The following is a 243,793-nucleotide window of genomic DNA, read 5'->3' on the forward strand; positions in this document are numbered from 1 at the left end:
GGCGCAGTCAGAATGGGAGATTATTTTCTGAGCACAGATGAGCTCAGGATTACTGTCAGTCTTCTTACAATCCACCCACATAGTTCTGGTAAAGCTGTTCCCATGGCTGAGATCCTAGGTCCCTGGCCCAGTTCAGATCTTCTCAGCTGGGCCAAGCTCAGAGCTAAGACCTTGACCCAGGTTAGCAAGCTGCTCACTTACCCAGAAGAGAAGCTTTGAGTGCTGCATCCAAGCAGGCTCTTCCTGAAAGAACCACAACTCATTCAAACCTGAATTAGAGATCTTCCTCCTTCCAGAAAGATAGTTTTATTATGCATGCACCTACCTCCACATATTGTTAGGTTTTAGGAATTTTCCAACTCCTTTTGTTGGCTCTTATCACCTCATCACAATTAATGAACACTAACAAAGCTGGTTTGCATACTAGCTTCAGGAGTGCTGCGCAGGCTAGCCCAGCCCTCAGCTGCATGGTTCCTCTGTGCTTCCACCTGTGCCTCCTCCCTACCCCATACCACCAGAGCTGGACTAAGCTCTCTGCAGTCCTTTCACTAGAGTTTGCTCCTTTACCCCATTCCCAGCTTCAAGTGACAGCAATCTTCCTTCTTCACAGCAAGCCCTCAGAGAAAAGCTGGTGAACAATCAGGGTCATAGTGGAGACGTATTGGTGGGTGAAGGGGACAGCTATGCTGATGCAGCAACTCCCAGCAACTTCAGGACACTGATGGAAAAGGACAGATTCCTGCTGTCATCCTCCTCTACCATGGGATGAAGTTGCTGTCAGGAAGTTCCTACATCCCCTCTCGCCATCCAAATAAGATAAAGGGGTAGCTGGGATGGGTGAGTGGGGAGATATTCCTGTCCCCAGTCATGCATCTGAAACTGTACAGATTCAGTGGCTAAAAGGTCTAATAAATTCTGAAATACTAACCAGTGTTGTGATAATACCACATTCAGCACAGTCAATGATGCTGAAAATATCCTTCTTCACTAACACAGGACTTCTTTAAAGGCTTATCAATCCTGAGCCAGAAAGAACCATTAATCTGTTAGTCTAAACCGTGGAACTAGAACTCCACCTGATGTATTCCATATTCGCTCTGAACTTCAGCTGAATCTGAAACAAGTATTTCAGAAACAGATTTCTTAAACTTCTAGCAATGGGAATACAACACATTTACCTTTAATTGCTTCAGAAAATAGGCCAGATTCACCATTTAAAATATTTGTATCTTGTTAAAAATCTTGATTTGCCTAGTAACAATCTCAATTTGAGTTTGCTATTGTTGCATTGAAGAGCTGTCGATTTTCAGAAGCTTTTCCTACATGTAGGTATCCCTAGGCAGTGAGGAAATCACATCTGCAACTTTAATAATTTCAGTTCATTGTGTTTCAGTTGTCTTCAAAGGGCCGCGACTCAGGTCAACCCACTGAACAAAATAAACCTGCTCACTCTATGTGACTAGCCTGCCCTTGTCTTTATTTACTTATCCAGTAGCTTGAGGTCATCTGCAAATTTTGCAAGCAGTAATTTTCTACTTTCTGCCAGTTGGTTGAAAGAGTTATTGATTAAGAATGCATTTAATTTATTCACAATGTATGTGTAGTCTCCTGTGAGATAAAGGTGTTGGATCTTAGTCAAAGGAGAAACATAGAAATAACTCTACTAATGTTTTCTCTTTCCTCATTAAGAATGTCTTTTCCAGTTATTCTTGCCAGACTTTGAGCCCAAATTGCAATAGAACCCATCTGCAAAATCTGGTAGTTTGGGAACAGTCTCTGAAATAAGATGGATCAACAATGACGTTGTTCACCTTGCAGGATAGTCAGGATCTATCACTGCTGAGTTCTCCTTTGATGAGACAAAGCACATGTGCAGAGATGTTTTGCAGAAAGAGAGACTGACATCTACTTATAATCTAAACCAGCATCATGATGTTCAGTACACAAGAGGACCAATACAGGAGAAAGCACACCCTTTTGTTTTTACTCTGCACAGACCGTTCCATTCAGACACTTCTGACAACAGAACCCTTTAAATTCCCAGTCCCTCCACATGCACACCCTCACATAACTAGTCTACATCAGCCTCTCATTCAGAAATAGCTTTTTATCTTCACAACCTATAATCTTCTTCCTCTTTGTTTAAAGAAGAAAATGCCAGTTTCAAAGAAGGAGCTCAATTCCACCTTCTTTAAAACAATGAAAAGTTTCCAGATAGAGCAATGGACAAAGAATGAGATTCCTGAGATCCCTTTTCCTTTATTGTATTTTTCCAAATGTGTGTTTACCAAGTATTTACTTAATTTCAAAGTTTATTGTTCAAGCAGGACAATTTTAACATCTCGGGCTGAGGTCCTGATGAGAATTTCACAAGTCTAAAGCAGGAAATGTGTACAGGCAAATTCAAAGTCAGGTAATCTGTTTTTTTCAATTTTACTGTTGTATGCTGGTAGTACACAGTCAGCTTGAAAGCCAGCTCTAGAAGCAACAAATGATGCCATCTTTCATTCCTACACTCACACAGCTAACCATGCTGCCCATTGAAAAACAGCGCAAAAGTGAGCAGCCAAAAAATTATCAGCTCTTCAAAAACCGTTCTTTCAGTCTACCACCCTGCACATTTGTCCCTGGGGCAAGCCAGCCTCTGTTGGGTTATCCTGGAAGCAAAACCGGAGCATCTACTACAAACATGGCAGTGGTTCAGGCATGCTGGTGCAGAAACACGTGGTTCTTTCCTGAAGGGAGAACACAGACTCCAAGCTTGTAATGCAAGCAAGCTGCTTCTCTCCTGGGCTGGCAAAAAGAGAAATGGGGGGAACAAAAGAAACCTCAGCAAATGTTCAGTGCCACTAAGGAATAAAACATGAGTCCTTTTTGTTCTACTGGTAGAATATACTCTGTACTGCACAGTAGAATCATAATACACTACTATTAACCATTGAATGAAATCAGCTAGTCCATAAAAAACCAGCATGGTTCCATGTTTTATTCATCTTCCCTGAACTTAAAGTATTCAAAAAATTTTTTTCCCCTAACATGTTTTGCATATGCCCAAGTTTTGCATAAATATTCACAAATGGCCTGAGGAAAAATATGAAAAGTTATAAAAATCTCTTAAGTAAATAAAATAGTGAAATGAATCCTTGCACTGAGCGGCAGGGGGAGTAGAAGAAAGATGGAACATAGGATTTTTAGAATACTGGCAAATACAGAGAAACAATTAGAATTAAACAGTGAAAAGTAGCAAACATAGTAATAAAACCATAGTTTGCTAAGAAAGCGTTCCTTGACCTTAATTTAAGGCCTCTATCATTTTGTGGGTGCAAAATTTGGAATCTCTGCAGCAAAACCTTAAGGGGGCAGAGTTCAATATCTTTCTAGTTGTCTAAGGTGTCAAACTACCACATGTTTTTGCAATAACCTACTGGGAAAGCAGAAAACATATCACAGACTGTCTCTTTTCCAAGAGAAAGAATGATTCATTTATGGTTGGTAGCTCTCTATTTTGAAATCCTATATTTAAAGTAAATCATTAATTTGTCTTGTATTTCTGCCCTCTTGGCAGTTATTACAGATTTGTATTCAGAGTGAAAAGGAGGGTTGAATATTTTTATTAATATTTTGTCATTTTACATAGTCTTCTCTCTTTGATACGTGATAGCTTGAGTCTTCAGCAGTCTTACGTTGCTATCACACCTCCATCCAGACTAGAAAATTGCCATGTTGTGTGGGAGAAAGAGGGTTAAAACTACTCATCACCCTCCAGAGCAGAAGATAAAATTTGTCACCTGGAGTACAGTCCAGCTGCTATGTCTGGTATCCATTCTAAAGGTAAAGCATATAGCTTCACACTTTACACACATGCCTCTGTTTCTTCTAGAGGTCTTTTTTTTTAGCAAATCAGAGTGAGAATTGGGGCAACCCTATTTGTATATCAAGCACAGAATTCAGCCAGCCAACCTCATCTTACTTGCTTAACTTTGAGAAATTACCAGTGGTTAAGAGTACACAGCCTCATTTTTGCACAAGAGATATGGAGCAGCTGTTTACGATCTTCTCTCTGAAACAACTCAGCTCCCAACATGAGTTTCTTTCTCAAAGGTGTTGTAGTAATTGCCAAAAGCACCAAAGGTTTAAGCTGACACAGGGAAAAAATAAATAATTAATTAATTTTTCCATTTATTAATCTGTCATAGATGAGAACAGCAATAACCTATTCACTGCATGCTATAAAGCTGATATATTCATCTCTCAATGACTTTACTACAGAAAAGTTGAACGCAAGGTAAAGAAAGAAATGCATACTAACAGAGAATTGTTTTAATCAGAGATTGTAAAAGAAAACAAAAGGCTAGATAAACCAGGTCTTGCTCATCTATAAGGGCCATAGTTATGCCATTAGCTTTTCCTCAGTACAATTTGTCCAGGGCAATGGGGAGTTCCACGTAAAAATCAATGGTTCAATCTGGCCCTATAAACACCAAGTAGTGCAGCTGTCTACAGCATTCTGGCAGATTCAGGACAAGATGGATGAGATTCTCTCCTTGAAATTTGCTCACTGAAAGTAGAAAAATAACCAAAGGGTGGCATACTGAACAGAGCAGAGTCTTAAAAAAAAATTAAAAAAAAAAAAATCTCTAGGATGATTAGAAAAGTCAAGTAAAATTTTTACTTTCCCCTAATGCAAACTGATAGCTCCACCCCAATGTAATTTGTATCATTCAAGCCGAGTCATCAAGCAAAGTAGCAACTAGGAAAAACATAACCTCTACAGCACGGATGTGCTGCCTCATAACGACACACCACTAAGGCAGCTCCTTGCACGCCAATGTCAGCCTCCTGGCTTCCATGGTAGGGAAGTAACAGCGACTCTTCCTAGGGAAATGAAACATATTATTGCATGTGCAGGTAGAGACTGCAGAGTAAAAAAGAGAGATTATGGCATGGAGTGTTACTCCACTTTTACCAAAATATGGAAACCCCTGAAGAAGTCAGTGGTTGCTCTAGGGGCACTTTGACAGCTCTGTACATCACATTGTTTCATGAGTTCCCTGTGCAACACCCTTTGATACTAATAACAAGGTGCAGGAAGTGTTCAGTTTCAGTCAAACTCACATTCAGGTGGAAAAGAGGGTGATGATCCCAGCTCTTTCCTTAGTCAAGCAGACACAAAGTGATCACTACTGTGACTTACCAAACCTTCCAAGACAGAAGTGCTTTTTAAATTGTGATCCTTTCCTCATAGCACATGGACAATAGATGGTCCTCTGTCTGTTACATCCTCATTATCTGAGATGTTCTATATGATTGACTTACACGCAAGCAATGTATTACAACTCTGTAGCCACTCTCCCCCTTTTATTTCTATTTAATGGTTAAGCATTTAACACAGTACTTTTCTAATTTCATTAAAAAAAAGGAGAGAAGGAAAAAAGTCACTGTTGGTCACACTGTATAGGGTATTACTGCATAATTTATGTATTCACAGCAAACTACAGATTCATTTATAAATGGCACACACAATGGCATCTTTCTGATAATATAAAACCTGAAGATATGATTCAAAATACAGTCATGTCTCATAGACATAAGTGAAATAATTAAATGTCTCCTGTTGTGCTCAGAAACTTGCTACAGACATGGTGCTAGGTGCACCAACAAAGTCATATAGTTTGCAGCCAAACAGGAGTGCTGCAGAGTGCCTTAAACAGCAGCTGTACTCTCAGTCTGGGTCATGGAAGGTGAGTCTTCCAAAACAGCATTGGCCTCCAGGCTGTTGTATGAAGACATTAATCCAAAATGTCCAAACTTAGGTCCACTACATTCTTTAGTTTGGCCATGTTGGTCACTCACTTGAACACTCTGTGGACATATTACCCAAAATCTGTTGTGAGTCAAAATTATGTGTGGTTTAGATGTCCAAGGGAATTTTGTGTACGGGAGGAATAAATAAGAAGGGCAAGATTTGACTGTTTATGAAGTAATGGAGATTAGCAGAGATGAGTCAGCCTGTAAGGAACAAATACAACTTTGCATTCAAGGTCACCATAATGAAATTACAGTGTACAGTTGAAAAGTATTCAGAAAGCCACTCCAATGTTCATTTGGCACAAGACACTCTCTTATCAAAAGAATCAAACTTTGAGAGCCCTCAATGGAATTCTCACATTTCTGTGCAGCTCCAGTTTAATCCTCTAAATTGCTCATGCTTGCCCCGCAATGGCAACTGCAATCAAATAAATTGAGCTTATTCTCTAACATAATTTACCAGAAGCCAAGTTCCATAACATCTTCTGTGCTACAAGAGTATGCAAGAACACAGAGTATCTTCTGAACCTGCACATGTCTTTGAACTACATCTTGATGCTAAAAAGGGAAAAAGGAAATGCATACTGACTTGTAAATTAAATAAGAAATGGCACAAAATGCCTAATGCCTGCCTATCTATGGAGACCTTTTACAAGACAATATTAATACAGCTGTAGGTGTATAGAGGCAGAAAATGCACAGGTGGCTGGGAATTTTTTTACAAGTAGGCAACTCACTACTAAGTGACTTCAACCTCCTAAAATTGCTTATTTCTCATGGTGCAAACGTAAGAATTGCCATACCTTGGGTAACTATTGGACCATTTAGCACACAGCTTTTAGATTCAGGCTAAGTTGTTCAGATGCGTTTTTCTACCACCTGTGGGAGAACAATAGACAGTAGTCACAAATAGAAACAGGAGAGGATCCAACCAACAAAGACAAAGTTCTAAACAACCCCATCTGAACTTAATGTTGATCCTATTTTCAACAGGACGTTGTCCTGGAGACTTCCTGAGGTGTCCTCCAACCAGAACAAGCCTATGACTCTGCAGTCACACACCTTACGTCACATTTCAAACTATATCCTCATTCATATGAGACCGCAAACAACTACAACAACATTTCTAGCATTCAGTCTCCATGAAATACAATGTATGAATGACAAACAGGTCTTGAAATTCCTACACAGGGAGAGTTGTTTTCTGGCTGACCAATACCTTAAAACCATGTATTCCCTTTCTCTGTTAGTAGAATTGCTCTTATGAAGGATCCACAATAAGCCAAAATAATGTATTGTTATACTTATAAATGTGTTATGTCTTTTTTTTCTGCTAAGAGGAAGAAGAAAGCTATTGCTTCCAGAATGAAATTGCTCTTCCTTGAAAGGGAAAATCCCATATAAAACAAAGCCTTCTCTGGAACCCAGTTAACTTGATGATAAAAATGCCTTCACTCCATGAGTAAATGCCTAAAGGAGAGCAGCAGACTTTCTGCAGCTTTTATTGATTTTGAGCTTTGCTGTGCACTGTCTAGTTTGCACACAGAGGCAGCTTTTCACTTTATCTTTTCTCTGTGCTAATCTAGTGGAAGCCATTGTACAAATTAGAATTGAGCTCCTTAAGATTAAGTTTCGGAGTTATGGGCTTTGTCAGTGTCTTTAAGTAATTTAATAAAGCAATGTATCTGTCAGGTTGAATGGGCATTGTTCAGATAAGGAAAGTTCAGCTTCCGAAGGGGCACCAGACTAATTTCTCCAGCAAAGACAACATGTTGCACAGAAAAAAAGAAGTAAAAATTATATATGTTTTGGTAAGTCAAAATTAGAGAAGAGATGTTAGAGGGTGTTATTGTGAGGGAAGCATAATTTCTGTTCCATTTCTTTAAAAAGGAATCAGTCCTGATAATTGAAAGTTATATTTCCTTTTTTCCTTTTTTTTCTTTTCTGGTTTTTTTTTTTTGTTGTTTGTTTTTTTTTTGTAGTTTGGTTTTTTGAGGGTTTTTTAATTTTTTATTTTTTTTATATGTCTCATCCACTTCCCTGAAAGCACACAATATTTTCTTTGTATTGCTTTACTGGCAACAGAGCAGAAAGGAGGGTAGGTGAAACAGCTGCACTGGCCCTCGGCATAGCTCATTGGAAGCTTCGCTACACCAAGACTGGCCGAAGGACAGAGCTGTGCCTTGAAGGCCCAGCATTCCAACAGTAAGATTTTAACCTTTCCCACCTTCCAGTCCTTTGGTAAGGAACAATACAGAAAAATTTGTCAAAGGTCTATGGAAAGATGCCTACTCACATGCATAGCTGCCTCCTGGTTAATCAATATTCTGGTTTTATTATGTCAACCCCAATGATTCAGAAAACTGAACACTTACTCTAAAAAATGTCCATAGTAACACAGTTGTTACGGGCCCCGCAAAGAAAGCATCTAAGTCAAAATAGGGGTTGAAAACAAAACTAACCATAGCTTGTGGGCAAAGCATTGTAAATGCATCAGCAGGCATTTAAACCACTCATTCAGCACAATCGTTTCACTGTATTCAGATGGCTGCTGTATTTAAAGCAATCAAAAGTTTTGACTGATTAGGCTGCTTATCCACAATAATCTAAAGTATTTTGTAGATTTAAGAAGGGGAAAAACAAATGACACTGTGTTAGACAACTGACTCTTCTTATTTTCAGTGCTAGGTGGTAAAGTTTCCAAATGTTTCGTACTTGTGCTTTGCTTTGCACAGTCTTCTGAAAAACCACACCTGTGCCTCCCCACTCAGGGAGCTGGGAAAGCTCTCAGCTCAGAGACTGGGAATTACCCATCTTTTACCTTGGCGCCTCTAGTTTTCTGCTTTATAAATCAGAAACAAGAATGCCACCATTTTTTCTGAAACCTTTTGGATATTATGGACTTCATCTATAGGCAAGTAATTGTACAGGCCACATATTCTACCCTGGCCCCACTTAAGTCAATGGCACAATGCCTGTTTATTTCAGAGAGGAGGGATTTTTCACCCATTAACTTGACCAACAGATCAGACCCTGTTGTTAAGCCAGAATTTTACAATTATTGTGATTTTAAATTTTCTGAGTATTCACTTCAAGCACAAAACCACTTGTCATGTTGCTCCTGTTTCAGCAGTGGATAAGCACAGGCCTAAGACCCAAGTTTATTGGCAGAGCCTATTAATTCAGGTGGGGTTGTTCACATGTTCTAGGTGAGTGTGTTGGTACAGCATGTCCATCACACATTCTAGAGTAGCTGTAATGGGCAGCAGCCAGTCTTTTCTTAAACTGACGAACTCAAGTTACAGACATTCAGTTATTGCTTATATTAAACCCTAAGAAAACAGATTTTCAAAAAAGTTTTGCTAAATATTTAATATCTTTCTAGACTATTATGTAGTTTCAACACCAGTCCATGGCAAGACTCTTTCAGCAATTAAAAAGATCTTGAATAATTACCAAATAGGCATTATTATATTCTTCTATAACCACTGAGGTTCCATAAAGTCTGTGTCATGTCACACAACATTGTTTCAGACAAATAAAAGTTCACTGTTTTGATTTTAACAATGTCTGGCGTTTTGTTGCTTTCCATAAATGAAGATGAGTTTGCCTCTGTCAGGTTAGAACAAATATAAAGAATGACATTGCTCAGCATTTATCACCATGAGAAATTTTATACTATTAATTAGAAACTATTTTGATAATGATTTATTGTGCTAATTTCATTATTAATTATTCAGTCTTCCTTTTTAAAGGGGGAAATATCAGCTTTCTGGCAATCATCAGAGAAACAATGAATTGTGGCAATAATTTTAACAGGAAGAAGAATCTTAAAACCTTGGCCAACATTTTTAAGCCCACATATCTACAACTGGACAAAGTCATATCAGACACCTCTGCAAAGGTACAAGAAGAACCTGCACTTGCCCTTTACTCTGTTGGCTTTTGGTAACAAATCAGCATGCTTGAAAATTAGGCCTGTTGTATGCAAGTATCATCTCAGGACAGATATAAATGACCAATTTTAGGAATACAGTCATAGCAAGCATTATCAGGTTTTCCTTCTCTCACTGGAAGGCAAGCCCCTGTCTGGACAATCCCAAGGTTTCTGTAGCAGCTACAGGATGCAAATCTTTGGAGTCTTGGATGACATGTTGGTTGCTCACCCTTGGGAGAAGGGCTAGATATACTGCAATTCTTCAGACTGAAATATGGATCTTCGAGAGGAGGGGGTCAGGTGGGACAAGAAGTCATGAAAAGCATGGAAAAATTAATAGCAAACAGTTATTTTCTATTTCTTGCAACAAAAGAACTATGAAATATTCTAATGAGTGTTCAAATACATACTCTAATGAATATTCAAACACAAGGTTTTAAACCAAGAGATGGATTACCTTTTGGCACAGTACATAAATACATCTTGAATGCCACAGAAGTTCAAAGTGGGATCAAAAATGATTGGCTCAATTCAGTGAAGATAAATCCACTGGGAGATTTTAAATATAAACAACCTTCAGGCCAACAAGCATCACTACTACCTATGCTCAGAATCTGGAAGAGCATTTTACAAGAAAGCTTGCTGTTTCCCATCAGTTTCCTAAGCATTAGCAACTGAATATGATGGTGGAGACTGAATAATGGATATTTAGTCTGACCCAATTCTTTTACTCAATATTGAGATGAAGAGAGGAAAAAAAGGAAAAATGTCTAAACCAATGAAACTGCCAGTACTCTCAGCCTTCCCTACTCAATGACCTCCTCATGGCCCTGAACTTTGTCCTGATTTGTACGCGCTATTCCTTTATCTGAAATTTTGCAAAATGCTTCAGAATTAAATGCAATTACTTTAAAAGGATCAATAACGTTGTAAGACATCTCTGAGTGCACAGTGTGCCTAAAATAAATTCTTAACTTCTTTTTTTGGAGGGAAAGAGGTTTGGACTAGGCTTGTGTGCATGTTCAGAAAATATTAAAGATGTCCCTGAATCAGATTAAGTGCTAGCTCTTTGGGTCCTAATATCCTGGCCTGCTGCCAGATAGCAATCTCAGTGATTGAGTCATTTTGTACAGGGAGACTTTCTTCAGATAATGCCCAAGTGAGTCATGAGATCTAATTCTGTTAAAAAGAGTCATGAGGCCCACAATGTTAATTACATTTATGCTACTAAGCAGAGGAATGCTTAATGGAAGAGGACAAGAATAACTCATTTTGAGCCCCTTCCAGTGGAACCAGAATAGAAGTAGCATTGCCCATGCCTGAATGTATGAATTTTTCTCTGTGCAGCCTTCCGGTTACACGATCCATAAGCCCTGGAATGGTCACGATACCATTAGTGAGATTAGAAATGTGGGGTGAGGGGTGTGGAAGATGCTAGAAGTGACTGTCTGGCACTTTCCAGAGATTGTAACCTCTGCCTGTCTCGCTCTAAGTTCTCTTAGATAAGTTCACATGACGAGATAAAACAATTTAATGACTGCTAAGTCTAGATAAACATAGACTCAGGCACCACTTCCATTAGTCATCCAGGCATTCATCCAGGCATTCATCCAGGCATTCACATTTTCCTGTACTAATCAAAGAGCGGACTTGTTTTCTGTGTCAGGTGGATTTTACCCACTCAACATAAACAAGGAAAGAACTCTATGCCCTGTTAAAGTGCAACTATTTAGAAGAGCTGACTCATATTTTCATAGTTTCTTGAAGATTTTGCCTAAACAGGTGTTCAGAGATTGGTATTTTTTGAAGTCAAATTAAAAATGTATTTTCAAAGACTTTTACTAGCTTTTCTACTATGGCCCAAACTGGAGATTAATTAATCTGCATATTTTTTAATGATCAAATCTTTATTCTGTGGTTCTTGAGTTTTGTATCTGGCAGTCGAATTCCATTTTGCACCCCTTCCTTTTTGTTTTCATTCTCAAGAATCCCTCAAAAAACCCCAAACATTAAAAATACCCCTAATACAGCATACACTACATGGATAAAACCACAGTACCACTCCACACACACACACTTTGCGGAGATGATACATATAGAGCAGCATGTCAGACTGGCACATACGGAGCCAGGCAGTCTGCATTAGCAAGCTGCACAGCACAAGGGTTATAGAGAGGGTGCTGAGGAGCCACTGCCCACACCCTATGTGTGTTAGGGGGTTGCTTTGGGCTGCTACAGCTCCAGGACCCAAAAGCCCATGAGCAGCCAGAGCTCATTAGGTGTGCTCCTGGAACACAGTTTTTGGTGACATGCCAGCAAAATGACTGCAGCATTAGCAATTCCCTTGGAAAGTAATGACACGAGGGAGAACAGTTCATTTAGTACTTCTGTGAGTCATGAAGTGAGTATTTTAATCTCCAAGCTCCCCAACTACAATGTTTAATATAATTTCCTTACTGCTTGTTTCTGCAATTAATTGAAAAATAGTGATCATTAAAATCAGATGATAAAACATTTAATTTGCTACTTCACACCTTGTCTTGACTGAAAAGTTTTAATGCCTTGACATAACTAAATTGGTTGTAAGTTTCAGACTGCTGAAGCAAGCCTCCTATAACAAGATGATCTGTCTTCAAGTCATTTTTGTCTTGACAGTTGCAGACAATGATTTCATCAAGTCTAGCATAAAAATGCCCTATTTTCTTCGCAAACGAATCCTACTCTTGTAATCCACGAAAGGGGGGAAAAAAAAAAAATGAAGCCTGAAAAGATAATACTTCAGTCAGTGAATTTAAAAAGGCGTCAAAATGTAGTGTTTAATTTGTTTTGAAGCAATTAAATTGTAAGAAAACACAACAAATAACGAAATTGAGATTGTTACATAAGTTGTTGATGTTATCTTAAAAATAATCTTTATCAACTGATTATTTACTAAAAATTTGTTCAAACCAGATTTGTTTTACATACCACTCCGGAAAGTATGCACAGATCTGTGTTCTATATTCATTGTGCCCTCTGATACTGAGAAGACAATTGCACTGAGCCACAGGCATCCCACATTGAGACTATGAACAGAGAGGGGCAGGAGGAATGACAGTCTTCAGCCAGTTTGATGTCCCATATGCCTAAAAGATATGTCTTGTGAGAGTCATGCAGGATGATTTGCCCACCTTGCCAAAGACAGCCTGCAACAGAGCCAGGTACAGCGCTTGTTTCTCCCAGTGTCACTCCAGTATTTTAATAGCATCCTTCTGATCCAGTGTTTGCACAGTCACAATTTAGTACTTCTGAAAAAACAGTGGCATGTAGATGAAAAACATCAAATCAAATCACAGGTTATACTGACATCAACAGAAATATTTGCTTTTGTTCCAGCAATGCGTTGTAACTTCTTTTTCACGTTATGTAAAAGCACATTTCCCACACACTGATAGAAACGAGGGCAACACAATAGCAAATAGTAATTCAAAATACTATGTAAAGAGCCTTTTCCATTTATTGATAATTGATCATTTCTTACTAGATCATCAGTACTGTCTTTTCAGACAGATATTTAGTGGCACAGAGAGGTTAGGAAGCCAGATGACAAATCCTCTTTTACACAAGTTAACAGTAGTAAATACAACCTGAAAACCTTAAAACCAGTACACCAATTCTACCTTCACTTGGGTTATCTGCTGTGCTACTGCCAAAATGGTGAGCCCTGTTGCATTCTTCTACTATGGTTTTTGCAGGACATCAGAGCAGTGACAGAATACCTGTCACAAACACAGCCACAATGTGCTTAAGAAGTAAGGTAGAGACAGCAGTTGAAAATTTGGCTAAGCATCCTACAGAAATACAATACTAAAGCTCCGGTGCTATTTAGTTCTTTCCTCCAACACAGTATTCACTGAGCAGTAAATCATCCTAATGAATTCATCAGATAAATGGTCATTAGTTAATCGAAGTACAATCCAATCCTTATGGCAGTTCACAGGGAAAAAAAAGTAACAAGAATGCAAAGGGCTTAAAGATTAATAACAATAAAAAATTGAATTAAAGGGCTTGTAAGAGAAATCTCTCCAAGCAATCTTCATTTTGGTCTGCTCCAGCAAATTCATTTTTTTAAAACTAGTTATTAAAATATAAAACACACTGTGAAATATTTTCATTGCTCCTCACAGCCTCTTTCTGAATTTGTGCCAGCAGAGCTATTAGCAGTGATTGAAGGTGAGACAGCCAAGCTGAAATTCTCCAGAGAACAAGACAAGAGACACCTCTCTGCCCTCAACCCATCAACTATAATGAATGATAGGCACAGTGCATGACAGGGACTGAAATAGGAGACTGTGACAAAGACAGGCTCAGGAGTGCTTCAGAATAATTCATTCAGTTGCATTTGGCGGCAGCAGATCATAACATTTTTTGTGTAGCTACGATGTCAATGCAAAAAAAAAAAAGAAAAATACAGAACAGCATTTGCGTGTTGATTCCATTTCAGTCAGAAAGAATGGAATAGTGAGTTAATCAAATGTTTAAGTTAAATTTTCCCTCCTGCTTCCCGCTGCCTGTAAGCACACAGAGCAGTATGAGACTGCTGTGTGAAGCTGAACAGGGAGCAAGGCCTAATTAGCAATGTACTGATTACAGCTACTTCTCTCCCTCATGTGATGGTCGATACTGGAAAAACCCAAGGCTTTATTCATCAGCTGTGTTTGGAGTCTTTCATTGTGTCCCTACTGAAAGAAAAGTTGGAAACATGGCATCACCCTTCAAGAGAGCAAAGTGAACAGGGAGAAACTCAGAGAGAGATCAAGTCCTGAGCTGGAAATCAGACTCCTAGAAGCAAAATTGCATCCCCAGCTGCCAACCCACAGCTGTCACTTCACCCTACAGTGACTCTCTGCCTGTGCTTTACCTGCCAAAATCAATGCCCAGGAGCCAAATGCTTCCATGTCCACACAGCTCACAGGCAGAGCAACTTGTCACAGCAGGGCAGGGCTCTATCAAAGCAGCACATAGCCCCAGCCTGAATTCAAGAAACCCACGTAACACTGTTGGTAGAGGACTTCTGCAAGGGAGGGGTGGGAGCAGACAGTGTTGGAATGTTCGAAGGAAATTAGATCCAGAAATGGCCCCTGAAAGTAGGGGTACACTTTAACATCCCTAACACAGCAGCTCTTCACAGCCAGGAGCCTGAGGAGAGGGGACTGTGGGATACCAGGCTCCCAGCCCAAGGCCTGGGCCCCATGACCCCCACCAAACCCAGCAGAATATTTCCTATGTTCTTTGGGTTTTTCCCCCTCTGTCACAGATGGATTTGAGCTAACAGAAATGCACCAAAAATGCCTATTTCACGATGTCTAGTGCAGATGCTACACAAATTCCCCACAGTTTTAAATACAGTAATCAAAGCATTCATCTTGGATATGTAAAAAATAATAATTTATTTAATGATGCAAATGGGTTCAAACTTTCATTCCTCACTCCTTGCTCAACACAAATGTAGAAGCCATTCCAGAAGACAAACAACCTGCTCCTCCTTTGGAAACACCAGCACAGAGGAATGAAGCAAGCATCATGCTAGAGTTAAACAGAGCCCTCGTTCTACTCTAAGGTTTGTTTAGGCACATTTTGATAGTATAATAAACAGTCTTTATACAAGAGGTATAAAATGTTTTTATAGCAGGGACTATACAGCCAGTGGGCTATACAGAGACTTTCCTTAAAGATGGAAGATGCAGCTTTGAATTCCCACCAAACAGGAGAGGGGATTGAACTTCTGTCCATCACGTCACAGATGACTGCACTGAACACTGAGCTTACCACTGGAGAGGAGGAAAGATGCTTCCTCTGGTGGCATTATACAATGAGCCCTTGCTCTACTTAGAATAAAAATGAACATGAGCGCTTCCTTTCAGGGGTTTGTTCAAGGAGTCCCCAGAGAAGAAAGGCACTTTTCTGAGGCAGAAGGCAGGCTGCCTCAGTATGCTGTTTGCCCATCTCCTCTGTATGGGGTTGTTCAGGTTCCCTGTCCTCTGCACAGAGGTTGTCACCATTCAAACCGAGTGCTTGCTGACCATTCTAGGAGCTCAGCACCTAATGCTCTCACAGGACATGGTCCCAGGCCAAGCTGTGACCTCCTGATAGCAACAGCTAACAGCAAAACTTCCTTTCAGCACAGTAACACACTGACTGGGTCAATCTGCCACCTCCTTGCTTTTTTTCTAGGTAAAAAGATGAATGATGATGAATTACAACAGGTAATTTATTGGATTTTTTTAGCATGTTCAATTCTATCAAGGAATTTGAATTGTATTTCCTATGCAGTTTGCTACCAAAAAGCATTGATGTATTTGAGACAGTAGAACAAAATTTTGTGAATGTGAAAATATGGCAAATTTGGCTTCACAATGTATGCACACAAAAAGATTTGGATATTTTCTAGGAAATAAAATTTAAAAAAAGCAAGTAATAAATATGCTTCAAGAAAACTAATTTCAATATTTTAGATGATGTTATTCAAGCCTGAAAAAAAAACCCAGCATGCCAGTGAGATAATTACCTTTGGCTTTCAAAGTGCCTGCATAGGATGAAACAGAGACCTTCTAACATATGCGTATTTATCAGTAAACGCCAGTGTTTACATGTCAGTTACAGCTGCCAGATCTCACCACTGGCTTTACTGGGAGACACAGCGTGAATGTTGGTAGGAATTGGAGCTGAAGTAGAGAAAACAGAAAAACAGAATAGAAATAGAATTGTTTCACATAATCAGCTGAGGAAAAATTTAACATGGCACAACAAAAAAGCTACTGCTGATGGCCAGTTAGCTTGGAAATGCTGTACAGAGACAGCATCTCTACTCTGATGTGGGCATACCATGAGGGGTTTGACTCATGGTTTTGATGTGGATGAGGAAAGTTCAGTATGTGTTTTACCCAAACTGAAAGCAATGACGAAAGATGAGTGGTCACCAGACATTGCGATGAGTATTTGAACTTTCCAAGGTACCTGCAAACCGCAAATTCCTTAGGTTCACTCATTAGTTAAAAAAAATATTCCTCAGACTTGAGAGTTAACCAGAAATTTGACACTTTAGATAGATAGGCTTGAAAAGGGGATTTGAAACCTTCTTATAATTATGCTTCAAACTGAGCACCGTGCAAGATACAGGCTAGTCTGCCTTCCCTAGATGGATTTCAAGTAAATGTAATCCAAAAACTGGATATTGAAGAAACTAAATAGCAAAACCATATGTTTATTTTGGGATCAATGCATTATTCTTTCCAGGTTGCTCAGCTACTTGTTGAGCCTCTATCTGTGCTCTGCCCAGGAAATTGTGAAGAGCTGCAACAGGTAAACAGTGAAAAATCACAGAATCATAGAATCACATAATGGTTTGGGTTGGAAGGGACCTTAAAGATCATCTAGCCCACCCCACCTGCCACAGGCAGGGACACCTCCCACTAGAGCAGGTTGCTTCAAGCCCTGTCCAACCTGGCCTTGAACACTGCCAGGGATGGGGCAGACACAGCTTCTCTGAGCAACCTGTGCCAGTGTCTCACCACCCTCATAGTAAGAATTTCTTCCTAATGTCTAATCTAAATCTACCCTCTTTCAGTTTAAACTTGTTGAGGGCGCACTCAATCTCACTGTCCATGTTGCCAACAAAGATGTTAAACAGCACCAATCCCAGTACTGACCCCTGAGGAACACCACTCACCACTATGAAAATATTAATAGCTGACATAGCTGACAATTTTGCATTCTTACAATGGCTGAATAGGATTCACTTCAGAAATGCATAGGTGTCTGAGGTAAAATAAGATTGTTCTACACAGCAGAAAGCATGTTCTCCTACCACTGTACTATCAGTTCCCACAACTGATTTATAGTCATCCATGTTAAGCATTGTTTTTCACAGTAGCCATGAAAGCTAGAGTCTTGTATCAGCCTGTAAATAAAGAGTAAAGACCTGGCTCCACGGAAGTCTGTAGCAAAATCTGTGTTTCTTTTATAAGGTTTCCCAGGAAAGAAATAATACAATCATAAGGCATCAAAATAAGACTATTAGTTAACAGGAGTACTACTGTTCCTATCAGAAAACTGACTACGTTATTCCAGTGAGGATAGATTACAAAGACAGATTGAAAAATAGATGTGGTCATCATTCAGTGACAGCAGGAAGCAGTTTCTGTTTTGTTCAGCTAACATTTCGCACCCATAACAGAAACCCAGTTAGGTCTGAATCATGCTAGTGTTTCAGAATTAGGAAGTTGCCTGCCCTACATACTGTGAGAAAGTGACTGGCTCAGTTTCATTCCCCCAGCTGAGCCACATGCAGCTGTGTGCAAGAGAGTGCATGAACTACTCCAGATTGAAAGAAACCTCCAGGGGTGATTGTATTCATAAGCCATGAGAGCACGATAACCACCTTATTTTCCTCTCTGAGACAGGTATTTACTTTCCAAAAGACAGATAGCTATTTCCATTTTACAGGAATTACTAATGCAGCTTTTCTACATTAGTGATTCTAACTGATGAGCATAGGCAATTCGCTGTCTGCCTCCTTTCAGAAGTGGATCAACTCCTTACTGTTACATGTCTGGAAGTAAATATAAAGCTTTGCCACAACAAGCTAACTTCCATACAGCCTAAACCACAGCCTGGTTCAGTAGAAAGTAAAACCAGAAAGCACAAGTACTATCCAGTAGGTTAGGCTTTCCCTTGTTTTTAATGAAATTAACATAGAAAATAACAGAAATAAAATGGCTGCAATCTCATGAAGAAAAAAGAATGTTTAATAATCTCAGATTACTTCACACCAGATTATTATCGCCCAGTACTTAAATAGGGTATACGAAATATCACAACCCTGTTTTGTGAAGTTGGGATCTAATGCTTTTCAAACCAAGGTTACCTTGACTCAAATCATAGGTTTTCAGCAAACCAATACACCTACTAATTTCATGTCGTTCAGTTCAGCATAGTTTCCCTGTTCTGGGTTCAGCTATAGCAGTCATTTTTCTCCTTCTTAGTAGCTGGTGCAGTGCTGTGTTTTTTAACTTTCAGCCTGGGAACAATGCTGATAACACTGATGTTTTTAGTTGTTGCTAAATAATGTTTACGCTGATGAAGGATTTTCTCAGTCTCATGCTTTGCCACAGAGGAGGGGAAGCCGGGAGGAAGCAGAGACAGGACACCTGACCCAAACTAGCCAAAGGGGTATTCCATACCATGGCACGTCATGCCCAGTATATAAACCAGGGGGAGTTACCCAGAAGGCCCAGTTCACTGCTCGGGTCGGGCTGGGTATCGGTCAGCGGGTGGTGAGCAACTGTACCCTCTCCCCTTGTTATTTTCCTTATCATTATTATTATTGATGGTAGCAGTAGTGGTTTTGTATTATACTTTAGTTATGGGACTGCTCTTATCTCAACCCATGGGAGTTACATTCTTCTGATTCTCCTCCCCATCCCTCCGGGAGCAGGAGGAGGAAGAAGCGGGGGAGTGAGCAAGCGGCTGCGTGGTTCCGAGTTACCAGCTGGGCTCAAACCACAACATTCCCTCAGAACAGGGATGAGGATTTTACTTGATAAGGTCACCTGAACCTGCTTATCAAACTTGTTTCAACTCATGCGCAAACCCAAAACCAGAAGAGTCCCTGGCTTGGCTGGGAACAAGGGGCACAGGCTGCCTGGGCTCACAGTGGCTCCTAATTCATCACTGAAGGTGGGTAGAACATGAATACGTGGAAATGCTTGGTAAATATTTACCTTTCTTCAACAACTACTGCTCTTCCAAAATAGCCTAATACCTTCACACAGATGGTATTTCCCATGAAGCAGAGAAGAAACTTTTCTGAACCTGGAGGGGAACTTCATCCTACAAGAAGCCTTACTGATTTCAGGGGCATATTTCTGTAGAGGAGGGAACTGCCTAACATGAGAAAGAAAGCCAAATGTGGTCCTGAACAAAATGAAGATAGATGTTTCCAAGCATGTGTACCCTTGGTTCACGTGTAAAAGAACACATGCCTGTACCTAAATGTAGGTAATTTAGTCTGGAGCTGATTAAGACTGATTAGGACCTACTTGTGGTACCTCTGCACTGGAGGTACAATCCTGCTGTTCCTTCTTCTGTGTGCATGTGAGCCACAAGAAATGAAAAGCAAAGCTGCTTCTGTGTCCACAGGTACTGACATCTGTGCATGTGGTATGGCACATCTCCGATATTATTTTGGCATTCACAGGAATACTAACTTTGGGCAGAAGAAAAAAGAGTCTTAATTCAGGAAACCTAACAATAATGATAGGCTCTTCTATGTATACATCACTTTTTTTCCAGAAGATACATCAACAGGTATCCACAATGTGTATGCAAGCTACTCATCTCCTCATAAACACATCTTTTTATTTTTTCAACCACTACCATTTTAAAGGTTTGACCAGTCTAACAGCATTTCTATAGGCAGAGAAAATACAAAGCTTTTTAATACACCAAACAAAAGTAATTATCTCATTTTGTGTACTTATTCCTCTCAGAATACTTTGAGGTCTGCGGGAAGCTTGCATAAGAAATTCTGATGAATGTATTTTGTCATGCTCCTCTCAGAAACAAAATGGCATAAGTAAAATAGATAGCAAAGTAGTCTCTGTCTACTGCATGACACACAGGCAAAACTGGCATAAATCATCTTTAAATCATCTTTAAGATGTCCATGAGGAAGGTGCTTTCAGAGCTCTGTTTGCCTATCAGTTTACAAATAAGAGTTTAATCTTTGCATGTCAAAGGTAACCAGTAGGACTCAGGAAAGGCTTATTAAAAGTCATGATTATTTTGCTTCAAATCTGAACAGTAAACTGCTTCTTGGAAACCTGTGAAGGCCCAGCTGTTTCACTTCAAGCCTAAACAGAGTGTGCCTGAACACCGTGTTATTAACTCCTCCATTTACACTCAATGCATTTCCAGCTTGTTGTGCCACAGCAGAGCCAACATTCCCAGTCTTAGCATACCCAGATTGAATTATTGATTGATTGATTGGATTATAAATTGAAATCTGAATTTTATCAGCATCTAATACTTGGTTTAAAGACAATTACACCATATACTGTCTTTTTTCTTTTTTTTTTCTCTAAATTACTCCTATGCAGTCTCATTCTTAACTGCATGCTGATATGATTTGTATCTTGTAAATTGTCAGAGGACTGAGTATATTTATTGTGGATGTGATGACTGCAATGAATGTGTGACTCATTACCACATCTTTTATTGATGGGGCTGGGGGTTACACTGCAGGATATCAGCAGAGGAAGAAAGATGATTTGCAAATTAAACTCTGTGCAAAGAATAGCATCTTGCAGGAGGCTACAGCCATGAATTAGTTGTCTCTTGGGGGGGCTGGTCTTTTACAATCATATCCTCACTGGTTTAGCATTTTTCAATCTTCAGTCTGATTTTCTTTCTTATTCGCAGTCAGTTCTCTTTCTCTTTGCCCAGCCATGTTCTCATTGCTGAATGCCAAAATGAAACCCCTTAAATACAAACTACACAGTGGTAGGCTGTTCACTGTTTGGCTCTCCTTGAAAGCGCTCTTATACATAGTCAGTAGGTGCAGAAGTAAATCGCTGCTGCTGAATCTCCATTTCTCCAAACACTTCTATATCCTGATTTTCTCACCTACTTAGGTTTTCTTCCCCATCTTTCTAAACAAAACCAAGATCCAGGCACTATCTCTGGCCAAACTCTCCTATAACATGTATTTCTTTCTTTCTGTGAAATAAAAGTAAACAAACCCACAGCCTGATGAAAATTAATGGTTAGACAAAGTCCATGCATTTCTCATGAAGCAACAAAATCTTACTCAGCCTCCCATAAAGCTGCTGTCCCCTAAATTTCCACACATCAAACCAGCAATGAATGAAAAGAGCCATAGGGACCTACATTTGAAGTTGACAACCTACAATTATCTCAGGTGAGGCTTCATGCAGACTCTCTAAAATGAGAAAAAACTGCAGGTATTTTTAAACTATTCATGTTCTCTCCCAGCGCTGAGCTGGTGCAGGAACTGTGGGATACTTGGAAGTCCATTAAAGAAGTTGGAATTCTGGGCTTTGGCTACGAAGAGCTGTTCTTGAGAGATTTTGTCAGGAGCTGTTTCAGCAGTGCATGAGAGACCACAAGTGAATTGGAGGGGATCGAGGATGAGACAGAGTAAGATCTGGGGACTTCACTTATAGACAGTGTGGTAACTGAGCCAAGGGAAAAAGGAAATGGGAGTAATTGGAGAATGTTATAAGCTTCTTTCCAGAAAAGAAAGAATGAGGAATGAGAATTATCCAGGAGAGCCAAGAAGGCAGCTTTATTAAATTGTAACATCATATGCAACAAACTTATCATGAGTTACAGCTATGATAGAACAAATGATTTTACCAATCTGCTGGGAAGACATGACGAGATACGTCACTGCAGACCTGCGCAGTTTCTCTTTATTTTGCTTTCTCCTCTTATCTCCCATTTTGGTCACATTTTATTGATGTATTGCAAATCACAATCAGTGTAAAATTAACATGTCTTTCACCTACTGGTCATAGGTAACTTCTTGGGTAGAGTAAAAGATATGTGACTTCAATAAAGACATCAAACTGAAAATATTTTTTCCTCCATTAATTTTTTCTATCATCTTAGCAAGTTCTTCAGTCATGACTCCACTTGCTCTTTGCCATGATAATCATATTCCTGTTTATACACCTACCTCTTTCTACCTGGGATTAAGAAAGATTAGCTAAAATCTAGTTTGAAAGATACTGGCAGGAAAAGTCTAATGTGTAAATGTGTCAGTATCTGTGTGTGTGTGTGTGCATGCTTTGCAAATACATATATATGTATATTTGTGGGCTGCAGGGAAGGAAGGGCCTTAAAAGTCTCAAACCTTGAGGTCCCATGAGCATTCATCTATCAGGGAATGAAGTAAGTTGCTTGCAAGATCCCACAGATAAACACTGCTGTGTTTCAGGACAGTGTGTGGCAGTGGTTGTGAAGTAGCTTGCGTTTCAAGTCCCTTTCAGGTGACATGTCGGACTGGCACCCCTTTTCTCAGTCTGTGACAGACATCATTAGTTGTTGGCAACAAAAGAGACTTGCACGTCTCCGTGTTTTGAATCCAAAAAGAAACTAAAAAATATTTAATATCTGTCTCTCTTGTACAAGTAATCTGTCACTTCAAATGCTATTTTTCTGCTAAATAAATAACAAGTACTTTTGCTCACAGTCAGTAGAGCTATAATTTTTTCTTTAAAAAACACTTACGAAAACAGGGCTTGTGCTAGATTCAACTACATTTGTTCTGCACCACCTCTGGCACTATTTCGGGAGAAAGTAATACTGAACCTGTGGCAAACTACTCTGGATTGAAACTTAGAGACAATATAAATCTACTTAATGCTTCTGACCATTTAAATCAGATAGTAAATATTAACTTTCAATGTGAAGAGTATTCTGAGACCAGACAAGGATTCAGAAGTCAAATAGGCAAAAAAAAAGCTCTTGTGGAGCCAAAGGCAATTGTCAGGACTTTTTGGATTCACTATATATGCTACTGCTTTGGAAAGACCGGACACAGCTTGACCTTATCTAGGAAGGATCTTCTTTCACTTACAGAAAAGGATCCCTCAGGTCCCATCTTGCAAACACTTTAACCAGAATAAATTACACTAGTTAAAAGCAGTCACATTGTCCTCAGCTTCACTCAGTGCACTCAAAGCAATAAACACTGTCTGGCTGCATCTTTTTCCTCCTCACAACTAAAGACACACAGCTCTTTAAAAATGACAATATTGAATTTTGCTGTTTCTTTATTGTTTATTGATTATTTGATCTTGGGGTTACCGATACACTTGGCATTTTATTAGCATACTTCTGAAAAGTTGTGAGGAAATTTGCATACGTGACCTTTTGTTGCATAGTTGGAGTCTGGATAAATTCATTAATATTTTGCCATATTATATACTAGTGTCCAGAAAAGTTCACAAACTAAACTGCCTCAACTAAATAACAAGCATACTGAATGTCTCCACTGAGCTGCTAGTCACTCAAAGGCTATATTTAAAAGGCACAATGAGCAAGTTTTAAGCAGAGGTACTCATAGAAAAAAAAAAAAAAAAGAAAAAGAGAGAGAGAAGAAAAGAAGAAGAAGACAACATTATTTAACATCAATGATTTTGGCTATGCCTGAATGAGCACGCAGATCTAACCACCCAAGGCCATCACCGCTCAGTCTGCTCAGTGCGGTGGTACAATTCACCTGGTTTTGGAGAAGAGCTTTGCAGGGTACCTTTAGCAGCTGTGGCTGAGTGAACAGCTTATTGAAATGGTGGCACAACAAAGACTTCCATGACAAAGAAATAGTATCCACAACTTCTGTAAAATTTAAAACAAAAGTGAAAAATGTGGCTCTGGGGAATATCTAAGGCATTTCCTACTGAAACAGCTATTCTAACAAACACTATCTTCCTATCAGTTCAGGGCATGTGGCAGATTAAACACATGTTTCAAAGACACACTAGCAGCCCACTGAAACCCAACCCGTCTATAAATGACATGCAACCTTCTATTTTTTTCTGATGTTGCCAATGTACGTCTTTTTGAAAGCTTTCCAAAGAACTAGTATTTTAACCTACAATGGGTTTTTACTGCTGTCAGCTTTCACAAACACTGAAAAACGAAGAATAAACCCATTACACTCATTTTTTTCTGCTTTTGTCCTTTGATGAGCTTGAGGAGGTGAAAAAGAGAAAGAAATATTTCCCACAGGCAGCAAGTATACCTAATAAGTGTGCTTGAGTTCCTCTAACAGGAACAATTCATTCTCAATTTTAATGATAGTCACTTCTATGTGCCCTGCTATTCTCACAATTTCGTAATACATTTCAACACTTACAGCGGTGCAGCCACAAGTCCTTACCAGTGTACAAAACCCATGCATGAGAAAATTTAAATTATTCCACAGCTTCCCTTGCTGAATGGCATCACATTGAGCCATGTTTTATTCATCGACCACAAGCCTGACTTCAAAAAAAAAATCTTCCCTGCCATTTAAAACAGCAAAAAGAGCCTTTAGGTCAGTCATTTGCTCTATAAACTGTAGCTCTGGGGCAGATTTTGGCCTGGAGTAAGACAAGAGCATCTTCATGAAAGTCAGTGCAGACATCATATCAGAAAGCTTCTGCAAACTGGTATTCAGAAACAGGATGATAATGTCAAGTGCTTTCTGCCACAGAGGATGTAGCTTGTCTTACCAGAATAGAAATCTTTTCTGGAAAACATGCTGTGATTTTTATGGTTAGTGATCTCCATGCCCACTTTCATCTCATCTTGTACCCTATACTCCCATATGGCTGCATACACTCAGGTTTCCTCTTCATATGAACACGCCCAATGGTTTCTGTGGCAAAGGCTTCATTGCAAAAAACTCTTTTGGCTGCAAAACCCCCTCCTTTTTGGCACCCTTAGTACAAGTTCTTTTGCTAAAGGTACTGTAGGAGGTCAAACAACAAATATGGACCTTATACAATTTTGCAAAAAAGCACTAAAAAAATGCAACAGTGAGAGAAAACAGCTTGTCTCTGCCAGACTGAAAGGCGAAGGATGGATCTCTGATCTAAGGATGCAGCCAAACGCCTAAGAAAAATGTCTTAAGCAGTCTCTCCTGCTTGTGTCTCGAGGCTCACTAATGGCATAATTGTATTTAGATTACTGCTGTCCTGTGTGTGCAATAAATCCATACCTTTGCAATTACACCTGACATACTTACTCAGTTGTATAGGCAAAGACTAAGGAAGACAGATACAAGACGTGCTTATGATGCACCTGCACAACAAATAACAGCATCAAAGGGTAAGAAGACAGGGAAGGCAGGAAGACTTACTTTGACCCTTTGTTGTTTCTGTGTGCTTGTACTGTGTGTAAGTCACAATCTACCGATTAGAAACTATGAGAATAATTGAAATTTAAGGATGAAAAATTATTCCATGCAAATTTTCATATTCACCACTCAGGATGTATCTAGGACAAAAATAAATTGTGCCTAATTACTACCTGCAGAGCCATGGCTGTGCCTCTTATCTAAGTTAATAGCAGCCACAGATGGACAATCAAAAATAAAATTTGGCCAGCAGTCAGGATGAGAACCTGTGGAGAAGTTACGTTTACCACATCACAGGCAATACTGTAGGGTTAAAACCAGCAACCTTCATCAATAATTTAACCACCAGACAGATTTGATTCTGCATCAGAAAGCTCCAGCAGGAAAAATCAAATTTGTACTCTTTATTCTGGCATTCAACCATTTTTACTGCCTTATTAGAAATGGCAATAATAAAGTGTATCCCGTCTTTCATCTCACACTCATGAATATGTCTTTCATAAGGAATAAACTGGAACAGCCACCAGCCGATAACAAATTTCTAGTCATTAGTGCTGACTAGGGCTGAATCTCAAATCACAAATTTCTTTAGGACCTTCAGTTCCAACATCATTTTGCAACAATCCCTGCACTGTATCCAAGAAGCTGGGAGTATATGTCTCTCTGGGGTTTAATGTTTAGGTTTTTTGTTTATTTTCTAAAGATGCTTTTCTATTGCCACCATGAATAGTCTGCCTTAGCAGGCTCTGCTAACGAAGTTGTGAAGTGCTTTGGTCTCTTGAGAAAAACCAAACTCCCTTACTAGCACTTTTCAGAGCATCTTAGCCAAGTACCTGGTGAGTTGCTGAAAGAAACAATAGTCATACAGCCAGCAGCTGTTGGTGGACGATCCAGCACTGGGATACACAGTGCTGGATATGATAGTATTTATGGAGGCCCTGTGAGCCTTGTTTTGGAGCACTATAGTCAGGCAGGCACCACACTGTAGTGCTGCCCCAAGTTGCCATGAGTCTGGATATGTTAGAGAGTACAGAATAGAGATGCAAAGTTAGCATACTCCAGCAACATTTCATTCATGTTCCAGCTCTTGCATTTGACCTTCTTTCCTTTCATTTTATGCTGTTACATCTTCTGGCCTTTTGAGTGATAAACCAAGAGCTGGGGTTTTGTAGGTGATTCCAGTAAGTAGAAGCCAGTGAAGTAGTTAGCCATTATTGGTGTAACTTTTTATTTAGAAGAATGCCCAAACAGAGAGAAAAAATTCTAGGTTTCTGGTTTCATCTTTCCTCCCTTACATGAGTATGATGGAGCTAACTATACTACACTCTAAATACTTTTTCTTACAAATAATACTGCTACTTGCATCCTGTCCAGCTCACTTATTTTAACTTTCTCATTTCCAGGTTCAAAGCAGATGGCACACAATGTCTCTGCTCTGGTGGCTGCAAGAACAAGGAAAATAGTAACTAATTCAGCTTCTTCCTTCTTCTGAGAATTGTGTGCCAGCAACATATGATTCAAAGGCCTTATCCTTGAAGAAAGGCAAAGTAAGTGGAAAGACTTCCCTCGTACCTGTTAGAGTCCCTCTTGGGCTACTGAAAATTATTCACCAAACAGGTCCGCAGTGAATAATGTGTGACAGTCTGGCTGCTCATCAGCAGCTTCAGAGGAGCAGGCCATCACCAAGAAGCTTCCCCGATGCTGATCAGCCCTGATTCGGCACCTCTCTAAGCTTCGGCAGCTCAAGGGTTCAGCCCCAGGATGGGGTCTCCCTCTCTCTCTCTACCCCTGCATTTCAGGTTGCTGTTGCCAGGACAATTTCTACTGAGGTTTTAGGTTCAAATTCCAACATTTTCCTTTTAATGTGTTCATAAATCCTTGTTATTTTCCCTCCATTCTGCCTTCAGTAGGCTTCACTTAGCAAAACCCATGTGGTAGATATCTACCAAGCACGCAGGTGAAAGGGACGTGATAACGACGGGTAAGGAGACTGGTTTTCTAAAGCAGGGGAGAGCTGCAGAAAATAAGTTCAGCCAGCTACAAAGCTTCAGTCTGTTCATCTCATGTCTGGTGCTCCATACTCTTGAACTCCACCACTCCCAACGCTTACAGCTGGTCCCAACTACACCGGCTTATTTTGTGCTTTTTGTGGCACCAGGACAGTTTGGACACATGCTGGACATCAACACAAACGCAGGCATTAGATGCATGAAAACCTGAACTACAAAAAGTATACAGGCTATGAAAAGGCATTTAAGCTCTGGTAAAAAAGGACCAAGGCCAGCAGCATCTGTTGAACAGATTTGATGTTCTACTTCACGCAAAACTCAGTGACTGAGCCAGGGAACTTTGGGGCAATTTTGTCATTTTTAATGTTCAAAGCGATGTACAACATCCTACTCTCCTGAAAGTCAGGTGGATGGAGCACTGAAGGGGGTACTTCCACTCTTTCAATATGGTACTTCAGCACTGTACACTTTTGTCATGACCACACACTGATGATATGTAATGTGTATTGAGATTTTTTTCCTTTATCATTTAGTGTTATTTTCTGATCCACATAACCTGTCTTGTCAAATTAGATTCATCTCATCCACACATATCACTTACATTTCCAAGCTGCCTTGCACTGCCTCTGCTTGGGGCAGAAATGTATGCCCCAGTACTTCATAAAGCTATCTATCTTAAATGAAACATCTACTCATTTCAACAAAATTTAATCCAGCCCATAATGAGCTAACCTACTCTCTCAAGCAATTAACACATTTAAATGGTCAAACTACATCTGAAACCTGCTTATTCTAAAGGAGACTGGTTCCTGACCTTAACTAAATAGTTCACACCTGTTAACACAACTAGAATTGCAGCCTAGTAGCTCTGAAAGTGCTTGTTCCAGAATGGATACTTGAGGCTTATTCTCAAACCCAGAGGCAATCACATTTATTGTGTGTTGCAACTGGCAATCACAGAAGCAAGAATTAAAATGTGCTTTGAAGAAAAACCTTTCTCAGCTTCACCTGTTTGTCTGGGAGATCAAATTTTTTGAGGAGAAGGAAGAGGAATGACGAAAGACATTTGCATTGGATACGTTTCAGACTCAGGAACCACAGTGAAGGAGCAGTTCAAAATGTATCACGCTGTTCAATTAAGGAGTGGAAGAAAAGAAAGTGCCCATAGGTTTTAAAATGTCATGACATTCTTGTACAGAAAAAAAAGTAAAAACAGGATGTCTAGAAAGGTCTCTCTTCTCACTTTTGGGCAAAATTACAGCAGACCTTACAAATTTGGGCAACTAAATATTTAATCACATTGTTGAGCAAAGTTTTTACCAAAAGCTGAAAAGGACTGGAAGGTGGTTTTTGTCTTATCCCCTTATGATGCATAAATTTCCGCCCTGAATTAAATGCATTTTTAAAAAAGCATTACATTGTGAACCTGGTCAATGGAGGCTGTGTCGTGATTGGTAGAGTACTCTATTCCCCAGTGGCACTGGCTGCCTTTTTACATTGAATTTCTAAGCCATCTTTTGTTGCAGCATATATCTGTGAAAGCACTCAGTGGTGCAGACAATAACAAAGCACAATCAAAGGGTGTTTGTATTTTAAGCCATACATTGTAAATAAAGAAAAGATGACCTTAAACTACTTATAACAGCAGGAAATGGCAATGAACAGTATTCAGGTTTACTTGTTTGAAATTTTGTGTTTAGGGAATTCTTTGCCTGGGGAAAAAGGTGGGGGAGAATCCAGTGTTTCCTCGTCTCTGACTGGCCTTAGTTTGGGGCTTTTAAAGCACTACAGACAGCACAGTGAGGCAGCCGCTGTACGCGTTCGGAAACAACAACTCAAATTCCCACTGGAAGTTGTAAAAATAGAAACATTGCAGGAGCTAAGACTGCGCAGTGAAGGCCATTTTCCTTAAGCCTTTTGAAACCTCTAAGAAAAAAAGTGCCTATGTTATCATTTTCCTCTGCTAAAGCCCATGATTTACCCAATTTCGACCATGTAGCTGCCCTCAGCACAGCTGGTGGAGGCAACACTCCCTCACCTCCATGTCTGGCCAGCACCATCAAGGTGGAGCACAATACACAAATCTCTAAGTAGGATTGTATCAGAGAAATAACAGACATGGTTACCGGGTTTCTCCTGTTATGGGTATCATCCCCAGGACCTCACAGTCAGGGGATGAGTACTTCTAAGTGTATTTTCCCTTTGGGTTTCTGTAAGAGAGGAATGATTTCACCCCATTTTGGCTTCCTTAAGCACCTGAACTGATCAGGTGAAGAAATGCTATTTCCTTTCAGAGCCTGCCCACTTCCACAGCAGATTGCTTGCAAGTTGCCCCTGAGGTTTGTTGACAGAAGTGGACAAAAAGGGAAAAAATGGGGAAACTGAGATATCTGAAGACCGATGATCTCTCCTGACCTTCCACCTAAGAAGAGAAACAAAACTGGATAGAGGAGAGGAAAGGAAAGGAGAGAAGAGAAGAATAAAAATTGTGATTAGAGGGGAAAGGAAAAAGGGCTGGATCTTACACAGTGCTAAAAGTAGGACCCCACCTACAGTACTGCATTCAGCTCTGGGACCCCCAACACAGTAAGGGCATGGACCTGCTTGAGCGAATCCAGAGGAGGCTATGAAGATGCTCTGAGGGCTGGAGCATCTCTCTTATGAAAACAGGCTGAGAGAGTTGAGCTTGTTCAGCCTGGAGAAGAGAAGGCCCCAGGAAGACCTTGTAACAGCCTTTCAATACCTAAAGGGGGCCTACAAGAAATCTGAAGAGAAACTTCCTTCAAGGGGGTGTAGTGACAAGACAAGGGGGAATGGCTTTAAACTGACAGAGGGGAGATTTAGGTTAGACATTGGGAAGAAATTCTTTACTGTGAGGGTGGTGAGACACTGGAACAGGTTGCCCAGAGAAGTTGTGGCTGCCCCACCTCTAGCAGTGTTCAAAGCCAGGTTGGACGGGTCTTTGAGCAACCTGGTCTAGTGGAAGGTGTCCCTACCTATGGCAGGGGGTTGGAACTAGATGATCTTTAATGTCCCTTCCAACTCGACCCATTCTGTGATTTTATAACTCTATAAACTATGAAAACCTGCATGCTAAGCAGGAAGCTGCCTGAACTGCACAACAGGGGCTCAAAGAAAGGTAGGGCTGAAGTCTACTCTGCTACTTGTTTCTCAGCTGAGGAGGACTGGGTCCAAAAAGGAAAAGACTCATCCCAGATGATTGTGGCAACTTGCAGAAAAGTTGCAGGTTTGTCCAAACATAAGGATCCAGGAACTCTGTGTTTACTACACACAGTGGAACAAGAAGGAAAGGATCAATTTTCAGAGTTCCCTATCTATGTCCAGATAACAAGCATAAAGTAAAAGACAGGTTCCCCAAATCTCAGAATCCTAGGAATGAAGCCATGTACTCTCTTCAGTACTTCACATCAAAGCTGTTCCCCATGCTCATGTCTACTTTTCCTTCAGCTCAGAGGTAAGGAAGGCACCCACACATCCCATCCCAGGAATCAGAGTAAGGCCAGGTCAATAGTCAAAGCCAAAAAGTGCTCCCATCTTTTCACCAGAAAAGAGTGGCATGATTTAAGTGCCAAACTTCAGAAGAGAATTAGCAAATAAAAATTGCAAATAAAAACCGAAGAGGAGCTTTGACTGCCCCAAATGTGAACACGAAGTCCAGTTTGACACCAAACTCCTCCCACTCAAGGAAGCCTGAGCTTCTAAATTGGGACAGAGAGTTTTACAAGGGAATAGGGTACCTGAAAGTTAATTTTTCCAGTCCCCACCTTCCTTTGTAAATCGAGCATTTAGTTCTGTGCTTCCCTCTGTGGAAGCAAATCAGCAGACACACACATGTACGAAGTGAATTCACCCCTCAGCAGAGACACAGCCTCTCCAAAGCACCTCACTAGGTATCAGGAAGGGATACTTCTTATTGCTAACACCTGCAGTAGATCTTTATCACTTTATAACTTGTAACTTTATAAAATGAACTCTGAATTTGCCGAAAACCAGAATGGGGAGGGAAGAGTTGTTATGAAGTGAAGAGGGGGGGATAGACTTATTATGAAGTGGAGCAACAGGTATAAGCAGCAGAGATAAAATCACAGTTCAAGCACTGGAGTACCGATTGTTTTTCCTTGCTAGCAGCAAACTCTTGATGACTTTAACAAAACACAGTGAAAATGTTGAGACTAGCTTATTTCTAGCTTAGGAAGAACCTAAATTCCTTCTCCCGCCGGCGTGAGGGCGGCTGAAGATGGGTACGGTGCCGTTACCGACCTTACCGCGGGGCCCGGGCGAGGCCGGGGCACCCCTCGGGCACGGCTGGCTCAGGCTCAAATGATTCAGAACAGTGCCATCTGCCGGGGCCAGCTGCGAGAGGGAGCCTCTCCCACAGGTCTGCTCCCTGTTTTTTTGCTCCTGTGTGTAATTTAACGTCAGACGAGGCAACCGCTGATGAACGCCAAAGAGAGATTTTAGAAGTACCTTTTGCATTTCATTAAAATGCCTGAGAAAATGTTTTCTCATGGTCAAACTGCTCCTTAACGCTGCTCACTTTATTTTTCTTTTCTAATCATGAGGGAGACAAGGGATTTTTTTGCTTGTTTTAATTGATACTCTCCAGTGCCATAAAAGCTCAATCAGTAAAGCACTTAAGCAAATGCTCACCTTTGAGCATCTAAAAGTGGCTTCTCAGATGATGGCGGAAATAATTGCATTTCCTCAAAGTCCTGTAGAGTAAGACGTGAGATCAGGGTAAAAAAGAAAAATATCCTACTTATAAAAGTATCCGTCTCTTATCCACCAAGGAATCACGTGGACATATTCTAAATTCAGAATCATGCATGAAAAACATAAAGCAATGAGGAGACTATGTGAAGTAAAAATTTAGCTTTTATGTGAAGAAAATATATATTGTAAAATCACTGCTTGAATTTGAACTAATAGAAAATGGACCATTTAAAGTCATTAGCAAGTTCATATTCAGCAGCTCAAAAATTCTTACATTATCTTTTTAAATCATTTATGACTTTGCAGAAATGATGATTATAACCTCAAACACTTCCTAGACTTTTTAATATACTAAAAATCTTTCTCTGCCTGTGTGTCTAAGAGCATCAAGAGCAATAATAATGCTAATTTTACAACCACTATGCCAGCTCTAGTTTTACAGTTGAGAAACTTGGACACAGAGAAAGTTGAAAGCTAGAATTTAAGCTGTGCTTATCGATTTTGGGTGACCAACCTGAGTTACCTATGGAGTCTGTCTCAGATATAAAAGCTGTTTGCCTTATCACTTTATGGACTGCACAAAGAAGCTGAAGAGGTAATAATTTTCCTAAGGAAAATAAAGGACTTCTAGTGAAATTATCTTGCTGAGGGGTTTTTTGAAGAATTATATTTTTAGAACAACCTGTAATTAAATTGTGGACTTCAGTGCCATATTTTATTAGGGATATCAGAAGTGTAAAAATATGTTCCAAAAGGATTATCTAAATTCATAGATACTCCATCAAAGAGGTACAGTTTTATATTCTTGTTTTCAGAACTGCCTTTTATAGTCTTATGTATACCCAAAGTACATTTTCAGTCAGCTCCTGCATCAGTTGTGTGCGCTCAGCACCTCCACAAATCTATCCCTAGGTCTTCCATCCTGTTCTCCAGGCAATGTGATACACATCATTAGTGGCCAACTGTGATCATTTTGTCTCAGAGCTCACTATCACATCTACAGAAAGGTTTTGGGCACCCATGTGAAGTATGATTGCCTCTGTAGGCAGCCAGGGAGTCTCAGAAGACCCAGTCAGCTCCTTCGGAGCAGTGGAAGTTGCTGAAATCCCTGGTATCCAATTTTTGACAGCACATTTGACTAAACCCCAATAGGATAGGATTTCCTTAAATGCTGGTGATCCCTCAAACATCTAGTCTAAAGGCGAGCATCAGAGCATGCTCCCAGGAGAAGCTTCTTGCTTCGAAAGGAAACTATTGCTTTGGAAGGAAAAAGAATTTCTAAAACTGGGTTGGTTGAGTCAGGATCTGATGAGTGGCTAGAGCTGTTATGGGAAGCTGTACAAAGTGAGAAAGATAAGGAGCATTTAATATCTGCCTTGGCTGCAAGCAGGCCCACAAACACCTATTTCCAACCACATAACAAGAGCCACCCAACAGCACTTGCTATCTGTATCAGATCCAGCAGGTTCCTATATCAGTTATCTCAGCGTACCATGTCGGTGGTTTAAGATCTTGTTAAGGAGGAAAGCAGTGGGGGTATAAACACAAACGGCTGAGTTTAATAGGGAAATTATAGGGCATGAAAAGCAGTTCCATGGTTATGAAGGTATCTGTACTGATCTAAGAGCAGAGCAGGGTGCAAACACAAGAAAATTCTGTCAGAAAAGCAGATAGAGACTGACAAACTTTGGAGACCAGCCAGTCTTTCTTATTGGGAAAAAAAAAAATATGTAATTTTATCCTTGGAAGGTTCAAATCCTTCAGTTGCTGAAGCATGGTGTCTTTTTCCCTAGGAAGGGAAAACTGAGTCCATCTGAGAAAATAGCAAAAAATTAGTTGAATTTTGAGGAAAGAGGGAGATTATGATTAATTTAATTTTATTTTGTATTTTATAGGTAAAGTACATGATATTGTTCTTTACCTCATTCTGAACTAAATCACTGGACTGATAGGAATACCTTTTTCTGGGAAGCAAGCATGATGGGGAGTCCTAAGGCATCCTTCAGTCTTACACAACATACACATATACATGTTCACAGCCATGTATATGCCTATACACATACATGTATATTTTGAGCCCAATAAGTACATCTGACAGTACCTCTTAGCATCAATGGATGCATCAAGGGGCAAGATTTTACTTTGTTTGTGGGATTAGTTCTTACAATGTGCAACGCAGCTGCAACTGACCTTTTAACATGAGGAAAATCACACTACTGTACAGTTACACTCACCCTGCTAAATTTAATCCCATGTATTTTTATGCCTGTCACAAACAGATAGGATTACTACTGAGAGTCTCCCACATGTGGGAATCAAATGTATTATTATATCTTTAAAGATGAGTGGGTCTGTCATTGATGTCCTAAAGCTTTTTGCAGAATGCAATGCCTGGTTAGCTCCCTACTAGCTATCAGCTGCTCCATTCCCAAGGCAGAGGACTGTGTTGCTAATCATTTTTAGACCCCTGACTATCCCCCAGTCGATGCTGCAGGATAGTCAGGCTGAACGAATCTTAGGGAGCACAGCCAAGGAACAAGCATAAGCCTGAGGTACTCCCCAGCCCAGCTTTGCTCTTCCGCCTCTGGCCTGGAGGCAGGATGCTTGATGGCGGCCAGGGCATAGAGAGGTTCCCAGGACACTGCTGACTCAGCTTCCCCCATGAGCATAACCCATGCCCTGAGTGTAGGCTTGTATTTGCAGAGCCAGGAATCTCTCTCTGGTTCTCTTTTTCTTACAAATATATCACTCCTGTACAACCTCTGCACTGTATTTTGAGTGCGCCTACAATCAAAACACAACATAAACATAGCAACAAAATCCGCTTACACATTTAGCATCACATATCCACTGTGATATATTACAGAGTCCTGGTCCTTTCAGCAGCCTGCAGCTGGGTTTGCTTCTTGCAGACACCAAGGTCAGGAGAAGGCAGCTGGTGGGTGCCCAGGTCACTGAGATGGCATCAGGTGAGAGCTGAAGCCCTTCAGTTTGGTGTAGCCAGAATGCTTCCTCCTGGAACAGCCCTCCTGAGCATGCTCCAACCCACTGCTACTTGTGGTAGATGCTAGAGACACAGTGGCAATCTTCATAAGGCAGTGCTGGCTGCTTTTCCCTTCTGGAGAAGGAAACAAGTAGTATACAGCACACAGCCCTGCCGTACAGCAACCAATTCCAAGTATTTGTCCCTGTAAAAAAGCTGGTGGAAGCCATGCCAACACTAGTCACTTAAATAGAGGAGATCATTTGCTTTGAATTTTGAGTGAGTTTTAACATAGAAAAAAAATCTTCATTTCTGACCCACTTCTGCACTTATATCACGAAGTGCTCACACTTCTGACAAGCGTGAGAAGGCTCGCTTTAGGAGTGTTTCTTACCTTACTTTCTGAATTAGATTTGCTAAGTGTTGGCTGCCAGGTGGTAAATGTGAAGTGAAACCATCCATCAGTTCCTGCATACACTGTTCTGGGACAGCAGCTTTGGGTGCTAAGTCTTGAGATCAGTTCCCTGTAGCTCTGGAAGATGACAGAGGGTTTTTAATATATTTTATACCTATAACTATCACACATAATTGCATGAAGATGTCAGAGCTATTTCCTACATGTATTGGGATGTATTCACTGTCTTTACACTCTAAGGGATGGCTGAGTTACACAGAGTCCTTCATGAAAGTCACATGCTAATTTAGCATATTTCCAACATGTCTGCCTATGGCTGACAGATATGACCCACAGGACATTTTTGCCCTTCTGAAGAGAAGCCAGATTGGGGTATCCAAGGTGATTAGACTCCTGTACTTAGGCAACTAAAGTCACACAACCCTTATGCTGTGCTGGCCCCAGATTAGCTCATCCCTACACCCCAGGAATAGCTAGGTGTTGTACAGTCCCTCCACAGCTTCACCACCATCCACAAATTCCCTGGGGCCAACAGAAGCTGTCACCTTCAAACAGCCATGCCACCCTTAGTGAGTCACTGGAAATCTGTGTAAATTAGTCCCAGGATTTTCCAGTTTGTTATGAGGTTTACAGCAGGGCCAAGTCTAGGAGAGCACAATGAGCATGGTGAAAAAATCAGTCAAGTGAGAACAAACAAGCTAAAGGAGTACCTTGCAGTTATGTAGAGATATGTCTTTGTGGTTTAAAATTATGAATGCTTTTTGTTAGGAAGGTGTGCTTATTGGTCATGTTCACAGGCTACTCACAATGAAAGTTTAATTAAAACTCACAATTAGGCTATGCAAGAAAGGGAAAAAATGAATAGCTTATTTTGAGAAAAAAATTACATGTTTTATCCTCAAGCTTTTGGCCCCACAACGACAAAACACTACACAAATGCATGACTTCAATCATATACTGAAGTTTCCAAAATCAGGTAAATAAGATTGCTAAATTTAATCTCATATATTTTTATGCCTATCACAAATAGATAGGCATAAAAATACTTATTACTTAATTACAGTAATAATACTTACTACTGTGAGTCTCCCACAAGTGGAAATCAAACATATTATTTTCCTTCAATTAACTTAGAAAATCTATGTAGTTAACTGTATGGAAACGATCATAGATACATGTAAATAGCAAGCAGATTATATCGCTATTTTAATTTGCCAAATTTTAAAGTTGGAATATACGCCAGTACTCACCTTGTAAGTACTAGCTGGTGTTACAGCAGAAAGAATAAAATTAAAGTTGAGCTTGAAGAAAATCACCTTCAGAGTGTGGCCATTTAGCCATCAAAACCTGAGAACGGTCATGGCTCATTGGCTGAATGGCATGTCATTAAAGTACAACTCAAAAAAGTTTAGAGGCATTCTTACATGTGAAAACACCATGCCTGAAGAAACAGTGCTGTCAGGTAGGTCACCCAGCACTTAAATGTTTAGAACCTGGAGACGTGGGCAGGAACTCCTATCATCTCAGAGCTCTACTATCGCATTATAAAAATGACTGATATTCCACAGGTTGCGCTCCGAACATCGTGTGCAAGATAGACTCAAGAATTCAAAGCTTAGACAAGAGTCATCACATGCTGATTGATGGCCCTGTGTCACTCTGGTTTATAGGTTATGACCACTGGAGACTTCAAAATGAACTAAGCCAAACATAACAGCATCCTTTGCTCAGTGAAGCAAGGATGCAGGACTCAGAAACCAAATTGTTCTGTCAAAAAATAGAATACTTAGCTCAAAAAATCTGTCAGACTTTCAACACTTTGACAGCTTCCATATTCCATGCATGCAAAAGCAAGTCTATTGAATGCAGACAAAGCAACCAGAATGTTTCTTTGACATTAAAAATCACTAATCTGGCATATTACCCTTAAATAATTCACACATCTCTTTAATGTAGGTCTCCCTCTCTCGATGTTCTACAGAAGAAACATCTTCTTTAAAACAACCAAAAACAAACTACTAAACTATCCTTACATACAGTATAAAAGTATGCCCATAGTTTAATAACACTGATGAATGGCATATATTAACAGAAAAATAGCTATCTTTTAAGCATACAAATATCTAGTGTGTTCATCCTGTATAAGGACTGTCATTTACTGTGAAAGGAGAAATTTTTCTCAGCATATAAAATGAAACATGTTATATTAATGGTCATAATTACCCAATCCTTCAAATTCAGCTATATTTGCAATAAGGACATCACTTCGTAAGATACTTGCTTTTAATTTGCAATCTCATGTTCTTTAATTTCATTAGGAATCCTTATGTCTCACATCATTCTTGCTGAAAAAGAAAAATCACATAAATTTGGATTATTAATATTTTGCTGAACTTTTTGACATTCAGAAACTGCGAACAGCATAAAGTTTATCAACTCCAACCAAATTCAACAGAAGAGTTTTAGATCAGACATAAGCAATCTAAGGAAAAACACCTATCCAAACTGATAAAAGAATAAGTGACCATAATTTTCTTAATTTTTCTTAATTCTTCTATGTGCTGAAGACACATATAAAAGATTTCAACTGAGATTTAATGGCTAGTAGTGGCTTTCCAAGAGACTTTTTCCATGACAATTAGAAGAGTAAAGAATGAATGTTACATTAAGAGGTAAGAAATTACTAACAACTCAGAAAACATGCTGTCGCACTTTCATCACTCATACAGTTTAGGTCAAGGCACAAATTCCTGACTGGTCATTTTTTATTCCTATAGCTTTCTCGCTTTGTGTCTGTTTTGACTTTAAACTCTACTTTTCTTGTTGGGAAAAACTGACAGCAAGATACTGTCCTTCTGTCTTGCAGATGACATGTACAATTGCATACCTCAGCATCCCAAGGAACAAGGCTGGAGCTACAGGAACAGAAAGTATGACATAAAGTATGCAGAGAACCAGAACCTCATGTGCCTCCTTTACAATCTGTGGACAAGAGGATTGTCCTTTATGAAATATGCTGTAAAGTAGAGTGAAAAAAATTACCCGCTTAGTGCAGAATTCTCAGATGCTTGCAAGATTTTTTAAACTTTACACATTACAACAGTTTTGAAAACTCCACTATTACAGCCTAGTTCTTCTCCCATTAAATTAACAGATACATTACCCTACATTTTAAAGGAAGCAGGGTAAGCCATGCACTTTAGAAATGAGGCTATTTATGCAGGGTTTTATTCAGACCTTCTATCCAACATTCGGTTTGACAACAAAGATTTAGACTAAGGAATTTTCTTTATTTTTACATTTACATACATTTATATATAGGCTACTATTCCTCATGTACGGACTTGTGGGTGAGATTACTTAAAATGTACAGTTCTGAACCTATTTTATTGGTAGGCACACTAGCATACTAGTCTGGATCTAGCTTGCCTAACTTCAGGAACTTGAAAGGCGTCTATGTTAGGAGTCTAGTTGCTTTAGCTGCCGCAGTTGTCAATAGAGGTAGACATACACCAAGACAATTCAGCTGCATCTCAGCCTGCTGATACCATCCACGTGCAATTTTACACATGCAAAGCGAGACCAATTGCTACGAAAATAGGGAGAAAGTCCTGCCCAATTTGTCTCAATCATTTAAGACAAACTTAAACTGTGTGATAATCATACTAGCTCCTGATAGATATCTCACATCAGTAGTACTCTGATGTGAGAAGACAGCTTGTCAGACTTGACCAATACAAACTGGATGTTCAGAAAATTTTTTCTAATCATTTTCCACTATGGAAGAGTCACGCAAGAACAACGAGAAGAAATGCACCCACAGGCTTTAGAAATACAGCCTTTGACACCTCAATATTTGGTTTTGCCTCTCTATCTTAAGGGAAAGGTAACAGACATTTTAAGCCCAAAAGTTATGTCTTAAAGCATGAGAGCTTCTTCCCCTTTAAACCTCCCAGTAGCATAATCACTGGCCTGTCATGTAACACTGAAACACTGGCATTTATTTCAGAACAGTGTTAATTCTTCAGCAAATGTTAACACTCCTATTTGGTTTTACGCCAGTGGCCTGAAGGAAACAGGTTAACTGATTCTTTGACATATGTGAAAAATACGTGGCAACATCATCAAGCTTTATGAATCTTAGATCAACTCCTCTCCTTCTAGTTATATACCAGTGCAATTCTGTTGATGTGAATGGCATAATCCCCAGAAGAGTTCCCAAATGAGAGGCGAAACAAATCCACTGAAGTGTGAGCAGACTTTTATCAATAAGATGAAAAAAATCTAAAAGAATATTTAAAAAGGGAGAGGACAGACAAATTTCCCACTTAAATATTCCCACCTGCATCAGCTTTAGTAACAACACAACAAGGAAGCTCAGTAGGATAGTGAGGTGTCTGGACACCAGCTGTCGCTAACACCAGGTAACCTCATTCTGGTACTCGTCCAGCTGTTAAAGCGTTCTTTTGTACAGGGCTAGGAACGGATGCAGATTTCAACCCGTTTCAACTGAAGCTCAGGGAATTTTCAACCATTTAAAACGTCTTCTTGATTGTAAATGTGAACAACTTCTCAAAATGAACACATTAAATATCTTAAAAATGTATACCATTAAGGCTCCACCATTGTAAATTAAAGCTGGCTTCCTGTATCAGAACACAGGCAAGTGAAACACATATATTTCTTTACTTCTGAAATGTATCAGATTTTATGCTGTTAATGAATGTTCCTGATAAAATGTTGGTGGTAATAATTCAATTTTTATGCTCACAATAAGACCAACTAATAATTTTTACAGCTTTGCTTTCCCTCGCTGCACTGTGTTTATCTGAATAAGGTCTTTTTACAACCATGCATAAAGACAGCCACTGCCAAGAGAGAATTTTTTATAAGCCTTATTAGGAGGGGTTTCTTATTGCTCAGGTATGTCACTAAAATGTTCTTTCTGCTACCTAATAAGAATTGTGACACATGGACCTATTGTACTGAAGAAAAATGATAGCATATATGTTCAAATTTTGCTTGTTTGTAGCATCTGGATTCCTTTTTTTAAGTAAGTTATGAAATAGTCACATAAGGATTTCCCAGAACCAAGCAGCCCTTGACTCAGGAAGTAATATTGTTGGGCTTGCAGAATTTCAGAGACGAATTTGGCTAATGATCACAAGTTCAACACGGCATGAAAATTTCTGAAGCTGCTTTCTGAAGCTTCACATCCTGAGAGATTTTCCTGCCTCCAAACAGATGTTTGTAAAAAAGGAAATTGGAGTTATAATTTGGTTGGATAAGCAAATGTCTTCTGAAATGAGAGTGGCAGTCTTCTCGCAACCAAGTCCCAGCTTGAACAGCAGATGTGTCACTTAGGTAAAACTCCATTTAATTGTTCCAGACGAAAGGTCAAGATGTTTTAGTGCCTGAAGTAGCACAGAGTAGCACTTGAGTATCCACCAGTACAGCCAAGAATTCAATTTTCAATCTCCAGTCTTCAGCTGTAAAGAAGTGCATGTTTCTTCTCAGAAAATAATTGTAAAAATTATTGTGCAAGTCTAATTGTATTTTGCTCTGACCTAGCAAATGGCCTGTTGAATAACTTCACTTAATGCAAGTAGAGGTGCTCACAAGAAGCTGTGCTACGAAGCAGATGTTGTCTTGAATAGGAATCTTTTCACATCAGTTCAAGACAGTCGCTAAAAGAACCCCCGCTATTACTGTGGCATGAAGCTTGTATTTGGACAAATATAAATGCAATACATGACAACTTCTTCTGTTTAGGAGAACTAGAATCCTGGATCCAGCTTTAAGAACAAGATTCATCTGTTGATACAAAGGAATCAATCAACAGAAACCCATGGTCAACTTACACTATTTTTTTGAGTGCTTATTTTTAAAAGCATTTTTTTCCGACTTTAATTTCACAGTTGCAGGGCAGGTTGACAGGAAAGGATGGTGAAAATAAATTACTTTTCCACTTAGCACTTATGCTCCAAGGAAAAGGAGCATAAGTGTTCATTTAGCACTTGCTCACCAAGCCATGCATGCCTGCTGCCTGGAAGCTTGGACACATACTGCCGCCTGTGATCCATACGCTCTTTGGTTATATTTGCTCTTGGGCTGCATCTGTTTTCACTGCTGGTTGCTCATCACAGCACAAACTGGGGTCTTAGCACACCAGTTCCTTACAGCATCTGGCACAAATTCTGGGGCTTCCTTTGGGAAGAAATAAGGACACAGCTGTGTCAGGCACCTAAAACTAAGCAGTGCTCCCAAGTTCTCTAATGTAGACTTCTGCTACACCCGTGTGTAGTTTTAAGCCTGAGAACATGAAGAGCTTCTATCCCATCTGTATCAAGCAATGCTGCATTAACATTGTCCACACTGAGCTTGCTAGCGAAGTGGAGTCTGCAGCCAACTGTGAATCATGTATTAACATGCTAAGTAATGTTTGTAAGTAAATTCCATTATTTTATGTATATATATAAAGCATACCAAGCTCTGTAACTGTTTATTACAAGTTTCTGTTTTCCCCCTGTGGCTCTAAACCAAATCTCATTTACAAGTGGGAATGTGTTATTCTGCATAGTGAATACATACCTGACCTTTTATTTCTACAAAGTAATTTCCAGAAACAATGCCAAAAGCATTAGTGCCACTGACAGAGTGACACTGCAGCATTTCATATGCATATTTTCTGGGGAAAAGTGTTTGGAAAAAGCTGCAGGATTCAAATTAAACTTTATCACCTGACTATGCATGCCCACAATAACAAGATTGTATCTTAATATGACTGTGACCCCAACACACGCAGAGCTGGTCAGAGTTATACACACTGTGGGCTCCAACACTTCCTCTAGCAGGAAACTCTGCTGGAGAGAGGCTACTTAAAGCAAAGAAATTTCTGGAGTGTGATGGTAATGGAATCTAAGTGCTTTACTGATAGAGACTGCACTTAGGTATTGTGCTTAAATGTGTTGTTGAATTAAAGCTTTAGGACTTTTCATTCCATGTTCACACTTAACATTTCCCTTCGTATTTATTCTGCTATTACATAAATGTATCTGTGATGATTATCTCAACTGCACATGGCTGCAACCCAAATATTCATTAAAAATTCATTAAATAGCCATCACAGGATTGATAGTACTGTTCCTGTTTTACAGATGCCTGCAGGATTGTTCTGAACAACATATGGGCTGTGACAGTCAGGAGCCTATGACAGGACATACTTGTGATTAACCCTAGATGCATCCCACAATACCAAAAGCTTACATTGCCTAAGGTTGCTCACCAACTTATACTCAGGTAGCTTTAATTCAGCCACCAAGAGATGAATCCAGACAACCAGCTTTAAAATTCAACAAGCCTGAAAGTGAAACCTTTGCCTGTCCAGGCTGTTCTTTCGTTTCTTCAGAGTATATGCATTTTTCTGAATAAGGAATACAGGTTAGTATCTTAGGATTTCAACAGCTTTCAAGTGTATTTAACAGCTTTTGGAATAAACACTCTGTTTTGTCCAGCAGAGGGAGACGGGAGTTTTAGAGAAATGTCATACAAACACTAAGCGTAATAAGGAGGAAAATTCTTTCACTCAAATGTATAGTTACAGATTTCAATATGGATTTTAATTTATAAGACATAATACCCTAGATAATATAGACAGCTAAATACAGGCAAAATTAGATTTAAAATCATAATATAGTGCTTGACACTGATACAGGATTTGCAGCCTTCATCCACTTTAAGTCTGATCCTGTGCAAATAACAAAAGAAAACACACTTTTTCTAACATGATCTGAAAGTCCTACTGTGATTCTTGATTAAATTTTAAATGCAAAAATATTCAAATATGACATAAAAATTAGAACAAAAGCAGCCTTCACTGCCTTTAAATTATTTGTTATTCATGTCTACTAGCCTGAGAGATTTCTTGTCCAAGACAAATTTCTGTCAAGTATTTTAAAAATCTGATATAATACACCCAGTGAGTTTTTGAGTTACCTACTTCTTTCAAATGTTCTTTCTCTATATACAAATGACCCCAAAACACTCATTGCAGGGAGAATAAAAAGAGCTAATACAGAAATGTTAAAGTGTTCCATTAGTTAATCAAATAGAAAATAGAACTTTTTGCCAGAAAACTCAAAAAAGAATTATCTTCAATAAGTAATATTCTACTAATGATTTTTTTTTAAGTGAAAGTGTCAAACAGTAAGTGGAAACATTTTATTTCTTAGATAATCCCTGTGCATTTTTTTTCAAGCTAGAAAACTTAAACCTGATTTGATAGAAGTGAAAGAAGATATTTTAAAGGAGATCTCACTTGAAGAACAGCAAAAAACCAGCACAGCAAAAAACCAACACAGACCCAACTCTGTGTTAGCTGGTGAATGAAGTTGTCAGCTGGCGAATGAAGTTGCTAAAACACTGTCCATCATATTTGAAAAATCATGGCAGTCAGGTGAAGTTCCCCATGACTGGAAGAAGGGTAATATAACCCCCATTTTCAAGAAGGGGAAGGTGGAAGACCCGGGGAACTACAGACCAGTCAGCCTCACCTCTGTGCCTGGCAAAATCTTGGAACAGTTTCTCCTGGAAAACATGCTAAGGCACATGAAAAACAACGAGGTGGTTGGTGACAGCCAACATGGCTTCACTAAGGGGAAATCCTGCCTGACCAATTTGGTGGCCTTCTATGACGGAGTCATGGAACTGATGGACAGGGGCAGAGCAGTTGGCGTCATCTACCTGGACTTGTGCAAAGCGTTCGACACTGTCCCGCACGACATCCTTGTCTCTAAATTGGAGAGACATCAATTTGATAGATGGACCACTCGGGGGATAAAAAACTGGCTCGATGGCCGCACGCAAAGAGTTGTGGTAAATGGCTCAATGTCCAGTTGGAAAACAGTAGTGAGTGGTGTCCCTCAGGGATCGGTGTTGGGACCAGTCCTGTTCAATGTCTTTGTCAGTGACATGGACAGTGGGATTGAGTGCGCCCTCAGCAAGTTTGCTGATGACACCAAGCTGTGTGGTTCGGTTGATACGCTGGAGGGAAGGGATGACATCCAGAGGGACCTTGACACGCTTGTGAGGTGGGCCAATGCCAACCTCATGAAGTTCAACCAAGCCAAGTGCAAGGTCCTACACCTGAGTCAGGGCAATCCCAGGCACTGCCTCAGGCTGGGTGGAGAAGAGATTCAGAGCCGCCCTGCAGAGAAGGACTTGGGGGTGCTGGTTGACAAGAAGCTTAACATGAGCCAGCAGTGTGCGCTTGCAGCCCAGAAAGCCAACCGTATCCTGGGCTGCATCAAAAGAAGTGTGACCAGCAGGTTGAAGGAGGTGATCCTGCCCCTCTACTCTGCTCTCGTGAGACCTCACTTGGAGTACTGTGTACAGTTCTGGTGTCCTCAACACAAAAAGGACATGGAGCTGTTGGACCAAGTCCAGAGAAGGGCCACGAGGATGATAAGAGGGCTGGAGCACCTCCCATATGAGGACAGGCTGAGAGAGTTGGGGCTGTTCAGCGTGGAGAAGAGAAGGCTGAGTGGAGACCTCAGAGCAGCCTTCCAGTATCTGAAGGGGGCCTACAAGGATGCTGGGGAGGGACTCTTCATTAGGGACTATAGTGGTAGGACAAGGGGTAATGGCTTGAAACTTAAACAGAGGAAGTTTAGATTAGATATAAGGAAGAAGTTCTTTACAGTGAGGGTGGTGAAGCACTGGAATGGGTTGCCTAGGGAGGTTGTGAATGCTCCATCCCTGGCGGTGTTCAAGGCCAGGTTGGACAGAGCCTTGGGCGACATGGTTTAGTGCAAGGTGTCTCTGCCCATGGCAGGGGGGTTGGAACTAGATGATCTTACGGTCCTTTCCAACCCTAACTATTCTAGGATTCTATGATTCTAACTCCAGAGTCTAGAAGGCTAAGAGGAAAAAACCATGCCGTCATTCATCTGCTTTCTTCTAGTTTTGACTCCACTGTAGTGCTGTTTACCTTTGCTTAACTCCCTTCAGATATTCTAGTCAGTAACATCTGAGTATCTATGCTCATTCATATAAGTAGCCATATTAATGTCAAGAATAGCATGGTGTGGCCATGGATAACTATGAAACATAGCAGCATGCATTAATAAATAAAATAAAATAAAATAAAATAAAATAAAATAAAATAAAATAAAATAAACACAGTGTGTTTTACATGAGGAAACTCCTGCCAGCAATTTGCACTCAGGAAAAGGTCAATGGAAACCTGGAGGAAGCTCTTTGCAGAGAGCGCCTGTTCTTTTTTTAGAGTGGCCCAGTAAACCATGATCCCAGTGCAGAAACCCAGTCCCTGGGCCAGCTGGTTCAACTCTCACCTCCCTGTTTCACAACAGGACAAATGTATCACCCATTGCATATTTCAAAAGCAGTTGTAAAGCTACAGGCAGTGGGTTTCAACCTCACTCCAGCTTATCTGGCACAGTGCACTGTTCATAGGCTACTCAGATTCACAACTACAACAAAAGAGAGTCACTTGATAAGCAGCTCTTTGTTTTTCCTTTGTTAAGACACACCAGCTGATGTGCTCTGGGGATTACTGCATTATCAGGATGGTTGCATAACTGAAAGGGGAATGAATACCATTTCAAACCAGCAAATGAACTGCCAGGTGTAGGTATGAGAAGGACAAACAGAATCGGCACAGGCTTAACACAGAGAGGAAAACAGCAAATCCTCCTATGACAGAACTTGGAAGTAATGGTCACATTAAAAAAAAAAAAAAAAGAAAGAAAGAAAGAAACAAACAAACAACAAAACAATAATACCAACAGAAAAAGAACTATTATACCATAACTGTATATATTCTGCTTATTCTGTGTTATTTGCTAGTTCTGTTGTTGCCAGCCTTCAGAATTAAAACCTGATGTCAATGCCAGAAAATGATTGGCTTAAAGCCAGTCAGTCTTTTTGGTTTTTTGGTTTGTTTCCTGATTCTTTGGAAACTTTTCCTGAAATCATACAGGAATGCTGAACCAGTTCACTGACTTGCTGAAACCCGGACACTCACCCAGCCCCTCACCTGGGACCCTCTATGTCTATGATGTGAGTTGTGTCAGGAAAGTCATTGCCTGTATGTGGACCAAAGGATGGAATTCTGTGGCAATTTATTCAGTGAAATGGAGGTAAAGGAGTCTTTTTACCTAAATTAATCTGTCTGAAAACCAGGCATCTGAACAAAGACAGTTATAGAACTAAAGGCTGGCAATCGCAAAAGCTGATTCTTCCCTTTCTAAAAGAGGTGCACATACCCAAGAAAGAAAACCTGCTCAGGTGGATGGCAGTTTGCAATTTGGGTCAGGAAAGCTTCCATAGGTCCTTAATATCTTTTTCTACCATGTAGGCCAAGAAACACCACTGTCTGGACCGGCACAAGATGAGAGTCTCATGTCTAAAGAATTTGTGTCTTCTGTTTGATCATCTCGTCTTGGGAGCCATCTGCCTGAGTGCAGACATCTAGAACACAGCTACCTCTGCCCAAGCTAGTCATCTGTATACTTGCTGGAGAGAAAGGGGCACTTGTGATTGTATAGCAAATATTTAAACTAGTTAAAATCACAGAATAATGCAAGTTGGAAGACATCTTTGGTTTCCATTCTGGTCCAAACCCCACCTCAAAGCAGGGCAAATTAAGACTGGTCTTGCCCAGCTGATCAGATGAATCACTCTGGAAATGTCTGTTTCTCCCCATCAACCACAAAGGCAACCTGGATTTTTCATTCAGGGGTAAGCATCTGCATTTGTTGCCTTCTAAATTTACACATGAATCCTGCTCTAAGCATCCGTACACCTGAGGGATTAATAACATGAGTGCTGTGATAAACACAGAGCACAGCAGTCATGGCCACAGTGATTCAGAACCAGCTGGGAGATGCCCAGACACTGGTTACGAGGGAAATGTGAGTGCCACAGACACCTAAAGGCATTTCGGGCATTTATAGCTCCTGCTGTTACTCTTCTTCAGTGCTCTGAGGTTCTTGGTATGACCATGTAAAAGAATGGTGGGAGGCAAGAGATAAGCACCATATTCTCTACCTCTTCCATGAAGACATGAAGGAGGTAAAAGGCTGAATGTATGTTTATAGAGCTCTGAAATCTGGAATTCCAGTAGATACCACCTACAATCAACAGTTTTCTGTTATAAAGCCAGCTGTAGCAGTAAATCTTCTGATAACCTGATGTTCTCACCCTCACAATTTCAACTTTAACACTATGTTTGATTTCTTTGTTTTTCCTGTCTCTGTATCTTAATCCCATTTTATTCTCTCTGCAGAATCCAAAGAAAGAAATTCAGAAGTTCCTGGAGAAGAATGTGAATCAGGAAGTTCTAAACAAGAGACTCCGTAACACTTCATTTCCAATAATGAAGGACAATCCTATGCCATACTATACTACAGAGTTTCAAGGAATAATGGACCTCTTTGTTTCCCCGTTCATGAGACAAGGTACTGAAGTTTGTTATTGTCATAGACTCTGTCTTCCTGGTCATCATTCTGTTTTGAAATAAGCCTTGAAGTACAAGTATCTAGTGAGTCATGGCTAATGGGCTTCAGGAAATACTGGTAAATTAATATTTTCTGTTTTTTTGCTTTGCTGTTTCTTAGCAGTTGTCAGGGACTGGAAGAATTATTTCACTGTGCCACAGAATAAGAAATTTGATGAAGCTTATAAGAAAAAAATGGCTGATTGATAACCTGCTTAGCTTTCACATGGAATTGTGATTATTAGAAATGGGATTTACCCTCTGTGATCTTCAGCCTTTTCCATTTTATGTATTTTGATTTTCCTTCACAAAATTCCTGTGTCCCTAAGAATTTCATATCTCTCTTTCACACACCACTGATTTTTCATTATCATGGAGTGCCCAAATTATGAGGAAGTTTAGTTTTCCCTGAAGAAAATAATCCTACTGGATACTTGTCATTCATCCCTCCTACAGTACCTTTCAGCATCGATAAAAATATTTCAGACATGCTTTGAGATTTTGTCTATGTAAAACTGTAGATGATATTGCTGGCATTTTCAAATCAACTTCTAACAGAAATAGGAACTAGTAGGAAAGAAGATGTCAAGAGTGCAACAGGTGCGGTATTATTTGTTATTCACATGTGGACGAACATTAATCAATAAGTAACAATAAACAAATTTAAAAGTGGTCAAGTATAAACAGAAGTATATAAAGTAGACTCATTTTCTTTTTCTCTTATTTTAAGCCAGACATCATAAACTCCATTGAGATGAAAGCAACATCTCCAAAACCACCGAACACCCATTACTTCCTTTGAGCTTGTGGGAAATTAACTGAAGTGATTTGTAGCCCATTTAATTACTCTGAATGTCAGAGGGAAAACAACATAGACTACAGCAGCTGCAGGAAAATACTGTCCTAGTCTCATTTAGTCTAGTTCATTGTAGTTCAACACAGAAAATGTTTGCTGGGAGTATTTTCTCTTTGGCCTGTGGAGCATTCCAAGGATTTAGTAAGAGGAGCAGCTCTCAACATGCACAGTCCATTTCAGGCTACCTGTTTAATCCAAATGTCTAAAATTTATGCAGTTCTCTAAAGGGCAGCAGTATCTTGCATCAAGTTTGAAAATAAATGGAAGGCTTCCTATTAAACAGAGAAGCTACATTGTCAGTTCCTGGCCCACCCAGTTTCCCCCAAAATGCAGGCAACACTGAAACCAGAAACACGCATTTGCTACATTAGTGCAAAGGTAGGCATTTGAAGGGCTTTAGGTCAACAGAGATTCCTGCCCACGAAAGAAAAGAATGCCTCAGTAAATTGACTGCCTGAGAAAAAAAATTATCTGGCAGAGGCACTGCTGTTCATCACAGGAAGGCTAACTATCAGCCTGGGGAGCTTTCTGCTGCTTGTTTGCTCTTTGTTTATGATTAACTTGATATGCTATCTTACTATTGCCAGTATGAGGAAAAGGCGTTGCCTGCTCTTGAATTGCTCCATGAAACCATGAGTCAGCTCAGTTTGCCAATCTAACCCTCCTCACTCAGTGTCATAAGAGCCGTTTCAGTAAACGGAAAATATGCTTAACTCACTAGCTTGGTGACATTTTATGAGTGGTGCTGTACAAAAGGTCGTACAGATAACCTATTTGCTCCTCCTTTGAAATCTCTGAATCTATCAGAAGTGCAAAATGCTGATGGTTTCTGAAGCCTAGTCTGAAAGGGAGCTGCACAGCCACTGCAAGGCTAGAGGCATCATATAGTAAGGGGCTCGTATCACACTGGGGAAGTCGCCTTTGCTCTCACTTCCTTAAGTAATGCTTCACACAGCTGCAGTTCAGCTGCTCTGAAAAACAGATAAAAAGCAACACAGGTCAGAGTGCAGTCCTAGAAAAAAAAAAAGGGGGGAAAAGAATCACTGAATGTGTGGCTACATAAAAAATGGCTTTTCTAATCCTGTTGATATTATCCTCATATATATACAAAGATGGAAATGTTAACCCTTATGACAAAATATAGCTGGCAGGGGGATAGAAATGTAGGATGTTTCCACTTTTTATGCCTTCTCAAGCCACCACAGCAGAGAGATATCAACCTATGGATTCAGTCATTATTTGCAAGATGTTATTGATTGTACCAGAGTAAACCAGGGAACAGTGAGTTGTTACCAGTGAAAATGATTGGATCTGTAGTTACCAAGAAAGTTTGGGAAAGGGGTTAACAGGCTGCATACATCCTCTGAAAAGCCTGGAGACTACAGTGGTTTTGGTTTATTATGACAGCATGCATATGCTTCTGGGTATGACTGGAGCCTACATCTAGAGCACCCCTAACTTACATATCTTTGCAAATGCTAGTTATGTACAGAAGAGCTTTAGATGATGTGTTTGTATACAGAGATTGTTTACTAATACCAACATACATTGGTAAGAGATTTAATTTATTTTACACAAGATACTGTAAATCGATGAGCACTCGCAGAAGGAGAGCATATGTGTTCAGCCAAATTATTTCAAATCATTTTAAACTACTGGCAAGCTTCTGGTGCAAACAAGTGACTCTCTTTACTATGGTGATAGAGCTCTGTATGGAACTGTAGTTGACATATGTCCTGAATATACACTTATGCTTTATTTTCATCCAGTTATCTAGATGTATGATTTTACTAACTTTCTTACACAGATGCAAGTTCTTCTATGTCAATTTAAAAAAAGACTTGTGTCAGTTCAATTAATGCAATCCCACAGCAACTTCAATGCTGCTTGTTTCTTCCAAGAAAGTGTACCTGCGGAGTTCTGATACAGAGAAATTTTGTTACTCATCTCTAACAAATGTTTGAAAAACAGTGTTGCTTAACACATGTTAACCGTCCACTAACAACTACCAAAACAAATCCTTCCAAGGAATGGCTGAAAATTCCTGCCTCAATACAGATTTTTCAACAGGAACTGCTCTATCAGTTCTAGGGTAGTGACAATCACTCTTCAGCTTGATTGTCGATAACAACTAGGGGAGCCATTTTACCTCAACGTGGAATGCAAACATTTACGAAACAGAATGGAAGAAGCACCAAGCTTCAAAAAAATAAAGAAAGAGACAGAAGGGAGCTGTTCTATCTTCTTAGCTAGCATTCAAAGACAAAGAGACACTGCTTTCCTTTGCGCTACTTTTATTGTACATGATCTGCTTCATGCTTAGATTGAAAGTCGCTGTTTCTCCACTTAGGCAACAGACTGTGGACAGGAAGTAGTTTTTATTTAATTTGTCCTAACCATATATACCTGTAATTCTTACATTATATAGTTTTTATAATGATTTACGTCAACATGTTCATAAAAAGCCTTATCTTTACAAGGTTAATAATTAATTCTGGCATTTTCCTGAGGTACATTAACATTATATCTTGAGCCTGGACTGAAGCTTCCATTTCCCTCACATCCTCAATGAGTGATGTAAGCCCTGTCTCAGTGTAGGCTGTGGGTGAGCCTAGAGGCACATTGAGAAACTTAAGCCCTTCATACTCATAGGCTGCAACCAAACTGTGCTACCAGACCTAAAGCCATGGGCTTAGGCTGGATAACAAGGCTCTGCTGCCCTCCAGACCAAGCACAGGCTTAGGCACTGTGTAGGTGGATCAGGAATGTTGTCATGCAGCAGTGTCCCATGGTTAATGTTGAAGAGGCAAATTACTCCCAGATTATTTTGCAGAAGGGCTTTGGCACAGCCTTCTGCAAGGGCAGTTGGCATTCATCAGCACTGTGAGCTCAGACTGCCTTTAGGACTGTGTGAAGGCTCACAGTTGAATTATAGCTGTATACCATGACCACAGAGACAGAGGGTTTATGTCAACAGCAAGCTACACTGGGTCTGCTTTGTCCAGGCAATACAGGCATAGGTAGAATCTTAGGTTACCCACCCAAAAATGAAGGTAGCTAATTTTGTGTGCTTGTTAAAATTAGGCCTCTTGATTCACAATAAGTCATTATTGTACCATAACCTTCACTCATCTGTATTTGCTATTATCTCTGTGTGCGGTTAAAAGGGCTTTTATGTTCTGTTAACAATGGAACAGTCTTTTATAGCCAGACCCAACCTGAAGTGCTCAAACAAAATGTTAGTTTCCTTGTTTTAGTTTTACACAATCTTTCAACAGGCTTGGTGGGCTTTGTAGATGAGTAATAGAACACCAAACCTCTTACCTGTGTTTCCTATGGAATTTGCAGAACAGAATTAAGGACTACATCTAAAATTTCTTTTTTTAATACCTAACCAAATCCTTAACACACAAAGTAGCATCAAGATAAATACAGAGGACGGTACTGTCCTTGCATCTTATTTACTCATATAAACATTCGGATTAGCCTCTCCTTTTACACTTTCTTAACCTTTTCACTGTACCTGTAGGATTTACCATTCCACTCCAGTGGGAACCTACTGAATCTGAACCCAACCCAACATAATGGGCATAGTCAGCCAAATAATTTATGGTTCATTTGCACAAGGCAAGGGGAATCCTTTAAGTTTCCAAACTTAGAAGAATAGTTAACATACTATAAATTCATATCCTGCTTTTCTTTATACTAATTTGGCATGTAGAAAAGCCATAGAAGTAGCTCAAATCAAGAATGCTGACTAGCCCAGCATGGTTCACAAGCAAAAGAGTTTGTGATCTTTACAACCTGTTGTAAAGGCAGATTCTACAGTAGCAAGTATTTAAAACATCAGCACTTGTGTGCTGGAAACACATTCCTCAGTTGCAAAATTACAGTAATTTTCCCATTCTGTGCTCTTCAGAATATTCTTGCAAGTCTAATAATTCCAATGACAGTGAACAAGCATTTGCACCCTGCCTTGATGTAAGGGCTAATCACAGCTCTGTAGGACTTGGCTTCTCAATGAAGGCAGGATTTAAAGCTTGCTATGCTCTGCCCCAACAGATCTCATAAATACCTTGGCAATCTTATTTTACATAAAAAATGCTATTTAAAAAGATGAACTAATTATCTTTTACAAAGATAATAAAATAATAGAGTATATGGAGCATATAAATTATTCTTGTTTTTCTCCCTTATCTTGTCTCAAATTAGCTGCATGCAGTATATATGTTAATTTACTGGCTCCTTCTGGATAGGTGAGACATACAATTCTTGAACTGTTTAAGAGAATCATGTAAGAGTATTGCTGGTATGAACTGGTATTTTTCCCCACAAAATATGGAGAAACTTGCTCTTTATTGTAACAAAATGAAACAATCACCAATCAAAATCCTCAATCTTTTTTCTAGAACCCTTTTCAATTCTTCTACCGTTCCCTAAACAGCATAATTTCAATTGCTGTTGCAATACAGGACCAGAATGAAAGACTATCAAAACAACCTCAATTGCAAGTTCTATTGCACAAAATGGAGCGGATGTGAAGGGAGAACTGGCCTGTCTCTGTCAAATACCTGTCTCACAGGAGCAGGGAGCTCTGGGGGCAGGGGCTGAGTGCTCCCTAGCCAGGATCAGTTTTAGAAAGCCTGCAATGAATGAGACAGTAGTTGATTGTCTTCAGTACAAACACATCTGAAACCCCTTTATCTGTCTCTCTTGGACAATCTCCAAAATCAATTTCCTCATAGGCTAAGTCAGGAGATGACTCAAGAGTTGGATATCATAATACACTTTCTGAGGACTGACAGAAGGGATAAGTTTATATGAAACCTTGTTTTCTCTGGAGTTTTCCAAAAGAGAAGGTAAGCTTTCCTACAGTGTTCTCCCCAACACCCAGCTTCACCTGGGGGCTGACCTGGAAGGACAGAGCTGTGCAGTGTGGCAGAGCTCAGGGTCAAAAAGCTTTTGCTACAGGGTGGTTTTAGAAGGTCTGTGTCTAGAACGCCTCTTCTTGAATCTGTGCAAAACCCCCATGGTTAGACCACAGCAGCATAGGCATAGGTACCCAGTTCAGTCTCCCAAAGCAGATGGGGAAAGAAAGAATTCAACTGTTTAGTGCCCTGTTTAGTGGGGCTTCTAAAAAGTACAACAACAGATAGAAGTAACAGAAAAACAGCTTTCTGTGGTTTGGTTAGGGAGATCTGTTCCTTGCCAGCAACCTCTGTGAGAGCATGGAACCATATGTTCCTGCTGCAGTTGTGTACATGCATAGATCACAATATAAAAATATTTATGTATAATGAACACTGAATGCATTGGAGGAAAAAAAAAAAAGACAAGGAAATAATTTCTGAGGTGTGTGCGAAGAACTTTACTGCCTTTTGTCACTATTTGCCATTTGAATTTTAAAAAAAGAATGACAACAAGCGGACTTGGAAAAATGCAAATTATTTTTCCCCAAGAGCAGCATTTTGACTAACATTATTCTCTTTTTTTATTAAAATAATATTGTCTCATGACACCACAATTCATTTGGTGTTATTCAGTACTTCTCCAGTGAACTGTAAATAGAATAATAGGCCTATATTGTTTTTCCCAGGCAACTTCTCATTAAAAGTCAATTACTTATCACGACATGTCAAAAATAACTCAGGCTCTACCTAAGTGCATGCATGATTACAATAAAAGATGTATGTACTTTAAAATAGGTAACAAACAGCAACCCAAATGGTCATAGAAGTGTCTGTTACAAAAACTGAACTACAAGCCATTATACTTGGCTTATGCTGTTTACTCTAGTAGTCCTTCACACCCAATGTTTGATAAATAGAATCACAGAATGGTTTGGTTTGGAAGGGACCTTAAATATCATGTAGTTCCAATCCCCATGCCATGGGCAGGGACACCCATTAGACCAGGTTGCTCCAAGCCCCGTCCAACTTGGCCTTGAACACTGCCAGGGATGAGGCATTTACCACTTCCCTGGGCAGCCTGTTCCAGTGCCTCACCACCCTCATGATATAGAATTTCTTCCTTATAGCTAACCTAAATCTCCCCTGTTTAAGTTTGAACCCATTGCCCCTTGTCCCTGATAAAGAGTCCCTCTCCGGCACCCTTGTAGACTCCCTTCAGATACTAAATCACAATAATATAATAACTTCAATAACTTAATCACTCTGTGCTTCCATCAAGATATTAAGAACAGGGTCTCAAACCCCTCCGTGCCTGCCTGAGCACACAGCTGTTCACCTCCTCATCTCCTCACGGTGACAGTGAGCCACGCTTGCCTGCTAACATGCCCCACGCACCCTCAGGTGCCCTCGCAGCAGCGCGTACCCCCCTGGAGCAGCTCAGCACGGGAAATGGCGGTGCGCGGCCGCGCTGCAGCCGTACCCCTTCCCTTGTGCCGCTGTCACTAGACGGACAGCGTGCGGCTGGCAGCGCCGCCTGGCTCGGGCCGGTGTGGTTAGCCGCAGGGGCGGCGCGCCCGCAGCACACCCCGCACCCGGCAGCGAGGGCTCAGTAGCGAGGGCTCAGTAGCGCTGCCCCACACCGCGGCCCCCCGCCCCATCACACCGCCGCGCGGCAGCGGGCGGGCCCGGACCGCGGAGGGGGCGGCGCTCAGGTGACGGACGTTCCCTAACCGCCCGCCGGCTCGGCGCTGCGTTACCGGCGTGCGGGGATGACGGAGGCGGAAGTGGTTCGAGGAGGATGTAGCGGTGCTGAGAGCGGGTGCGGTGCCGCCGCCGCGCTCTCCCCGCCCCTGCAGGCAGCCGGCCCCGCGATGGAGGTAACGGGGCTGGCGGCGGGGCTGGCGGCGCGGCTGGGGAGGGAGGGGGGGCGCGCAGCCGCCGGGGAGGGGGGGAGTCGGTAGCTGAGGGAGAGAGGGGGGGCGTGACCTTGGGCTGCAGTGCGCGGGGCGGGGGTAGGTGCGCGCCAGGCTCTCCGCCCCCCCGCCCCTTCGTGCGCAGCCCCCCGGCGGCGGCCGTTGGCCCGGGGCCAGCGCCTCCCCCGCGCCTGCCCGCGGCGTGGTGCAGCCCCGTTGGGCGGCTGCGCTGAGGGAGGGCGCGAGGGGGGGAATGGGCGCTCCGGTCCCGGGCTGCGGCAGAATGGGCGCCCGTGCGGGCTCCAGGGCTCGCTTGGTGCTTCCTGGGGGGAGGTGGGGGTGTCATCCTGTTGGCGCGGGTTGGGGAAGATCAGCCGGTGCCTAGTCACAGGAAGAAACACTCGGATGACAGACAGTGTGTTGCGTGGTTGCTCTTTAGAAGTACCCACGGGTGAACAAGCATTCCTTTTCTGCTGAGATGATCTCATGTGTTCACAGTACGTCAACTATGAAATGCCTCCCAACACAAGCAAATAAAATTACTGAAGTATGTGTATCTAGTGTAGCTTTCATAAACGCCAAGGCAAATCCGAAGGCAACCTTGAAGAGTTTAAAACTCCTACATGAAATTAACTCACTTGGGTGGTGAGGCCCTGGCACAGGTTGCCCAGAGAAGCTGTGGCTGCCCCATCCCTGGCAGTGTTCAAGGCCAGGTTGGATGGGGCTTTGAGAAACCTGGTCTAGTGGAAGGTGTCACTGCCCATGGCAGAGGGGTTGCGAGTGAATGAGCTTTAAGGTCCCTTCCAACCCAAACGATTCTTGGATTCTGTGGTAGTTTCTGAGCTGCACACATTCTAATAGAGGTTTAATACCTCCACCTGTGAAGTAATAACAACTCAAAAGGTGTTTTGATGTTACTTGGTATGATTAGAGTTGGTGGTGTCTAAAAGTTGCATGCTGCTCAGAAAGTCACTGTTCATAATGGTCATTACTGCCTCAGTTTGCATCAGTCTAATATATTGCATTTATATGTCAGGCTTTCTAGGAGTATGTTAAGCTATTGCAAAAGTAAAGGGCGGATAGCAGTTAAAGTACACAGAACATGATAAACTGGCTTAGAAACACCTTAGCGTAGATAAAGTAAGTTTTAAATTAAATATGTGTGTATATATATATGTATGTATTGGTAATGCATGGGAGCATATCCTGGTTTCAGAATGATTGAATAAAAACTTGAGAATCCTTGCAGGATTCAGCGTGCTTCGAAGTGTGCTTACTATCTGCTGACTCACATCTCAGATGCACCTAATCAATGAATATTTTAGGGGTTTTTAGTAGCTCATCTTCCTCGTTGTTGTTCCAGTTCAAATGGGTGAAACCCTCTACATTCTATGAGCTTCTTATGGTTTATGTTACCAGAACAGCAAAACTGGGTGCGTTGGCTTACACGATATGTAATTCTGCCCCTCTATGTGTTAGCTTAAAAGAGAGTAAAAGTAATGTCTAGATTCATCTGACCTCACTGTAGCATGAAGAGACATGTGCTATCATTTTCTAGACAGTACATACAATTTGTTGTACTCAATTATACTGTGGAAGCATACTGCTTGTAGGGACTGTTTTACTAACTGCAGTGCTGAAATATTAAGAATGTAAATGTTGACAAAGTTTTGCATACCAAGGAAATCTGAAACTTAAATTATATAGCTTTTTTTTTTTTTTTAATGCAGTATTTGTGTTTAACAGGCACCTTATTTTCTAATAAGTTTCCTTTTGCCATCTCAAAAAAGAGAAAAAGTCCACCTCAAGCCAATGTGATAACAGGGAGAGATAACTGTAACTTAGTCCTTGGGCTGTACTTGAACTTGTATGTCTGATGACCTTTCTTATTATCTGTATCAGCTGTTCTCTCCAAGTTGTTAGCGATTCTCCATTCTAGCAGTGTTTAGATCCAGTTTTGGTTTTCCTTAGTTTCTATTATAAGGTGGGTTTTTGTCACAATAAAGAGAGTAGCCAAATAAATTGAAGGTATGCGTGTATACAGAGAGTAGCCAAATAAATTGAAGGTATGTGTGTATACATACCTAGCTGTATAAATGCAAACGCCTAGCTATATAAACCCACAAATAATTATATATACACCCCTTCACTTTTATTCGGACATACACACATACGATAGTAGGAAGGAAAAAGCTGTGTAAAGGTCAGAGCTTGGAAATGCTACCCTTAATATATTGGAAGTGTCCGTTCCATTTTCCTTTGCCCCATCTCTATTACATGTCTTTCTTCATGGTCCTGAGTATAGGTAAGCATATCTCCTATAAACTACTGTAAAGTAACATAGTCTCCCAGATTAGATCTGTGGAAGTTTACAGTACAATGCATTATGCATGTATGTATGTTAGGAATAGAGAGCCCAGAATTTACAGAGCCTTTTCAAATACGTGTCAGGCCAGAACTTCTAGTGCTAATCAGTGTGGTTCTCTAAGGAAAAATAGTGTGTGGAGGAGAGTTGTGTTATATTTTGTTCAAAAGAGCCTGGGCTTTGCAGAGTCTTTTCAATTATATTCTTTAGGCTAACAATTTTAGTGATAACTAGTGTAATGTGTGTTTAAGAAAGAAAGAAAAAAAAAATAAAGTTGAGGAGTATATGTGGCTCAGAGGTTCCCAAAGTTTGATTTAACTGCTACTCCTCGACAATGGTTTTCCCATTCATGCCTTTTTTAATGAGTCTTTTAAGAACAAGATAGTCACGCCTTTGTAACCTCTTGTAAATAAAATGATTTTTCAGTAATGTATCAACTCTAGATGTCAGTTTGGTAATGGAATCTTAAGATCAGATCATACTGGTTTGGAAATCGGGAGTTTTCTGCTGTTGTGTTGTACTAATCACGATATATGTCTATCAATCAGATTTATTTTTTTATATTATCTTTCTGACTAGTCCTACAAATATATTTTTTTTCGGGCTCTCACTATATTCGGTTATTCTCAGTGTTTGCAGCTTTCAGTTCTTTCAGTAGTCTTACCTTAAAAAGTTCAGTTATTGAATATCGTGCTTTAATTTGTTGTAGGTTCAGGACGCTGGGCAAGAGATGGTGGCATCTTCTGTCACACCAGGATCAGGCAAATCAAAGGTAATCGGTCCTCACAAATCTAATTTATTTGGATAGCCGTAGTTGAAAGGGTTACAACTTAGCATGTAAGCTGTGACTAATACGAAGACATAAAGGTATTTTTAAACAGTTTCCTGTCTTCTAGACTTCTTGAAAAACTGACTTATAAACACTAGGCTAAGGTGTTTTGGAAAATATGGGGAAAAAATTCTCTTATTGGTATGTTCACTTCCTGTTATATTTGATAAGATATCAGTAGCATCCAGTTTTGGCAGCAGCCTGCTTCATAATGTACACAATGTCAATATTAGGTCAGCATGCTATTTTCAAAACACTGTTTATATTATATTACTGAATTGTAACCCTGCCCAAGTGAGTTTTCCTGTCAAACTGATGCTGCCCAGTTCTGTGCTCTAGAATGATTTTTGAAAAGTACAGAATTAGGGGTAGTTTCTGTTACTGCTCTTGAAATAACAAAATTTGATAACAGAACAGCAGTAACTTGGACTGTTACTGTTCTTTCAAATGTGTGGTAAGAGAGTTTCTTGTCCTAAAATTTAGCTTCTTGGAGTTGAATGCTAAAATGCCCTGCTTTCTGTTTATCTCTAGGTTAGAGGAAGCTCATTTCTCTAATATGTACTTTTTTTACAGCTGGACACGTTACCCAAAGAAGATCTCATCAAGTTTGCAAAAAAGCAAGTGATGCTTATACAGAAAGTGAAGTCAAGATGTACAGGTACCTTAATGGAAAGAGAACAATTTCTGCCGTATTGTCTGATAATATCGGACCTTTTCTGATATCACTGCATACTTTTTCTAGGTAGATTTAAATGCTAGTTTCATTATTTTTTTTGTGGGAGGGTAAGGACTGAAGACCTTTAGGCAAGGAAGGGAAGAAAAAGAAGCACTGCTTTTGCCAAGTATTAAATTAAATCTGATCTGGCAGTGTGGCATGATGGTACAATCTAGTTTGCGCAAGAGTTGAGATGGGACTTGTCATTGTCTGTTCCCCATATCAGTTGCAGGGATACCTGTTGCTTTTCAGGAACCAGATGGGAGGGGGAATCTCTATGACAGATTTTTGCATAATTGGTACTGTTGTAGAGTACAGTGGCTTCTTTAAAAAGGTTAGCCACTTTATATTTGATCATTTGCTTCTTTAACAAGAAATTGTAAAAGTATCAAACAAAATTTTGTGTTAACCAACTAAAACTATGCTGTGTAAATCTGTGCTCTCATGTGCTGTTCTCCTTCTCTCTGCTGTCCCTTTTCATGTAGTGGCCCGCTATTTGGACTGGTGTCACTTCCCCTTGTTTGGAGTTACAGTTATGCTGACTGCTGGTAGCTGCCCAGTGAAACAGTAAGGATAGGTTGGGCTACACTAGGCTTTTCCTCAATGGGGTTATTAATAAGGTCTTGTTCTTCTGCCTGCTGCCTATTTTTAGAGAACCAGTAGAAACTGAATATCTTTTCTCTGGCTTAAATTGATCATAAAATAGAAGGTAAGATCATCATCATAAGGATTTCTATCTGTTGTTCCTCTACCCAAACAAGGAAGTTTTGCTTCCTTGGGAAATCATGCTAAATGTCAGGACCTGAGAAGCAGTAGTCTATTTCCATTAGCCCCTTCTATCACTCAGTAAAAAAAACAAAAATTGATGAAGTTAAAGACGTTTCTGGTATGAATAGAAGCATCGTTAGGGACTGGATTTACATTTAATTTGCTACTGTGAAGGAGCATTGATTCATGCTGTGAAATTTCTATACTTTTTTTAAGAACTAGAGAAAGAGATTGAAGAGCTCAGATCTAAAGCAGCTACTGGAGGAGCTGATGATATTATTCAGGTAGGAATACATAATGGATTTTTAATGTATTACATAATGTTAGCTGAAGTAAATATACAGAAATAATTTGGTAAATAGTAAATAGCTTTAAAACTGTTATTCCAGTTAATATAATAAATTTTTGGGAATTCAGGACTCTTCCTAAACTCTCTTTTTTCCTCCTCCCTCCATATCCTCCCTCTGCTTTTCAGGAAACACTTAATTTTGTGAGGAATAGTACAGAATCATACAACTTCCTCAGCAAGACTTTTTCCTTGTGTAGCTGGTTAGACAGGCTTTTGTTTATTTTAGAATGTCCACTGTGGAAAGGCTTCAGCCATTTAGAAAACTTCTGAGGCAGTCATTTGATGAGATCAGAAACCTGTAATTAAAGTTGCATGTCACAAGAAATACTTTGAGAAAAGTAACAGGAATTTTTAAGTGGCAAGAACACCTGTCTTTCTCAAAGTAAGGGTCATAGGCAGCATATGAAAGTAAAAATTGGTAGTGAGGAGGAATTTATCAACTGGAAAATTGTTTTTAATAATTTGGATGGAGATTTCTTTTCTACAGAAGGGGAGCTCCCACCACCACCTGGTGCTAAAATATTAGGTGATCAGAAATACGATTTTGAACAGAAACTATTATTCAGCATCGTTGTTTTAGTCTAACTGTTCCACATCTGTTATATTTGGGCTGAAAGTAATTTTTAAAATCTGAGTCATTCTTTTTAATTGACAAAGTCATTTAAACATATGCGAGTTCCTGCAGTTGGCAAAACTTTATCAAGCTTCCAATGTTAAGAATTCTTTTTTAAGTGATCTTTCCCCCTTAAAATTAGGCTCTCACAGAAAGACTGGATGTTGTACTTCTGGAAAAAGCTGAAACTGAGCAGCAGTGCATAGCTCTGAAAAAAGAAAATGTTCAAAGAAAGCAAGAAGCAGAGGTACTGAAATGAGCAATAGAACATTACTAAAATATTTCAGAATTATGTTTATTTTTACTGTCTAGTTTTGCTTGTTGTGTATTTCATTTTAGTCTTTTCCTTCACTTACCTGTTTTACCTCAAAAAAAAAAATTTAAAAAAATCTAAAGGCTTCACATGTTAAAGCCCATCTTCTAAATTTCTTAATTTATAGTTTTTAAAGGAATGACAACAAAGATTAAAAATCTTATATGCACCAGCTAGATCCACAGCTGTTCAAAAAGAATTCAGTCTGTGAATTAGTTGCCTACATATATGACAGCTTCAATCGGTCAGATCTGTCTTTCCATGGGAAATATGAGGTTTACATTCAGGTATTCACGGGAAGGAGCCTGTCAGCCAAGGCGTCTACATTATGTCAGTAATCTCAATTGATAAAGAAGCGAAGAGTGAATTGCTTGCAATTGGTGAACATTGTTATATTCCAGATACTTGAATCTGGTGGGCTAAAAGCAATTTGGTCTTTAATACATTATCAGAATAGTTACTAAAGCTGAAGTCTGTCATGACCATTTTGTGAAGTTATGCTGGTAAACACGATTTAAGACTTAGTTTTCTTTTCTCATTCTACATTCTCATTCATTTTTGTACTCTCTGCAGTGTCTTCTGAATTGAGTTGTCCTAATGTAGTTAGGTATTTGAAAACTATAGCCATTTGTAAAACTAAGGACATTTATTGTGTGTGCAAAGTTACCAGTATTTAATAACTTGCCTGTTTGTTTAGGCTGCAGTGGCTAAGACGGAAGAATTGCAGAAGCAACTGGAGCAATCAAGTACTGACTATCTGGAAGAAATAAAAGCTCTGAAGAGGGAATTAGCAAATGCACAATGTAAACACAATGAAGATGTAGCAAAGCTGAAAATGGAGTTAGAAGAACAAGTGAAGAAACAAATGGGGCTGATGGAACATATTGAATGTCTTAGTGATAGTCAAAAAGAAGTTAAAAGATTACAAGATGATGTCCAAAGAATTAAATCTACTTATGAGGAGCAAATTTTGTGTCTGAGCAAGCAGTTGGAAACTGTGAATGAAGACAAAAACAAAGAAGTGACAAATCTGCAAGAAACTGTGAAAAGCAACTCTGAGTGTTACCATAAGGAAATAAAAAATCTGAATGAAGAACTTAAAAAATTGAAAATCGTCCATCAGGAAGAGGTGTCAACATTGATGCATCAGATTGAAATAGCATCTAAAGAAAATGAAGAAAAGCAAAATCAGATAAATCAGTTACAGCACAGTTTGGCAGAGGAGGGCTTAATGAAAGAGAAAAATGCAAAGGATGAAATATGTGCTTGTACTGACCAGCATGAATATGATTTGGAGCAGCTGAGAGAAGTCTTAAATAAAAATGTAGAAAACAAGGTAGGCGTTGTAGATACACAGGAAGAACCTTGTGTAGAAGTGACAATGGAAGAAAAGGTTAGGCAGCTGGAGCATAGTTTGGAAGAGCTCCGGTCCCAGCATAGTATATTAAAAGATGAGTTAACTTACATGAGTAATGTTAAACTAAAACTGGAAGAGGAAATCCATCACATAAAGGATGAGTACTTTCGTGAGAGGGAAGACTTGGACTTTAAGATAAATGAATTGCAGCTTACTAAAGAAGACTACTGTTGTGCAATTGAAAAACTAAAATTGGAGCTTCAGGCAGCAAGACAGCACTGTGAAACTGCTGTAAAAGAGCATAAGTTAGAGACTCAGACTCTGAAAGAGCAACATAAGAGAGAAATTTCTGAACTAAGTGAAACTTTATTATCTGGTTCTGAAAAAGAAAAGATGGCATTAGTTTTTGAAATGCAGGAACTTAGAGACCAACTTGAAAAGCTAACTCAGGAGAAGGAAGAAGCAGTGTCCAGTTACAACAGCCTGAGAGAAACAATGGAAACTCTACAGACTGAGCTGGAGGAATCTGCTGGAAAAATCAGCCAGGAGTTTGAATCAATGAGACAACAGCAAGCTTCTGATGTCAGTGAACTGCAACAGAAACTCCGGGCTGCTTTCAGTGAGAAGGATGTTCTTCTCGAAACTGTGAATCGCCTCCGAGAAGAAATAGAAAAATTGTCATCTAATCAGCCAGAGGTAGAACAACTTAAATGTAAAATTCTTAGTCTGCAGGAGGAGAATAACACAATAACAAGCTCCGTCGACCAAAAAGAGACTGCTATAAAAGAACTGGAAGGGAAGATTGTTTCTCTTACTGATCAAAACAAGGATATTTTAAATGAAGTAAAATGCTTGGGTGAAGAGAGAGAAACCCTTCAGGAAAGGTGCAAGCAAGAACAAGGAAAAATTCAGGAACTTCAGCAAGAAATAGATGTTGCTAACCAGTACAATAGTGACCTGAAGAAAAAGGTGGAAGAATTAACAGAGAGACTGAATGAAGCTTTAACTTGGAAGCATGAAAATGCTCAAACACTAGAGCAACTGGAAAACCAGATTGAATCTCTGGTGCATGAAAGAGAGAGCCTTTCTACTGAAGCATATACTCTTCGTGAGGAAAATACGAAAATAATTGAGGAAAAAGGCAAATTAAGTGAAGAGCTGGAAAAGATTACCTCTGAAAAAGATGGATGGTTGGTGTTGAAAGAGCAGTCTGAAAACTTGGAAAAGAAGCTACAAATGATGACTGAAGAAAAAGACCATATATCAACATTACTTGAAAGTGAACAAGAGCACAGATCCCTTGTAAGAACTCGGCTGTACCACTTACTTGAGCAGGTGGGGTCCAGTATTTCAGGTTACAGTGAAGAGTGTGATTCTCTTAACTTGTTAGAAATTGCAAATGAATATGTGTCCAAAATAACAGAGCAGCACTGCCTTGCTCTACAGAAGGAGGAGGAAGTTCTTCATTTGCAGCAGGAAGTCGAGAGGCTAGAGGAAGAAAATGCAGCTCAATATGCAGAACATAGATCCCTGATTCAGGATGTTGAAAAAGAAAAGGAACTCTTGAAAGAAGAATTGGAAGAAGTGTTGTCTGAAAAAGAAGCACTTCAATGTGATCTCCAGGAGCTGAAGAATGCCAGTGAAAAAACAAGGATTGAAAATCAAGATCTTTTAGCTAATACTGAAGAGCTTACTCAAAAACTTGCTTTTTATGAAAGTCAAATACAAGAACAGCAAAAGGGATCAGAAAAACAAGACAACTTAAATTTCATTCTGGAACAAAAGGAAACTGAACTTAGAAATGTGAAAGACGAACTGAATTCTCTAAAGGTTATATTTTGTTATTGAAGTATACAGACTAAACCTCTAAAGCCTTCAGAATTAAGGTTCAAAAAATACTTTCAATTCTTTTTTTCTTCTTTTTCTTTTTTCTTCCCTTGGCCTGAAAGTGAGTTTCTCTTCTATAAATATAGCACGTTTCTGAGTTTCCTAGCACCTCAAAATCTCCTCCTTTCCCTCAGGAAAAAACAACAAAACCAAACCAATCATAACGATCTTTTGACAAAAGTTGCTTGTACTTGAACCTCTCTTCCTACCAATACCCCTCAGTGATCATTTAACTAGATGGACTAACTGACCTCATAATCTTTAACCTCTAATTTTCTATGGTTCCATCTCAAACAAAACTCCTGCTTGGTCTGCATTACCTACTCCTAACTTCAGGTCCTGGGAATTGATGATTATGTAAAACTGATAGCTGCAGAATTAATGGTCTCCCATTTTTTTTGTCCTTGGACAGGATGGAAAGCAGCTGTTAAAAGGTTGGAATGTTTTCCTTTCATCAAAAGTATGCTTTTCAGTTACAAAGCTGATACGAAATTGCACGTATGCACTTTCTTGGTAGTAAGAATGTAGGCATAGTCCAGCTGTAGCTGAGACTTCTGGTGGCTTATTAGCGGAAAAACATCACAAAGACATTTTTGTAATACTTCTCATATCTTTGTTTATAATACAGAATTCAATGGAGACAATGACTGAGAAAACTGATCAACAGTCTTCAGTAGCAGAGCTTCAGGAAAAAATTGGTATCTTTCTCACTGTTCTCTTTCATGTAAACAGTTTGGGGTTTTGGATTGTTAGTTTTTGTTTCTCTGCATAATTGTCCTGTATTTCCTACAGCCAAGGAAGTGAGAAGTAGATATCAATGCAACTTCCTATAATATTCTTTCCATTAAGCATTTAAAATATTGTTAGCTATCTTAAATTTTGTATTTCTTAAGGTTTTTTCTTCCTGTGTGCATATGGCTGTAAACAGTGTAGTGGAATTAAACTAATTTTTAAATATGGGAAATAATTGTGTCAATAAAAATCCCTAAGGCTGATGAGAAGAAAGCAATGCTTTGCCAAAACTACTATTGCCTCATTGCAGTTATCCCAACACATTAGAAAGAAAATGGTTCCGAGTTGTTACAAGTGTATGTAGACAGTAATATGGCTCTTAAGATTAACTGTGATGGAAGCCTCTGAAACGGAAAGATTGTCCCCAAGCTGTCTGTGCGGCTGGATGTTTCGGTTTAAAATTAAATTTAAATGCTTAACTAAATGAAATATCTAAGCATCTCCTCCTGCTTTATATTTTATTTTATTTTCAAGTTCTGCTGGTATTTATGTTCTAATTGAATTTCATTTCAATTCTTGGGGGAGAGGAGAGGTGAGGCATATTTTTCACTTTCTCGTTTATTTATTTTAGGAAGGCTGGAAAAAGAATCTGCAGAAAAAGGAGAGAAGCTAAATAAAATTAAGGTTGTTGCTGTGAAAGCAAAGAAAGAATTAGATGCCAGCCGAAAAGAGGTACCCTGACTGCTTCTTCATATGAAGAACATTCTGCATGTGGGGTTCGGTTTTAATGACACGCTTTTCTTTTTAATAAGATGCAAACTCTGAGGGAAGAATTGGAGTTGGCTCGATCAGAAAAAGATCAGTTGTCTGCTTCAATGAAAGATGTCATTCAAGGAGCTGAAAGCTATAAGGTAAGAATTTGCAAAAGACAGTTAACAGTCAGAAAAAACTTTGCTTTTGAAGCCTAGCCTGGATATATATATATTGCTATTTATTTGCGCAAGCATGTTTGGCGAAAGAAATTATGTCAGTGCAGTTGAGTACCCAAGTCTAGAAATGTAAGGTTCTAGCGGCAGAACTGTGTGGCTACTGTCAGAAGGGAATAAGGCACTTCCTTTCTATTGGTTGGTATTTTAAACCTTTCAAATCCAGCATCATGCGTATCAAATAATATTGCTGAGGCAAAACATAAATCCTTATGAGTTCTTCAGAGTATGTTAAATTTGTGAGCAGTTAGAAAGTCCTTAAGCGAAAAAGACAAACTAACAGTTCCCTAGGAGCAAGTCTTCTTGGAGCATGTCTCTGGGCACATGAAGCAGAAGCAGGTGACTAGGGACAGTCAGCATTGATTCACCAAGAGTAAATCCTGTCTGATTGATCCAATTGCCTGCCACGATAAAACAGTTGGAGTTGTGGATGGGAGAAGAACAGGGCCTGTCCCTGTGAGGATGGTCGAGCTTTGGAAGGTGTTGCCCAGTTAGGTAGTGCCATCTCCATCCTTGAAGGCAGGTCCTTCAGGCAGGAAAGACTTGACTGGAGAGAGCTCTGAGCAAGCTCTTTTGATCTCACTGCTGACCCTGCTTTAAGCAGGAGGTTGAATGTAGACCTCCCAAGGTTTTTTCTGACCTGAATCATTCTAGAATTTCATGAACTGAAAAGGGTTTCTCCAGAGCCTATAGTGGACCAATAGCTTTAATTTCATTCTGATATTCTGATGTTGCAGTAAGACAACTCATATGCTGAAATATTAGGAAGATAGGTAAGCATCTGAGGTATAGAATACGCTTATGCAATGTATATTTTAAAAAATGATGGCTTTGTGTTTGTATATGTTAAGAATCTTTTGGTGGAATACGATAAGCAAGGAGAACAGCTGGATTCTGAAAAAGGCAGAGCAAATAATCTTGAACGTCAGATAGAAGACCTCACAAGACAGCTACAGGTGTCATCCCAGCAGGTCAGTTCTGTATGTGATTGCTACTATATATAGTTTCGTAATCTTAAGTATGTTTTGGATAGTGACTTGAAATTCAGGGTTTGGGTTGTTTGGTTTGTTTTTATTTTTTCAACATCTGGTATTCTGTTTGGGCTGTGACAAAGGTAAATATATCTAGAATGTCTGGCTTTTTCAATAGAAAGGCTTAATTTACCCCAGGTCAACTCACAGAAAAGAGCAAGTGATCACCTCTGGCTTGGTTTGGACATACAACTCTGCTGCTACCAGATATATAAAAAAAAAAAGCAAACCTATCAAACTTACATTCTGTCACTGGTTTCACATCTACATACACTTCTCATGAAGTACAGCACCTTTAACTGTTACATTGGTTTTGGGTTTTTTTTCTTCTGTTTCTTAGACAAAATGTGGTTTTGTTATTTAATCAACAGTGTGTTTAAACATACGAAATAGATTATGGGGTTCTGCATTTTTCACAAGGATGAGACTTCAGGATGCATTATAGAGTACTATAGTGGCATTTGCAAGAGTCTAAGATAGTAATTAAGCAGCTGTGAGACACATTTTTGCAAAGCTAACTGCAATGAGTGTGGGATTTAGGATTTAAACTCCCAGGCCCCATACATAATTACACTGAAGGTCCACCTAGACCACAGTTTCCTTATAAATGGAATCTAGTAGTGATTAGCATAAGAAGAAATGACAAATAGTAGTATATATTTTGCTGATTATGCAGGCCTTGAATTTTTCAAGTTTGTTATGAAGTATGTTGTAAATAAAAACACTGGTTAGGTAATTAGCAGCTTTTTTCACTTATACTTCATTCTTAATGTGCATTATAGAGACTGAGATAAAACACTGAGGATGTCAAAATTAAATGTTTTAAAGTCATTTGCAAAAATAGCCCAGATACAGGGGGATTTCTTACTATATGCTGGTATGATCTCATTGAAAATTTGGTCATACTGCAGCTAAATATTTTTTAGGAATTAATTATATCATTTATTTATAAATACAGCAGCTGTATTTGAAGTGGGGCAATAAATATCTGAATGTTGCATATTATTGTGGAAGGAAGGTGATTCTTGCAGAAAGCATAAATGTTGGGGTATTTTATCTTTTTTTTTCAGATTCCTTGTAATTCTAGCCATCTTACAGAAAGCTGGTTTCTGAACAAAGTAATCCAGTTGTGCTAGTGACTTTAATTTAGCCTATTTCTTAGTATGGTTTAAAACAGTTAAGATGGACAAGACTCATCTGCAGGAGTGCTCTTTGTAAGGGAGTTGCATAAAAATCAGGGTTTGTGTTTTAAATACAGACAATATCTTAGCTGAATTTGCATGCAACTTTGACAGATAACGTTTTTATCTTTCCACTATGATTATTTCAGCATGATCAGTTACGCTCCGCTAACGAAGACCTCCTGGCTCGTGTTGAAACACTGCAACATAATGCTAAGCTGCTGGAAGGTCAGATACTGGAGATACAAAAAGCCAAGGCAAAGGCTGACAAAGAACTGGAAACTGAAAAGCTTCTTAAAGAACAGAAAACAAAGGTAGTACTCTGTAGAGATGGTGCATGGGCTAAAGCATCGCTTTCAGTGGATGTGACTTCTGTTAGACCATTGTAAACTGTAGCTTTTATAGAACAAGTTCTATACTTTCTCTTTTTCTTACGTGACTTGGTCTTTTTTGAAGGCTTGGTCTGTTCACTGAAAGAATTTTGCAAGGCCGTCACTTAGAGTGAGTAACTGGAGATTGTTACAGAACGTGAAAAAACACTTCATAATTTGGGGTTTTCTTTGGTTCCCAGTGATTTCCTAAAACAAACAAATGAAAAAGTAATTCATTATCTCTGTCCAATCTAAGCGCGTGTATGTAAGTATAAATAGATGCTGACATCTATTTTGAAATCGACTGGCATAATTGAGAAGGATTTAAATTTCAGGAACACAGTGGTGCTCTCCGAGAAATGGAGGAGCTTCAGATGCAACTTCAGAAGGAAAAGAAACATCTGCAGAAAACTATGCAAGAACTAGAGCTGGCCAGAAAGGTAGAGTTGGTGTTCATGTTAATGCTTAATGGACTAACAAAGATTTTGGCCCATCTTGCTGAGTTGAATGTCTCCCTTTCTGTTCCGAGGATTTGAAAGGCAAGGTTTGCAAAAGGGAAAACATGAGGCTTTTACCCCTGGTTTTATGTTTGGAAACCTGCTGTGTACTTTTGGGTTTGTTGGGAGGTTTTTTGGTGTGTTGGGTTTGGGGATTTTTGGTTGATTGGTTGGGTTTTAATTTTTTGTTTGGTTTAGCTTGGGTTATGTGGCCTGTCATTAGTAGAGATAGGAATAGAATTCAGATATCTGGAGTACTTGTCTGTTGCGCTATTCGGAAACTGCCGTTGTAAGGCCTGAAGATGATAGAAACTAATATCTGCAAAATACCTACTAGTAAAACTCTTAAAACTAGCAACAAGTTTTTCAAGCTTCTGGTTCTTGTTTGAAAACAGATTATTTGCTGAGGATATGGAAACCTGGTGGATGGGTGTTGCTTGTGGATATGGATAGCTATAAAGGTGTTTTTTAGATGGGTAATACAGTTTTTTAATATAATTTAAAAAAAAAAAATCTTAGCAGCCAAGGCAGATAGTAAGCTGTAACTTCATTGTGTGTAACTTGCAGGATGCTCAAAAAAGTACACTGATGGATATGGAAATAGCTGATTATGAAAGGCTAGTAAAAGAACTTAATCAGAAGATTACTGATAAAGACAGCAAAATAGAAGATCTCGAGCAAGAGACAGGGATTCAAAAACAGAAGCAAGAGACCCTACAGGAAGAAATAAGTGAGTAATGTATAAACAGCAAGAATCACTATGTATAGTTGGTAATGATAAAAAGTAGCATCCAGAAACAGCTTCTCAAGCCAGTGAGTGAGAGGAAGTTTTGCAGGAAATGCTAAACAGTTACATAGTCAAAATTACTTTTCCATAAAGGAAACTTTGCTAAGTTATCAGTCACTTGATCTAGTATTCAGCAAATAAAAGCCAGATTGCCTGTCTGATTAACTTAATAATAGAATCAAGTAGTAAACACAGTTCTGAAAGTTAATGACTGATAAGGGTTTTAATTCTGACATACCATGCACATAAAACTTTACTAGTTAGAATGTGGTTGAAAAATTCATTTCTTTCTATCCTTAAGTGTAAGTCTCAAAACAATTTCATTTATTTGAAGATCATTGTGATACTTGGGAATAGGATACTAAATTTACCGTAAGCTATTTGTTTGCAGCTCTTCAGAAATATGTCAGAATTTGGTTAAATATGTTCTAATATTTTTAAAGAAATACAGGAGGGAAAGTTTCTTTTGCATATAACTGGTGTTTTCTGTATTAGAGTCACTTCAGTCAACTATGCAACAGGATGAGGAAAGAAACGCCAAGATAAAACAACTCCTGGTGAAAACCAAAAAAGAGCTGGCTGATTCAAAACAAGCTGTAAGTCCAGATGTTAATGATTGTGCAGTCCATTTTTAAACTATCTTTAAAAAAACGGGCTGAATTTATAAAGTTGATGAGGTTTGAGGGTTTTTAGTAACCAGATAATTTTATCATGCAGGAAAACGACCATCTAGTGTTGCAGGCATCACTAAAAGGGGAACTGGAAGCCAGTCAACAGCAAGTGGAAGCCTATAAGGCAAGAAACTTCACCTCTTTGTTATTAGAAGGTTTCTTATTGAAGTAATAAGGGTGTGGTTTGTACTTGGTGGATGGAATATAGGCTGAAGAATAAAAAGGCTACTGGCTCTACCAGGTTATTGGCTCTTTCTTAAATGAGTTTTGACTGCTGCTTTCCCTAAATATTTCCCCTGGGATATTCTTTAAACAGGTTTACCCTTTCTTGTTCTTCTTTCCCTTTCCACCAAAATAGAGGACTGTGTAGTTTGAAGCTTGTAGTTGGGATGTAGTTTAAAATAGTTTCTTTAAAAATAGAAGTTGCTCAGTTCAAAACAGAAGAATGCAATGTTATCAGCAAAAATCTTAAGTGTTGTCCACCTGTATAAATTTTGTTGGTTGGGCAGAATAGTAATTGAATGTAATGAAAGGTGGCAGAGAAGTGAAGGGAGAGGGCTTGGCTTTCCTAAGTGCTGCCACCCCACCACTGTAATTTTATCTTCAATTATGTCTTTAAACAATGTGACTTTTTTAGTAAGTACATGGTAACCCATGTCTATTTTTTTTTATTCTATTTTTATTGGATTTTAATTTTGTACTTGCCAGTTCTGCACAGGAATTCTGTAGCAGAATCCTGTGTTCTCTGTGGCACATCCCTTGGAGAAGGAAGAGAAAATTTTGTCATAGTGAAATTTTCAACTGACTTTTTTTCAGATTCAAGTGGCTGAGCTAACATCAGAAAAGCATAAAGTTCAGGAACTCCTGCGAACTTCTTCGGAGCAACACCAGCGTACATTGAGTGCCTACCAGCAAAAAATTGCAACCTTGCAAGAAGAGTGCAGTGCAGCCCAGGTACTCTAGTGGGAGCAATTATCCATTTAAAAGAAGAAAATGCAACAGGTGGTTCTTAATTTGGGGGGGGTGAGGGGGGTTCAGTGTAAGGTATATTTCATTTTAGATAAATAAGGGAGCAACAGTTAATAGCATAACTTATGAAGGGTTTGTTTTCTATGCGATAGGCTGAACAAGCATCTGTTACATCTGAATTCGAGAGCTACAAAGTCCGTGTTCATAATGTTCTAAAACAGCAAAAGAATAAATCTGCTTCTCAGACAGAATCCGAGGGAGCCAAAAAAGAAAGGTAAACCCAAAACCCCAAATTTTTATATGCATACAGAAAAAATACTGATGCTTAATTTATTAGCTTGCCTTCACTAATTGCTGACCAACAAGGGAGTTCCACACTTCAACACGGAGAATATCAGAAGGAATTCAGTTTGCTCCCCAGTTACTTTGTGGTTTTGGGGTTGGTTTGTTGGGCTTTTTTTTTTTTTTTTTTTTTGCTTGTTTTTTTTGTTTTATTTGTTTTGTTTGTTTGGAGTGTGTTGGGTTTTTTGGTGGCTTGTTTTGTTTTGTTTTTTTTTAAAAAGCTCTTTATTTCTGTACATTTGTCTGATCTGTAATCTAACTGTTGCTCTGCCTATCTGAACACAAGAAAGATCATCAATTTGTACCATGGTGGTACTGCTAGTTTCTAATTCCTTGATTTGTCTGGTTTTAGCAGTTATTTTTATGTAGATTACCTTTTGTTACAGTCAGAGGGAGAAGTAAGGTGTTAGGAGGCTTCTTATGAATTTTCTGATGGAAATTGGCCAGCATATTCTGTGTAGGCTTGATGCGTCATTTTCTCTGACATAAAGTATTGTTGCAAAGTGCCACTTCCAACTAGGAAGAAAAGAGCAGAACTGTTCAGCTGTTCAGTGTAGGTAAAGCTCTGGCTGCCGATTCAGTCATCAGCTCAAGCAGATTTATGAAATACTGTTGTCTTATCAGCTGTTATATGAGGAAAGACTCGGGCTGAGCTGGGGGGGCGGGTTGCACTGCCTGATGTCCCCTGAAAATCATTTAAGTATGGTCAAAAGTCAGGTAAATTCAGATTCATTCATTCATTTCACTTCAGAAAATGCCTGAACCCTCTGTGGAAGTAGACTGTTTCCTGTAAGGCTTTCTTTTATAGTTATTGACAGCTATCTTTGGTGACAGACTGGGCGTTTATGTGTGAGATGTCATAATTAATTTCTGACCCAGGTCTTAATGCAGTACATGCAATTGCGGCTGAAAGTCCACCAGAGGGAGACTTGTGCTTTCTTAGAGGGCTGGGCTTATGATTTGGGTTTTTTTAGCTACATTTGCCTCTTCCTTTCTTTTGATGCAAGCAAGCTGCAAGAGTTGCATTTCTTTTTATCTCCTGTTTGCAGAATTTTAAAAAGTTCTGGTAGTGTCAGGTTTTTGTGAAAAAGGGCCACCTTGGGGAAAAAGTGGGCAAGTAATCAAGCAGTAAACAGATGACAGTTTTCAAATAAATTATTTACACGTACATAAATCTAAGGATTAATGAGATACACAGTTAATAAGATAATGGAGATGTCTGCATATATGAATACAGAAAGCATAAAAGGAGAATGTGTGTGATTTAAGACTTTCCTCCTGGTATATCTGATTTTGATTTATTTTTGACCAACAGAGTTTATCTGGTTTTACTTATTGATGTTGCTTTCCAGTCCTTTGCACAAAATTTACTCAAGGCATTTGTCTCCTGTATTCAGTGTCACTGAACTGATGTGCACTTACTAAACAAAAAAAACTTCCACCACTTTTAAGAAGAAATTGTTTCTCTCATCTGCATCCCACATGTTATTCTCCTTTTGTCTTGTTCCTTCAAACCAGCTTGAAGTAGAAAGTGCTATCACTTTCTGACCCTTTAGTTACATTCCCAGCAGTTCAGATGGGATGTGATAAACCTATTTGCAACTATATTGAAACAGGATCAGAACTTTTCTAATTGCTTCTGCAGCGGTCACATTCTAAGATTATTTTGGTTACAGTGCTGTATTGATTTAATGAATACATAAGCAGTTTGGATCAACTATCCAAAATGTTGCAGATATATTATAGGTTCTGAATTAATATAATTCTTTTAAATGTATGTTGCTTATTTCTTTTTTTCCCCTTGTAGAGAGCAATTGGAAATGGTGATAGAGCAACTTAAAGTTAAGCTGCAAGATGCTCAGCATAATTCACAGCTGAATGCGTCTGAACTCGAGGTGTTGCAGTCTGAACACGACACCCTGCTGGAAAGACATAATAAGATGCTGCAAGAGACTGTTGCAAAAGAGGCAGAACTCCGTGAAAAGTATGGTCTGATGATGAATGCAGATATTTTATTTTGTGTGAACTTTAAGGACTGGGCATGTAGTGGCCTATAACTGTACTTCCAAAAGAAAGGGCATGATTATTAAGAATGTTAAAGGAGTTTTTAAAAGCCTTCAAAAGTTTCAGCAATGAAAATGAAGTTGTAGCTGATTGGAGAATTTGAGATTTCTGCAAGTTTTCTACATGTTAACTACTAGATTTAAAAAATAGCATTATTAAGCACGTTGATTGTTCCTAAGTTCAGTGCTCAGCACTGCATGCGTGTTGGACTACTCAAATTAATTTGGATGTTTCCTATTACAAAAATAAGGTAGTTAAATGCAGAGCAAATGATTTCACAGACAAAATACCGCGTCCTGTGTCCATGCAGTGCCTTTCTTACAGAAAGTACTGGGGTTTGAGTCTATGCTTGCTACAATGTTAATTTGCAAATCTTTCAAAATTAAATGAATCTTTTTAATCTATATCACTTCTTGAAAAATCACATGAGTACCTAATACTCAAGCTCTTCAAAAGGGGTCTTTCATTGTCTTGTCTTCTCAATTTAGGGTACAAAGAAGTTGACATGAAATATTCATTAGAAATTGCAGCTTAGTGTTAGGAACTGTTGACTTTTCGTCACTATCCTTGTACTGGTTTATCTGTTCCTGATAGCCACATGATGATTCATCAACTAAATTATGTCCTTCTGCATTCAGTTGATTTAGTAAACAACTAAATTATGTCCTTCTGCATTTTTCTGGAAACAACCCATATCATAGTAGGTTCCCTTAGTACCTAGAGAGACAAGCTCTTTGCTACTCTGGCTATATTTAAGTTTGTGTGCTTATAAGGGCAAGGCCTATGCTTAGTCTTTCCATACATGCACTTGTTTAATTGCTTGTGACGATTTTGTCTTGCTTCTGGAGGATCTCCAAACCATGTATAATTTATGTGTTACTGACGTTTTTCTTGCTGACAACTACGCTCTTCTACCCTCTTTTGTGCTGAAAGTTGAACCTTAAAGAAGATTAAACTTAGCTTCTTAGAAACTTATGTTTTCAGAAGTCCTGCATGTTTGGTAAATAATGTTAAAGGAAGTGGAGTATAAGATAAGGGACATGCCCTTTATGACACTTTAAACAGTCATGTTGTGGTTTAAGAATGTTTAGACCACAGTGTCTGATGCTTTCATTTTTTTACCAAAGATGTCTGAATTTTGTTTTGAAATGGAAATCAAGAGTTTATATAGCACAGTGCATTTATGTGATAACTAGTAAGTGTAACATTTTCAGTCTTAAATTTTCCCTGTAAAAAGAGGAATTTAAATGGGAAAAATGTTCACAGTCATTCTAAAATAATCATATATATGAAAATTGAAAGCTACTGTAACATTTTTGCAGTGTAAAAATGACAGTGTTTTGCTGTCAGTTTCTTATGGGTTTTGTACATGCTGCTTTCAGGCTCTGCACAATACAATCTGAGAACATGGTCATGAAAACAGAGCATGCCCAGACTTTGAGTCAGCTGACAGCCCAGAATGAAGCTCTCCGGAACAATTTCAGAGATCAAGTCAGGAACCTGCAAGAAGAACACAGGAAGACAGTAGAGACACTTCAGCAGCAACTGTCCAGAGTAGAAGCTCAGCTCTTCCAACTCAAGAGTGAACCAAGCACTACAGGTAACTTTCAGTCATCGTCTTGGGTTAGACACAAATTTGTGTACCTGAGTCTGAATCTAAAACATGCTTATAATGTGTGGTTCTATAACATACCAGAAACTTTTTTTGGAGAATCTGCAGCATGCTGTATCAATTCACTGATACCAGTAAGGAATTGAGTCTTTGTTATTAGTGTCCCTTCAGAATCTTAAGATACTTGAATGCATCCAGAGAAAGGCATTATGGTGAAAGGGCTGGAAGGAATGTGCTATGAGGAGCAGCTGAGGATTCTGGGTTTGTCTAGTTTGGAGAAAAGGAGGCTGAGAGGTGACCTCCCTGTTCTCCACAGCTTTCTGAGGAGGGGAAGCGCAGAGGGAGGTGCTGAGCTCTCCTTAGCAGTATACAGTGGCAGGATGCGTGGGAATGGTTCCAGGCCGCACCAGGCGAGGTTCAGATTAGACATGAAGAAGCATTTCTTTGCCAAGAGGGTGGTCAAACCGTGGAACCAGCTTCCTCCAGAGGCGGTTGATGTCCCAGGTCTGTCAGTGTTTAAGAGGCATTTAGACAATGCCCTTAACAACGTGCTTTAACTTTTGGTCAGCCCTGAGTTGGTCAGGCAGTTAGACTAGATGATCCTAGTAGGTCTCTTGTAACTGGAACTGTTCTGTTCTGTTGTAGAATCTGCATCACTGTTACCTCTTCTGCAGTATTTGCATTGTCAGACAGATGGAGGGAAATTACTTTGTAAATATTCCCTGCCCTTCCTATCAGTTTGCCTCAACTATGAGGGATAAAGCTAAAGAAGAGTGTATTGAAAGCTGTTTTAACAATGTTTGTTACTGGTATACTTGTTATTTGATCCACCTTCTAATGTAAGATTTTACTGTGTTCAAACTCAAGTGCTATTTTTGTATCTGTAAAGTTACTAGTTAGGATGTAGTTGGACATATGCTAAGCAGCAGGAACAGTTTAAGAAGTTACTCTTCCCAAGTTACTGAAGCAGCAGGGCAGTGCACACAATATTAGAACAATTTACACCTCCCACAAGACTGGTTAAAAAAAAAGCTAATTCTGTTTTGCGTTAAAAACATTTGACACTCATAGCTACAGCACATCTTCAGGGAGAGTTCCATGAAGGTTTCATAATCGCTGAAATAAAAATTGTCAATCGAGTTTGGATTTAGAGACAGGCTTTATTTGGAATGGTCGTTTGGATGTGAAAGGCTATATTTTCTATTACAAATGTTATGTGTGTGTCTGGCTTTCTCCCTTTTCTTCATTTTTCCTCCCCCTGCATTTTGAAGACTACTACATATACTGCTCTCCAGTGTGAGACAGTCACACTTATGAAATAGCCTTGCCAGTTTCATTCTGATGACAAACATCAGTAAGTATTTTTCAGGTCCAGCTGTTTCAAATCCAGCAACGAAGAACTTGAGAGAAGGGCGAAACACTGACCTTCCTGTTCTTGATGTATACACTGTAGCTAGGGAAGAGGGAGAAGGTATGGAAACAACGGACACAGAGTCCGTCTCTTCAGCCAGCACTTATATACCATCCTTGGAACAACTCCTGAACTCCCCAGAACCAAAACCTGGTAGGTAGAATATGCGGCTTTTTGAAGCACTTGCCTACATAAGTTGCAGAAGTTTCTGTCCTCAAAATATCTGAGAAAGTTGTGTTTTCATGCTTTTGGGTGCAAGACAGAAGTCTACTTAAGTGCCACTGAGTTTACAGTATCCTGAATTTCTGTAGTTTTGTCCTTGAGTAAGGACTAACAGTAAAACATTGCTACAGGTTTTAGTGGCTTAAAGATGTCATATTTGTGATATTCTAAAGGGAAAAGACTGGATGAGCAAGTCAGTGAATAGTTACAGAACCTTTTGTATTCTGGACTAGTCTACTAGCGACAATTAAATGCTGATTTAATGAAGTGCTTTTTAATGAAAAGATAAGATGTCTGTTTGTCTTAATGTGGCTTATTAGAACAGGATTTTTTTTCATAGTTTTTTTCTAGCCAGCATGAAGACAATGTTCTAAGAGTCCACAAAAAATAGAAAAATATATGGTAGCATCTAATTGTGTCTGCTGAACATGTGCAGAACTGTTGAGAATCTCCATCTATGGATAAGAAACAAGGAGTAAATTAAAACCATGTATCTTGACATACTTAGAACTGATTTGCCAATCCCCTTCTAATATATATACCAAAATAGATCACAAAACGAGCATGCAGCAGTAATGATGCCTGCTAATTTTGCAGTTTGACTTTGCATGGATTTTGTGCCTAAGAAACTACGTTAATCAAGTCCTAATGATAAGTGGATGCAAATGCTTTCTCCTTCTCTCAATTTTCTTTTCCAATTAATTGCAGAGCCACCTCAGTGGCAAACAGAACTCACCAAGGATGAACTGATTCAAAAACTAAACACAACAGCGAAGAGTGCTGATCACTTGAATGAATTACTTCGCGAATCAGAAGCAACCAATGCAATCCTGATGGAACAAATAAAGGTTAGCAGGCATGCAGGAAATGTGGGGGCAGCTCTAATTTCTGTGGTCTGTTTCTTAGCCCAAACATTTAAGAGCGGGTATGTTTAGAAAATCCCAGTCTACAAAAATATGGTGGTGCAAAACTTAATTTTGGAAGGGTTTTATTCCACAGAACTAATCCGGGCATCAAGAGTCGACTTCAGCTTCTTGGGTTTTGTTACACTACCCCCTTCTCTCCCCCCTCCCCAGTTTCTAGGCAGCGGGGGATGCAGGTAGATTGTGGGGAGGGAGGGTGAGGAGTACAAGCTGCTATGAAAAAATAACCGCAAGAGTTTGGAAGTTTAATGTTTAGTAAAGCACCCTTACTGTTTTCACTTTGATACGGGCAGTAAATCCCAGGGGAAGTATTGTCTCATTTCTCTTCCTGTAACCCCTTTTAGCTGTTGTAAGTTAAAAGAAGATACATGTTTCGAGATACATGTACTAACAGAGTTTGGTTTGATTTGATTTTACCTCCCTGAGTTTTCCGGAAACATTTTTGACACAAAAATATTCTCTAAACATGCTAAGCTTTCTTCTGTGAAATGTTTTTTGATGAATGATAATATTGTTAAATCTTTGATCCACACAGCTAACTTGAATGTTCAACTATTATTCTTTACTACTGAAATTGAACAATTAGTACTATTATATTAATAATATAATATTATGTTATCAAATATAAAATATTGTATAATAGTGTTACAACTACTGCATAGATTTTATTAAAATTGATTATTTTTGATCAATAAAAATGCATTTCTGGACAACATTATCATGTGTTCAGTTTTGACTGGATTTTTGTCCAGAATGTGTTGCTATGCGCACATTGTTCTTTTAGAAGCAAGCTGCATAATTCACTTTTTAGCTCTTCAAAAGACCTTTGTTCAATTGCTCATTATATGAAGCAAACAATATTGCACATTTTTTCCCTCATCTGCAGCTTCTTAAGAATGAAATAAGAAGATTGGAAAGAAATCAAGAGAGAGAAAAGTCTGTGGCTAATCTAGAATACTTGAAGAATGTTCTACTGCAGTTCATATTTCTAAAATCAGGAAGCGAGAAGGAAAGGCTTCTCCCAGTAATAGACACCATGTTGCAGCTCAGCCCTGAAGAGAAGGGGAAGCTAGTTGCAATTGCCCAAGGTAGGTGGTGTTCGAAACACGGTTGCAAAGCAAGAAGTGGAAATAAAGGCAACTGAAGTTCTAGGCTTTCTTTTGCATAGACCTTGGAGGGAAAACAAAACTTAGCAACGTAATGCCAGTAAGCTAGCAATAAAACCACTTTGCTCTGTTGGGAAGTTACTATTCAATTTTCAGAAAATAGAACAAATACCCAAAAGTATAAATAAAATTAAGGTAAAATATCATTTCTTCTGAAACATAAGCATTTTAGGAAGACAACAGTAAGTTGTAAAAATGTAATGTGTTCATGTTTTGAGTAGAGTTCAACATTTCTGTTAAAGTGAACTTAAAATAGAGGTTAATATAGATTACTTTCTTGGCAGATGTTCTAAACAGATAATTAAAGGGGTTCTCTCGGGGCAGTACTGCAGATACAACATTAGTTTCTATACAGTAACTTCAAAAGCTCTTCAAGAAAATATGCTTTTTGTTTAAGAAATAAAGGAGCTAGGGAAGGAACAAAAGAGTTCAGCCTTTGCAAGAAATTAACCGAAGAGCTGACCGTATAAAAAAGTTTGGCTCTGCTTCAAATAGTTTGAGCATTTGTCCCCTTTAAAACACTTTTTAAGGTATTGTTTGTCACTTCTCAGTAACAACGTGTAGCTTCATGTACTTCCCTAGCAATTCCACTGAGCTATGCTTTATTAATATAAAAATTACCACATGTCTATATAAGCACTTAAGACTTGTGAACAAAATCACATTAATAAGGGAACTGGCAAAGTACTGCATTCCATGATAAACTTTGCATTTGGAAAGATGAGATGTAAATTAAGTCCATAGCATTTTGATCTTGTTCTGGCACTCTAATTGGATTTTCTGGCACACTTATTGGATTTTTCTGGAGAAAGGTGATAAATGGCCTCTAAAACATCATTAAGTACCCAAAGTAAAGTGGACTTGGTGGTAAAATCCATGAATATATTTATGGTGTCTAAGAGTGAGTATTGAATGTTACCTCTTCAACAAGTTTAAGAGGACAGCATTTTAAAAAGGACAGAAGCAGCAGGGGAAACAAGGTCATGTAACTAAATGATGTAATGTCTAACATAATAAACTTAGTTTAAAGTATGTTTCTCCTCTTCCTTCAGGTGAGGAAGAGAGCAGCTCACGGCCCTCTGGGTGGGCTTCGTACCTCCACAGCTGGTCAGGACTTCGATGAGACAGTGAAAATGCTGAATCTTTAAACACATTCCACAGTTGGAAAAAAAAAAAAAAAGAAATCTTTATATAGAAGAACAACCTGTTGGTGTTGTAGCATTAAATTACAGGTTTTTATTTTTCTGTATTACTTTTGGCTTTTTAGGGTCTTCTAAGAAAGAAGCCCTTAGTAGCTGTGAAAGATTGTCCTATATTGCGCTCTGATATAGCAGTGAACTAGTCCTGTTGTAAATGGTAAAGCTGATGATCAGAAGTACGAGACATGACAAATTAATTGCAAATTGCTTGGAAACAGAATTTGACAAACCTATGATGGCTCTTTTGATACTGATTTAGAAACTTGATCTAATATAGTAACTGGAATAACCAGAACTAGACTTAAGGCATTTTAAAGTGTTTACAGTTTCGCATATGTTTTTTCAGCTTTTTCCAGCTAATCTATATGGTTAGTGTTATTTTCTGCACGTTGAAGAAATTAAAATTGTTATTTCCTCTCTGGTGATGCTTACAAAATGTAAGTCCATTAAGAAACAGAAGTGGCATTTTCTGCTTTAACATGACTGAATTTTTAGTCCTGTGAGGGGATTTTTTTGTGCTCGTTTGTGGTGGGGATTTTGCTTTGGGTTTGGGGTTTTTTGTTTGCTGGGGTTTTTTTGTTTGTGTGTTGTTTTGTTGGGTTTTTTTTGCAGAAGCTGGATTGAAAATATGAAGGCAACGGTCCACAAAATGTAAAGGGTGCCTAAAACTATATGAAATACAATGCTTGGCACATCTAGGGCATGGCACTGTAGTAGAGGTTAATGGCTTCAGTGGAAGTCTTGGGATAGTAATCCAAGAATCAGAGGTCATAAGTGAGCTGAAGTTTTGGGAGAAAGGGCTTAAGCTATGGCTTTTTAACCAGGGGTTGGAAGTTTGTGTTCAAGAGCAGGAAGTTCCATTACTGTAGCGACCTCTGTACTTAAGTGAAAAAGGCTAAACTCATACTGACTTAGTCATCCTGAAGACACTAAAGGAGGAATCTGAGTCTGTAGATCAGACTGCTAACAGTAACTTCTGAGAGAAATGGACAGAGCTTTTGTCAGTAGATGCATGTTTTAAATGTTCTAATGATGGAAGATGTTATACCCTTCTCTCACTTCTCTGTGTTTGCACACATCATTTGCACAAATCTGCACAGATGAGATAATCTCTGTTCCAGGTTATTCAACAGAATGTTTTGGTTCTCTTCAAGAAAAAGAAATCTCTGCCATAGAATTGCTACTTTTATTACCAACGCAGCAGCTTTTTTTTCTTTTTTAGCTTCAGTCTTCTTTTCCCCTTTATATAGTCCATGCTGCCTTTCATCATCTTAATTTATTTGTAAGTTATTAAAATGCAGACAAATGTTTTTAAACCCTGTTTACCTTTCAACCCAGAGTCTTTCTATCTTTTTCACTCAAATTTTCATGCTCTCTGTGCTGTTTTACACAAAATCACTCCCTGGTATACCTACCGATACTAAACAGTATTCTTCCTTTTCTATTTATCTTAGTTGAGGCCCTGAGGAAATGATGCTCATTCCTTTAATATTGCCTTATTCGGGACTGAGATTAATCTGGACATAAGAACAGCAGAAAGGCAGCACATGTTGCAAATAAATTGCAGTAACTGTGCTTTTGGTTTAAGTTTTTGCTTGTATATATTTCAGTACACAGTCATCAAAGCCAACAGGCCTTATTTAGATATTTTAATTCCTTTCCACAGTCTTAAGCAATATTTTTTGTTTGTTTTTTTTTTTTTGGGGGGGGGTGCGGGGTGTTGTATGTTTCTTTGGTTTTCCTTCTCTTCCCCCCTCCAGTGTGTGTTTTAACCAGAGTCGTTATGGTTTGTGCTACTGGTGAAAACATTTTCTGTGGACTTTCAGATCACAAAACAGATAAATAGTAGAGAGGGGATAAGATTCTTGGGTGTCTGTAGCATGGAAACGTAGATAGCAAACATGAGGCTAAGTTTATACTTTTGAAATAATTACCATATCTTCAACATTCACAATTTGCTCTTGGTCTGGGATGCTGAATTCTAAGTACTTATTCACAGCTGAATTTGGTTAACATCACTCAATGCGAAAACAGGGCAACAGGAGAGACTTGAAACATGCATAAAAATAAGCGCAAGTCATTCTCCTGCTGTGATTTTAACAATGGAAGCACAAGAGTGGAAGGGTACAACTTTGTCTTAATTCAAATGCAGTTTGCAGCTGACCTGATTTAGTCTCTTCTGCATGATGTCTGCTTGGCTATCACTGAAGAGCTGTGACAAATTCCTTTTAAAATGCACATATTTCAGAACTATAGATTATTTAATGTTGTTAAGCTGTGAATAAATGTATGCAAGTGACATATATACCTGGCTGTATTAAATACCAGTTCCTTATTGACTTCTTTCAAGTCTGAGTTGCATGCTCACTGGTTTTTAGTAAAACTCAAGTATCGTACTTCTGAATGTAGTGGACAACTTGCATCACTATTTTTTTTTTCCTTATAATGGAAGATTAAGATCTTAATTACTGTAAAAGTATTTTAATAACTGCTACTAAACTGTGTTCTGTTGCTAAGATTGCCAGAACTTACCTTTGTGGCAATAAGCTGTCTGTAAGCAAATGTATCAAAGTTTAATATACACTTGCAGTAAATGGCATAGAAAAATGTGGACTGGAAGCAGGATTATTTTGCATAGAAAACTTTTTATATGTCATATATTTGCATTTGTAATGTACAGCACTGTAGCTGTGATCTGCTTTCAAAAAGCAATTTGAAGATTTAACCAGTAATGCTGCTTCTTGATATACTGTGGTGCTCTCCTTTGGAAGAGCACTGTGCTGAATATGCTTTCTGGTTCTTTTGATTGATTGTTTTCTTTACAGTGCCATATTTGTTAGGATGTTTCCCAGGAAATGTAACCCTTGCCCAAAGAGTTTAGAAGCTTAGGACCAATTTACCCCTCTGTCAGCCTGCCTTCAGCCCAAGCCTATGGAGAGTATAATTAGAAAAAAACCAAAACAGACTCTACTGTCACTATGCAGACTATCTATTAATTGAGACCCCAAAATGGGAGTGATTCAGAGTTCCCAGGCCTGCATGTGCAGCGTGGCTGATTTTTTTAAGTGCCTATGCTGACTTAAAGATGGGTTATACGCCTTTCCTGTTCCCTTTACCCAGAAGGAGACTCATCTGTGCAAGCAAAAGTTGAAAGACTGGAAGACCAGAGCTTGTCGGGCTGTAGAGTAGATGCAGCCAGTTGGATTTAGGGGTCAGGATGGCCAAAGGGAACCCATGTTAGAAGTGATACCTGGAAGAGTAGAATCCCTTTTTTCTTTTGTGACCTTCCTTTGCCAAACTATAATTGAGAGAATATGTGGTTAGTTTATTTTCTAAATTTAAATCTTCCTTTGGCTATCACCCTCCATCCTTTTGCTTTGATAACAGATTATATACCCTGAAATTGTGGAGGAATAGTTAAAAACTCTCCTTAGTTTGTCCTAAGTGGCTTTGAAGGCAGCTTAACCACCGGTGCTTCATTTGGCTTATACCTTGGCTTCACCCAGTACACCAATACTTCAGCTACCTGCTAGTTCTATTGGTACTGTGCAAATATCTTCCTTAGGAGCCTCGCACATAGCAGTTACCATCCACAAGCTGAGAAACCAAATGTATGAAGGGGTAAAAATGTATTTATTGTTTTAATTTCAGAACTGCTAGTCTGAATAGATAAGTGTTTGGTTGGAAATGTGTCTTTTGATGGCCTTTTCATGTGGCTGTCGCTGCAATAAAATTCACCTTTACTCAACAGAATGCCTTTCTCTTTTCCCTGAATGCCTGTTCTTACCTGAGAAAATGCTTCTTGGGTACAAGGCAGAAAACAAGGGGATGTTTACTGAAGTATTAAAGAGAAGATTTTTATGGATCTGGTGTAGTAGCTGCAGTCTTTACTTTGGAACGCAATAACAGTGATGGATAATTCTAGATGGATGGAAGAGGAAAAGAAATCAGTTTGTTACAGGGTTTTGGTTTTCTGGGTGGTTTTTTTTGGGGGGGGGAGGGGGTTTCCACCCCTTGGTTTTTGGGGTTTTTGGTTTGGTGGGGTTTTTTTCTTTTTGTTTTTTGTTTGTGGGGGGTTTTGGGGGTTTTTTTTTGGTTTTTTGGTTTTTTAGGAAAAATTTAGGTTTGTGGTTTTTTTTTTTTAAAAAAGGCTCATTCAAATGTGTTACTAGATTATCATCAACAATCTGACAATATCTGACACAAAGGAGAGGAGGGATGCAGAAGGTATTAATGTGCTTGTTAGAAGGACTACACTTAGTATTTTTTATTTTAAGCCACTTTACATATCAGCATTCCTTCCTAATAGCACTCAACTTCGAAGGGCACAAAGCAACCTCCTCCCTAATTCCCTGTGATAATTTTTCAGTATCTGCACAAAGATTAGATGCTCTGTGGATGAAGAGGCGGTGGGCTGGTTTGTTGATTTAAGTGAGAGCTTGGTGTGTTTATCTTCTTGCTATCCATGTTTTTGTTAAGCCATGCTTATTATACAAATACATGGTCAGAGAGGGGAGCATAAGGTACAAAAAGAAGTTGACGTAACAACTGGATACAAAATAGTCAAAAAAAGAAAGCCTGATATTTAAAGTCAACTTTATCAGCTTTCATGTAAATGTGTATATGCTATGGGAAAGGGAAATAATAATCTGACTACTTTTCAAATTGAATTTGGTCTAAAATTTATCATTGTCTTGCAAAGATGAGAAGATGCATCTTGAGTTCAAGAGCTTCCCTCCTGTCCTGTGTTCACCTCATCCTCAGGATCAAGGCTGGGCTGAGTAATGGAGATGGAGGATAGTAAATCAAACAGCAAGTCAATTGATAGCAAGTCAATTACTGCTCCAACAATTCCATCCACTTCAGTATTAGTGAAACATTTATTCTATTTGTCGTCAGTGAATCCCTGCAGGCTTAAGAATCCAAGGTAAAGGTAATCAGTGTAGAAACCAGTGTGCTGTTTTGGGCACGGCCACAGTCCCGGTCTTCTGATAATGGCCTTTGAAAGTGTTTTAAATTGATAGGCAGCTGCAGATGAGTGTAGGATTTAAGGGGGTTTGATTGTTTCATTGCTTGAAAATCAAAGCTTGTTCTGAGAATACTCGGACCGTTTCCAGAGTGGAGGTACAAATTAGTTCTTGGATCTCTTGCCCCTTGCAGCATGCAGAACATCCCCAAAGTAAAAACCATAGAAACTATTACAGTACTCCAGAAGAAGGCTTTTATCTAAGTAGTGGTTTACTGTCGTCATTCCCCTTTGTGGAGTTAAGTTGCTGATGCTCAGCATTACTTCTGCCAAGGGAAGAGGCCGATTGTACCATTTTTGCTTTTAGCATCCAAATATTTATACAGATTAATTCATGTTCCTCTTGTGAGTGGTCTGCAGCAACCCAGGCGAAGCTGCCAGCCTTTGCAGGGGACAGATGGGTGTCACTGCTGCAGCCTCTGCAGGAGCAGAGAGAGAAGCAGACGGAGGCAATAAAAACTGCAATGGCAACTCCTGTTGCTGACATGGTGGCTCTCTGTCCTGCCCTGAGGTTCCCCACTGGCCTTTCTCTGGGAAACTGGTTAAACCAGTTATTTGCAGAGCAGTGGGGGATAGGGGGTTTATCAGGCTGCTCTTGCAGGAGGAGGATTTTCAGAAAACGCAGAAAAGTGAGCCGTGGGTTTTGTAACATTCTGTGAAGGATGGAAGCTGCAGTGACAAAAAGCTTAACACTGAAAAGTATCAGACTTAAATTACTTCCCATTGGAACCTGTCCCCCCTCCTCTAGTTCTCCCAAAGTATTGGCTGACTTTTGTGCTGCCTGACTCTTGAGCCACATTTCCTCTCTTTGGAGGACCTCTCAATACTGGCATTAGCAAAACCATCCAAATAATTAAACAAAATATGGTTAATTATAACTAATTGCATTAAATTGTCTTCAAGCAATGACTTTTGTTTTTAACCTACGGTGATACCACTGATCTCGCAATAGCTAGGGACGCTTGTGCTAACACATGGTCCGCATGCAGTAGAGAAGGATGGGTTTGTCAGCAGGATTTGCCATCAGATTTGTCCCTACCTTCTGTAGCTCAACAGCAAAGACTTTGAAAAACTATTTCTGATGTGTGGGTTGGGAATTTGGGGTGGCTCAGGGAGTGGTTTATTTTTTATGATAGGTGGAGCACAATGAGAATAGCCTGGTAAACAGAAAGGGTGACTGTGGATTGAATTAACTATTTTTATAGCTTTATCTACCAATGTAGACTAAGCTTTCAGTTAGGAATGGACACCCTGAACTTTTTTTAAAACATCACTAGCAGTGAATGCTGCTGTGGACATTTCTGGTATATGCAAGTGGCATACAAGCTTAAATAAAACTCTCAGAATACCACCACGATCGCCAAAAATCATTAAGTTACTTCTCAAAGTATCTGTTTTGTAGTGCTGCCATCAGCTTTATCTTTAGCTGTTAGTGTGTCCATCCAATTCCTGACCTTGTCATGAAGCAGAAATTTATGCTGCTAAATATGGAATTTTTTTATTTACTGATCAATGTTGCATGGTTTCAGGATTGATCTATAAAAGTTATATCCCAGTTCTTAAACAACCTCCTTCCATCTTCCAAAACAAGGTGAAGCCAAATATGCTAGGTGTGTCTGAAATGCATGAAGCAGAAATTTGGCTTTGCTTTTATAAGGATGTCAGAATGAGCACTAAAATAAATCTCTTAGTATTCTGAGTAAACTATATACATTTTTTTTTTATATATATAGCAAAGATTTTTATGGAGATCAAACAGTGGTCAAGACTTATCTCTACACTTGAGCTGGGAAGTTATTAATGCTGAGCAAGAATGTGAAACCTAAATGATTTGTTACTTGTGAATTCATTGACAGTTTTGCTATGAATGTTTAGCTGTACACTCTGTATTAAAAAATGATTCATATTTAAATGGTCAAAGTTTCCTTTGCTGTTGCTTTAACTTCAAACGTTGGAGGCACAACATGAAGAACACTGACACAGTTTATAATTGAAATCCAGCTTTTATATTAAGGTAAACAAGCACAGGACTGCTGTGTTAACAGGCACCTGGAGTCAGGGTAGGTTTAGATTAGCTATTAGGAAGAAATTCTTCACTGTGAGGGTGGTGAGACACTGGCACAGGTTGCCCAGAGAAGCTGTGGCTGCCCCATCCCTGGCAGTGTTCAAGGCCAAGTTGGTCAGGGCTTGGAGCAACCTGGTCTAGTGGAAGGTGTCCCTGCCTGTGGCAGGGGGGTTGGAACTGGATGAGCTTTAAGGTCCCTTCCAACCCAAACCATTCTATGATCCCATAAATATGCCGTCTGCAGCTAAATGAAGTTCTGGGAGAAAACAAAAGCTAGAGCAAATACCACAGTTGGAAGCTTCTTATTCAAGTCTCCTCATATCACTGTGGCAAAATTGTGAAACACTTTTTCTGGAAATGAAAAAGCAATTGGTGTAAAAATGCTGGTATTTGTGGTCGGAGACAGGCAGTCAAATTCTTTCACCAAGCCTTCTCATCAAGCCCAGTATCCCTTCTTTCTCACTTCTTCCCCTCGCCTACAGTAATGGTCTTGTTTGGTGTCAGCAAAGCTGATAGTGTGTATAACTAAACAGATAAAGGTTCTGTGCAGTCATTTCTACCACTGCCAGCCACAATACTGTATGTTGGCATTTCAACAGTGAGAGAAGACTTACAGTGCTCTGGAAACAGACCATCAAAAGCACATGTCTCCTTAAAACTGCTTTTTACTCTCGTCTAGCAGGGAGAGATGGGAGAGAAAACCAAAACCAAAACAGCATTAATTTTGTGATTAATATGCTGGTCTGGAGACAGGGAGTCCAAAGTCCCTGCTTTGCCACATGCTTCGTTTATGAATTTAACCTCGATTTCTCTGTCTCTGTTTCCTCACTTGTCTGCTGGGGATAATGGCACTTCTCCTCCTGATGCCAAGTATACATTAGCAGTAGAATGTTTAACTTTGTGCTGGCTCTGTAAGCAGAAATAAGCAGGCAGAAGTACTGTATTTTTTTAAAACTGCATAAGAAGAAAATAACTCAGTACACTGGGCTGGAAGGAGTGACCTTTTTCTTTTGAGCTCAACGGTGTGTGTTTGTGAATCCTATTACATGATTTGCCTAAGTATTCTGGTCTGAATTTTACAAGTTAATTAGAATGCCAGCATGCTCTAAGATTATGTAATGGAGAATTAATTACAATTAAGAATTGCTATTTCTGTTGTACAGCAAGTCACAACAAAACTTAACATCAGACCCTGAAGCCAAGGCCCAAACTTGCTGCAAAGCACACAACAGAGCCTAGGGAGGCAGCCCATGAAACTGCATTCCTGGCTCTTCTTACTACAGCATTTTCCGAAAGCTGCTAGTTCTTAGTGTCTGGCACACATACATGTTTGGAGGAGGCTCTCCTGCTCCCTGTGAATGCCTTTGCTACTTTGAGATTATATTGCCAGCGGACGAGGCTCTGGGGATGTCATCTTTAAAAGCGCTGGAAAACTGCACACGGTGCAATTCACTTGCCATTGAATCTGTTCACGTGCTCTCTAAAGGAAGGACCTAAACGGCTGCGCTTGTATGCTGGCGCTGCCTGTTAATTATTTCCAGAATTCACTGTTTTGGAGCTCGCTGCCCTGGTAGCTGCATGTCTGCCCAGCCACCTCCCCCCCAATTCAGGCTCTTCTGGTCAGAGGTGCTGCTCCTCAACTGCGCTCAACAGCCAGGGGCACCCACCTCCTACAGCTCCCCAAGGAGGACCTGCAAGGGAGAGGCCCCGAAATCCTTGCAGACAAACTGAGGTTAATTAAAGACATTCATGAAGCTGCCTACAAGCAATGGCAGACTGCCCAAAGTTGATTAGAGAAAAACAGAAGGGTAGTATTACCTGCAACTGGCACAGAATAAGTGCTTGCTTATTTAGATGATGCAAGGAAGCTCTGCTGACAGGCTCATTAAAATAAGTGCGTGTTTTGGTCTGTTGGTTTTTTTTGGGGGGGGGGGAGGGCAAGGGAAGTGCATCTGTTTCATTTTTTAACAGAATCAAAGAGTGGTTGAGGCTGGCAGGCACCTCTGGAGGTCACTGCGTCCAATCCCCCTGCTCAAGCAGGGCCGTGTCCACACAGCTGTGGAATATCTCCAAGGATGGAGACTCCACAACCTCCCTGGGCACCCCGTGCTAGTGCTTGGTCACCATCACAGTGAAAAAGCATTTCCTGATGTTCAGAGGGAACCCCCTGTGTTTCAGTTTGTGCCCATTGCCCCAGAGGTCCTGTCACTCAGCACCACTGAGAAGAGCCTGTCTCCATCCTCTTTGCACCCTCCCATCAGGTATGTATACACATGGATGAGATCCCCCGGAGCCTTCTCCAGGCTGAACAGTCCCAGCTCTCTCAGCCTCTCCTCGTAGCAGAGATGCTCCAGTTCTTTAGTTGTCTGAGTGGCTGTGCATTGGACTCTCACCTGTACGGCCACGTGTCTTGTACTGTGGAGCCCAGACCTGGACCCAGCCCTCCAGGTGCGGCCTCATCAGTGCTGAGCAGAAGGGAAGAATCACCCCCCTCCTCCTTCTGGCATACCATCCCTTCCCTTTTCCAACCATATACTTAATTCCCTCTTTGTGCAGAAATGTATTCCCTGTGATGCTCAAATTTTGCTATGTTTGGATTCCTAAACTTGGCAAGCAAAACTGAACCCTGTGGAGGAGCAAACAAACAAATAAACAAACAAAAATCCGACAGACAGGCTGAAGTTTCTGTGTTTTATGGTGGCAGTTCTGTCCAGAACCACGCTTGCAGCACAGCCACCAAGTATCTTTTGTGAATTATAGACCTGAAAATTTACATTCTTTTCCTGGTCCTAACGGATACTCAAGCAGATGCACTGCATGTGCATGCAGTTCGGATTACTCTTCCTGATGTGTATTCACTTGTACCTGCCTATGCTGATTTTCTCTGGCTTAACATACTCCCTGCACGTCTTGTCTGCTTGGAGCCACAAGGACTTCCTCAATTCTGGCAGGCAAATATTTGCATTTTTCCTTTCACCATTCTGCTTCCTTGTTCTGATATGAAAGCTGGCAACACGTTGGCAATACAGACAGCTTAATAAGTCTACATTTTCCATAATGCTCTTTTCATTTGCCCATACACCTCTGAAACTTGTACGGTTTGGAATGGGATTGCTTTTTTCCAAGGGGAGCAGGGCCTCACCCTGAGGTTTGGCAGCTCTGGTGGTGAAGGCTCCTACTTACTTGTATTTGCTTTCTAACAAAGGTAGCAGAACCTAGGCAAGGTGATGGCCTTTTCCTACATGATTGCTTGTTAGTACTGTTGTTAAATAACGATTAAAAATGGAACCTTGCTCCAGCATTCACCTTATGGATCCTTAAGTTACATTATTTCTAGCAAGAGAGCTATCACCTCACCTTAACCCAGACTCCAAGTGAGAATAGAAAGACCTCCTTAAGGTGAGGTGACAGCTCTCTTGCTAGAAATAATAACATACTACACAACCACATGTAAGAAATAGTAAAAACTCTTGGAATTTTTTCAATGGCTATTTTCTATTCTGGAAAAAACCAGCAACAGGCACTCTCCAGCACCTACTCCAGGTTCCTCTGCAGGGCTTTCTGCCTGTGACCACCCCTCCAGCTCTGTGCGGTTCCTAAAGGGCTGATAAAAAACATAAATACACCGATTATACTCCAAGACTTATAGAATCACAGAATGGTTCGGGTTGGAAGAGTCCTTAAGCTCATCTAGTTCCAACCCCCCTACCACGGGCAGGAACACCTTCCACTAGACCAGGTTACTCCAAGCCCCGTCCAGCCTGGCCTTGAACACTGCCAGGGATGGAACTTGCGCCGGTCCACCCGGATTCCCGCCTTTGCCGGGGCCCGCCCTCCTTTACCGGGCGGGGCTGGCGCGGCCTTGGCGGGAGCGGGGCCGAGGCGCGGCGGGGCGGGCGCTGCCCGGGGCGGGGCCTGCCGGCGGCTCACGGCGCCGGGCCCGGCGGCAGCGGCGCGGGCGGAGCGCGCCCCCCAGCGGCGGCGGCGGGCTTGGTGCCGGCGGTGCGGCCGCCCAGCGCCATTACCGCCGCCCGGCGTGGCTCCTCCCGGCGGCGGCGGGCGCTCCGCGGCGGCAGCGGGATGCTGGGGGTGACCGCGGCGGCAGCGGCTGGGATGAACTGTAACAGGTAGGGGAGGCGCGGGGGCCGCCCGACCGTCCCGCCTCCCGCGGCGGGCGACTGCGAGGGCGGCGCTTTGTCTCGGCGCGGCCCGGCCGCTGTCACCGGTTGCTGCCCGCTTGCTTGAACTTCCCCCCCCCCCGCTCCGTCCCGGTGCCCCGGGGAAGGCGCTCTCGCTGCTCCGCTGGGCGCCGTGCGGGGCGGTGGCGGCCCCGGGCTCCGGCGAGTGGGAAGGGCGCTGGGACGGTCTGTTGCGGGGCTTGGTGAAGGGAGCGGGGCCCCGCCGCGGGGTGGTGGTTTGCAGCCGAGCAGGTGAGCCGCCTCCTCTTCCTCGCCCCGGGAAGTTCCCGTTTCACGGGGAACTTTCCCCTTCCCTCCGGGATGGGGCCGGCAGGAGCGGGCACAGCGAACCCGCTCCGCTCGTCCCCTCGGAGCTGCGTTCAGCCGAGGAGCAGCGGGATGGCCCGTGTGTCCTTGTCACAGCAAGCTGGAAATGATACACAAACCTCGCGTATCGCCTGTTTTGAACGGAGTATGAGATGGTTTAGTGCCCTTCGTGTTAAGAGGCGGCCTTTCCTAAGGGAGGTGGTTTTGAAAGCGCGGTACTGAGTAACCTCTGGTGTTTACGTGTTGAGATTCGTGCAGTTTTACGCCTATCCCACAATTACGGAGTAGTCATATCTTAGGGAACGGTTAATGGGGATGGGTTATGGAAAGCAAAGTCTGTTCTACTCCTCGCCCAGCATTTCAAAGCCTCACCCGTAGTAGCCATTTCTCAAGAAGGAACGTTCCTAGCACAAGCTCTTGGCAAGTGCTGGACTAATATATCAAAACCTGGGATTGCAGGAAGGGAGAAGAGCGACTCGTAGCTGGCTTGGACTGCGGGTTCAGGACGGCGGTTGGTGCCCAGACTTTAGCCTGGCTAAAGACCGCCTTATCTTTCCCGTGCCCGGTTTCTACCGTGAGCTCCTCCAGCTCTGCACCATGCCTTTGGTGGAGAGCTGTGGCAGTGGCGAAGTCAAACCGAGCCAGGGCCACCGTGGTGGGCACTGCTGAGCTGGCCCTGCTCCCACCGTCAGCGCCCCGGTAACCCCGGGGCACAGGACAGGGGGTGGAGGGTTTCACCAGCCTTGGCCAGCTGCAGCTCTAGATGCTGTGAGGCTGCATGCCGAGAAAAGGATGATAATGTGATTGAGGTGTCTGTGTGTATTAAGGTAACTTTTTTTTTCAGTCATTCTAAGTCCCACTTGCTGTCTTACTGGGTGATGGGTGTTTCTAGGCCAGGCTTCTTTCTGCATTCATAGAATCACAGAATGGTTTGGGTTGGAAGGGACCTTAAAGATCATTTAGTTCCAACCCCCCCGCCACGGGCAGGGACACCTTCCACTAGACCAGATTGCTCAAAGGCCCATCCAGCCTGGTCTTAAACACTGCCACAGCTTCTCTGGGCAACCTGTACCAGTGCCTCACCGCCTTCACATTAAAGAATTTCTTCCTAATATCTAATGTTGAGCTCCCTCTCTTTCAGGTAAAAGCCATTCCCCCTTGTCCTGTCACTACATGCCCTTGTAAAAAGTCCCTCTCCAGATTTCTTGTAGACCCCTTTAGGTACTGGAAGGCTGCTCTAAGGTCTTCCTGGAGCCTTCTCTTCTCCAGGCTGAACAAGCCCAACTCTCTCAGCCTGTATTCATAGGAGAGGTTCTGTTCCCAAAGGTGCCTGAGTGGTCAGTATTTGTGCTGTGAGCATCAGTCTCTCATGACTGCAAGGATCTGCATGTCCTTCAGCCCCGCACAGGTGCTTCAGCTCCACTACAGAGCCTGCCTCATCAGGTAAATAGAGCAATTGCGTATTTGGCATCTGTTGTGCTGAAGTTGTCAGGGAGCAAGCCAGCTGTCCTGCTGGTACATGCTTCCCAGAATACGAGCTAGGCTACACCCCTGGCACAGCAAGGAATTTTGGGACAAAGTCAGGCTAGAGCCCACGCTTGCAGAAGCTTGCTGAGGTGAAGCAGCAGAGTGCTCTGGTGGGAGCCCACTTTGCTTAAAGCTGTCTAGAGGGGAGCTTTTTCAGTGCAAAACACACGATGCATCCCACAGGAGAAAAGCGGGTGGCCAGCCCATCCAGGGAAGCAGCATTGGCAGAGCATCCATCCTGGGGTTTGGCTGATAGCTTGAGCATCCTTCCTCCCTGGTAGCAGGGATAAGCCTGGCTGCCTCCCAGCCGAGCAGATCCTCCTGCGGCTGAGAGTCAACCTGGAGTCCCACCACTGCTGATGCACTCTGAATATGAACTGCTTGGCCAGCAAGGGCTGGACGTGGTGCCCCTTGCCTAAATTGGCCAGCCCCCTCTGTGGTGCTCTTCTCACCAGGTGTTTGGGGTGAATCCTTATGTTGAGGACAAGGGGCTGTGCTGTGGCTCAGGAGGTGATGGTGCCGTGCAGCTGATTTTGGAAGCAGCATAGCGGGAGGGAGCTGCTGGCCAGGCAGGGTGACACAGCGGGGACAGGCTGTGGGGTCAGCTCCGGAGAGGAAGCCAGTTGCAGGACTTCTGGCTGAAGGAGTTTTTCTTTAGATGATTCCAGTCTGTTGAGGTCAAAACAAAACAAAAGGGTAAGGTTTGTGTAAGATACATTTCCATCGGTAAAATGCAGGGAGAGGAAATTAAAAATTGATGTGCTTTCTCATTCTGATTCTTTGGGGAAAAAAAACCCCAGTAAAAATGCAAATGTTTCATTCAAAACCGCTTTTTAACAAAAAATGGTGCTCTCAAAGGCTTACACAGGCTGAAACTCCTGAGGGATTTTGGATCTTTTTGCTCTGATTTAGAGAGTTTAAATAATCTTGGGAAAGAAAAAAGGAAAGAATGACTTGAGGTCTGTCTCTTGATTTGGCGCATGGAAGAGCAGCAGGTCAGTAGGTGCGTGCATGGGGTTTGCTTTTGTCCTGGGAAATACTCTTAACTTTTTTGTTTATCTCTTTCACTTTATGGAGGCTTTTTGAACTGGAGTGCCTGCTGCAGCTTTTGTTTTGCAATTGAAGGAACTTGGAGGCTGGTGCTGTAACCTGGACACCCACTGCCTGAGGCACAGCTGTCTCACTCAGCATCACGCTGGGAGATGAGACTCTGCCCCAGAGGAGAGGGGTTTGGGCAGGGAAGGATGTGCAGTGTGTCCCATAGCTGGGTGCTGGGTGGTGGGCTGTCATTCAGGATTGCTGGGTGCTTGATTTATAAATGTCCTCTGAGTTTTGTGGGTAGCTTTTCCAGCTGGTTGTGCTGAACTCATCTTGATGTGTTATCATTGGAATAAGTTTCTTAGGCATTTCAGAGAAAAAACATAAGCTTGCAGTATTACTGCATTATTATCTTAAGCTTTTGTAGTTTCCTAGCACAAACTTTTTTCTTTTGTAGTAATAAATACAGGCCAGCACGCAGTAAAATACTGAACAGAGCAAGCTGCTCTTTATTCAAAGCATAACTGCATTTGAAAAACTAGCATAGACTCATTGGATTTATAGCTCTTGCTCTGCTGTAGTCTGTGAAGCTCAAAAATGTGGGCACCTCATAGTGTTGCTGGCTTTGATAGGGGACTCCATAAGTGAGAATCTGAATGTGATGCTGCTTTCTCTCAGTTGCAATGCACAGGTCCTTTTCTTAGAAGTGGCTGCATAGAGTTACTGCAAGGGAACCATTAATGGCCTGCAATAGACAGAGAATGATTTTTATAGTTAACAAATTCTTTTTCAAGTTGCAATAAAATATTTATTATTGAAGCACTTAAGGCAGGCTTTTCAAGCTCCTGCAATTGTGGCTTCGTGCTAAGTGTGTTAGGTTAGACATCCTGATTCATCTGGGTTTTGTTCTTCTCCAATGCCCAATTTAAAGGTTTTTCACTGTGTAGCATAATGCAGTCTCTTATTACTTCACAATATAGGGAGGCTTTAACTATTAGCTGTGCTAAAAGCAGGTTGATGGTTGATGAGGAACTTACTCCTGTCAGGTCTTTCCATGATGGCAGGTGCTGATGACAAGGAAAATCAAATTGACACTCATGTTTTGATAGCCAAAGCCTTCCCTTGTATGAGCTATCCATAGAATGAATCAAGTGTATGTGGTCTGCTGTCCCTGTTGCATTAGAGACGTGTTACAGTGCACGAACAGCTTGTGCAGAAGCGCTGGTGTTGAGGCAGAAAGGATGGGAAGGTCCTAATTCAATCTGACAATTAGAGAAAATGTAGCAGGGGAATGGGAATGTGCCCTGGGGTTAATGCTTTTCTTCAAATTAGGACACTCCTTTGCTATTACTTCAGCATTTCCCTTCCTGCAGTGTCTTAAGTCTTTATGAAAATGCTTACTTATGTTTTTAAAGCAGATAGAAGGAAAAAAAAAGATACTGTAATTTCCTTGGCTGGTTTTGTGTGCCCTTATAACCCTTTATGCAGAACAGTTTGATGAATTTGTCCTGGAGACCATCGGCAAGGTCCGGGGGGCAGAAGCTGATGGTGTTCCCAGTGACAAACTATTTATGGGTAAGGCGGACCTCTTGTCTGCAGTCCGAAACCAAGTTCCTGTGCAAAAATGACATAGTCTAGAGTATCCTAGGATGCATGAAAAATAGCGTTACAACAAGGCCAGCACTCACGATGAGGTTTTATGATAAGTGTTTTTCATATTTTTCCATATATTTTAAACAAGAAGTCCCTGAGTCTGTTTTTTCACTCATTAAAAGAACCTACCAGGCACTTCTACAGAATTTGGTAGGAAGGTGAGTCCTAAGTCACTCGATGCTTTTAGGGTTGTTTCAATTACTGCTTGCATTAGATAGTGTGAAGAACTGAGAGCACACTGGTGGATGGGCTTTGATTGAGTAAACCCTAAACTGGTAGGAACAGCAGAGTTAAAACCTCAGTGTTTGTTGCTCACATCATGGGTGGGAAGTTGGTGTGGATAATCTGAGAAACTAAGGCAATGTAAGGATGTTATGAACGTTTCCTGGGTGGCCTGAGCAGCATGGGGAAGCTGCCATGTTCAGAATTATACGGGTTTTCTGTACCGACGCATTGTTTTAGTGTAGTTGGGGGCACTGAGAAAGACCACAGCAAAGCAGTGCAGTAACGCCAGCAAATATTTGGGAGGCAACAACATGGCATTGTGTCTCCCGTCCAGACCCCATGCTGATGTGCAACAGCTGTGGGATTGATGTGGGGAGAGAAAACCATGCAGAGAAATAGCTTCAAATCCGCCCTGGGAGGGGGAAAGGAGGCATCAACGCTTTGCAAGGAATCTTCATGGGATCTTGGCCATAGCCCTTGGTGCTGGGTGCTGCCCAGTGGGGGCAAGGGACTGGCTGTCAGCCTCTCGCCTCCTAGAGCCACAGCATCACTGAGTCCTCCCTTGGTGTGTCCTGGCATGCTCTGTCTCTGATTTGGGAATGAAAAGCTAGAGCTTGGCAGGGAGGGCGGCACGGGCTGCCAACCAGCATGGTCAGGGTAAGGCGGCCCCTGCAGATTCAGGGCTGAATCAGCACAGCAGATCCACTTGCAAAACTCTCTGGTTTTGGTGAATCCTCGTCATAAGGAAATGCTTGCAAATAGGCTCATAGCCCCTCAGCTATGTCAGTAGCAGGACAGGCTTAAGTTTTGTGCCAGAGAGACCAATGTTTGAACTGGATTAAATCACTTATTTTTGCTGGGGTCTGCTAGTGAGTAGGCTGAGGTTCACTCAGCAGTTACCATCTCCCAGCCCCAGCTCTGGCCAGTGTCATGAAGCAGGACCGACCATCTCTGGCCTGTGCCAGGGCAGCTGCTCTTCCCGCAGGGGGCAATTACAGAGACATTTTAATTAAGCATGCGGTTGTGCTACAGCTGACTGGGGTGACCTGCTTGCTCCCATCCCACAGCATTGCTCATGCCAGCACTGGGAACCTGAGCCAGCTGAAAACCCATGGCAAGAGAGACTGGTAGATACATAGATTTAAAACTGATTTTGTCTCAATCTGGATCGATTCCTTGATCTTGTGAGTGCTGGTGATGTCAGGGGGGAAGGGACATTGGAAAGGTGGAAATACCTGTTTTGGCAGAAGCACGGATTTGTGCATGGGTTGTGTTGCTGTGGCCTGGTGAGCGGTGTTATAGGTGGGGTCCAGTGAGGAGGTGCTGAGGATCTAAAGAAGGAGGGAGCTGTGTTTTGTTGGTGGTCTGGGTTGAGGCTGAGGACTGCCTATGGCCATCCTGGGTATAACGTTGGGAAGGGCCATGTTCGTGCTCTGTACACTGGAAGAGTTGTTGAAGGAGGATTGCCTGGGCAATTTTGCTTGCTGCTGTTGAAAGCACCCTTGAGTATGTTTTCTCTGCAGCTTGTTGTCCACACCTACAGCTCTGCCTGAAGGGAAACCACCGTGGCAATGGTTTTGTCATGGTTGTCACAGAACTAGTTTGCAGAAATTCACCTTCAGAGGATTCGAAGGAAGGAGACCTCGTGTCTCATCCCTGTAACACATAGGTATGGTTAGAGAGGGCACAGAGAGTAGCAACACATCAATACCTGTTTAAATCTACCTAACATTTGTTGGCAGGACACGACTTCACAATCTGAAGGTGCCCAGGGTCTTTCTTCACCCATTGCTGTCAGGTCCCAGAGGAACTGAATGCTGTTTATACCCACTCATACTGTTAAGAAATAAAATGGAGCAAGAGCTGTGCCTGTGAGCTCTTGCAGGCTGAGTTCCACCATCTAGAGACCCGGCTGTGTGACAGCCACGGCGTGCGTGGCTGCTGACTTGTTCTTCTCCAGGGCTGTACCGTAGAGACCAGGCAGGCTGTTGTGGGAAAAGGGGGCTCAGTGTGACCCACCGATGAACTTCACCGGGGCCAAAAGGAGAAGGGCAGGAACCTCCTAAGTCTGACATTTCCACAGTACTTTAACCATGCCACAAAACAGTGTGTTTTTTTTCCTCCCTTCTGTGTTTCCTTTTGTGACTGTACGCAGTTGCAGGAGAGAGGCAATATTCTGACTATATGAAAAAGGAATTGAAGTGGATCATTTTAAAGCTGCTGCTGCTGTTAAGAAAAAGCTGACTTACAAAATCTTTGTTCTTTCATTCACATTTTTTCCCCTATTTGTTAGCCAGCCTCAGGAAATGAGAACATTATTTTGGCTTTCCGTGCCTGAGTCACATCTTATATATATATCTATCTATATAAAAATATGTTAAAACATCTGGAGATGTTTGTTTCGAAGAAGTACTTGTTTTGTATTAGGGTATCTGAGCTTTAAATATTTGTACAGAGTTGGACGTTTCCAGAGTTTCCCATACTTCTCTGGTTACAAGGATATGTGTATTTCTGTCAGAAAAGCCAAGGGAAATGTGCTGATAACCTAGGGAATATACAAACAAGTAAGAGTAAAGCCTTTAAAGAAGGTGAGAATTTGCCTTTTTTTTTTTTGTTGTCTTTTTTTTTGTCCAAAAATTGAACTATCAAAGTGCTTGTTTAATGTATCCAAATATGTAACTCTTTAATGTTTGCCAAGTACGTATTTAAAAAAGACAAGTGTGAGGAGGAAAATGCCAGTAGCTCTTCCCTGGTTCTTTAGGGAAAAAAAAAGGAAAGGAAGTAATTAAAAGCTCTTTATACCCATCTCTGCCATTCAGGGAGCTGACACTCGCTAGGCTCTGGCAGTGCTCTGAGTGCATGGCAGGGTCTCCCTGCCTCCCTCTGTCCTCCCACCGGGGTCACACGGGGATCGTGAGACTTCACTTTAAAAGGAAAAGAAAAAAACCACGTTTAGTTTAACCAAAGACCAAATGTTTAACTTTGCTGGGGGAGGGGGAGGATTTAGGACAATGAGCAGAATTTCCACCCTTGGTTTTTTAACTGAAAATGATGGGAGACCCTGGATGGTGGGTGCCAGCGGTGTCCCGTGCAGGGAAGGAGGAAAGGGTGGCGGCAGGACACGAGGGGAAGATTCCCCCAAGGGACTCCATCTACCATGGCTACACATCCTCTGCATGTTCACAGCAGCTTCTCCTCCCACAACTCCCACTGAAATGCCCTTGAGTTTATGGCTGGGATAAGAAACCTCTCACTGATCAAATATTTTGATTGCATCCTGGCCTTCCTGTTAGTTTCTTTGATCTTTTCTCGTTAGTGGATTATAGTGGACTTTCAAAAATCTTGCATGTTGAAATAGTTGTATAAATATGGTCCCCTGGGTAGGTGTTATTTACAAAAGTACTTACCTCCCAGAAAAAAAAACCAACTACCTCCTTTTGCTTCTTCAGTGTGCTCATTGCCATTGTGCGTCAAAAAAGCGTGATTTCTATAATTACATCGAGTAATAGCAGCGTATGGTAATTGTTTGAAATAATCTAAAGGCCGGTGGGGCTTATTCTTTTGGCTGATTTCCTGCTCGTTCACTGCTTCAGTGAACACTGAAGAACTGTTTCAGGTTCTCTAAAAGAAACCAGTAGAGCCAGGACAGTCTCTGGGGAGACTGATGGGCTCGCAGCCCTGGGATGAATCCCCCTCTGTTGAAATCTCCAGCAGTTACAATTTCTCTTTTTCTCAATGAGAAAAGGCTCTCCTTCCCGGGTACCCCACTCGTGATGTCCCCTGTGAAATGGCATCGCTCAGTGCCACGCTGGAAGCTGTATGTCTTCAGGCAGCAGAATGAAGCATGAAGCCATCCGGTCACCAGGCTGAGTTTAGCTTTGGAGTGTGGCCAGGGTGGCTGGGGGAGTTGTGCCATAGCTTTGTAGCCAAATGAAGCAAGGAAGGAAGGATAAAATATTGCCAATGGCTATGTATGGTGTAAGCCTAAAGGTCAGAATTTCCAATCTTTGTCTAAGCCTGAGAGCCATGTTTTCCTTATTGTCCCATGCAGGATGGGAACGATCGCCCTGACCTCTCCAGTGCGACCTGTGGCGGGGCAGAGGGTTTTCAGTGGTGGGGTGTTTGACGTGTCATGCTCTGGCTGGGTCAGTACAGATCGCAGCATTATTCTCAAGGGAAGGCAGGATGCTCCTCAGTCTTGGCTCACATCTGAGGCAAGCCTCACCCGGCAGGCGTTGCTGCTCTTCACACCATCCCTTCCACAGCCTGCATTAAATCCATTGCTGGACCAGGGCTCAGTTTTGACAAGTTCAGAGAAAATGAAGTGCTATTTCAAGTGTCACAAATTAACGACGCTGGTTCATTTTGATGCAAGTGAAGCTTTTTGTGCTGGCGATCGCTTAGCTGGTACATGGCAAGGGGGAAATAATTTGGATTTCTTGTGTGGAATTGCATCAGTCACAAATGTGAAAATCAATATTTTAATCATTACCATGCAGAGATGGGCAAACAGTAGAGTTAAGAGGATCCTTGACATCGCTCTTGGGAAAATTACTTGAACATGATAAAATGGCAGAGGATCCAGGAACAGTAATATTGCGTTATTACTCAGGTTTCATGAGAAAGCTTTCTGCTCACCTTGGGCTATTTATTCATTTATAAATAGCTTCGTGAACCTGTATTTAAGAGAGACATTCGAGGAGTTTAATGCCGTTGCATGATAACGATGGCTTTTCAGAACCGCTTTAGCATGGGCAGGTTCCCAAGGTAGGCAGAGTTACGAAATAAGTGTTTTGTGTCATCTGAGGTAAAATTGGTTTAGTTGTTTTTACCCAATGGATTTTGAGTGGCTTGACTCACATAATGGATTTTCTGTTAAGTCCACAAATGCACAGTTAAAAGTGTGCAGCAGTGTTCTTCCATGCGTGTACAGAAACAAGTGCTGGAGCTCAGATCAGGGAAGTGATTGGGCGGATGCTGGGTCATAGGTCCCTATGTGCCCAGCAGAGCCCTGTGGCCATCTCAGCCGTCACTTGGGTGGTTTGGGTGGTGTCAGCATGCCATCGGGAGGTCTTCTGGGGGGAAAAGATGGGCTTCATCCTCCTAGAAGAGGGACCATGCCACTGAAAGCTGTCTTCTGGTGTCCCACCCATGTAGGCATGAAGGGTGGTGATGGTACAAATGTCAAGTGGAGGATTTTTCTCTCATAGGCTGAGTAATGCTCCTTGTTTGGTTTGCGTTACAGGTATTTACCAGTTCCCCCTGCCACAGTGGATGGAGAATACAATGAAAAACTGCTGAGTCCACATACCATTAATGCCTTTTCATGAAAGTCTATGCAGAATGAGCAGGGCCTTAGTTCCAGATCAAAAGGTTTTCCATCAAACGTGGAAAAACAAAGTAATCTACCCTGTGTTCATGGTTTAAATGATAATGTTCTTGTAGCTGGCCTTGGGGTTGCAAGAAAGGCAGGGTCTAACTGAATTAATTAGAAGGAAATCCATAGCTGTCATGCTAAAAATACATTTCTCTGCATACCGTGGAAATACTGAAGTTCATCTAAAGTTCGTGTTGATCTAAAGTTTAATAAGCTCAAAGTGCTTGTGCCATCAATATCCATCCAATATTTCAAATTGTAGTGCTGAATTAGTGCTTGAGTGGAAACGTTGCAAGGGTATTAATGTAATTGAATTTACTGAAACTTTTTCGTATGCTTTTTTCCTTATGATACTAGCAGAAATCAAGGAGGACAAGGAGCTCATAATATTTGTCTCAAGTATTCTTATCTTAAAGTGAACATCAAAAATTTACAGAAAGGACCTACTTGGTTTTCAGAAATTCATGGACAGTGAAGTGTATCTAAGTAAAAATTATTGGATTCATTTATTTAGTCTAATGACAATATAGTCCTGCTCATGCAGAGCACTTGAGTTAAATTCCTTAGTTCACTTGGGTCAAGTTATGAGTTTAAATTGTCATTTCCTTGGAGCCAGGAGCTCAAGTGCATGGAGCTGGCACGACAAATGTCTCCAGTAACAGGGCCTGAGTTAACCTCGCTGTCTGTGGCTCGCATGAGGACTAAACTGTATCTGTGCCTCTGTATTCTCTTTATAAGCTTTTTAATGAGATACATGTATTTCAGCACACGAAGTATTGAAACCAACCAAATAGGTAAGAAGAGTGGCAGGAGAAAATGTAGATTTGTTTTTTTGTTTGTTTAAAGTGATTCTACCATAAATTATTCCACAACTCTTCATTGTGTACAAGCAGCTGTTGCAATAGGATGTTGCCTCCAAAATATTGTTCACAATTGCCTGGTCAGGTGTATAGGCAAACACAGGATGCCACTATTGAAGGTTTTCTTCCAAAGCAATAAATGCGTCAGCAAGAATGACTAACATTTTAAAACCTCAGTAGATGCTAGTATGGCATTAAAAGCACTGTGGGAAGGGGGAGCTGATGAAAAAGTGACAGCATCTGAGGACATCCAAACACAAGGCATTGGTCTGCAGCCTGCCTGGTGGCATGAGTGTGGGAACCCTCCTTGCAACCTTGCCAGGTGGTGATGCCACCTCTCCTGTCTTTTACCAACACAGAAGAATTTTTTTCCTTATGAACCTTATCATTTTTTATTACCCTATGGCATGCTAGGATGTTTGATTTTCCAACAGCTCAGGTGTATCCTGTTTATTTGCTGCTTTAAATACAATTTTCTGTGCTAACAGGCGTGTGATGTTGCAGAGAACATCTTCAATGCTTCATCAACCCAAACCACAGCAGTGGCTTTCTCTTCCTCTTCAGCATGCAGGCACAAGGTCACGCTATGAACTGACTGCACTCATAACTTACATACTGAGGGAGAAGAGAGAAAACTGCAGCTGAAATCAGGAATTGTTTGCTTACTCATTAGTTATGAAGAGGCAGACTGAGGTAACTTCTAGCTAGCTGGCCAATGTGCTACTACTTGCTTCTCTTGAGCTGTCTCTGCAGTTGCTGTCTGCAGCACCCATCTCGCTGTATTTTGGGAGGTGAGGCCAGCAACCCAGGGAGGATGAAGATTAAATTGACCCACATGTTTTTTACAGGCATATAGGAGCATTTTCTGAGAATACAGAAGTGTCCTCTATAGGGGAAGAAGTGTGTCCACCTCTCAAAATTGGGGGACTGTGACTCAAAAAGAGGTATTCTGCATTTCCATGTCAAGAGGGAAATGAGATGGACAACCAGCTGCATTTAGCATTTTTTCAAATAGAGCAGCTTTTGCAGAGGTATTTTAAAATGTGGGGTAACTTCCTTTTTTGCTGCTTGACGGTGACACGAGAATACCTTAGGAACAGGTTTTAAGAACATTCCCCCTTTTCTCACTCCTGCAACCCTTTTTAAATTCAATAAAAATGTCGTTTTTGTCTTTTCTGACTTCTATACATGGAGGATCTAAGGCATGCTTATTGGGAACGGATATCAATTTGTCCTGGTATAAAAACCATCTGTGAATGAGCCCTAAGGTTTTACTATGACATCCGACTTGCTGTTGCTGTTGTCATGTTAATAGCTTCTCAGTCAGATGAGAGTTTTGTAGCTTAGACAGAAACTGAATTTCTAATGGGGAAAATAAACTCCCCAAAACGACAAAAACGAAGTTTTGATTAAAAAATGGCTGTCCTGATTTATCCTTTTGCCAGCTTCTATAGTAAAGGTTGAAATTATTACCTCTCAGAAGTACAGGTGATTTTCCCTTACGCAGAATCAAGTTCCTTTCAAATCTGCAGAGGTGTATCTTTAACTTCAGTAAAAACAGTTTAGTGGAGCTCGTGACTATTCCTCAAGACTGCATGCATATAAATAGGGAATTCTGCAGCAGTCGAAAGTAAGATTCATTTACCTTCTGCGTGTCGTTATGAACACAGAGATACCCCAAGCCGCATATTTGATCACTTAATCATTTGATTTTTTAATGTTTCTGGTAACGTGCAATTTGCAAATGCTGGAGGTTAGTATGATTAACTGATTAGGTTAAGATAGCAAGGCTTTCGCAATTCTCCTGTAGCCAGTTGAAATGCTATTGTTCTGTTTAATGAGCTTGGTTTAGGCTCAATGGCCTGTAAGTGGAGCCTCTGTGGCCACAGAAGACAAAATACCTGCTAATATTTGGAAAATAATTCTGTCAGCTTTGAAGCCTTGCTTCTGCGTATGAGGTATGGGGATGAACTATAGCCGTTTTGAGTTAGTTTTGTCTGGATGTTACAGTAAGGTCTGTCTCAGAACAGTTACAGCTTCGGAGGATATTTTCCTAATCTCTTGTTTCTCATATTTAAAGAAGAGCAGGTGCTTGCTGGATAAATGGGTATGGCATGCCTGCCCAGTGTCACATCCCTGTGCCCGCAGATAAATGCCTTCAGCTGAAGTTGTCCCAGGTTGGATTTTGCACCAAGCAAAGTATATTTTGTATAGTTTATTCCTTGCTTATAAGTAGTAACTAAGGCTGTTTCAGCTTTTTTTTTTTTTTATACAGAAGACCTGAATTTAATTAAAAGATGATCATTGGACTATATGACCATATAGTTTTACACAGTTTTTCAAGGGGATGGCAACTCCCTTTCATTGCCCTAATTGGGTTTGCATAGTTTGGCAAACCATCATGCAAATGGCAGTGTGAGAAAGAAAATGAAAGTCAGGATCCGCAGGCTACGAAAAGTGAGTCAGTGCAGGTCTGCGTGCTCAGAGTTTGGCACCCAAATGACAGTTCAGTTTCAGTGTTACACAGTGGAGTGTTAAGAAGTTGTGTATTAACCCAGTGCACTGCTAACTGGTAGAATTTAATTTACATTTATAGCACAGCTTCCGCTTGGCTGATGACCTTCGCGTTGTTCTTTTAGCTTCGGTGCAAGCGAAATAGTTACAGATGAGTAACCAAGAAGGAGGTGCCTGTTCATGGGAGCCTTCATGGATCCTTGGGCGAGCTCTGGGCAGTGAATTTTACAGCAGATGTGTTTCGTTTGTGAAAGGGAGCTGAGGTTTGGGTTGGCAGTGGAGTTACTACTGCAGGTGGAAGGGAGTGGGGTGAGTTGGAGCCCATGGGACTGCAGGCCATGGGGCTCCTGGTGACCTGCTGGTGAGCCAAACTGCCTCCGGCAGAGGTGATGTCCACGTGATGTCCTGGGTACGTGTGGGTCTGGTTTGAGGACTGGCAGTGATTTGCAGTAGCTACATTTTGACAAGGCCAGAACTCCCCTTCAAGAAAGGGAAAGCAGGGGAGAGGTGCTGGGCCCTGTAGCAATGGTTACTGAATGATACACATGAATAAAACATCAACAGGGAAGATGGCATTTATATCTCAACTTGGTTGGGGGATTTTAATCACTTACAGTGCATCCTACAAGCAGCAGGGCTCTGAAATGCCTGTGGCCGATCACTTCAGAACTGAAGATGGTAAAGAGGAAAGTAAAGATAACACTTAAAATGTCTAAGTCGATGTGTTTTTTAAGGTGCCTAGTGTATTTGTATGGCTTGGTCAGTGTTTCTTGTCTTCCTTGGCATTATGCCAGAATTCTTCAATGACATTAGGAACAGTACATTGGGATTTAATGGTAAAAACAGGATTCCTGTTCATTTGGTATATCCTCCACTCCTTTGTGAACCAAATTGGATTCTGGACAACTGTAATGATTTATCCATTAAGTTGATGAAACCATAATCTCTGTGTATGTGTTGCATTGTGTTTCTGTTCCTAATTAATTTATGCTGGTTCTTTCTACTGAATGCTGAGCAGAAGGTCAGACTGCTCAGAGCTACCTGTTATCATCTCCTTTATAAATACATGTGGAGAAGCCAACTTCCAATGGGGGCAGTTGCAGGGCAACGTTAGAACAGAAGACCTGCCACCCTGGCAGCAATAGTGGCAACCAAATGTAGTATTAAACAGATGTTTGGACCCTTGGGTTTTGCCCAGTAATTGAAAAGAATGCCTAGCTTCATATGTATTACAGGTTATCTGTCCTCTGAATCTTTTTCTGAGGGAGGGTTATAATGGTGATGTTCTCTGATGGGTCATCCAGGTGGAAATCCAGACATTTGAATTTCTAGAGCATGTTGTGCATGGCCTTGACATTTGAAATGCTGTCATAAGAGTACAGGCTAGCATTGTTAGGTATGTTTTAGTCCAGTAAACAGTACTGGCGGATTTCATTTATGTTATAAGTGACTCTGATTTCAATCCCAGTTTCTGAAAGAAAAAATAGATGGTGATATTCAGGGGTACACGTTACGTGTAAGTGAAGTGTGGCTTAAGGCTGAGCTAACCCCATGTACGATGACGCTTGGTGGGACAGATGTGGTCAGGCACAGTTCCTAATGGTATCTCTGTTTAATTGGGCAAAGCATGAAGCACAGTTTATGCCAGCTGTGGGAGTACTGAAGATAACTTCATGTTAGTAGGTTTTATACCAAGACAGGTCAGCTGCCAATAGTTTTAATTTAAAACTTACCTGATCTGGGTAGGAGAGTTTATAGTGGGTTGGTACTTAACACTGTGCAGCACATTTGACCCTGCCTGAGAAGCTGTCAAAAGGGCTATGCATAAACTGTGTAACTGAACTGCCATTTCAAGGCGATTGCAGCCTGCTGAAGGTCAGAGAGCGGGGGCAGGAATGGTATAAAGATTTTTGTTGTTCTTGTTTGTTTGGGAAAAGAGAGCTTAAAAGCAAACAGACAGAAGCAGCAAACAGACATTTACTTTGCCTGATGTCTTGCTCATAAGAACATCAGCAATGAGATGCTCTTGAACTGGCATCCATCTCCCGCCTTAGGGCGGAAAAGCAGTCTCTGTTGTTCCTTAGAGCATCTGTTTTACAAATGCTTTGGTTTTGTACCCTCAGTTATAGGTTGATTGGACTGATTATTCTGCATTTGGGAAGGTGCCTTTGAGCAATCTAAGCATACATTAATGATTGGCCTGAGGATAAAGCAACTTCTTCCCCCCACTGCAGTAGAGGATGTTGCTCTGAACCCAAAAGTATGGTATTCTTTTCTGGCTCCTGTTTGGAGGGTGACAGTAGCATAGCACAATCCCTGCCGTAACATTCATCCTTCGCTTGGGGTAGGTATGTGCTCTTTGGCATGGTTGGCCTATATACATTCCTTACAATTTTATTTAAAAAAATATGTATTTCTGTTGTACTTTACCCACGCACAAATGAAGTATTAACAAAGGTCTCCATAGCTTAAAGGAATTCAGCAGGAAATCCTGTGGCTGATCTGACCACAAGGAAAGTTCTATCTTCTTTGTCTTTCTTCCCTTTTGCCTGTAACTTCCAGTATCTAATTGCTGTTCTATGGTTCCTGGCACTGATAGTTAAAGCTGAGGGCTGATTACATTTTTATTTTTAATATCTTTTGGCATCTATAGGCTGAAAGTCAGGACATGGAAAGACCAGAATTTAAAGGAACTTTGTGTCACTTTGAGTGTGTTCTTTGTGGAAATCAGATTTAATTCCAAGTTTTAGGTACAGGATAATTTACGATCATTTAAATCTGGATAATTTAAAAGCTGCTTTTCTGTAATGATTCCAGGAAGATAAGGCACGGGGTTATGAGTCCCACTTTGGGAACTGCTGAGCATCTGAAGCCTCTGTCATTCATTTCAGCAGAAGTTCAGATACATTTCCCCAGCCATCTTTTTGAAGGTGCTCCCTATGGTCTCACTTCTATTTCACATTTCATATGATATGGGTGTATATCATCTTCTCTGGCTGTATTACTGTCTTGAATCCATTTACTGGAATTCCTGTGCTTTCTTTTCAAGCATTTACTGCTAACCACTAATAAATCTGGAACATATTGGGAATTGGTGGGATGTTGGGTTTTCCAGGATGAAACTTCATTGTTTCCTGTTACAGGCTGTGGTTAGCAATTACCTTCCCCTCCCTCCCACCCTCAGTCATCTGAAGTGCTCTCTTACTGCACCAGCTCTTTCTACCCGAGCTGTCCCTGCTCATTGCCACCTTTGTCCCCTTCTTCCCAGAGTGTCTCTTCCCAGGGTGGTCCTGCTGGAAAGTGTTGCAGGGAGTGGTGAAGGCTCCTGGTAAGGGCTCCTGCAAATCCTGCTTGAACTGCTTCATCTGCAATGACTGTGAGAAGTTTCAAGTAGCTTGAAATGGCTCACAGGAGCAGGCAGGGCCCCAGCCTGAAAGATAAGATTTGAAATGAATTAGAGTACATGCCTAACACCACTTCTTTTACTGAATTCCTGTTTTCATGTGTCCTTTTTTTTCTCCCCCCCCCCTTTTTTTTTTTTCCTTCATTTGAAATATTTAGGATGGGAAGTGTCTTTTCTGTAACTGCCCACTATATTTTGAGGCTCTCACATAAACAATAAGAAGTAAAAAATGAGAGAATCACAGAATGGTTTGGGTTGGAAGGGACCTTAAAGATTATCTAGTTCCACCCCCCTGCCATGGGCAGGGACACATCCTACTAGACCAGGTTGCTTATGTGTCTCTTAAATCTCTAGTTGTTGCAGACACCAGTGTTAAGCAGTGGGTTTCTCGGCTGCAGTCTGGCCAGCTGCTCTTCATGGGGTTTATGTTCACGGTCATGGGGAAAATGAAAGATGAGAAAATGCCTCCACTTTTCTCACAATGCCCCTACTCACAGATTGCAGCATGGCAGAGCTGTACCCCCCTGCAGCTATGGAATGATGCCCGCGGTGAGGAGGCAGCAGGGCACATGGGAGATGCTGCAGGGAGGTGGACTCCCATGGCCAAACTCCCAGCTGATGAGTGTGGTTTTGTCTTGGGGTGGGGGTTTTTTTTTAAATAAAAACTTCCTTTGCGTTTTTTTTTTTTTTCCCTGAAGTTGAGGGAACCCAAATTGTTTTTCCATGTGTGGTTTCAGATGAAAATGCTTTTCTTCCTCTTTTTCTTTCTCTCAAAAGAACTAGTGGAAAATTTTTAAAGTATTATTCAAAGATCTTAATTTTTTTTCCCTCTAGGCTTACTCTTTACTTTGGACTGATGCCTCATTTTTCAGTAGCAAATCAGAGCTACTGAAAAAAGTTTCTGCTAGATGAGCAAAACAACTTTTTATAAACTAATTTTATACTCTTGTAGTACATTGAGATTGATAATTGTATGTTATTGGCATTGCCATGATCTAAAGATGGTATTAAAATAAAGATGCTTTGGGCTGGCACTTTCTCGCTGTCCTGAATGAATTCTCTTATAGCCTGTGTTCAAAATAACTTGGCATCCTTGCAACTCTGTATTACTTAGAAAGCAAGAAAGTAAATTTTGGAAGTAACTTCTTTCTATTATTGGAATATCTAGTACACAAAATTAGTGTTTACTTTTTGTTATGCACAACATCTGGGGATTTCTATTTCTTCTGCTAAATCTTATGTTCAAATTAGGGTGGTGTTGGTTCTTCTGAATGAATTACATCAGGGTTTTTTTGAGCTGTATAGCAGCAGTATTTTCAGATGAGTTCTTCCTAAGTTTTGAGTGTTTATGGAAGTCCCAGGTTAAAGCACATTTCCTTCTAGGGCTTATGTTTTTCTCATCTATTCCTATTGTTCTTACAAATGTGTAACTTACCATAAGGGTATGAATTAAGGGAAAAAAATAAGCATGTAATTCTCCTAAGAGTTATGTTACTCCCCTTACTCTTCTACATTTGCCGTATTTTCCACACAGATAAGTGACCCATACCTTACCTGACACATGACATTAATGTTTATGTTTATTTATATGCTGAGTGTTTGATGTGCTATTGAACTTCATGACTTGCTGGTTCTATCGCAGTTGGAAGTAAATGGAAGTAGAAATGGGAATGGCTGTTGTCAGAGGAAGCACACATGAATGATGTGCCAAAAAACACTGCAGTTATTACTGACTTTAGACCTCTGTTTTTAGCTGCTTGTTAAGGGTATGCTGTGATAATAATTTTTTATCTGAATATGATTATTTATATGCATAACACTTCATATGTGACCTGTATTTGGATTGCTTTTAGGATCCCTATGAATGCTCCTTCTTCACATTCTTTCATGAAGGGTGTGTGTACACAGAGGCTTTAAAAATTACTTTTAAAGGAAAAAATTTCTGACAAATACCACACCCTCTTGCTCCAAAGAAGCCTTGTGCTGTTTTTCTTTGGTTATGTTTCCTTTTGTTTTCTTTTTCCTTACTGAGATGCATACTACCTGAAAGTTGCCCTGGAGTATTTAGTGGTGGTACTGGCATAAAAGCCTGTATGATGGGCCAGTACATTCGATGTATCCATATCCCTCTTGAATAAATGGTGAGTTGTGCTTGAGGTCATCATTGCAGTTAAACCAAAAAAATTGTCTCTAAATCCAAACAAGGATGGTTACCCCAGTTTAACCAAGTCAAATTGAAACAGCTTTTCAACCACTTCAGCCTTCATATGTGAACAAATGCACTTTTTCTTTGTTCATGTGCCCTTCATTTTTGCAGAGCCCACAAGCAGCATTTTTGATTGTGGTGGCTTCCTGAGCAGGTATAACTGCAGAAGGGTAGAACTTGGTGTGATCCTTATTTTAGTCCTTGCTGAGGAGAGCAGGCTGGCTGGGGACAACTTACCTTGGGTGAGCATTTAGGGGAGACTGGGTGAAATAAAAAAGGGAATAGTGGGAATGCAAAGATATGACCTCCTGCTACTCCACTCTGGTCTTCATTTCCTGTCTGCTTCACCATTTGCATGTAAATCTCTTGAGCTGGCATCAAACTGAGCACTTGGGTTTCAGCAGTTGTCTGCTGGTTGTTGTTGTGTCTGCTTCTGGCACCCAGTGGTCATTGTTACGGTGTTATCTGGCACAGGGGTCTGCAAAGGGGTGTGCATGCACTGAATGATGCATTGGGGTGCATGAAGAAAATACTAAGACTTCAGTAGTACATGCGCAAAATTTATAAATGAATAAATGTACATATGTTGGGGTGGTGCGCTCAAAAGTGTTTTTTTTACTGGTAGAGGTACGTGATCAGAATAGTTTGGAGACCACAGCTCTAGCAGATGGAAAATCAGTTTTCTTTTTTCCCCTTATCTGCCACCTGATTATGACTGTGCTAAATTCAGCGCTCTGCAAGTACAGCATCCTCCCAGCTTTTAGACGCTGTGTAATGAAATGAATCCCCCAGGTAATCTGGCTGAATACCAGCCCTTCTCCAACAGAAGATGTAAATGAAAGGGTCTGGCTTAAGGAGGAGCATGCTTGCAGCCTGCCTCTCCAGTGCAATTAATTGAAATGCATCCACGTGATCTTTTCATTTTGAGTTGTCTGGGAGCTAGTTGGTTTCCCAGTGCAGGCGAAAGAGCTGTTTTCTTCTCCTGAAGTGGAACGCCTGCTATCTGATGCTCAATTCACTGAGACCAGTTAAAGGAAGGAAAGGGGCACAGCTGGGCAACAGGGTGACTTAGGCAGGGGGAAGCGAGCATGGTGCCAAAATTTGCAGGGCAGGCTGGCAGAATGCAGCAAATGCAGAGGTGAGGTGACTTGGGCAGCATCCCTACTGGCCGATCCGGCTATGGATTCCTCCTGTCCTGCTGCTCCTTTCCTCTCGGAGCAGTGCTTCCCTGCCCTCTCCAAAAATGAAAAAGCAGGAAGGAGCCTGCCAAGACCCTTTGGAGGACAGCCTCTGGCAGGGCACAGCAGTGGGAGCAGGGTCTTGCTCCTGGCTGCTGAACCCGCAACTTCACCCTGTTTGGAGTTACAAACGTGGGTTCATGCTAATGTGGCCCACGCAGCACAGGGAAAGCCATTTGCTCCTCTTTATACTGCATGGTGTAAAAACTCAGGCAAAGGAGTAGGGAAAGAGTGGGGTGGATGGACATAGCCTGTCTAGTTGTGTCCCCAGTGGGCACTTTCAGAGCTGACTATTAAATGCCAGAGCCACCCAGCCAGATGGGAGATCAGTTGCAAATCCAGCCAAGGTGGGACTATGCCACTAATCAGTGCTCTACTCATGAGCTTGAGAGGTCTGAAGTCCTTCCCTTTTGCTCGAGTTAAACTATTCTGGGATTTTTCCCTTTCTTTTTGTCTGAACAGCCTTTCTGCTAAAGCATACATCCAGGCTCCAGATGGTCTGAGGTAAGGATGCAAGCTCAGAGCGGGATTTGGTCCCATGTGCTGCACCTTCTCCCACTCCTGAACATTTCGTAAGTGGTGCTGCCTCTGTTGCACACCACCTCCCTATTTTACAGGAGTGCTTGAGGGCAAATAGTTTACAGACCATGAGATGCTCAAATGCTGGAGTCAGATCTGTACACACTAGAGGGAAGCAGCTAGTGGAGGACGGATAAGTAAAGCGGTTAGTCATCTGGGGAATGGGTGCCTTGACCACTTCCTTCTTCCTACCTAAAATAAGCAAAATCAGGTAAAACTATGAGAGGAATACAATTCTGGGATTACAGTGTGTTTAATATTCTAAAGGTGGAATTGCAAACAAAAAAAGAAAATGTTGATGCTAAATTAATTCATTATAATTTATTTTTTAGTACTAAGCAGTAGGGTGATTGAACTTGATTTATAATGAAAGTATTTTTGTTCCCCCTTAGTGATTGCTTTTGTTACAGCCAGCAGAGTGAAGTAGTACTTTAGCTTATCCTGCAGATAGGACTGCCCCGCTTTGCTATAAGGTGTCCCCATTTTTCAGGGGGGGAAAGAAAAGAATCAAGTGATGGTGCCAGCTTGGAAAGTTATTGCATAGCTGCTGTGACATAAAGCAGAATTAATTGCAAGAGCTTTAAAATACGTGCAGTATGTGTACTGACTTTCTACAAACTGGCTCTGTTAACAATTGCTGGTAGTAATTACTCCAAAGCCTTGTGCTTGTAAGGTCAAACACAATACTTTAATGGTGAATGATTACAGGTGAGTCTGGTTTTATCAAAATGAACTGGAACAGGCTGCCCAAGGAAGTTGTGAATGCTTCATCCCTGGCAGTGTTCAAGGCCAGGTTGGATGCAGGGGCTTGGAGCAACCTGGTCTAGTGGAAGGTGTCCCTGCCCATGGCAGGGGGTTGGAACTAGATGAGCTTTAGAGTTCCTTCTAACCCAAACCATGCTATGATCTTTTGAAGGGTATTCTTTTGCTCCTTACCAGCTTAAACACGCAGTCCTGCTCTCTGTTGCTGCATGTAATGCTGCTCCTGCTGCTGTGAAAGTGCTAATATGGAAAGTAAGTTTCCAGTGGGTGAGAGGAGTGTGCTGAGGAAGGAGGGGAGGGTGGACAGGGACCAGCGGTCCGCCTGGTTGACGGAAAGGGAGCTGGATGAGATGCTGAGATGATTTCTACAGATGCATGACCCCAGTGCTGTTGACCTGAAGGGGTGGAGAAGTTCTTGAGGCTTACTGTACGTACTGACATGCAAGGCAGACATGTGGACTAGAAAGGGCTGTTCCATGAATAAAAGTACTTCAGACTATTATGGTCTTCAGAAAACAATGTTGCATGTATTTCCTGTTGGTTAGAAAGTCCCTCTGCTTGGAGAAGATGATTTCTTTATATAAGTCTTTGGACTCTTCATTTTCTCTGTCTCCCAAAATAGGGTGGAAGAAGGGCAGGAGAGGAAAGGAGCATGGTAGGTGAGGTGGGAGGGCGAATGATGAACACAGGAGTTGTCAGTGCTACACATATGTGGTAGTAATTTCTGTTGCTTGTGCAGTATGCAAATACGGAATTCCAGTATGGAATAAAAAAACCTTCAAGGCAGTTTCATGTTGAAACACAGATTTATTCAAACTGGAGACCATCTGATAATGTGAATGAAGTCCAATAATCAAACAGTTATTCATAGGTAGGATATCTGAATCAGAGAGCCTGCAGTCTCTTTCTGAGTCTTTAAAGTACTTTGCAGTCTTGTGAGAGATTGTGTTGAGAACACTTGAAATTTTAAAGGGTGACTCACTGTATATTCTGCTCCAAACAATTAAGCTGTTTCACTGGTCTGATATGTAATAACTTGTTTTTCCCTCTGTTGCTGCCTAGATTTATTCCTTTATTAGCGGTGTTAAATGTGAACCTTTTTAATGACGTTTCTTTAAATGCAGCAGGCGATCGGTAACCCAGAAGTTCATAGCTGCATGGAAGGTTGCCACAGGTAATGCAATTCTGTGCAGGTTCTTAATCTGGGCATCAAGCAGATCACTCTTGAAAGAAATCCAGTCCTTGCAGCGAGTAGGTTTTTCTGAGTTTTCACTCAGGTTGGGGCAGGTGCTTATGCCCCAAGTCTCTCTTCTGCTCTGGTCCAGCCCTGACCATGTGGCCAAGTCCAGACAGGCATTGGTGTCCTTCAGCCAGAGAACCCTGAAATGGCTCTGAGATTCAAAGATTTCAAAGATTTCATACAATGTAAATGCCCACTGATGCCGTGGGTGCTTGGGCTTTCTTCACAAGCTGATGAGCCACTGCTCTTGCCTTGCAAAGACTGGGGAGCAGGACAAGCCTGTGCAGTGCCCTGGTGAGACACTGGCAAGCAAAAGTTGCTTGGTGTCACTGGGAGGAGAGAAGGAAAGGAATAATTTCTATCCCTGACTCCTGATGGGTGAGACATGGGGAGCAAAAGGGAGGGAGGTGAGACAGGAGGGAGGCAGGGTGTCCAGTGGTGTCCAGCTGGCCCTGGGTCCATGGCAGCCTGCCTGGGAGGGAGATCCCTGGTGTGCTGCCAGTGAATTTGGGAGGAAAGCGGCTACCAATGGTGTTAGTCAGTGTGCGACTGCTGTTCAAAGGGCTGGCGTGCTGTAAGAATGACGGGTTGGGCGTTATCTCATTTCCCCTTTCATGTAACCCCAAGGACGGGGGAGACCATTAATGAAACCCTGGCAGTGAATGGAGCCAGAACCAGACTGATATGTGTAAATAATTTCTCACAGGAGATTTGTCTTTTGGTCCTTTTGTAGCATTCCAATTTGCATATTGTTTATTTTCCCCTGGCTGTCAGTGTTCCTGGTTAAGCCTTAAAGGTAATAATACGCAACAATAAGGGTGAGGAAGAATGCTTTTCTTAACATTAATGTCAAACATAGTGTGATAAAATTTCCGTAACGTTTTGGCTTAATGGCATGGTGCTAGCGGAAGCACTGAATAGTTCAGACTGCTATAATGCTCATTTGGGATGCTTTTTCAGAGCTCATGTAAGAGGCCCCAGAAGACATGCAGAAGAGTGAACACAATATTTGTATTTGAAAATGGTGGCAAAAATAGGCTGCTGGAGAATTAAAGCTCAGTCAGCCTAATTTCAATTCCTAGTAAGGCATGAATGCAACTAAGTGTATAAGCGCTTACTGAGTAATACAGCATTAAAAAAGCCATGTGGATTTCTAAGACCGTTTCAAAGCAGCCAATTTTCCAACTCTGACGGATAAGTATGCCTCTTAAACAGGAGAGAGGGAATAAATGAGGTGTATCTGCTGATGCTATCTCACACAAAATTTCATAAGCAAACAAGAGAAAGAGGCCTCTAGAATTAGAGCCATGGTGATTAACTTTGTTGGAGCACAAGCCTTGCAGCTTCTCTTCTGCCTCCATGTATCCACTCAGCTGTTCTTGCTACTGATTTGTTGCTCTCTTAGATCATTCATAGAAGTGCTGTTGCCATCTCCTCCTGTTCCTTCATCATCTCCTTACAAGATGTGTTAGTTTGGACTCATTGGTGGGTTTCACTGCTGTTGGCCTTGTTCAAGAGAAGCCCAAGCAGTTCGGAAATAATAGTCTAGGTGAAATTGCCAGAAGGGAGGTGTGCAGCTGCTTGAAAAGAAGTATCTGGACAGGAATTCCTGTTTTGACACAGTCCCCAACAGTACCTTCCTGACAGCACCTTGCAGGAGTTCCTTCTTTCCACTTGCATTCAGTAACTTACTCGGTGACCTGGATGCTGGAGCTGAAATTTGGCTTATGAAGTTTGTGTCCTTGAGTTGGACACAACTTTGGGGGGCACAGGAGGTGAATTCAAAATGGTCTTAGCAGGCTGGAGAGAGGGTCCGTGGTAAGTTGAAATTTCACAAAGAGAAGTGCTAAGAGCTGTACTCATGAAGGAGAATTCAAATGGCCATAGGCAGGGCCATTTGGAGGATGTATTGAAAAGACAACATGTCTTATGATGTGCTTGCACAGAAAAACAGATCTTATTTTGGAAACATTGTGTATAAAATATAAAGAAGGATCGACCTAGTTTTTTTCTTAAGAGACTGTGTATTCATTACTGAAAAAGCCTGAGAGCTGTTGTCCTGCCAGAGGACGATAACAGAGAGGCTTTATTAGAGCAAGAAAGTACTTGAAGAAGATTGGAAAGAGTGCAGCAGCCGCTAGCTGGTGCATGCTGCTTTACTGAAATCAGGGGCAGGGTTGTGTCCATGGATGGCAAATCTATTTTGGTTTTGAGTTAATGCATCTTCAGTCTCTGTAAGTGAAACAGGAGGAATACGGTACCCCTACCCAGGAACTGGGATCACTCTTTTCTCCAAAACGTCATTTCCTCCTTCCCCATGCTCTGTTGCCAAAAGGAGATGGGTACATCGGATTACATAGGTGAAGTGAGAGATCCCACAATGGGACCCATGCCGAGACATATCTGGATGAGTGTGTGTCAGTTTGGGATGAGAGGCACCCATGGCTGTGCTGTCTGCATACGAGAGGGTATGCGCATCTCCCCGCATGTCAGGATGCAGACTGCCAGGAACCATCCATCCACGCTGGGTGATATGTAGCCCTCTCATTTGTCTTTGCCCCATCATAGGAACTGCAGAGGAGGAGGCTGGGGAGAATGGCAGGAATGATGTCTTCCCCTTTCTGGCCATGATTTTCCTGGTGCTCAGATGTGGTCAGTGCGGCTTTGGACTCTGCAGATGAAATTATAACAGTAGCCAGGGCCATGGGCAGACTCAAAGTAAATGAACCTTAAAGTCTTTGAGATTCAAAAAGTAACCGGTGACTAGTGTTTATTGGTTTTGGAGCAAATTCCATTGTTTAACTGCTACTTTTTAATGCTGCTTTCACTTCTTCCAGCAGCATGCTGGCAGAAAGGTCAAGCCTTTCTGCTGTTAAGCATGTTAGAGGAGAGGAAGCTTTTGACAGCTCCCAAATCAAATACTTCCTCCGATCAGCTGCTGCAACTCCAGTCCCACAGTGCAGTAGGTGTGCTGTCTGCTTGTGCCTGGCACTCGAGACCCTGCGGTCTGCTCCTGCTCCGCTCACCCTGCAGATGGATGTCACTGGGCCCAGGAGGAGACACCTGCTGAGGAGAGAAGGTCTAGCAGTGGAGCTAGTGTTTCCTATCACTTCTAGGCGAGGGCCCGTCAGCCGAGCAGCACAGTTTATCAGAGAGCGTTGCTCAAGGCCTGTCTCAGGTGTAGCAATAGCAGTTTTTTCAGAAGTTGTGTTTAAATACCTGTGAGTTCAAGAGGAGGGAAATGACTGTCCTCTTGTCAGGTGAGAGCGGGAGGTTTATTTTATTGGTGCCATTTCACAGAATCATAGCATGGTTTAGGTTGGAAAGGAGCTTTAAAAGTCCTCTAGTCTAACCCCCCTGGTGTGGGGCTTGGACATCTTCAACTAGACTGGCTTGCACAAAACCCCATCCAGCCTGGCCTTGAACACTGCCAGGGACGGGGCAGCCACAGCTTCCCCGGGCAACCTGCTCCAGTGCTTCACCACCCTCACAGTAAAAAACTCTCTCCTTATTTGAACGGCTGCAGTTTTGTCTTCTTGCCTGAAGCTGAGTCAGCCTGACTCAGAGGTCCGGCTTTGATTTAAGACAGTTTGCTGTTAGCCTTCGGTGACCTGGGGTTAGTTGCTTTGAGCGGCAGCTGTGATGACACTGAGAGGATGGACTGCAAGGGAAACCCAGGAGCTTTCTGGTTTGATGTTGGTTTTTACCCCCTTCTTTTGGCCTGGCTGCGCCTGTACAGCTTGGCGATTCGCGGCCAGGCAGCAGCAGCAGCAGCACGTTCGGGAGGGGTGCCGTGGAGGGGCGGCTGCTGCCGGGGGATGGCGGCTCTGCGGCTCCACCTGCCGGCGGGAGCGCGGCGGGACCGGGCCTGGTCCCCCGCGGTGTCCGCGGGCAGCGGCTCCTGCTGCTGCAGGTCGGTGCAGGGATGGCCTTGAGCGCGGGCTGTTGGGAGAGTTGGGTGTGAGGGGAGGTGAGGAGTGAAGGTTCCGGTCCGTGGCCCGTTTCTCTGCACCACGGCGTGAGTCAGGGTGTTTTAGTAATTAATTGACATTCATTTGCAGGGGGAAGTGCGCAGTTCACATGCAGATGACTTCTCAAATGTAGGAGAGCCATCTTCTACTACAAGTGCTTTACTGATTCTGATTCACTGGGAGAGATGATTGCAAACCTGGAGAGGGCTGGGATCGCAGCATCCTCAAAAGGTGATAAATACCATTTTCACAAAGATCACCTCCGTTCCAGTGCAGCCATGGGCCATGCTGGGTGTGTATCTGTCTATCCATCCCCATCCTCTGTCCGTGTGTCCTACTCCGCTCCCTTTCCTCTTGCCCAGCCATCAGGGTTACCTGCTGCTGCAAACCTGGTGGGAAGGGATGTGTTTGCCACTCCTGTGTGGGTCATCCCAGCACAGGAGGCCCATGTTGAGGGGACACCTCACTTCTGCTGAAATGCAGGAATGCTTCTTGCATCTTGCTCCCTTGTGCTGGGTATGGTACTCACTGGTCCTTAGCTCTGCACCAGCTGCATTCACTAACCCATGCTCCAAACCCCAGTCTCCTGCTGGTTTGGCAGGCTGAGTCAGCTGGGAGAGGACTCTTGTGAGAGGAAGAGGTGATTCTAAAGGAGGGTGCTGCTCCTTGTGACTAGGGTGGAGGTGAGGAAGGAAGGAGTGTGGTGGTGGGTGAAGGAGGAGTGGCAGAAGGAGAGAAAAGGAACTAGACGTTGGCCTTTCTGTGGTGGTGAGCTCCTAGGTCAGCTCAGTCATCTCAGCAAAGTGGAACAGCTGAGGCACTAGCACGTGTTTCCTTCTGCTTATTTTGCTCTGGGAAGGGTGATCTCACAGCGTGGCGACACAGTCAGCAGCAGGGTGTGACTGTCTGGCTTCTCCACCAGCTGCTGGCAGTGCAGGCACATCAAAGATCTCCTTGCAGAGAGTTACCCAAGCTGCCTGAAGCAGAGAGAAGGACACAGACCTGGCCAGGACCTGCAGAGTGTTGAGCATCCTGGAGCAGCCCTGGGGATGTGTCTCCACCTGTGTGCTGCTGTTCTGGTTCATGGTGGCGTGCTAGGGGAGCAAATTAAAATAGTAATGGGAAATGTGGGTGTGAAGTCACAGTTCCCTCCCATAGTCAACCTTTGCTTGACAACACTGGTTTAATTTCATGCCTAGCCAGGTCCAGGCCTTTGTCCTCTATCTTGGGAGCATCATCACTGCAGAGGCGCAACTACTTCTGCTGGTATTGGAGGCCCTGGTGCCAGGACCATGGTGATGGGCTTGGCTGGACTGTATGACTGTCTCAAGCTGTTCATGTGGCTCTGAGCTGCACTTCCCCTAACGCCTAGTCTGGGTGACCACAGACCGCAGTGATGTGGCAGTGCTCATGAGCATGGTCTCTGTGGGGCTTGCCTTGTCCTGCTCTCCTCAGACATAATTGTGTTCACAAGTTTTCTTTTAGCACAGCTCTTCTGGAAAATGGGTTGGTGATACAATAGGGCCAACTACCACGAAGTGAACAAAACTGAAAAAAACCTGTATTTTAGCCAGGCCAAACTGGTTAATGAAAAACTCAAACATGCTTTAAAAAGTGTTAATTAAAGAGTTAATGCTTGTTTTCCTAGCTCCCTTTTAACAGATGCTTATTCACATTCCCTGTGAAGTCTTGCAGCTTTTACAGTTATCATGAATCAACAAACTGTCCTTGCCTTCCTATAAAAGTGGAACTTCTGGCATGTGAGCAATATATGAAATAACATGCATTGCAGTAGCAAGAGAGGACTCTCATTCTGTACAGCAAGTGGTTTATTTTGGTTTTCTCCATGCTTAAGAACAAACTGCTCTTACCTTGACATTTGCCACATTATTTTGAGAGACAAAGCTGTAGTGCATTCTTTCTCCTAGGTTAGTAACTGTCCAGTGATAAGTTTAATGCAGCTTTGCTGCTGCTTTTGTACTTGAAGGGCCTTTGCAGGAAGAGATAAGTAGTTCAAATGAGGAAGCACTATGCGGTGGTATGGGAAACAGCAGCTTGGAAAGATAACGTACATTGTTAATTTGTCCACAGAAAAGAGTTAGCGATAATGTTAAGTGGCCTGAAGACAGAAATAGATGGAGCGAGAAGCAGGATGTAGAGACATGGTGGAGAAGGGAAAGCAAGATGAGGCTCTGTTGGTACTGCATAGCATTTGGTGCATACAAGTGAAAGCAGGTAAGAAAGATTAACAAGGTGCATGTGCGTTGTCTGCCAAAAATCTTGTAAGAAGGCAAGGAATCGTGCACTAGACTTCACCAGGATGCATTGAATATTGCAGATAAATACACTACAGTGCACTAAATACAGTTTTTAATATCTGAATAGAGAAGATTCTTGCATTGCCTTTAGGGTCACTGAAATGCCAACACAAATGCCATGGATGAAAGCAGCACATCAGCTTATCCATTAAATGCTGCTGTAAATCTGGGGCTGGCCCTACTTGGTTTTACAGCTCAGGAGCACAAAGGGCAAGTAGTCATGTTTTCACACGATTTGTTTGCTTTTAAGTTATGTCTGTGCATAAACAGACAAATTAATACATACTCTTCTGAGAGACCAAGAAAAAAAAATATCCATTCTCCTGAGTTCCTTTCTAAACTCTGCAAGCATACTTTGTAACTATTAATCTCAATGAGTGGCAGAATAGCGTTGTGAGGATTAGATAGTTGTGCTTAAAAATATTAACCTTTAAAAATTGTTTGGCTTACTTTGTCTGAGCCAATACTTACGTAGGAGAAAGCTGCCTTTGAATGGGTTACATGAGATGTGAAAACTGTATCTTTATAATGTTTTCTCTGTAGATTTGCAGTTGTAGGTGGCCTGGAGTTGTACTGCGGTATGAGCAGAGCTGGGACAAGTTCTGCCTGGAGGCATGTCCTGCATGTCTCCTGAAGAGGTTGGGTTATGGCCTCATTTCTCTGTCCCCATCACTGGTGGTAAGCAAGATTTTAGGCTCCACTTGTTACAGTTCTATGTGGCAAGTGGAGGGGGAACAATGTCAATTTTGAGGATATTGCTGCTTTAACCTGCAAAGGATTGTCTGGGGCCTTTGAGGCGTGCAAAGGGATTCAGATAATTTTAGGAAAACTGAGTTTGAGCCCCTGTCCACACAGCAGAGACACAGTTCAGCTCTTGGTCAGTCATGCAGGTGGATCACTCTGACCTGCTCTAGGAGGTCGTGGTAACTTTCTGTTCCCAGTTACTCCCTGCTCTGTGCTGAGGATGTCGGAGATGGCAGTGGTCTTCCAGGAGATGGGGGGTGAAACTGGCTGCCTTCATCTCAGAAAAGAAGAAAATCAGAGGGTATTCCTCCTTTCTCAGCAGGTGGGAAGGAGGGGAGAGAGGGTCTTCCGCCTCCCTTTTTCATTGACAGAGATGCTTGTGGTGGGATAAGGTGGCCCTGTGTGGCTGTTCACAGGTCACCAGTGACTTCAGGGGTGGCTCTTCCCAGGCAGGGACCTGGAACCCTGACATGCTCGTTTTGATGTCTGGGGTTATGCACACGTCTGTTCCTTTTGTTTCTGTCCCCATAAGAAAGCCCCAAGTTAAGGTATAACTCTGGAGGGACTGAAGTTGTCACAATCATTTTCAGTCCCTGGAATATGAGGAAATTAGTAAGATTAAAACGCCTCAATGATCCAAAGAAGTGGATTTATAGCTGTTGGCTGTTCCCTCTCCAGGTTTTCTACTTTGTCATTTAAAAAACACCAGTGGAGTAAGTTAAGCTATGCTCTTTTCTGTAGGGTAGAGGATTTGCTTCTTTCTCTTTCCTGGGTGGTTTTGGGATGGAGAATTGGCATGACACAATTTCTGGAACCAAACCGTGAACTTTGATGGATTTGTCCTCCTCTTTACAGTGTCAGTTTTTTACAGGGTGAAAGGAGGAAGTGGTTTGCCAAGTCACTTTTTTTTTTTTTTATAAATAGTTTATCACAACTACCAGTAATAACCACAGGGAAAACATGCAAACAGCGAGTACTCAATGTAAAGCTGTATATGGGAAAGGCTGCTCATTGCCAACCAGCTGCCAGCGAGGCTACACCCTGCCAGTAAGTGTCCACAGAGTTGCTGGGGCTGAGGGTCGGGCTGTTGTATCTTCCTGAGGGCACATTGTGCTGCTTTCTGAACCGACAGCTGGGCAAGGAGTTGTGCAGTCTTTTAGTCGTTCGCAGGGAAATTCTTAGGAGCAGGAGCCATGCGCAGAAATGGTGATAAATGGAGTTAGGAAGAGGATGGGTAACGCTGGGTTTTATTAGTACTGAAAGCAAGTGGCACCGCTATCAGAGCTTTGAGCAAAGTCCTTTGTTATTCTTGAAATGTGTAAAGGTGTCCTGATATTCCCAGTAGTTTCCTGTCTGTTGCTCATCTGGAGTGTTTTTAGGGACACTATTTTGTCCCTACCCAGAACTGAGGTTTCGTGGTCAGTTTGAAGGTTACCCGTTGCTGACGGCGGTTTTTTGAGCAATGGGATGATTGGCAGTGACTAAGGAAGAGGAGACTCTGACAGAGTAACTGAAGCTGAAAGTGTAATTCCAGAGGAAGGAATAATTGTGTCTCACCTGTTACAGAAATAATACCACTTCTGATACCATTTGAGGAAGTCTTTATGTTCAGAAGTCAGGCACTTTTCCAGCGAAGCAAACCTTTTGCGGTAGGGCAGCTGTGCTTTTTTGGCTTAAGGCTTTTGCTCGAATTCTTAAGTTTTTTCATGTGCTTTAAAATGTTAAAGATCCATATGAGATGATATTTTTATTTTTTTGTGCTGAATCTAAAAGTATTTTTTTCAGGATGAAGGGGATAGGTGTGATGTTTCCATTTTACGTTATTCCAAATTTCCAGGATTAATTTTTTGCACTGTGAATTTCCTTCTCAGTATGGATTTTTCTGCATGGATGTGGATTACAGGTTTTAATAACTCTGAAACCAAAATGTATATACTTAAAAATTAAGATTTTTTTTGGTTTTTTTTTTAGTGGCTAAAAATTGCATCTTGCCTGTGTTTCTTAAGTGTTTACATGTCTTCGGCTTTATTTTTCTAGACACGTGAGCTACTTTGCATATTTTGCTTTAGAAAGTACACTTGTGCTTAGACTAAAAGCCATCATACTGCTAGTCTCTGACCTTTTACAGGTGATAATCTCTAGGGAACCACTGCTTTCTACCTTTCTTGGAAATGCTAGTCAGAGTATGGGACACAGGAATATACTTCTGTCTGGTTTCCTGTGCTATCCAAGTGTTTTATCTGTGCCCCCACTGCCTCCTCCCTTTCCCTTTGTAATGTGTTTCCCCTGCCTTCTTTTTTTGGGCAATAGGGACTGTGTGAGGTGGCTGTGTGGTGTGTTCTAAGACATACAGTCAGGATCATTGCTGCTTCTGGGCTGCTAAATTGACCATCCTTCGCCATTCAACTCATCATTATTCTTACAGCCAGCAGCATTTAGAGTCTCTGGTACCTTCTCAGGAGCTCAGGGCTGGGTTGTCCTAAAACCTCAGCAGTTGGAGACGTAAAGTAGCATCACCTACTGCTTTGGTGGTCATATTTGGTTGTGTGCCATGAGGTGGCGGTGCCTTCAACCATGAGCCCGTTGTCAGGGTCACCGGCACCTCTTCCATCCTTCTCAAGGGGAGTGTGCCATCTTCTCTAACTTCATCCAGTGTAAAGGACACAAAACCTGGATGAGAGGCTTTTCTTTCTCTGCTTGTAATGTAGCGTTAGTCATCTGAAAATTGTGGGATGGAAAACAAAGGGGACATGAGAATAACTGCTGGGTGGTCAACAGAGGAAGTAGTTTATAGGCTGCTGTGGTTTTGTTTGCATTTATTTAACTCTGATGAGTGGTGTTTTGGAGAAAACTGAAGACTTACTAATACTCCTATTCCTTCAGTGAAAGGGCAGTCAGTCTGGGGCCAGTTTTGAGATCTCCCACTAGCACTCCAGCAAAACCAGGTCTCAGCAGTTGCCCATCTGGCACAGCTTACTCAGCTTTTCTGCAGCCCTGGAAGGGCTCATTGCTTCTGGGTCACAAATCTGGCCATCAGAGTAGGCAGCTTCTCAGGGTATCTGGGGCAGCACATCTCCAGGCAGTTTCTTCATTTGCCACCCATTTGCAGGTTCTGCTGCTGTCTTTAGTTTTTTTTCTTGGAGGCTTCCTCAGTCTTTTGAAGCATCTACTGGGGAACATTCAGTCACCTAGAAAGCCAGCTGACACCAGTGCTTTTTACCCCCAGTTCCAAAGGCATTTTTTCCTGTTACGGTAAAGTAAACATTCTGGATATGTCTTCAGTAGTAGGGTGCAAGTAGAAGTCAACTTGTTTAAACATAAGACTTTTCAGTCTTCTTTTTCAGACTTAGTATCTTCAGGCATTATAAACAAAGTGTGTAAATGTAAAAAGGGTATTTCTGACTGGGTTTGAAAATGTCTTGGGAAGAAGCTTTTAATTCCCAGACAGTAAATTACTCTGAAGGGAAGGTCCTATATCTAGAAATGGAGATAGGGAATTCCTTGTGTTTTTCCACGTTCTAGGCTATGAAGATTAATCTAAACTCTGAATTTGCTGTCTTTAAAACCAACCTTCCCCCATCTTTTTGCTGTGGGTTCCATCCCCCCACCTCCTTTCTCTTTTTGAAGATGTTTATCCCATGAATTTCAGGGTCCATATGAGTAATTGTACCCATCTTAAAACTTCAACTGCTTGCCAGCTAGTTTATCACTCTTTTTTTGAAGAGGCTTATGTACAAATGGCAGGACAAAACTGATTCATGCCGTGTCATCTGTTCTTTGCACACCTACTCATGCATTGATCATCCACTGATTAACAGCATAAGTTTGTAGCTATAACGCTAACCTGCATCTTCAGCTGCTGGACTGTCATTCCTCTCTGCTTTCAGCTTGGCCGCGGTCTGAATTATTAAAGCATATGTGGGTTAACCTATACCTCCCTCTGGCTGTAGGGAGAAATACCGGCACTGAGAAATAAGGCAACATTTTCCCAGTAGAGGGAGGTATTGTAAAGCTCAGCCGAAGCAGGATTCCACTTACTGGATAAGAATGTGCTTTGTGCAGGGCTTTTTTAGCTGAATTTTAGGAATTCATGGGGCAGCATGTGCAAAGAGCTTGGAGGAAGCAGGCAAAAGACCTTGCTCCACATTCGGGTAGACAGAAGATCTTCCTGTGCTTGCTTTTATATTTTATTATTGGAATAGAATAGCTGTAATGAGAGCAGGGACCTCTGCCTTGCCACACCGAAACCTTGTGGGCCACCTGCAGTGGAGGTGGAGGTGCCTTTGGTACCACCAGGGCGAGAAGGGACCCCCATGCTCACCACAGCATGCTCACCACAGCAGCCCCTCTGTCTTCTGTCTGCCCCCTCAAATGCTGAAGGACTTGGGTGGGTTGAGTGCATTACAGTTCTGAAAGGTGTTGAGCACTCCATCATGTAGGGATTTTTACATTATATGGCAGGGACGTGCAACCACAGAAAAGGTTTAAAAAAACCCAGCAGCTCCTGTTAAATTGCAGCAAACGTGCTTGGTCAGCTGGAGCATGGACATAAATCCAAAGCACTGCTTTACGTGTCCACATGAATAGTTCATGTGCCTCAGTACTTAGCCTAATCTGCGGATTAAATGTGCGTGCTTCAGAATTCATTGATCACTAAGTGGAACAGGGCAAGAAATGTCAAAACAGGTGTTGGAGTCACATTAGACAAAGAAGGAAACGTCCAATTAGTTAATTATTTAACTCCTTGAATCAACAGTTTAGGATGCTGTGAAGGTTTAAAATTTTATTTTCAAAGTGTGTGTCCTTAGGTTTGCGGCTTGATTTCTCTCCCCTCATTTCCTTCCACCACCACCTGCCCTAGCAGGCACCCAAGGCATGCTACGCTATTCACTGGCACCCAAACCCATCTGCAGGGACTGACCTCAGCAGCCTAACTCAGAGAATCTGAAATAAAGCTTCATTTGCGGTTGGCACATTGGTTGGGCGCTTTGGGGGTTCTTGCAAAACTGCCGAAAGGTTATTGCCACCTTCCTTTGCTTGCCCCATGGAGTCCTGTGCATTCCCACTGATGTACAAGCCTTTCCTTGGCTTTAAAGACTGTTTTAATTCCAGACCTTGTGAGAAATAGTAGAAAACCAATGTTCTTGGACACGTTCCTCTGGAAACTCATCCCAGCGATAAGCTGGGTGAAAAAAGGGGAACGGAGAAATGTGCTCCCCCACTGCAGTCACCTTTTAACTGTGTGCATGCTATGGGCACTCCTATATTCTTTTTATAATGCTCTTCTAATTTTTTCTTTTTTTGACCATTTATGTTGCCCTGAAAACAGCTTTTTCTGTCGCTTTTAAAGTTTTCAACTAAATTTGATTGAAATCTGGTGGTTTCTTCAAAGCTTAAAAAAAGAAACAAAGCAAGAATGCACCACCGGAGTGGAAAAAAGATCAATCACATTGATAAAGGCTTTTCTGTGTGGAATGAAATCTATAACTTTGTCTTTTCTGGTTTCCGTAGTTAATGTGCATTCTCTGTAAATACAGACTTGTGAAGAAATGTACTGAATTTGAAGTACTTGGCATTTTTTGTTATTCCTAAATTCAATGACATGGTTTCCAGCATCATGGATTATTGTTCACATCCCTTTGAACACAGTGAAAAGTAACCAGACATAACCTGTCTGTCTTAAAAGATTTTTAAATTGCAAAATTCTGCTGAATACCTACAGTCGCTAGAACAACAGTTCTCTCATAGATGTTTAAGAAAGCGTGCTTCAGGCTTGGTATATCAAGATAAATGCTTTGTGGGGCTGCACTGAAAATTCAAGCATGAGCCTTGTCGCACATAATAAAACATTATTTATTGCTTGGGATGAAGGAAGGGCTGTATAGTTTCTGTCTAGGTTCCACATGGGTGAATATTTTTCTCTAACAAAATGCTGATAATACCAAGCCTATCCGTCAGATTGCAGTAGCAATGTTAGCTTTCTCAGGAGGAGGGTCAGTTGCATGAGTGAAGAGGCATGCACTGGAAAGTGAAGAGTGAACCTTCAAAGTACAGGACATAGAAGGCGGCTGCATGTTACCGGTAGTAGGAAAAGCTGTGGTAACTTGGCTGGTCCTCAAAAATTCTGACGGAATGTGAAAGGTCCGAGTGGCCCCGTCCCACGCGAGAAGAATGTAATCTCTCAGAAAGGAATTATAAACAGCAGATAGGGGTTGGAAGGTAAAAGGGGGTGTGGGGAGCAGGAGGCACTCGCTGGGGAAGATCTTCTTCCTGCAGAGCGAGGTCTGCCTGAGTTGCTTTCTGGCAACCTTTAAGTGAGTTAGTGGAGAAATACCATTTACATTCTCGAACATGTCTCCAGAAAACACCCTTACAACATGTAATTGAAACTCAGAACTTAAGGTTTGGCTGTTTGAGCAATTTCAGATTTGAAACCTCATGTCTCATGAGCATTGGTGGAGGATCCCACAGGGCAGAAAGGGAGTCCTGTTTGGATTTCTTCTTTTAGCTTTTAGCTTGTTCTCATGTCCTCCAAGAAAGTATTTTGTGAGTCAGCTTAGACCCCTGTTGGAGTTTGCTGAAGAAGCCTGTGCAGTGATGACTGTGGAGCTGACTCCCAGGTCTCTTTTAGAAAACTAACCGTCTTCCCCTTCTTTATTTTGAGGTAGATTTGGCCTGTATGACAAACAACTCATTTTTGTGTCTGGACTTCTCGTATTCCTTCTATTTACAGGGTCTGTCTGGTGGCATTGGTTTTAAATTTTAATAATGCTGGTTTGGTGCAGCTTTGGTTTCCAAGTACCTTTTAGAAAAAGCCATTGTCCCATAGGCTCTCCAAGCAAAATTCATGTGCAGATAGACATGAATTTTAATGCTATGTGCTTCATCCTAATGCAGCTTGCAGCAAAGTGGGTGAAGACTGTTCCTTTAATTTTTTATAGACTTATGTCATGATTAATACAGAAGTATTCAATATTTATTGAAGAGGCTGCTGCTGTAGTGAATAAAAATTGGTAGGTAATAGTTCAATTTCATTAGTTTACAAAGCTTTTTCACAGCAAAAAATCTGCTCTGTCTTCATTTGTTAGATCATTATTATTGTTATGTAAAATTGATTGTCTGGACAAAGGTAAATCATTGCTTCACTGATATTTAAAGCACAGTAAAAACAGTTGGTAATGTATAAAAGCTGCTCTGCCACGACCATCTGTCATCTGCCATCCTTAACCTCCACTTGTAACAGCATTAACTTTTCATTGAATCGCTGATTGACTGAGTGCAGGGAATTGGCTTTTAATTATGTTTAAGCTTATCCTACTGCATATTGAGAAACAATTTTAAATACTTGTTTTGAAACTGGAATGCAGCGTGTTTAGGCAAATATCGTGACAGTTCTCCCTTTTATTTTCTAAGGACCGGAGCTCAGATGTGTAGCTCTTGTTGACGTTTCAGTGTGTGCAGCATTCTAATGTCATGTAAATCACTTTGAATTTCTCCAATCATTATCTATTTGGAATGTTTTTCCAAAACAATTTCTGTTATTTTTCCATTGTGTGATGTTTTGTATTGTATGTTGATGACATTCCAGATTGAAGCACATTGGTGGCGTTATATAAAATTACTGTGCTTGCGTTCAGTCTGGTAATCCTGACAAAATTGGTATCATGTGATGTACCCAATATGACATGTTACGCTTTTCTCCATTACAAGAATTCAGAAATGCTCTTACATGTATTCTGCTACAAAATAAACACTTCAATGATGAACCATGAAATTCATACTGTATGGAACTTGTTTCCTATCCTAGTCAAAACAGTCCTTGCAAATAGATATATTTCCTGGCTTTTAGTAAATGCAAATTAATTTTAAAACCACACAACATAGAAGTAAAAACTCTGACTGAAGTTTTTGTTTACATTTGCCAAGGAAAACATTAAAGAAATTGTAAAAAAATTTTCAAAAAGTGCTAAGCTTTTTTGAAGCCTCCTTTTAGGTTGAAACGAAGACTTTTATTACTGAAAAATTACCAACTGAGATGAGACACAGAGCTTGCAAATCCCTGCTAGTCACCTTCCTGCCTTACAGGAAACCTTAAGCACTTTCATTCCTGTTTTACAATTACACGGGACACTCCATCACTACAGAATGTGACGAATAAAGTGGTTCTGTTTTGATAGCTGAGAGTAGGAAGAAAAACACATTGTGGTTTTCTTCTGATTTTCAGGATGGGTGGAAAAGAGCAATTTCTGACAAGCAAAGTGCTATTGTGTTTCCAAAAGAGTATTTTAATGCTGGGTACTGAAGTGACTTTGCCGCACAGTTTGCTGCATTGATCTACCTCTAAGAATTTGCTCGGATGCTTGAGTAACTGGATTTTCATAGTGCTAACGACTTTCTTCTTGTCATGAATTGTATTGGGGGAGATTTAACAGCTCATTGCAGCCCTGGGGACTCACAGCAGGCGCTGGGAGGGCTGCTTGCTTTGCACGGCACACGGCAGGGTCGTGGCTGTCGGGGCAGCGTGAGTTTGAAGGAAGCTGTAGGGAAACCGGTGAACTTGTGGCAGACATCCCTTAGGTGTGATCGAGTGATAAAGGAAATGTGGTGCCCTTCAGGAGGGTGTGTACCTATGAGAAACAGGAAGCCGAGCAGCGGCTGCCTGCCTGCCTGCAGAGGTTGGTAGCTCCGGCGGGTGCAGGTGTGCCGACACGCCGCAGAGCCTCTTCTCTCCAGGCATCTTGGCAGGCAGCGCTCTTCAGCAGCAACATCTGGAAGAGGCGGGGAAGAGGGGGGGAAGAAACCCAACCCAAAGCCAAAATACCCCCCCCCCTTAAGAAAAACAACCCTCCAGGTAGAGAAATATGACGGCCTTGCAGCTGAAGGAGTTGTCACATTCAGGTCTGTACAGGAGGAGACGGGATCGCCCTGATAGCGTGGGACTGCCGGGGTCGCACGAAGAGAAGCTGAGGTGAGTGACAATTGACGAGTATCGCTGGGGCGCTGACCCCCTCTTGGCACAGTGATCGATTCAGTGGCTTTAGCAAACAAAATGCGAACATGGCTCTGGAAAGTCACTGCAAAGCACATGGATTGAGAAGCAGTCCCAAAGTCCTATGGAAAAAACACCAAACGAGGGATAACAGGAGCCATATGGTGACCTTGTAGGTTTTGGTGATGGTGGGACTCCCTTTCCTGGCTCTGGGAAAGGCAAATGTTAGCTGATGGTTGCTTCTGGACCCGTTCTGACAGCCAGCACTTGCAAGTAAATAACTTTCCACAGCCTGACAACTTTGCTCAGTTTGACTGAGCAAAGTCAGTTTTGGGTCACTCAGGTGCTGTGGTTTGTGCAGCTTCTTGTGGGTCTTGGCACAGCCCCTCCGCTGGGCTGGTTTTGTTGTGGAGGGGCTAGGGAGGCTGCTGGGCTCTGGCTTTCTTCATGGGGGGTTCTTTGTTGTGGAAAGGGCTTTAGACAAAAGAATGCAGCAGGACCACTTAGCCTGACCTTATCCAGGAAGGGTGATCAAAAATCGGAAATCCATTTAACATCCAGGGTTATCTTCCTGATGCTACGTGCCTTTTGAAAGGGTAACAGCGCATTTTCAAAAAGCCTCTGTTTGGAGGAGGGAGAGTAAAGAATTGTTTGTAACCTGAGCAAGCGCAGACACCAGACAAGAAAGTTGAAATGCAAAGGTGTTTTTCTAAGTGTGCTTGACGTGAAAGCAATCTGTTCCCGCTTCAAGCTCCTCAGAAAAGGATCCTTGTATAAAAGCTAACAAAAGGCTCAGTGCAGAGGAAGTACTTCCTATCTCCTATTGCCTGTTCTCTGGTTGTATTTTTAGATTATTTTTGGTTGTTGGTGTTTGTGCATTGGATTGGAGTGCTGTGTAATTTAAAGGGGTTTTGTTACTGCGCTTTCATTACCTGAGTTATCAATTTCAGAAGGATGGGTGTTTGGGGGATTTAACCCTTTGTTATACTCAGCACCTCAATTGAAAACTATTGTGGTGAAATGTAGGATTGTAACCTACTGAGATTCTTTGCCATGAGATACCAGAAATATTGGATCCGTTCTAAGAATGTGTTAACTTGCAGGTCTGATAGATGTTTGGTATTTATTTATAATATCAATAATTAATTGATTTCCTAGATAGATTTCTCATAACATTAGTATATATTGTATTCGTGTGACTATAGATGGAGGAATAATCAGACTTAGTAGAGCAGAGATTCTTGACATTTTTATGATCTTTTTAGGAAAGAGACAGCTGCTTTTTAAAGCACGTAAATAAAAATCAGTGCTAGCTCTCTATGGTTGTGTTGCTGTTCTCTTATTTACATGCATGTCCAAGACGGGAATGAGACCTTTACTGGGCTGGGTGGGGTGAAGGAGTTGTCTATACCAGTCTAGGTGTTTGATCCTTTCCTGAGCCTCTTCTGGTTAAAGATGAGAAATATGTGAAACACAGATGGGCCTTGAGAAATAAAATCCAAGTTAGAGGAAATAGCAAATCAGGGGATTTATGAATCAGCTCAAGGCCGGGTACTGGAGATAAAGAAGATTAATAGAGCATTGGATCAGATGATGCTCCTAGGGCAGAGGGACAACCCATACCTGGAGACAGAGCTTCTCTTGTGTTTGCTAAGAGCTTAAGCTGGTTCTAATTCAAACTAAGCCTTGCTCCTTCCTAACCCATTTTGTGACATTTCAGTGGGTTGCCAGGCAGCCTTATTTGTCATTTTTACTGCATTCTCCATGATAAAAGGCTGTGGTATTGTAAATGCAAAATAATGACAGAGCAACAGGGCAAAGAGCAATCAGGAACAAAGAGAAAAAGTTCTTTAGTTTTCTAAAACTGGAAACCTCCAGCTCTTCTTGTGTGCTCTCCCCATAGGTGCCTGTCCTTAGCAAATACTTTCAGAGTATCTAGAGTCCACAAGAAAGACAAGGGTTTCTTTCATGTCTGCTAAATATAGCTTGCCATCCCTCCACGGCTTTGCAATGCCCTCCCTGAAGAGTTTCTCTCTTCAGTTCTTTGTTCTAGTTCCTTTATATTTCATTTTACATACATATTAATCCACGTGTGTTAAATAATATCTGCCCTAGAGGAACAGTTCACTGAAAGCTGCTTTCTCAGTTCAAGTATCATATTTTTCTAATCCTGGGCCAGAATGTACTCAGGATGCCAATATCCTCAGGGTATCCTGTGAGAATTTCTGTATTTAAAAAAGAATTAAAATTATAATCGCCCTTTGTTAAAGTAATACATGGTATCAGCCAAGTTTCATTTTACAGCCTTTTACACTTTAGCCCAGTATGGGATTTCTCTCTCCTGCCCTTTTTGAGGTCTGTGTCTCCTTTGGTAGTGGTTTCCCGGGATCCAGGCTGGGGTGTTCCTCTGGTAAGGCACAAACCAGCAGTAAGTAAGCAGCAGACAGCCGTTCACCCCCCTTCGCCTTGGCTGCAGGGTGTCTTGGACTGCCTCTGCTCTGCTGCTGTAAGCACCACTGTAATTGCGGCTCCTGGGTCCAGCCATCACAGCAGGAGCCAGACGATGCTTGGTGGGATGGAGACTTGTGTGTCCATAAACTGTGGCCAAGACCAAGCCAAGTGCTGGCAGTATCAGTGCTGCAAAGCAACTCATTTGGTGCCAAAATCCTGCCTTTGCTTTTTCTTGGGAACATCAGTGTCATTTGTACTTAAAACACCTGAGTTACTAATAATTAAGGGACTGTGAAGCAATGTACTGGAACTCCTAAATATGTACAGAGCATATGTTTATCATATAATGTCTGACATGCATTTTATTTTCCAGGAACCAAAATTTCTTGAAACAATTCTCTTTACAGTATAAAAACAATTTCCTGTGTTGACATAGCTTCATGATGGGTCATGTGCTGTGGGACTCTGAGCCTCACAACAGGAAGGCGAGCTTTAGCTTCTGCATCTGTGTCCACTGATGTCACTTCACCCAGAGGCTTGACCCCCATCATTGTCTTCCAGATCTGCTGTTCAGTTTATGATGAGCCAGTCTCTATGCACATTTCCTTCAGTCTTTTGCGGGAAAGACCATAGGAATATAGTTTGGTTCTTTTCATTAAGTTTCGTAGCTTGTCAGATTTACATTTACAGTAGAAGCTCCTAAATAAATGTCTAAATTTAGCAGAGTCTCCCCAAACACCTATTGCTCTAGCAAGTAGGTGCCAGGTCATCTTGAGGGGAACTGATCTCACGCAGCTGTGGCTATCTGCAGGGCCTGATTCACAAGCAGCAGAGCTTACTTTAGTGCCTGGTTTTGCTCACTTTGCCTACCCATCACAGTGATTCCTTGTCCTGCTGTGGATGGAGTTCTGTGCCTTGCATTGCACCCGCTGCCCTGCTGCAGGTTACAGGCTGGTGAGTTTTGAGTATCTCCAGAGGAGACTCTACAACCTCCCTGGGCAGCCTGTTCCAATTCCCCATCACCCTCAAAGTAAAGTAGTTCTTCTCCATATTCAGGGGGAACTTCCTGTGCTTCAGTTTGTGCCTGGTACCCCTTATCCTGTCGCTGGGTACAGGTGAAAAGAGTTTGGCCCCATCCTCATGACACCTGCCCTTACGATATTTGTGTGCATTGATAACATCCCCTCTCAATCATCTCTCTTCCAGGCCAAACAGGCCCAGCTAGTCATTTGGATACCTTAAGCTGAGGCTCAGCACAAATTCTAAGTATTTGCCCAGCCTTTCCTCATAAGAGAGGTGTTCCAGACCCCAGTCTCCTTGTGGCCCTCCACTGGACCCTCTCCAGTAGCTCCTTGTCTTTCTTGTACTGAAGAGCCCAGAAGTGCACACAGTACTCCAGCTGCAGTCTCACCAGGGTCGAGTAGAGGGGCAGGATCACCTCCCTTGACCTGCTGGCCACACTCCTCCCAATGCACCCCAGGATACTATTGACCTCTTTAGTCACAAGGGCACATTGCTGGCTCATGGTTAACTTGTCTGCCATGACCCCCAGATCCTTCTCTGCAGAGCTGCTTTCCAGCAGGTCAGCCCCTAACCTATGGGGTTAGTACATGGGGTTCTTTTCCTCCATGTGCCTAGAGATGTCATCCATGATGAGCTGTTCCATCACCTTTCCAGGGGTGGAGGTCAGGCTGACTGGCCTGTAGTTTCCTGTGTCCTCCTTCTTGCTCTTTTTGAAGATCGAAGTGACATTGGCTTTCCTGCAGGCACCTCTTCTGTTCTCCATAACCTTTCAAAGATGGGGAGAGTGGCTTAGCAGTAACATCTGCCAGCTCCCTCAGCAGTCATCAGTGCATCCTGTCAGGGCCAGTGGATTTGTGGGTGTCAAGTTTGCCTGAATGATCAGGCAAAATAACCCAATCCTCCTCAACCAAGGGAAGGTCTTCCTTTCTCTAGACTTTCTCTCTTGCCTCCAGGGTCTGGGATTCCCGAGGGGTGGCCTTAGCAGTAAAGACTGAAGCAAAGAAGGCATTCAGTAACTTAGCCTTCTCTGTATCCTTCACCACTAGGGCACCCACCTCTTTCAGCAGCAGGCTCACATTTTCCCTGGTCTTCCTTTTGCTACTGATGTAGTTGAAATAGCCCTTCTTCTTGTCCTTGACATTTCTTGCCAGATTTAATTCTAAATGCACCTTAGCCTTCCTCATCACATCCATGCATACTCTGACAATGTTATTTTCCTCCTGAGTGGACTGTCCCTTTTTCTGTAAGCTTACTTCCTTCTCTTTGAGTTTTATCAGAAGCTGCTTGCTCGTCTGTGCAGCTCTCCTGCTCTCTTTGCTCAATTTCTTACTCATACTCCTTGAGCTTGGAGGAAGTGATGCTTGAATATTAATCAGCTCTCTTGGACCCTACTTTCTCCCCCTACCTCTTAGAGCTTTATCCCATGGGATTCCTCCAAGTAGGTCCTTGAAGAGGCCAAAGAGGAGAAGTCCTGGACTTCTCCTGAAGTCCAGGATTGTAATTCTGTTTATTGCCTTGCATCCTCCGTGCAGGATCCTGATCTCCACCATCTCATGGTCACTGCAGCCAAGACTAACCACAACCTTCACATCCCCAACCAGTCCTTCATTGTTAGTACAAGGTCCAACAGCACACCTCTCCTCGTTGGCTCCCCCACCACCTGCGTAAAAAAGGTTACCATCAGTGCTTTGCAGGAGTGTCCTGGACTGTGTGCGCCTAGCTGTGTTGTCTTTCCAGCAGATACCAGGGTGGTTGAAGTCCCCCCTGAGAACCAGGGCCTGCGAGGCTACTTCCAGCTGTCCGTAGAGGGCCTCATTGGCTTCCTCTTCAGGATCTGGTGGTCTGTAGTAAACACTAACAACTGTCATTCATGTTAGCCTGTCCCTTAACTCTTACCTATAAGTTCTTCGTCCACTCGTAGGCAGAGCTCAATGCATTCCAGTTGTTCTACTATATCAAGAGCAACTCCACCACCTCGCCTTGCTGGCCTGTCTTTCCTAAAAAGTACATAGCCTTCCATGGCAGCACTCCAGTCATGCCAGCTATCCCACCATGTCTCTGCAATCGCAATGAGATTGTGACCGCACACAGATCTCTAATTCTTCCTGTTTATTCCTCATGCTGCATGCGTCAGTGTACAGGCATTTCAGAGAGGTAATCGAGCGTGCAGGTTTTCCTAGGAGGGGGGCAAGAAGATCCACCATAGCCATAATACACCTCTTCCCCTGCTTGAGGTAGGCTCACCAATGCATAGACCTTAACAACATGGGATGCTCCCCAGGTGCAGAGCTCAGAGTGCAGGGGACTACCCGGCACCTTCATATCTACCCTGTCTGCAACAGATGCAGAAGTCATTGAACTAAATGCAACCTGAAATCTGCTTTTCAGAGCAGAGTGGAAGCTGTATTGATTTGGTGGGAAAAAATGACATCTCTGATAAATCTTGTCTTGCCTTGTCTTTAGAAATTGCATGTAACAAATTCTGACTGTATGCTGAGCTATTCTTTCTTGCTTTTCTCAGCAAACAGGATGCAAAGGAAATTGTACACATACATTTATGATTAATCATTAGGAGTCACTTAACAGTATGCTTGCTATTTTTGTTCTTTTTTGTTCTCATCCCATGGCCTTTGTAGAAATAGAATGATTCCTTTAAAAAAAATTATACTGTTAATTTCCAATGCTCAGTACAAGGAGTGGGAAAAGCAGGGGCAATTATATATTTATTTTTTTTTTACAATTACAGTTAATTTGATCATTGTTGTCCATAACTCTTTTTTCTAAGTTCGTGTGGGTTCAAATGCTATTAACATTGTAGACAAATTTTGAAGAAGTTAGTCTCAAGTTTTTTTACCAAACAGTAAAATTTTAGCATTTGCAACAAATAATAATTGGCAAGCTTCAGTCAGTGGCTGTCAGTTACTCAGCTGGTTCACTGCTCTGTTCTCTTGTGCAGAAAGCACTGTAGATGTTTTCTACATGAATAGGTTGAAATTATCTACCTTCCTTTTGCTCTCTGCTGCTGAAGCTGATGGGTACATCTGCGTGAGTAGGTGCAGGCAATCTTATGCTGGGTCCGCTCAGGCTCCCGCCTGCCTCTGCGCTCTGACTCCAGGCTCTGACTCCAGGCTCTGACTCCAGGCTGGAAGGCATGTGGATGTGCCCCAAAATTTCATGCACAGACTCCCTCGCAGATCAAATAGGAGACATAAGCACATTCTTACGTCCCACTGAGCCTTGGGGGGATAGGCTCTGCACAGCTAAGCTTGTAGGTGTGATATAAAAAGAACAAATGAATAAAATCCCCCAAACATCGGCAATGCAGTAGGGCCGAGTGCCTCCCTTTCTTTATGAGATGCCGCATTTGGGAGCTGTGCGAGGTCACAAATCTCAGCCTGCCATCAAAACCCCATGTGTAGCAGCCATCCAAGCGTGCAGCTGTTTCCAGTCACATTTTCCCCCTGAAGATGTCCTGCTCTTCCTGAGAGGGAGAGAAGATGATGCTGGTCAGGGGCTGTCTGGGGAACCAGGGACCCCGTTAAACTTTCAGGTGTCTTAGAGTACAGAAAGAAAAGATCTGTTTGCACCTGGAAGCATTCTGGAATTTTATTTCCACTGGTAACATTTCTTAATAGTGTCACAAATGATAATATTTATATAGTCACTTTCTGTAAGTATTTTTTTCACTTGGTACCAGTGTCAGCAGGTAAAGCAGTAATTATTCAATACACTGGTGAAAAAATGACTATGTTATTAAACCAGGAAGAGCTTGAAAATAAATGTTAAGCCACAAAATATTGCATTTCTCCATCTGTTGTGGTTAGAAACTCTGCTGAAATAGTAGAGATTTGGGACCTAGAAATACTCATTTGAACCAGATGCTTGGGAACTCTTGATTAAAAACCACTTTGGCTCATCCGCTAGCTGCTCTAATTGAAGAGGGGATTTCTCCATGTAAACGTAACACTGAATTATTATTATTAATTATAGTAACTTCCATACAGCAAAAAATGCTTCATGGTTATATTTAATATTGCAATACTTAGAATTTGCGTTGAGCCTTAGCTTGAGATATCCAAATGACTAGAGGCTTTACTTTTCATTTGTGCTGTACTTCTCATTGCTCTAGGGGTTAAAATAACTTATGAGGAACACACCCTTCTTGCCTTCCCTCTCACCCCTTGTCTCCTGCATTGCATAACAACTCCTAAGCGATTTAGTTTGACTTGCTCACCTGTCTATCACTTCCCATCACTCCAAATGACTGGAAGTAGCTGCTTGTGTAACAGAAACTCAAACAATTACTGCTGTTCCTTTTAGACTTGCCTCATTATAATAATCTATGATTTCAGTAAATTGTTAGGCTTTAATGATTATAGCAATTAGGATTTTAATTGCTTTCTTACAAGATTAGCTGTCTGAAGATAAATTGTATGTTTCTTTTTTTTTTTTCTGCCTTTGCTTTCATGTGTTTTGATAACACCTAATCAGAGGTGTTCCCTACAGAAAATGTACTGTGATTGCTCATTATTCTTCATTATAATTAAGCTCTGGTTAATGTAGTCTGTCACACTGAAGCGAATTTACACAGAAGTATTCTGCAGAGGCGATAAAAACTAAATTATGTCAATGTCACTCTCAATAAAAATTATCAACTTGCAGGCATTGGGGAGAACAAGCTTAAAGGCTGTAAGTTTGGGTTCCCTTTCTGTCTACTTTGTTTTACTGTGGTCTCTGAGCTGGTCTAGGAGATGCAAAGCAAACAAGACATGGTGTCCTCGAGAGGACTGTGAGCTTTTTGCATGATGCTTTCCAGACGTGGGAACAGCTCCAGCTTGCCAAGTTATGTTGCCTTTGATGGTGGCCAAAAGCTGATGTGTGTGAAGGGAGGTAGAGGGAAAAGCAGGCCTTTTATGGGTTTTCCCTTGGTAGTAATCCCAGTTTACAATCAGCTGTGGCTCAGGGACTTCCTACAGAGTTTGTGACATTCAGTGTTTTTCCCTTCAGGTTAACTCCTCTGGTCTGGCCTTGCACCCAGCGATTTCATGGCATTTACCAAGCATAAGTGGTGCTCTGAGTTTTCGTGTTTATTATGTGATGCCATAATGCACAGGACTGTGTGTTTGTTTATTCTTGATTTGATTTGTCATAGCAGCTTTAGTCATTATTCAGTTTTTATCTTTGTATCTGCCAGCTTTGTAGAAACTTCAGATTGTGGGTAGTTCCTGGTAGCATTCTGAAATGATGGTTTCATGTATGACACTCTATGAACAGTGATTGTGGATGATACTGCTCAGCTTTGCAGCAGATTATAAGTCATCCTGTGGTGGGTCGTTACATATCAAGGAGATGAGGCTTCATAAGCGTTTTGGCCAACAAGAGAAATTTGGTTTATGACTGTTGTGAAATATTTCCCTGTAGATTTTCTGCTTTTTCTGTCTGCTCTGATGACTGTGGTAGACCTAGAAGAAAATTAATTACAAACTATCAGCTATTAGCCTCAAAGGAAGTAACATATTGCCAGAGCAGACACAGCCAGCTATACCTGGCAGCATTTCTCAGCTGTGCCTTTTTAAATGAAAGATTCAAATGATTCAAGCTGTTCCAGCAATGAACGAACGGACAGAGGTGAAGTAGATGTGAAACGGCATTTGTCTTTTTGCAGCATGTTAAATCCATGCATGCCACGCTCTTCATAGATCATAAAGTTCCTGATCCCAAGTTGAGTCTACCTTTTGAACTCTGTTTCTATGCAGCTATCGGAAAAATGTTAGCCACTCAGAGTCATGACTCAAAACTGCCCTGGCTGATCCCCTTCTCATTCCAGTATAGAAAGTTTGCATGGAAAGTTGCTTGACTTGCTTGATGTTTGGCTTTTCAGTTGTTGTCTTGTACATTTCTCCTTGCTGACTTCAGAAACTGAAACATCTGCTATATTTCTGATATATTAAAAAATCTGCTTCTTTTATATATATTAAAAGGACGTGGTAGCAATCCAGTTTCAGGATAGGATATCTCCATGAATTACCAGGTTGCAGGTCATGAATTTTGCTTGAAGTGTAGAAGTAATTGCTTAGTTTTAAACTCCATTCCTTTCAAAAGCTAATCCTCAAATTACTGGCTACACTTACATAGCAAAAGGGGAAGGAGGTTTGGCAGGGCTCAAAGCCCTCTGATCCAAAGCATAAAACCCCATCGTTTTCCCTTTTCCCTATGGTTCTGCTCTGCCAAGCAAATAACCTGCGCCGCTCCTTCAGACAGTTCCAGCAATATGCTGTTGCATGGGGTAACTTTTACATCTTCCCTCACAAGTATATGTTATAGGCATTCACTCCTGCTTTACTCTTTCAGAATTAGTTAGTTGTTGGGGTGGAAAACATTACTTTGAAAAACCTTGTAATAGTTACCAAAGCCTTTGTTTTGGAAAATGTGTGGAAGTTTTGCTTTGCACAAACTGAAATTCATTCATGCTTACTTGATAGGTCTGCTACTAACATTGAATAGCTAATAAAGTGCAAGATGAAGACCTTCAATTTGTATTACCCAAAATGTTAAGACCATCATAATGAAATATGAAAGTAATGCTATTTTGTCCTAGCTTTATTTGTTGATACGTTACTCATGCTTGACTCCTAGTAACATAAATTGCTTCTAGTTATTCTCTTTTGGCTGTCGAATATTATGGCCATTATTTAATTTGACAATGCAGGTGGCTCAGCTGTCTGCCATCCTCTGCTGGTTTTAAAGTTTGGTGATGCTGCAGTGAATGTGGGAAGAGAAAAATGTGAAACCAAAACCTGGAGTGACTAATAATTACGATTTAATATGTGTGTGAGAGAAGAGTAACAGCTGAGGAGATGTTTCGTTACCACATTCTACTTCTGCCCAAAACAAATTAATTCAGGCAATGAAAAGCTTTGCACTTCCTCATACAGCAGAGAAAAATAAACTTGATGAAGGTGAAAAATGGTTCCAGAGGTTATGTTGCTAGAGATGTAGATTAATAGTAACACTCAAAAGGAGACTTGCGTGGAAGTGACGTGCTGGTTAGTAAAGCTGAAGTCAGTCCTTAGTATGGTGTCTCCAGTGGAGATGTTACTATAATAAGGATGTGAGCTGGGAAGCCTGGTGTTGCAGTTAACTGTACCCTACAAGGAACTGCGTGGACATACTGGAAGTCTCTCCTGGTAGCTGGGGTGTTATGTTGAGTCATGGTATTAATTATAGCTCCTGGATAAACCACTCATGTCATGGTGTTTGCCTTGTGAAAATACCAGTTCCAGCTAGCATGGGCAGATGGCAAAGACAGAAGCAAAGGCTGGCATTTGCCGTTACATTAAGGGTTAGGTGAAGGATTTTTGGTGGATTTCAGTGACAGATGACATGGAGTGGATGTTGGTGTTAGGAAAAACTGTTAGTGTGAAGACTACAGGTAGTTGTAGAGAGTGAGAAGGTTCCCCTTGAGCCTTCTCTTCTCCAGACTAAACAACCCCAATTCTCTCAGCCATTCCTCATAAGGCTTGTTCTCCAGATCCTTCACCAGCCTTGCTGCCCTTGTCTGGACCCGCTCCAGTGACTCAATAGCTCTCTAGCAGTGAGAGGCCCAGAACTGAACACAGTATTCGAGGTGCAGCCTCACCAGTGCTGAGTACAAGGGGACAATCACTTCCCTGGTCCTGCTGGCTATGCTATTTCTGATACAGGCCAGGATACTATTTTCCTGCAATGTCAGAAAATGCAATCTCATACATTTTTTCATATTTGAACTTGAAATCTGATCCTTAAGCAGTGGAAAAAGAGCACATGTACACTGAGTTACAATTTACTTGTAGTTGCCTGATTACACTTTATTGCGCCTCCCTTGACTTTCCAGCGGTTTTAGTTCTACCAGTATAAATATTATTCTGCTCGAACACTTTCAGATTTTAGAACTGAATGGCCTTGGTGTTGTGAAGTTCACTATATGTATGTCTGAACAGAAGGATGCTTTCGAGCTTGGTGGGCCTGGTCTTGTCTTGCCGGTCTTGAAAAGCTGGTTCTTTTCAGAGTGAGTGTCCAGGGACATTTGGTGTGCAGCCCCTAGTATTGAGTAGCTGACCTTGTCCGTTATTCTTAAATTGAAAGTGGGATATAAATGTTGTTATAGGAATGCATCTTTAAAATGTATTGAGTTGGAAGAGCTTGGATATGGTATATTCACGATAGTGAAGTTATGCATACAACAACTCACAGGGTGCAGATTCTAGCAATAACCGACAGTATGATGTATCTCATGCAATATGAATTTATTAGAACTCTCATATGTGATGGGGCATCTTCTTGTTTTGTTTTTCCTGCCTGCAGAGGATTAAAAAAAATTAGTGGGGGAGGAAGAAAGGGTTGTTTCAAAAAGTATCAAATATCTGTACACAAAACATTTCTTGTTTTACATGAAGCATGGCTTCATTTGGTAATGTTTGTAACCAGCAGGAAGAAAATACCATAGTTCTTTTGTAAATATTACTTGTGACAGGAAAATGCTCTTGTTAAATATTGCTCTCCCTTTCTACAAATTCTGTCTGACTGATTTTCTCACTGTGCTTTGTGGCTGATAAAACATTGTGTGGGAAGGTGCTGCTTACCTGTTCATTCCAGTTATATTCATTTCCTTATGGAGAAATGGAATGTTAACCATCTCTGTTTGCGGAGACCAAAGCATTTTTTGGACATGTTTATACTAGAATAAATTTATATTGAAGTATACGAAACAGCTAGAGTTGCCTTTTTGTTTGCCCTGTTGAAACTCACACCCATAAGCTTGATCATCCTTTTTGTGGCAAAGACTAAAGGATGAAACTTTCAGGAGCACTCAGAATTCACCTGTTTTTTTATTGCAGTGGTTTCAAGGTGGTTTTCCATCCTTCTTAATAGAAACAGAAGTTACAATAGTGCTGGGCGCATGTGAAAATCATACCTGTAATGTGCATTATATTATAGAAAAGACTTATATTTTTTCATATTGCCTTAGGAGACCCGCTTAACATGGAAATTATCGTATTGTTGAGAGAGAAACAATTACAGTAACCAGAACCCAAGAGTGGTTTTCGTTTCAATTAAAAGAAGACACAAAAAGTCAATTAGTGCTTAAAAAAGTTGGTGCAGAAATCAGTGCAGGGGTCTGCAAGCCCATGCGTATTTTGCAGTAAACCTCTGTCCTAGTTGTTCTGTATTTTGCATGTGAGGGCCATTGCATAGCATCTGTGTTAGATGATGCTAGAATGAAATCACCGTTAACCTATGCGGGAAGGGGAGGGATGTGTTGTGATTACTTATCCCCCCCCACATAACCCAAAGGGGCACGTGGCCTCCTGACAGCACTGGTGACGCAGTGGTATTTCATGGTGGCATGAGTAGGTTGCCAAGCAGCAGCTGCTTGTGCCAAGCACCTTGTTTGGAGCTATGACTGCTCAGCACATCTATTTGTGGCATGGAGTGAAGCACTCAGAGGGGCTGGCCAGCCACCGAGCCTTCTCTGTAAGAGTCCCCATCTGCCTCTGGCAGCTGCCGACATGGGCAGCCGGATTTGAAAGCTTGCCAGTGAAAGCAGCGTGTGAGTTGGGCAGCAGTCATCCATCAGTGATGGTGAAGCAGTGTGGCTATTTTTGCTGTTGTTTTCTGAAGCCCTTCTCCATAGCCGCAGTGGGATGCTTCCTCTCCCCTCTTCTGCCATTTCCTTTAGAACCTTCCGCACCATCAGCTTTGGCTTTTGATACAATCCTCAGTGTGCCAGGAGGAGCCTCTGTCTCCTTCCTTCCCAATTATCTTTTCCAGTTAATTACTCAACTTCTCTCTTTTCTGTTCTCCTTATCACTGCTTCCTTAACAGCAGGCTGGTAGGTTTTGTCGCAGATCCCAGGAACGCCCTTGGGAAACTGCTGCCATGAATCAACAACCCCCTACACACTTCTCGCTCCCTATGGATGGCTTCACCTTGGAGTAACCTAGAATTCCCTAATGAGAATGTCATGTATTTTTAACAGTGTATTTCAGGTCTTGGCAGTATGCGTCCAGCAAAATGACAGAAAAGAGGAGGATGGCCAGCTGTTCCAGATTTGTGGATTACCAAACCTTCACAGCAGAAACTGTATTTTGCTTCAGTAGCAGAAAAGGCCCATTTTAAACTCCCGGCAAGTTTCTTCCTTGCTTAATCAAAAACAAATTGCGACTAATTCCACCAGCAGCAATGGCAATATGCCTCAAGGACCAGGCAGCTTCTACTTACTGTATATATGGAGTCCTATTACCTTGTAGGACTACTTCTTGAAAACAGCTAGGAAGATTAAACCAGGCTTTTTGGATGGACATCTTGTTGCACTGACTTAGTATATTACTTGCTTAGCTACAGCCATGCAGAAGACTGCACAGTAGCAAGCCAAAGAAGCAAGCAAGTATTTTCCTGTTGACCACAGAAGGCACAAGGAAGCAGAAATGGCTTCCAGCCACCTTGGTAGCTTGTGGAGTTCAGGTTACTGCAAGGACTGAAGACATCCACTGGAAGAAAGAAACTCTTCAGGGCTCTCTGATGCACAGCAGCAGCCTCCCGGGAGAATCGCCTGCAATGTGGGACAAAATACAGGAAAACAATTGAGGAAATGGTCAGTGATAAGGGGAAGAGGTAGACTGACTTGATGGTTCTTATCTTAGTGGCTTGGTGTACCTGCACTAATCCTGGATGAATCAACATGGTTAGTCCATTGCAGTCAATCTCCCTGGAGTTTTTCATACCCAAAGAAGCTCAGCATTGTTCTGTGCAGGACATGTTGGGAGACAGGATGGAGAAGAAGAGCCAGCATCACTATGCCTGCATCTCTGTTGTGAAACAATGCTTGTTTTCGTCAGTGGTGCTCCAGAGAACGCAGACACCTTTTCTTCCAACACTGTTTCCTGCAGTGGTGCTCCGGCAAGATCATTGTGGCCTAGGGCTACAACCTGAGCACTGCTTGATCTGGGGCTTCCTCCATGACATATAAAATAGGGCTTGAGCTCCAGCCAAGTGGTGTCAGTGGTGAGGGTGCAGCCTCGTCAGCCTGTTATGGCTTGTGACTCCCGGCAGCTCTGGTGCAAGATGGGTAATCGCACCAACAGACAGGTAAATAAGCAGGGTCATGCTACCTGGATCCCACCTACGTGGGGGAATAGCTTGCCCAGGAGTTGCTTCCTGCTGAGAGGAAGTGAAGGAAAGACTGCTAACCAATCCCATCCCACAAATCTGGCAGTAGCAGAAGTGTGGTGCTGTGTTGGCCACGCTGTGGGAAGATGGCTGTGTGCGAGCCCAGGCCTGCATGGAGAGTGGCGTGTGTGCTGCTGTGCACGTACTGAGCCAGCTATCCCAGATAGCTTGGATAGGTGGGAGATACGGCCCAAACCCTTCATAAACCAGACCCTCTGCAGAAGGACCTGGGAAGGTGAAGACATGTTAAGAAGTAGAAGCCTTGACTGGACTTTCTGTCATATCCTTTGTCATCTCCCAAGTAACAAGTGATAGGATAAGAGGAAATGGCCTCAAGTTGTTCCAGGAGAGGTTTAGATTGGATATTGGGAAAAATATCTTCATCAGAAGGGTTGTCAAGCACCGGAACAGGCTGCCCACGGAAGTGATGGAGTCACCATCCCTGGAGTTATTTAAAAGATATGTAGATGTGGCACTTAGGCACATGGTTTAGTGGCACTTTGACAGTGTTGGATTAATGGTTGGAATTGATGATTTTAAAGGTGTTTCCCAACCTAAATGTTTCTATGATTCTGTGGTCTTCTAATTTCTCTGCTTGTTCTCTCTGTTCATCTCCTTCCTGTCCTGCTCTGCTTTCTCATGCCCCTTTGCAGACTACCAGATTTTTCAGATACCAACGTACCATGTGTCATGAGCACAAAGTGCATGCAGTTTTGCAGTTCAGCTGATTGCTAACCAGGCTGAGCCAGTTCAACCCAAGAGACAGTTACTTGGGGTGGCTTCCCAAGAACCTGCTTTGTCTGCAGTTAGGAGTTGCAGGAAGCTGAGTATCCCATGTCTGTTGCAAGTGCTGCGCTTCAAGCAGGGAGACCTTGCAGGAGTGTAATTATTAGCTGCATGTCTGCAGCTAATTGATGCTGCCTTCCCTAGTAAGCAGTGCACAACAGGATTTTAAACAGAATATAACCATGAAATAATTGCAACATTAGGAGGGCGTTCTGTGGTGAAGGAATGATTAATTTTAATTCTTTCTTCCCGGCTTTGCTCTCTTAGTTCCTTAATATCCACAGTAAATTACCTTCAGTAAGCGTTCTTACGTTCGATAATTTTTATAAATGCAGCACATCACTGGAAATCAAGCTTCATTCTTCCTCCCTCATATATTGCCTGTTACAGCATACCTGGCAGTTAGGTTAATGGCCTGTGAAGCACAACAGAAACCAGACTATCCATCTGTACCTACCTCTTCTCTGAAGTACTGACAAGAAGAAAGATGCCTATGGATAAATTCAGCACATATGACTTAAAAGATGCGAGTGGAACATTAAAGGCCATAAAATACTGTTGGTATCTGCCTCCACCCCCCCATCCAACAGAAGGTAGCTGCAGACAAGTTTGGTGGTGAACATGTTTGCTCACATAGGTTTCTCACACCACAGCTTTCCTGGGCTGCTTCTGTCAGCAGCCGTCAGTGAAAGCCCCTTTCTAGCATCTGAGTTTGCATGAGGGCCTGGCAGGGGAATGTGCTCCTCCGCTCGCAGCCAGCATCAGTAAATCACAGCGTGACGGGCTCACCGCCTCACCGCTGAACTTTTAACTTGAAGCTCGAGCAGAGCGCTGAGCAGCTCCAGCTACATGACACGGAGCTGTGAAAGTAAATCACTTCTCTGGGAGCAAGGGGAAGTCCAGCATACTGTTCTGCAGATTTTGCCTACAGCTTCTTTGCAGTATAAGCGTAGAACATATACACCCAGGAAAGCAATTAGAGAGAGATGGACCTCCAGCGCAGAGCTCGCCCTTTCCCCATCCCGGAGGATGAAGAGGTTGCACACAAGGTCACTCCTGATGCTCACAACTCTACAGGGAATGAAGAGAAACCAGTGTCAAAATTGCAACGTAGGCACAGTGAAATAAAACTCTACAAAGAATTTTGTGACTTTTATGCAAGATTGTAAGTTCATTCTGTTCGGCTTCGCGGTGTAACTGCAGTGACATTGTTGGTGTACTGTACATATGTATTTTATTATCTGAGCTCGGGGCAGGCTGTGCAAGTCATTCTGTAATGCAACCTTTGCCACTGTTCTGCTTGATACATTGCCAGTCGTAATCGTCAACTAAAATTAGAGCTGTTGCTTTAAACTCCATCATTAATTGCATCAGAAATTTTTGTCAGCAGTTGAAATGGGGTCGGAATTTGTCACATAGTATCTCTGACTTCAGGTTCTTTCCCTATTATTTTGGGTAAATGAATAAATTGCTTCACTAATGCAGAAATATTACATACCTCACTGGTTTTACATACATGATGTGTTTCAAAGTGAAGTCCTTTTGCATGCTGAGGAGGAAAGCTTTATGTTTTCATTTATTTTTGAACTTTGCTTCATCTTTTTGCTTGGATTATGCTTTATGTCTGGCAGCACTTAACATCCTTAGTGCTTGAGGACTGTTGAGGTGATGACGAAAGATCCCAATTTCTGTTGTGATTATTCTTCATTTAGTTTGATAAGGAGGATGGGTGAAGTGACTGAGGTCTTTTTCCCATGGAAAGCATACATGATCTAAGGAAAATATTGGTGAGCTTTATAGTTAACCACAGCTTATATGTGTAATCACTGCAGTTTGTCCATAGGCTTGTCTGTTATGTGTGGGATACATATATCTGATCTCCTTGTGAAATTTGCCCACTTATTGTTTCACTGAGAGGGCAGTGAATATTTGGATAGCAGTTACTGTTTTTCTCTTCTGCAAAGATCTCTAGAGGGAGCGGAGGGGGGAAAAAGCCAGCTAATAATAACTGGTCAGATGTGACCTTGCATAGGTCTCTTCTGTGAGACAGTGTAAGAAATAGATAAAGCACATTCCTTGCTATGCAAGGAATGAATTCAATTCCTCTTGAACCTGGTGGGAACCAAGAGTTTCTATCCCCTTGGGAGGCAAGGTTTGGCATCTTGCAGAGGACTGAGGGCTCTGACTTACAGGCACAGCATGATAGCTGTATCAAAATGTGTGCATGCGTGCACATGGGTTTAAAATAATCTCAGTTGTTTAATAAGCTTCCAGATCGATCTTTGATTGCCAGCTGTCGTCAGATTGTAACAAAACTAGACCATTACCCTGTATTTGCTCTCTGCTATCAAATGGTATTATGACAGAGAGTTGATCTAGAAAGGCGTACCTTTGAGAGTCTAGATATGAGTGAGAAAATGGTTGCAAAGGAGAAATCAAGTGAGCCTTTTTCTGGCCTTAATTATTGAAACACAGCTGTACTGTCTTCTGCGGATGTGGACACTGTCCTAGTGAAGCAGCTAATTCTTCTCTGTTTTGCAGCTACCACACTGTCATTGTATGGTCACGTGCCTTTGAGAAGCAACCGAGATTGCTATTTGAGTATTCTTTTGCATCCCTGGCATGGGTTTGCCGCCTTGTGTTGGCCTGTGTGTGGGTCACAGTGGGGCAGGCAGAGAATTGCCACCCTCTACCTTGGCCCTGGACCAACACCGGCACATTGTGAGCTGATTTCCCTCAGATGAACCCTAACAAACCAACCAAAAATCCAGTCACTGCAAACTAAATTTGTAAAATGACTTCAAGCTCTGCAGAGCATGTACAAGGAATAGTTGTTTACCTGCTCTGGTTTTCAGTAATATCTGCTGGGTTAGATATCGTACACTCTTTCACAGTGCTTATTTGGAGCTTTCAAACCAATGCTCTTATATATATTGTACAATTACGAATTATTTGGGAATTACCATTTATGTTTTCCTGTGTGATGCCAGTCCTCAATTATTGTGAATATTTGCCCTCATTTTCTGTAATTCTAATGTATTTTTGATAGTACTTCTTTGAATTGCCTGCCTTTTCTCATTATAAACTGCAAATGCATCTGTAGTAATGACATTTCAGTTTGATTTTTTGAGTTAATTACAGTTACTAGAGAGGGTTGCAAGGGTTTTGTTTCTAAAGAGTTTGGGAACAGGGGGAAATGTCAGTTGTATTTATGAGGGGATGCCACAAGTCAGTAAGTCCATTGAAAAACTTCTGTTGAGTTGGGCAGCCTAGAATTAGGCTGATGCAGTTGGCTTTGGGGAAAAAAAAAAGAGCCCCACAACCTAATTGGACTAATGTTGCCTAATTGGGCTAATTTTCTTTCTGCTTCTTTTTTCTTTACAACAGCAACATGGCCAATGCACTTGCAAATGCTATCTGCGAGCGCTGCCGGGGTGGCTTTGCCCCCGCAGAGAAAATTGTCAACAGCAACGGGGAGCTATACCATGAGCAGTGCTTTGTCTGTGCCCAGTGCTTCCAGCAGTTTCCCGAAGGGCTCTTCTACGAGGTAAGCAGCCAGAGTGCCCCTCTTGCCCCCAGCCTTTGCCTTGTGCCTTCATTCCATAGCAGAAGTAGCTATGGGCAGATCAATAGCTTAGAAAGTCCGAATGGGAAGAACTGAGTTCCAAAAGGATATGCCCAGAAGAGGGAAAAAAACACAGAAGTATCTCTCTGCTAATTTGGAAGGCTTCAGTGTATATAACCTTATTTAAATGTGTAGCATAATCAGAGCTGAGAAAAAAACTGCTGGAGATTTCTTTGTCAGTGCAGATTTTTTTTTCCCTGAAATGTGTGAATCTGATACATCATAGAATCACAGAATGGTTTGGGTTGGAAGGGACCTTAAAGATCACCTACTCCAACCCCCCTGCCATGGGCAGGGACACCTTCCACTACACCAGGTTGCTCCAAGCCCCATCCATCCTGGCCTTGAACACTGCCAGGGATGGGGCAGCCACAGCTTCTCTGGGCGACCTGTGCCAGTGTCTCACCACCCTCACAGTGAAGAATTTCTCCCTAATATCTAATCTAAACCTACCCTCTTTCATCTTAAAGCCATTCCCCTTGTCCTGTCACTACATGCCCTTAAAAGAAGTCCTTCTCCAGATTTCATACCAGAATTACAGAGAAAGCATACTTCTTAGAGGAGGACAGTCATATAGAGGGAAAACTCAGCATCCTGCAGTCCATAGGCGATTTATTGCTGAGTTGAGTGAGGCCAGCATGGCATGTGAAAAGGTGCACTTAGAGATGACTGGTAAGTTAGCATGCTGTGATCAGGGCGTGCAGAGAGCCTAAACCAGATGGGGCCTATGTAGGGTCGACTCTAGGTTTAACAAAGTGGAATATTCAAAATTAGCAGTTCCTACATGCTTTCAAGGGTTAAAACCCATTCTCACTCATGTTTTTCAGCCCCAGGAAGATTGCCCTCAGCTCAGATGAGTATTTTGATACCAGTGTAATTTTCTTTTGCCTTCTCCTGTTGTGGGTATTCAGGATGTGGCTCAGCTATCTCAAGGATGAATTGGCTTTAGTGAAAGCTATAGACTAGTTCATAAAACCTGAAGCATTTCGTATAAGGAAGGGTAGATGATGTGAGACAGGGAATTACTGTCTGAGAGATAAGGTCCCACTCAAGTGGCTTGTAGTCCAATTTACAGTAAGCGGTTACAAGATTTATGTCATACTGTGCTCTGAAAAGGGAGGTGAGCAGTGTGTTAAAAGCACAATGCTGTGCCCTCACATACAGTGTGCCATCCTTATGGCAAGAGCACAATAGTTCATCTTCCACAGCAGTATTTCTGATTTTACAGAGCCACATCACATGGTGATGAGGAGATGCTGAGGGAGGAGTGTGGATTGGAAAAGAGGTGGCAAAGGAGATTCCTGGGGTTTTCTTTCTCTCACCTTGTTTTAGGATCAAAAGACTTTTCACTGCTGTAGGGATAGTGCTGCACAAATTGTGGTAAAGTTGCCACTAGTGTTCTCTAAGACATCAAAAGGTGAGCTGCAAGGCAGAAGCAATTAAATTAAAACAAAACAAAACACCCCCTAGATACTTACAGGTTGCATTACAACTGTTATGTACTGAGCTGCTACCTGCTTGCAGGCATGGTAAAGAGTCCATCCTGATCTGTAAGACCTGAGGCTAACATAAAGTGATATGAATGTTCTAAAACTGAAGTATTTCTGTGTTAATAAAATGTATTTTCTCTACATGAGTATTTTATTCATCCTTTTTCTGACTCCAAAAACCAGTGAGACATTCCAGGGACCTCTTTCAGAAAGCTGAATGGTCCTTTTTTGAAGATAAAAGTTTGAGAAATCCTGCTGTAGGCAGCCTGTATCTCCTAGTGGATTGACAAGGACTGCAATGGGAAAAAAGTCTTACTTTTCCACCTAATCCAGGTGGTTGCTGTCAGGTGGCCATAGCTGAAACTCCTTGGCAGAGGCAAGTATCCTGATGGTGTTTAGATATACTGGATTCAGGCATTTTGCTTCCTACTGCTACCTTGTTAACATTCATATTCTTTGTGGTTTGAGCACTCTCCTACTGCAGGGTGATGCTCCCTGTTAAAGGCAGTAAGTCAGAAGTGAGTGTCAGTAGATTGTTCTGGGAATGAAAATAGCCCCATGTACTAAATGTGTTGGATAATGTAGCTAGGGCTTTTCTTCAGGCTGGGTAGAGACTTTGTTCTTGAGAAATGTTACGTAGAAAGTGGAAAGTTTCAGTTGAGACAGGACATTTTTTGCCACAGCTGGCAGAGGTCAAATAATAGATAAGGATTAAATGAATATGTAAAGACTTGTGTGTGGCTTTAACTTCACATCACCCTTCTAGCCCTTCTAGTCTGCCTCTAGCCCTTCTGATGTTCACCACAAGATCTTGCAGTTTTTCTCCACATCAGCAAGTCTCTCTGCTGCTGTTGGAGAGAGGTACTTTTTGGCCTGTTTAAGTACTCTGACAGCCTTATGGGTGATGGCTTACAGGTCTTAACCAACCCTTCCTCCCCCATCTATACTGGCCTGCCCAGGGCATTTCTAGAGGGTGTGGACAGGTCAGTGGTGTCCATGCTGTCCCAGTCTTCATGCCTTCCGGGCTGTTTCAGCTGGGAAATCTTTGGCAGGGCCTTCTCCTCTGTCTCTGAACCATTTAAGGTATCCACACATGTACTGTGCTGCCAGAAAGACTCTCACTTAGCACTGAAGAAGCCAGTGAGATGATTGCAGTGGAAACCCCAACATATTTCCTGGTGGTGCTGCTCAGGCAGAAGGATAGACAAGGGCACAGCTTGCTCTTCTGTCATTCAGCACCTGGGAACTGAGAGATGAGAACATACCTGGTGACAGCATTTGGGGGAGAGGGAGGGACAGCCCTAAGCTGGTAAAGGGTAGGCTTAGGTTGGCCAATGCTCAGGAGATGGCTGACAGTGCTCTGAGGACTTGACATGATCTGTATCACTGTCAAGAAAAAGTACTGAAGAAGATGGGCAGAAAGGAATATCTTCCTCAGACTGGCTTAATGTGCTCTTTGAGAAGATGGATGCATTTGAAGTTGTGGCTAGGTGACCTGTTTTTCTGAGCAGGCTCTCTCTGGGTAAACGCAGGCATTGCTGGTTGCCCGGCATGAGTTTGTGTTTATTCTGTGTCTGGTTTAGCTAAGCTGGTGTTCCTTGGAAATGATTTCCAGCTCTTACCAATCGGGAAGTCAAATATTCTTCACCAGCCTATGGCAAGCCTTGCAGAGTTCCCCCAGTTAGTCTTTAAGCTGCTTATCATGTTTGCTGTCAGGTGCTGCCGTGATAAGCTTTCACGCTGTGTTCCATGGGTGGGGGCTGAACTGGTCAGACCAATGCAGGTCTCCTGTGCCACGGGACATGTCTCCGGGCTGCCTGCAGGGATCAGCACAGCTCGCCTGGTCTGATGCTGGAGCTGAGCCGCTACCAGGCACAAGCGGAGCACAGGGAGCAGTGCTCATGCGCAGCTTGGGTTTTGCACAGCATAGCAGGGATTTTGCTGATGTCCTTGTGAGCCTATAGTGGAAATAATAATACGGGTTTGTATCCAGCCAGTGTTGGCCTTGTTGCATAAGGGAGTAAGCAAGAGCTGTGTGCCTAATGTTGCATGGGAACTAGGGTTAGGGGCTGCTAGGATACGTGTGCCAGTTTGCTCAGTATTATTGGTTTAGCATGCTTTCTTATGCACTCAACCTAAACAGAAATTAGCACAAGCATATGCCAGCAGAGTTTCCAAACTCACCATGCTTTGCTGTCACATGTGGGGTGGTAGGAATTCTGGTCTGCTTTTACTCCACTGCCTGGAAGCTGTTCATTCCCTAGAGCTGCTGTTGCGGTCTTACAGCAGGTAGCAGTGCACAGTAATATACTAATACCAGAACAGCTGGGTAAATGGAGAGCTCCAGTGGCAGTGTGCTCAGAGGGACAGGTTGGCCCCACTGTAATCAATCAGTGGGCATTTCCTCCAACCGATGTTATTCTCAGGTCCAAGAATGGCTCCTCCCTGCTAGAAGGTGCCCGTGTTTCCCACTGGGAAGCATGGGGACCTCACCCTCAGACAGGAGAGGTTAGGAGAGTTGAGTCTTACACAGGGTCTAGCTGTTCATTAAGAGTCTCTTGCTGGGTGCTTTCAGAAGAAGCCCAACTCGTTCTGCAGTGTGCTGAGGTGGGAGAGATGGAAGAGTTTAGAGAGGTGCATTCCACAATAGAATTAGTACAGCAAAATCCTTATGGACCACTCACAACAGCTATAATTGGGGAATCTGTATCATCTATTATTATTGTTGTTACTATTACTGTTATTGTTAATGTTGTTATTAATCTTATAATAATAATAAAACAAAATGGAATGGCACATGAAAGGAGAATGGAGAGAGGAGGTGGCTGATTGATCTCTTTTCCTGAGTAACAAGTGATAGGACAAGAGGTAGCCGTCTCAAGCTGCACCAGGGGAGGTTTAGACTGGCTATTAGGAAAAATTTCTTCACCAAAAGGGTAGTCAGGCATTCGAACAGGCTTCCCAGGGAGTGGTAGAATCACTCCAAAAACTGTGTAGATGTAGTGTTCAAAAACTGTGTAGATGAGGCCCTCAGTGACACGGTTTAGTGGTGGACTTGGCAGTCCTGGGGTAATGGTTGGACTTGATGATCTTAAAGGCCTTTTCCAACCTAGTCGATTCTGTGATTCTGTAACTTTTATCTCCTAGACGAGAGGGAGTTCCTTTCAGTTTGGGTCTTTTTCTAAGATGTCTGTAATAACCTGTAGGAAGATTAAAGGAAGTTGGAGCTGCAGTGCAGTGCTTGTCAGATTTGTTTCTATTCCAGCTGCACCTTGAGTGTTTTCTTAAATTTACTTTACCAGAAACCACCTTAGAAAAAGCATCTTTAAAGACTCAGTTTTTGTGCATGTCTTTCCACTTAGCCACATTAAGTTAGCTAAAAATGTGGAGATCAGCTGGAGGTTAGGTCATGGTGAAATGTCCTATGCGGAGCCATTTAACTCGTGGACCTCCAGCATACAACAATCAAATGACCTTGCTTTTAAAGTATGTGCTGTGGGTCATCCACAAAAGGCATCACAAATGAACTGAGAAGGTTGAGAATATAAACAAGGCTGAATGGTAACCAACCTACCTGACGCAAACCGGAGGGGAAGAAAACCTGTTTGGTCTGCCCAGATCAACATGTGGTGGCTCTGAAATCCAGGCAACCCTAAGCATCGCCCATTGGACCACCTGTTTACACAAAACAGGAAGCTTTTGGATTTTGTTTCAGTTTAAAAAGGATTTTATCTGGCTGGAAGCAAGCACAATTCACAACAACCCAATAATTCCCATTACTTTTTGAGAAAATATCAGCACTCTGCCTCTCAATTTTTGTTTTGTTGTGGGTTGTTGGTTTTTTTAAGCTCCAATTAAAAATGTCATCTTTTTTAGAGTTGATAAAAACTGATAAAAAACACTTGATAAATTGCTGGAAGGGACTTCTGAAAGAGTCTGTATCAAACACGGGTCTTTCTGTTCTTAGCATGTGCAATTCGGGTCAGGCAAAGGAATTAAGTTTCTGATCTCAACAGTATTCATTAGATCCTTATCCTGCCACTTGCATGAGTAATTACTATGCCTATATTGTATTTAATCCTTGGAATTTCGTAGTATTAAACAGGTAATCTTGAAGCCCATTGCTGTATTTTCTCTCCATTCACCAAAACTTAATGTGGCTAGTATTTTATGCTATTTGCTTTGTTTTGTCTTAGGCCCAGGAAAAAGAAAGGAGTGGGGTTTCCTGCTGTCCCCCTACCTCCAGTGTTTTAAACTAAGACGTTAAAATCCAAACATTTTTATAGCATACCTAATACTGTCTATCTGGTTTTGACATGCTACTTGGCATTTGTGTCTAGAAATGATGTGCCTTGAAGGTATCTAAACATTTCCCTTACTTTCAGGACATATTTGCCTGCATGTTTTTACATATTCTTTGGCTAAATTGCTAATGCAGTGCTGTAGAACTTTTTTTCTCCATATGGGTTTTTTTCTATGCAAGCTTGAACTGCAACTGAACTTCTTTAAGCTGTGATAAAATTCAGATCCAACTCCCTTAAGATCGGTTCCTTCTATCATCTCTTAGATGTAGTGAACTTTGCTCCTTAAAATTTGGACTCGATTTTAAGGGTCTTTTCCAACCTAAATGATTCTGTGATTCTATGAAATAAGCATCATAAAGGAAAAACCTGATTTCCCTTCACATGTTTTGGCTGTGCTGCTCCACAAATTACAAGGATTTCTGACCCTGGGTGTTTTTCCTCCCCCCATACTTACTTCCTCCACTATGCTGGGTCATTCTTGCAGGAAATGTAGAGTGGGGAAGAGATCAAACAGGTTCAGGGAAAATGCTTCCCCTCCAGGAGAGGTTTTTGTTAGCTAATTTCCTGCCCAGAATTTGCCCAGTTGCATCAGAGGCTCAGCAGTCTGTCAAAATTCAGATGTCTCTTGTGATGTAAATGGGTGATGGAAAATGCCTTACACTCTGAGCAGCATTAGAGGAATGGTGTGCTATTAACACTACATGCGTTGTAGTAGCTGAATTAAGGTGGGTGGATTTAATGCCCAGCACATGGTCTGGTTTTTTTGTGCAGCCTCTCATGTTTTGCTACCCGCTTGCATCTGGAAACAAACTGGTGTGTTATATACAGCATTTATGTTACAGGCGTGCTCTTCATTCCTCTAACACTCAGATTTTTTTTTTTGTCTATTTGCAGTTTGAAGGGAGGAAGTACTGTGAACATGATTTTCAAATGCTTTTTGCCCCTTGCTGCCATCAATGTGGTAAGTGTTACATCGAGGTGAAACACTTAACACTGATCAAAAATGGGAACATCACTGGGGGAAGAGGTGCAACCCTTGTGTGTGTGTTCTCTGGGAGATGGCTCTGTGCAGCTGAGCATCAGAACTTCCAGAATGAACTAGACTTCAGACAATTTGGGAAGCTGCTTTTCCTAAAGGTCATCAAACAATATGATGTAAAAAAAAGCAAAAGCAAAAAAAGTTTGCTTACTTGACTAGGTAGTTTAGCTGTTGATCCAGTGAACAGACTGTTCTTTATTACGGTGATTATATACACCATTCATGACTCCTGATTATATGTATCTGTACATCTGCATGTGATCATATTTGGCCCTTCTCATGCAGTTGAAACCCTGCAACAAGTCTTTGTCATCTGCTTTGACTATTGTAACCCATCCATGCTGTCCAGCTCCCCATAGAAGCAGGAACAGCCTTCAGCATTTAGTGTCATAATCAAATGATGGTCAGCTGGTCCCCTGTTGTATTTACCTTTAAGGCTTCAGCATCTAATGTCCACACTACTTAACACTGAGGGCTGCTTTTTGTTTGCCACTGTTGATGTAAATGTTTGTGTGTCTGCTGTGCTGTAATCATTTGCATGGGGTTTTTTCCCTCCCTGTGTGTGACACATCGTACTTGGGCAGGGCTGGGAGGTTATTACTTGACTATTGTTTCCACTAGTCTGGAAGGTCTTGTGTTTCTGTGGCACCTTGGCAAGGCACTACGGTTTTCACTTACCTCAGTGAGGCCTTTCACTGTGTGGAAGGAGGGAATGAACACCAAGGGAGAGGGAAGCAGATGTTATGGACCTTTGAATTTAAAGCTGCAGACGTGAGCAAGCAGGAGAAAAGGAAGAAATGGGTCGGTAATGATTTCTGAGGAGCTATGCAACCTATCTCCAGGGTTTCTCTCGCCCAGCTGGCACACCTCCCATTTTTCCTGCCCTGGCTCCTTGTAGGACCAGCTTCCTCAAGGTCCTGCACAGAGCTGGGCTTTGCCACTGCTTGGATTTAGTAAGCACAGCCAAAATGGACATGGCTGTTGTCAGCGATGAGGCCTCGAGCATTCCTGACATTTCTGGAGTCTGTGGGGTTTTGTTCTTGAAAAGCTATGACTTCATGGGAACGCCACAGAGCCGCATGCCCGATGTTATCGTCTGCATCAGTTACCTGCCCAATCGCTTCCCTTTGGCAGCTGTTGGAGTTGTATTCTGCAAAGCCAGGACTCAGCCTCCCACAGCACTGGGGAGCTGAGCTCCCAATGCATTTTAGGCAGAGCCTTTGTACTGCTCAGGGGCCTTGGCTACGATGTCCATGTAGAGAACGACTGAATCCTGTGTATGGTGGACGTAGCTCCACTGCCTGTGCGGTACAGGCACACTGTGCATGTGAAACAGTGGTTCTCATGCTATTTTTTTAATGCCTTGCCTAGGACAGGACTCCTTGTGGTAGGTCGGAAGCTGTGTGTGTTGAATTGACTGTTCTGCAGCTTCACTGCAGCTCTGCGTTTTGACTCCATGAAAGGTTTTTTACAGGAGATCCGTAGCTACCCAAGCTCAGTTACGTTGTGCTTTGAGCATAGAGCCTCTTCAAGGCTTGGTCCTAGTGGAGTAGAAACCTCTATGATGTACATGACAAAGTTGTCATCTTCTTAGAAAAAAGGAGAAAGATGATTAGGACACAAGAAAGATATATTACATAAAGAACTCCATATGTTTCTTAACAGCTTGAGAGCAGATAAGTGAAAACAGAAAAGGGACTGAAAGGATGGTTGCAGAGAGGAGGTAGAGTGTGCATGTAGAAGGGCTTGTCTGTCTGTAAAGAACAGAAGGTCCTTCATCAGCAAGGATGTTGTCTTCTGACCCCTAGCAAAAAACCCCAAACAAACCCAAATTCCAGAGTTTAGAACCAGAACTATGATACTGAAAGCAATGTATCCTACCAGATTTGGGGTGGAGGAAGAGGATGATGCTGTCATTCTAGCAATTCTGTTGTGGGTTGGTTTTAACTTTGTCTAGCATGGTATTTTACATCCTAGTGTTGTGTTTCTTACAGGTGAGTTCATTATTGGTCGTGTTATTAAAGCTATGAACAACAGCTGGCATCCAGAGTGCTTCTGCTGTGATATCTGCCAACAAGTATTGGCTGATATTGGATTTGTCAAGAATGCTGGCAGGTAGATCTTCACCCTTCCTTCTGCTAAGGGATCATGAATAAAATTAACTAAGAGGGGGGACTGAGAGGTTTTGGTTCCTGAAGCTTTCCAGCTGAGATGGAACAACTGAAGCATTTTTTGTGAGGAAAAAGTCTAAGAGTGCATCACGAAACTAAGAATGGTTATCTTAAAATACACACTTTAAATATTAACAGTTACCTGCTTTAACACCAGGTTTCTTGGCAAACACAGTGACATTTTGGGGCCATTGTTACGCTTAATAAGAGAGAAAATATTCAGTTACAGAAGCACTGTCTTTATTTTTTTAATAGAAACTTTTACTTTCTTTTTTCAACTTAGGTTTCCAATTTTGGTCTTGTTTAGCACCTGTTTATTAATAATTGCGTTAAGTTCAGTGGGAACCTTCACAGAGCAGGATATTTTTACCTGTGATCAGAAGAATGTTTGGCAAGTGAATTTTACAGCCACTGGCTTCATATGTATAATACGAGAATTTATAGCAAACTTTGTTTCAACACAGCTTAAACTCAAATGAGACTCCTGTAGTGACAGAAGATAAAAAGATCACCTTGCCTCTTCTGAACTTGGTTTGTCTAGCTAGGAAATAATTTTAAAGACTATTTCCCTCCAAAAAAGGCTGATTGAAAGGAGGTTCTAATAAAATTTTGGTATATAGTTTGCAGTGTAGTACCTGGTACCAGTACTTACCTCTCTTTTTCTATGCTGTTTCAGACATCTCTGCCGTCCTTGCCATAACAGGGAAAAAGCCAGAGGCCTGGGAAAGTACATTTGCCAGAAGTGTCACGCCATTATTGACGAACAGCCTCTCATATTCAAAAATGATCCTTATCACCCTGATCATTTCAACTGTGCAAACTGCGGGTAACTCGAATTCCGCAAAAGGAAATGGGAAAATGCTGAGTTTATTTGCTTCATCAATTTACGTCTTAAAGTGAAAACCTCTCCTGTACAGCTGGCAAGAGGGGTGGGATTTGGGTGCCTTGCAGCTAGATGTGTGTTACTGCTTTTGGGAAGGTGGAATCGGACCTTGAGTTCAACCAACCTGTCAAGGAGTAAAGAAAGTTTGGACAAGGTGGTACCTTACAAAATACAAAGTATGGACACAGAAAATGGTTTCTGCAGTAGCGAAACGATAGCTTGTTATTCTGCTATGAGAGGAAGAAAACTGGTCCTCTTTGGCTGCTTGAGTTACTATCTTGCCTGTGTTATTTCTTTTTACTTGAGTGGCACACAAACTTTGTTCTCTGCTTTGAAAGCCGATCTTTTTCTTAGATGCTTTCTCCCATCTTATTTTATCAGCTTCTGCAACTGCAGTCCATGAAGCTGTGCATTTTTACACTGCACTGATGGAGCCCATGGAGAATTGTAGGATATAGCATGGATTATTAGTTGTTTATTTCTGGTGCAAAGGAAGCTACCATTTCATTGCCATAGCACAGACTGATTTGAATAACAACATGTATAGTTGTGTCAGTGGCTACCAGCTGAGAGCATTCGTGAGTACGGTCACATTGAAAGTTTAGCTGTTCTCAGCATTCTAACCATGCAAATTGGTAAAAAGTAGAGTATATGAGATTCTGCAGTTGGCAATGAATAAATGTAGTTAGCTCATTTGAGTCCATAGTTTTCTTTCTCTGAAATTTGATACAACAAAGAAAATGCACCTAGATGTAGAGGACTATGTTTTACTTTCAGTAACAGCTACACAAATCTAAAATAAACCGGTGATAAGATTGCCAGAATATAAACCAAACATGTCTGCAGCTTGCACACACACATTTGTGCCACATAACCAGAATGCAGAATGCCAGTAGCTCAGCTGCGGTTTGCAGAGACTTAGTGCCTTAGTGCCTCTCACTTTGCAGCCTATTCTCAGTTTATTGTGATCAGTCTTGAACTGTGTTGAACTATGTCATATTTGATGCTGCTGCATTACTGTAGGACAGATACAATTTCTAAAATGTTAAAAGTTATATTTTTCTTTTCGGAAACTCTCAGGAGTTGACATTGTTCAGTGCTGTTACTCATGTTCTCAATTAATGAACTTTTGAACAGGAAGGAACTTACTGCTGATGCTCGTGAGTTGAAGGGAGAATTATACTGCTTACCCTGCCATGACAAAATGGGCGTTCCCATCTGTGGGGCGTGTAGGAGACCAATTGAGGGCCGTGTGGTGAATGCTATGGGCAAACAATGGCATGTGGAGGTAAACATCAGATGATATATATTGTCTTTTATGAATATAAATGTTAACATACTTATCTGTGATTTTGCTGATCAATTTCAATGAAAGGATTAGCAGAGTATGCAGCAATGATTAGTAAATGCCTTCTAATCCTGTTTTCAGCCTTCTTGCGGCCGGTCTTCCATGGTGATATAGGAGTTATTTCCTACCTTACAAAGAGCTTTGACTGTGAAACTAAAAGCAATTACCAAAGGAAGCACTGTGAGGTCTTTACAAAAGAAAATTTCAGAGTGTAAAGTGGTATGAGTGGAAATGCAGTAAAATTCTGTGTCAACTGTAATGTTACTGAGCATCATAATACCCTTACATCTTCCATAGTCACCTGCCATGTAAATATCTCTAAAGCACTTTATGTGAGAGTTCATATTTCAAGGGCATGTAGAAGACTTAGTTCCACATCTTCAGTTGAATTCAGAAAGATAAACAGTTTATTCCTTTTGTTGTCTTCACAAGAGTGTAATAATGTTGCAAATTATCAATAATTTAATATCTCTTCATTCTGTTCATTGATAACATATGAGAATCCCTTTGCTTGATTTTTTCTTGTTATTGTAACTTTTGGATTGAAATCTTGAAGACATTAAAAGGAACATTATTTTAGTGGTCTAAATGTAGAAACGAGAAAGTTTTAATTCTCCTTTTCCAGATGGCACAGCTAGCTCAGTAGACTTCAGTAATGTTCAGCATTGGGTTTGGTTGGTTTGCTTTCCAGAAAAAATACCATTACTTCCAAATAATAATAAAAAAATTGTGTGTAATTTTCTTTGTAGCATTTTGTTTGTGCAAAATGTGAAAAGCCATTCCTGGGTCATCGGCATTACGAGAGAAAAGGCTTGGCGTATTGTGAAACCCACTACAACCAGGTAAGGTTGAGTATTTTTTAAAATGGTCTTAATCGGTAAACTCATGAATTGGTTTTATTAGGTAGAGATGGAAAACCATGGACAGACATTCTTCTGTTCTCTTACAGGCACCTGTGGGTGTAATGCCAATTAGCAGATGTTCTGTTGCAGTTAATTTATGTGGGTTTCTCTATACACTGGTCTGGTATTGAGAAAGAAAACTGCAGGTATTTCACAAAGGATAGGCAGGACAATCAGTATTGAGTTGTTCTTCAGGCTTAGTGGTACTTAAGTAGAGCTGTTACGAGCTTCTATATGTCTGAGAAATCATAGCAGGTAATGGTCTTTCCCTAGAAGCTAAAGTGTATTTGCCACTCAGTAGCTGTGGTTTAAGATAAGGCCCTAGTGACTAATGTGGTTTTCCCTACAGCTGCTGCTCTAAAGTGACTGTGTGTTAACATACACTCACTGCCTCACCCACACCATTCATTAGGTTGCTGAAGACTGCAATGGCTGAATTTGTTAGATGACACCACCTAGTGACCACTTGCATTTATATAGGAGTTCTATAGCATAGAATCATATAATCACAGAATGGTTTGGGTTAGAAGGGACCTTAAAGACCATCTAGTTCCAACCCCCTGCCACAGGCAGGAACACCTTCCACTAGACCAGGTTGCTCCAAGCCCCATCCAGCTTGGTCCTGAACACTGCCAGGGATGGGGCAGCCACAGCTTCTCTGAGCAACCTGTCCCAGTGCCTCACCACCCTCACAGTGAAGGACTTAATCATCTCTCTCCAGAATCCCTTGATTGTGTATTCCTGCATCATGATGCATAGACCCTTTTTATTTGGAAGCCATCAGCACTGTGTCATGTCCACCTCTTCATTTATATAAATACAAGAGTAAGAGTTATATCTGGGAGTTGTAAGGCACCTGCTAATTACAGATGGATTCTTAATTTGTCAGTGATGAAGGGCAGATGACTGAAAAGTTGCTGGCATACTTGTAGACAATAAATGCCATGACATTAGTGGTAATAGTGTTGCAGCCATGATGGGGCAACTGCACATCCCAGACAAGAGCTGTATGTAGAGTGGATGTCTTTTACTTGGTTAACTTCCATAGTTAGAAAAAAAGACATGAAACTTTGGGCACTTCTTAATTGTTAAATAGTGGACAAATGTTAAGCCCTAAAATAGAATGAATAATTTTTGGCCTAAATTTTCCCCCTTTTTTTTTTCTCTCGCTCTCTTTTTTTTTTTAATTTTTTTTTAATAAAAATAACATTTCCTTACAATTTTTGCCAGAAACAGTAATATGTTCTAGTCATGCATAGAATTCCAAATGTTAAACTGGCTGATTAGTAACATGTATGTGACACCAACTGCTGTATTTCAAATGCTTGGGATTAGAGAAATGTTAAAACAAAACACAATTGATCAGAGGTAAACAAATGTTTTCATCTTTAATATTGTAAAGACTTTTTGTGATGATATAATGCAAAGGTTACTTGGAAAACCAGACCAGACTTGCCAGCATTCTCTTTATTTTACTGAAATACTGTGCCCATCAGCTGAAATATTTTGTTAGTTTGAGAAGTTCCCCTTGATAAAATCATTACATTAAAAATTTGTCACTTCTCTTTCCTCTTTAGCTATTTGGTGATGTTTGTTTCCATTGCAACCGTGTGATTGAAGGAGATGGTAAGCACTTTTCTGTTTCCTGAATGTTCTTTTCTGATGGAAGTTCTCTTTAGGAGTGGAAGTAAAGGGAAAGAAGCCCCCTGTTGAATCCTTGATTGTTCTCATTAAAACAAAACGAACCATTCTCTTGATCAAAGATTAGATTAGAGCTGATTAGCCAGAGACCGAATGGTAAGAAAACTTTACAGCAAGCATTTCATGACCGTAGAAGACCACTCAGTGTCTGAAGAGAACTGTGGTCAACTGGAAACCCCTTACTGACATGCAAAGGCCAGGAATGCTGGGAGATGCACAGAAGTGGCTTCCTGCCTCACCAACTTCCAAACAGGACACATGCAATGGTGAGAATGACCACACAGGCATCTCCTCAAACGAGTTTAGGGATCATGAACCAAATATGAAAAAGTATTTAGATATTGAAAGACATGGGTGGGCAACCTAAGGGATTTTTTAAAAGTGCCTAGTTCCCATTATGTCACTTTGGTTCCTAGATTATCGCAGGCACCCGTGTTTTGAAATCTAGGCTGATGATAATGTCACAAAACCAGTAAAGGTCATTCTTGGAAAGATATGTCCTGTAAAGGCAGAACTGGAAGCAAACAGTTTAAGTTTTTTGGGGGGGGTTGTTGTTTGTTTGTTGTTTTTTGAGGGGAGGTGTGGTTTTGTGGGTTTTTTGAGACAACCGGCTATGATAAAATGCCAAAAGCAAATTATTCTACCTGAAATAATGCAACATTATGTGCTCATTTACCCCTGCCTGAAGTAAATACTATAATACTAATGTTAGCCTAAGCCAAAGCCATTAGCAAAGTAGGAGGAAGCCTCTAGCGTGTAAAAAGAGACATAAACTAGTTTATAGTCATGTAACTATAGGGTGAGACTTACATTCCAGAGATGTGTTTTCCCCACATTTTCTGGACTGGAGCTGCAGAACAACAACCCAAAACACTTTAGAGGAAACAGTGTCCTCATCTTCAGTAAAATCCTACAAAAATGAGCAGAACTGGAACTTGAGGTGAATGAATAATCCAGCTTGTCCCATAACTACATCTCTGTATGACTGTAACCATTCACCCTATTATCCCACACCCATGTTGTATATGTTGGTCTCTCTGGAAATGAACACAATAAAGTGTAATGCAGTAATTTCTTGATTTTCAGTGTATGTCTTCAGTTACATTTCTTCTTTCATTTATGCACACAAATTTGACACTGCTGTCGCAAATTATGGGTATCCAATATTGTTCTCTCTCTGACTGGTGAAACAGACATCTGTGGCAGCAGTTTTTGAGTGTTTATGACTGTTGCTTGGGAGCAAAGACTTTCATCTGACTAGTACTATTTTGGCAAGCAGTGGAATAACTGCATCTGTGGACGTGCTTGCTCCATAGTGCAGAAAAAAAAGCTCTGCATGATAATGCTCTGGTTCTGTTTATTGTTGACAAAATACTGTATTTTATGAGATCATTGTCCTGCCTCCTCTAACTTAGATTAAGAAGAGCGATGAATTTTGGCAGGGAAAACTGAGAAGGTATATTGAAAAAGAGGTAGAACAGAAAATGGATTGAGATACAGAACAAAGGGAAAATACTTACTTTCTCTCCAAAGCAAAGAATAAAAATATGTCCAAGTTTGTCATGATCAAGTAATTTACTCTATAAATCCATAGATGTTTTCACCTTGATAGTGCTGATTTACCAGCAGTCTCCTGACTGCTGGCTTCACGTTATTTCTTGGGCTGTGCGAGTGCTACTGTTGATGGCACTGCAGTCTGAACTGGACCTGAGAAATGAAACCAAATGAAAACATAAACACACTTTTGCTGGATTGCTCTTCAGCTGAAAAAGTTTCCTGATGAAGTTGGAAACACAGCCTCACCTGAGGTCAGTATGCTATGAGAGGAGGTGGAGGCAAGAAACAGGAGGCAGAAGGAGGTTAAACTTGTCTTGCCTCAGCTCTATCAATGCTCACAGTCCTGCTACACTACAGTCACATGTGCCTTCCTAGTCTTGCCACGTTATTCTTATCATCCATAATATCTGATACAAGAATCAAATGACTGTTCTTCATGCCTCATGAACATGTGAGCTTAAAATTCCTGTAATAACTTTTTTTTTGGTTTGAGGTTTTTTTGTAATGTTAATGATTTCTTTTTTTTCCCATCGCCTAGTTGTGTCTGCTCTGAATAAGGCATGGTGTGTGAACTGTTTCGCTTGTTCTACTTGCAACACTAAGTTAACACTCAAGTAAGTTTACTGATAAAAGAGTGATGCCTTCAAAACATACCAGTGTTTATCTTCAGAGTGTGTATGTTCCTATAGTGTAACTGTTACGGTATGAAAAACATAAAAGTAGCATTGAGAAAACATGTGCATCTTTCTTCCTCTTGCTCCACTTAGTAATTTATATCTCGTTGAGCTCTCTGTTCAGGTCTTCCTTCGCTTAGTCTTCTTAACTCTTCTCCTTTTCTGTCCTTTATTTTTTCTGTGTTTAACTCTAAAGGGATAAGTTTGTTGAAATTGATCTAAAACCTGTCTGCAAACACTGTTATGAGAAAATGCCAGATGAATTTAAGCGACGACTTGCCAAACGGGAACGTGAAGCAAAGGATAAAGAGAAGCAGAAAAAGAAAAAGCCAATCTGTTTGTAAACTTTTTTTCCTTCTCACCACCATCTCTGCTCCTTTCTTCTTTGGTCAGTGCTAAGGATGCTTCTGTTTTTTCTTGCATGAATTTATGGCATTCAAAACAAAAATATTTTTCACACAATTGCAACTTGAAATCTTGTTATTCCATGATCTTATGTTTAGTCTGTTTAGCTCTACAGTTAGGTTTTGAAAGCTTTTTAAATGCCACAGTTAATAAATATGGTCATTTGGGTAAAAAGTGCATAACTTACTCAACAGGGTATTTGTAATCACCGCTGACAGTGTATAACCTTGTAAAAGTAGCTTCATAGATATGTATAAATTGCAGCTGTAATTTTTTGCCTGTGCACATTTAATAGTGTACTTTTAAAATGTATTTTTCACTATCCCTGATGCTAAAACTTTTGTCTGTTTCTTGCTTTGTCATTTTAGGAATAAATTTGTTGAGTTTGATATGAAGCCTGTCTGTAAAAAGTGTTACGAGAAGTTTCCTCTAGAGCTGAAGAAAAGACTGAAGAAACTAGCTGAAACTTTGGGAAGGAAGTAAAGACTTCATCTGCTCTCCTCCTCCTTTGTGAAAATCCTATATATATTACCTGGGGGGAATGGGGCTGTTTTTAGGCTGCAGTGGGGCAACAAATGATGATGTATGCCTTCTATCGAATGAAATTGTCTTAAGATTCTCTGTTTTTCTACATGAGAACACGTATGCTTATTTGTTGATAAACAGACTGTACTTCTGAACTAAATTAAATACCCACTCACCTGAAAGGTTTCTGACCCTGATAATGCAGTTGAACTGATGCAGGTGGCCCATTCTGCACAGCCATCTCTGTGGAATTTTATAGAGAGAATTTGCTTGTGAATACCTGTGAAAGGGAATTGTGCAAATGTGTCCAACTTTAGGGGCATGTATTGTCATTTACATTGATGAAAGTATTAAACTTCATATTAAGCATGCTAACAAAATGTGCCCAAGTCAAGTGACTTGGGCAAGAATCCAACATACTTCTCCTTGTTGGAAAAACCTATACTTGGATTTCAGGCCAAGTTGTCTCATTAAAGAGCCTTGTTTCAGATGGTTTGATCAGATTTCTAAATACAGTCACTGTACAAATGACCTACTTCTTATAGATTATGCTTACATGATGAATCTTTGTGCATCAGGCTTAGCATGAAATACCTATATAAAATACGTATTCCTATTGCAAGAAATGAGCATACTCAGAACTACTTGAATTTTGCTATATTCCACTCAAAATAACACATTAACTTTTATATATGCTTTTGCATTCTATTTACTTTTTGTGCCTTACTCTGCTGGACCATACATAACAGTGTTCTATTAAATATATATATATAGTTTTATTTTTTATTTCATATTTTTATGCAGAAATATATACAAGGTATTTTCAAAATATAACATACTTTGCCTTAATTATACAGGATGTGAGAAATATTTTATTTCAAATGTGAACATCTGAGCTTAAAATTTAGCTTCTAGACTTCATTGATTTTCAGAACAGTACTGAAAGTGTCTATTTCAGTGAACTGGCAATATTACTTTTACACCTAAGAGTGTAAATATACAAGGTTTGATCCTGCTAGGATCTACTTCTATAGGCATCCTCAAGAACTGAGCTCACAAATCATCAGAATTCCTTATAACATGCATTTAATTGTTTTATACTATTGACTTCTGTCCATGCAAATCTGTTTTATTTTTCCCTTTCTTATAGAAAATACAGTTACTTAGAACTTCTTGATGGTACTACATTATGAAATATGCTTTTTTTTATTATTATTATTATTTTTATATATTAGTGACTTTAACAGATTTTATGTAATTACATCATAGGAAGTAATATTTTCTTTCCTGTTTATGAAAAATTAGTTGCTTTAAAATGCCTGCTTTCCAGTGTCCTCAATAAAGGCTATGTTATTAAACCTTGTATCACCTCTCTTAAATGAGTGCTTGAGACGGGTGGGAAAGCAACTAGGCTCTCTTGTTTCCCTATGCTTTTACCTGTAACTGTATGTAAATACTTCATTATTATCCAGATTTAAAGGAGACATGCCCTTCCTAAACGTCCCACTGTAGTTAGTTCTTAGGTTCATGAAAGAAACTGCAGTTTGTTATATAAAGAACAGCTTGATTCTTCTTTATCTTTTCTGCATTGGCATGGTCGCTAGGTTTTCCCCAAGAAAGTACTTTGTCTGAGTTTAAAACACACTTTCCTATCAACTTTTTCAGTCCTCCTTTCACTGTAATGAAACTCAATGCAACTTCCAGCTTCGTGCTAGGTAGGGTGGTTTTTGACTACTTTATCCTATGTAGTTATCGAATGCTGTAACTGTTTAGCAACTGAATGCAGTCCTGACTCTGTTCAAGACTAGAAAAGCTTAAAATGTCCCCAAAAAAATTTACATAACTAGCATGGTAGCCCGACTGGGATTTTGGACTGTGGCATGGATTGACTAGACCTTACTAAGCAATGCTTGCTTTGAGTTCTAATTCACTTCTTGCTCTAGTTACACTGACTACATCTTTTCCTTCAGCCTATATATGCACAGCTTTATTGCTTGAACAGTTGGGAATGGTCCGTAAGCCTGAGGCTAAATAGCAAGACCTGGCTCACCTCCACATTGCTTGGGGTTACATCCATCTACAACACAGAGAGGCCTTGTTTGCACTGTGCAGCCACAGGTCTGCTCTCGACTCAGTGGTAGCCCTGTGGTCGTAACACAGGATGGGGTTTTCTTCTGTTTCCAAGTTCCTGATGGTGAAAGCTGTGCTACTGTTCACCAGGGCAGCAGCTTTCATTACATGAACATGAGCACGTCAATCTTAGACCCCGCAATGTAGCCCCGAGAACATCTGAGGGTACCTGAGCGTTCAAAGCCTGATGAATCATGGAAAAAGGTTGGTTGGTTGGGACTGCTTAGATCAACTAGCCCAACCATCTGCTCAAAGCATGTCTAACTCCAAGTTGGATCATTACTGAAGGTCTTGCTCAGCCAAGCTGTATCTCCACATAAGATTTCACAGACTTTTGTGGGAAATATGTTCCAGTGCTTAATCACCTTCATGGTGAAATGTGTTTATTATTATTGGAGTCCTATCTCAAGTGGAGGGTTCCCTAAATCCATATTGCTCTCCTGGGAGCTGTCTTTGGAGTGAACTGACATTGAAATAATACCCCTGGACACTGTCATGAAGAGGATTAATTAAAAGCAGTTGCAAAACAGAGCCAGGGAGCAAGGTAGCAATTAGGCAGCCTGGATGATTACATGGCTGGTGTTGAAGCTCACTTCCTGGCCTGTCAGTATTCTAAATATTATGCATAGCTGCACATACTTTCCTAAAAGAGGCAGAGTTTATTGTTGTTCTTCTACCCATGACCCCTACTAGGTCTCTCAAAAAAGGCTGTGAGCCTGGGATTTGGGAATGGATGCCTCAGAAGTCTGGCCCCTTTCTGCTGCATGGGATCAACCACACAAGAGCAAAAGAAATTCCTTTAGAAGCCCCTGCTTAACTAACAGTAGGGAGCGCTTCAGATAACCCAGTGGATGTAGGTGTAGGGGGAAGAAACTGAGCCTAAAGCTTTTCTGCTGCTGGTGGTGCAAGCGATGGGCTCTATTCCAACGCGTAGGTAGCGAGCCGAGCTGCGCGCAGTCAGGTTGCAGGGACAGCACTAGAGCCAACTGCTGCCCTGCCTGCTGAGCTGCCCCCCTGGTGCTGACACCACGGGGGACAACATGGGCTGTGCCCCTTCCACAGGGATGGGTGAGAAACAGCAGCCAGTGCTAAAGTGCTGGACCTTGTGTGTAAGAAGGCAATTTCCCATGCCTCCCCATCAGCTGAAAAGCAGTAACTTCCTTCAGCTTGAGCCAGCTGAGATAACTCCAGTGTTCTCTGCAGCAGCACCAAGGCTTTTAGTACTCAGCCTAGCAGGTGCTGATAACCCCAGCTGCAGACACACTATAGAGAAGTACAGAGAGAAAAAGATCTTTCTTGGGGAATTAAATCCAATGTCTAAATAAATCACCATTAATAGAAGAAATAATAAAAGAGAGTGTTAATTCCTTCAGTCAGGGTGTTAATGTCGGTGCTGCTAGTCTCCCTACAGGAACAAGCAGCTGTGTTTTGCTTTTTTCCTGCAAAGATGGTAAAAGCTGTGGGGATGTCAGTATTTTGCAGGTGTAGCAGGACTCACAAGGCTATCAGTGGGCTGATTATTAAGAAGTGGACAATCTTTTAATGATGCTTTTTCAAAGACAGAGCCCATCAGTCTCATTTTGACCAAAGTGTCTGAACTGCCAGAAGGGTAATTCCAGGGGAGATAACCTGAGACTGTCTGCTCGGGACTGCGCTGTGAGCTACCACGCCAGAAACACCAAACTTAGAACTGCTACTTGCGAATTTCTTCTGCCTGGAGTTGCCAGTCTTGTCATCTTTTGATCCATGTTCCCAGCTGCACTTCAGCATGGTAACAGAGTGCAATTATGCTTTCACAGTGCCTGGAAAGTAAAGTTTCTCACTATAGCTGCTGAAGTATTTGGAAACGCATTTTCTAGCGCACTGGACCTCCGTGTTTACAGCTGCTGCGAGCCGCAAGGCACAGCTTTAAGCGAGAACACACTAATGCCCAGTTCCACACACGTGAAGATTCTGTGGGACAGCGTAAGACCCGCGCACGAACGGAAGCTGGCCTACTAACAACGGAGCAATAACCAGCCGCCCCTTAAATTTAGGGGGGTACAATGAGCAGACAGCCCGGCTTCCCAAGCCGGCGGCAGCCCTCAGGCCGCGCCTCGCCCCGGCCCCGCCCGCCCCAGGCCGCTCGGGGCCCTACGCCCCAACGGCCTCTGAGGGAGGTGAGGGAGAGGGTCTGTCGTGGGACCGGGACCGGGACCAGCCCTCTCCGCCACTCCCCTCTTCCGCATGCGCAGAGCGCGTTGCCGCCGAGGCCCCGCCTCCCGCTGCGGCCGGGCCCCGCGCACTCGCCGGGTGCAGCGTGCCCTGTACGGTTGCGCGGGAACTTGCGTAACGCGCCGCGGCTGCCGCGTCGCTCCGGACGTCGCTTCCTCCTTCCCTTCCGAAGGCGCCGCGCGAAGGCCGGCGCGGCGGGCGCTCCGCAGGGAGAGAGGCCGGGCGCGGCCTCCCGCCGCCGCGGCGCCATGATGAGGCGCACGAAGCCCGAAGTGGAGCGGTATGTCGCCTCTGTGCAGGCTGCCGCGCCTTCCCCCAGAGAGGTGAGTGCTGCCGGCCGCGGGCCCGGGCACGGGCCGCCAGCGGACCTTCCGCGGCCTTGCCCGTCCCGTCCGCGCCGGTCACGGGGGCTGTTGCGGCTGCTGGTGGCCGCCCGGCCCGGCTCGGTGCGGCCCGTTGGGGGGCCGCTTCTCGCCGCGGCCCGAGAGGCGGCTTGCATGGGGCGTCAGCGGCAGCCTCCCTCGCTCTCTGAGGGGCGGGCGGCCGGGAGGCCTCGTTGCTCCGACCCGGCCGGGGGAGGCGGCTGCTTTCTGCGTGTGCTGCGGGTCCCCGCGGCGTGCCCGGCGCTGGGGTGCTCGGGTTGGGTCTGCACTGCCCTTCGCTAGGCATGGCGGTAAGAGGGACAGGGGGCTGTGGTGTCTCTGGGGGTGTTTCTGAGTCCGTATCTGCTCAGGGTCTCCTTAAGTGGAGTGAGGCAGGGGAAGCTGCTATGAGGAAGGGCATGGAGTTTTTCTGCTGGAGGTGTTTTCCCTAACCAGGAGCAGTGGTTTACCAGAGCTGTGTGCCTACCTTTCGCACCTGGTAAGCCCTAGTGTAGTTTTAAAAAGCCCACCAGTTCTCTACAAATTCTTCAGTTTTATGAGAGCGTAGTTCCTAAGCTTCCTGAGTTTCTATTTTCTAGAAAAATAAAGAATCCAAATAGGGAACATGTGAGACACTTTCAGTTTCCTTTCATGTGACTAATATTCTTATCTGCTTGACTGCTTTGTGAAGTAACAGTACTAAGAGAGGAAGAGCTGGGAGAAAATACTTTTCCTGCTGCATTTTAGTAAGTGGACAGAATGATGAGGAACTGTGCATGACTGCTTACCATTTTCCATTTTATCTGGAAAACAGTATACAGGTCACAGTGAGCAGTCTGGTGCAATTCATGGGAGCTATATAATCCCGAAAGATCCTGTTCTGCTGCTCTGAATTGATTTTATTGCGGATGTAGAATATTCAGCAGTGTGTTGTGTAGCGTGAGTGCATCCGTGTTCACCATTATGCAGTTGAGTCTTTATGCAGGGCCTGTGTACATCATCATCATCATTTGTACCTATCCCAACAGCAACAAAGTTGTCCTGTGACTTTGTTTAATTGACTTGGGTGCTGTTTAGACCAAACAGTGTCACGTACATCGCTGCCAGAAACAGAGATGCCCTTGAATTTTTTTGATATTTCCGTTGAACTCGACAACAACAAAAATTCTCTCCTGTTGTGCTTAGGGCCAGCTGGTGCATATGTAGGATTTAGATTTTTAAAGTATTTTGATCTTTTTAAGTAATGCTTACAACTAACTGTATCAGCACAGTCGATGGTGGAAATAATTACCGGCTTTCTTGTGTTGCTTTTAGGGGCTGGTGCTTATAAGGCTGCAAAACATTTATTTTGAGATTTGTTTTCATCCAGGTTTAAAAGGAGATGCCAAGTGTGACTCCACTCCTACATATTTCAGTGTTTCTTTTTTGTAGTATACTGCAAAAATACAGACTGAAAACTTGACGTATCTTAAGTTTAGGATGCCTGCTTTCATTCTAAACCACTTTGTAAAGTTTTTCGTTAATGGCAGGGGTGGGAGAGGTGGAGAGACTAGTAATTGAAGAGTAATCAAAATGTACACATTGTTTGGAATCACAGATTTAACTAGTTCCAATAGTTTTTGGTTCACAAGCACAATCTGCTTTTGAACGGATACTGGTAGCTCGAGCTTTACATTTCTGTCAGGTTTCCTTATATGTTGATGTTTCTGCTTGTGACTTAGTTCTCTAGCTCGTTCTTTTTGCTCTTTTCCTCCTGTCCATGATCTGTCATCTTGCCCTCTGCCTGCTCTCTGATTTTTTTTTTTTTTTTCTCTTTTTCCTTTATTGCTTCCTTGTTCTACTCCACAAAAAATATCTTTGAGGATATTTCACCTTCTCCTTATAGGGTGTGTATGTTCAAGTTATCTTAGGCTGACATCATCAGAAATAAACTGTATAAACATATTTCTTATCCAAATTGAGAATTACTTCGGTAGAAATAGCTTTTTCCTCAAGTGTTTAAACAGTAGTGTCTGATGACAATATACTACAGCAGGGCTAAATGACAGATCTGTTTTAGTTTTCAGGATTCTCTTTTTCTTTGCTACATTGCAAAAAAAGAGACTAAATGTAGCTGACCCTGTTCTTCTTCTCTCTTTAATCAGAAGTGTTTATGAAATTCCACATGCATTATGACTTGTTTGTTTCGCTCATAATCTCTATTTTGTCTACTAGCCTTTGCCAGTTATAGGAAAAACTCTTAATCTTTAAATCCTTAATCCTGCATCTTTCAAAACCAAACCCTTGAATATGAGGAGTATGTTTGAGCTCATAATTAGTTGTCATGTTCAGGCATTTAGAAGTATTATGCATTGCTGAAAAGAAGGGTCGTCCTGTTGAGCTATTTTGACAGTACTGTGTGTCTAAAGTATGTCATGGTTTTTTCTCTTTCAGAAATCAATGAAAGGATTCCTCTTTGCTAAGCTATATTTTGAAATAAAAGAATATGAACTTGCTAAAAGGTAATGTGTTGATCTAGGTCTGGTTTTCTGTTCTCTAAAGCGTAAGAGAAAAGCTAAATTAATATGAAGTAGACCAGAGAAAACAAGATCAGTGTCAGTATTGATATTGACCACAGTAAATGTGGATATCGAGTGTAATTTAAATATTTGTAAAACAACAACTTAGAAACAGATTAGTTATGTGGTAGTGAAAAACTTACCTGGTTAAAATAGCTTTTTTTTTTTTTGTTATTGTGTTATGTAGTTCTTACTGTTTCTGTTAACTACTGCTGTTGTTTTTTTAATAAACAGAAATACTTGCTGGCAAGTGAGTAGCATCTGGACATATAAAACCATGCTGCTTCTTACTTTAAGGTCCAGACAAAGTATCTAAAACAAAATATGTCTGTACTTTCCTGTACGGCAGACTAAGTTATCATTACAGCTTGGCAGAGGGGGGAATATTGAAAAATATTGGTCGTCACTGACTTTTTCCCCCTCCATAGGTATATATCTACATACCTCAATGTACAAGAGAGAGATCCCAAAGCACACAGATTTCTTGGACAAATTTATGAAGCTGAGGATAACATAGAAAAAGCTTTTGGGTGTTACAAGGCAAGTACTACAATGACCCCTAATGTCCTGCCTTATTCCTTTGTAAATGGACTTTAAAATTCTTCCCTACTGGGCATTCTGAAAACCATAGAAGAAAACATGTTCTGTGAAAAACTGTATTATTTATTCACATTTGACAATGGAAAGCATATGAAGCACTGTAGAGGAAATTCTTCACTTGATATCTGTTGCTTCAGTAGTATATATTTTAAGCTAATGCTTTGTTTTTTCTTCTGGACTTGATCTGTTAAATTCTTCCTATGTCATACATTGCCTTTTGGACTAAGGATCTGTGACTGTTGTAGAATTGTGGACTGTGATGACAACAGGAATCTAGTTGCTACTAGAAGAGTGTAGCCATTGTGTGTTCTTTGTTTGGTTGCTTTTGGAGGGGGAAAGGGCAGGAGGGAAGGGCAAGTTTAATTTTGATTAGATGAGCATATAAATATCAAATTCCTGATTGGAATGTCTTTGTTCTGGTTTTGGGGAGGGAGACGAAGTCTGTTTGCCAGCACAACTCCATGAAGTGCTATCACACTTTTTAAAGTGTCATTGTTTTTTAGTGTCCACATCTGGCTAGACTAAAGGTCCTTATAGTCCTACTGCCTGTGTATAGCAGTAGCTAGTGGTAGATGCAGAGGAGCTGGCTTTTATTTCTCTTATGGTCTTCTGAATCTCAGCAGCTGTATCTGGGCGCTGTAAACTAGCGGACGCATTAAGAAAGGTTTTTCTTAATGTATTCTATATTGATAGATCTAACTAATTTGAATAGCTGGGTCTGTTTGTGGAGGGATAACTATTTCTTGTTCTATATGGATTGTAAGATCGAATTACTCTTTTGTTTTTCCTGCTTTCTGTGCATTGGGAAAACCAGCGTTCTGTGGAGTTGAACCCAACACAGAAAGATCTTGTATTGAAGATTGCAGAGTTACTGTGCAATAATGACATTACTGATGGAAGAGCAAAATACTGGGTTGAGAGAGCTGCTAAGCTCTTTCCGGGGAGTCCTGCTGTTTACAGGTTGAAGGTAAATTCCAAATTACCTCTGTTCTGTGGCTTAAATAAACTTGTGGCATCTGTCTGGAATGCTTTTTGTGTGTCACCTGATGCAAAACTTTTCTTGTCAACATTGTTTTAGAATCTTTATTATAAAATCTATTAGATATTACTTTTTTTGCAGCCTGACACTTTCGTCTAGCTTTCAAGAAAGCTGCAGCTACAGGCTTTAGTGTTTCAACATTAATCCTCTAAAAACACTGAGAAACTGTGTTAGTTATCACATTCAAGAAGTGAAGAATAGGCACTGCTTGATCTTTTTGTTGTCACTTGCAAGAAGGTAACAGGTCTGTGAACTCAGACTTTCTTGCTCTACAATGTTTTTTTGTTTTAAAATCTGTATGACTGTCTGCTCTGCAGAATGTGAGAAATGCTGTAATGCTCAAGGACTGTAAAGGTTTTCAGCCATGCAATCTCACTTTTGCATAGGTGTATTAATTTTGTGTAGCTAGGCAGCAACTACATTGAAGTCTTAAGATGTCTGGGTTTTTTTAGGCCAAGTAGTCTATGGCTGGGTATGCTGTCATTGAACCACCTGGTTTGACAAGCATTACTTATGTTGATAAGAGGCAAATTCTTCTGAGGATTTTCTTCTATGATAGTTATCTCAATTTTAGAACATCTGAGTATTTTGTCAAACTTCATGTAATACCTGAGAAGTACTAAGAGTAGTGTAGTTTGAGTAATGTAGTCTGTACAGTGCAGGTAAAAAATGTAACTAGTACTGGAGTTGCTGAAAAGACTCGTGGGAAATGAAATGTTAACATGTTGCCTTCATGTTTAACAGGAGCAGTTACTGGATTGTAAAGGTGAAGATGGATGGAATCAGCTTTTTGACTTGATTCAAGCAGAACTTTATGCAAGACCAGATGATGTCTACATAAACATCAGACTAGTTGCACTCTACCGTTCAAATAATAGATTAAGAGATGCTGTGCTCCATTGTCAGGAGGCAGAGAAGAAAATACCTTTGCAGTCAAGCTTGGAATGGTGCTCCTGTGTTGTAGAGACATTTGAGGTGTTTAATCATGTTCTGATCCTGTGATAGTCTTCCATATCTTTTTAACTGGCCTATTTCTCTTAGTGTCATTACTCTGTCAGCTGTTTTTCAAGTGATTAACTCCTTCAAATGCAAGTCTACTGAAACCAGTAGAATTACAAAGTACTTCTTGTGGGGTTTTTGGTTTTGTTTTTAATTGGAATTGTCTCCCTAAAATTAAGCCTTATAGAGCTATTGAGTTTCTAAATTCAAAAGCTTGAGTTAGGTACAGCAGTTCCGTTAGGGATAAAATTGCTCAGGCAAATAGTTCCCTGGAACTTTGCTGCTGAAGAATATGTTAAGGTCTCACCTATGAAACTGGATTATGCAGTAAATGCTACTAATATGTTTTGGAGAAGTACTGTCCTTGCCTTCCAGAAGGATGACTGTTCCTTATCCTGTGATGAACTTTCTTCTTTAGGAATATCTGGAATCTTTGCAAGACTTGGAGTCTGATAAAAGTAACTGGAGAGCTATCAAGAAAGATCATCTGCTGGCCTACTCCAGCTTTGTCAGAATGACACTTTCTTCTAGAGATGTTCAGGAATGCAGAGAGGCACTTGAGAGGTACTGTTGAAATTATTTTTCCTGTAGTAAAAAAACCCAAACAGCTCTGTAAGAATTGTTTGGGGGTTTGTTGGGTTTTTGGTTGGTTGGTTGGTTTTTCCTGGTTCACAGAACATTTACCAAGCTTCTATTTCACTGCTTGTTTGTGGATAGGAGAGGAGATTCTCTGTATTAACCACTGAGAATGATTCTTGCTGGGTTTGAACCCCAGGCTAGCCTTGACAGAGATGCTAGCCTTGTTTGAATAGTCAGCACGCAGCCATGGAGAAGACTGATTAATATCCTGGTTCAATTAATTTTGTCCCTTCTTTCCCTTCAGTAAGAGAATGTTGTTCTGTACTTCAGCAATTGACTAATCCAAATTTCCCAGACAGTTAAAAACAAGCAAAAAAATCACCAAAACCCACCAAAACAAAAGAGAACCAGGAAAAAAAAAAAAAAAGGAACCACCACTTCCTGTGTATCAGCTTTGTCCTGGTCATTTTGTTCTAAATTAACAGACTGGAATAATTAGGAACTTTAGATATATAGTATAAGTGGGAGGGAGGAAGCCACTTGCAGTAAGAAAACTCTCCTGCAGGGAAAACTGGTGGTGTTACAGGGCCAGCTAAGCTAGCTGATTTCAAGGTATATCATCTGTGACACACCTAGAGTAGTAAAAACCAATTGTTTGTAGTCAGTACGTTAAGATCTATGTTCCTTTCTTCCCATTATCTTCCCTTTCTTTACTGGCTTTTATTGATTTACCTTTCTTCCTCAACTCTGCAATGGCTGTTATATTTTGTAGAATAATATTCTTCAGTCTGTTAATCTTGAATGAGTTTTTGAAGCAATACAGAAAATGGATGAGGAATATTTAATACCCAAGTATGTTTTATTTTCTTTTCCTCCTCTAATGTTAACCAAAGCCATCTTGGGTTTTCTGCTGCTGTTTTAGAGCCTTTCAAAGTGAAAGGCTGAAGCACTTCCAGCTCATGGCAATGTTAACAAGCCATTTTAGTTTCGTTGGGTAATTGAAAGCGCATTTTAACTGTGGTCTGGAAAGCCTGAGTGGGGGTTGTATACTAGCCTACGGCTACTCAGATCTCTATGGTAGCTTCTATTTTTGAAGAGCCTGTCTAGCTGTATTTTGGGCCTTTCTGATAAATGACAGAAAGGGAAGAACAGAGTGACTAGTGCCTTCTGCATGTCTCTAAATCTGCAGTAGTGAACAAGTTTATCCATATGGTTTGGGAGGATAGTTTTGAAAGCAGCTGTTCAAGTGTGCTGAGAAAAAGACTAAATATTGAAGTAATATTTAGTATGTTTTACTCAGTTTACTGAGTTGAGAACTTTGGGAGTTTGAGACCATTGTTGTACTTTATAGTGCAACTCAGGTTTAAACAATGGAGTACTAAGCATTGACTTACGAAGCTACTTGATTCATAGTTAAATAACATCAACCAAAACCATCTGCTATAGCTTTTACCAGGACTCTTTTTAGAATGAGTCTTCTCTACATTCTAGTTTTGATCGTGTGCTTCAGTCAGTGAAACCATATGTGAATGGGGCTGATGAGTTGTCTCGTACCTTTGTGGAAATGAAAGGACAGCTATACATGCATGCTGGCACTTTGCTACTGAAAATGGCCCAACACAATGAGGCACAGTGGAGAGTTGTGTGTGAACTAGCAGCATTGTGCTATCTGATAAGCTTCCAGGTAAGTAATTTTTTGGTTTATGCCTTTAGTTGATGCAGTTCTTGAAATGTTCTTGCTTACATGTGTGAACTCCTGTATTCTTGAGATGAACTAGTGTTTTGTGCCTAAAGAAAGACTATCTCCTTACTTGCTAAACCCTACCCTTTCACAATTCTTTAAGAGGTTTCAAATGACATGAATAGGGTAAATATGTATCTTCAGCTGTTTCCTTTGTCAGAGTAACCTGATTGTGAAAGGTCAGTGAGTTTATTTCCTCCAGTATATTCCCTTTTCTATAATACAGATAAACACGTATGTTAAGTATTAGGCTTATTGCTATGGGGAGGGAGGGTTATGAGCTGAATAGTTCTACATGCTTGTTGTGTAGACAGAACTAAAAACTCGAGCTTAATTCTGTGCCTTAATAAGTAAAATTCATTTATCCTTTTTTATGCCACTGCTTGCATTGCAGGTATTACTTGCTCCTGTGGGCACTTAATGTTACTTGTAATATCTATAACTGCCCGCTTTGGGGTTTTGGGTGACTCCCTACTCCATTCCCCCCTGCCCCAGGATATGTGACATGGTACCTTCTGAATGAATTGTGTATTTTTATTTTTTTTTTATTGCTATAAATTTTTTCCTAATTGGAAAGACTCTTACTGTGAAAAAGCTGTAACAATTCTCTCCTTACTTCACCAGGTTCCTAAACCAAAGTCAAAACTAATAAAGGGGGATCAAACTGGACAAGATACACTAGAAATGTTGGCCTGTGATCGGAAAAGCCAGTCTGGTAATAAAAATAGCTACATAATTCTATTTTAGTGTTCTGGCATTAAAGGCTAAGTGGTTTGTTAAAGAACATATTCGTTATCTTGAAATGTAACGTTAACAATTCAGTATGTAATAAAACTTAGATTATGACTACATGTGTAAAACAAAACAGTAGCTTGGTCCTGACACCTAAAGTCATGTTTTCTCCTCTTTAGCATGCTAATAGAGCACATTGTCTTTTTCAGGTGTTTCCTTCTTGCTTCTCCAGCATACTAAAATGGAATTTAACTGTTATGGTCTCTTAAGCTACTGGATATGGCTTCTGCCTGCTAATAATATTTTGCTAGTATTTTTAGACCCACTAGGAAAAGAAAATACTACTTTTTCTCTGTGCTTTCCATCCTCTTACTTGTTAATCAGCTTTGCTCATTTTGCTCTTAAGTATAGACAGTTTTCCAGTCTACAGTTCTTGCAGGGCCTAGATGAAAACAAATGAACTCCCTAGACATCAGGTTCAGTTGTTTCAGAATGTATTTTGGTAAGACAAGCTCCTATTTGTATGACAGCTACTTATTTTAAGGACAGTTGCAAGGCCCCTGGAATAGTAGTAATAATAAGATGGCTTTGTTTTCTGGAAAAACTGGATTTACAAATGCCTTGGGATTGTTGTCATTAAAAGCTTGGAAAGCCTATGTGCTGGAACACTGACCTAATTACAGGGAGAACATAACAATCTGTAAGTTTCATAAGAGGAAGTACCAGTTCCCACCCAGCCTGTGGTAGCAAGAACAGTCCAGTGTATCAAATGCTACTTACGTTCACTGCTTTATTTATGTGGAATGATATTTCTGTTTTCTAGGTCATATGCTGCTGAACTTAAGCCATGGCAAGCAAGACTTCTTTAAAGAGATTGTGGAATCATTTGCAAACAAGACTGGTTCATTTACATTGTTTGATAGCCTGTTTGAGAGTGGAGCTTCTAGAGAGAGATCTTTTATTGGCACAAATGATATTGGAAATGTCAGTACACAAGCACCAGTGCAAATGGAACTTAATAAATATGATACTGGTAAGAGCTGTTACTTCGTGAAACTCAGCAGAACTTTCTGTACCAGAAGCTCTTCTTGCTTCATATTGCCATAAAAGACAAAAACCAGGAACAGCTTTCCAAAGTTGCCCTAATATCTTAGGCAAGACTTAGACTTTCTTGCAAAGTAAAGAAGTGCTTCTTGAATAATTCCTTAACGATTTGGGAGAAGTAAATAGATTTGCTAAAAAATAGTTGCCTATTGGACTGCATATGGTGAGGATGGAAGGGAAGGGAAATCTGAGAGTCACTCCCTCAGATTGCTTGAGCACTCACATGAACCGTCTGCTTGATATGTTTGGCGAATTTAAAGTTTGTAATCTTTCTTAAGTGAAAGTTGGAATCTTGATGCTAATTGGTCTGCAGAATACCTTTGGCTGCTCTGACAGAGTGAAATGTGAAAGCCAGCTTTCATCGGGTACAAGTCTTGCTGACTTGTAGGAAGTTGACATCTGCATCCAACTCTGTTTTTTCATAGGTGCTGTTCGAATGCACAATGACAGTCTCCAGCACCTCGTGTGGCTTGGCTTGCAGTGGAACTCTATGTCAGTCTTGCCCCCAGTGCGCAAATGGCTAAAACAGCTCTTTCACTTGCCCCAAGAAACATCGAGACTTGAGACAGATGCTCCTGAATCCATTTGCCTGTTGGACCTTGAAGTAAGTAAACAGTCCAAGTTCTGAAATGTTCTATACAATTCTAAGGGTTTTTTTGATATTTAATACCATTTATTTATTTATTTTTACAAAACCAGGTATTCCTCCTTGGGGTGGTATTCACCAGCAACTTACAATTGCAAGAGAAGTTTAATTCTCACTATGGTGCACATCAGCCTCAATTCTTACCATTGCCAGTGTGCAAACAGCTCTATACCGAAAAGCAAAAATCCTGGTGGGATGCCGTTCGTACTCTTATTCAGAGAAAAACAACGTAAGGCTTTTTCAGTTTCGAAATGTTTGACCAAGCCTTTAGGCGGGTTCTGCTAGAGCAGCTTGGATTGGTCCTGAGAGATTGTTGTAAAATTTCTTTTCTGACTCATCTTGCTGTAGTAGCAACTTGATACTCTTGAAAGATTTTGAAAAATGGGATTTTAATTTCTAACAATGTATTTCTAAACTGGAGGCAGCTTAGGACAAATACTGGAGGCACATGATGTGTGAACAGACAAAAAATAGAGAATATTAATCAAGGAATGTTTCTTCTTCTGATATTTAGACCAGGAACAGCAGCAAAACTGAGGCTTATCGTACAGCATGGATTAAGTACTCTGCGAACACTGGTGAAGCATGGCCTTCAACCTGCCTTAATTATCCACTGGGCAAAAAGCCTGCAAAAAACAGTAAGCTGAGATTACTTTTAACTGTGTAGAAGCTGAGGTGTTCTTCTCTTATTTTTCCAAACTATAAACAGATATTGGGGGAAGGATGAGATTGAGTACATATTCTTGAAAAGGGCTTTTTATTTTGTCAGGAAAATTAGTTGCTCTAGTCACCCTATGAAGTACTCTGTCTTAAACTATAGTGTCTTAGAATCACAGAATGGTTTGGGTTGGAAAGGACCTTAAAGATCATCTAGTTCCAGCCCCCCTGCCATGGGCAGGGACACCTTCCACTAGACCAGGTTGCTCAAAGCCTCATCTAACCTGGCCTTGAACACTGCCAGGGATGGAGCAGCCACAACTTCTCTGGGCAACCTGTCCCAGTGCCTCACCACCGTCACAGTAAATAATTTTTCTTCCTAATCTAAACCTATCGTCTATCTATACTTTTCTAATCTAAATCTACCCTCATTCAGTTTAAAGCCATTCCCCTTATCCTATCCCTACGTGCCCTTGTAAAAAGTCCCTCTCCAGAGTTCTTGTAGGCCCCTTTAGGTACTGGAAGCTGCTCTGAGGTCTCCCCTGAGCTTTCTCTTCTGCAGGCTGAACAAGCCCAGCTTTCTCAGCCTGTCTTTGTAGCAGAGGTGCTCCAGCCCTCTTGATCAGCTTGGTGGCCCTCCTCTGAACTCGCTTCAACAGGTCCATGTCTTTCTAATGCTGGGGGCCGTAGCTGTCAAGATAACTTTTCTGAGGTTTGTCTCAAGTTTCAGAGAAGCACGCTTGGGACTTCTCAAGAAATCAGGAGAATTTGTTGAAGTAACTTCTGCTTCTATTCCTTTTTCTTCACCAGGGCATTAGCCTTAACTCTTTCTATGACCAGAAGGAATATATTGGACGAAGTGTCTATTACTGGAAGAAAGTTTTGCCTATGTTGGAAACTATCAAAAAGAAGAGGAGTATTCCTGAACCTACTGATCCTCTCTTCAAACACTTCCATAGTGTAGACATTCAGGTACAGATTGATTAAGACAAGGCTGAAGTAAGAGAGGGTATATGTCATAAATTTATATAGTTCTGGTATTTTTCTCTGCAGTGTATGACTCATAGTGTTACTACTATGAAGTGTTAATGATGGGATTTGGTAATATCAGTGTCCGATTGGGGGGGGGAGGCGGGAGGGGAATCTTCCATTACAATTTTATTTACAACCTATAAAACTATGATTGGAAAGCAGCAAACACCCTTAGTACCAGCCTTCTTTAAAAAGTATTTTCCCTGATGAATGGGGAAAAAAAAAAAGAAAATAATGGTTGTGTCATTGCATTGTTAGGTATGAGTTGTCTTTCACTTCTTGGTAGGTCTTTCAGGTTGCAGCGTATGAAGAAGAGGCACGTATAGCATTTGCAATGTTGGATGCAGTTGATGGCAAAACTGATGATGCTTTATCAGCATTTGAAGCTATTAACAATGTGGTTTCATACTGGAATCTTGCCATGGTAATATAAATTGCATTAAGCATAAAATAATTTGCTTTATTCGGTTGTCTTCTGATTGGTCCTAATTAATAACCATCCTGTTCTTTAGATCTTCCAAAGAAAGGCAGAAGAAATGGAAAATGATACCATGCTGCCAGAAGAACAAGAAGAGCACAAAACCTATCTTCTTAAAAGCAGGCATTATCTAATGAAGATCATTGAGGAAAGCTCCTCAGATATGTCAGTAACTGAGAAAGTAAGTAATTCTTGCTTTAAAAACTTGTTTCAAGAGATGCAGTGGCTTTAGTTATTGTTTAAAAATGAAACTGTTTTCATTTGTTAGTTTTAAGACCAGGCTCTGCATTAAGGCAAGTTGAACCTATTTCTTTGCTCATGTCAAATAATCTGCTTAACACCAGTGGGGTGATAAACTCTGGGTAACTTCTGTAACCTGTCAGACTGCAGTATTCAGATTACTCTGTGGCTGAGAGCTTTAATGTAGACACGTAGCTTTTGCCGCTATCTTTTTGTAGAGGTCAGTATTTTGAAAAAATAGAATTAACGTTTGTGTGAATTGTTTTTTTACATTAATGCTAACAGGTTTACAGCTTTGCTGAAAACAGTATTTTTGTAATGAAAGCCTTATTAGTTCAACTAGAATTCTGAATATAGTCTGTCTTGCTCTGAGGGAGAATTGCAATCATGCTTTATGTTTCAAATAACTTTACAGCTGCCGGTGTCTATTGAAACTGTGAGGGAAATGCTAGATACAGTGATCCAGGAACTTGGTGAGAATGCTGAGGAGGGAGGTCCTGCCTTCAGAAATGGTCTGTCACGAGCTGTAGATTCAGAGGTGAAACACTCTACTCCATCACCAACTAAGTTCTCTCTTTCACCATCTAAGAGCTACAAGGTACATTAACCAGCTATTATTTCAGGGAATAGTTATGTTTGAAGAAACTTCACAAGATTGAAGTAACTCTTTTCTCTTTTTAATTCCACACCCCACCCCCCAGTTTTCTCCCAAAACTCCTCCTCAGTGGGCAGAAGATCACAGATCTATACTTCAAATGATCTGTCAGCAAGTGGAAGCTTTAAAGGTAAACAATTTAAACAATTTTGTCACTATATTCAGTGAAGAACGCTTTTAGTGATGGTAAGGATTTAGTGATAATAGCATGGGCTAACTTGCAGTTCCTCGACTACTACTTAAATCAGTGGAATTATCTTCTATAAACATCTGCCTAAATTGAGTGCAAGAGTAAATCTTTTTGCTTAGAAAACTCTTCTTTGGGACTTGGGCAGGGGTGCAGAGACAACCTAAGGACCGTATGCAGAGAGTTGCTCTTTCATCAGCTTGGTTCTTTTCCACTTGGGTCTAATGTTTTTATTTCTGGATTAAGAACACAATCTCAGTACTTTGTGCTGCTGGAGCAGGTCCAGAGAAGGGCAATGAAGCTGGTGAAGGGCCTGGAGCACAAGTGTGATGAGGAGCAGCTGAGGGAACTGGGGTTGTTTATTCTGGAGAAGAGAAGGCTTGGGGGGGACCTTGTTGCTCTCTACAGCTAACTGAAAGGAGGTTGTAGTGAGGTGGGGTCAGTCTCTTCTGCCAAGTAACAAGTGATAGGACAAGACGTAATGGCCTCAAGCCATCAGTCAGTTGTGGGGTAAAGGTTGAACTTGATGATCTTAAAGGTCTTTACAGTCTAGTTGATTCTATGATTCTACTGCATGAGGAGGTTTCAGATGATTCTGGAAGGTACCTCTTAATTTCCCCCCCCTTGCCCCTGAGCTTGAAGATTCTTTTAAATAGCAAAAGGGTAGGGATCATTCCTTTTGTTTTCTTCTACAAATACTTACGTAATACACAAGTATATATACGTAATATATAAGTATATTCTGCAAATACTTATACCCTTGATTGGCACACTGTCTTGTCAGAATGAAATGCAAGAAATGAAACTTAATAATTCCAACTCAAATGCATCATCTCATCGGTGGCCTGCTGAAAGCTATGGAACAGATACAATGTCAGAGGGTTATCAGAGAGCACAAAATCTTCACGAAGCTCCATTAACAGGTAACTGCTGAATTTTTATCTAAATACTTAGCTAAACCAGGTAATACTTCTGAAAATAATGCAAATTGTTCTACTGATTAACAATTTAAAACTGCTTTCTGGGGAGAGTCCATCCAAAACAACATAAAATCTAAGTATAAACCGTTTTCCTGCTGTTCTCTTTCAGTTGCTACCACTGGCCCCTCTGTTTACTACAGCCAGTCACCTGCCTATAACTCTCAGTATCTTCTCAGAACTGCCCCAACCAATGTAACACCAACGAAGGTGAGAACAGATCTATCCACTTAAGCTGTTTCCAATCATCTGCTGAAAATGACCGCTTTTGATTCTGTATGCAGTTCGGTGTAATTGCAGTTCCTCAAATAGTGTTTGGTAAACTTGGGTTGCTGGGGATAAACTGATAATATCTCTGCCTGATTCTGGGGATGTGGAGTTTGGGAGGAAAAGCCAGCAAAATATGTCCGTAATGTGTTAGTACATGTCCCTGTGTATGATAGTACTTAATTTCCACACACACCCCTCCCCCCTTTCCCCCCCCCCAGTAGTATGGCAAAACAGAATGGGGTTTTCAAGGCTTTTTTTAAAAAAACCCCACAACCCGCTCACCTCATGCCCCTTGTTTTCAGATGCTCTTCAAGATTTAAACCAGTCAGTTTAAGTTAAAATTAGTTTAGATTTAAACTCATATGAAAGCATTGCCCTGCTTTTAAAGAGTAGATGTTATGTAGGCTTCAGCACAGTAAGACTTTGTCTTCCATGTTACCATAATAAGCAAAGCACTTGGTTTTGCTTTTTCTATAGGCTCCTGTCTATGGCATGAACCGACTTGCACCTCAGCAACATATATATGCTTATCAACAACCGATGCATACACCGCCTCTGCAAAACCCTTCTTGTATGTTTTCCCAAGAAATATATGGCACACCTCTGCGTTTTGATTCTCCTGCTACTGGACTCATTTCTCCTCGTGTGGGTGATGATTATTACAATTACAGTGTTCCACCAGCAAGCACAAATCCGTCATTGCCTAAACCTGGCTATTTCACAAAGCCTGTAGAATCAAAAGTGGTAGAAACTCCAAAGTCTAAATTTGGACAGCCAGGAACAGCAGAAGGATCAAAACCACCTGTGCCGCCACCAGCACAGTTGAGTCAGCCAACAACTTTTAAATTCAACAATAACTTCAAGTCTAATGATGGAGACTTCACCTTTCCTTCTCTTCAAGTTGGAACGCCGCCTGGTAATACAGCTTTTAATAACAGCGACAGCCTCTTGAGTCTGCTGACATCTGATAAACCTTTACAAGATGATAGATACATGGAACAAAAACCAGTTAATGATCGCTTAAACAGTCAAAGAAATACCTTCACTTTTGGCAATAAACATACTCCAGGCATCTCTTTTGGAGAGGGCATGGGGCAAAATATGCACAAAACCCTGGGGTTTGAGAAGGGTGATACATTTAGTGCTCAAGAACCAAGCAAGCTTTTATATATGACTTCAAATTCTGATTTGGCCAATAGAAGTCACGAAACAGAGGGAGGAAGCACCCATGGTGGAGATGAGGATGATGATGGTCCTCATTTTGATCCTGTGGTGCCACTGCCTGACAAGATTGAAGTAAAGACAGGTGAGGAAGATGAAGAAGAATTCTTCTGCAACAGAGCCAAGCTCTTTCGTTTTGATGCAGAATCTAAAGAATGGAAAGAAAGGGGTATTGGTAATGTGAAAATACTGAAACATAAAGTATCTGGCAAATTTCGTCTCTTAATGAGACGGGACCAAGTGTTGAAAATCTGTGCAAATCACTACATAAATACTGATATGAAATTAACTCCAAATGCTGGATCAGATAAGTCATTTGTATGGCATGCTTTAGATTATGCAGATGAGTTTCCAAAACCAGAACAGCTTGCAATTAGATTTAAAACACCTGAGGAAGCAATGCTTTTCAAAAATAAGTTTGAGGAGTCTCAGAATATTTTAAAAACCATGGGATCAAATGTTGACACATCTGTGACTCAGAGTAGTGGAACTACAAGAGAAGCAACAAATCAGGACATCAAGGAGCCTAGCAGATCCATTTCTGGAACCCTTAACTCTGGCTTTCAGTTACCAAAATATGGGTCGAGCAGTGAATCTGATAACAAAGACAGCCTTACAGCTATATCAACTACACTTGGCACTACCACTTCTTCATTTGGAAAGGAAGCCCCGCAAACCTATTCTTCTGGTGGGCTTGGGCAGCATCTCTTGAGGAAGGATCAATGGGAGTGTAAAATATGTTTTGTTCCAAATGAAGCAACTGTGAAGAGTTGTGTATCGTGTCAAAATCCAAATCCAGATATGTGGGAAACACCCGGCACGCCATTAACTGACTCTGCTGAAAGTTTCAAAGCCAGTGGTAACACTGTGCAGGACACATTTGGATCTGCTTTTGCTAAAAAGGAAGGTCAATGGGACTGCACCGTCTGTTCAGTAAGAAATGAACCCACTGCTTCCAAGTGTGTTGCCTGCCGGAATCCAAACAAAACCAATACAGCAGTATCTGGTCAAGAAACTTCTTCTAAATTTGGCCAAGCAATTGCTCCAAAGGCTGTTCAAAATGACTTGAATACTGCTTTTTCTAAAAAGGAAGGTCCGTGGGAATGCTCCACATGCCTAGTCCAAAACGAAGCAAAAGATGTGAACTGTCGTTCTTGTCATAATCCGAACTCTCAAAGTCAACCAAATGTGTCTATACCTACTGTTCAGGCATCCCCTGCTCCCAAGTTTGGTTTCATTCCTGATTTAAGTAAGCCACAGAAAAATGGATTTGAAGGGCTTTTTACTAAAAAGGAAGGGCAGTGGGATTGTAGTACTTGTCTTGTGAGGAATGAAGGTTTTTCACCAGCCTGCATAGCTTGCCAAACACCAAATCCATCTGCTAAGACTGCTGGTGATTCTTCACCAGCTCCTGCTTTTGGCATGAAAAGTAAATTACCTGAACCTGCTGGAGGACAGTTGGGAACAGGCTTTAAGTGTGATTTCTTAGAAAAGGGCTTTAAGTTTGGTCATGAGCCAGGCAAGACACCATCATTTACATTTCAGATTCCTACTGATACTGAAACTAAGCCTGCAAAGGAAGGATTTAGCTTTTCAATGCCAGTGCCTGCAAACGGATTTAAATTTGGGATACAGGAGTCTAATAAAAATACCACTAAGAAGGATGAGCCATCCAAAGAGTGTACAGCTGGCTTCTTAAAAAGCATTGATGAAAAAGACAAAAAGGAACTGCCTTCAGATAGTGGAATTACATTCCAATTTCAGGAAACGGCAAACAAGGAGAAAGGTGACTTTGTTTTTGGGCAAAATAGCAGCACTTTTACTTTTGCTGAGCTTGCAAAAAATACTCCCAAGGAAGGCTTTCAGTTCGGCAAAAAAGACCCTGACTTCAAAGGCTTTTCAGGCGCAGGTGAAAAGCTGTTTTCTTCACAGGATTCTAAAATGGATCACAAAGCCAACTCATCTGCTGACCTTGGTGAGAAGGATGATGATGTGTATAAGACAGAGGACAGTGATGATATCCATTTTGAACCTATAGTTCAGATGCCTGAAAAAGTAGAACCATTTACAGGAGAGGAAGATGAGAAAGTGTTATATTCCCAAAGAGTCAAGCTGTTCAGGTTTGATCCAGAAACAAGCCAGTGGAAAGAACGTGGGGTGGGCAACCTGAAGATTCTTAAAAATGAAGTTAATGGCAAAGTAAGAATACTAATGCGGCGTGAGCAGGTACTGAAGGTGTGCGCAAATCACTGGATAACAACAACAATGAACTTGAAACAGCTGTCTGGCTCAGACAAAGCATGGATGTGGATGGCCAATGACTTCTCTGATGGTGATGCAAAGTTGGAGCATTTGGCAGCAAAATTCAAGACGCCAGAGCAGGCTGAGGAGTTCAAACAGAAGTTTGAAGAATGTCAGAGGCTACTACTAGACATACCACTGCAGACACCCCATAAACTTGTTGATACAGGTAGGACAGCTCAACTTATACAGAAAGCAGAAGAAATGAAGTGTGGCTTAAAAGACCTCAAAACGTTTCTGACAGATGACAAAACTAAACTGTCAGAAGAGGAAAATGTAAACTCTGTTTGTGCCAGCAGTACTTCTGATCTGGTTATAAAGCCGCATGCTGAAAGTACTGGGCCTACTCTGGAATGGGATAACTATGATTTGCGTGAAGAAGCATTGGATGATAGTGTAAGTAGTTCTGTATATGCATCACCTCTTGCAAGTAGCCCTGTAAGGAAAAATCTGTTTAGATTTGGAGAGTCTACCACAGGTTTTAGTTTCAGCTTTAAATCTGCCTTGAGCCCATCCAAATCTCCTGCCAAACAGAACCAGAGTAGAACATCAGTAGGCACAGATGAAGATTCTGATGTTACTCAAGAAGAAGAGAGAGATGGGCAGTACTTTGAACCTGTGGTACCTCTGCCTGATCTTGTGGAAGTGACCAGTGGCGAGGAAAACGAGCAGGTTGTCTTCAGTCACAGAGCTAAGCTCTACAGATATGACAAAGATGCTAATCAGTGGAAAGAGAGAGGTATTGGGGATATCAAGATACTACAGAACTACGACAACAAACAAGTACGTATTGTAATGAGAAGGGACCAGGTACTAAAACTCTGTGCCAACCATAGAATAACACCAGATATGAATATACAACAAATGAAAGGATCTGATAGAGCATGGGTATGGACAGCATGTGACTTTGCAGATGGGGAAAGGAAAGTAGAACTTCTAGCTGTCCGATTCAAGCTGCAAGATGTTGCAGACTCATTTAAGCAGATTTTTGATGAAGCAAAGCATGCCCAAGAGAGAGAGACATTGATAACCCCTCTTTCTTCTCGTGCCAATACGCCAAAGGAATCTCCCTGTGGTAAAAATGCTGTAGCTGTATTGGAAGAAACTACCAGAGAAAGAACTGACCTCAGCCATGGTGATGATACTTCTGATGCAACTGCAGAGGTTGCAGAGGTGTCCAGCACTTCAGAAACACCAACAAAAACAGTGGTTTCTCCTCCAAAGTTTGTATTTGGATCTGAATCTGTCAAGAGCATTTTTAGTAACGAAAAGTCGAAGACATTCACATTTGGAAATACTTCAGCTACTGGTTCTCTCTTTGGCTTCAGCTTTAATCCTCCAAAAAAGAATGAAGACCATATTCCAGTGGCTCAGAGCACAGCCCGGAAAGAACTGGAAGTTTCTGAACCACCAAAAAGCTCTAGTGCTCCTCAGAAGCCTCTAGACAGCAAGGTAGAAAAATTGCCTACTTCAACACAAGATGGACCCTCGAACTTCTCATTTAGAATTATGGAAAAAGGTGAGTGTCAGTTGAACTAGTAATTTGTTCAACCATGCAAGTTACTAAGCAGTCATCTCTATGCTATTCCTTACTCTTTGTTGTCTTGATAATATGTAGTTCTGTTCAGTTGTAATGCGGATACCCGTGTCTTCACAAGTTCTCAAGAGTTTCAACTAAAGGAGTGAATTTCAATTCATAATTATTTTCCCATAAAAATGAAAGTGTGTGATGCAAGATGGAGTTTTACTGATTAGTAAGAAAGGGGATTTCAAATAGGAGCTATAACTTTGAAGTGCTGTACCTGAATCTCAGGATTAAATGTTCAAAGAAGCAGTGGATTCATTTTTTGAGACTTAAATAGGTAGTTGGATTGGTAGTGTATGTACCTGGGCCTTTGCTCTGAGTGGTAAAGTGTGAGAACAGCAAATGTATGCTTCAGCTAAACTTTGAGTTATCCCTGTGGTTGAACAGATGGGTGTTCTAAAACTACTCTTTATATGTATGTTTAAAGTCTTAATTATTGGCCTCTGCAATTTCAGATGTGTAGTTTAAATAACACTAGATGTTAGCCTCTTTCCTTAGCCTGAAAAGAGATCGTGTGATTATATCCTCAATTATATAGTTTCTGACACTGCATGAAAAAGATGCACTTGCAGAAGTTGTGGCTGCAACTTGATCGCTATAAAGTGATGAAGTGTCTTTGTGACAAGAATGGGACTTACTACCATTTTAATGGTAGAGTGCTCTTTTTTTTGAAGGCTTCATGTGCTGCTTCCCATCAGTGCAAAACTGTTTAATCAGATAATAAGTTTTTAATTTACATACTAGTCTCCAGAACTATGAAGACACATGCTGTCTGTTTATTAACTAAAGAATAATAAAGTGACGTGGCAGAAGATAGCTGCAGTCTCTTCATATGGGTTGGATAAGCTTGCGTAGAATTAACAGATGAAATTTCCTGCTGTGAAATACAACTATGGAATGCTTCCAGAACTTGGATAAGTCTGTTTTACCCATTTAAAATTCCAGGTAAACACTTATATCCAAATGATTTATTTTTTTAGGATTTAATTTTAGCCTTTTTAAATCTAATCCAATGGCCTTTTGGACAAGCACGCCTTCTTTGCAACCTGATAGTAAAGGTATTTATGTACTGCACTGAATGTGTGATACTGAATGTGTGATCAAAACACTTGAGCAGGCATGGACAGTAACCTAACTGTGGCAAAGCAGTTGGCTCAGTAATCCTTATAATTAACATGCATGCTGAAGAAGAGTACTTAAAATTGTGTGTTTGACTACTGTGTTTGTCCTACTGGAGAATGTCTCTAGCCCTTACTATGAGCTAGCACAATGGATGGCCCTGTTTAAGCTGCCGGCTTCTGCTTGCCTTATTTTCTTGCACTTCTCTGGCACAGTTTTACTGAACATGCACACTGGATCTCTCAAATTCCGCTTTTCTAAAGAAATTAAATTCTCCTGTTGTTTTTAGAGAATACATTTCTTAGTGCCTGAGGTCTTCGCCTTCCATGAGATATGCTTGAAGATCTCAAGACAGGTTATACAGTAGTATGCTTGAATATATTTAGCCTCCCTGTTGGAAATGCTTAATTCAGTTTCCAGATCATCAATGTTAACTGCACTTTTAAAAACAAGGTGCATGCAGACAGGAGAAAGGCAATAGCTAAAGAGTTGGCTATGTATATATACTTCATGTATAATGTGAAGTGCACCTCAGCTGGCCAGACATCTTTTGCTGAGTAACCAGTTTGTTTATATTCAGAATCTGTAACCAAAACTGTTACAGCTTGTAGTTCGATTATATGTCATTATAAGATGTTACTAACTGTGCTTCTTGAAAGTATGCTTGCTGTAAGCATAATTAACTTACACAGTTCAACAGCATTTTAGTTTTAAAAAGTAAATTTTTAATCCAGTCTGCACAAAACAGTCTTTTGTGTCTTACATTGTTGAAAAATATCAACATGTCATTCCAAACACCATTTTCCCAAAATCGTATTTCTGGAGAAGCTGTTCTTATCTAAACACTGAACACCTGTGTATATGATCTAAGTCAACTGTTCTGTTTTTAGGCACCCCTGTGCATGGAGTTTATTAACAATTAAGTTTTAATTTTTCCTCATTCAATGTCCATAATGTGAAGTGATTAAGCATTCTGTGCCAATGCATATGTGCAAGAACTGCTGCTGCCTCAGGTTGATTCTGTTTTTATACTGGGGATGTGTGAGGGGGTGTGTGTGTGTATTTAAAAAAACCCAAACAAACTAAATATGCCTTGCTAGTACTTCAGAGTGTTCTTCACTTTTACTTTTCTGCTAACAAAGATATGATTATATACTTAGTGATTACATACAGTTGATAATTGTCTTCAGTGTAGCTTTTTGGTGGCTTTGTGTTGAGCTTTGGCTTAATAATGAATGACTTTGAGAAGCCTACTCAGTGTAAATATAATCTGAGGCTTTCTCATGGGGGATGTCTTTCAGGGAGCAGCTTCTAAATTGTGCTAGAGTAGTATTCAAAAGAAATATAACCTCACAGTAGTTCTGCACCTCCATGCAAAAGTACTGAAGCTTTTCTCAGGTCAGGTCATGAGCTTTTTGCAAGTGCTTTATGAGTGAATCAGAGTTGACAATTGCATGTTACTGTATCAGTTACATGCATTAAGATTTAAACTGGTGCTTTTCTCTTATATCCAGAAGAAAGAAAGAAAAAATAATCAGTATTGTGACTAGCTAGATATTTAGGCCTACCTGGTATTAATGTCAGTTGAAACAAAAGCAAAAATACAATTCACCAGTGAAAAGAACTGTTGTGCATGACATTGTCCTCTATTTTATTCCTTCCATATACTAACGATGTTTTGTGTGGATTTTTTCCCCCAAGTAGAAAGTTCTATTATCACAAACCCAACAGTCTTTTAAGAATGTGTTGTACGTATGCATGGCTCTTGGTTTTCATGGCTGCCTGTGAAAAATATATTTAAGCTGTTTGCAGCATTTTTGAATAAGAAAAGTTAACTTTCTTGTGGGGAGAGTGAGTAGAAACTGAGTTAACTGAACCAGTTAACATCTTGCTCAGTCTTCCTATTCTGAGGGCAAATACATGCTATAACCTTAATCTTTATTGTTGAACCGTTTTGAGTGGATGTTTGGAACACTAGAATCTTAATCCAGTGGTGTGTGATAGATCATCTTCATGGAGAACTTTACCTATGGATTAAGCTGCAGTGACTTTTTAATGTATTTGTCTTATTCAGCTACTTTGCACAAAGGCTACTGAAAGAGACTGCATGTTAGTTCTTTGGGAAAGCTGCCTGTTGAATATAATGGACTGTATCATCTGTTGCCAGGATCTTCTAGCTAGCTTTATACTGCTCAGCTTAAAGGAAGCTCACACTTGTACCATCTACCTGACTGACTTTGGAAGAGTTTTTTTTTGTTGTTGAAGATAGATTTCACTTTTTGAAAATTCTCTGATCTTAAGAAAAACTTTTTTTTTTTTTTGTTGTAACCTTTAATGGCTGTAAAACTAAATACTGCACACTTAAACCTCTGTGGTGAACTTGGTGCAAATTTACTCAGTCCAACTGAGACACTTGCTTAGCTAATCTGAGAGAAACCACATGCTAATATGCAGGATATCTGAATATCTTCATGACACAGTTTGAGCTATTGGTATTTAATGATTAATTTGAAATCAAAGGGAGAGTCAACTGGGGCAAAGGTTGGGGAGGGAACACTTTGGGTAAAAATGTCTTAAATTTTAACTAGTACTTTGGACTTTGCTCTTCTACTATTCTCTATATTGCTCTTAATCTACTGGAAAATTCTAGTGGTAAAAACTACTTTTAAAAAGCAGTTTTATTTTAGTGTGTCAGTGGCTCAAAGGGCCTGTCTATAAACATTGCAGTTCTCTTCTGTCCTGGTCTCCTCTTGCAATAATGAATATCAAGTTGCATGAGCAGGAAGATTGATGTTCCTCAGGAAGTAAGCAGTGGCCTGCTTCCTAGATGACGATTTAGGTTCCCACTGACTACTTTGTGCCACAAAATTACCAAGTATTTTCCAATGAAATAAACAGTGAGCTTTTAAGAACACACTTCAAATTCTCCTGACTAGTTTAACTCAAACCTGGAGAATGTTAACACATAGGTTGACATAATAAAGCAATCAAAGTGTTCTTTGATAAATGGATATTGATGTGCTTATGGGGTAATTCTTATACCTTTACTCACTAACTCTTCCTCTCAAAACAACACTAAAACCCAACCCAAACAAACAAAACCCCACCCAAAGAATACATGAGGCAGTTTGCTCTAGGCCGTGCTTTCAGCTTTAACCTTTGATAATGCACTGGGGTTTTGGGTTAGGTTTGGTTTTTGTTTTTTGGTTTGGTTTTTTTTTTGGTTTGTTTTGGGTTTGTTGGTTTGGTTTTTTTTTGGTGGGAGTTTGTTTTGGGTTTGTTTTGTTGTTTTCTTGTTTGTTTTGGTTTTGGTGTTTTTCTTTCTATTTTTTTCAATACAAGTGGAATGGACAACTTAATGTTGAAGGAGAGAGGAGAAAAAGCTGTAATAAAACTGATAGTGGTATTTGTTGTTGCTAGAAAAGCTAGTTAAATTGGCTGAAATCAGTATTTTCTCTTGTTCAATGAAGTGGAGATAAAAATTACTTTACTTTTGTAACAGTAGCAGTTTCAGTAACAGCTGTTATGGTAAATAAAAAGCTCAGATTTCCCGTAGGTGATCTGAAACAAGTTCTGTTGAGTATTTTCTAGAACTTAAAGCACTTCTAAGCAATGCAGTAGGACATGTTGCTGTAGACAACTTCGCTTTTTTCAGGCCTGAAGTTTGCCTCCACCCCTAGATAACACCTCTATCACTCTTCTCCATAGACATATTGCTTGACATGAGGACTTAATCCTTATAACAGTATAAAGAAGCAGGCTTGTTTCTGTTCTGATACTTGGAATTCCAAAGGCAATAGAATAGGATGTAATTGGGCTTGCAGGATAGAATTTCCTAACGGGATGCCCTGTCCTAGCATCCTGTAACTTTGATTTTTGTTTCCTGTGGGTCAACAGAATTATATATGGGCTCCAAATGTATTTTTAACTGCCTTAGAATGAATTCAGTTCTGTAATAATGGCAATATAGGGCTAATGTTATTCCCTGTTCTGAAATTGCTCAGTTTTAATGGTTCGTTCAATTTCTGTAAAAAGCTGAGAAGACAACAACGTCTGAAGATGATCTTCCATCTGATGAGGTTACAATAGTTTACGAATTAACACCTACCCCTGAACAGAGAGCTCTCGCTGGCTTTCTCAAGCTACCTTCAACATTCTTCTGTTACAAGAATAAGCCTGGATACGTGAGTGACGAAGATGATGGTAAGGAGTGCCAAAGTTGATCTTTGTGTTGTCTTTTTTGGGGAGAGGGTGTAATACACGGCACTGGTGTGGCCGCACCTCACACACTGGGTGTGAATACTTTATTTTTTTGCTCAATAGGAAATAATCCTGTCATATTCCATATGGCCAAAGATTTACAGGTCTCCAAGACAGAATAATACAGTGGAGGCCCAGGAATGGCTAAAGGGAATTAGTATTTATGGTGTTTTATGGTCATTGACACTTATATTACCAATGCAATTGTTTAGGTAAGACTAAATAATTGGGTATTTGAGCAAGAGGCTTACTTCTGCAGCTGTTTTTAGAGACAAATACGAGGCAGTTTTTATCAAAAAGGAACATGCTCAGGTTCCCATTCCCTAAGTGCTAGACTAATGGCTTATTTTTCTCCTAAAGCAAATTCCTAATGCTAAAACTGGACATATTTTATATCAAATCTTATTGCATGCAGCTAAATTACTCTTCATTTATTCAGCAGCAAGTATGTTAAATGGAATTTCTGAAGCATTGTATTCAACAGAAAATTGGAGAAAACAAGACCCTGCCCACAGATACCTGAGCTTGCTAGTTTTTATCTAAAAGATCTTCAGTATTTCTTCCCGATTCTGTTCAGTGATATTCTTAATAAAATCACTCAATAAGAAATGTGCTTTCTGAAAACAAAGCCTGTAACAGTCTAGGCTGAGAAAAGTGTCAATAGCACACCAAAGCACATGTATGCAATATAGGAAATGAAAGTTTACTTGCTGACCTGTGGAACTCTTAAAACATAAGCAAAAAGTATGCATGCTTGCTAGGCTTATGAGTTGGAAGGGCTTTGCAGACTTCTCAGTACTCTGTACTGAGAACTTAGAACTTACACTTGTTTCCTGTATTTAAGATGAAGACTATGAAACAGCTGTTAAGAAACTTAATGGAAGACTGTATCCCAGTGATTCAGGAAAGAAAAAGAAGTTGCAAGATCCTGTAAAAGGTATGTCTTAAAACATAAAAAGCAAAAGAAATTTTAAACTCTAAATCCAAAGGACACAGGGCACTGAGGTTAATTTTGTTTCCTGAGATAGTTTTTAGAAGCAATGATGCTGAGCTCAAAATAGAGCTTTAAGCTCAGTACATCGAACTGTAGTTAGCAGTAAAGTGGTACCTGAATGAGAAATGTACGTTTCAGGTGGCCTCTAACAAGAACATCAGAGTGTCTTCCTACCTTAAGCCCCTTCCGAACATGAAGAATTCAGCTTGGTGTGATGCTGTGCAACACAAAAGTTGTCTGTATCTTTGAATACCTGCTACTTCTGCAGATAGTCAATTTAACTTAAGCTTATGAGTTAATACTGTTCAATTAAGAAAAAAGGATACTTTGTCTTTATACTAAAAATACAGGTGTAGAAGATTGAATTTGCTGCTCATGTTTATGTCTGCTTTGGGTATGCCTCAGAGTTTAGTGTTGCATAACAGAAAATCTGGGTAGATACTTCTAGAACTGAAGTTTGGGGTTTTTTTTTGAGGATATGTGCTAGAAAGAGCTGGTATATGTCAAGTTGTCTGATATATGAGCAGATGCTGAAGGAAGCTATTAGTACTGGCAACTGCCAGATGAACTCTTCATCATTGCATGGAAATTTCATGATATCCATAGGAAACCAGGTATGATGAATGACCAATTCTAGTCAGCCTGAGTGGAGTTAAGTAAGTTAGTCTTCACTTTCACTGTTTAAACAGCAGTGCTATTTGAAAAAACTCTTGAAGTCTTATTTCAAGTTGCTCTGGCTATCATGAGGTTATTTTATAATTTAGGTGTGAAAAAATTACTTTGGTGTTTAGCAGCCTTCCCAGCTATTTTCCACTGATTTTTATTCTTTGCAGTAGGCATCACAGGAAAAAGTGAATTCAACAATGAAGGAGAATGTGCTACTACTTGGGAAGAGAAACCAGCTCCTGAGGAGAAGGCTGAAGCAGAAACTCTTGAGGTTCCTTCTACATCTGTCTGTGGTGTCAGCAGTGATACTGAGGATGACAGTCCAGAAGACTTCCAGGCAGAAGTTAAAACTCAAACAAAAGTAAGAACTAAATCTTTATTATTTCTGATTAAACTTGTACAGTTACCTCATCTACATGCTTATATAGTTTTCACCTTGTGAGAACTAAAACATCCAGTGGGGAAAAACTGTTTGACTCTTGGCTGTGCCTCAAATCTTTGCCAACACTGAAAGAGAAGCTGAGATCTAAAGTTCCTTGGGAAGAGAAAGGAGGTACAGCTGTTCTCATAAATTATAAACTGCTTTGGCTAGTAAAATCACTCCTAATGCTGTGTATAAATAATTTCAGGAAGTAATAGTTGGGTTTTTTGGGGTGTGGTTTTTTGGTTGGATTTTTTTTTTTTTTTTTTTTTTTGAAAGCATACTCCTTCAAAGATACTCCAGTTTTTTGTCAAGTTAATGTCCTTGTGTGTTCTGTGTAATGGAAAAACGTCAGAAAGCTTCTAACAACAATTTTCCTTGACATTCTCTTTTTTTTTTTTTTTGTCTAAAATGACTATTAAGCCTCCTGAGAGGTGGTGTGAATACTAGGCTCTTCTAGCTTATTTCCTTATTACTTTGCTTTTTTTATTAATCTCAGGAGAATGAGGTTACAAGCTCAAGTGACTTAGTCTGTACCAGTGAGGGAGAGGTGCCTACTCCATCAACCAGTGAAGTGACAGTATTTGCCCAGTCAGCTCCCAACAGTGAAGAACCAGATTCCACCACAGAAACTGTATGTGTATCACAGACTGGATCAGGAGCTGAGGACACACCTGTAGACTTGTCAACTAAAAAAAGTGATTCAGACTCTTCACAGTCAACACAAGGTAAGGTCAGGGGTATGTTCTGTTTGTTTGGGGTTTTTTTGGTAGGCACTTCACTATGGTATTCTGTAGATGAGTTTATGTAATGTAGAATGTGGTTGCTGCCCTGGAGAGAAGTAGTACTAATATGGAAGTAGAAGCATGAGTAGTAAAATCATGACTGGGGGTTAAAATTACACATATCAAATTGTGGTATGTTCAAATGGTACTACTACAGAGTAATGCTAGTGTCTATTGTGTAATTTATAGATGATGTAGTTTCTCATTAGTTTACTGATAAATACTGCATAAATACTTTCTAGAGTTCTGTGAATCTGCACAGAATTAGCATGCCAGAACTATCTTGCGCCATCTTGAGCCCTCTTTATAAACCATAATTAATGACTGTTACAAGCGTCATGCAAACTTTAAATTTATTGGAAGGTAAAAATACTGTAGTGACTCCTCCAGTTTATTCTTGTGACTACATAATATTAAACACATTTTCTTTAAGAAAGGCAGAGAAAAACCTTTGACTTTTCCCTCTTCTTTGATAGAAACCAGAGTCATCTCATTTGGTTTCGGCAATACTGCAGGCTTGTCATTTGCAGATCTGGCTTCCAAAAACTCCGGAAACTTTGCTTTTGGCTCAAAAGGTGAGTTAAACTATTCTCTGAGACAGACACTCACCTAGACTTTTGTTTCATAAAACACACCTTTTGTGCACCAAATTTCTACTGATAATCAGTTATCAACAGTTTTTAGCAAGTTTTTGTCACGAAATAAAAAATCCACAAAGCTTAAAATACAACTCTCTTAATTGTAGATAAAAACTTCAAATGGGCAAATACAGGAGCAGCTGTGTTTGGAGAGACAGCCTGTAAAGCAGATGAAGATGAAGGTGGTAGTGATGATGAGGTGGTACATAGTGATGATATCCACTTTGAGCCGATTGTGTCCTTACCAGAGGTAAGGTGACTTCTGGCATATAAACTGATATTAAGATAAGCATGTCTGCTAACACAGCAAGTTTCTTAAAATGCTTTGCTTAACTAACTTTGCTTTCTGTGTTGAGTGCTTTATTCTGTATTTCTTGCACTGCCTATGTAGAAACACCTGCTGTTTTAAATCCTAGTACAGCTTAGCACTGGGGAATTGTCTGGTGCATCAGTTAAAATCTTCAACTTTTATTTCATTATACCTTGACCAAATTCATGCATGTAAGTTGTAAAAGCTAAACCTGATACATTGTAGCACATTTGAAAACCAAGAGGGGCAACCGAATAACTGTTCGTGCCAATACAACTCAGCTGTGGCTTTGTATCGATGACTTGTAGATTAAGCTCTGAGAAAGCCATGCCTTTAATGAAAAGTAAAACTTTTATTTAGAAAGTTTTACTCTAAACTAGGCAAGAGATTTCTAGAATCACTAAGCAATAAAGATGTAGTACAATTAACCTAACTTTGTTAGTTTGAAAATAAATTGGTTTTCAAGAAGGAGGAGAACCTTCAGCTTTGAAGGTAGCCTTATAAGCTACTGAGTGAGGCTTCACATGGTTCATGTCTTGATTTGGTATTAAGCTGTAGCATGCCTAATAACCATTTCACATTTTTCTGATGTTACACCATCTGGCACAGTTGAATTCTAGGTTAGTATAATTATTAAGCAAAATAAACAATACAGCTGTCAGGCCTCAGTTTGTTATTCTTTGTTGGTGTTTGTTCAAATGCAGAAATCAAGTTCTTCAACAGTGTTAAAAAAGTAATGCCTGGAATGATAATGTAACTTCAATTCTCAGTATGCACATCATTCAGCAAACCCGAAACTTTTCCTTGCCAGAAACTTGCCAGAACATCTGATAGTGGGTTTTTATTTTTCAGAAAAGAAAAAAAAGAAACCAAACCAAAATCAAACACACACAGAAAAAACAACCAAAAAAACCCCAAACAAACAGAAAAAACCCCACTTGCAAATAAAACCCAACAAACACCCACCAAAACCATATGCAGCATGGCAAAGTAGTATTGCAGTGCTATAATTAATCTCAAATAGTGGAATTTGTTGGGCTCTTAAATGTGGAAAAGCCTAGGCATGTACTACTCATTTTGGTGTGTGATGAATATGGTGTTGGAGAAAGGAACACATTGAGTAATTTTCCATATTAGTATGTCAGAATCATCATAAGTGTATATAATACTGTTAAGTATCATTGATGACAGCAGCTCTCTGGTTTTTAGGTGGAAGTAAAATCTGGAGAAGAAGATGAAGAAATTCTTTTCAAAGAGAGGGCAAAACTTTACAGATGGGACAGGGATGCTACTCAGTGGAAGGAGCGTGGTGTTGGGGAGATAAAGATCCTCTTCCATACACAGAAGAAATACTATAGAGTCCTAATGAGAAGAGACCAAGTTCTTAAAGTCTGTGCAAACCATGTCATCACCAAAGAAATGAACTTGGTGCCCTCTGATACATCAAACAATGCTTTAATTTGGACAGCCACAGATTATGCTGGTGAGTTTTTTTGCAGGTGGTTTTTGTTTTTTTCTAGTTGATCTGTAGCTTCTGTGGCTTTGTTTTTACCTGGAGATTATATAAGACAAAAGATATTTGTTTCTGACTATACTGGACAGAACTAAAGAAACCTGTTCTCTGATCTGCTTTCAGATGGTGAAGTAAAAGTAGAGCAACTTGCAGTCAGATTTAAAAGTCAAGAACTGGCTAATTCTTTCAAGAGGAGGTTTGAAGAATGCCAGCTAAGCTTGTCAGAACTACAGAAGGGACACTTATCTCTGGCAGCAGGACTGTCAAAGGACACTAACCCTATTGTGTATTTTGAAGTTTCTGCTGATGATGAACCTTTAGGACACATAACCATGGAGCTATTTTCAAATATTGTCCCTCGAACTGCTGAAAACTTCAGGGCCCTGTGCACAGGAGAGAAAGGATTTGGATTCAAGAACTCCAGTTTTCACAGGATAGTCACTGACTTTGTGTGTCAGGTAAGCATAATGGGAAAACTCTGCATTGAGAGAATTAAGATGCCTCTTCATTAACGATGGCACTTCAAAAAATCAGTTACACAGGATAGTACGTTCTTGTTGGCAGCATGAATCCAGTATGCAAGATACTCTCATCTGTCCTTTCCCAAAAGGAGATGAGAAACGGTGCAAGCAGCACATGCTGCCCTAAGCTGAATGCTTTTTACTTGTGTCTGCCAGCTGCCTGATGCTTTAGTATTACCTAGTGCTGCCTAAGTGCTACTTAGTGTGGGAGAAAAAAAACGGAGATAGAGATTTTCTCTTACAATGCACAAGTGGCCTGTTTCTGAAGAGGAATACCAAGAAAAGTAGGGGTTCCCGAAACTACCATTCACCCCCTCATCTCTCTACAGAGAGGACCTTCTGTATGCTCATCTGCTAAGAACACTTACTTTGAAGGCTTCTGTTACATTTTAAAGTACACTTTGTATTTCAGATATTATGCACTTTAAAATCGATATTCCAAGTGTTTTAGATGCCAAGCTTCCATCTAAAAGAAGTCTTCTAGATCTCATTGTCATGCAGTGTCCTGTTTCTTAAAATACTTAAAAATTTTTCACCAAGAGTATCAGCCTGCATTGCACCAGAAGGCTCATGTAGATAGCGTTGCTTTTAAACCTCTGTGTGCCTTCAGTAGCACTACCAAGTTCTTCATAAATGCTGAAGGCTTAGGAGATTGATTATAGGTCATATAGACCTTTCCTGAAATTCACATCAATTCAGTGAGTTTTAGTGGCTTGTAACAGGCAGAATGAACCATCTTCCTTACACACTAATGTTCCTGCGTGTCACAGCATCCCTGCAAACTCAGGAGTAGATAGTAATACAGGAATGGCTTGTCACCAGAATAAGAAATTATCCAGTCTTTTCATGAGGTATCAGTCTGTGTCTGAAATATGCCCTTTATGGCTCTTTTACTAAAAACTTTGTGCCTTTCTGATAAGGAATGCAGCGTTGCTCATTTAGGGTTTAAGCTTGTTTCAGAGTATTCCACAACCTGTAAGAAGCAGGCTTGCTTTTAAAACCATTAAGTGTACCATGGACACCCTGACAAAGTGTGAGCTTTTATCTCATGAAATCAGTGTATTTGAAGTTTGCTCTGCTTTGCCTAAACTTTCTCCAGGTACAGTGAGAAGCTTTTCAATGCGAATTAAGGCTTTCCTTCAAAGATACGATAACTTACACTGTCACCTTTTATGTGTATAGCCAAATAATCAGGAGCCAGAAGCTTGCTGCCTTGCAGAAAGACAAAAGACATTACTCGCTAGCAGTAGCTGCACTCCTGAACAAACAGTCATGGGGCAAAAGCTTCTGCCTGCACAGAAGCAAGAGATTACTGGTCACTGGTACCTTAAGCTTTTTCAGGTGATCAATTCCATGCCTGCAGGGACTAAGCAACGAAAGGCCTTCAGTGAGATGAGGCAGGTCCTAGCTATATGGGCCAAATGATGCAGGAAACAGGCAGTGGGAAGGACAGGCCTAGAGGAGTGGTCACCATGTTGAGCAGGAAAGTAAAATGCTGTGTTCAGAATAAACAAGGGATACACTTGCCACTGCTGCTTCCATTACCCATGAACAAAGCTGCTGAAGCTGGGAAGCCTTATATCTAAGTAAATGTGTACTTGGGAAAAACTGAGTTCTTACGAAGCAAGGCCTTCAGGGTTGCAAAGGAATGTAGTTGTGGTGTTGGTTTATGTTTCAGGACTTTCAAGTTAATGCTGTGCCCCCCCCTTTTTTCTTTTTAAGGGAGGTGATATAACTAACCATGATGGAACAGGCGGACGGTCAATTTATGGATCAGCATTTGAAGATGAGAATTTCGAAGTGAAACACACCGGTCCTGGATTGCTGTCAATGGCAAATAAAGGCAGGGATACGAATACTTCCCAGTTCTTCATAACACTTAAAAAAGCAGAACACTTGGACTTCAAGCATGTGGTATTTGGGTTTGTCAAAGATGGAATGGATGTTGTGAAAAAGATTGAATCCTTTGGTTCTCCTAAAGGGCTAGTAAATGGAAGAATTGTCATTACAGACTGTGGGCAAATATAGAATTATTGCTTTGAGTATACAGATGTTCTAGCAGTATAAATCAGTATTTAGATGTTAATTGACTAATTATTTCAACTTCTTAAAATGGACACTTCTGATGTATAAATGTAAAATTACAGCTTATAGTTGGGTTTTTTATGTGTTCTAATTGATTTTTTTGCATGTTAAAGTTCAGACACTGGCATATTTCAGGTGTATTTGTGTTATCCTGACATATTTGTATTAAATGTCAAATTTTAAAAATTAAATCTTAGTCTTGTTAAAAATAAATGTCTTGTCTTCACTTTGGTTTGTTTAAAGAAGAACTTGCGTAGTTTGGCTTCCTGCTCTGATAAATCTGTGTTTTGAAAATGCAGGCTCTAGGTGCTAATTGCTAGTCAGTAAACTGAAGGCCTTTGAAATGTAATGCTTACTCTGATGTGCAGAAAGCAAGCGGAGACAGCTGGCAAAGAGATGCTGGTTGGTGCTGTCTGAAGTCTCTCAGTAGCACTTCAGTAGTTGAAAGCTGGAGAATAGTTCTTGAATGTTTTGATCAATATTTTGCTAGAGAAGTGTACCTTTGTGTTTTTTTACGTAGAATAGGTCTAAATGCCTTAGTGGAGTGAAAAACAGCTCCTTGATGTTAGGATTTTACCTAAAATGCCGTAGTACAACCCGCTGCTACTGCTATGATATGTCTCTCCGTGCTTTTCTTAATGTTTATTAGCTCTCATTCCTGGGGCAGAGTTCTAGTAAATGGGTCAGGGCCATTTTCTCTCTTAATAGTGAATATATATATATATAAATAAGTGTTGGGTTTTGGGGTTTGTTTAACTTCTCTACAGCTCAGGACTGCCATTATCAAGCGTTTTTACAAGGTAACTAATCAGGCATTATTATCTGTAAGCTGGAAATATGTAACATATTCAGCTTTAAGGTTTTTTTTTTTTTTTTTTTTTGACAGATCTTAGTCTGGAACACGTTTGTAGGTGCTGGCCCTGTGGGTCTGGGCCCTACCCCCGCCGCCCGGCCCAGCCGCGGCGAGGGCTGTCCCGGCCCCGCCCCTCGCCAGGGCCCGGCCCCACCGGGCGGTGTGCGCATGCGCGCCGCCTCCCGCGCCTGCGCCCGCCGGCTGCGGGCCGTGGCGGTTAGTTCGTGCGCGGCGGTGCGACATAGCCGGCGCCGGCCCGGGCCTCAGCCCCTCCGCCTGCTCTCTACGGGGCGCCGCCGGGGTGAGACGGGAAGCGCGCCAGGGGAGGAAAGTGGGGGGAGGAGGAGGGGGAAAGCTGCCCCTCCTCGCCGAGTGCTTGGGAGTGGTGGTGTCTGTGTCCCCTCCCTTGGGGGTCGTCGTAAACACTGTGGCAGCACATACGCGTATGGCGTGAGAGCCGAAAATGGGGTTTAAACAGGCTTTAGGAGCTTAGGTATAAAGTGTGTGCTTTCTACTCCTGCTTATGTCCCTCTACGCTGACTGCAGTACATAGAATGGGTTGGATTGGAAGGGCCCTTAAAAAGATCAAGTACAGTGCTAGTGCTGAAAAGACATCCTTCTCTGAGCTTGAAATTCCCTGGAAATTGCAATTCCAAATTTTATGCATTCCCAAAATACAGTCTGAGCAGGTTGGTGCTTAGTTTATGCCTAAAACATTCTGGTGTCTGCTAGTTCGGCAGCATTGTATGTGAGTCCTCTTACAAGTAGTATACTAGCATATATGAACTATATATAATAGGATAACTCATTTATTTCTTATCTTCCTACCCATGTAAACTCTATTCCACATGAGTGGCATGGTTTAGCAGTGGACTTGGCAGTCCTGGGGTAAAAGTTGGACTTGATGATCTTAAAGGTCTTTTCCAAGCTAGCTGATTCTGTGATTCTTTTGCCACAGCAGTCATTAGCCTTATTTATAATGTGTTAGGTGTGCTTGTGATTTTTTTTTTTTATTTTTTTTGTAAAGCCCAGTGGCTAGCTCTGTTTTCAGGGAGCAGGAAATGGTGCCATATCTAGTCAACCAGAGGAGAATCAAACCCACAGTTTGCGATAAACTGCTGCAATAACCGTAGAGTAAGTTATGATGGGTGTTATTCCTTTGCCAAGGTAAAAGCAATGTTATTTTACACCAGATAAAGCCAGGTTCTTTGCACCGATATGAATGAAGGAACTGGATTGTAATTCTTTTGTTTCCATTACTTCCATTATTTATGGGCGTGCACAGTGGATTAGGAAGCTGATCCAGCAGCAAAGAGCCCTCCCACGTGCTGGTGTTTCACAAGTGTTCAAACTCATGCTGCGAGGGAATTAATATGTTGTGCTTGCAAGGAACTAAATGCTAGATTTGTTTGTGCATTTTGTTATTTTATTAAAAAGCGACGTTTAAGTACAAGAAAATACAGCAGTTGATCTCTTTATTTAGAGTATATGTCCTGGTTTTGATAGAGATGCAGTGAAACGCAACTAGGATCACGAGAGCTGCTTTGAGTCTAATCTTTTCTAATGTACGTTTAATTGATTTTACTTGTAGCCTTATACTCCTGTCATTCGTTTTTGTAGTATGTAGTTACAGGTTAGCAGGAAAAAGTAGAGCAGGAAACTTTGGCAGAAAAAACCTAGATATAAAGATAGATGGCACTGTTACCTAATCCTACTTTTATGCTCTTATTTTATGTTACTGTCTTCATAAAGTCTTATAGTCTCTCAAATATTTTAACATAAAACACCATGAATATTTCATCATTAGACTGTGGAGAATATGTTTGCCTCTTTATATTGACATGAAGGCCATTTACATTTGTATATTGAAAAAAAACCAACCTACAACCCACTTCCCTTTTCAAAGACAGCAGTTTGTAGTAAGAGTTCTGTCACAAGGCATTGTAACTGTGAAACAAGTAAGTTGTAACATGCACTTTACCTGAAAATTCAGACTCTATTATAGTGCATCCGTGCTTTCTTGTAGGATTGCCTTTCAGGAGCATTACATGCTGAAGAGAAGAGTGGAAGCTCCCTAGGATACAAAGGTAATACCAAACAATGGTTCTTTGATATATTTTTCAGAGAAAATATATACTAAAACTGTATCATTCCTAAACTTATTTTAAGTAGTTCTGTATTTTCTCATTTTAGATAGGTAGGCATTCTTGATCAGGGGTTTGTTATATCTGGGAGCCAGCCTAGGAACGTTAACGTTCACAGAGAGAGCACAAAGGATGCTTTAGAACAACGGTTCCCAACTTGTTTGTGTTGAAGTCCTGCTTGAAGTGATTGGTAGCAGTCCACCTCATAATGCTTGGCTTTAACTTGACTTTAACTTAACTTGGCCCTTGTTTATTTCTTAACATCAGCTTCTTAAATGCAAAATAGAATTGTTACTATCTTCTGTATTCCAGGTGACATGGACAGCTCACTGGGAAATACAACTATTTCTTTATCCAAATGTTCTTTAGAGTCAGAATTTACTGCAAGTGGAAGAGAGAACAGCATCGGATCTTCTAGGGATTTCCTCCAAAGTTTTAAAGTCTGGGATTGGTAAGAGGCGTTTTCTCTTCAGCTCTCCTTTATCATTTGTTATCTTTTGTAATCTAGGTAAACCATGAGTAAACAATACATTCAGATTGCGCAGATGCAGAAGTCATTTTAAGATTCTTTTCTTACTAAGCAAAGAACTGTTTGTGGCTGAGGTATGAAATAATGTGAATGCCGATTTTAATGAGGAGTATTGTCTCACTTTCTAATGTAATCTGTGTATGCTGAAATTGCTGATGGGTTACAGAGATGATATAAACTGAACTAGGAGGAAAGCAAAGACTGATAAACAGCTTTAAGTTTATTTAGAGACAATTTAATTCCAAAAGGCAAGAAGTATCTTTTCAGGGCTACTTTACCCTAAATATGAAAAGTAATTTAAAAAGTATTTTGTATTTTTAGCTTTCCTGGAATTTGGTGATGGGTGATGAAAGAAGAGCGTTTTACCCGCTGCACACATGCTTATGGCCTGGAAATTCTAGTTATTCTTACTAATTTTATGTCAGCAACATTACTGATTGTTGTGGTCAAAATCTTGAGAGTAATAATGCCTTTTATCCCAATGATTTAACTCTGCTGTTTGTTATCAGTCAAATCTCAAATTCTTAGATTGAGCCATGTTTACATTTTTGTATGGACTTCTCGCAATGCTCTATATGTAGTATGTGAGAAAGGTATCGAGTAATTTCTGATTATTGCTTTTTTGTATTTGTTTAGGTTTGAGGATGAGCAAGATTCATTTTGTGATTCAAGTGGTCTAGAAATAGAAGAAAAGACCATTAATTGGTCTGAAACTGATGAAGTTCAAAATACAGCTATATATGTGGAAACAAGTAAGAAATACTGAATTTTAAATATTTTTACAACTCTGTGAAGTATAACGTGTAATTTAAGAAACTTTCTAGTAAATATATGTTTGTTCGATTCAGAAATATAATAATCAGCAAAAACGTATTTTAGTTTGGGGATTTAACCTTTCATGTCAGTATGAGTAACACCTTTAGAATTAGTTTAGGAGGTCCAGCATTCTTGATGAAATACTGACATACATTTACAAAAGAAAAATCAACTTTTTGTGAAACTGGTTGCCAGGTGATTTTATGATATAAATGAAGAAACAGGATGGTTTGGAGGGGATTTTGTTTATTTGTTTTGGTTTATTTTGTTTTAAGCAGCTAGCTGCATTACCAAATAGTACAACTCTGTTAAACCAGATGTCTTTTTTCAGTTTAAGGTTGGAAAACTGGCAGTAGATAGAGAAAGAAAGTTACCTGGTTTTCTGCTAGCTCAGGAAATTCTAGCTAGAAGATGGTAGCGGGGACCAACTGGCACTCATTCACAACAAACATATGAAATTGCTGCTGCAGTTGGAGGGGTTTGTGAATCAGTGTAGCTCTGTCTCTTGTGGAGAGTTTTAGGTTTAGAAGGACATTGATGTATTCTTTTAAAAGCGTGTATAGAAGTGTAGATACAGACAGACAACCAACCAACCCCAAAGTGGCTATAAGGAACCTCAGAAGCTGGGCAGAACAGATCAGTGTAACTGTAATAGATTCTCATCAAAGATTGTATTAAATGGGTGGGGACTGTATAAAAGTAGCTTTCTGGAAACCCATTCTTTCTGAAAAGAAAAGAAAACAAAACACAACCCCCTTCTCCCCCCCAGCCAACCAACCAAAGAACAACGAAAAGAATTTAATTGCACCAGGAAAATTGCATAGTTTATAGTATTTGGGATCAAAGGCAAAATAAACACAAAACTGATGAATATCACATTCACTTGTTTCAGATATGACTACTTTTTTTCTGATTTCTTTTCCCTTCCCCTCCCGTGTTTCTGTGACGATTTGTGTGGCATTTTACTAGTTATGCTCTCCTTCCTCACCCATAAAGCAGACACACTGGCTGAACAACAGGTTTGGTGTACTATCCTGCACCAGCTGTGATGGTTGCAATGCATACCACCAATTAGCCCTGTTAAATCATTTGCATATCTTCTTGATGCTCCTTCTCATTGTCCTTCTTTTCCCTTCCATAGTTGCCTGCCAAGTAAACTACCTATCGCTAACTATTTTTCCTCATTGGTCTGAGTTTTGCTGTGTCTGTACCTGTCATGGTTTAAACCCCACAGGCCGCTCAGCCCCACACAGCTGCTTGCTCACTTTACCTTCCCCCCAAGTAGGGAGGGAGAGAATCAGAAAGGTAAAATTGAGAAAACTTGCAGGTTGAGTGAAAGACACTTTAATATGTAAACAAAAGCCCCACATGCAACCAAAGCAAAACAAGGAATTCATTTGCCACTTCCCATCAGCAGGCAGGTGTGCAGCCATCACCAGGACATCAGGGCTTCATCACCCATAATGGTTACTTGGGAAGACAGGTGCCATCACTCTGAACATTACCCCCTTCCTTCTTCTTCCCCCAGCTGTAGATGCTGCGCATGATGCCGTATAGTCTGGAATATCCCTTTGGTCAGCTGGGGTCAGCTGTCCTGTCTGTGTCCCCTCCCAGCTCCTTGCACACCCCCAGCCTGCTCGCTGGTGGGGTGAGAAGCAGAAAAGGCCTTGACTCTCTGTAAGCGCTGCTCAGCAGTGACTAAAACATCCCTGTGTTATCGACACTGTTTTGGTCACAAATCCAAAACAGCTCTATATGAGCTACCAGCACAGTACCTAAATTTGTATTTCTGATACTGTCATCTAGGTAATCTTGCCCTGGTGTGGTACCTAGGTGCAGTCGGCCTTGCAAGACATCTCTCCTCAAAAGATCATAACACTTGCCTTCAGTTATCTGTGAATTTTGGGTGTTTGACTATTTTTGAAATCCAGCCATTCCTCACTGTGCTGTCTACAACTTTCATCAGCTTCTTACACTGTAATCTGTCATGTCTACCTGTTTCTCCTGTCGTGACCAGCAGTTTCTTAAGTCTTCTTCTCTTAACTTCAGTGTCAGGCCGAGGTCTAGTCAGCAGCAAATCACTTGCCTGAAGACCTTACAAAAATAATAGGAGATTTTGGCTACATTATGATTCAGTCTCTGCATAGATTTCCTAGAGATATGTATGAGATTTCTATACTGAAGTGGAAGGTATAGTTTTACTTATAAAACTCCATTGATCACTGATCATTTCAGCCAAGTCACGGAACCCAGCTTTGAGCAATTCTCTGTAATTCTTTAGAAGATTACGTTCTCATTTTGATACATCTTGCTCTATAGTTGTTACTCTAAATGGCTAAAATAACTTTTCACTGTTTTGGAACAACAGCAATATCATTATTTATATAGGATTAACTTTCTAATGAAAAATGGGTTTTTCCTTTCCATAGGCAGCACCTTACCTTCCCATTTGGCTGCAAATACACAAGAAAATAGTGACCAAAGTATTACTAATGGTTTGCTAAGGAAAATTGTAAGTGGAACTAATGCTCAAGCATGCAGTAGTCAAGGCTTAATACCGCCTCACATCAGTCAAATTTATGATGAATTATTTGTCATACATCAGAAGCTTCAGGTAGGAGCTGGAATCACTTTAAACATTTTGTTGAGTAATGTTACAAAGATTCTCACTTTTGACAAAGAATTCAGAAATTACTTATACACTAAATAACTATTACTTTTATACTAAAACTATGACTTATTACTGTTGCTTATACTAGTCACAATTACTTACATACTAAAACTCTATCATCATCTACCTCTTCCCCTAAATAAATTTGCTGCTTTGGTAGTGGTACTTTGTCTTGCATAGTGGGTAGATAACAAAATTCAGCTTGAGGGAGTTTGAACACAGTGCTTCCACATCCAAGAGTGTCTTGTGATGCACTATGGGCGTAGAGGGAAACAGCTGCAAGTACTGCTTCTCCTGAGAGCATCCAAAACTGTCCTCTTGACCCTAGGCATTCATGGCCTCCTCTTAAAACCTTCCATTCTGCCTTATCTTTATTTTCCTGCTGCTGGGGAATCCCAACGGTTCATCCCCTAGAAGGCCTAGGCCACTAATAGAAGAACCTCCTATATGGCTTTATTCTGTAATAGCTCTCATGCTTCTGCTGGATTCCCTGCCAGGACTGCCTTTTGCATTATATGATATAAAAATTATTTTGTTTCTCTTTTTCCTCACTGCTTTTTCAGGGATGCTTCCCACTAATCAAAGAAACAACATAGTAATCTAATGTTCAGTGCTGACAGTCATGTCAGACTCTGTTTGGTCTTACAGAACTTTTGAAAGCAAAAGCCTAGGTTTAATTGTCTAGGTTTATACTTGAACAACCATGTAGAGTTGAATTTTGTATTTTGGGAGGCTGAGCCATCCTGATGCACATCAAAGTCATTTGGGTTAAGGTGTGGGGAAACTGAGCATAGATGGCCATCAGGATAGTTTTAATGAGTAAGCTCTTTTGTAACACACTATAATTTTACAAAAAGCTAAGCATATCTCTCAGAGAAAAAATTTAAATTCAGTATAAATTGTGACAATTTCATGGGTTTTAAAGCCATTTCAACATTTTTTTTTCTTGATGCAGAGAGAAAGTTTAGTACAGCAGGAATATGCGTTGCAACTCCAGAAAAGAGAGCATTTTCTAACAGAGCGAGAAGCAGTGCTTTTTAGACATGAAGCAGCTTTGGCTAAAATACGAGGTGTTGAGGAAGAAGTTCACACAAAATTTGGAATTATAAAAGAGGTGCAGTAATATATTAAGTGATATTTATTGCTCTACATGCCATTAATTTTGTTATCTTAAGCCATCACATGTTTGCCGGATATATAATGCTTATTTTTTTTAAATGCTTGAAATCCATAAATGAAAGATTTATGTAAAAAGTACCACATAATATTTTTAGAGGTTTGTATTGCTTCTGTTTCAGAATGGTGCATTTAATTGTCTTATGCATAGGTATGTTTCACTGTTACAATATAGAAAAGAGGTAACTTGTTTCTAAAATAGAAATATATGACCAATATTAGAGAAAAAAGTTGTGGTCTATCTGTACTTGTAAGTAACTTAAATTAGTATCTTTGCATTAGCTGTAGTCGAAGTAGATATCCTTGGGAAGACTTGAAGACACAATGAGATTTTACGACATAACAACTATTGCAGAGAATATTAGCAAAAAATACTCAAAAAGTTCAAAGGAAGAAAAGATCAACCTAACTTTGGGAGTGTGGGAGGAAACGAAATGGTGTGATTTTGCTATAAGAAGAGGTGGTAATAACAGCACTGTTCTTGTGAGTGTTTCCTATTGAATTTAGGTCTTGTAAAAAGTTTTGGTTATTATCCAGAAGGTCACCAAGAGAAGCCCTGAAATGTATGAACTTTGTGTCAAAACCATAAGCTGAGAAATTAGATTTCTTTAAATTGTGCAGATAAACCTTTCCCGCAAGCTGTTGAGGATAAGACTACATGTTAAAAAGGGGAAAAAGGCGTTGTAGGAGTGGGACCTCAACTTTTGAACAGGGAAAGAATAGGTTTAGGTGTTAATTTAGATGTTGCAAATCTTCTGAGCATATAAGAATGTTACACCAGTTAGAGAACTGGCTGGTGAAAACACAGGAAAAATTGGTGGTTATGTGGGAAAATTTGTGGAGGAAGACAAAAAAAATGGGATGCCTGTCTTCTCAAAAGGGAGAGTTCTACAGCCATCAACTTAATGTCAGTGCTCTAAGTAAATAAGTAAATAGATCCTGAAAAAAAAGCTGTGAACAAACCATGGAAAGCATGATGCAGAAAACAATGTAATAACTAACTACTAGCATAAATTGTCGAATCAGTCTCATTTCCACTACAGCAAGGTAATGGCCATTGCTAATAGAGGAGGAGTTAGTTACATATATGTCTGGACTGAATGAGGAATGTTTTATACAGTTTTGCATGGCATTTTCATAATCATATTGGTAAAGTATAACATAAATTTAGTGCAGTTAGTGTAAAGATGTAGTGAGACAGTAGTTCACAACAAAGTTGAAGGAATGTACCTAGTGGATTTGGAATGTCTTTTCAGTACGGTATTATTCAGTATTTTCATTAAGAAGTTTGATGGTGAGAAAGAGCACATTGGTTATATTTGAAGTAAATAGCAAGGAGGGGGAATTTCAGACATGCTGAAAAAGAACATTAGGATTAAAATTGATCTTGGCAAATTGAAGATATGGTAGGTCTGAAAAAACTGTACTATTCAGGAGGTGTGAGTGTACAGTATTGCATTTGAATAGATATATCAGCTGTAGAAATAGAGGATAATGAGTGGATGCATGGGTTATACATACAGGGTGAATTGAGTGTTAACGTGCCAATCTTCAGCTACATAAAAGGCTGCAACAGAGGAAAAAACGTTTTCATGTCTGTGATAGAAGTAGTAGTAGCAGAAAGGGAAAATTAGGTCAAGTATTAGGAAAAACTAGATCTAGCAAAAATAGGTAAGCATACAGAGAGGTAGATTGGCAAGGCTGTAGTGTAGTACTGGAGGACTTAAGAACAGACTAGGCACACCTGGGAGAACTGAAATGGTATAGCTGGTTATGATACAGATGACTCTACCTGATTAGTAGTGTCTTATATAAAGATATGTAAATATATACATACAAAATAGTATCTTGTAAATCATGTTTTTAAATTTCATGTTTCTATAGCAACATGAGGCAGAAGTTAAACAGCTGACAGAAGTCTTGAGAGAAATAACTAAAGAAAATAGGAGGCTGAAGTCATCATTTGACACCTTGAAGGAAGTGAATGACTCTTTAAGAAAACAGGTAAAATTAGTTATTTCTTGTTATCAGTAATTTTACAAGCTACAGTCAACAATTTTAAATATTTGGATTGCTAAAGTTTGCCAAATTGCTGATTTTTTTGGTTTTGCAAGACAAAAATTGTGTGACTGGCTAAAAGTATCTTCTGCACCTTTTTCTAGTACTTGAAATTTAGCCTTTCTGATTTTTTATAGTATAAAAAAAGTTGGACTTATTCCTCTGACCCACTAGCAACAGCAGAGACTTATTCTTTCCCTTAGAGAAGGTCAGACGTAACTCCTAGAATGTTGATGGTTCTGGTGCAGCTCATCTTTCTCTCTACTTCCCCTTGCTATAAAATCTTCATGCTTCCCTGCCTGTGGCAGGGGGTTGGAACTGGATGACCTTCTAGGTCCCTTCCGACCCAAACCAGTCTGTGATTCTGATAGGTTAGGTAATGAAAATAGTGAAAGCTAGAAGAGGCACAGTTTAAAAGACTGTAGAGGGTTTATGAAGGAGAAGAGAAACCTAGTGATACATTGGTGTAAAATAACGGACAATACAGAACAGGCTAGGCAAGTGTTCCCATTTCTTCTTTATTGCCAATAAAGGAAAGGGGATAGCTTTTGAAGTTGAAAGTTCTCATTTCATTCAGATTTGGAAAGTGCAATCGAAACATAGCTGTTCAAAGATCACAGGAAGAAATACCTCCAGCTTTGTGGCCACTTAATCACAGCCAGTACCTCGGTTGGCAGGAGGGCTAGAGGGAGAGAGGGGTGGCCATGAGAGAAGATTGTGAGGGAAGAGCAGGGCTTGTCATGAGGGGTGAGGGGCGGCCATGAGGGAAGATCATGGGGGAAGAGCAGGGCTTGTCATGACGGGTCAGGGGCAGCCATGAGGGAAGACTGAGGGCAGAGGAGTTGCGGCCATGAGGGGAGAGGAGGGGTGGCCACGAAGGGTGAGGGGAGATCTTGAGGGGACAGCAGGGGAGGTCATGAGGGGAGATCATGAGGGGAGAGCAGGGGAGGCCATGAGGAGTGAAGGGGACATCGTGAGGGAAGGAGAGGCTGCGAGGGGAGATCGTAATGGGGGTAGCCATGAGGGAAGGTAATGAGGGAAGAGCATAGGCAGCCATGGGGCCTGAGGGTTGACCATGAAGGGAGATGTTGAGGGGATATGAAGGGTGGCCATGAGGGGAAGGTGCAGCAGCTGTGCAGTGTGGGCCACTATGGGGCACAGATGAGGGGTGACTGTGAGTGGAGATTATGAGAGGCAGCCATGAGGGGAGATCTTAAGGAGAGATCAGTTTGCCCTTAGTGATATTGTTTAATGGTGGGCTTGGCAGTTCTTCGGTGGCAGTTGGACTCAATGAATCTTAAAGCTCTTTTCCAACTTAGTTGATTCTCTGATTGATTCTGTGATAATCATGCTTCTCATTGTATACATAGAGCATGTTTCTTACATTTAAATGGAGTTTACAGTTCCCTTCATCTTTTCTCAAAGAGCAAACTGGTTTTGTAGCATGGTCAGTAGCTGTTTCATTCTGCAGAGAAGAAAGCTTTCACCTCATTAAGAAGACCATTCTTGAAAAGTGCGCTCCATTTTTATGTCACTTCATGAAAAGTAATGAAAGGTATAGTGCCTCTGTATCTAGAGTGGCATTGTAGTGCTTATTCTTCCCCTGCAAATCGAAAAGTTTGGCTGCAAATCATCAAAGAGCCTCTACTGTCAAATTTACCTGGAGCAGGTTGCCCAGAGAGGTGGTGGAGTCTCCCACCTTGGCAATATTCCAAGGCTTTCTGTACATGGTCCTAGGCAATTGGCTCTCAGTGCCCCTGCTTGAGGAGGAGTGTTGGACCAGATGACCTCCAGAGGTGCCTGCCAACCTCAACCAGTCTGTGATTCTATGATTTGTTGAGGAGGTGGATGATGATTTTGTTTCTGTCACTTCACATGCTCGGAAGAAAGAACTTGAACTGAAATAATGCAGCTGCTCAGCAACAATATCAAATTATTTCAGTATGGCAGTGAAGTCAAGAAATGAGTTTTGAATTTACGGATACTTTAATATTTTCTGATTCTTTCAGTTAAGTGGTGTAACTGAGCTGAACAAGAAGTTGGAAGGTCAAGCAAGAAAAGTACAAGCTCGTTTAGAGAATCTTCAAGTAAGGTTTATTCTTACATGTACCTGCTTCTTTTATAGGTGACAAGTGAAATAAAACTCATTGTTACATTTTATTGTAGAGGAAGCATGAGTTGTTGACAGTACAGAAGTCTAAGAATATATGTCAAATGGTGCAACAAAGTAAACCTGTCAAGCAGGAAAAAGTGATGGTAACATCAAAAAATGCTAAGGTAAGAATTGGGCAAAATGGAATATTCATTTGAAAAACATTAGGCACTGGACCATTCTCTGTGTATCTGCTGGAAATTAGAAAATGTTACTGCCAATTTTAGTTCATGAGTGAATTACAGCAAGAAAAAATACAGGTTGTATTGGGGGGAAACAGTTAAAGAATTAAGCTTGTTGCTGTTGGATTTTATATTGTGTTTGTATATACTAATATATATGTATTTATTTATATGGTATGTTTTCCTCTTCCTGTCGTGTTATCTTTCATCTGTTGGTTAAAATTATAACATGCTTACACTGGTTTCTTCCTCTGTCTCAAAGCAAATCTTAAACTCATTCTGGTTACTGCTACAGTACAGCGCTGTTCTTATGAATAACACCAGCTAAAAAGTACTCAGTCCGAAGCATCAGATAAATAATTTTTATTTTCTAAGCCAAAAATGATTGTACTACTGTTACTTTTTTTTTTGAGAAATAGTCTTTAATGAGGGAAAGAGACTAAATGCAGTGCTCATACACAGTTCCAAAATGATCACCTTGTTTTGATTAAAATGTCTTCTTACATCACTTAATGACATGCTTTCTGTCTCTGTGTTGTTCCATTTAGTAGCAAGTCCTGTTGTAGTACTCTACCACCATCTCCCAACTGGTAATGATTTTCTCCAGCTAGAGGCTAAACTGTGAAATGGGAAAGAGATACTCACACCATCCTACTTAATTAGTCTACATCAGATGCCTTAAAACTGTGCTGGTTTAAGCCAGCATATTTCTCTGTTTACATAGGTTTTAGTGTACTTTGGTTACAAGTGAAATATAAACAGTATTGGTGGTTATGGTTCTGAGTGAAGAGGAAAACAGTTTTCTGAAGATCGATCAAAGAAAACTTTTGAAGTCTTTAGAAAACTGTTCGTACAGTCTGTCTTCAGGTACCTCTGGATATCTTTGTAGACTATTTCATCGCAATGTAGTACAGAGACAGAATGACAATTTCATGAAGTCTGTGTTCTTTTTCTAACAACGCTAGTAACCCAGTTAAATTTTAACAACAGTAGATTGTATGAAATACAGTAAAGGAGTGTTGAAATAAGAATTTCCACATGCAAAGAACATTAAAGGTTTGCTTTCTCCTGTAGTTCATTTGGTCAGAATTAAAAATGAAGTGATTCTGTATTTGAAAATCTTTACCCAGGCCTTTTATAACCATTTGCCTAAGTACAAAATAAATCATGTGTGTATTTTTTCACACCCAGAACCCATCACAAATAGTGCCTGTTTTGCAGTGGGGAGGGAAGTGCAGTATGAAAGAGAGAGAGAGGGAGAAACAGTGCAGGGTTCTTTCTAGATCTCTGTAAGAAAGGCCTGACAACAAATGGCTTAATGAAATAGCTGTTTTAATAAAACAGTAAGAGAAAGGGTATAGATAGTGAGTAAATCTTATGTCACCTCAGATGCTGGGAAGCTTGTGTTTGTGTAGCATCAGATGGAGCCCACGTGGATCTTCTCAGGGCATGTTGAGCAGGTCCCATCCATGGGGAGAAGCTCTTCCTTTTTTGGCCATTCAAGCTATTATATAATTTTCTTACAAGAAAACGACTCTTATCCATGAAGGACATTCAAAGAACTCCTGGTTGCCCCTTTAGACAAAGGCAAGGCCAGGCAGGAGGCGTGATCACTGGTACCAAGTGGGAGCTACCCACTGCTTCTCTTAGAATGAGCTAGTTGAGTTTATCCCGCAGCCAAGCACAGGATAAACTCTGCAGGTGATTGATCTGTGCAGCACAGCACAGGCTCTCTGACACAGCATCTCTTGATTCCTCAATGCGCAGTGGTCTCTGGGTGAGGATTACCACCTTCCACCCCTTGATCCACATCAAGGGCCTGTTTGAGATCACTTTTTCTTTTGATATAATGTTTTCACAGGCTCTGAATACAGTAACTTACCTCCCAGATTTTATCAGGCTCATCATCCTTTAAATTATGCATAATATCTCAGAACTAATGTACTGATATGTTTCAGTCTGTTACTGTTTTGGCTTAGAAAAATCATTAACTTAAAAGCTGAAATATCTGATGTTGTATATGTATTACAGCTACCAACGAATTCACAAGTTTATGAGCTCCTAACTTTTCTTATGGATTGGATCTCAGACCAGCATCTTAGCAAAATAAAAATACATGAAGAAAGAGAGGACAGTCATAAACCTGTGGCTATTGAGACCTCAAAAAAGATCTGCACCCAGGAAAGATGTTTGAAGGTAAAGGGGTTTGGACTGTTTTCTCGTGTTAATGTTTTCAGATTTATGGGGTTTTTTACATGATTGTGAGAATATAACAGGTCAGCCTGTTTTGTACACGCTTTAGATACAGTGATTAAAAGAAATCACTGTTAATAAGTCAGTATTTATTCTGGTAGTGTGATGTAATAGATAATTTGTCATTTGTAAAGCATACAGATCATTTTTTGTTCAATATCAACCTGAGAGTTTCAGCATTTTATTTCAAGTCATTTCTGTCAGTTGATAATGTCTTGTGTTTTATGTGTACGTAATTCCCTTTTTCTAAGAAGATGAACAAGTCCAATTTAAAATATTTTGATGCCTGTATTAGACATTGAAGTTTAAATTTATGACTGATAAAAGGTGAACTATGCTATGCTTTTAACACTTTTATTGTTTTCTTTGTGGGGATGCCACGGTTTGGAAATCAGCGAGGTGTTTGGAAAATCTTCTTTTACTGTTTTTTCTTAATTAAAGATTTATAACCATTGAGATTGGATTTACCGAGATTGAGCTCAGATGATGCATATCCGCTTTTGCATATAAAATTCTGTAAAATTTAACATCTGTGCATGTGTGCAATTCTGTTACGTGTGCTGGATCTGCCCAATGAGTATTTGCATATGTAATCTGTTAAACTCCAAGAGAAAGTTGTGAGTTCTATTTGTTTGGTTTTCACTTAGGATTAGTTTATACAGTTTTTTCATATACTACCTGTAATTGTACTTTTGTATATTTTTACAGCTTTTGCCTATAGCTATTGAGCAACTCCAGTGGATGCCATTTGTGAATCCTAAACTACACATGCCTGTAATTAAATTTATTTACTGGTCTATAAGACAGCTAGACACTGGTGTTCAGGTAAGACAAGTAGTCCTCTTGCAGTACAGTTTGTTGTTGGTTTTTTTTAACATAAATTCATAGAGGATATTAATAGATTTTGTGTTTTAAATACATATGAAAAGTGGATGCTTTCAGGTAGTATATATAAAAAACCTGTGCTGTCTTTACAAAGCATAAATTAATAGTGTTTACCACAGATAGATGGCAAGTGAAAAAATAAATTCTTTTTCAAGCCAATTTTAAATTTTGCATTGTGGATCTAAAAATAGTTTTCTTAAGTAGTTGATCTCTATTGTGGTGTTTAAGCATCTCAGAACTTATATTTTTACGTATGCATTTACAAAACTTTTGCACTAGGAAAGTCTATTTTCAGGTTCACTTTATGCGTGGAATTTGTGGAAAGTGATGGAGGTGTGTAACAAAGCGGTGAAGTAATTTCGATTTTTATGTTCTCTGTTCAATGTGTAACCTCAAGGCACTCCTTACTTTCTGACTAGACTGCTGTAAGAAAAGATCTAGCAGTATAATAAAGGAAAAGGCAGTAGACATACTGTAGAGACTCAGTGTAGTGCACAATGCTGTCAATAGTGGTTTTGCTAAAGCAAAGGTAGGAAATCGTGTAAATATCTTGAGTTTAAATTCAGTAGACTAGTGAGCTGTTGGTTTTATTGCTAATAAGAAACTGTATTTTAAATGGGCATATTGTGAAGTTTGATTCTGAAGTAATATTTCTGTATAGTTTATGATGAAAAGTCTAGTAGATCTGACCTGTACAGTGTTCTTCAGGTTCACGACTAGACCTTGATTCTGTAAATGCTTTTACAGGGTATGATTTCAGGCAGCCTTATAAAATAGAGTTGGCTGAAGATGAGCTTGTTCTGGAACCAGAGGCAACTTAAATAATCTCAGTGTGTCAGGGGCCCTCACTAACTGGTCTCGTTATGAAGTATGTGTTGATAAGATACAGTGATAATGTTGTTCAGCTGCTTTTGTAACACAGAGTAGTATATCCTGTACAGATTATATTCCAATACATGGCCAAACAATTTGTTATCTAATATTTAATCACTAGGGGAACATCTATATCTCTATATAGTACACAGCATTTTAATGTGTTTTAATGTTTACGCTGTGTGCGTTTTTTGGAACAGCATGCAACAATGACATCAACAATGAGGAGACTTGGTGAAGATATTTTCAAAGGCGTAGTAATTAAGGGAAACCCACATAGTTCTTCTGAACAGTCTACAGAGACTAAATCAAAATCGGCAGCTTTTTTTAAAAGTTCCTATATGCCTTTGAGATTTCTCTCAACTTTAATTGTGCTTAAAACAGTGACCCAAGGTAAGTTCTGCTTTTTTAAATATTTCTTTCAGTCATCTGCCTGGACAAAAAATATTTCAGTGATACTGTAGAGTCTACTATGCTTTATTAGTGAAAAGTGGGTCTACTTGAGTTTCTACTACCTTGTGAAGCAAAATATATTGGAAACAAGCATGAATCTTGCTATTAATCATTTAATGTTGGAATTTGCATGTTCCTTTTAATACGACGACTTCTTGTCAGACAAATCAACATTTCTGAAGAAGGGGAAAAGAGATGTTGGTGATTCTGTCTTAGCTGTCACTGCAGCAGTGATTAGTTTACCAAGATCTTTATTGAATCGAATGGCAAAACTAGTTACTCTGCTATAAACTGAAGAGCAGATTTTGCACTGTTGTTTGCATATCCCTGAAAGGCTGATCAGCTGCAGTGTCAAGTGTTTCTTTTCTGACATATTAGTTATCTTTATAGATAAATTGGATGTTCATAGGTATTTCTGATATATCTGTAGTCACACAGAGAAAGCTACTTGTGTAGTGGATTGTAATTGTTAGATCAAATTGTGACACAGTATATGTCCTGAAATTGCTTCGTCCTTTGGTCTAATTTAGTATACAGTCCAAACTCCAGCCTTTACCTGTCTGCTGCACCCCTCTTCTCCTACCAGGTCTGGCACTGCAAATAGCTATCCGTAAAACATTATCTACATTGAAAACTGCAGCTCTGTGAAACTGTCAGTTCTTCTGCAATTGTCCTTTCAGATTTCACTGTTAAATAGACTCATTTCCAAAGGCAGCATGTTCTGTTTACATTAAAACGTTTTAGACTTCAAAGCCACCTGTCAAATGGCCTTTTTATCCAAAATATTCCAAAATTCCTATGCTGGTGTAGTATAGTAATGTACTTTGTTAACAAAACGAAAGCAAACAATGTCAGAAGATAACCCAGCTCTGAAAATAGTGACTTCTGCTTCAGGTCATGACAGGTTACTCTGCTTGTGCAGTTTTTAAGATGCTATAGCAAATCTTGTCAGCGGGGCCGCCTTTGAAAACAGATACTGTCTGAAAAGACTAAAACATTTTTGTTAAAATGATGACAAAAATTGACTGTTTCTGAGCTGTGTTTTCTTAACATTCAGACTGAGCTCTGGATGTTAAGCACACCATGAGAAGAGGCACAAACTCAGATTTTTAATGCTTTCCTTCCTTATCCTTTTGACATAAGTATATACTTCTCTCTCAGAACCCAGAGAATAAAGACCTTAAATCAATCTGACATATATATATTTTTAATAATATATATTATATTTATAAGATATTTTAATAATATCTCTATATTTTAATAGTAACTATAGATTAACTTTGCTCATTTAAACATTCTTTCCTATTTCTAATTTATATATGGCTTTTTTGAAAACTTCAGCAGTAGTACATAATCTGAGTTATGCTTGAAGGTTCTTAATTCTTAAATCTGCAGATTAGATGAGTAATCCAAAAGAATGTCTTACTATGACTTCTTTTATTATTTTTCTCTTTTGACTTAATTGTTTTAATTCAGTAATGGCTTCAGTGATTGCTATGAAGCGGTTCTGTTCACCTATGCAAAAAGAGTCATCAGCATAAAAGCAGCAGAGTTGATAGGTCCCTTCTGAATGCTAAATGCAATATAATTGTCACATATTGTCAAGTTGAGCTTCTGACTGTATAAAGAATTGATTTTTTGTGTATTTATATCTTTGGGGAAAAAAAAAAATCAAATATCTTCTTAAGCCATGTAGTCCAGAGAGCCTTCAATGCCTGTTAGGGGATTACTGTGTCTGAAACAGCTACATCATTTTCAGCTCGCACTTCTGCCTTTTGTTGATCGAAAAGTATTGGGGTGGGGGGGGCAGGCATCACAGAGTGAATGACTCCTTTCACTGTGAGGGTTTTTTTTTCCACTTTTTTCCCAGGATCCTCCCACCTTTCACACTAGCAGATACATATAATAATAAAGTGGGATTCTCTACTTAAAACATACATAATTTTGTGTTGGCAAAAAAACAGAGGAAGTTTGGTCTTCCCTGCCTTATGGGAGAGGAGGAAGGTAAAGGTTTCAAAGTAGACACAGTGGGTTAACAAGAGTCAGATTGTGTGTGGACAGAGTGAAAAAAAAGCTGTGGAAAATGTATCTTGAATAATAGAGTAACTGTTCTTTCAGCTGATTTGTTAACTGCTGCCTTCAGTTATGAAGCCTTTTCTCTCTTCAAAGGAAATAGGAAACGAGGTGTTGCAGATCCTTTTTATGGAAGTCAGGCAGAAAACACTAATTATATGCCATCAAGAGCAGGTGTAAGAGGTGATTATTGCCTACCTGCAGCAACTTAGGAGTACTGTGGTGCTGCGTAATTGGGATTTTCTGCAAGAATAAGTTTTACAGGGATAGCATAAGAATTAATGTATCTATAACCCTTTTCCAACTGTTTGTGATGCTAAGCACTTATTTTTTCCTTTTCAAAGACATTTTGAAAGCACAGGTCATTTTGATAGCAAATAGTTGATCAGTAGGGTTGTGACTGAGCAATCTAACCTAACTTCAGAGATGGTCCTACTTTGGGCAGGAGGGTTGGACTAGATTCCAACTTACAACTATTCATTGATTCTATTTTTGCTATCTCTGTTACTCAGAATGGTTTCTATTTTAAAATGTCATTACTACTAACATATCCCCTCTGCTAGTAACACAAAGAGGTGGAGACAGGTTACACAGATGTTAATTTTCAAGGTAGTCCTGAACAACCTTGTCAGAATGTCAAAATCTGATGCTTGCTTTGGCATCTGATTTTTTTCAGTCTCTTGCATGAAATATGTTATGAATTTTGGGCCATTTCTTAGACAGCACAAAATCAATTTCTGGCATCTTGATTGACACTAAACAGGGATGCCAAAGATTTTAAATCCATAGGTAATGAACAGTGTTCTTGTTCATAGAAGTCGTACTTCTGGATTAGATGGTTAAGCGGATGAGTATGCCTTTATGCTTAACTGACCTGTGCAGTATTTATATTGTGAGTATCTACAGTAAATACAGGATATAAACATGGTAGAAGTCTACCCTTGACATCTTTAATGAACAAATGCAGTATTTCAGCTGTTTGAGGAAACTATTTCAGTCAAGATATTTTGGTGGAGCATGATAATTACTCTCAAATTGAGACATTTCTAGAAATGTATGATAAAAATGGTAAAAACGAATTGCAAGACAAAAAATAGTTATTGCAGAGACTTGACCTAAGCAGATGGATGCTCTTAGAACGAATCAGTTTAGTTTCTCATGGTTGCTTTTTACTGCTGCCTTCTATAACGGGGAAAATAAGATCCGTTGTTAAACATATGTCGAATATCACTGTGTATGAATTTTGATCACTCTGACCACATGGCGCTAATGATCTCGTGATAAAGTAGCACATTTGGTTTGAACATAGATCACGTTTCCTTCAAAGAGTCCGTATCCAGTAGATGGCATTGCAGTTAAACTTTTGCTACAGGATAGATTGTTTCCTTGTACTTAATTTTCTGCGCTCCAGATGATCGATGCTGTTCCAAGATACTAAGACAGATCTGACATCAGGAAATTAAGAAAATTAGAGTGGTTCACTTAATCTACGTTCCGCATATAATTTAGTGCACTCCACAAGGGATGGGTATGTAAAATGTGTGCACTGAAACTTAAACTATAGCTGTTATAGAAAGAAATGGGAGTAGTTGCTCTTGGGCAACATGGTCTAGTGTGAGGCGTTCCTGCCCATGGCAGGGGGGTTGGAACTAGATGATCTTAAGGTCCTTTCCAACCCAAATTCTATGATTCGTGAAAGTAATTGCTCTTATCCAGACAAATCAGACCTTAACTCCTTTAATAGAAGTTTCTCAGATGTTGAAACTAACATTGTCTCAAACTATTCAAGCTTGTAATTTGCTCTTAAGCAATTTGTAAGTATCTTTTTCTTCAACATATGAGTTGTAGTTAGTCTTTTTCCTCACAATACATTGTTAAGGAATAAAAACAGGCAGAGGATTTCTTTAAATAAAAATGTAATTTAATATTTTCAGCCATTTAACTTGCTGCGAGTTACTGCAACAGTAACTCTCAGGATAGTTGTTCACATATTGCTTAATGGTGCTATGATTATAGAAGTTTTATTGCCTTTATTCTGATATCTTACAGTGGATTACCTGGCTCAGGCGTTTGATTCCCTTCGAACAGACTTGAAGACAGATGAAGGGAAGGCCTTATTTTTGGAATATGATTGTGTGCCTATCATATTAAGTCACTTAAAAGTATCCAGTAGAGGTCTGCTTTCCAGTGCTCTTGATGGATTACTTCAGATGACCACAGAATCTGGTAAATTTGGATAATTACTAAAAATAAAAATATAAAATCATAATGAAAACAGATGAGGTAAGCAGAAATACAGTGTAAAAATAACAATTCTTCTGTGTAAATAATCTAATCTAGCATTCGAATTTGTTTGTATCATGTAAATTCATCAGAGACATAAAATGTGTTTCTGAATTGTCTTTCTCCGAGTTGCCTTGTCTTTTCTTCTCTCTCACAGCACCTATGCTTTATATTTTGTCCTGGTTGCTTTCTTATTTATTGATGTGAATTTTTTCGTTGCTATTTTTAGGTTGGCTTTTCAGTTTATTCCACTGAATTACCTTGCAGATGTTTTTCTTTGAAGTCAGGCTGTGCCAAGGAAGCCATATCATGAAAACCTGCCAGCAGGTGGAGATAAAAAATAGGCTTTAATTTCTTTATCTAGTTTGATGAACAGCTCATCCCCAATCATATTTTAGTTCCTGATAATTGGAAATGGCCTTTCTAGAAGAGATGGTCATGTTTGCTGAATTTTACTGTGCTGTCACCCTGTAAAGGGTTTATAATCTCATTTGTCACAGCACTTTTCCAAGTGATACAGGCTAAGAATTGATAAACAACTGTATGAACATACGAAGGTAGTGAGGCATTCCAGTGCCATGTTGAATAAACCTTGTGACTGGTTTGGGTAGGGTTTTTTTTTAAGATAGAAATTACTCACTGTCTTTTAGAACAGAAAAGGGGAAGGGGCTGCTGTTATTTTTGAAATGTGTATTATTATTTTGGAAGTATTTTGTTACCAGGCATTGTAGTGGTAAAAATAGCGAGCATGTTTGACTTGGGATGGAATAGCATTGAGGTAAAAAGCCATTCTGTACTGATGTAAGTGGCAGAAATATTAAACTAAAGTTTTAATCTTCCTTGCAGACTCTTTTTCTGACATGTAGTTAGTGTGGTCTTACACTGAAGTATTCTTCCTAATAGTGACTGGGAAAGAGATAGTTGTACATACAAAAGTAACCTGAGCAAAGTAGATGGTGTCTGATATTATTTTGAGTAATGCCAATAAATAACAGTACATCTTCTGTTACCTAGCAGTAGTCATTGTGATATACTAGATACCTGAAGTTTGAAGAATAATGGAGATACATTGTGAGAGACTCACATTTTGCCTTGTTGCTTCTCAGAGAAGATGTATTATGTGTGAAATCAGGGAAGGGAGGAGGAGTATTTAATTAAATTGACATTTGATTGAGAATGTATTTCTTGGCAGCTGGATATAAAGCCTTATGCAGAGCCTTTCTCTTTGGTAGAATAAATAGCCAATACACTATTACAGGCGTGTTCTGCTCTTTTCCAATACATAGTGTGTTGCAAGAAATTGTTAGCAATGAGAAGTAGTGTTGTTGATGGGAATTCGATATTTTCATTCCTGTATAAGCTTCCTATTAAAAAGTCATTAAAAGACAAACTAGAAGGTGGCAGTGAATATTCAGAGGGCTCGCTGTGTTAGATTAAGTCTGGAATTTATGATCAATTTTAAAGCTGTATTGGTGTGCAGCCTTAAATATGAAGTTACAGGTAGTTGGCCATATACTTTAGTATGGAGTCATATATGGAATCCATAATATGATTCCATATTACCCAAAAAGACAGCATCTGACCAACAGGAGGCAAAGTCTAGGCTTTCTTTTTTTCCTTGTAGGATATGCAATCATAGGCATTCTTTCAACTTGCTGCAATAATTTTCAATTGGAATATTCCAATATTTGTTCAAAAATATTACGTTTAGAGCTGAAATCATTAGAAATTATGTTGGAAAAAAGCCAGTGTTTTGTTTTCTTTTTTCTGGATATTCTTTTTTATAACTTAATTTTTTAAGTTTTAATTTTTTTTTTTTTTTGTGAAGTAATTTTAAAGATTCAAATTTCAGTTGGCCAGGTTGAAAGGTGTGAATCCAGGTGTGAAATAACTACTGTGTTGCACTACTCCTCCCTGTAACTGCATGTACTTTCTGTTATTGTAAGCGATGAATGCTGATGGTTCTGTATAGTCCAGGCCTGTGCGAGGGTCCTCATGTAGGTTCTCTTCCCTGTAAGAAGTATCTTGCTCATGTTCCAGAAATGAAACCTAGATTTCCCTCATATATTAAGGAAAATTATTTAAGTTGCATATGAACAAAGTACCTACTAGTCTAAGATGAATATTTCTGTTGCTAGAAATTATAACATTCTTCAGTACTGCTTAAGCCCAGTGACTGATTTGGTTTTGGTATGCTCATTTTCAGATTTTTAGATCAGAATCATTGCTTTTGGCTTTAGAATAGATCTGGTACAATGGGTCCAGGATCCAAGTTTCTATTGTGAGTTCATACAACATTGGCAGTGCTGATAAAGCATTCAGTTACTGAAAACATTATTGCAAATGCAAGAGTTGAGGCAATGGTATCATCTGTTTTCTATCAATGTAAAAGACCTTAATGGCAAATTAAAATTAATAGTCTTACTGTTGTGCATCTTACTGGTACAAGAGAACTTCAGTTTCAATTTACTTTCATGCTATAATAGTCTTGTTTGTTTGTTTGTTTTTTCCATCTTCCAGTACTTCTGTGGATTCCGTTCACTTCTTTTAGTTATACTATGTCTGGGGAAAGAAACTTTGCAATTGAGTGAGTCCTTACCCAACCATTTGCTTTCTGTTGGTTAATACTTGCCTCATTTAACCTACACTAGAAACTTTATAAGTAGCTGAAATTGCGTTGTAGGTAATTTTTAGGACATAAAATGTAATTTTAAATAATTTATATTTTATTTCATGTCATTTGCATGCTGGAGTGAATCTTTTCCTCCAGGTGAGCTCAGTGGCCTAAGTTGAAGTCTAGTTGGTTTAGTCTATCTTCAGTGGAAGCAATAGGTTGCTTTTAAGTTCCACAGCTGGGAGAGTTAACAGCTTGTTATGAACCTGACAATAGAAAATCAGCCCAGCAAAGATATTTTATCCCTTTTCTCTTGCTACATTCTGCTACTATTTTTACCTAAAAATGTCCATAATGGTGCATAAATTGGTCCATTTCAACCTATTCAGCCTGCTATTTTAAATGTCCTTTCCAGTAGCTGATGCACGTGAACACAGCACTGAAGCAGCAGTTTAGCTATATTTTCACTAGCTATCTCATCAGTACTGTTTTTGTTTCATGGTCAGATGGGATGAATGCCAGTTCAGGTTTATCATTTTCAGTCTCTTATTTGGCTCTCCATACCCATTACTGGGATTTCAATCCATGTTTGTTTTCTGGAGGATGCCCATCTTTCGTTTGCTGGAAAGATTGACTGATAAAAGCAGAATCAAGGTAGCAAGTCCTGTAGGGTATTTTTAATGGTGGTGGTATTTTGCTTGAATCTCGGGCTTGAGATGAGTGCCATAAGATTCAACTTGATCCTTCTTCTGATCTTTGAAACTAATGAGTGGTCTATAAAGACAGCTTTCTTGCATCCCATTGAGTAAAAGGGGAAGAGATACATTCCTGCTCTTTTGACAGGGATGAAAGATTTTGGCACCTTAGTTAAGGAAAGCAGGCTACCAAGCCATGATGGCTTTTAGTCCCGTCTTTAAGCTATGAGCCTGTCAAAAGGTAGAAGTAAGAACAAAACCATCTCTGATAGTACTGTCACAGAAAATAGATTTAGTTTCTTGATAAACTCTGAATGTGCTTGGTGATAGATCTCCACAAATGCAGTGCTCTGACTGCCTTTGAAATTTTGGGAGCAAAATGTATTAGCTGCTAAATACTGATATGTTTCAGTTTAGTTAAAAGACTTATAATGTATTTATTGCTTACAAAACTCTTACCATTTCCCATTTAAATTACCATTGCAATTAATTTAATAAATAAATTACTAGTTGCTTTAAATCAGCCAAATTTTTATAGTATGCCACCAGTGGCTTCCAGAGTATCTTCATACCCCAAAGTTCTCTTCCCAAGACTACAAATTTCTTTTATCAACAGATGTTGTTTCTAGGACAGTAGTTGCAGCACTCTGTTCAAGTGAATTCTTGGATGCCAGACATGAAACATTTTCTGGAAACAAGCTAGTAATAAATAGCATGACCTCAGCAAGAAAATTTGCTCTGTGGGTGTTGAAGAACATCACATCATTAGTATTAAATCACCCTGTAGTTGAATGTGTGTCATATACAATCTTGTTGAATACTGTTGTTCCTGTCATCTCGCTTCTCATGCAGCTTAGTGTGGTTTTTTTCACCTGTGAATCAGTTAAAAGAGTTCCAAAGGATGTAGTGAATTTATAGTCACCTAGCAAAAATGCCGTTGTTGAACTGTGGTCTGATTCATGCTTGATTTGAGATCTGCTATTAGCAGAGAGCTGCCTGCCTCAGTTTCACCCTTTGCACTTTTGCACAGAGGTAGTATGTCTTAAATTCCTCCTGCAGTGGTGGCTGACTTCTACCATGTAGATTAGTAGGTTCCCCTTTCCCAACCTTACATTCATTCAAGGAAATGAAACTTGCTCATTAGACATTACAAAGCACAGGCCTTTGCTTTAAATAAAGCTTATGTTTACTTTGTCTTCCAGCTTACTTCTGTTTTACAGAGAAAATGTTTTGCATTAGTGTGTGCTTATTCACAAATAGACATGAGTGCATACTGGAAAAAAAAATCTCTAAATGACTCTCATGTTCACTCTAAGATATATTCTGATAGGGCTTAAGTATGATTTCTTAACCATATTAACATTGCTTAAGAGTTTTAGTAACTGCAGAAGTGAACTGTATTTAAACATTAACTGAACCTTACTTACAGGGTTGTTTTTTTGGTTTTTTTTCGTTTTGTTTTGGTTTTTTTTGTTTGTTTGGTTTTTTTTTTTTTTTTTGGTTTGTTTTTTGTTTTGGGGGGTTGTTTTGGTTTTTTTTTTGTTTTTTGGTTTTTTTTTTTTGGAAGAAAATATTATAGGCATGGATAACCAGGTCTGTGTCCAGATTTACTCATCCCATAGGGGAGTTAAGCCAGTGAGTTAAAAAGATTGTCTCCATAGTAAGAAGTTGTAATTACTTGTAATTTGAATTTAAGGTCCCTTCCAACACAAACCATTCTATGATACTATGAATCTTTTTATGTGGACTGCCTATGTGGACAGTCCCTCTGTTCCTTCATGTTGGGATGCTTCCATAACTAATGCTAGGTATTCCATAGTTCACACTGATCAGGTGCTTCTAAAATTCAATGGTTGGAATCTCTTAAGGAAACTCAAACTTGCTTTTTTTTTTCCTTTTTTTCTTTTTTTTTTTCCCTTGAGTCTTAGTATTTTGAGACTTTAAAGACTACAAGCAGTGAAGGTATGAAGTAAAAAATGCCTGTACGCTTAAACAGATTAAAATTTAACTCTGTTTTTCAGCATATTATTTTTACTGGTTACTTTACAGGATTGAAACTTTTCAAATGAGCTTATTCTGCAGTGCTGAAAGGGTAAAAATGTCAAGCCTGTAAATAACCATACTAAGGTAGGATTCCCCTTCACCTGTGTGAAAGGCAGATGTGAAATTATCCTGAGGAACTGTGTTTGAAGCTAAAGCGAAGGGAATGATTTACAGCTTATGTGGGATAAACATTGAAATACAAACCATTTATAAGGAAATCCTTCCTCTATTATCCTGTCTTACCTTTGTGATTTTTTTACTCATTCTTCTGAAAACAGTGAATAATTATGTTGGATTAATAGATGCCTTTGTTTAATATTTTAACCACAGATAAATATCTCTATAATATGTCTAACCGTTAAATGCGGCCTATGATAATGTTAGGACCAACCTGTGTATTTGCTGAAAGCAAGCAAGTACACCAAAAGTTTGCACACATTTTTGCTGTTCTTATTTTGTATTTGACTAGCAGAACTACTATACTTAGTAGCTGACTTTTCTCTGTAACTTTCAAGGTGAATTTAGAGCAGTGTCATAATTGAAATAATTTCAAAAAAGAAAGGCTCTTTTTTTTGGAAGTAGATAGTATGATTTGTGCAGTTTGAGTGACATCTGTGCATTGTCAGAGTTCGGACTTTATTTACCTGCTTACTTGCAGTCTGACCTTACAGAATCACAGGTTATACCACGTTACGTTTATTTATGTGAAGGCTTCGTTATTTGGCTTTGTCACTGTCTTTGAAATACTGTGCTTAGTTCTGAGCTGGTTATTACAGGTGTGTAGATATGGGAGCAGAGGAAACAAGGCAGGCAAGCTCTGACAGAAAGTGTTACAACAAAGCTCTTTAGGTGTCCTCTGTAAGAGAGTTGTGATTCCTTCAGTAACTCTGGTAGTTCATTAGGCTTTTTCTAGTTTCTTGAACAAAGTAACCCATAATACTGCATAGCTTCGAGTTATAATGCTATCTAGGTTATTTGTAAAATGGTGGGGTTTTATCTCTCAGGCCTCATTAGAATTGGTCATTAATGATTAGACCATGTTGGGTGCTCACAGACATACTGAGTTCAATCAACACCCCAAAAGTTTTCATCCTCTTATGTTTCTAATCAGTGATTTTACAGGAAAAAATATTTGTTGCTTCTTAGTGTATTGTCTTCACGCTTCTGCTATTCTAGCAAGTAAGATAATTCTGTTTTTCATGTATTTTGTATCTGTTCCCTTCTAAACAAGCAATGCCAACATGGAATTTCATTTGACTACTCCTGTTTTCATGCCACAGTCATTAATATGCTAAATAAGCACAATTAAAAAATCAGCATTCAAAACTAAAATTCACTTTTCAAGGCAAAGTATTTTACTTTGCTTTTAGCCAATTTCATAAGCTACACTTATGAAATTGTAGTTCTTCTACTAACCACCATCTTCTCCAGTATAATATGTCCTCTATGTGCCGCATGATGGCACTCAAGATGATCTGCTCCATAACTTTTTTCAGCACTGAGATCAGACTGACAGGTCTGGAGTTCCCCAGATCCTCCTTTCAGCCCAGTGGTAGATGGGCATCACATTTGCTAACCTTCAGTCAGCTGAGACCTCCTTGGTCAGCCAGGGACTGCTGATTAATGATGGGAAGTGGCTTGGCGAGCACTTCCACCAGCTCCGTCAGTGCCCTTGGGTGGATCTCACCTGGCCCCAGATACCTGTGTGTGTGTCTAAGTGGTGTAGCAGGTCACTGACCATTTTCCTCTGGATTATGCGAACTTCATTCTGCTCCCTGTCCCTGTCTTCTATCTCAGGGGGCTGGGTACCCTGAGAACAACTGGTCTGACTATTAAAGACTGAGGCAACATGGGCATTAAGTACATCAGCCTTTTCCTCAGCATTTGTCACTATGTTTCCTCCCCCATCCAATAAATCATGGAGATTTTCCTGAGCCCTCCTTTCTTTGCTAATATATTTATAGAAACATTTTTCATTGTCTTTTATGGCAGCAACCTGATTAAGTTCTAGTTGGGTTTTGTCCCTTCTAATTTTCTAATTTTGATGGTTCCTAACACATCAATAACCCTTGTGTCTTTACTGACACATGGTTCTCCTTCCCTTGCTTGTCCTGAGACAGTAGACCGAAGGACCTTGCTAGCACACCATCCATCAGACATTGGTGTGCTGCCCCCCAGGCTTATTTCTAGTGGATCTGGTTAGCAAGATGACCTTGCTACCTTTTTTTTGTTCTATTTTTACTTATATGGCTGAGTAAGTAAGACCTTGTTTCTTACTGAGGTCTGCCCTGACTTTTCATACTATCCTTTTTATTATAAAGATAGTTTCTGACATCCAGGGCAGAGGTCCCTCCTTGTAGGCTTGTTTGCATTCCAAGCATCTCTTGTCACATGAGTATTCCTGCGATTGTGCGGGATTTTTTGGGGTTTTTTTTTTTGTGGTTGTAACCTCCAGTTGCCATTTGAGAACAATATTGTTCTTCCTTATGTCCTGTCTCATGTCTGCATTGATGTCTTGCATACTATAGGAAACCGAAGAGCAATTCAGGTCATACTGAGGTCAATACATACTGGGTGACCAGCTGAAACTGCCACTTGGGCTCTCTTAACTCAGGGTCACTCATGTAAGCATCTGCACTTGAGGTGCCTTGTGCTGAATGGAATGTCACCCCATCTCCACAGTGCTTTAATCACTGGCACTTGATCGTCCTGGCTATTGATTATAGGAAAAAAAGTTAAATTCAGCAAATGGTTCAAATCGTACAGGTGACTGTATTATAGACAGTTGGTTATTAGCAACATGTGATATTACTGTTTCCTTTTAAGTGTTTCTGCTGTGGTGCTTAGTTGTTAGTTAACTTTTCCATGCTGGTAGACAGTGCTGTGTGACTCACTTGCGTTGCTATCACGTGTTCTCCATTCTCCAGGCAGATCCTCCAGGCAATTAGAAGTGATGCAAAATTGTAATAATTAATTTGTTAAAACATGAACTTAGAGTTGGTATTCCGGCCTGTCTTCATTTTCCGAGGGGCTTAGCTTTTGGTATAAAACAGAATTTTCCAGATGACTATAGCTGGTGAGATTTTATGCTGTGAGTGACTGATTACTTTGAGGGTAAATTTCAGATGAATTCTGTCAGCAGTGATAAATTGCTTATTGTTCATTGCAGTCTACCTATCAAGTTAAGCTAATGCAACTACAACATGCTGCAATTTTACTAAGGATACCAGTGAGGCTTTTGCAGATTATTTTGAATTGTGCCAAAGTCCTGTCAGGATGTATTCCAATTTAGTTTTTCTAAAATAGTTAATAAAAACAAAATCTAGACCACCAAAATATTTAAAACATAAAGCTTATATTCTTTTAGCTCCTCAACTAGACATGCATTTAAATTATATGCTTATTTTTTACATTTTCTGATTACTTAGAATATGTTCTCCAAAAGCTTATCTGAAATGAATATAGAAAGAGTGTACAGAATGTGTGTCTTTTAAATGTGTGCCTTTATCAGTATGCTATCACATTGTCATGGTTTAAACCCAGCCAGTAACTCAGCTGTTAGCTCACCCTTCCCTCTTGCCCGCTCCAGGCAGGATGGGGAGGAGAATCGAAAGAATGTAAACCCCACGGGTTGAGATAAGAACAGTTTAATAACTAAAATAAAGTAAAATATAGTGATAATAGAAGGAATAGCCATAATAATAATGATAGGAAACGAGAAGAAATGAAAGCTCAGAAAACCCAGGTGATGCACAACGCAATTGCTCACCACCCACTGACCGATACCCAGCCCAACCCAAGCAGTGATCTGGGCCTTCCAGGTAACTGCCCCCAGTTTATACACTGGGCATGACGTGCTGTGGTGTGGAATACCCCTTTGGCTAATTCGGGTCAGATGTCCTGTCTCTGCTCCCTTCCAGCTTCTTGTGCCCCTCCTCATTGGCAGAGCATGAGAGACTGAAAAGTCCTTGATCAGGGTAAACATTACTTAGCAACAACTAATAACATCAGTGTGTTTTCAGCATTGCTCCCAGACTAAAGCCAAAACACAGCACTGCACCAGCTACTAGGAAGAAAAATAAGTGTTACAGCTGAAACCAGCACACACGTAGTTGAACTTGGCAAACTTTTCGAAATTATTTGTACTTTGGCTCTTCTATTTTATAGTAAAAATCCTGTCTTAAAATTAATGCATATCTTTTACATTGGTTCATAAACTTCACAGTCAAAACATTATTACAACATCTCTCTCTCTAATTATTATTTTGAAATGAAATATTTTTAAGGAACCAGTAAGAACAAGGCAGCAAAGAACTGTCCAGGTCAGCTGAATATGGTATTTGTTTACCCCTACAGAAAAGGGGGTAAAATGTAAAAGCATTTTATGACTATTTAAGGAGTTTTAAAGGAATAAATTGTAGGACCGCCCTCTTCATTCCTTGTTACCTTCAGATCTCTCATGAATCAGAGTTCAGCTGACTCAGGAGTCGTGTTAAATGAGAGGTTTCTAAAGCCTTTTTTTTTTTAACAGGCAGTGGAAAGAAGAAAAACCTTTCTTCTCAGTTTGCTTTTTGAATGTCAGTGTTCTTACACATTTATTTACACTTTTCTTACCTTTCTGATAAACACCTTTGGTAAATAAGAGATACTGTCTCAAGTTTTTGTTGTTAAAACAGATTTCATCAGTGGTGCAGTGCAGAGAGATAGGACCATTTCTGTTTCTTGCAAATAGGCAGTCATCTGTAGGAGCCCTAGCAAGCTATAGAAGAATTTGTAAAAGTTGTAGTTCTATATAATTTCTATAAAGTTATGATGACATAATTTGTAGTTGTAGATTTTTCTTGCTTTAGGGAAGGTTATCTTTTCTTGGTACCTGTATAGAAATTTTTACTTCAAACACTCTTAAGTGATGTAAGTGCTTTGATAGGAAGTACTCTTAAGATGATAGGATCGTATTCGTTGTGCTTTGCGTATTTGCCATTTCTGTTTATAGTTTTGTCACTTCTTATGGATTTCTTATCATGCCCCTCACTAGGGCATGATACCATCATACTAGAAGTGACTTCTGGGTTAATTATTTTTCCGGGTTTAAGACACTGCTGTGTGTATTTAATACTTCAAAGTTCTGTCATAGCAGTGGCTCAATAAAGAGCACTGATTCTTGAGTGTGTGTCAGTCGTGTATCACTAAATTCAGCACACGCTTTGAACCCATGTAAGGATTTTCTGCTTGCTGTTATTGACAGGTAGCCCTGAGTTGTTGATATCACAATTTCTGAAAAATAATACCTTCTGCAGCATAAAATACAGGTTTTGAAAGATCTTCTTCCTAACAGTAAGGTCTAGGAATTACTGGGTCCTTGTTGAATTTTTAGCTCTGAGAAAATTAGTTCTTTAGGCCCTCAAGCTCACTTTAGTTGCCAAGTTGATTTTTTTATTTTAATCCCTATTCTGAACAGCTTTTCTGTGGCATTTCTTTTCATTTTGTATCAGTAAGCATCCTGAAACAAATTAAAACCTTGAATTCACTCCAAGGCTGCAACTAATATTTAGTAAGTTGTATGTCCTTGCACAAAGAAAGGGAAAATTTTGACCAAAAGATACATCCGTCCTCTTTGTACTGATAAAAGCATCTTGACATCCTATTTATAAATTACAGTATTGAGCATATGTACAAAGAATTTCTTAATGTCTGTGTTTATTGGTTTATGCTGTAATTTGCATAGTGCAATTTCTTTTTAAGTATAACACATTAAATAGTTTTAACATGCAAACATTAAAATGTTTTCCTCATGTATTCTGCTAATGCAAATGCCCTGTGCTATATGAAAGACTATTAATTTTAACAAAAAGAATCAGTTATTACTTATTTTCTGTATGTTTTTGCTATAAATTAATATCAGAACTAAGAATGACATAACAAAGGAACAGATTTAACCTTTTCCAGAAGTGATTTGATTTTGAGGGAAATGTTGTTCAATGTGATTTAAAAACTCATCCATCATTTTAAGGGAGTTTTGTTGGTATTTAAATGTATTTAAGTATTCTTATCCAGCTCTTACTTTTACCTCTCAAGTGTTATTTTGCCTGTCTTGAATCATAGAATACTTTGGATTGGACAGGACCATAAGATCATCTAGTTCCAACCCCCCTGCCATGGGCAGGGACACCAAATGAAACAGAGTACAGTGAGAGTATTTTGACAATGAAAGGCTCTCAGGTATCACATTAGCTTCTACATGTGCTATCCCTGTCCATGTGATTTGCAGCAGCTTAAAGTATTTCCTTCTGAGCCTTTTTGCACAGCTTAATGTTCCCCTCACATGATCAAAAAGAAATAACCATGATAAATGAGCATTGAGTGAGCATGTTCAAGATAAGAATTTTTATTTGAGTTTAAAATTGTTCTATTTCCTCTTTTCCTTTGTTCTCAAGGGAATAGGACTTGTTTTAATAGAAGGGTCGTAAATGTCAGAACTCTTCGGAACTTGCATTTTTGCAGTTCCTAGTTTTACCTGAGTTTTGCATCACATGCTTAGCATAAACTGCATTATTTCATTCTTCTAATAGTTGCACAACATGGGGCACTTAAAGCTTTTAAATGTATCTATAGCTGTTTTACTTTTCCCTGCACTGAGCTATGTAATACAGATTTTAATTGTTTTCTTTTGCAGGTTTTGTACAGCCTTTCCTGGAAGCCTGCAGTAATGAATCCTTCTTCCGAACTTGCTCTCTTTTGCTTCGAAGTTCTAAGCTAGAAACTCAGATTTTGGAGAAGATGTGTGTGATGCTGCAAAAACTCTCCAGAATAAAGTAATGCTTTATTACTATTATTCTGTCAGTTATTATTAGATCAGCAAACTCAAAGACTTGTCTTTCTCTTTTTCCAAAAACTCATCTCTGTTTTGCTGTTCATTTGCTCCACCATAGACAATGCTGTACGTTCTCTGTTAGCAGTTGGGGTTGGAATTAGATGATCTTTAAGATCCCTTCCAACCCAAACCATTCTGTGATTCTATAATTTACATTGTAATTTTTACTAAAAGTAAAATTAAAAATTTGGTATTTATTGTTTTTAGAAACTTATTTCACGAGTGAAACCCTGTCATAGCCTTTCCCTGATCTTTCATTATACTACATGTTCACTTACTCAAGTGAAATTATATTTTTTGGTGATTTTTGACAAGATTTTTCTCACCATGCATTGATAACCTTCTGCTTAGAGACATTATATGCAATGTAGAAGACTTATCTGAAACCCACAATATAATGCACATTTTTCTTCATTAAAAATATAATTTTCTGTAGAATCTTTAATGTTTAGATGAAATTTCTCAATTTTAAATTGACAACTATTATATGTAAAATCTTTTGCAGAAGTAATAAGAAGATGTTTGAAATGTTTACTCTTCACCAAATGATCCAAGAACTGCACAGGACTACAAATCCAGATCATGTTTTCCTTTGTATAAACCTCAACTCGATTCTGTTAAATTTGGGATTGTCAAGGAGTAACTCTCTTACCTCTCCAGTTTAAGCACAAGTCAGTAGAATTATCATTCAATCTAATTATTGTTCTGTATGTTTTATACCAACTGCCTATGTTACTTGAAATTTGGATTTTTTAATTTTTTTTTTACTGTTTTGTATAAATTAATTAAGCAGAACCTCAGTACTGTATAAGTTACTCTGTATTGTGTGGAATCTCATTAGTATTTCCCTCACTCATAAAAAGGAAAATGAAAAATTGCATAATATGTTAAATGGCTTTCTTCATTGAAAGAAGTGAAAATAATGCTGCTGATCTGAATGATTCATGTATCCTAAGGAATTGGATCCCTTGAGTCAGCAGATCAGAAATACCAACCTTTCCTTACCGGTATGACTCTTGGTTATCTTTGACTCTTCAGAGAGTTTCATAAATTCATTTGTTTATTTTATGGTTGATAGGTAACGGACAAGTATCTTATCAAATTATCTTTTAAGATAATTACAGTTGTAGTATGACTTAACTAGATGTGTTGAACGAGAAATGTTTTTGGTTTGATTTCAGAATGTCTTAGTGGTTTTTGATCTTTTCATGTATTTATGTAACAGTATTTTATCCTGCTTTGTATGAATTTCTAGTGTCACTTTGGGTTGTAATATCTCTGCAAATGTAAATAAAAACATTTCTTAAAATGCCTGGTAATAGTAGTCCCCAATGTAAAATATTTTATTGTTTCTGCTATATTTTCTATTAATTTGCAGTACAATCCTCATAGTACCCACATTTCTGCATGTGATGAATATACTTTTCATCTGCCACAGTTCCGTGTTCAGAAGTTCTTCCACGTAGGAAATAGGATACTTCCTAAAAATTCAACTTAGTCTTCCGATTTCTGATTTGGACTGTAATTACTGAAACTCTTTAATTATAAAATTGAGACTCTAGTTAAAATTTAAAGATCTGCTGTATGTTAGTCTTTCACTAACACTGGCAGTATAAAACTTCAGAGTGGTTTACTTCTCAATTTCATACTTTTTTTTTTTCCCCTTGGTTTTCCTTTGTATTTTTTATCAGAACTCTTTGAACTGAGCCTTTGAAGTTGAATTCTAAATGCAGATATTTTTGTAGCAATGTGACTTGTGTTTCTGACAAGCTTTCCTATGAAAAGAGTCTACACTACGTTTGGCACCAAGTATGTCCAGAAGAGAGAACGAGCAGCGCATACTCTTTGGGCAGGAAATGAATTCTAGGTAATTTTAAAATAACACTAATAAGAGCTAAAAGCTTTTGCTGACAGTGTGTTATGTTTTGGAATAAGGATTTCTTCATCAGGCGTTTCGGATTTCTGTCAGATTTACCAGAAGTGCAAAAGCTTGTGTATACCTTTGGCTGGAGACAAAACCCTCTTATTTAGGAAGTGCGTTCCCAGTCCTCATGTGCTTCTCCATCTACTTGGTTATTAAAAATACTAAAATAACCAAAAAGCTATAGAAAGTTATTAGGTTTCCTCCATCCACAGGAATGTTGACTGTGCTTTTGGCTATCAGCCTTCGTCACTGTGGTTTGTTAATCTAACCTTTCTTGTGGTACCAATTTAACACTATGTGTTCATCTTATAATTGCAAAGGTAATGCAATAAAAAGCACATAGAGCATGATGTAGCTTTTACTATGGGTCCCTTGTGTTTTCTATGCATTGGAATTTATAGTCTGACAAGATGAATCACTGTTCAAGTTTTTATGATCTAGAATGTTTCTGTTAAAATGCAAAAAAGTATTTTTGAATCTGTTACATATTAATGCAATTAAATTGATTGATGAACTAAGGATAAGAGTAATGATTTTGACCTTAAGTAAATTTTAACTGAGCTGTAAAGAAAAATAGAAGTTCTTGATTTAACATTCATATAACAGTAAACATAAAAAGTATCAGGAATAAAGAAATAAATGAATTATGAATATGAAGTGTCTTTTGAAGAATAGATACTTCTATAAATAAAAAAGCTATAGTAAAGTTCCAAAATGTGCATGTGATTTTCGATGCAGGGTAATAATTCTTTGATAAAAAATGAGAGTCACAAATACACTCTAGTAGAGTCATATGGAGGGGCTATACTTATGATGGTAGAAGTGAATTTTTTTGAAGCCAGTTGTCGACAGACAACTTTGAGTAGTTCCTTAGTACACTGTCATAAAAATTTTCAGCGAAGATATTTAAAGAACATATACCATGCCATGGTTTTTCCCAATTTTATCACTAATCAATCCCTGTTCAGGCAGAAATATTTATGAAGCCTCCTAATATCTAGAAAGGCAAAACGATGAATTTGGAATCGGTTTTATTTGCCATCAGCTTTTCAGTTTGTGTTGGATCACATCTTTAAAGATGCATGGGTTTATGGTACATGCAGACTATAAGTTCAGGATCAGAGACTTCAAGGAAAGTAAAATGTCAGTCTACCAAAAATGAAACTAAAATGATCGAAAATAAACTGAAATGGAGATTTTAGATCTATTCTGTTTCAATTTGTAATTGATTATCTAGAGTAACTAATGATGTCTATGTTAGAAGCGTAGATAATCTGGCTTGCATTTGTCATAGAAATATAACAAGAAATAGGTACTACAATAAATATTGTACCAAAATCAGTTATTTCTGTGTTTCAGCTTCAAAACATTTGGTATATCAAATTTTGTACACACCTGCTGGTTGCACTGTCTTGAACATCCGTCTTGTGGGCCAGTCCACCCCAATTGTCCACACCAGTCCATGTTCTGGCCTTGCTCGAACATCCCCATCCTGTTGTTCCTCCGAGGCACCTTGGCAGTCCCTGGGGAAGGGGAACAGAGGAAGTCAGTTGCATTCCCTACTGTCTTTTGTGGGTTTGGTTTAGTAAAGATAGATTTCTGTCAAGTTGGCCACACTTTTGGCATCTCTTTATATTGACTTATCAGGTGGAATCTAGAACTTTTGGGGGGGGTTCTGCTGTTGTAGCTTTTGGGTACTATAATATGAGTATGAATTTCTACTACTTTATCCTTCTCTCAGTAGACTGTCTACAACAAGAAACATTTGAAAAAGTTGACTGTAACTCAAGCTATTTCCCATGATTCCTGTTTCCTTAAGGAAACATGGTTTATGTGATCGTTGTCTGTCTGCATCCCTGAAAAGGGATACACTATGTTGAATATGTCAGCCAGCTCTAGCCAGATTTGGCAACAGGGAAGAGAATATTAATTTTCAACCATTTTTGGAGAGAATTTGAGAAGAGAGAGACCTGATGAATACTTGGACTTAAATTAAGACAGACACACTCACACTTCCTGCGAGCAGCCAGCTAATCAGTCAGAACATGTAGCTTCAAACTAGCTACAATCTTGCTTGCGTGTAGGTCTCCGGAAGTGATCAAATACCATTACTGGCATGAAAGGAAGAAAGCTTCTGGTAGCCATAACGTGCCAGTTGAAAGGACGATAAAGAATTGACCCACAATTTTGTGTTGCTGTTTTTGGAACAGTTGTGAGAGCCACCATTGGGAAAGACAAGAAGAATATTGCATATGCTTGTATTAGGGTAGTTTTCATCACAGAAAAGGCTACCAAAGCTGAAGAGAAATAATTCTTTTTTCTTGTTACAAACCCATCTATTGTAGAATTGTCATCCCCTTACTGGTTATCAAAGGCTTCCTATTGATAAATGGGCAAGACAGTGTTTCAGACCTGATCTACAAAGTCTAGGTTTGGCAGATCTGTAAGAAAGATTGTTCGGGGCTGATAGTTTTATTTGGGGATGGCGGGACAGTTGTATTTGCAGAAGCTTGGCAGATCTAAATAACGCAAGTTAACATTAGCCAGCCTGCACAGTTTTGCTCTGGTTTTTCGTATTTCTGGCTTTCACCAGCAGATAAAAGGTCTGTTTCTTAAAGTGGGATTTCACAGTTAGGTTCCAGTTCTCCTGAACATGGCTGGCTTGCATCTTTTCTAATGTTATATAACTGAATTCAATATATTATGGAGAAACATTTCTTATAGCAGATAAATTAACCTGGAAGGTGAAAGTATGCTGAAGGCAACATATTTTTGGCGAACTTTTATTCATGATCATCATCAATGTCTAAAATGTATGATTTAGCTTACCAGCCCAGATTTAAAAGAAGCTCATAATTCAGAGCTATGACACTGGATCCTTTAATTATATACTGAATTTTTCACCTAAAACTTACACAGCTTCAGGGATTGATGGTCTGATAGAA

The 243,793-nt window shown here is 40.5% G+C and overlaps 5 protein-coding genes and 1 non-coding gene across 23 annotated transcripts; 5 read left to right on the plus strand and 1 right to left on the minus strand.

Moving 5' to 3' along the window:
* Positions 1-37,152: 37,152 nt before the first annotated feature.
* SULT1C4 (sulfotransferase family 1C member 4) lies at positions 37,153-48,517 on the plus strand. The gene is given in 4 exon segments (XM_030477560.1): positions 37,153-37,255; positions 47,792-47,886; positions 48,101-48,272; positions 48,432-48,517. Coding segments are annotated over 4 exon segments (456 nt in total).
* Positions 48,518-55,790: 7,273 nt separating this feature from the next.
* Positions 55,791-85,102, plus strand: GCC2 (GRIP and coiled-coil domain containing 2). Of its 2 annotated transcripts, none has more exons than XM_030476588.1 (23): positions 55,791-55,953; positions 59,064-59,126; positions 59,757-59,841; positions 60,883-60,950; positions 61,771-61,875; positions 62,639-65,128; positions 65,814-65,883; positions 66,549-66,649; positions 66,730-66,828; positions 67,755-67,874; positions 69,265-69,429; positions 69,822-69,926; positions 70,551-70,713; positions 71,266-71,366; positions 71,488-71,565; positions 72,258-72,395; positions 72,563-72,684; positions 74,560-74,736; positions 76,199-76,416; positions 77,798-77,992; positions 78,770-78,909; positions 79,871-80,072; positions 81,203-85,102. In XM_030476588.1, exons 1-23 carry the CDS (start codon positions 55,846-55,848, stop codon positions 81,271-81,273), a joined length of 5,184 nt encoding a protein of 1,727 aa, XP_030332448.1. In that variant the 5' UTR covers positions 55,791-55,845; the 3' UTR covers positions 81,274-85,102. The 2 variants fall into 2 exon arrangements, with proteins under 2 accessions (XP_030332448.1, XP_030332449.1); XM_030476589.1 differs by having other exon boundaries at positions 77,882-77,992.
* Positions 85,103-92,432: 7,330 nt separating this feature from the next.
* Positions 92,433-169,087, plus strand: LIMS1 (LIM zinc finger domain containing 1). 8 transcript variants are annotated; one of them, XM_030471134.1, is made up of 11 exons: positions 92,442-92,567; positions 150,445-150,604; positions 157,371-157,437; positions 159,510-159,630; positions 160,363-160,512; positions 161,707-161,857; positions 162,667-162,759; positions 164,397-164,445; positions 166,616-166,691; positions 166,948-167,139; positions 167,525-169,087. In XM_030471134.1, exons 1-10 carry the CDS (start codon positions 92,521-92,523, stop codon positions 167,093-167,095), a joined length of 1,062 nt encoding a protein of 353 aa, XP_030326994.1. In that variant the 5' UTR covers positions 92,442-92,520; the 3' UTR covers positions 167,096-167,139; positions 167,525-169,087. The 8 variants fall into 8 exon arrangements, 7 of the variants coding, with proteins under 7 accessions (XP_030327003.1, XP_030326994.1, XP_030326985.1 ...); XM_030471125.1 differs by lacking the exon at positions 92,442-92,567 and adding an exon at positions 123,112-123,647; XM_030471104.1 differs by lacking the exon at positions 92,442-92,567 and adding an exon at positions 129,439-131,568.
* Positions 125,131-125,256, minus strand: LOC115604639. Its single transcript, XR_003990362.1, has one exon. It is a non-coding gene; the product is annotated as a U6atac minor spliceosomal RNA (small nuclear RNA).
* Positions 169,088-172,133: 3,046 nt separating the features above from the next.
* Positions 172,134-205,513, plus strand: LOC115601272 (ranBP2-like and GRIP domain-containing protein 3). Of its 5 annotated transcripts, none has more exons than XM_030471043.1 (29): positions 172,136-172,348; positions 174,821-174,888; positions 175,374-175,485; positions 176,360-176,512; positions 177,329-177,559; positions 178,002-178,147; positions 179,654-179,846; positions 180,528-180,618; positions 181,459-181,668; positions 182,165-182,343; positions 182,439-182,614; positions 182,900-183,023; positions 183,853-184,014; positions 184,361-184,498; positions 184,587-184,733; positions 185,208-185,390; positions 185,494-185,577; positions 186,419-186,557; positions 186,724-186,821; positions 187,359-191,922; positions 197,143-197,310; positions 198,212-198,304; positions 199,195-199,388; positions 199,948-200,176; positions 200,710-200,808; positions 200,979-201,121; positions 202,391-202,664; positions 202,818-203,152; positions 204,938-205,513. In XM_030471043.1, the coding sequence occupies exons 1-29, from the start codon at positions 172,274-172,276 to the stop codon at positions 205,241-205,243; spliced, it is 9,114 nt and encodes a 3,037-aa protein (XP_030326903.1). In that variant the 5' UTR covers positions 172,136-172,273; the 3' UTR covers positions 205,244-205,513. The 5 variants fall into 5 exon arrangements, with proteins under 5 accessions (XP_030326922.1, XP_030326933.1, XP_030326903.1 ...); XM_030471051.1 differs by having other exon boundaries at positions 199,198-199,388; XM_030471055.1 differs by having other exon boundaries at positions 172,137-172,348; positions 199,207-199,388.
* Positions 205,514-206,315: 802 nt separating this feature from the next.
* Positions 206,316-241,366, plus strand: CCDC138 (coiled-coil domain containing 138). 6 transcript variants are annotated; one of them, XM_030477142.1, is made up of 15 exons: positions 206,346-206,454; positions 208,180-208,240; positions 208,610-208,748; positions 209,463-209,578; positions 212,072-212,256; positions 213,269-213,427; positions 215,374-215,493; positions 217,557-217,634; positions 217,714-217,824; positions 219,913-220,077; positions 220,843-220,959; positions 222,093-222,285; positions 226,468-226,644; positions 238,727-238,865; positions 239,430-241,366. In XM_030477142.1, the coding sequence occupies exons 3-15, from the start codon at positions 208,615-208,617 to the stop codon at positions 239,587-239,589; spliced, it is 1,854 nt and encodes a 617-aa protein (XP_030333002.1). In that variant the 5' UTR covers positions 206,346-206,454; positions 208,180-208,240; positions 208,610-208,614; the 3' UTR covers positions 239,590-241,366. The 6 variants fall into 6 exon arrangements, with proteins under 6 accessions (XP_030333007.1, XP_030333002.1, XP_030333003.1 ...); XM_030477143.1 differs by lacking the exon at positions 213,269-213,427 and having other exon boundaries at positions 206,348-206,454; XM_030477147.1 differs by lacking the exons at positions 212,072-212,256; positions 213,269-213,427 and having other exon boundaries at positions 206,316-206,454.
* The last annotated feature ends 2,427 nt before the right edge of the window (positions 241,367-243,793 follow it).

The sequence above is a fragment of the Strigops habroptila genome, chromosome 2 (genome assembly GCF_004027225.2).
Source record: "Strigops habroptila isolate Jane chromosome 2, bStrHab1.2.pri, whole genome shotgun sequence".
In the NCBI taxonomy this organism is placed as follows: domain Eukaryota; kingdom Metazoa; phylum Chordata; class Aves; order Psittaciformes; family Psittacidae; genus Strigops; species Strigops habroptila.

What these genes read in the sequence shown, in the direction of transcription:
- GCC2 (XM_030476588.1), top strand. Translation starts at nt 55,846, where the DNA reads ATGACGGAGGCGGAAGTGGTTCGAGGAGGATGTAGCGGTGCTGAGAGC. An exon ending in TTAAAGAACAGAAAACAAAG is followed by an intron (nt 69,430 to 69,821) that starts GTAGTACTCTGT and finishes TTTAAATTTCAG; the next exon opens with GAACACAGTGGTGCTCTCCG. An exon ending in CTCCCCAGAACCAAAACCTG is followed by an intron (nt 77,993 to 78,769) that starts GTAGGTAGAATA and finishes AATTAATTGCAG; the next exon opens with AGCCACCTCAGTGGCAAACA.
- LOC115601272 (XM_030471043.1), top strand. Translation starts at nt 172,274, where the DNA reads ATGATGAGGCGCACGAAGCCCGAAGTGGAGCGGTATGTCGCCTCTGTG. An exon ending in TCCATAGTGTAGACATTCAG is followed by an intron (nt 184,015 to 184,360) that starts GTACAGATTGAT and finishes ACTTCTTGGTAG; the next exon opens with GTCTTTCAGGTTGCAGCGTA. An exon ending in ATATGTCAGTAACTGAGAAA is followed by an intron (nt 184,734 to 185,207) that starts GTAAGTAATTCT and finishes ATAACTTTACAG; the next exon opens with CTGCCGGTGTCTATTGAAAC.
- CCDC138 (XM_030477142.1), top strand. Translation starts at nt 208,615, where the DNA reads ATGGACAGCTCACTGGGAAATACAACTATTTCTTTATCCAAATGTTCT. An exon ending in CTCGTTTAGAGAATCTTCAA is followed by an intron (nt 217,635 to 217,713) that starts GTAAGGTTTATT and finishes ATTTTATTGTAG; the next exon opens with AGGAAGCATGAGTTGTTGAC. An exon ending in AGCTAGACACTGGTGTTCAG is followed by an intron (nt 220,960 to 222,092) that starts GTAAGACAAGTA and finishes TTTTTGGAACAG; the next exon opens with CATGCAACAATGACATCAAC.
- LIMS1 (XM_030471087.1), top strand. Translation starts at nt 148,044, where the DNA reads ATGGACCTCCAGCGCAGAGCTCGCCCTTTCCCCATCCCGGAGGATGAA. An exon ending in GCAAACAATGGCATGTGGAG is followed by an intron (nt 161,858 to 162,666) that starts GTAAACATCAGA and finishes TTTTCTTTGTAG; the next exon opens with CATTTTGTTTGTGCAAAATG. An exon ending in GTGAAACCCACTACAACCAG is followed by an intron (nt 162,760 to 164,396) that starts GTAAGGTTGAGT and finishes TTTCCTCTTTAG; the next exon opens with CTATTTGGTGATGTTTGTTT.